Source organism: Amblyraja radiata, chromosome 6, assembly GCF_010909765.2.
Source record: "Amblyraja radiata isolate CabotCenter1 chromosome 6, sAmbRad1.1.pri, whole genome shotgun sequence".
Lineage (NCBI taxonomy): Eukaryota > Metazoa > Chordata > Chondrichthyes > Rajiformes > Rajidae > Amblyraja > Amblyraja radiata.
The window spans coordinates 50,513,419-50,761,130 of record NC_045961.1 but is presented as its reverse complement, the minus strand read 5'-3'; the positions used below and the strand labels follow the sequence as shown (position 1 = coordinate 50,761,130).

The 247,712-nt window shown below is 43.9% G+C and overlaps 4 protein-coding genes and 1 long non-coding RNA gene across 6 annotated transcripts in view; 1 reads left to right on the top strand and 4 right to left on the bottom strand.

The window, feature by feature from the left end:
* Nucleotides 1-10,961: 10,961 nt before the first annotated feature.
* LOC116974382 (anoctamin-4-like) lies at nt 10,962-24,670 on the bottom strand. Its single transcript, XM_033022767.1, has 6 exons — nt 24,500-24,670; nt 23,369-23,498; nt 21,117-21,250; nt 18,735-18,815; nt 16,315-16,402; nt 10,962-11,099 (listed from the first exon to the last, which is right to left on the bottom strand). The coding sequence occupies exons 1-5, from the start codon at nt 24,608-24,610 to the stop codon at nt 16,340-16,342; spliced, it is 519 nt and encodes a 172-aa protein (XP_032878658.1). The 5' UTR covers nt 24,611-24,670; the 3' UTR covers nt 10,962-11,099; nt 16,315-16,339.
* A 6,007-nt stretch (nt 24,671-30,677) lies between these two features.
* LOC116974383 lies at nt 30,678-32,975 on the bottom strand. The gene is made up of 3 exons (XR_004412351.1): nt 32,836-32,975; nt 30,915-31,024; nt 30,678-30,823 (listed from the first exon to the last, which is right to left on the bottom strand). It is a non-coding gene; the product is annotated as an uncharacterized LOC116974383 (long non-coding RNA).
* Nucleotides 32,976-34,120: 1,145 nt separating this feature from the next.
* On the bottom strand, nt 34,121-79,636 carry LOC116974715 (anoctamin-7-like). The gene is made up of 11 exons (XM_033023436.1): nt 79,356-79,636; nt 69,084-69,251; nt 65,503-65,557; nt 61,572-61,712; nt 54,753-54,963; nt 51,975-52,097; nt 48,820-48,915; nt 44,987-45,075; nt 42,506-42,627; nt 38,668-38,757; nt 34,121-34,334 (listed from the first exon to the last, which is right to left on the bottom strand). Exons 1-11 carry the CDS (start codon nt 79,632-79,634, stop codon nt 34,146-34,148), a joined length of 1,563 nt encoding a protein of 520 aa, XP_032879327.1. The 5' UTR covers nt 79,635-79,636; the 3' UTR covers nt 34,121-34,145.
* Nucleotides 79,637-93,087: 13,451 nt separating this feature from the next.
* On the top strand, nt 93,088-171,961 carry LOC116974381 (mitochondrial intermediate peptidase). Of its 2 annotated transcripts, XM_033022764.1 has the most exons (19): nt 93,088-93,285; nt 96,985-97,158; nt 101,381-101,469; nt 104,542-104,628; nt 105,690-105,753; nt 106,350-106,532; nt 110,241-110,397; nt 110,476-110,524; nt 113,214-113,274; nt 116,229-116,281; nt 121,479-121,632; nt 125,404-125,481; nt 127,533-127,737; nt 129,388-129,497; nt 132,102-132,176; nt 133,729-133,848; nt 142,167-142,288; nt 149,040-149,113; nt 171,637-171,961. In XM_033022764.1, exons 1-19 carry the CDS (start codon nt 93,145-93,147, stop codon nt 171,732-171,734), a joined length of 2,094 nt encoding a protein of 697 aa, XP_032878655.1. In that variant the 5' UTR covers nt 93,088-93,144; the 3' UTR covers nt 171,735-171,961. The 2 variants fall into 2 exon arrangements, with proteins under 2 accessions (XP_032878655.1, XP_032878657.1); XM_033022766.1 differs by lacking the exon at nt 93,088-93,285 and having other exon boundaries at nt 97,047-97,158; nt 101,385-101,469.
* A 22,626-nt stretch (nt 171,962-194,587) lies between these two features.
* The window catches only part of tnfrsf19 (TNF receptor superfamily member 19), a 74,123-nt gene continuing 20,998 nt past the window's right edge, over nt 194,588-247,712 (bottom strand). The window contains exons 4-10 of the mRNA XM_033022763.1: nt 237,882-238,060; nt 233,328-233,413; nt 208,321-208,485; nt 205,983-206,111; nt 201,885-201,987; nt 200,100-200,523; nt 194,588-195,628 (exon numbers count right to left, since the gene is read on the bottom strand). Of these exons, the coding sequence (XP_032878654.1) occupies nt 195,617-195,628; nt 200,100-200,523; nt 201,885-201,987; nt 205,983-206,111; nt 208,321-208,485; nt 233,328-233,413; nt 237,882-238,060 (1,098 nt within the window). The 3' untranslated portion in view covers nt 194,588-195,616. The remainder of the gene's footprint in view (nt 195,629-200,099; nt 200,524-201,884; nt 201,988-205,982; nt 206,112-208,320; nt 208,486-233,327; nt 233,414-237,881; nt 238,061-247,712) is intronic.

The window sequence follows — 247,712 nt, the reverse complement described above, 5'->3', positions numbered from 1 at the left end:
CCATACCATACTGTGATGCAGTTGGTAAGGATGCTCTCGATGGTGCAGCGGTAGAAGTTCACCAGGATCTGAGGAGACAGATGGACCTTCTTCAGTCTCCTCAGGAAGAAGAGACGCTGGTGAGCCTTCTTGATCAGAGTTGAGGTATTGTGGGTCCAAGAGAGGTCATCGGAGATGTTGACTCCCAGGAACCTGAAGCTAGAAACACGTTCCACCTCCGTCCCGTTAATGTGGATGGGGGTGTGCGTGCCGCCCCTGGACTTCCTGAAGTCTACAATGAGCTCCTTGGTCTTCTTGGAGTTAAGGGCCAGGTTGTTGTCAGCGCACCATGCTGCTAAGTGCTGGACCTCCTCCCTGTAGGCCGACTCATCGTTGTTGCTGATGAGGCCAATCACCGTTGTATCATCTGCATACTTGATGATGGTGTTAGTACCATGTACAGGTGTGCAGTCATAGGTGAAGAGGGAGTAGAGGAGGGGGCTCAGCACACAGCCCTGTGGAACGCCGGTGTTCAGGGTGAGGGTTGAAGAGGTGTGCTTGTCTAACCTAACAGACTGGGGTCTGTTGGTTAGAAAGTCCAGTATCCAGTTGCAGAGGGAGGGGTCGATACCCAGGTTACCGAGTTTGGTGAACAGTTTTGATGGTATAATGGTGTTGAATGCTGAGCTGTAATCGATGAACAGCATTCTTACGTAAGTGTCTCTGTTGTCGAGGTGGGAGAGGGCGGAGTGAAGTGCCGTTGAGATGGCATCCTCCGTACTCCTGTTCTTGCGGTAGGCAAACTGATAGGGATCCAGTGTAGGGGGTAGGCAGCTTTTGAGGTGTGCCAGGACCAGCCTCTCGAAGCACTTGGTGATGATGGGGATAAGTGCAACTGGGCGGAAGTCGTTGAGGCTTGCCGCAGTGGAGTGTTTTGGCACTGGCACGATGGAGGTGGTTTTAAGGCACGTGGGGACAACTGCTTGGGCAAGTGACAGGTTGAAGATGTCAGTCCAGACGTCTGTCAGCTGCGCAGCACAGGCCCTGAGCACGCGCCCGGGGATGCTGTCAGGGCCAGCAGCTTTACGTGCATTAGTCCTACTCAGTGCCACGTATACGTCGTAGGGGGTGAGTGTGAGGGGTTGGTGATCGGCAGGTAGCACAGCCTTGATGGCTGTCTCTAGATTGTCCCTGTCGAAGCGGCCATAGAAGTGATTAAGCTCCTCAAGGAAAGAGGCGTCGCTGGATGTGGGGGTGGTGTTGGAGGGTCTGTAGTCCGTGATGGCCTGGATGCCTTGCCACATGCGTCGGGGGTCGGAGTTGTTGTTGAAAGCGGAGCTATATTCAATAAATAGGAGTGTGACATAGGTGTCTTGTTATCTGGCTGCCCTAGAAATGAGTATAGGACCAAGGAGATGGTGTCTGCCGTGTTCCTGTTGCCATGATAGGAAATCTGCATTGGATCAAGGCTGTCTGGGAGGGTGGAAAGCTATTCTCATTGGTGAGTGTGGAGGAGTGTGACTTTATTTATCTATTTATTTATTTACTTATTTAAAATTGAGCGTGAGAACTTCTGTCATCAGCGTGAGAATTTCGTCAATGCGTGAGAGTTGGCAGCCCTGATTTTATACACCTCTATAAGATCACCCTTCTTCACATAGAGGTTGGTGGGTACTGAATCTGAATCAGAAGAATGGTTCCGACCTGAAATGTCACCTATTCCTTTTTTCCATAGATGCTGCCTGACCCGCTGTTATACTCCAGCACTTTGTGTCTATCTTTGGCTAATTACCACAATTGTTATCCATATAGGATATTGTACTGACAACAAACATTTACTGTCTCAGGGAGTGGTCAGTTTAGCTATTGGACTTCTGGGAAAATGTTTGGTGATAATGACACAAACCTCTGCAAGGGAGAATCATTAACTATTCTTAAATAAACCTATCCAAACTTAACCTTTGAAATCAAACCATATATGTTGATGATGATACCCAGGCACTTTCCTTTCATTCACAGACACATCTTTGGATAACTTCATATTTTACATAACTTCATATTAAAACAAGTTACTCTTTTGTGGAGACAGAAAACAGGTGCTGTTTTTTAAAAAAAAGACACAAAAGTACTGGAGTAACTCAGGTCAGGCAGCATCTGTGGAGAACATGGATAGGGGCGTTTAATTGTCAAAATATCATTCATGTAAAGGGGCTAGAACATCACACATTATTATGGAATTTATGTAGGGTGGGAACTCTTTAAAGAGATTTGTTCTTAAAATATAATTATTTTATTTAATATGCAGGATTTTTCGGCCAAAATCCAGACAAAATTACGAGAGCGCACTTGAAATTCGCCCCTGGAAGCCTCCCTGGAAATGTGGTGCCTCGGCGGAGCTGTTCCCATAGCTGACTTCCGCGGTCGATTGGTGGGTCGAATTTGCTCCCTGCTGCCGAGTCTCTGGAACTCCGGCCCGGCTGGAGCCGGCAGATCCGTCCCGATCCTAGCCAACTTCCGAAGCCGACTTTGCAGGCCCCTCGGTGGTCTAGGTGGACCGTTCCGGTACCGTTGGACTCCTCTCGGAGGCCTTGACCTCTGTTGGTCCGGCAAAACGGATAATCCGGCAAGGCTCTGAAACAAAGCGTGCCGGAAAATCGGTGGTGGATCTGTATTTTTTAAAAGGAATGCAATCATTATTTCATTCTGCTTTAGTTATATTCAATATTTCTTTATTGATTTATTAGTTTCACGGAACACGTACACTCGGCTCACCTTCTTTAGTTTCTTCTTACTTGAAAAATCCTCCGTGTGAAGGTGAAGGAAGAATGTGTCTGATAAACTAGCTCTCAGACTCAGTAATTGAATTAAACTGCACTTTAACAAAACTTTGTTTGGTTTTTGCACCATATTGGAGTTTTTAATCTATTGAACATCTTTCATTTTTGTTTGTTTATCATATTATCTATTGAGTACAATGCTTACAACCTGTTGTTGTGCTGCTGCAAGAAAGAATTCCATTGTTCCCTTTCGGGATATGTGACCATAAAACATTCGTGACTCTCATGTTTGATTTTATATTAACTAAACAATATTAGCATTTGAAGTGGCATCCTTGTAATGAAAGTAATTTCTTAAACTGTAGCTGAATTTACAACATTTTTAAAAACTCAACAATTTAAAAATGAAACTAACGGTGAAATAAGAATAAAATATATTGGTGTACCTAGCAGTTCAGGCGGTATTTATCAAGGGAGATGCAGAGTTAATGTTTCAGGATTTTTTATCAGAAGGACAATTCCCTCTCTCTCCATCCCTCCCCCACTGTCGTTCTCTTGCTAATTTCACCATTCGTATTCCTTCGTTATCATCTCGTCCCCAGCCTTCACCATACCTGTCATCGATGCAGGCTCTGCTTTGTTCTGTACCTTCCTAAACCTCTAGCTTCCTCCTCCCTGACTCTCAGTCTAATGAAGTCGAACCCGAAACATCACCTATTCCTCTTCTCCAGAGATGCTGCCTGACCCGCTGAGTTAGTCCAGCATTTTGTGTCCATCTTCTTTGTACACCAGCATCTGCAGTTCCTTCCTACACAATTAGAACACAAATCTGCCTTAAGGTGCAGGTAGGGGAACGGCGTAGAAACAAAACAGGATGTCGTAAAACAATGACTGTAACTCTGAATTTCAGCTTCAAGGCCACATTTTATCTTCAATGCCTCAGTTACCAACAATTTAGTGCTCAAAAATATTCTGTATCCCCTACCCCTCCCCAATGTCTGCATTTAAAGTTTCAATCTTTAGATTTTAGTTGAATCGAGGTACAAACTTAAAAATCAAGATGACAAATTAAGAATAAAAACAGGCCATTTCATTCCAAATTAGATGCCTTAATTGATGCATGAGTTAGAAATGGCACAGCGGTATAGTTGCTGCCTTACAGTGCTAGAGACCCAGGTTCGATCCGGACTATGGGTGCTGTCAGTATGTTCTTCCTGTGACCACGTAGGTTTTCTCCGGGTGCTTCGGTTTCCACCCACTCTCTAAAGACGTACAGGTTTGTAGGTTAATTGGCTTCTGTAAGTTGTAAATGGACGCTAGTGTATAGGATAGTGCTCACGGGTCAGCACGGACTCAGTGTTTCCAGGCTGTATCTCTAAAGTCTAAAGTAAATTTCACGAGTTAAAAGTGTGCCAACCTATTAAGAAACAAAAGTTGAGACCCCATGAAACATTGGACCATATACAGTATGTTGGCAAAAAATGATCAGGGCACAAGGATGGGAAAATATAAAATGTATCTCACTTCTCTTTGCCTTGCACATCTCACAATATATCTTGCATTTTTATCATCTTGAGACTGAGTTATCTATTATCCAATTCAACGCTTCCACTTACTCATCCACTACACTTTAGAGGCCATTTAACCTGGAAACCCACACGTCTTTAGGATGTGGGAGGAAACCGGAGCACCCGGAGGAAGCCCACGCAGGGAGAAAGTGCAAACTCCACACAGAGGTCAGGCCTGAACCTGGGCCTCAGGCGCTGTGAGGCAGCAGCACTACCAGCTGCACCACAGTGGCTCGTCACATCACCCGAATGAAGAAAGTCGGCTCTAACATTGCACAGAATGCCCTTGAAGAGAAAATAGTTATTAGCCTGTTATTACCACAAGGTGCCATAGTGGTGCAGCGGTAGAGCTGTTGCCTTACAGAGCCAGAAACCTGGGTTCGATCCTGACCACAGGTGCTGTCTGTACAGAATTTGTACGTTCTCCCTGTGACCACATGAGTTTTCTCCGGGTGCTCCAGTTTCCTCCCACACTCCAAAGACGTACAGGTTTGTAGGTTAATTGGCTTCTGTAAAATTGTAAATTGTCCCTAGTGTGTAGGATAGTGCTAGAGTATCTATGGGAGGAGCCATCTTGGTGAACGGCTGCTAGCAGCAGCCGTCCGTCTTAAATTCGTTTTTTTTTTAGTTTTTAGTGAGTCCTGTTTTTTTGTTTGTAGGGGATATGGTCTTTTAATGCGGGGGGGTAGGTGTTACTTTATTTATAGGTCCCTACCTGGTCGGTGTGGCAGCCTTTTTTCCGGGCTGCCCGTCGACCCGTCGTCGTGGCCTACCAGCGGGCTTGGAGCGCCGTTTCTTGGCGGGAACCACCCAGCACCTCGGCCTGCGTGGCGGCACTGCATTGGAGCGCTGGAGCGCTGGAGCGGAGCGGGCGATGCCTTGCCTGGGTCGCCGCGCTGGAGCTCTGGCGAGCTGGACCGCCGTGAGCAACATCTCCGGGCTGCGGGTTTGCGGAGCGGAGAGACGGCGTGCGTAGAGGCGGCAAGGCGGCAGTGAGGAGAGCGGGCGCCGACTTTTTCATCGGGAGCCTGGGAGCGCCAAACCGGCGCGGCCTTGTCGGCTTCGGCAGCCGCGGGCTCCAACCAGGAAGCGGCCGTTCCAAGTGGCCCAGCCGCCGAAAGGACTCTCCCGACGCCGGGGCAAGACCACCCGATGAGAACGGCCAGGGACATCGGGTCTCCGTAGAGGCAACTGCAGTGGCCCCAATAGGCCTGACTTTGGGGTGAACATGGGGTGGGGACTGGACATTGTGCCTTCCTCCACAGTGCTATCCACTGTGGGGGGATGATTTTTTTTGTCTAACTGTAGTCCTGTAGGTCTGTGTCCAAGATGGCTGCCGTGAAGAGAGAGTGGACGCTGGCACGATTTGGTTGCCGCTGCTCCCTCTTCACACTGTGTTTTTGATTTTCTGTTTTTGGATTGAATTCTGTTTTTAATTTGTGTCATTGTGATGTCTTTAATTACTTGTTTTACTCCGATTATATGTTTTTATTCCGATTACTATGTAAGGTGTCCTTGAGATGTATGAAAGGCGCCCATTAAATAAAATGTATTATTATTATTATTAGAGTATGGGGTGATCGCTGGTCAGCGCGGACTCGATGGGCCAAAGGTCCTGTTTCCGTATTGTATCTCTAAGGTCTAAAGGTATAACAGGCTGCACTGCCCTCTGGTGAGCAGAAGAATAAAATAGGAGCGATTTGGAGGGAGAACTCTGAAACAGAAATATTTTTCTGTGCTGAACTGATAGTTCTTCCATTCCCCACACATCCCACACCATCCGTTTCATTCTTGCCATGCCATGCCAACTGAAGATCAAACTTCCACAATTAAAACAAATGAAAAGCTGCTCAACATCCTTAGCAGACCAGTCCTTAGTCTGGGCCTAATCATCTCGCAGGTTTTATAAAGAATATTAAAAGACACAGTTGAATGGCATTCAGAGTGAAATTAATAGGGTAGGCATTCTGAATGTGAAACAATGAAATATCGGAAGATATATTGGGTTTTGCACCTTCTCCCTGCGACTGTTCCCTCCGGGTGCTCCGGTTTCCTCCCACAACCCAAAGGATAAGTTTGTAAGTGATAGGAGCAGAATTAGGCCGATGTGTGGGTTTGTAGGTTAATTGGCCCTCTGTAAATTGCCCCAAGTGTGTAAGGAGTGGATATGAAAGTAGGATAATCATAGAACTATTGTGAACGCGTGATCGATGGTTGGCTCAAACTCGGTGGGAGTTCCATGCTTAAAAATAGTCTCCCACCCCTTTACGTTAAACCTAAGCTCTCCAGGTAGACATCCATGATGAGAGGGAAGGTTTCCCACTATCACCCACTCTTTGTCCTTCATAATCCTGCAGAGGGAATAAAGGTCCCCTCTCAGCCTTCTCTGTTAAGGTGAGAGGGAAACGACATGGGAACCTGAGGGGCAACCTTTTCACTCAGAGGTTGGTTGGTATATTGAATGTGCTGCCAGAGGAGGTGTTTGAGGATGGTGCTATAACAACATTTAAAATACACTTGAAGAAGTCCAGGGATAGGAAAAGTCTAGAGGGATATAGGTTTAAATTCAGGCACATGGGAGTAGCTTAGATCGGGCATCTGTGTTAACATGGACGAGTTGGGCTCAAGGGACTATTTCTGTGCTATATGATTCTCTGAATGCCAAGGCTAGGAATGCCAAAGACAAAAACATTTAGACAGGTACAGGGATAGGATAGGTTTAGAGGGATATGGGCCAAATGCAGGCATGTGGAACTGGTGTAGTTGGGGCATGTTGGTCGGCGTGGGCAGGTTGTGCTGAAGGGCTTGTTTCCACGGTGTATGCTTCTATGACTTGAGGGCATGGCTTTAAGGTGAGAGGAGCAAGCTTTTTTTTTTACACAGTGGGGGTGGTGAGTGCCTGGAACGTGCTGCAAGGAGTGTTGGTGGAAGCAGATATGATCGTGGCATTTATGAGGTAGGTTCATGGATATGCAGGGAACGGCAGTGTATGGATCACGTGCTGGCAGAGGGGATTAGTTTATCTTGGCATTATGTTCGGCAACTGACAACATGGTTCCTGAGCTCTACTGTTCTATTTTTTAAGAAAAATAAATGCTGCCTCAGCTGAAATGCTCCATCCAAATATATGCATCGATAAGCATTGAAGAAATTGTCAATGCTGAATAAATATCGCAACAGCCTTATCACAGGTTATACGACTTGAAAGAAATAACTGCAACGTTGGGAAATCATTGACAGATTTTGATGGCTTTTGCCTATTTAGTCATAGAATGATACAGCGTGGAAACAGGCCCTTCGGCCCAAACTCCCCTAAGCTCTATCATTCACTCTGTAGGTCCTGCCCATGTTAGTCTTCCCAAAATGCAACACCGCACATTTCTCAGTATTAAATTTCATCAACCATTCTTCAGTCCACCTGCCCAAATTTTTGACATCCATCTTCACTATCTACAATCCCACCCACTTTTGTGTCATCTGCAAACTTGCTAATCATGCCATGTACGTTCTAATCCAAATTATTGATAAAGATGACAAACAACAATGGGTCCAGCACTGAACCATGAGGCACACCACTAGTCACAGGCCTCCAGTCCGAAAAGCAACCTTCCACCATCACCTGCTTTCTTCAATGAAGCCAATTTTATGTCCAGTATTGAATATTTCAAGTGGAAAATATTTAAAATCACAAAGGAGAGGCATTTCCCACCATCAAATTAAGTTCTTTTAATGCTTCAACAAATATAATTAGCTTTTGACTACAGGTGTTCATAAGTCTGTACAGATCTTTTTGCTAATGCAGAATATTTCCGAAATTCTTACACTCTTACACTATTGCTTTAAAATTGAAATATAAAAATCGACTAAAAATCAATCAGCAAGAAACAGTTAGTATTAATTGATCAGAGAGTTAAAATCTAGGCAAGAGTCATTGGAGAGCAATAGTAAAGAAAGTGATTGACTTAATTGAAATCTGGACTCAATTCAGTGACAATTCTTGGACTTGGGGTGTTGTGTTCAAAAGGTTAATATCTGGATGTGAATGTGAATGTATCAGCCCGCAGATTGCATTACAGAAAGATAAATACATTTATATACTAAACTAGTGCAAGTAAGCAAAAAGTAGGTTTCAATGTTGATATGCAAAAGGACACAAAGTGCTGTAGTAACTCAGCAGGTAAGACAGCATCTACGGTGAACATGGATAGGTGACATTTCAGGTCGAGACCCTTCTTCAGACTGAGTCTTGAGTCTGAACCTTGACCCTTCTTGAGTCTGAAGGTCTTGGCCCGAAACATCACCTATCCATGTTCTCAAGAGATGCTGCCTGACCCGCTACTCCAGCATTGGGTGTCTTTTCTTTGTAAACCAGTACCTGCAGTACCCTGTGTCTCTGCTGAATTATTCAATTTACCACCTGCATTCCTTCAAAATACATAAATAAGCAATTGGAAGTAACAATATTCCAACTCGAAACGTCACCCATCCATTTTCTCCAGAGATGCTGTCTGACCGGCCTAGTTACTTCAGCACTGTGTATTTTTTTTAATTGGAAGTAGATGTTGGCTAGTGAATACACAATGGGCTATCAAACAAACTTTGTGATGAATAGTGGGTAAAAGACAAAAAAAATGATGAACTGCAATATTTTTACTCTGGAGCCCTGGAATATCAGTCAAGAGTGCAATCGTCTGGGTTCTGTAATTTTCTTCTGTGAGGGAGGAAGATACAGAGGACAATAAGAATATTTTACTTCATTTCACCCCAAATTCGTCGCTGAAGGTAACACATTGTGGACTCAGCAAACGTCACAAGCACATTCACAGCAACTGCCAATAGTTCTTGGTTTTAATATATATACATGAATGAATCTGCTTCTCAGATAGGCCTAGATAGAGTGCATGTGGAGAGAGTTTTTCTAATATGGGGATGAGTCTAGGACAGGAGGGCACCTCTTCAGAATAAAAGGACGTACCTATAGAATGGAGATACAGAATTTTTTTTTAAGCCAGTTTATACTGTGTATCAATGGAATTCATTTCCACAAACGGCTGAGGAGGCCAAGTCATTGAGTATCTTTAAAGTGGAGATATCGGTTCTTGATTAGCAAGGGCATCAAAGATTATGGGAGAAGGCAGGAGAATGGGTTTGGGAGGGAAAAATACATCAGCCATGATCAAATGGCAGAGCAGACTTGACAGGATGAATAGCCTAATGCTGCGTCTTAGATTCTTACAAATAAGGCTTTCTGAAATCTACCAGCACCATGTAGTAAAAATGACACACATGATTTTTATTGGAGCTCCAATATAGGACAGGGACTTTTCTCTGCATCATGCGACACTTCCTTCACTCTGTAAACGGCTCATTCTTAATCCCAGCTGTGTCATAGCACAATGGTAGTAGGAATTATTTGCTCCTGGTAATTCTGGGGTTCATTATCATTGATAAACTAAAGCAACCAAAGTCCTTTTTTTTGTATGAATGTTTTACATCTCAATTATAATAGACAGGAGGCAAATTGTGACTGCATACATAGACAACAGTAAACCATGGGCTGACACAAAGTGCCGGAGTAACTCAGTGGGTTAGGCAATATCCCTGGAGAACATGGATAGGTGACGTTTCGAGTGGTGACCCTTCCTCGGACTGATTCAGTCTGAAGAAGGATCCCTTCCCGAGAGGTCACCTATCCATGTTCGCCAGAGATGCTGCTTGACCTGCTAAGGTGCTCCAGCACTTTGTGTCTTTCCTAGGTAAACCAGCACCTCCACTTCCTTGTTTCTAAGTAAACTCTGGGCAGTGATTTCCCCAAATTTGCCCCATCCAGAACTACAAGATTCACAAAAAGCTGGAGTAACTCAGCGGATCAGGCAGTATCTGTGGGGAAAAAGGAATCGATTATGTTTTTTTCCAGAGATATTGCCTGACCAGCTGTGTTACTTCAGTTTTTTGTGACTATCTTCAGTGTAAACCAGCATCTGCAGTTCCTTCCTAATCAAAAGATTCACGATCTCTGCAATAGGTAGCACAGTATCAAGATAAAGTCAGATAGTTATAAGAGAAAATGAACAATATTGATAAGGGGCATTAGGCAAACACTGGCCACATTTTTTATCCTCAACAATGCTGGGATGTTTTGGGGCAAATGAGAAGATTGTACCAGGGCAGAGCACGATTCTCATTTCTGGTCTCTAAATAATCCAGAACCCAGGAAGATGATCAACAAACAATCTGCCATGGGGATAGGGGCTGGGGGTTGAAAAGAAGATTGTGTGAGTGGGGGGATCTTGGTAGATTCTTCCAGCCCCCTATCACCTAGTTTACCCCCTCCCCCTCTGCACACATTCCTTCCAAGAGATCCATTCCCCTCTACTCCCCCACACTGTTCTATTCTGCCCACACCACCTCCCTTATTTAGTTCCATACTTCATCTACCTTTCCTATCACAGTCCACCATATGTTGCCTCTACCTATCACCTCCCGGTCTCCGTCACTATCTCCACCCTCCCTCTCCCATCTGACTCTACCAATCAACCTCTTCTTAACTGGACCCACACAATGCTTGAAAGCTCTTACCCAACCCCTTTATACTCAATACCTCCCCTTTACTCTTCAGTCCAGATGAAGGGTCCCAACCCAAAACATCGACTGTCCATTTCCCTGCACGTTTGCCTCTTGACCCACTGAGTTCCTCCAGCAGATTGTTCGTTGCTCCAGGTTCCAGCATCTACAGTCTCTTGTGTATCCAGGAAGGCAATCCCATTTTCCCTCACTGTAACATTGAAAACAAAAGCATGATTACACTTTACCAAAGATTTACCTCTTTGTAAAAGATTATATTGTAAAACGGCATTTCGTTTGGACCTCAACGGGGTCCAAATGACAAATAAATGTATTGTATTGTATTGTATATTACACAGATAAAAACACAAAATGCCACAGTAACTCAGCGGGTCAGGCAGTACCTCCAGGGAACATGGATATGTGACGTTTTGTTTCGGAACACTTTTACTTTGCTTATTTAGATATTTTGAAGGAATGCAGGTGGTGGTTTACAAAAAAAGACACAAAGTGCTGGAGTAACTCAGCAGGTCAGGCAGTTCTCTGGAGAACATGGGTAGGTGACGTTTCGCGTCGGGATCCTTCAAACTCATAGGTGATATTTTGGGGCATAGCCCTTCTTCAAACTCATACTGTAGGTGACGTTTCTGGTTGGGATCCTTCTTAAGACAATAGGTCAATATTCCACAGATTGCTCACTCTTTGTGCTTTACACAGTTCATTATTTCTGTCTATGAAAGCATAGTGAACTTGCGTTTAAAAAAAAAAGTTCGATATGTATGTTAAATATAATATCTAATGGAGAACTCTACTTTGAAATATTATTGTGACAATTTACCACTGGTGGTATATCAACATGTAATTAGTTTGTAGTTGAAATAGGTCTGTCATTGTGAATAACAAGTTTCGGCCCCTTGATAAACTGCCAAAGATTCATTGTTTGTATCGCTCCATTATCATCTCTTCCACAGCCAACAATGGACCATTGTAGTCTCCACCTTTCCAGGTCTGATTTGTTCTGTACCATTTCATAACACTAGTTTACCTCTCCCCTGACTCTCAGTCTGAAAAAAGGTCTTGACCCGAAACGTCACCTATTCCTTTTCTCCAGAATTGCTGCCTGACCCACTGAGTTACTCCAGCACTTTGTATCTATCTTCTATGTAAACCAGCATCAGCAGTTCCTTCCTGCACTGACAAATGTCTGTTCTATTTTAATGGTGATTACCTTTTCCTCAGTAATGCATGAAACAGTGGTATCATCTCAAACAATGAAACATTCCAGGTGCAATCTTTCATTGAGATGTAATAAATGTTCAGCTTTATTATTATCACATGTAGTGAGGTACAATGAAAAGCTTAATTTTGCATATTATCCAATCAGGTCAGATAATACTATACATCAATATAATCATGTCAAAGTATAATAGATAGAGCAAAGAGGAAGATATAGAGTGCAGAATATAGTTCTCAGCATTGTAGAGCAACAGTCCCAGGGCCAAAGTCCAATGTCCACAATGGGGTAGAGATGAATCGGACTGTACACTTGCTTATGGAACAAATCAGACAGTACTCTAGCCTATGGAAGAATTTATGGATGAATCAGTACTTGACAGCACATTCAACGTGAATCTGTTGCTGTTTAGTGGTGTATACACACAAGGGGTTCTTTCAGACTAGAGTGCTCTTTATATCCCATCTTTTAACCAGGACCTATGTATAAACAGAAGAAATGCAAATCCTGTAGGTCTAAAACCATCAACAAATTTGTTCAGGCTAGGGTATTCCTGCTCCACAAAATTAAACGCTCATAGAGTCATACAGCATGGAAACAGGCCCTGCAGTCCAACTTGTCCATGCTGACCAAGATGCCCCATCTATGCTAGTCCCACCTCCATGTGCTTGGCTCATATCCTGCTAAACCTTTCTCGTCCATTTACTAGTTCAAATGGGGATCGTGACAGAAGCCTCCTCGTGGCGATCCCCGGAAACGACGACACGATGCACTCTGTGATGCATCGGGCAGCCAATTCTGTTAACATGTTGGACGACGACGGAAGCCAACAGCGAGCTATGCGTTGTCTGACACACGAGCGAACAAACTAGTCCAAATATCTTTTAAAAGGTGTTATAGTACCTGCTTCAACCACATCCTCTGGCAGCTTGTTCCATATGGTTGTCAGAAGTTATGGGCAGAAGGTAGGAGAATGGGGTAAGGAGGGAGAGATAGATCAGCCATGATTGAATGGCGTACACTTAATGGGCCGAATGGCCTAATTCTACTACAATTCCTTATGACCTTATATACCTACCATTATTCTTATGACTTTATGACCTTATAGAGGGACTCAAATTGGGAAAGCTAGCAGTCAGTGTGTGAGGCAGGAGGCAGAGAATGGTAGCACTCTGACCCAAAATGTAGGGGAGAGAGAAGAAAAAGACAATAAACAGAGAATAAGAGAGGGTGGGTTTCTTAAATGTGTATATTTTAATGCTAGGAGCATTGTACGAAAGGTGGATGAACTTAGAGTCTGGATAGACACCTGGAAGTATGATGTTGTGGCGATCAGTGAAACATGGTTGCAGGAGGGCTGTGATTGGAAACTAAATATTCCAGGATTTCGTTGCTTCAGGTGTGATAGAATTGGAGGGGCAAGAGGTGGAGGTGTTGCATTGCTTATCAGGGAAGATATTACAGCAGTGCTTTGGCAGGATAGATTAGAGGGCTCGTCTAGGGAGGCTATTTGGGTGGAACTGAGAAATGGGAAAGGGGTAGCAACACTTATAGGGGTGTATTATAGACCGCTAAATGGGGAGCGAGAATTGGAAGAGCAAATATGTAAGGAGATTGCAGATATTAGTAGTAAGCACAAGTGATTGTGGGAGATTTCAATTTTCCACACATAGACTGGGAAACACATTCTGTAAATGAGCTGGATGGGTTGGAGTTTGTAAAATGTGTGCAGGATAGTTTTTTGCAGCAATACATAGAAGTACCTACTAGAGAAGGGGCGGTGCTGGACCTCCTGTTAGGAAATGAGACGGGTCAGGTGGCAGAGGTATGCGTTGGGGAACAGTTCGGGACCAGTGAACACAATACCATTAGTTTCAATATAATTATGGAGAGGGTCAGAACTGGACCTAGGGTTGAGATTTTTGATTGGAGAAAGGCTAACTTTGATGAGATGCGAAAGGATTTAAAAGGAGTAAATTGGGACATTTTGTTTTATGGGAAAGATGTGGAAGAGAAATGGAGTACATTTAAAGGTGAAATTTTAAGAGTACAGAATCTTTATGTCCTTGTTCGGTTGAAAGGAAATAGTAAAAATTGGAAAGAGCCATGGTTTTCAAGGGAAATTGGACACTTGGTTCGGAATAAGAGGGAGATCTACAATAATTATAGGCAGCATGGAGTAAATGAGGTGCTTGAGGAGTATAAAGAATGTAAAAAGAATCTTAAGAAAGAAATTAGAAAAGCTAAAAGAAGATATGAGGTTGCTTTGACAAGTAAGGTGAAAGTAAATCCAAAGGGTTTCTACAGCTATATTAATAGCAAAAGGATAACGAGGGATAAAATTGGTCCATTAGAGAGTCAGAGTGGACAGCTATCTGCAGAGCCAAAAGAGATCGGGGAGATATTGAACAATTTCTTTTCTTCGGTATTCACCAAGGAGACGGATATTGAATTATGTGAGGTAAGGGAAACAAGTAGGGTAGCAATGGAAACTATGAGATTCAAAGAAGAGGAATTACGGACACTTTTGAAAAATATGAAAACGGATAAGTCTCCAGGTCCTGACAGGATATTCCCTAGGACATTGAGGGAAGTTAGTGTAGAAATAGCAGGGGCTATGACGGAAATATTTCAAATGTCATTAGAAACGGGAATAGTGCCGGAGGATTGGCGTACTGCGCATGTTGTTCCATTGTTTAAAAAGGGTTCTAAGAGTAAACCTAGCAATTATAGACCTGTTAGTTTGACGTCAGTGGTGGGCAAATTAATGGAAAGGATACTTAGAGATAATATATATAAGCATCTGGATAAACAGGGTCTGATTAGGAACAGTCAACATGGATTTGTGCCTGGAAGGTCATGTTTGACTAATCTTCTTGAATTTTTTGAAGAGGTTACTCGGGAAATTGATGAGGGTAAAGCAGTGGATGTTGTATATATGGACTTCAGTAAGGCCTTTGACAAGGTTCATCGTGGAAGGTTGGTTAAGAAGGTTCAATGGTTGGGTATTAATGGTGGAGTAGCAAGATGGATTCAACAGTGGCTGAATGGGAGATGCCAGAGAGTAATGGTGGATGGTTGTTTGTCAGGTTGGAGGCCAGTGACTAGTGGGGTGCCACAGGGATCTGTGTTGGGTCCACTGTTGTTTGTCATGTACATCAATGATCTGGATGATGGTGTGGTAAATTGGATTAGTAAGTATGCAGATGATACTAAGATAGGTGGGGTTGTGGATAATGAAGTAGATTTTCAAAGTCTACAGAGAGATTTATGCCAGTTGGAAGAGTGGGCTGAAAGATGGCAGATGGAGTTTAATGCTGATAAGTGTGAGGTGCTACATCTTGGCAGGACAAATCAAAATACGACGTACATGGAAATGGTAGGGAATTGAAGAATGCAGGTGAACAGAGGGATCTGGGAATAACTGTGCACAATTCCCTGAAAGTGGAATCTCATGTAGATAGGGTGGTAAAGAAAGCTTTTGGTGTGCTGGCCTTTATAAATCAGAGCATTGAGTATAGAAGTTGGGATGTAATGTTAAAATTGTACAAGGCATTGGTGAGGCCAATTCTGGAGTATGGTGTACAATTTTGTTCGCCTAATTATAGGAAGGATGTCAACAAAATAGAGAGAGTACAGAGGAGATTTACTAGAATGTTGCCTGGGTTTCAGCAACTAAGTTACAGAGAAAGGTTGAACAAGTTAGGGCTTTATTCTTTGGAGCGCAGAAGGTTAAGGGGGGACTTGATAGAGGTCTTTAAAATGATGAGAGGGATAGACAGAGTTGACGTGGATAAGCTTTTCCCACTGAGAGTAGGGAAGATTCAATTGAGAATTAAGGGACTGAAGTTTAGGGGTAACATGAGGGGGAACTTCTTTACTCAGAGAGTGGCGGCTGTGTGGAATGAGCTTCCAGTGAAGGTGATGGAGGCAGGTTCGTTTTTATCATTTAAAAATAAATTGGATAGTTATATGGACGGGAAAGGAATGGAGGGTTATGGTCTGAGTGCAGGTATATGGGACTAGGGGAGAATACGTGTTCGGCACGGACTAGAAGGGTCGAGATGGCCTGTTTCCGTGCTGTAATTGTTATATGGTTATATACCTACCACCCGCTGCGTGAAAAAGATGATGAGTGATATTTAAAAGTACTAACCACCAAGGTATAAAAGTGGAAGAACTGATAACTTACAGCGCTATTGTGGTTTTTGCTCGAATCATCCGAATCGATGAAGGCTCTTCGAATAACCTTTCATTTTTGTTGCCACTTGATATTTCTCCTAAACAAATAGATTAAAGTTAATGATCTGAGTGACCAGAAAGTCACAGACATAGTTGTCTATTCTCATCAGCATAAACTGTGATAAGATGTGCCCCATATTTAGGGCGGCACACAGTGGCATAGCTGGTAGAACTGCCTCACAATGCCAGAGATCCGGGTTTGATCCTGACTTTGGATGCTGTTGGTGTGGAGTTTGCACGTTATATGCTTGACCGTGTGGGTTTCATCCGGGTACTCCGGTTTCCTTCCACATCTCTAGGACGTGTGGGTGTGTAGGTTAGTTGGCCCCTCTTGAGTCGTGAAAGTGGGATAACATAGAACTAGTGGTATAACATAGAACTAGATAACATAGAACGGGTAATCGATGGTCAGCATGGACTCGGTGAGTTGATGGGCTTGTTTCAATACTGTATCTCTCTGAATTTTCTTCGCCTTAGATTTTAGAGATACAGTGCAGAAACAGGCCCTTCGGCCCACCGAATCCATGCCAACCAGCGATCCCCGTACACTTGCTTCATCCTACACAATAGGGACAATTTTATAATTTTATTGAAGCCAATAAACCTGCAAACATGCACATCTTTGGAGTGTGGGAGGAAGCCATGGCACCTGAAAATACCAATGCAGTCACAGGGAGAAAATACAAACCATGTACAGACAACACTTATAGTCAGGGTCAAACCCGGGTCTCTGGCGCCGTAAGGCAGTAACTCTACCACTGCGCCATTGTGCCACCCTGGCTCTAATGCATAGTTCCAGACGTTAACTACTCTAACGCCATTTCAAACATCCCTTTTGACAGTTTAAAATTATGTTTGTTTGGAAACTGAGTGGACATTATAGCTTTCATTGAACCTTTGGAGTGCACTATATTAGGGTGAAATACAACTACTGTCAGAAAATAGGAACAATAAGTGAGTTGGGTATTCCAAAAAACTCAAGGATTTGTAAAAGGTCGAACGCTATAAACAAAAATGGAACGAAGCGCTGTAGATTCAGTGAATATAGTTTGGGTCAGATTTTTTGGCGGAGTGAGACCGGGGGCAGGGGGGGGGACACACTGGGCAGGGGGGAGATCGGGCGGGGGGGGGGCGGGATGACTGGGCTGGCTCTCATCTGCAGAACCACACATCATCTGCAGCCAGGATCGAACCCATGTCCCCGGCTGCCGAACCGCCACAGGACCGTCCCCGGTTCCCCCACCCCACTTGAGTGTTCCATCCCCACCCAGGGGGCGGCCGGAGACTTCCGACGGGACATCGGCCCCCAGGCCCACCGCCAGCGCGGAGAAGTGTCATCCCCAGCTCACCTCCGCCTCTCCCGCTGGGCCAACCGACAGCCCAGACCGACAACACCATTGGCCCCAGGCCCACAGCCAGCACGGAGAACCCACAGCCAGCGCCAACTCCAGCCCACCCCCGCTCCACCTCCAGAGGAACCCGCACCCCGATGGGCAGCTGCGGCACAGTGCCAGTTCACCCGAGCTGTGCTTCCTCAGCCGCCACCCCAAGTACTAGACATACCTTGCACACCACCGGCTTCTGCCCCTACGGTACCCACTGCCACTTCATCCACAACCCCGAGGAGGAGCGAGGGCCCTGGCCTCGCCTGCGCCAGCCTGGTCCCGGCCTCCTCCGGCCCGGCGCTTGACTGGGCCGCGCTGCGGGCTGCCCTCAACCCGACCTGTTGGAGCTGGCCCAGACTCTGGGCTTGGGGTTGGGCAAGGGAGGGGGAGGAGTTTGTTGCTGCCGCCAGCACCACCATCACCAACAGCACCAGCAGCTCTTGTGGGCGGCAGGAGCCCGTCCGCAGACTCTCTCTCCGACCAGGACGACTCCAGCCACAGCGGCTCCGAGTCGCCCGTCTTCGAGCTGGGACGGCGGCTGCCCATCTTCAGCAGGATCTCGGTGTCGGACTGAGGGGAGGGGGTGGAAGTGGAGGGCTGCTGGCCAACCGAGCATGATAGGCAGCGCCGGCTGCAAGTCTAGGGCCGCCCCGGACAGGAACGGGACACCGGGGAGGGGACGGGGACGGCCCAGCAGCAACTCAACAGCGGCCGCAGCGACAGAGAGCCGACCCCGACCACGGACAAAATGCAAGCCTACACACAATGCAGCACCACCGTTGCAGAGACTGTTTATAGCTAGGGACCTATGATCTGAGCATGCACAATCAGAATACCGAACTCGCTTATTGTGTGCTTTTAATACCTGGAAGCTTGCTTAATATAGTAAAACATTGAAAAACAAAGGCTGTAAAGTTTTTTTTTTAAATCACCATTCTGCTTTTTACATGATTTTGAATGGTATTCTGCCATTATAGAGACTCACCCTCCTCATTGCGAGCTGTATGTCTTGCGGTACATCTGGTATCATATTTGATAGCAGAAATTTCACTATATACACTCCGTGCTAAAAAGAAATAAATATGTATTCACAGCAGCCTGCATTTAATATTGCATATTTTTTTACAGAAATTTGTTCCAATTCACATTAGCATTGGAATTTTACAATGGCAAGAGATGTAAGGGATATTGGCCATAGAGATGGGATTTAATGGATTCCATGACACTAAAGTGAGTGGTATTGTAGATAGTGAAGATGGTTATCAAAAATTACAGCAGGATCTTGATCAGTTGGGCACGTGAGCTGAGGAATGGTTAATGGAGTTCAATGTAGATAACTGCGAGGTGTTGCATTTTGGTAAGTCAAACCAGGGCTGAACATTCACAGTGAAGGGCAGAGCCCTGGGTGTGCAGCAGAGTAGAGGGATTTAGGGGTGCAGGCACATAGTTAATTGAAAGTGATGTCACAGGAGGGTGGTCAAGAATGCTTTCAGTACATTGACCTTCAGCAGTCAGGGTACTGAGTATAGAAGTTGAGATGTGTAGGAAAGAACTGCAGATGCTGGTTTAAATCAAAGGTAGACACAAAATGCTGGAGTAACTCAGCGGGGCAGTGAAGGAGAGAAGGAATGGGTGACGTTTCGGGTCGAGACCCTTCTTCTGTAGAAGTTGGGATGTTATGTTACAGTTGTACAAGATGTTGGTGAGGCCACATTTGGAATATTTTGTTCAGTTCTGGTCACCCTACTAGAGGAAGGATGTGGTTAAGCTCGTAAGAGTGCAGAGAAGATTTACGAGGATGTTGCCATGATTTGAGGGCCTGAGCTATAGGAAATTGCAGCGAAATTGTGAACGCAGCCGAGACCATCACACAAACCAAACTCCCTTCCATTGATTCCATTTATACTTAACGCTGCCTCGGCAAGGCCAGCAGCATAATCACGGATGAGTCGCACCCCAGCCACTCCCTCTTCTCCCCTCTCCCATCAGGCAAAAGGTATAGAAGTGTGAAAACGCACACCTCCAGATTCAGGGATATTTTTTTCCCATCCTACCACCAAAGAACAGTCCTGAACTACTATTTATCTCATTAGTGACCCTTGGAATATCCTTTGGACTTTACTGGCTTTACCTTGTACTAAATGTTATTCCCTTATTATGTATCTATACACTGTAAATGGATCGATTGTAATCATGTATTGTCATTCCGCTGACCGGATAGCACGTAACAAAATTGAATTGAATTGAATTGAATTGAATCCCTTTATTGTCATTCAGACCTTACGGTCTGAACGAAATTTCGTGCCTGCAGTCATACATACATCATACAATAATAAACAACAGTAAACACAAATTAACGTCCACCACAGTGTATCCACCAAGCACCTCCTCACTGTGATGGAGGCAAAAAAGCTTTCACTGTGCCTCGATACACGTGAAAATAAACTGAACTGAGAGGTTGGGCAGGCTAGGACTTTATTCCTTGATGCACAGGAGGACGAGGGGTGATCTTGATGATGAGCTGGGTTGAAGGGCCTGTTTCCTTGCAATACGTCTACATAATTCTATAAATGGGAGGAGGTAAATAAGTCTCATGTTATGTGTCGATTCTAAGATGGTGCCGGAGCCTGGCGACTCCGTGTGCTGGTCCCAGAAGAAGATTTGCTATCATCGATTACCATTGCTCCACACTTTTAAACTTCAACATACCTCGACTCCATCCTGGTTCAATCCCTCCCTACCTATGTCCAAGACTCCTCACATGCCCTTCATCTCTTTAATGACTTACGTGTTCCAGGCTCCCACTCTCTCATCTTTACTATGTCTGAAGAAGGGTCTCAACCCAAAACGTCACCCATTCCTTCGATCCAGAGATGTGGCCTGACCCGTTACTCCATCATTTTGTGTCTATCGTAAATTTAAACCGGCATCTGCAGTTCCTTCTTACACATTAGTAGAGTTGCTGCCTTACAGTGCCAGAGGCACGGGTTTGGGGTGCTGTCTATACCGAGTATGTACGTTTCCCTGTGATTATGTGGGTTTTCTCCGGGTGCTCTGGTTTCCACCAACACCATAGAGATAGGTTTGTAGGTTAATTAGCTTTGGTAAAAATTGTAAATTGTCCCTAGTGTGTAGAATAGTGCAAGTGTATCGGTGATCACTGGTCGGCGTGTACGTGCTGGGCCAAAGGGCCTGTTTCCACGCTGTATCTCTCTAAAGTCACAAAAGCTTTTCACTGTACACGACAATAATAAACCAAAGTAAAGTAATTACAAAGATCTACCGCTGCCGTATCAATACTACTTTAAAAATAAACATTTTTCTGCAGTAATCATTTAAGTGAGATTTATTAACATTAATAACGTACCTCAATTGTTATCAGGATGATCAATTGTTCATGAAAGGGTCTATGCCTCCCAAACTCTGTGTTAAACGCAATCATGCAGGCATTGGTCACTATTGCCACGCCATTTATTAGATCCAAAACAGTCAGCCACTGACCTGTGAATGTGGAATTGTAGATGTTTATCATTACTAATACTTGCAACACTATATTCAATTATTCAGGATGAGGAAATAGAGTCATACAGTGTGGAAACAGACCCTTCAGCCCAACGTGCCCACGCTGACTAACATGCATTCAGCCTGCATGAATGACCGGAAAATCATCTTGGATATTTACCTTCATTTTCAGTTCAAGAAAGTGGTGGTGAGCTGTGTGAGTTACATGACAAGTGGGATAGCACAGAAAATATTTGGGGTCAGGGCCTATCTTAACTGTAGCTGACTTATAGAGCCATACAGCGTGGAAACAGGCCCTCGCCCAACTTGCCCACACCGACCATCATACCCCATCTACACTAGTCCCACCGGCCTGCATTTGGCCCGTAACCCTCCAAATCTTTTTTATCCATGTGCCTGGCCAAATGTCTCTTAAATGTTGTGATAATACCTCCTTCAACCACCTCCTCTGGCAGCTCATTCCATATGCCCACCATCTTTTGTGTAAAAAAAGTTGCTTCCCAGGCCCCTATTAAATCTTTCCACCATCACCTTAACCTATGTCCCCTGGTTCTTGATAAGGAACCTCTGGTCAACAAATGTGTAGGCTGGAACTGCAGATACTGGTTTACACCAAAATGCTGGAGTAACAGTGGATCAGGCAGCATCTATGGAGAAAAGGAATAGGTGACGTTTTGGACCTGGTATAGACCCAAAAAATCACCTATTCCTTTTCTCTAGAGGTGCTGCCTGACCCGCTGAGTTACTACCTCCAGCATTTGATGCCTATCTCTGGTCAATAAATGACCTACAAAGAAATACTATAGATTGCTAACATAGAATAAGTCATTTATTTTCTGACTCATTGTAGACTGTACTTGTAATTCTAGAACCTATTGATTAAGAAATTTCATTAAGTATTTGATTATTTCACAATTAAGAATTATTGCCTGGAGTTTATTAATAGAGTCTCACAGGGGACAGTTGTCTTACAGTGGCACAGAGGGTACAACTGGTAGAGCAGCAGCCAGAGACGAGGGTTCGATCCTGAACTCGAGTGCTATCTGTATGGCCTCATGGGTTTTCCCTGTAACCCCGTGGGTTTCCTCAGGGTGCTCCAGTTTCCTCCCACATCCCAAAGACATAGGGGTTTGTAGATTCATTGGCCATTACAAAATTGCCCCTAATGCGTAGAGAGTGGATGAAAAAAGTGGGATAACATAGAACTAGTGTGAACGGGCGATTGATGGTCGGCATAGGCCCGGCAGGCCAAAAGGCTGTATCTTTGAACTAAACCTAAGTAAATTCGACCATATGACATAGGAACAGAATGAGGCCATTCGGCCCTTCGAGTCTACTCTGCCATTTGATAATGGCTGATCTAATTTTCCTGCCTTCTACCCGTAACCTTTGACACCCTTAATAATCAAGGACCTTTGACTGCCTTGGCCTCTGGGGTAGGTGGTCATTGCCCAAAGCCGGAATCCCCTCAGGGCGGGAAGCCAATCTCCCTGCTGCAGCCTTGGGGCGATGGTCAATCTTCGGGTGGCACTGTGGCACAGTGGTAGATTTGCTGCCTTACAGAGCCAGAGACCCAGATTCGATCCTGACTGTGGGTGCTGTCTGTATGGATTTTGAATGTTATCCCTGTGACCCCAAGGGTGTTCTCCAGTTTCCTCCCACACTCCAGAGACATACAAGTTTGCAGGTTAATTGGCTTCTGTAAATTTTAAATTGGCCCCAGTGTGTAAGATAATGCTAGTGTACGGGGTGATCGCTGGTTGGCATGGACTCAGTGGGCCGAAGTGCCTGTTTCCAGGCTGTATTTCTAAACTAAACAAAAATATACAAAACTGATATGTTGCTTTTCTTATATTGATTACAATCTTTGATTACAAGTATGGACCTTAATGAAGATCATAGTATGTGACTTAACTTTGTTCTAATTAGTTTGGATTGCACATAGAAATAGACAGATGAGGGTAGAGAATATTACTTTTCAGCAGAAAGTGTCTTCTGTGCATTGATATTTAAGTTAAGTGGCAAGGCAACTTGTTTAATGTTAGAGGGAGCAAATTTCAAATGTCCTTTCCTTTTATAATTCATAAAAGATCTTACCGATATCCTGAGCCATAAAGGCAATGGGGCGTTTGTACATCAACAGCAGGCGCTTGGCATCCACATGCACGTCGAATAAAATGGACAGAAAGAATAATAGTGGTGCCAGAGGGAATGAGATTGAAAACAACTGAGAAGAAAACAGGGAGTTGATGAATCATTTACTGTTAAAATAATTACTGTTCAATATTGACATTCCATGACAGGTATTAATATTAATCAAATTATAAGTGTATTATTAGGCTTAAGGAAATATTTTCCTCAACACACTCCATTCAATTTTAGTTTTAGTTTAATTTAGAAATACAGCATGGAAACAAGCCCTTAGGCCCACTAACTCTACGCCAACCATCAATCACCCGTTCACACTAGTTTTATATTATCCCATTTTCTCATCCACTCTCTACACACTAGGGGTAATTTAGAGGCCGATTAACCTACAAACCCGCACGTCTTTGGCATGTGGGATTGAACTGGAGTAAACCCAAAGGAAACCCATGCGGTCACAGGGAGAACGTGCAAACTCCACACAGATAGCACATTATTTTTTTCCTTTGAAACCCTCAACATTTCCTTAGTATTAAACAATACTAGTCTTGGAATTAATATTTTGGTTAGATCTACAATTGTTGCTTGAATCCAGATGATGCAGTCTAATCACCAGCGCTAATCACCAGTGGCACAGCGGTAGAGTTGCCTTACAGCATCAGGGATGCAGATTCGATCCTGACTCTGGATGCTGTCTGTACGGAGTTTGTACGCTCTCCCTGTGACCATGTGGGTTTTCGCCGGGTGCTCCGGTTTCCTCCCAAAGATTGGCTTCTGGAAATTGCTCCTGGTGTGTAGAAGAGAACTGATGAATGGGTGATGGCTGGTCAATGTGGACCTGGTGGGCCGGAGGATCTGTTTGCATGCTGTATCTCTACACTAATCTCAACAATTTTGGACAGTTTTCTCAATAAATTTAAAGAGAAAACAGAGATAAGAAATAAAAATGAGGAAAAGCCAAACATAGGAAAAAGGGAAAAGCCTCGCCATTATCTTAAAAATCAAACCTTTCCAAGTTTGCAATTGTCATTTGCTTTAACATCATATGTTCTAGTTTTATTTTAACAAAATATTTAATCATACCATTTGGTAGCCATACTGTATGACCTTCTCAGTATATTCCTCCAATGTGAAGTCTCCGAGATCTGGTTTCCGGTATTCTTTAATAATATAATAATCCACGGTAGGTTGCATGGTCTGATTTTTTGATGGTGAAGACAGGCTTTTATCTCTCTTGATTTTATCCTTAAATTTCTTCAAAAATCTGCAAGGTAGATAAATGATTAGCACAATAAAATGCACGTGCTGGTGCGTAGTATTATCCAAAATAAGTCCAGAATCTTGCTACTTCCCTATTCCAGGGCACAAAACCAGTATTGAAAAGTTAAGTTAACTGGGAATAATTCTTTTCAAATGGGGTAAAGAGTGTATGTGATAAAAAGGAATTGCAGATGCTGGTTTATGCCAGTTTATACCAGTTGTCTTATAAAGTTGTCTTTCTACTGACTGGATAGCACGCACCAAAAACCTTTCACTGTACATGACAATAAACTAAACTGAAACTGAATCTGAAACCATATATAGACACAAAATGCTGGAGTAACTCAACAGTCAGGCAGGATCTCTGGAGAGCATGGATACGTGACGTTTTGGTCGGGACCCTTCGGAACCCAATCCGAAACATCACCTATCCATATTCTCCAGAGATGCTACCTGAACCACTGAGTTACTCCAGCAATTGTGTCTACCTAAAGAGAGTATGATTTGACTTGGGCAATAGGAACAACATGTTGCAGTTCAATTGATTCAGATAGTAACAAGAGTGTTCAACTTTACGGTATTCAGAAAAACCATATTGCTAAATAGGTGAGATTATTTTTAAAATATATATATTTTGGGAGCACACTTGACAGTTTCCTCTCCTGGACTGCAACCTTGACGTGGGGGAGAGGCTTGTGTACTCCAGCGATCCTGAGAGCTATGTCGGATGGGGTTTCATATCCCTGGCAGGTTCAACCGAACCGGACAGGTCTCGGGTGATGAGGCAGACTAAGCAGTCCCTGGCTGGGGTTAACTACCCCATCCTGGAAAAAAGTGTGAGTTACAGAAACATTGACGAATGAAAACTAAATGACACACTTGGTTGAAGAAGGTGCCCCAGCGATGTGGAACATGACGTTTCCCAGCCAAACCCGCAAGGGCGCTGGGAAGCTGACACACTTACTGATGCCAATGAAATCCATTCTTGTGGGGACAAGGAACATCCGAACCATGTTCCAGGCAGGCAAGGCTGCCACAATTGCCAACGAAATGCTGCGCTACAATCTCTTAATCCTGGGCTTGACTGAAACAAGATGGACACAGTCAGGGGAGATCAAATTGGTCAGCGGGCAGTCCATTATCTACTCCGGACAGGAAGAGGAGGGAGCGAAGCATACAGAGGGAGTGGCCATCATGATGATGAAAGATACTAGAAAGGCTTTAATGGCATGGGAACCATCAGCTCTCGCCTCATCTCCGCAACATTCAAAACCAACAACAAGTGAAAGCCTTCATAATCCAATGTTATGCACCCACCAACAATGCAGAGGATGAGGTCAACGGCAGGTTCTATGACAGCTTGAACCACCTACTTGGTAGTATTGGAGGCAGAGACCTTATTATCCTGAGGTGACTTCAACGCTAAGGTTGGAGGCCAAAACGAGGGATATGAGGCAGTAATGGGAAAGCATGGAGTGAGGAAAATGAATGAAAATGGCGAGATGTTTGCTGAGACCTGTGTTAACAATAACCTAGTGATAACCTACCCAATCACTAGGTTATTGTTAACACAGGTCTCAGCAAACATCTCGCCATTTACAATCTACAAAACAACTTGGGTGTCATCAGATCATCAGATCATCAGATCATCAGATCATGTCACAGAAAATCAAATTGACCACATCTGTATCTGTAAAAAGTTCAGAAGGTCCATGGTCAGAGCAAGAAGAGGATCAGATGCAGCTTCAGACCACTACCTCCAGGTAGGGAAATTCAAGCTAAGGCTGAAGAGACACCACCAGGCCAAAAGCCAAAGAGCTAAATGCAATATTGAATACCTCAGTAGTACTCAAGTGGTGAAGAAGTTCAAGGATACCCTCTCAAGGGAAAACACGGAGCTACAGCGAAGGAGGAAGGAAGGATGGACAATAAATGAGTGGGAACACCTAAAAACTGCTTGAAGCTCAACCTGTGAAGAACCCAAAAGCACAAAGAGTGGATAACACCAGAAACCGTCAACATAAACCAACAGGGAGAAAGTTAAAGGAGAAAGTGAACAACTCAAGAACAAGAGCTGAAAAGGCTTTAGCCCAAAAGGAGTAAAACAGACGCCACAAAGAAGTCCGAAAGAACATCAGGAGGGACAAGAGAACACGGGTGGAGAGGCTAGCCAAAGAGGCAGAAATTGCAGCGACTCAAAGGAACATGAGGGAGTTATATACCATCACAAGGAAATTGTCCAGGACATATCTGCATAGTAATAAACCAATTACAGACAAGAACGGTCAACTGCTTTCAACCCAGGAGGTGCAGCTCAACAGATGGGTAGAACATTTCGAAGATGTCCTAAACAGGCCACCCACCTGCTGTACAGACACACATTCCTAAACCAGGATACCACTACAAATTAAGTGTGACAGAACAACAAAATCAGAAATAAAGGCTGCAATCAAGCAACAGAAAACTGGCAAAGCTGCTGGCCCTGACAATATTCCACCTGAAGGCCTGAAAGTAGATATAGACTCATCAACAAACATGCTCCATGGCTTTTTTGGGAGAATTTCGGAAGAGGAAAAGACACCCACAGAATGGTCAGAGGGATACATCGTGAAACTGCCAAAAAAAAGGTGACCTAAGAAAATGTGACAACTACTGAGTGATCACCCTACTTCCTGTACTCAGTAAAATTCTCAACCGGGTCATTTCAACCGTCTTCTGGAAGCTGTAGACAAGAGGCTACGGGACCAGCAAGCAGGATTCAGGAAGGATCGCTCATGCACAGACCACATAGCAACATTACGCATCATCATTGAGCAGTCTATTTAATGGAACACGTCCCTGTACATCAACTTCATCGACTTTGAGAAAGCTTTTGACAGCTTAGACAGGACAACACTATGGCACCTAATGGACCACTATGGAATTCCCACCAAGATCATAAACTTAATCAAGAACTCGTATGATGGAACCTCATGCAAAGTTATGCATGCAGGCCAGCTCTCTCAGAGCTTTAGTGTCAGGATTGTCGTCAAGCAGGGATGTCTATTGCCACCATTCCTGTTCCTCCTGGCAATTGAATGGATCATGATGGAAACAAATGAAGGGAAAATAAATGGAATTCAGTTGACAATGTGGGAGCAGCTAGATGATCTGACTTTGCAGACGACATAGCTCTCCTTTCACACACACAGATACAACAGGAGAAGATGGACAGACTCTCACAAGCTGCAACAAAACTTGGTCTTACACCCAATACAGTAAAAACATAGGTGATGAGGATCCACTCCAAAATCAGCAACCCTATCCTTATACACAGCAATGCTCTAGAGGAGGTAGAAACATTCACATACCTAGGCAGTGTTGTGGACATCACTGGAGGGGCATAGGCAGACAAAATAAGTAGAATTAATAAGGCTAGGGTGGTGTTTAACATGCGCAGGAAGATCTGGAGCTCGAAACACATCTCAATCAACACCAAAATACGCATCTTTAGCTCAAATATGAAACAGGTGATGCTGTATAGATCAGAGACATGGAAAACAACAAAACATACTACAAACAGGCTGCAAACGTTCATTAACACCTGCCTTAGGAGAATACTGGTGGAGAGACAAAGTAAGCAATGTGGACCTGTGGAAAAGAACAAGCCAGGAGCCCATTGACTTACAAATTCGAAGGAGAAAATGGAGTTGGACAAACATCAGCCGGCAAGCCCTGAAATGGAACCCCCAAGGAAAAAGGAAAAGAGGTCGCCCCAGGAACAGCTGGAGAAGAGGTCTCGAGACAAATGTCTGAGAGTGGGCTCAACTGGAGAGATCTCGAAAGAACTGCCAACAACCGAGTGAGGTAGAGGACATTTGTCAATGCCCTATGCTCCCAAGAGGAGCAAAGGGCTTAAGAAGAAGAAGAAGATGCTTGACAGAAATTTTGAACTTGAGCAGCCGCAGTTTAAGAACAATATTTTAAAGTTTCTTCATTCTGGGATATTTCAATCAGTTGAGGGTACAGGTATAATAGAACTTTCAACAGTACTGCACAAGAACAGGCCTTTTGGCCCACAATATCTGCGCCAAACATGATGCCAAGACCATTGCTTATCATAGAAACATAGAAACATAGAAATTAGGTGCAGGAGTAGGCCATTCGGCCCTTCGAGCCTGCACCGCCATTCAATATGATCATGGCTGATCATCCAACTCAGTATCCCGTACCTGCCTTCTCTCCATACCCTCTGATCCCCTTAGCCACAAGGGCCACATCTAACTCCCTCTTAAATATAGCCAATGAACTGGCCTCGACTACCCTCTGTGGCAGGGAGTTCCAGAGATTCACCACTCTCTGTGTGAAAAAGGTTCTTCTCATCTCGGTTTTAAAGGATTTCCCCCTTATCCTTAAGCTGTGACCCCTTGTCCTGGACTTCCCCAACATCGGGAGCAATCTTCCTGCATCTAGCCTGTCCAACCCCTTAAAAATTTTGTAAGTTTCTATAAGATCCCCTCTCAATCTCCTAAATTCTAGAGAGTATAAACCAAGTCTATCCAGTCTTTCTTCATAAGACAAGGTAGGATCCAGTCTGGTGAACCTTCTCTGCACTCCCTCTATGGCAATAATGTCCTTCCTCAGATTTGGAGACCAAAACTGTACGCAATCCTCCAGGTGTGGTCTCACCAAGACCCTGTACAACTGCAGTAGAACCTCCCTGCTCCTATACTCAAATCCTTTTGCTATGAAAGCTAACATACCATTCGCTTTCTTCACTGCCTGCTGCACCTGCATGCCCACTTTCAATGACTGGTGTACCATGACACCCAGGTCTCACTGCATCTCCCCTTTTCCTAGTCGGCCACCATTTAGATAATAGTCTGCTTTCCTGTTTTTGCCACCAAAATGGATAACCTCACATTTATCCACATTATACTGCATCTGCCAAACATTTGCCCACTCACCCAGCCTATCCAAGTCACCTTGCAGTCTCCTAGCATCCTCCTCACAGCTAACACTGCCCCCCAGCTTAGTGTCATCCGCAAACTTGGAGATATTGCCTCATCATAATCCATATCTCTCCATTCCCTGCATGTCTATGTACTTATCCAAAAGCCTCTTAAACGCCACTATCGTATCTGTCTCAAACATCACTCCTGGTAGCGTATTTCAGGCACTCATCGCTCTGTGTAAAAATCTTGCCCTGCACCTCTCCTTCCTACTTTTCCCCTCTCACCTTCAAGCTATGCCCTCCAGTTTAATTCTTCTATCCTGGGGAAATGGTTCTGACTATCTACCCTATCAGTGCCTCTCATGATTTTATTCTGCTCAGATCTCCCCTCTATCTCCAGCATTCCAGAGAAAACAATTCAAGTCTATCCAACTCTCTGTAGCTAATATCCACTAATCAGGCATCATTCCAGTAAAATTATATTACATTATAATTTTATATTTCTGATAGTTATTTAATTGGATGCAAAATGTATCTGAGTTCTAGAGGGGAAGAGGGATTCCTGCTAGTGCCAAGGCCAATATCGTGGCCAATATTGTGGGTGGCATAATGGGGCAGCTGGTTGAGCTGATGCCTCACAGCGCAAGAGACAACGAAACCAGAGCACCCGGAGGAAATCCACATGGTTGCAGGGATCCAAACCTCGGGTGCTGTCTGTGTGGAGTTTGTACGTTGTCCCTGTGACCACGTGCGTTTCTTCCGGGTGCTCTGGTTTCCTGCCACATCCCAAAGATGTGTGGGTTTGTAGGCTAATTGGACTCTGTAAATTGTCCCTACTGTGTAGACTCCCTATGAAAGTGAATGTGAAAGTGGGATAACGTAGAACTAGTGTGGATGGGACAATCGATGGTTGGTTTGGACCCGGTGGGCGGAAGGACCTGTTATATCAAACAATCAATCAATCAACCAATCCATCCATCCTATCCCATCCATCCATCAATATTTCCCTGTTTTCACCATAGACACAAGTAACATAGCAAAAGTCAGCCCAAAATGACTTACGGTATTAAAATATCTGATATGAACTTGGGTCCCATTTTAAAGATCATGAGTATAAGAACCTGAATACTAAGCTCTGACACACAATTGTTCAGTTCCCCGCAATTATCTTCAAAGTCAGATAGTCCAATCAATTGAAAGAACTTCTGATTGTCCTATAAATAAACAATTAAAAAGTCATTGGTTAGTAGTTTAAATATCAATGAAATCACATTCTGCCAAGATTTTCAGCATTCCATTACTTACCTTTCTAAGAAATGCAATATAAAATAGTGATGAGTAACTGTTAGCAAAATGGAAAGGAAACAGTTTTAATATCAATGCGTCTTTGTAGTCAGTCTGAGTCCTGTAATTTTCTGTGAAGAAAAGAACAGCCTGTTAGTAAAAACTGATTCGTCAGCTTCAGTGAAACATTTTCATTTCTTGGCAAAATGTAAAATTCTCAAAGGTTTTTTATTTCATTAGAGCGAATGGGTCTGCTAGTTTTGTCGATTAGTTTGGAGCCAGTGAATGTAGCATGTTTGGATTTTCTAAAGGCTTTCCACAAGATGCCACGTGAAAGGTTGCTGCACAGAAGTTTATTGGGTTGAGGTTGATGTATTAGCAAGGATAAAGTTCATAAGATCATAAGTCACAGGAGCACCCTAGATAGACAAACATTGCTGGAGTAACTCAGCGGGACAGGCAACATCTCTGGAGAGAAGGAATGGGCGACGTTAAGGATCGAGACTCTTCTTCAGACTAGAGTCAGTGGAAAGGGAAACGAGAGATATAGCTATGAAGTAATGAAAACAATCTGCCGGAGATGGAAGTTAAGGCAGGTACTATCGCAGCGTTTAAAAAACATTTAGGCAGGTGCATGGATCGGATAGGTTTAGAGGGATATGTGCCAAAACCAGGCAGATGGGACTAGTGTAGATGGGGCATGTTAGTCGGCGTGGGCAAGTTGGGTCGATGAGCCAGTTTCCATGCTGTATGACACTATGACTCTAAAAATAACAGAGGACCACATGAAGTGGTGACGATTTGTCATTCGTGTTATTTTTCTTTATCCATTTCATATACAATTAAAGGCCATTTTTCTCTTCCTTTCTGCAGCCTTGCCATCCATATGACTTACACCAACAAACCATCAGAACATTCCCAGTGCTGCTGTATTTAATAAAGTAAGATGAATTTGTGTAATGTTTGCCCATTCTAGTTCAGTGTGATAATACATTGCTGATTATTACCCCCATTTCATCTTCAGAGTGGGGCAGAATCCGTGCAGAAAGGGGGGCATAGAGACCACCAGCGAACATGTGGCGACCATGTGGCAATCATGAGGCGAGCGCAGAGTCTCCTGCACTCGTCTAAAAAGTCGCCTAGGAGGGACAGGCCCTTTACGGTGCTAGGAACCCCGGTTCAATTCTGACTACTGGTGCTGTCTGCACTGAGTTTGTACATTGCCTCTGTGACCTGCGTAGGGTTTCTCCGGGTGCTCCAGTTTCCTCCCACACTCCAAAGACATGCAGGTTTGTGGGTTAATTGGCTTTGGTAAACTTGTATGTGGCGAGGATGTTTCCACTTGTGGGAGAGTATCGGACTGCAGTCATAGCCTCAGAATTAAAGGATGTTTCTTTTGGAAGGAGATGAGAAGGAATTTTTTTAGTCAGAGGGTGGTGAATCTATGGAATTCTTTGCCACAGAAGGCTGTGGAGGCCAGGTCAATTGATATTTTTAAGGCAAAGATAGATAGATTCTTGATTAGTTCGGGTGTCAGGGGAAGGCAGAAGAATGGGGTTAGGTGGGAGGGAGAGATCATGATTGAATAGCGGAGCAGACTTGATAGGCCGAATGGCCTAATTCTGCACCTATCACATGATAATATGAACATGTAAATTGTCCCTTGTTTGTGTATAATGTTAATGTGCGGGAATTGCTGATCGGTGGGCTGAAGGGTCTGTTTCCGTGCTGTATCTCTAAACTTAACTAAAAAAGCTAAAATAGACTAAAATTTTCAAGATGGCTAAATTGGACCTCAACTCCCGAGGAAGTAGATAGTAAGGGATTTAAGATTCTCTGCATTAAAAATGCTGTGGTTTCTAAATCAACACTCTCTTGCTCATTGCCACTCAAAGAAGGACTGAGATAATTGTTGAAGTGCATTAAAAATATATGTACTTACCCCAATCTGTCATTTTAATCGCAATTATATGATATATCTGCAAAAGAAGGTTATATGTTAAAAAGCGCCAGAAATAGTTTTTTCTCCTTATACATGACAATTATATCCTCATACATGACAAGAGATTCTTATAATTTATATATATACATCCATAATCCACCAGGGGCGCCGGGGCGATGGCTGCCCTGCCGGCAGTCTGTTAGTATTTTCACTCTTTTTGTTATTTTTTAGTTTGTTAAAAGTTTTTGTCTTAATGTTCTTCTGTTTGTTTTATGTGGGGGGAGGGGGGAGGGGATCGGGGGAAACTTTTTTTCAGGTTCTTACCTTCCCGGAGTTGTGATCAATTTTTGGATCACATTCTCCGGGCTCTGCGGCCTACAACCGATGGAGCTGGAAGCCTCCTCGGACTGTTGTGAACCCCATCCTGGAGCGTGGACTTAACATCGGAGCTGATCCCTTGTCTGGGATCGCTCCCACCGCAAACACCGCGGACTTACCATCAAGAGCTCGCAGTCTCGGGACAGGCTAGTCGGGAAGCTCCAACGTCGCGGAAGGTTCGACCAGCCCCGACGTGAGGTTCGTTCGCCCGACGCGGGGGAGCTGACATCCCCCCGATGCATGAGCTGATCGCCTCGACGCGGATGACCAAAACCCCGCCGGCTACAGGAGTCAAGATTGTCCCGTCAAAGGGGGCTCAAGGCCCACGACCGAGGAAGGACTAAGGGAAGGACTTGAACTTTATTTCGCCTTCCATCACAGTGAGGAATGTGTAGGAGTCACTGTGGTGGGTGTTCATGTTAAAATGTGTTTTGAGTGATCTGTTACTTTTAATTGTATGACTGACCTGGCCAATGAAATTCCTCGTATGTTGCAAAACATACTTGGCGAATAAAGTGTGATTCTGATTCTGATTCTGATTCTGTATGACTGGCTCAAGATGTGAGCCAGTCATACAACACGGAAACAGGCCCTTCAGCCAAACTCGTCCATGCCTTCCAAGATGTTGCATCTAATTACAATTTTCATGTTATGGAATTATAGTTTTGTTGTACAATTTAACTATTATATTAGGCATTAACAAGCCAGTTAATGCCCCATCCACACTAGTTCCACCTGCCCACGCTTGGTCCATATCCCTTTAAACCTATCCTATCCATGTACCTGTCCAAGTGTCTTAGAAATGTTGTTAGGAGTATCTGCCTCAGCAACCTCCAGCATCTGCAGTTCCTTTTTGAACACAACCTCCTCTGGCAGATTATTGGGAGAATCCATAGATTGATAGATAAATAAAAATGATAAGGAAACATGAATCAATACATTATTGGAAGGATAAATTGAAAGCTTACCTTTCCCAAGATTATAATGGACACCACATTGAGTAATGAGGCACCAACTGTGGTCAACAAAAAGCTGATAAATGCGTTAGAAGTTTTCATTCTAATCCTGGCCCATGTCTTGTAAATAACTACTGCAATGACACTGAGAATTACCGCAAGGACCTGTGTAAATACAAAACGCAATTAGGTAGCTCAAGTAAAACTCCTACATTTTCAGTCATTGTTTGCAGTCAACAAGATCACCTCAATGGACTTCGAGTCATATAGCACAGAAGCAGGCCCTTTGACCCAACCCGTCAAAGCCATCTAAGTAGTTCCATTGACCCACCTTGGCCCATTGACAAATACCTCTAAAGCATTCCTGTCCATGTACTTGTCTAAATGTCTTTTAAATGTTGTTATAGTACCTGCTTCAACTACCTCCTCTGACCATATGTCCACCAGTGTCTGAGTGAAAGAGTTGTCCCTTTGATTCCTATGAAATCTTTTCCCTCTCACCTTAAACCTATATCCTCTGGTTCTGGATTCCCCTACCCTGGGCAAAAGGTCCTGTGCATTTTCCCTATCAATTCCCCTCATGATTTGGCATTGAGCCCCACGTTGGGACTCCAAAGAAGCAGCATAACATACCTGAGGGGTGCTTACAAATCTTCTAGCTCTATTGTCTCCATTTTGCAATGGTGGGGAGATCAATACATCTTCTATGTTGCAGCTTTCTGTGGATCAGCAGGACTTGTGAGTTAAGTCCAAGGCCAGGAGTAGTGTAAAACCTCAAGATTCAAGAATGCCTGTACTATTTGAATCTCTTTATCACAATATTTGTCCTCCCGAAAGCTGGTAGGGCCACAATGCATAGGTCACTGTAGCCAGTGACCATATCTCCCCATAAATGTTCGCACCAAGTAACCACAACCTTCACCCCATTAGGTTACTGGGAATCGAGTAGAAGCGTGTCTATATGTGAGAATTAACATGGCTATTGGTCTCATATTAGGGCAGTAATTAGTTTATCGGCATTTGTGCTATCAAATAAAAATGGAAACTTCTGAAAAGTGTGCCCTGATAAATACCCTATCACCAACATTAATTTTTACAAATTATAATTTGAATGTATAGAGAAATAAGCAGTCGTCAGGACTACATTTTCTTCCAACCTGTTATCAGGCAACTGAACCATCCTATTACCAACTCATGGGGTGGAAGATTGCAACCTTCACGTGGTCCGCCCTGTTTCGACTAATGCAATCAACTCGACGTGCACAAAGGAAGATCAAATAGAACAAGTTGTCCAACAACTTTAGGCTGTGCACGCCACACGAAAGAAGAAGACCAACTCATGGGCCACGGAACTGGGGGGCTGCAGCCCCCCCACTTTTTTGGCGAGACATGTTTCAGTGTCTCCAGCTTTGGACAAGGCGCTGCTCTGGTCTGAGCAACCTGGCCATAGGTGTTGGAGAGCCGGGGCGGAGGGAGGGATGGAAGCAGAAGCAGCGGCGGGGGCAGATGCGGACAGGGAGCCGGGGCTGGCGAGTGTTTGCACCGAGTGGCTCGATGCAGCTCCGGCCATGGAGCAGCCTCAGTGCAAGAGTCCTGGGACGTCGGAGGCGTCGGAAGCATTGCGCCGCTGCCTTGAGAGTCTCTGCGCCAAATTCGCTCTGGTGACCGGCATGGACCAGGCTGCAGCTCGGTGCATCGTGGAGGACAACCAGTGGCTGCTGGTAGTAGGTACCAAGCACTGGGTAGAAGCGGTGGAAGATAGTGGCCTTCAAATGGGGATGGTTGGAGAAAGCATCCTGATTGCCTGCTAGATTTTCACTTACTGTAACTACAGGAAAAATGTTCCCAATGTTGGGGGAGTCCAGAACCAGGGGTCACAGTTTAAGAATAAGGGGTAGGCCATTTAGGACTGAGATGAGGACAAACTTTCTTCACCCAGAGAGTTGTGAATCTGTGGAATTCTCTACCACAGAAGGCAGTGGAGGCCAATTCACTGGATGTTTTCAAGAGAGAGTTACATTTAGCTCTTGGGGCTAAGAAAATCAAGGGATATGGGAAAAAAACAGGATAGGGATACAGATTTTAAATGAAGAGCCATGATCATATTTAATGGCAGTGCTGGCTCGAAGGGCCGAGTGGCCTATTCCTGCGCCTATTTTCTATGTTTCTATGCTGCAGTATATGGCAATAAAACTCGACCACTTGATTTTGAAGCATTCATGCATGCTGGAGGTATAATGTAGTCATAGAGTGATACAGTGTGAAAACAGGCCCTTTGGCCCAACTTGCCCACACCCGCCAACATGTCCCAGCTACACTACCTGCTTTTGGTCCATATCCCTCCAAACCTGTCCTATCCATGTATCAGTCTGACTGTTTCTTAAATGTTGGGATAGGTCCTGCCTCAACAACCTCCTCTGGCAACTTATTCCATACACCCACCACCCTTTGTGTGGAAAAAGTTACCCCTCAGATTCCTATGAAATATTTTCCCCTTCACCTTAAATCTGTCCTCTGGTCTTCGATTCACCTACTCTGGGCAAGAGACTCAGTGCATTGAAACATATATTTCTAATACATTTTAGATTTCTTGAAAGTCTTACTTTTAAAAAAGTAACATTTCCCCAAAAATATACCCCCTTTATTAATGTCATGGTTTGATGATTCTAAATTCAAATTTAAAAAAAAAAATATACGTCTAAAGGAGAACGCATACTTTCAAAATACTCTGATTTTTTCCCCGAGCAAAAACACAATTTGTATGACTTTACAAAATCAGGAAATTTTATGATTATTTCTTGTCCCTTTTTCCAACTACAAACAAAAAAAAACACTTGAAATTATAGCACATTTAAAAGTGTTTTTGTCTAATTTTCTGTACAGTGAAGGCACTAGCATAGATCTGGTGGGGGGGTGAATGGGGGATATATGGGGCAATAACAAAAATAATAATCACCTGCTCCTATCACTCATGTAGGCCCTACATTATATGAAATATACTTCAAACAATAAACATTGAAATCATACTTCTACAATGCATTAAAACATGATTTTAATACATCAAATTTCAAAAAGTCCCTACCGTGGGGGGGGGGGGGGGGGGGGGGGGGGGCGCACCCCCTTCCCACACCCTCGTCCACTCGGTCGCTCCACTCCCTCGCCAGGTATCCCCAAGGCCAGTGATCAGTAGCACTCAGCCCCCCCACTTCCAGAAACACTCCGCGGCCCCAGCAACTAGAGAGCGGCCCTGACCTCCCATCTATCTCATTGGATTCCCTCGGACTATCTTTAATCAGACTTTACTGGACTTTATCTTGCACTGAACATTATTCCCTTCATCCTGTATCTGTACACTATGGACGGCTTGATTGTAATCGTGTATAATCTTTTCACTGACTGGATAGCACACAACAAAAACCTTTTCACTGTAATTCAGTACACATGACAAAAATATATTAAGCTAAACAGTTGGAGAGTGGGGAGGAAACTGGGAGGGATTATGGTTGTCATATTTCATATTGTCAAATGGAAATTTAGCTGCTTGATTGACCATTATTGTGTTAGCCAAGGTTGCAGCTAAAGAGCAGAAACAAGGAACTACTTTTCACAAAAAAGACATTGTGTGCTGGCTCAAAACAATGATAGGAATTGAATCATTTAAAGATATAGCATGGAAACAGGCCCTTCACGCTGACCATCGATCCCCTGTTCACACGTTATCGCACTATCTCATCCACTTCCTAGACACTCGGGGCAATTTACAGACCCGACCCGAAACATCACCTATCCATGTTCTCCAGGGATGCTGCCTGACCCACTGATAACTCCAGCATTTGGTGTATTTTTTAGCAAACGAACATCTGCAGGTCCTTGTTTCTGCATTTGAACAATTTACAGAGGCCAATTAACCTACAAACGCTCACGTCCTTGGGATGTGGGAGGATACTGGAGCATCCGGAGGAAATCCACACAGTCACATAGAAACGTGCAAACTCCACACATTAGGCGGCACAGTGACACAACGGTAGAGTTGCAGCCTTACAGCGCCAGAGACCCAGATTCAATCCTGGCTACAGGTGCTGTCTGTACGGAGTTCATGTGATCTCCCTGTGACCGCGTGGACTATCTCCGGGTGCTCCGGTTTCTTCCCACACTAAAGATGCACAGTTTTGTAGGTTCATTGGCTTTGATAAGTTGTAAAATTGTCCCTAGTGTGTAGGATTGTGCTAGCTTACGGGGTGATCGTTGGTCGGCGCGAACTCAGTGGGCCAAAGGGTCTGTTCCCGCACTGTATGTCTAAAGTGTAAAGTCCACACAGACAGCACCCGAGGTCAGGATCAAACCCAGGACTCTGGTGCTGCAAAGTAGCAGCTCTTCCTGAACATATCCTCATCAGGTAATTATCTATCTCGTTGAAGAGGGATTGGAAGCGTTGGGATAAAGGAGATATTTCATCAGTAAAAGAAAGAAATGAAAGCCATTAGTAAGGAATATTTACCATGAGCATCCCCACCAAAAATGAAAGAAGCATCTTTGCTCGCCTCAGTGTACCTGGGTAGTAAGGTTCATCTTCACCAGTAACTAGGTTCTAGAGGATAAATGAACACATGATACTCAGTTTACTGAAACTGTTGAGTTGCTTTCTTTTCCCATGCAAATCCATAATTAACCACTGTAATATGGTAAATTTGGAAACGTCAAACTCAACCAAAATGTAAACTCAAGTTGGAGGCATGTTTAGACACAAAATGTTGGAGTAACTTAGCTGGCCAGACAGCATCTTTGGAGTTTCAGGTCAGGACCCGTCTTCCCGGCCTGAAATGTTCACCTATCCATTTTCTCCAGAAATGCTGCCTAAGTTACTCCAGCAGTTTGTGTCTATCTTTGGAATAAACCAGCATCTGAAATTCTATTTTATTACATTTGCAGGCATGTTTCTTCTGAATTGATTTCTTTCCATGAAGGTTCTAGGATTGCAAGAAATGCAGGATCTTATGGAAAATTATCCAGCCACGACAGATATACCTAAACACTGGTAGCTTTGGTTACACTGTAGTGCGGGATGAAGATGAGATGGTTATTTTACATTAGACAATAAATACTAAACTTCAATTTGAACAAGTCAGAGTAACTACCTCTATGAAACATTCTCATTGCACTGGAAATGATTTGTTCTGAAAATTAAGCGATTAGTATTCTAATCAAAATATCACTCAATATTCATTGCAGTGTGCCGTGGAAATCAACTAAATTCAAATCGATCAAATAGCCCTAATGGCTATTATCTAAGTAGCTAAGGCAGGAAAGGATACAGATGTAGCAGTAAGCAGACTAGTTAACATGGGACTAAACTAATAAGCTACAAGAGACTACAAAATTCACCCATTCCTGAAAACAATCTCGACAAAAGGAAATAGAGTCATAGAGGCAAAGAGCCTTACAGCATGGAAACAGGTCGTTTGGCCCAACTTACCTATGCCGACCAAGTTGCGCGTCTGCGCATGTCCCATTTGCTCGCGTTTGGCCATATCCCTCTAAACCTTTCCTATCCATGTTCCTGTCCAAATGTCTCTTAAATGTTGTTATAGTACTTTCCTCAACTACCTCCTCTGGCAGCTCGTCCATATACCCACCACCCTCTTTGTGAAAATGTTGCCCATCAGGTAGCTATAAAATCTTTCCCCTCTCACTTTAAACCCATGTCCTCTGGTTCTTGATTCCCCAGCTGTGCGTAAGTGTGCATTCACCCTTTCTCTTCCCCTCGATCTTATACACCTTTATAAGATCATCCCAGTCTCCTGTGCTCCAAGGAATAAAGTCCTAGCCTGCCCAACCTCTCCATTTAGCTCAGGCCCTCAAGTCCTGGAAACAGGAATACTTTATTGAAAAGTTTATTATTCAAACCAGATCCCCAGATGGATTTGCAAGGATGGTATGTGAAGCAGTAGAACGATCTTGCAGTTTCTAAAATATGTTAGGTTATCCCTAACAATCATTGATGAAGATGGATGACAACCAAAACACAAAGCCTCAATCAACTTTGAAGAGAAATCCATCTCATTCATACCCACATAGATAAATATTTATTTGAGGAAAATTGGTTCATCTCAATGCATTTCTTTCCCCACAATTCTATCTTCCCCGTCCCCAACCAATCATTATTGGATGATCCTAATACTAATGCAATTAATGTTGATGTCACGTATTAATTTCTGTGTGAGGATCGGAACAATTCTGAATCTTGCAGCATGCCAACATATCTTGTGATTTTATGGATCAGCAATAAGTTTGGAGTGAAAATGCAAGAGGAAAAGCAGATTCTTCTATATTCTTTACGTGGAAGATCTTCCAATTCTTTAAATATCCCCGCACAGGTCATAACTACTTTCAAGGAATTTGAACAGCAGATGATATTCTGTTATGAAACATGAGAGATTTCTCTCAGAGAAAGAAGAGGAATACGGTCTTTGTGAAAAAAAATTGTTGCAAGTTTATAACTAAAACTTGCATTAGTTTGGAGAGGATCTTCCATTTAAAGAATCAGAAAGAAAGATTATAGATAGTAAATCTATCTTTTGTCCCCAAGACTAAGATGTCAGCTAAATAGCTTTGTACTCACTGTCTCTTTATTTTCAAACATATTAAATATCCTTATTAGCAAAACGTAAAGCTGAAATCAAAAGATCATTGAGTTTTTTCTTTCAATTTTTCAAAGGGGTCAGTAAACAATTACATTTACCATTTCCCACAAAATCTACCTATCATTCATGCATTTCATTAATTGTAGGTGCTTCATTATCTTCTGAGAGCGGGTGAATGAATTATGATCAGATTCTGAGGAATTATTCTATTATAGTTCTTGGTCATATTATGGAAAAACAAGACCACCTGGTTCAAGAATAGCTTCTTCCCAACAACTTCAGACTCTTGATCACTGCACAATATCAATCTCAACTATCAACTTGATTAGTTAGGGTGTCAAGGGTTATGGGGAGAAGCCAGGAGAATGGAGTTGAGAGGAAAAGGTAGATCTGCTATGATTGAATGGTGGAGCCAAATGGCTAAATTCTGCTCCTGGAACATATGAACTTCTATGGGCTGCCTTCGGTTCCACTATGCACTATCATATAGTGAATAATTCCACATATTTTTATTTGGGTTGGAAAGAATTGGTGGAAAAAAATTATATTTTTATTGTATAGACAGACGTCCATACATTATATTTTGTGCATTTATTAATCCTCGAAATAGACGATGTGATGCGTGTGATGTCGAAAAGAAAGGCCCTTATTTATACGTATGATGCACTAAATCCAAGTTTGTGAATTTATCTCTATACTCTGATCTTAGATGTGTATTTATTTGTGTGTTTGTGTGTAATCACATCTTCGCAAAAAAACGATGCGGTAATGGTAACATTTTTACATATTCCGGTAGAGATTTTTCCCGTGGAGTCCAAAATTGCCTTATCTGGAAATATCAGGCTTTATTTCTCGAGTTATAACTGAAAATATTCAAAAAAGAATGAGCAAGTTGGCCCTGAACTGAAGCCGCCAAACTCGCAGTCCTTTGGTTGACGACCGCTCCCCGGCCGCCCGCCCCGCTCGCCGGTCACCCGCCCTGCTCCCCTCTCCTCCCCCTTCTCCTCTCTCCCTTCCTCTCCCCTCCCCCTCCTCCCTCTCCCCTCCCCTTCCTCTCCCCTCCCCTCCCCTTCCTCTCCCCTCCCCAGCCTCTCTCCTCACTCCCCCCCTCTCTCCCTCCCTCTCTCCCCCCTCCTTTCTCTCCTTCCTCTCTCCCCCCCACTCCCCCCTCTGCCCTTCTCTCTCCCCCCACTCGCTCCCCCTCTCTCTCTTTCTCTGCCCCTCTCTCTCTCTCTGTCCCCCTCTCTCTCTCTCTCTGTCCCTCTCTCTCTCTGTCTCTGCCCCTCTATCTCTGCCTGTGCCCCTCTATCTCTGTCTCTGCCCCCTCTCTCTGCCCGCTCTCTCTACCTCCCTCCCTCTCCCTCTCTAGATGCACCTGCGATTTGGGGGCTATGCGTGCGTGGATAGGGCGGGGATGCGGTAAAAGGAGCGAATGAATAATATTAATATAATATCAAGGAGGGTGGTTAGTGTGTGTGTGGGGGGGGAGTGGTTAGTGTGTGTGTGTGTGTGTGGGGGGTGGTTAGTGTGTGTGTGTGGGGGGGGGGGGGTTAGTGTGTGTGTGTGTGTGGGGGGTGGTTAGTGTGTGTGTGCCGCCGCAGGCCGCCGCCCCCCCCCTCCCCCCCTGCAACTGCGCGTTGAGGGGACAGGACCCACTTAGTCAACCTTTAGTCACTTAGTAAACAATAAAACTACCTTTTTCACAGACGTTCCATAAAACTCAGGTCTGGTTGGCTCATCATTTTCAAAGTTGTCAACATCCCATCCGTACACCAATTTTGCATTGACCCGTTTCCATAGTTCCAGAAAAACCGTTCCTGAAAACAATGGCACACTGTCGGGCAACTTGACGAATGAACTAAACACCAACCTCCCTTCCATTGACTCCATCTACACTTCATACTGCCTTGGCACGGCCACCAGCATAATCAAGTACACGTCGCACCCCGGTTACTCCATCTTCTCCCCTCTCCCATCAGGCATGAGGTACAGAAGTATGAAAACGCACACCTCCAGATTCATTATTCCCTTTCTAGTGTTTATTTGTGTCTTTTTCTGTGAATCTTAACATCGAATCAGTATCCCACACCCAGTTGGTAAGTGAATAGTCACTCATCGCCTTGAAGCTTTTCCATATATCACCAATTTATTTTGCAATCATCTCAAATCTGTCCTCTGATTGCCATTAGAAGCTGATTTTCTGTTTAGAGTTTACAGATACAAACAGGCGGTTCAGTCCACCACCCTCAATCACCCGTTCACACTAGTTCTATGGATTGGCGTATTGCGCATGTTGTTCCATTGTTTAAAAGGGGTCTAAGAGTAAACCTAGCAATTATAGACCTGTTAGTTTGACGTCAGTGGTGGGCAAATTAATGGAAAGAATACTTAGAGATAATATATATAAGCATCTGGATAAACAGGGTCTGATTAGGAACAGTCAACATGGATTTGTGCCTGGAAGGTCATGTTTAACTAATCTTCTTGAATTTTTTGAAGATGTTACTCGGGAAATTGATGAGGGTAAAGCAGTGGATGTTGTGTATATGGACTTCAGTAAGGCCTTTGACAAGGTTCCTCATGGAAGGTTGGTTAAGAAGGTTCAATGGTTGGGTATTAATGGTGGAGTAGCAAGATGGATTCAACAGTGGCTGAATGGGAGTTGCCAGAGAGTAATGGTGGATGGTTGTTTGTCAGGTTGGAGGCCAGTGACGAGTGGGGTGCCACAGGGATCTGTGTTGGGTCCACTGTTGTTTGTCATGTACATCAATGATCTGGACAATGGTGTGGTAAATTGGATTAGTAAGTATGCAGACGATACTAAGATAGGTGGGGTTGCGGGTAATGAAGTAGAGTTTCAAAGTCTACAGAGAGATTTATGCCAGTTGGAAGAGTGGGCTGAAAGATGGCAGATGGAGTTTAATGCTGATAAGTGTGAGGTGCTACATCTTGGCAGGACAAATCAAAATAGGACGTACATGGTAAATGGTAGGGAATTGAAGAATGTAGGTGAACAGAGGGATCTGGGAATAACTGTGCACAGTTCCTTGAAAGTGGAATCTCATGTAGATAGGGTGGTAAAGAAAGCTTTTGGTGTGCTGGCCTTTATAAATCAGAGCATTGAGTATAGAAGTTGGGATGTAATGTTAAAATTGTACAAGGCATTGGTGAGGCCAATTCTGGAGTATGGTGTACAATTTTGGTCGCCTAATTATAGGAAGGATGTCAACAAAATAGAGAGAGTACAGAGGAGATTTACTAGAATGTTGCCTGGGTTTCAGCAACTAAGTTACAGAGAAAGGTTGAACAAGTTAGGGCTTTATTCTTTGGAGCGCAGAAGGTTAAGGGGGGACTTGATAGAGGTTTTTAAAATGATGAGAGGGATAGACAGAGTTGACGTGGAAAAGCTTTTCCCACTGAGAGTAGGGAAGATTCAAACAAGGGGACATGACTTGAGAATTAAGGGACTGAAGTTTAGGGGTAACATGAGGGGGAACTTCTTTACTCAGAGAGTGGTAGCTGTGTGGAATGAGCTTCCAGTGAAGGTGGTGGAGGCAGGTTCGTTTTTATCATTTAAAAATAAATTGGATAGTTATATGGATGGGAAAGGAATGGAGGGTTATGGTCTGAGCGCAGGTATATGGGACTAGGGGAGATTATGTGTTCGGCACGGACTAGAAGGGTCGAGATGGCCTGTTTCCGTGCTGTAATTGTTATATGGTTATATTGTTATATGGTTATATGGAATCCCACTTTCTTATCCACTCCCTACATACGAGGGATAATTTATAGAGGCCAATTAACCTACAAATCCAAACTTCTTTAGGATGTGAGCGGAAACCAGAGCCTCCGAAGAAAACCCACGCGGTCACAGGGAGAACGTGCAATCTCCACATAGACAGTACCCGACGTGAGGATTGAACTCAGGTGTGAGACAGCTCTCCCAGCTGCGCCACTGTTCTGCCCATACGTATACTTTTATATACTTCTCCAAGGTCACATCTCAACCTCCTCTCCATTATTATTATTAAGTCATGTGTGAATAATATCCAATAGAATCCCACAACTGTGAATATTTTCTCCATCTTCATTTAATTTGGGAAACTGTTAAACGTATGAGAGGTTATTCTATTTGTTTTACTTGCTCTCTATTGAGTTCATTGGCAGATTCCTTACCCCACAGGCAAACAATAAGACCAAACCATGGTGTGGCATTATTATCCAAGGCAGACTGAAGTATTGTAATGTAATCGCCCGAATACTCTCTGCGAGAAACAGAATGGGAGAATAATTACACTCAAAGGAATCATAAGATAAAAGTAAAAACATTAATTAGTCAAAAAATAAAATATAAAAGAGTGATGATTATTTTATTTTTAGATGATTAGTAACCAGCAGTTAATAAGAAACATTAAATTGTAGACAATTTTAATTTGATTGTGGCGGGACCTGGTGGCTGGCCGCGGGTAGCGTACCCTCAGCTCAGGAGGGAGGAGTTGAGCGTCTCAGAGTTGGAGGTGTTGGGTCATGGGGTCCGACCCGGGGTATTTAAGGACGGGTCACGCCCGGTCACGGGGTTGGAGTTGGAAGCAGCACAGTGCAGTAATAAAGACCATTTCATTCACATAACTCGTTTTCGCCACATTCTTGGCTGGACTCCTGGAGTCCCCGCTACACTGGTGACCCCGATGACCAGGAGTGGAATCCTGGACAAAGTTCACACAAAAATGTACAGTGCTCAACCTGCCACTGCGGCCTACGAGGCCGAGCTCAATGCGGTAGCCCTGAAGCTGCCTACCTTTGGTACCTCGCCACCGGTAGCCAGGGTTCCGTCAGGTGGAATTCCAGCAAGGTGCTCACACTCATGGGTGACCACCGGCCCTGCCTTCTATTTGAAAACACTTACCTGCAGTAGTTGCCACGCGGCATCTGTCGGCAGCTCTCAGGGGAGAGCTTCGAAGATCCACTCAGACTAGCGCGTGCATCGACGAGCTGGAATCCCTGGAATCACTCGACCGGATCGATTCAGTGCCCTGGAAGGCCCAGCGACCCAGGACCACACCCACAAGAGCCACAGACCAGACAAGTGGCACAGGAGAGAAGGATGTGGTGCTTTTACCACCAACACTGGGGGGCAGCAGCCCGCAAATGCCGCCAACTGTATGCATTCCCGGGATACTCCAGAGCCGGCCGCCGGTAGGCACCGCGGTGGCAGGTGAAATCCATCATTTGTACGCCTGGGACCGGCGCTCGGTTAAATTGTGAACATGTGAAACATTAAAACCGCAGTGTTAGATTGACACTGCTACCGTTGACACGCTATTACAGAATTCATTTTAACGGCAAATCAATGCTTTTATAATGGAGTATCAGTACTGTAGTTATTTAATGAGCACCATTCACAACTATTCGTTGGATTTATCCAGGTTTTACTTCTACAGTCTATGTATACAGATATACATCACAAATTTGGTCAGGAAATATTTCAGTTGAAATTTTAACGTTAATTCTGAAGTGGGAATGATGGAAACAACGGTTATCAATAATTTTTTTTAAATCTGGTGCGTACAAACTAGGTATCTTCATTGCTGTTCACAACACGTACATCTAATCTGAATGTCCGGTAATGTGGCGTTTTGACACATTAAATGACCACCTAAACTGTCATTTGGCAACCTAAATAGCTGCCGAGGTTGCCCGGCTGGCAACAGGGAAAAAAACGGTTGCCTTGCAAAGGCCCATGGGCCTCCCCGCTGTACATGGTGCCGAAGGCCTCTGGGGGCTGGCGGCCTTGTGGGGTCGATTGCCACCTTAATGAGGCTACGATTTCCGACCGGTGCCCGATTCCTCACATTCAGGGCTTCACAACCCATCTGGCCGGGGCAAAGTATTCTTCAAAGATCGATTTAGTCCGCGGGTACCAAATCACCGTGCTATCACAGGATGTCCCCAAATCTGCGATTATCACCCGTTTTGGGGTGTTTGAATCCCTGCGGATGCCCTTCGGCCTCAAGAACGCTGCGCAGGCTTGCCAGCGCTTCATGGACACCGTGGATCGGAGGTTGAATTTCATCTTCATTTACTTGGACAACATCCTGGTGGCAAGTTGCATGTGGCAGGAGCACTGCACCCACCTTCGTTTGTTGTGCCAGCGCCTTAGCGAGCATGGCCTGGTGGTTAAGCTCAGTGCCAGTTCGGCCTCCGGGACATTGACTTTCTAGGGCACCGGGTGACGTGGCACAGAGCAATGCCTCTGCCCAATAGGGTTGAGGACATACCCCACGATGCGAGGACTTCAGGAGTTCGTGGGCATGGTGGCATTCTATCACTAGTTCATCCGGCAGAGGCTAAGATCATGCAGCCGCTGTTCCAACTGCTGTCTGGCAAAGGGCGGGAGGTCCATTGAGACGCCGTCACTGTGGCAGTGTTTGAAGGGGCAAAGGATACCCTGGCTCGGGCGGTCATGCTGGTGCACCCGCGAACAGACCGTAGTGCACCCGCGAACAGCTCTTACCATGGATGCCTCGGACTCCGCAGTCGGTGGGATCCTGGAGCAGTGCTTCGACGGTCAAAGGCGGCCTCTCTCCTTCTTCAGCCAACAGCTGAACTCAGCAGAGTGTCGCCTTTGACCGGTAGTTGCTCTCCTTACATCCCGCGGTGCGGCATTTCCAGTACTTCTTGGAGGGCCGGCACTTCGTGGCCTTCACAGACCATAAGCCCCTCACTTTCGCGTTCGCCAAGGTCTCGGATCTGTGGTCCGCCCGCCAGCAGCGCCAGCTGACAGCCATATTGGAATACACCACCGATGTCCGGCACATCGCCGGTAAATGCAACCTTGTGGCGGACGCCTTGTCCCGTGCAGAGATCGCAGCCGTGCTCAACCCAGCCGTCGGGATAGACTACTCCGCTATGGCGGTGGTGCAGCTGACGGACGATGAAATGCCAGCTTACCGTTCCGCGATCTCCGGATTGGTGCTGGAAGACCAATGTGTCCCTCGGGTGGTTCCATTTTATGCAACGTTATACAATCGCGGCAAGTTGTCCCGGCGGCCTGGCGCCATCGTATTTTCGAGGTGATCCACGGCCTGGCCCACACGTCGATTCAGGCTACGGTTGCCATGGTAGCGGCAAGGTTCATTGGGCACGGTCTGCGGAAGCAGGTCGGTCGCTGGGCACGGGCGTGCATCCCGTGCCAGTCGTCCGAGATACATCGGCATGTCCGTGAACCGATAAAGGATTTCTCGGTGCCACACCGGTGGTTCGACCACATGCACGGGGACATCGTGGGGCCGCTGCCGCCACCCCGGGGTGTGTCGCATCGACTGACGGTGGTAGATCGTTTTACGTGGTGGCCGGAGGCCATCCCGCTCGTGGACACTTCCGCCCGGTTATGCGCTCGGGCCCCTGTGGTAAACTGGATTGCCCGCTTCGGTGTTCCCATTGATATCACTTCGGACAGGGTAATTAAAATAATTTGCTGTTTTATTTATTTAAATCTGCAGCATGAATGCATTTAGCTGTGCCACCAGTTAATTGACTATATTTTTAATGTTATGGAATTAAATGACAATACTGACACTCCTCGACATATGCAAAGGGCTACTTACATAAACAGTTCTGTACCCAGTCCCTACTGCAATCAAGGCAGTTTGTAATTTCCACAACACTGTACAATTACTCAAGTTTATATCGAAAGCAAGCCAGCAATTGTGGTGGTGCTCATCCAGAAAGCCGTGCACTGCAGAAAGTTGCCCAACGGTGAGATGGAACCCATGCCAGCTATGGCGGTGGAGCTTGCCCAGAATGCCTCGCGCTGCAGAAAGAGACTCAGACGCAGCCAGACACCACTGAGACAGTTAATACTCCTAGTGAGTTACTTGAGGCATAGGATGGGTATGGTGCTTCCGACTCGCGTAAAATCTGACTTTATGTAAAAGTTCACAGAATGTAACCCTTAGGTAAGTCAGGGAGTACATTGGCAAAATTGTGATTTAAAGTCAAACACTTACTGGAATGTTGCATTGGCCCAGATTTTAGTAGCACAGGTTGTATTAAGTCTCCTCTCAATTATTTTTCTCCTTCCACCAATGTTATCACATGCACTTCTGAAATAAAACAGCACAAAGCTTGGTTAAATTTACATTGATACATGGTGATTAAGCTATCTGCATACCCAACTCACTTGCAGTAATTTTTTTTCCAAAATAAACTATATTCAGAATTTTGAAAATGTATACAAAACAAAAACTGTCTAAAAACTCTTCATATATTTGCAGTATCCATGCATTCAATCATGGTATACTCAATAGTATCTTTAAACCACACCCCTTGCCACTCATGTGACGCCCTGGGGTGAATCCCTTCAAATAAGGGGTGTCCCCACCGGACTCTGCCTGCCAAAGGCAAGCAGCGGACTCTGCAGCAGTCCTGAGTCTCCCGATCGAGGAGGGCAGTCAGTAGCTGGTGTGCATTCGCACCAAGTTGGCGGCTCTCCGCCTCAGGACCTTGCAGAGATACCTGTACTCAGGGCATCCTCCCAGGTGGCACGTGCTGGCGACGCACTTTTTCCAACGGAGCCGCTGCCTTCAAGGTTGTACGCGGATCCCGATGGTGGGCGTCAGCCGTGCGGTCCTGATGGGGATGCCCGGCTTCTACAGGGACTTGTTGAGAGTCTGGAACCTGGTTGCCGTCCACCGGGCCCCCCCCTCCGCACCCTGCACTTCCTCGCCCTGGTCCACCATCCAGACACCAAGTGGCGGTCGGTGTTGCCTTCTGGTCGCGAGGGGGCCCCCCAGTGGGGGTCCCTCTACGCAGGGATTCTCCCCCTCTACATTGGGGACCTGGGGTGGAGGGTATTGCACTGAGGTGTTCCCTGCAACCTGTTTCTCTCGCGGTTCACAGACTCGCCAGCCGCCTGCCACGTTTGCGGGCTGGAAGAGTCTGTGAACCACGTGTACATGGAGTGCGTGAGGTTGCAGCTACTATTTGAATACCTAAAGGGGCTGCTCCTTGCCTTCTGGCTGCATTTTTCACCCACCATCCTCATCTTTGGACACCCTGAGCGTTGCGGAAAGGGTAGGGCTGAAGATGTCCTGGTTGGGTTGCTCCTGGGACTGGCCAAGCTGGCCATCCGCGAGTCAAGGCGCCAGGCGGTGGAGGGCTCTACCCGAGCCGGCTGCCTGCCCCTTTTCCGGGGATACGTCCGTGCCCGGGTGCGGTTAGAAAGGGAATATGCCCTGTCTACGGGCACCCTGAGGGAGTTCCGCGACAGCTGGGCTCCGCAGGGTGTTGAATGTATCCTCAATAAGGATTGTATCATAGTTGTATAATAGTTTATTATGGATATATGTTTGGTATGTATTATGGTGGTGGGCTCTGGCTTGTTTTATTGTAGTGTAAATATTATTTTTTAATAATTGAATATTTTTTTTAAATTTAAAAAAAAAAGACAAGCAGCGGAAGGTCCCTAGACAAAAAGTGCTGGAGTAACTCAGCGGGTCAGGCAGCATCTCTGGAGAACATGGATAGGTAACATTTCAAGTTGGGACGCTTCTTCAGACTGACTGTAACGTAGGAACACAGATCTGTCACTATAATACTGAGGTATAGTACCAGTGGACACAGGTTAATCACTAGAATACTGGGACATAGTACAGGTGGTCAAAGATCAGTCACTATAACACTGGGATACAGTACTGGTGGACATGGCAGGCTCTATAACACTGGGGCATGGGTCTATCACTATAACACAGGTACAGCACTGGTAGGCCGAGTTCCATACAGAAGATACAGAAGCACACATATCTCTCACTCCAACACCAGGATCTACTACTGGAGGGCGGAGGTTTGTCACTTCAACACTGCAGAAGACCTCAAGCAACCCCCATCTTATGGATGGGTTTCTATAAAACCATTTGTATCATGATTTTCAGTTGCGCAAAACTCTACTGGAAGTTACTTCCTCTCAAGATTAGCACAACTGTTGTTTCAGTCCGGGGATGACAAGGAATAAGGGGGGACTTCGAGATTTTTGCTTTTAACCACAGTACTTCTGCAGCATTACACAACAACTTTTAGTTTAGTTTAGTTTAATTTAGCAATACAGCACGGAAATAGCCCTTCGCCCATCGAGTCTGCACCAACCAATGATCTCAGTACACAACCACACACTACACACTAGGGACAATTTACAATTTTTACCATAGCCAATTAACCTACAAACCTGTACATCTTTGGAGTGTGGGAGGAAACCAGAACACCCTGAGAAAACCCAAGAGGTCACGGGGAGAAGGTACAAACTCGGTACAGACAGCACCCGTATTCAGGATCAAACACAGGTGTCTGGCGCTATAAGGCAGCAACTCTACCTCTGCTCCACAATGGGAACATTTTTTTTGTAAAGTTGTTAATATATAGTCCTTCAGTGCATTACAGATAGAGTCCCAGTATCCTTTAATTATTTCAAGCCATTGTAATGTAAACCAGGGGTGTACTTGAACACTTTTTTCTGAAGTAGACAGACACTGGGGGAGAAATTAGTCTTCAGTTGTTATCTGTGCTTCATCCACCTGAGGGATCAAATTGGCCAAACAGGGCATCCAATGAAGAGGAGATGAGGAGGAATTTATTTCACTGGAAGGTGAAGAATCTGTGGAATTCATCACCACGGACGGATGGGGTGGCCAAGTCATTGGGTATTTTTACACCAGCAATAATCACTGCTGCACCCTCAAGTTACAGTTTGCAAACCTGAAAATGACATATTTCCCACTTCCCTCTATTTTCTGTCTCATAAACAATCCTTTATCAGCCTCAGACTAAAAGGAGGCACCTTTAGAAAGGAGATGAGAAGGAATTTCTTTAGTCAGAGAGAGATGAATCTGTGCAATTCTTTGGGTATTGTTAAAGAGGAGATTGGCAGGTTCTTGATTAGTAAGGGTGTTAAAGGTTATGGGGAGAAGGCAGGAGAATGGGGTTGAGTGGGAAGAATACATCAGCCATGATTGAATGTCGGAGCAGACTCGATGGGCTGAATGGCTTACTTCAGCTCCTGTGTCTTATGGTCAGTATTATCAGCCAATACCCCATCATTTGCTTAGTGTTGGCAACCAAAGACCGAGTTATTCCAAATTACTTAAAGTTGATACAGAATGTCAATATTTACCTCAATATCTCAACAGATCTGTCCACAATGGTTGCCATCTCACTTGACGAAGAACACAGCTCTTTGTAGTTCTGTTCGCGAAAAGTTTCATCCAGTTTATAGCTGGCATTGTAACATTTTATACTGCAAGAGAATGTATAAAAAAACTGAAGAGTTATACAGTTTAACTTAACATGTTATGCTACAATGCTGAGAAATATATTCTGTATGTTTCCTCTCGCTCTACCTATTGTACTTGAGTTTGACATTTGACTTGATTGCAATTATGTATAGTATTATCTGATTTGATTGGATAGCATGCAAAACAATGCTTTTCGCTGTATCTTGGTACACCGGACAATAATAAAATTAAAACTAAATCTAAAGCTACAGAACTGCTTGGAGAAAGGATCTATATTTACGAAGTACCTTCCATGACTTCCCAAAACACTTTGGAACTGTAGCCATTGCTTAGTTTAAGAAATAAGGGGGCGGCACAGTGGCCTGACAACGCCAGAGACCCGGGTTCAACCCTGACTACCTGTGCTGTCTGTACGGTGTTTTGTACGTTCTCCCTGTGCCTGTGTTTGTTTTCTCTGGACCCTCCAGTTTCCTCCCACACTAAAAAAATGTGAGGTTAATTGCTTTCTGTAAATTGTCCCTAGTGTGTAGGATACAACTAGTGCACGGGTGATCAATGGTCGACGCGGACTTGGTGGGCCCGAAGGACCTGTTTCCACGCTGAATCTTTAATCTAAACTAAACACAGAAAGCAATTTCCACAGATGTTGAGGGCTTGATAATGTTTTTGAAGGATTGAGTTGAGAGATAATTTGTGCCTGGATACTGGAGAAAACCTCTCCAATTAGAGTCATTGAGTCATACGGTGTGAAAACAGGCCCTTTGGTCCAACTGCCCACACCAACCTACGTCCCATCTACACGAGTCACACTTGCCTGCATTTGGCCCATATCCCTCTAAACCTGTCCTATCCATGTACCTGTCTAATTGCTTCTTAAACATTGCAATAGTCTCTGCCTCAACTACCTCCTCCGGCAGCTCATTCCATGCACCCACCTCCTTTTGTGTGAAAAGGTTACTCCTCATATTTCAATAAAATCTTTCGATCTTCACCTTAAACCTATGTCTGCTGGTTCCCGATTCCACTACTCTGGGCAAGAGACTCTGAAAATTATTTGATGAAGTGACATAATGTCCACCAAGAAATGTTATTCTGGTGGACAACTTTAGCCCAACTGTGAGCAATGAACCTCAGTTTGTATTCAGAGGATGTAATTCAATATCTTGACATATCAAATCATTCCATCTTGTAAAATAGACCATCAGGAAACCAATCCACAACTTCAGTCTAGAGCAATATTTTCACCAGTGGCATTTTTCACAAGAGGGCCAGGTTTAATATCCATCTGAAAGACAGGAGTCAATTGTGATCCCTGATAAAGTTAATCTAACATTCCAATTAAATGAACCACAAACAGCAAAGGGCCCAGCACCAATCCCTAAGGTACAGCAGTGATGGAAATCGCTATAAAAATATGGAGGGGACTGGGGGACAAGGTTGACACAATTTCTTGGTGGCCGCGCGCGCATGTGCACACGCACACACACACGCGAGGCTTCGGAGGCTTCTGCCGTGGGCCCTGTGAACGGTAATTTCAGCTCAATCCAACGCTAAATGCAGCTCAACTCTGCCTGTCTTGTCGGGTTTAACCTACAGCCCTCCCTGGACTGACGGAATACCAGCCCGGAGCCGTGGAGCTAGCGCTGCTTTCCGCGCTGGGTGTAAACCTGGGCCATATTTCCCTTAAGTCCAGGCAGGGCTGTAGGTTAACCTGGCGGGACAGGTAGAGTTGAGCTGGGTTTAGCGCTGCTTCTCTGCACTGGCTGTGGGCCTGGGGGCACCGCACCAGTCTGACTCCCGACGTCTCTGGCCACCCCGGGGCATGAGGAGGGGGGGGGGGGCACTCGGGTGGGGACGGGGATGGTCCAGTGGCGGTTCGGCAGCGATTACAGCGCCGGAGAGCTGGCCGGGTTCGTTCCTGGCTGCGGATGAGGCGCATGTCTGTGTCCAGGGCTGCCGTTGTGACCCTATGACCTGGGCACGTTTCCCTCCTTCAATCACCGTGCTCTATCCTCAGTCCCACACCCCTACTTCCGCTTCTGACCGACACCTCCCTCCTCCAATCATCGCGCTGAATCATCATGTCCCACCCCCATTGCCTGATGACCGACGTCTCTCTCGTCCAATCGGCGCCCTCGATCAGCAGTCCCACCACCACTGTCTCGCGGAAAGCGGAGATTTCACCGGGTTTTAAAATCCGGATTACAAAAAATGGGGGGGATCGATCCCAACCTCTCAAAACAGAGGGGGGACGTGTCCCCCCTGGCCCCCCCAGGATTTCTGCCATTGAAGCACAGCATAGAGAACATAGAATGGAATAGCACAGGAATTCCCCTTCGGCCCACAATGTCCATGCTAAACACAATATCAGGTCAAATTCATGATGTTCATAAGATTGAGATACTAGAAACCACAGATGCTGGATTCTTGACAAAAAACACAAAATGCTGGAGGAACTCAGTGGGCTAGGTAGTATTTGTGGAGAGAATGGACAGGCAATGTTTCAGGTTGGGTCTGAAAAAGGGTCTTGATTCAAAACATCGCCTGTCCATTCCCTCCAGAGACGTTGCCTGACCCATTCCTCAAGCACTTTGTGTTTTGCTCAAGTTCATAAGGTTTGTGTTTTTGGTGGAAAATAAATGAGAAAATTACAATACCTGCAACGAAGACCATAAACAAATATAGCTAAACCAAGTAATGCAGGAATGATCAGAGAAATTAGAAGAGTTTCCATCACAGCAAAATAAAGCGCGATTTTTTCACCAAAATAATTTCGAATTTTCCAAAGGGGCTGGAACTTGAAGTAGGTGTTTGCCCACAATTTATTCAGCTCTATCCTTGCATTGGTAGGTCCAACAGTTTTAAGATCTGCAAAAGAAATAAAGTCACTCACAGCTGAGGAATAAACGTTTTTCTGTCCATATTAAACAATGAAAGCAACATGAAACATTTTCACTTGTCAACAGCTGCTGACAACCTACTACTGCTGCACCAGAGAGCATATTAACGTATGGCATCTCTGTGTGGTATCTCAGCTGCACAGAGGTGGAGAGGAGAGCTCTTCAGCGCGTCGTCCACAGAGCGCAGAAGATTATTGGGACACAGCTACCTGCCTTGGAGGGCATCTACCACACACGGTGCCTCAGGAAGGCCGTCAGCATCCATAAAGACTCCTCACACCCTTGTAACGGACTGTTCGAACTACTTCCCTCCGGCAGACTTTACAAGGCCTTCTACGCCCGCACCTCCAGACTCAGGAACAGCTTCATTCCCAGAGCTATAGCGTTTCTGAACTGGCCTTGCTGAGTGCCCCCCACCCCCATGGACTGTCTCCCTCGGATGGTCACGTCGCACAGACATATCTGCACTTTAGTCTGTTTGAACTGTTTTGACTTTTACTGTTTTAATGTTCTTTTTACAACCATGTTCTCAGGGTATCTAAATCTAAATTTTATTAGTTACTAGACTAAGTGGGACCCGTTGGGTCCCATGTTCACACGGGAGGGCTAGTCTCCCGATGCAATATTCCACTCTCCACCAATTCCAATATTGGTGGCCAGTGGGGGGGGGGGGGGGGGGCTTTCTGGAGCACTGGTATGGGTGTTGTTTGCAAGTTACCACCGCCAACAGCCATTTGCAGTGCTTCACTTCAAACCAACCACCACCAACAGCCATTTGCAGTGCTTCACTTCAAACCAACCACCACCAACAGCCATTTGCAGTGCTTCACTTCAAACCAACCACCACCAACAGCCATTTGCAGTGCTTCACTTCAAACCAATCACATTTTCATTTTCAAACCACATTAAGGGCACTCAAGGTCAGTAAAACCACACTCAGTTTAGTAGACATGTGTTCAGTGTTATTCACAGCTCAGACAGAGACGTGACCATCTCGCTCCCCCATCTTGCATAGAATGACTGAGGCACTCAACACTTCCGGGTTTTATAGTTCCTCCGGAATGGGTGTGGCCTTCAGGAGAGAGAATCTCAACAGTTTTTAAACACTAATAACTCCTTTATTTTTTATCAATGGGGAAAATCCTCTTGTCCTGCACAGTGAAGGGGGACTGAGTAAGCTGGCCACAAATCACAGACGTAAGTGGCAGAGTTTTTTCTAAAATCAATATACAGAACAACAGGAAGTGGTCATGATCAGACTTTTAGTAATATAGAAACATAGAAACATAGAAAAATAGGTGCAGGAGTAGGCCATTCGGCTCTTCGAGCCTGCACCGCCATTCAATATGATCATGGCTGATCATCCAACTCAGTATCCTGTACCTGCCTTCTCTCCAGACATTTTTTTGCAAGCTTTAGAACCAATAGACATTTTTTTGCAAGATTTAGAACCAATAGACACCTTCTGCAAGCATTTTAGAACCACTAAGGGCACTCACATTTGAGTAGACATGTGTTCAGTGTTATTCACAGCTCAGAGAAATGTGACCCTCTGCCTTCCTCCGTCTTGAAGAGTGAGTGAGGCACGCCACTTCCTGGTTTTATAGTCCCTTCCCCCTGCCGCCAGCGGGGGCAGCAGAGAGAATGGGGAATTTTGTAAAAACATTAATATCTCTGTCATTTTTCATCGACGGGAAAAATCCTCGGCACACATGCGGCGGAGGGGGGCTCTGAGCGAGGTGGCCAAAAATGACGGCCGTAGGTGTCGGCATTCTCTCCGAAATCGCAGCACAGATGGCCAAAACCGGTCAAGAACAGACTTTTAGTAATATAGATTTAAGTTATGACATCGGATGGAAGCTGCATACCAAATCTCGTTGCACTTATGTGCAATGACAATAAAAGATATTATTATTATTATTATTATTATTATTATTATTATTATTATTAAATAATTCACACCTCAAGCCAACAGGAAAACAAGAATATTTTACACACTGTTTACAGATTTATACACATAAAACATTATTTGTTGCCTATTTTATTTTGAGATTTTTCGTAGACTTGTGTTGCAATAATGCATTATTTTCAGGGAATAATAAATGCTCAGAAATTAGAGTGGATTTCAACCATTTTTGGCATACTTTATAAACTATGACAGGAGGACATTGTTGCAAAAGAAACCAATATGGACGGACATTTACTCCCTTTAAGAGTCAAGAATGTTTAACTGTCATGTGCACCGGGACCAAGACAACTAAATTTGGATTTGCTGAAGCTTTACAAGCACAATAATGCACCAACATAACAAATAAATATACAATAAACAATAATATTACAAATTATCTGTTATATTAGGTAACCAGACTATAATACTGCAAGCTGAAGTATGTAGTGCAATCTATACAAAGTCCGTCACTATAGGACTTTGGTTAGGCTGCGTTTGGAGTATTGCATGCAGTTCTGGTTGTCCCATACAGAAAGAATGTGGAGGTTTTGGAGAGCATGGGGAAGAGGTTTACCAGAATTATACCTCTATTAGGGGGTGACAGCTACAAAGAGAAGTTGGACAGACTTGGTTTGTTTTCTCTGGATCGCCGGAGTTTGATGGGAGACTTGATCGAAGTATATAAAATTATGAGATGCATAGACAGGGTTAACATAGAAACATAGAAAATAGGTGCAGGAGTAGGCCATTTGGCCCTTCGAGCCTGCACTGCCATTCAATATAATCATGGCTGATCATCCAACTCAGTATCCTGTACCTGCCTTCTCTCCATACCCCCTGATCCCTTTAGCCACAAGGGCCACATCTAACTCCCTCTTAAATATAGCCAATGAACTGGCCTCAACTCCCTTCTGTGGGAGAGAATTCCAGAGATTCACCACTCTCTGTGTGAAAAATGTTTTTCTCATCTCGGTCCTAAAAGATTTCCCCCGTATCCTTAAACTGTGACCCCTTGTTCTAGACTTCCCCAACATCGGGAACAATCTTCCTGCATCTAGCCTGTCCAACCCCTTAAAAATTTTGTAAGTTTCTATAAGATCCCCCCTCAATCTTCTAAATTCTAGCGAGTACAAGCCGAGTCTATCCAGTCTTTCTTCATATGAAAGTCCTGACATCCCAGGAATCAGTCTGGTGAACCTTCTCTGTACTCCCTCTACGGCAAGAACAGTTACAATCTTTTTCCCCAGGGTGGAAAAAACATCTAATGCTAGAGGGCATGGTATGGTACTTTATTTGTCACATGTACCAAAGTACAGTGAAATTATTTTTCGTATACAATTCAGTACAAGTATCACTATACAAAAGCACTTAAATGCATCTCAGATAAGCATCTCAGATACAGTAGAAGTGTAAGTCGTTACAGACTTCATAAAGAAATGTGTGGAGGACTGCAACCCAACAAAAAACTTCTAAGTGTTTCCTAACCAGAAGCCTTGGATGAACCATGAGATCTGCACTCTTCTGAAGTCCAGATCCCAGGCATTCAGGTTCGGAGACACAGAGGTCTACAAGAAGCCCAGATACGACCTTGACAAGGCCATCAAAAAAGCCAAAAGGAATTCTACTCCAAGCTGGAGGATGAGACGGATGTTCGGCAACTATGGCAGGGCTTGAATGCCATCACCTCCTATAAGGCAAAATCAGGAGGCAGCTCAATTGTCAGCGAAGCATCAATCCCTGACGAGCTCAATGCGTTTTACGCACGCTTTGATAGGGAGAACACTGAAGTGCCTTCCCGAGCCCCCATTCGCCATGACAGTATTTCAGTCTCTGTCACAGAGGCCGACATCAGAAAATCCTTCAGGGGGGTGTACCCTCGGAAAGTGCCTGGACCTGATGGCATACCCGGTCGTGCTCTAAAAACCTGTGCGGACCAACTGGCGGGAGTTTTTACGGACATTTTCAACCTCTAATTTCTGAGGTCTGAGGGTCCCACCTGCTTTAAAAGGGCATCAATAATACCGGTGCCCAAGAAGAGTAAGGTGACGTGCCTCAATGATTATCGACCATTGGCACTAAAGTCTGTGGTGATGAAGTGCTTTGAGAGGTTGATTATGGCGCATATCAACTCCTACCTCGACAAGAACCTCGACCCACTGCAGTTCGCCTACCACAACAGATCAAGGGTGGATCTCACTGGCCCTCCACTCTGCTCTGGACCTCTTGGACAACAAAAACTCATATATCAGGCTGTTATTCATTGACTACAGCTCGGCATTTAATACAATCATCCCCTCCAAGCTGGTTACCAAGCTCTCAGATCTGGGTCTCTGCGCATCCCTCTGCAATTGGATCCTCGACTTCCTCATCCATAGACCACAGTCTGTCCGTATTGGTGGAAATGTGTCATCCTCGATAACAATCAGCACGGGAGCACCTCAAGGCTGCGTGCTCTGCCCTCTGCTGTACTCATGACTGCGTAGCCGGACATAGTGCGAACTCCATCATCAAGTTCGCCGATGACATCACTGTTGTGGGAAGAATCACTGATGGGGACGAGTCAGAGTATAGAAGTGAGATCGACCGATTGACCAAATGGTGCCAACACAATAACCTGGCCCTCAACACCAGCAAAACCAAGGAACTGATTGTAGACTTTGGAAGGGGTAGGATAGGGATCCACTATCCCGTTTACATCAATGGTGGAAAGGGTCAAGAACTTCAAATTCCTGGGCGAGCATATTTCCGAAGATCTTTCCTGGTCCCAGCACACTGATGCAATTATTAAGAAAGCACATCAGCGCCTCTACTTCCTGAGAAGACAACGGAAAGTCGGTATATCAAAGAGGCTCTACAGGTGCACAGTAGAGAGCTTGCTGACTGGTTGCATCGTGGCCTGGTTCGGCAACTTGAGTGCCCAGAGGTGGAAAAGGATGCAGAAAGTTGTAACCACTGCCCAGTCCATCATTGGCTCTGACCTCCCCACCATCGAAGGGATCTATCGCAGTCGCTGCCTCAAAAAGGCAGCCAACATCATCAAGGACCCGCACCATCCTGGCCACACACTCATCTCTCTGCTACCATCGGGCAGAAGGTACAGGAGCCTGAAATCTGTTACTTCCAGGTTCAGGAACAGCTACTTCCCCACAGCCATCAGGCTATTAAACTCGCCAACAAACAGACTCTGAACTGTAACAGCCTATTGCACTTTATCTGCTTATTTATGTGTATATTGAACTGAACTGTTCTGTATTTTTGCTTACAATATTCTGTTGTGCTCCAGCAAGCAAGAATTTTATTGTCCCATCTGGGACACATGACAATAAACTCTCTTGACTTGACTAGATTGAGACAGTATACAGAGTCGCCAGTTTGGTGCCATTTTCAAGTGCCAGTTGTAAGTGCAGGGTTCTTGGCATGAAGGCCCATTGTCCTGATGGAGTTGCGAAGTCGGCCTGACCAAACATGGCCATGCTGTCCTCTGCAGCTGCTCCAATGCTGTAGGCCGTGTGTGGTCCAGACGCTCGGCCATTTGGAGCGGCGACCAGTACAGCTAAGCCCCAGGCTGTTGTAGGGCCTCCAGTGGCCTGCTCCACTATCGAACGATGCACTGCTTCCTGCTGAAGGTCTGCTTACTGGCCCTCCGCCCAACTTCTTCCACTCTAGGTGGGCGAGCTGGGCCTTTCGGGCGGGTTACCGTTTACGGCGCATGTCCTCTGTCCACGGTGGGCGAGTTCCCGGTATGCAGTGTGTGAGCTGGGCATTCCAGGCAGGTTGCGATCTAAGGTGCAGGTCCTCTGTCCACGGCAGATGAGTTGAGCCTACCTTGTGTGTGCAAGTCCAAAGGTTTAAGGTGAGGGGGGGAAGGATTTAATAGGAACCTGAGAGGTAACTTTTTCACTCAAAGGGTGGTGGGTGTATGGATCGATCTCCCGGAGGAGGTTGTTGAGGCAGGTACTATCGCAACGTTTAATAGACATTTAAACAGGTACATGGATAGGATAGGTTTAGAGGATATGGGCCATAGAATCATAGAAAATAGGTGCAGGTGTAGGCCATTCGGCCCTTCGAGCCTGCACCGCCATTCAATATGATCATGGCTGATCATCCAACTCAGTATCCTGTACCTGCCTTCTCTCCATACCCCCTGATCCCTTTAGCCACAAGGGCTACATCTAACTCCCTCTTAAATATAGCCAATGAACTGGCCTCAACTACCTTCTGTGGCAGAGAATTCCAGAGATTCACCACTCTCTGTGTGAAAAACGCAGGCAGGTGGGACTAGTGTAGATGGGACATGTTGGTAGGTGTGTTCAAGTTGGGCCGAAGGGCCTTTTTGCACAACAGAATCTATGACTTTAAGTAAAAAAACAATTAAACAAATAACACTGCAAAGTGAGAAATAATGCCCCAAGTCTATGTAGTTCAACGCCTATTTTGAGGCTGTAGTGTTTAATAGCCTGATGGTTGAAGGGAAGAAGGTACTCCTGAACCTGGACGTTACGGTTTTCAGGCTTCTTTACTTTCTTCCCGATTGCAGGAGTGAGATGAGAGTGTGACCTATAAAACAAATAATAATGCAAGAATCTCCAATCACAGTCATTGCCAGCAGCTTTTCTTCTACTGACCAATATTTTGCGGTGAAGGTTGACTGGAATCCTCATTAGATTGCAAATTTGCTCTGTCGTGCAGGACGAAAGAAGATCTGAATGCCTTTTTCAAAAGAAGATACGGTAGAGCAGGCATATTCCTTGAAAAGCGTTGTTTGCCTGTTGCAAGAGTAAGAGATTTCAATAGAATACTCATGTAGGATTAAAAGCAAATATATTAGATGCATTATTACTTTCATGTCATAGGAGCCCATTGAGTCTACTCCACAATTCAGTCATGACTGATGGGTCTTTGCCTCTCAACCCCATTCTCCTGATTCTGCCCTTATCATCCCATGCAACAGGTTTTCTGCCTCAAAAATACCTAATAAATAGGCACAAGAAACTGCAGATGTTGGTTTACAGAAAAGAACACACTGTCTGTGTGTACACCAAGTGCTGGAGTAACTCAGCGAGTCAAACGGCATCTTTGGAGAACATGGATAGGTGACATTTCATACCAAAGAAAGGTATTGACCCGAAACATCACCTATCCATGTTGTGGAGAGACCCTGCCTGACCTGCTGAGATTAGCCTAGTTTGGAGATACAGCTTGGAAACAGGCCCTTCAGCCCAATTGTAAAATTATCCCTATTGCATAGGATAGTGCTAGTGTACGGGGATCGTTGGTCGGCGCGGACTCGGTGGGACGAAGGGCCTGTTTCTGCACTGTATCCCTCAAGTCTAAAGTCTAAAGCCTAGAGAATCCAGATAGATACCACATTGAAACTGGACCTTCAGCCCACGAGACCACACCAACCATCGATCACCCGTTCACACTAGTTCTATGCTATCCCACTTTCTCATCCACACCCTACACACTAGGACATTTCCTACATTCCCTACATTCCCTACACACTAGGACCTGAAGAAGGGTCTTGACCCGAAACGTTGCCTATTTCCTTCGGTCCATAGATGCTGCCTCACCCGCTGAGTTTCTCCAGCATTTTTGTCTTCCTAGGACATTTCACGTCCAATTAACCTCCAAACTTTGTGATATGGAAGGAAGCCCGGTCACCCAGAGGAAACCTACGTGGTGACAGGGAGAACGTATAATCTCCACACGGGCAGCACCCGAGAACAGGTTCAAATCCAGGTCTCTGGCGTTGTGAATCAGCGGCTCTGCCTGCTGCACCACCTACTCCAGCACTTTGTGTCCTTGGCTGCTAATTAGTGCTGGATGACTTTAGTTGTTCTTCCTCTGTCGGAATAGATGTTTAATCTCAGGTGGGTAGTTCCACTATACAACACATTAAAATAGCAGAAGATAGACACAAAGTGCTGGAGTATTTCAGCGAGTCAGGTGGCATATCTGGAGAATATTTTTGTTTTGGGTCAAGATCCTTCTTCAGGGGAGTTAAATTGTTTGACTACCGGCTAACGCAGGCTAAGGCGGACTGAGCGTAAGTGTTCAGTGAAACGATCACCTAGTCTGCGCTCGGTCCTCAAGGTAGGTATAAACCAGCACCTTCAGTTCCTTCCTACATATTAAATAACAGGTTGACTTTGACAGAGTGAATGTGGAATTTCCTACCATGGCCGGTTTGTTAACAGAAGAATAAAAGTAGGAAAATTATTCAATGCATGTTTCAGTGCTGAGCAATTCAGACTGGTCGTCACTATATTTCGCAGGCAGAGCCATGTTATGTATCATATTGTTTTGAAAGAGAACACGTTATGCAGTTGTGATGCTAACCTGTGGGCAGGTGTCAACCACATGAGATAAACAACACTTAAACAAAACAATATTTCTGTCATAACCAATCCAAGGTCCAAATATTTACAGGTTAATTTGAATGTTTAAGAAGTAGAAAATAATACACAAAGAAATGGTCCCTCTATATTGGACTGAAAGGGATGCTTTTACATTAAGACAAATACAAGAATACTGACAGGACGTATGTTAGAAAATTAGATTTTGGCTTGAAAATGTTGGGACTGTGAAAATCAGCAAAGGTTTCCTCAATCGATGTATTTATTGGCAATACTAAATCCATGTGAAAATCTAGAGTGCTGGAGTAACTCAACGGGTCAGGCAGCATCTCTGGAGAACATGGATAGGCGTTGTTTTGGGTCGAGACACTTCTTCAGTAAACCAGTATCTGCAGTTGTTGTTAAGGGGATCATTTGATCATGACTCAGCCTATATCTGAAATGATTGCATGTTTGGTACAGTTAGGTGTTCAAATAATACTTGAGGTCAAGTGAATTTTTTGCTGTGTAGAAAAGCAATGCAGATCTTATAACTGTTGAGTGCTGCAACTTGAGTAGGTAGAAACAGACTTCTTGATGTGCACTGGGTGCAGACTTTATTGCTGACTGTGCTTTATTCAGATGATAAATTATGTTGGATTACCTCATCCAATTGTCATCAGTTATTTGCAATTTATCAGTTTATTTACTCATGTGTGTATATATTTATATAATGGTATATGGACACACTGATCTGTTTTGTAGTCAATGCCTACTATGTTCTGTTGTGCTGAAGCAAAGCAAGAATTTCATTGTCCTATCAGGAACACATGACAATAAACTCACTTGAACTTGAACTTGAATTCCCTGTTGAACAGGACAAACAGTTCTTGCTCCTCAGGTCTGTCAAAATGATGCTAAATAAAGATCAGCTTGAACCATTGGGGGTTTTATAGATTAACAAAGGTCAAAATACCTTGAAAACGTAAGACGAGGCAAAACGCAGAATTACACTGTTTGCAGACAACAAAATTTGGTAGAGGCAAAAGACAGAAGGGAGCAACAAACTCCGAGAGATAGCATTCAGACTGGTAGAGTGTTGGGCAGATGCATTTCAATACAGAAAACAAGAGTGAGGCATCAGATTTTGGTTGGGAAAATAAAACAGGCCAAATGGTACAATTTGCAAAGATGGGGCGGGATTAAAATGCCATTTTCTCCTGCCTGTCGGAGTCGATCTTTCTCAGCCTGTTCAGCTGCTGCAGAAAAATCGCTCCGACATCCGTTCTCTGAAGTTTGCAAAAAACATCGCTGGAGAATTTAATCGCAGGAGTAAAATAAAAATCGACTTCTAACGCCATCAATGCTGACAACGGGACGGATCTCCCGTAAGGGACAGATAAAGGTAAGCCGTTTATTTTACATATAAACTTGCTTCTTAGGATTACTTTAATCCAAATTTTATGTTGCGAAAAGGTGTTTAGGCCCCATATGAACCGGCAGTGTTTTTCCTGCCAATATGGGATTTAAATTCACCGCAAACCGCAACGTTCCAATCGATCGCGTTCCGCAAAATCTCACTCGCAAGATGATTAAAATGGCCATTAATTTACGGGGATTAAACACTAAATTCCTTCCATTTGGCCTATAAATTAATGACAATGAGATTTAAAAATCATGTTATATTGTGAATTCTTGTGTGAATGTTATTTGGACACTTAGGCTATTTTAAAATGTTAACCTTTTCTTAACATTTCAGGTCATCCAAGTAAGATTGTGTCATATTTGTTTCAGAATGCTTCAATCTATAAGAACTGAAAATTTCATTCAGTTCTCTTAATTTTAAAAAAAGGTATGGGCTTTTGACTGTCCTTGATCACAGCTTTTGAGTTAAGTCAATGGAAAAGCAATAGGGAACAAGATGCTAATTTCCGAGTATGAAAATGGCCATACTTTTTTAATACTGAAGATATGAAAGTGAATTAGGTGTCAAATTAAACTTTGTTTTATGCTTTATCTGATGGGATAAATTGCAGACTTGATTTTTTAAATCTCAAAATGTTATAACATTGCTACATGAGGCATTTAATAGATTGACTACAGGAGTGTAATTGTGGGTCAAAATCTAATGTCTCTATCGTACCTTAAATCGGAGCAGAATTAATTGTAATACAAATACACAAATTAACGCTTAATTGTCAGCTAAAACAAATGTTACCTTCCACATCTTTCTCTCCAAATTCTATAGGTATGTTTGTAAGAATGTATTGAACCTAGAAAATAGAAAAAGATGATAGATCAGTCCACAGTCATCTTTTTATGCATTTCCTAGCTTACATTTACCTTGCCATTATCATTCTATATACTACAAATATTAAACAGAATCCAAGCTCCATATCATGTATCATAAACTGTTCAACGTTATATTTCCTGTTCTCTCATTCCCAAACATCAGTCAGAGTACTGTGATTCGAATTGTGATCTCAGGCCTATATAGATTTAAGAGTACATAAATTGAGCATAGAATACAGCACAGGAACAGGCCCTATGTGGCCCTCAATGTCAAATCAGGACATAATGTCAAGATAAATTAATCTCATCTACCTACCCCTCATGATTCATATCCCTCCATTCGCCTATCCATGTACCTATCTTAAAGCCGCTTAAATACCACTATGGTATCTGCCTCCACCACCACCCCAGGCAGTATGTTCCAGACACCCACCACTCTCTGTGTAAAACATATTATCCTGCACCCCTCTTTCAAACCTTACCCCTCTCACCTTAAAGTAATGCCCACTGTTTTCAACCTCTGAAAATGATTCTCTTAGAGCTAGGGAAAGGCTAAAATTATATACTTTGTTCAATTATGCAATACACTGTTTTTCTCTAATTTCTCTTTACAGCAAATCAGTAAAAGACCCATCACAGCGTCATACAGCACAGAAACAGGCTCTGCGGACCAACTCCACCATGTCGACCAACATACCCCATCTACGCTAGTCCCATTTGCATGCATTCGGACCATACTTCTCTAAACCTTTCCTATCCATGTACAGTGGCTTGCAAAAATCTTCATACCCCTTGAACTTTTCCACATTTTGTCACGTTACAACCACAAACGTAAATGTATTTTATTGGGAATTTATTTGATAGACCAACACAAAGTGGTGCATAATTGTGAAGTGGAAGGAAAATGATACGTGGTTTTCAAATTTTTTTACAAATAAAAAACTGAAAAGTGTGGCATGCAAAAGTATTCAGCACCCCTGAGTCAATACTTTGTAGAACCACCTTTCGCTGCAATTACAGCTGCAAGTCTTTTGGGGTATGTCTCTACCAGCTTTGCACATCTAGAGACTGAAATTTTTGCCCATTCTTCTTAGCAAAATAGCTCAAGCTCAGTTAGATTGGATGGAGAGCGTCTGTGAACAGCAATTTTCAAGTCTTGCCAGAGATTCTCAATTGGATTTAGGTCTGGACTTTGACTGGGCCATTCTAACACATGAATATGCTTTGATCTAAACCATTCCATTGTAGCTCTGGCTGTATGTTTAGGGTCGTTGTCCTGCTGGAAGGTGAACCTCCGCCCCAGTCTCAAGTCTTTTGCAGACTCTAACAGGTTTTCTTCCAAGATTTTGGCTCCATCCATCTTCCCATCAACTCTGACCAGCTTCTCTGTTTCTGCTGAAGAAAAGCATCCCCACAGCATGATGCTGCCACCACCATGTTTCACAGTGGGGATGGTGTGTTCAGGGTGATGTGCAGTGTTAGTTTTCCGCCACACATAGCGTTTTGCATTTAGGCCAAAAACTTCAATTTTGGTCTCATCTGACCAGAGCACCTTCCTCCACATGTTTGCTGTGTCCCCCACATGGCTTGTGGCAAACTGCAAACGGGACTTCTTATGGCTTTTTTTCAACAATGGCTTTCTTCTAGCCACTCTTCCATAAAGGCCCGATTTGTGGAGTGCACGACTAATAGTTGTCCTGTGGACAGATTCTCCCACCTGAGCTGTGGATCTCTGCAGCTCCTCCAGAGTTACCATGGGCCTCTTGGCTGCTTCTCTGATCAATGCTCTCCTTGCCCGGCCTGTCCGTTTAGGTGGATGGCCATGTCTTGGTAGGTTTGCAGTTGTGCCATACTCTTTCCATTTTCGGATGATGGATTGAACAGTGCTCCGTGAGATGTTTAAAGCTTGGGATATTTTTTTATAACCTAACCCTGCTTTAAACTTCTCCACAACTTTATCCCTGACCTGTCTGGTGTGTTCCTTGGGCTTCATGATGCTGTTTGTTCACTAATGTTCTCTAACAAACCTCTGAGGCCTTCACAGAACAGCTGTATTTATACTGAGATTAGATTACACACAAGTGGACTCTATTTACTACTTAGGTGACTTCTGAAGGCAATTGGTTGCACTGGATTTTATTTAGGGATATCAGAGTAAAGGGGGCTGAATACTTTTGCACGCCACACTTTTCAGTTTTTTATCTGTAAAAAAATTTGAAAACCCCCCTGTATCATTTTCCTTCCACTTCACAATTATGCGCATCTTTGTGTTGGTCTATCACATAAAATCCCAATAAAATACATTTACGTTTGTGGTTGTAACGTGACAAAATGTGGAAAAGTTCAAGGGGTATAAATACTTTTGCAAGCCACTGTACATGTCCAAGTGTCTTTTAAATGCTGTTATAGTACCTGCCTCAACTACCTCCACTGGCAGCTCATTCCATATACCCACAACCCTCAGTATGAAAAAGTTGCCCCTCAGGTGAATATTAATTCTCTCCCCTATGTTCCCTGATTCTTGATTCCTATACTCTGGGTAAAAAAATCACCCTATCTACTCCTCTCATGATTTTATACAAATAGCCAGGTTAAAAAATAATTGGACTTTTCTTGTGCTTTGATTTTAAAAAAACAGGTTGGTATTCTTTAGGACAACAATAATGCTAAAGCTGCAGGTAAAATAACATAGGACTGTAGAGCCAACTTTTAATGTCTGGGGATTACAAACTGCCCTCCGGGTCAGGTTAACATCACAGCTAAACTCCACTGGGGATACACAAGTACATCTGTGGCTGCTTCATATCAGAACTGGATCAGTAAAGCATTGAGACTAAGAATGTGGCACTGATCAGAAAAATGCTTAAACTCATAGTCATACGGCACAGAGACAGGCCCTTCAGCCCAACTTGCCCAAGCCGACAAAGATGCCCCATCGTGGCTAGTCACTCCGGCCTGTGTTTGGTCCATATCCCTCTAAACCTTACCTATCCATATACCTGCCCAAATGACTTTTAAATGTTGTTATAATACCTGCACCAACTACCTCCTTAGACAGCTCGTTCCATATACCCAAAAGTTGCCCCTCAGATTTCTATTAAATCTTTCCCCTCTCACATTAAATCTATATTCTCTGGTTCTTGAATCCCCTACTCTGGGTAAAAGACTATGCATTCACTCCCATCTATTTTCCTCATGATCTTATATGCCTCTATAAGATCACCCCTCATCCTCCTGAAATCCAAGGAATAAAGTCCTAGCCTGGGCAACCTCGCCCTGTAGCTCAGACTCTCACATCCTGGCAACTTCAGAAACTGAGATTAGTTTTGCAGATGAGATTAGTTTATTTGCTGTTGAGATGGGTTTAGTTTGACATCAGATACTGCACAGACACTGTGGGCTGAATAACTTGTTCCTGCTATTTACTTCTCTATGTTCTATGTGGTAAGATAATGGAAAGATAACCTCCCGCTCTAAGAAAATATCACAACAAATTGATCCATTTACAATTAGAGATCTCAGTGCAGGGCGAAAAAATGTTTCCTCATTTTCAATTCCTTTAAACAGATGTCTTTTCTCATGTTCATAGTGCGCACTGACAGTGCTCATGACAATTTCCGTTTTAAAATGGTCCAATAATCTCTGAAAGCATCCCATCTTTTCCAATTTGACAACCTTGAATAGAACAAGAAGAAACACATTAGTAAATATAATATTTTCCAATTTGTAGATCATGTCTATTTACAATTCACATTCTTTTCTTTAAGGACCCGAAAAAGATGAACCTTACTGCCTTCAGAGTGAACATTTATTGAACACAAACTTTTAAACATTCTATGACTCTTGTAGGGACACATTAACCCAAAGGTTCTTCAATTACAGCAACTCAGCAGGTCCGTCAGCATTTCTGGGGAACCCAAGCATCGATGATTTTTCGGATCAGGTCCCAACTATCACTGAAGGGTCTGAAGAAGGGTTTCGGCCCGAAACTTCACCTATTTCCTTCGCTCCATAGATGCTGCTGCACCCGCTGAGTTTCCCCAGCAATTCTGTGTACCCCCAACTATCACTATCCTTGTTCTCCGGAGATGCTGCCTGACCCACTGAATTACTCCAGCACTTTGTGCCTTATTTTGTAAACCAGCATCTGCAGTTCCTTGTTTAATCAATGACAGTCATGTATATGACTCTAAGAAAGTAATCCTTATGCTGATGCAGGGCTCTCACTTAACTTTTTTTCTCTGTTGTCAGCCGGGCAACCTTGGCAGCATTTTAGGTTGCCAAATGACAGTTTAGGTGATAATTTAAGATGGCTTGCATGACGCGTGCAATATTGTGCTCGGACGAAGTGCGTAGTTACCAGTCGGAATTATGCTCAATGAAGTATTCACATATTATTTCTGCTTCAAATAAAGTCACAAACTAAACATATTCACCAATCAAGAAATGATATATACCACAATGACATGCAGCAAAATTATAATACAGTATCTCAACTCTTTTTACACGTTGCAATGAATGAAATTTCTATTATTTCTTTCCACTTCCAAACAAAAATGTGGTTGGATTATTCAGCGTATGATCAACCTCGGTGAGACCAAGCGTAGGCTTGGCGATTGCTTTGCACAACACCTCCACTCAGTTCGCAATAACCAACCTGATCTCCCGGCGGCTCAGTACTTCAACTCCCCCTCCCATTCCGAATCCGATATCTGTCCTGGGCCTCCTGCATGGCCAGAGTGAGGCCCACCACAAATTGGAGGAGCAGCACCTCATATTTCGCTTGGGTAGTTTACACCCCAGCGGTATGAACATTGGCTTCACCAATTTCAGGTAGTCCTTGTTTTCTCCCTCCTTTCCCTCCCATTCCCAGCTCTCCCACAGCCTACTGTCTCCGCCTCTTCCCTTCTTTTTCCCGCCCCCCCCCCGACATCAGTCTGAAGAAGGATTTCGACCCGAAACGTCGCCTATTCCTTCGCTCCATAGATGCTGCCTCACCCACTGATTTTCTCCAGCGAATAAAACACTCTTGACATACGTCGTGAATGTGTGGGATAGAACTAGTGTACGGGTGATCGGTGGTCGGCATGGACTCGGTGGGCAGAAGGGCCTGTTTCCACGCTGTATCTTTAAATTAAACTAAAAACACTAAAACCAGAGGGAGTCTAAAGAAGGGTCTCTACACGAAACATCACCCAATTTCTTCTATCCAGAGGTGCTGGCTGCTCCATGGAGTTCCGCCGCACAATTAAAGCATGGAATAGTCTTCACCCTACCATAGTTACCCAACCAGACGCAACTAAATTTAAGGTAGGTCTTTTTTCTCCAAGGACCCTTTTTTGCTCAAGTCCAAGTCAAGAGACAAGAGAGTTTTATTGTCATGTGTCCCAGATAGGACAATGAAATTCTTGCTTGCTGCAGCACAACAGAATATGTAAACATAATACAGAACAGGAGATAAAAGTTCAGTGTGTTTATATACCATAGACCATATATATACAATAAATAAACAGATAAAGTGCAATAGGCTGTTATTGTTCAGAGTTTGGAATTTGGTGATGGACCTCCCACCACCTCTAGTTTAAATTTCATTTAGAATATTTTTGGAGGACCAGGAAACCAAGAAGCAAGAGTTACTCCAGGGAGTTACTCCAGCTCCAGGGAGTGATTCTGCGTTGGTTTTCAGCAGTCGCGGCGAGGCGGCCAGCGGACAACAATGGCGGCCAGATCTCCCACAATGCAAAGGGAGGGAGAAAGTGCCCGACGTCGACCAGTTACCGTGGCAGTGCGCATATGCAGGGCAGCCGATGATGTGCTGGCCGTGGTTGTACGCATGTGCAGGGGGAGGATGTGCTGGCCGTGACAGTGGGCATGTACAAGGCGGCCTGCCGTGCCGGCAAATGAGGAGCGGCGGAGAGCGGAGAACCGGCAGCACAAATGGCAGGCAGAGACGGAGAGTGACAGAGAGAGAGATAGAGAGGGGGGCCGGCTCAGAGTTGAACAGCAGGTGTCCTGGATGCTTGCCAAGTCGGGCAAATTGACACGACTTTTAGGTTGCCCGGCGAGACGTTAGGTGGCCATTGGCACCCGGGCAACCATTAATTTCGAGTCCTGTGATGGCTGTATGAATCAAAGATAAGTACACAATTATGTCCATGTAAACCACCAGTTTTGGTGTAAACTGCCCTAATACGCAGGTAGACACAAAATGCTGGAGTAACTCAGCGGGACAGGCAGCATCTCTGGAGAGAAGGAATGGGTGATGTTTCGGGACGAGACCCTTCTTCAGACGTGTGAGAGAAGGGTTAATAGGGATGGTTGATTTATACTAGAACTCTGAAAAATATAACTTAGAAAGAAATAAGGTGTCAGCAGAAGCCAGACTGCTGGTAGAAGAAAGTAACAATATACAGGACAGAGGGAACTTCTAGATAAAGAAGTAAAAGATAAAAACTCCAGCAGAAGCCTTTGACGTCAGGAGATGTTCCGAGACGTTTCTGGACGTTCTCGTGGGAATGTGGGCTTTATGTTATGATTGGACGAAGCTCGATGGGGAGACATGAGGTAGTGACCATAGTGAAGAAAGGTATAAAAGATAGATACAACCTCCATTTTTGTGTGTCTCTAGAGGATGATAGAGGAGAGACACCCTTTTCTGCGCAGAAATGTAATAAAGGAAAACTTGTTTCTTGACCTTGTCTCTGAAGAGTTTGTGATTGAATTTGTATCTCACAATTGGGGGCTCGGTTCCGGGATCAATTACTCCAGCCAGCTGACGGGAGTAGACGGACGAAGGGAAGGTGCACCCTGCTGAGTTCAGCACTCAGACTCCTTGCTTGCCGCCAGCTGTTTGAGCAGTAGTATCCAGGACCACACAGAGAGACACGAGAAACAAGTGATAGTGTGGGAGTGGTTGGAAATCGCGAAAAGTCAATCGAGCAATTTCTGTGCACAGACCCAGGTAGGAACAATGACTAATAAAGTACTTCCTGGGCGATTGTAAAGACCTTGTGGTTAACGCCCTGAAGGATTCAGGGGGCTGCAAGGCAAACCCAGAAGGGAGGGGAAAAGGCTGTGGGCCAAATCCCCGCATTCTGCCCAATAGTCCGTTGGGGCAAATGCTGGACCCTGGAGGGCAGGAAATACCCAGGGGTTGGAGAAGCCAACAATGATAAGTTATAGTCAGTTGGGGAAAATGCAGAGCTGCATATGAGCAGGAAGTACCCACGGAAAATGCAGAGCCGGAGGGGGCCAAAATACCCAAGGGAAAGAGAAGACAGGGGCCGGGGTGGACGAACATCACCCGGCCAACAGGACGGGGAGTCAAAGGGCAGAAGGGGAAGATAAGAAGTTCGGTAGAAATTAGACCCCTGAGGGAGGTACCTAGGAGAGGACCCTGAGAGGGAAGGGAGTTTGCCTCCTTGAAGATTCATTAGGTCTGACGAGAACAGTTAGATCAATTCCTGAGAGACAGGAAAATTCCTGAGACAGGATGATAAGGGAGTTACTCCCGAAAGTAGCAGATAAGAAGACGGCAGAGGCCGCGAAAGGGGGATGTGATAGAAGACGGCAAAGGCCGGGGACAAGAGTGCAGGCAGGGAGAAAATATAAATTGAATAATCTATTTGAAGTAAGAATGAAACAAAGTGATTTGTTTGAAAACCGGTTTGGAACAAATGGTTGAAATGAGCAAGTTGTAAAATTGAACACAGACGCCCCGTGGCGGAGGTGGGAATTCCCACTGTGTTTGGGCCGTAGGGGATTGTGAACAAGCTGCAAAAATTAACTCTTTGTATCCTGGTAACCTGAAAAAGAGAAGTTGTAAAAATCGTTTCTTGATGTTCTTTTAGATTTCTTGTCAGTAAAGTTAACTGGAAATAAGTTAATTGATGAAATAGACAGAGAGAGAGAGAGAGAGAGAGAGAGAGAGAGAGACAGACAGACACAGAGACAGCCAGACATAGAGAGAGAGAGATTTTATTTATTTAGCGAATGCAAAGTCCTTTAGCCAAGCAGTTGCCTCTTGATCTGCTGTGTGAAGGGTGACAAGTCCTCCTTTGAGTCTTTGTTGAAGGCATGCTTCAGTGATGTGTTGTAAGGGAGTGCCACAAGCACACGTGGGGTTGGGCTGCTGCCCCATTTGTGAAGGCTGGCCAAGCAGGGGCCATGTCCAGTCCTGAATGTATTCAGCATCGAGAGAGAGAGAGAGAGAGAGACAGAGAGAGAGAGAGAGACACAGACACAGACAGAAAGAGAGAGAGAGAGAGACAGACAGAGAAACAGAAGTAAGAGACGACAGATTATCCCTTGGAGCACCCATGAACTGAGAGGGCTAAAAAAAAAATTTTTTAATGAAAAAAAATGGATTAGGGCTTTGGAGGAGGAGAACGTGGGACGATTGTTGGCCATGGAAGATTTGAAGGCACCATTGGTGAAGTGGTGGGAACCACTATGTAAATTGTTACAATGACCGGCAATAGACTACAAACATGGCTGCCGCTCACAAACATACCGGCCACAGCGCCATCTTCTGGTTGGATGCCGTCATGAACGAGGGTATGCAGGCCCCTCAGCAAATGTTACCCACTTAAGGTGAACCCCAAGGAACAAAGGGAAATGAAAAGGTGGAGAGTTGAAATAGAAGGCAACCAGTTGATGAACATTATATTATGAACTATTGTGGTGGAAGCCATTCTTCTTAAAGTCAAGCAGAATCAGTAAACAGTTGGTCTCTGCGGTCAATGTCAATGAACAAAGCCCCTGGTTGAAAAGACTGAAATAAGTGATGAACTGACACAAGTGAGTCCTATGACGGAACCAAGCGGGGCCAGAGAATTACATGCCAATAATACATGTCTTGGGGAACTTTTCCTCGAAAAGTCCTATCAGGAGTGAAATTAATCTGGAGATGATAAGCCCTAACAGGACTGGGGTCCCCAAGAGAGAGGAAGGGATTTAAGGAAGGATGTCAAGAAAGGCTAGGATGAGGTAGTTTTTTAAAAATTAGATGGGAAAGGCAGAGTTGAAAGTTGAGGGGGAACTTCTTTACTCAGAGAGTGGTAGCTGTGTGGAATGAGCTTCCAGTGAAGGTGGTGGAGGCAGGTTCGATTTTATCATTTAAAAATAAATTGGATAGTTATATGGACGGGAAAGGAATGGAGGGTTATGGTCTCAGCGCAGGTATATGGGACTAGGGGAGAATACGTGTTCGGCACGGACTAGAAGGGTCGAGATGGCCTGTTTCCGTGCTGTAATGGTTATATGGTTATATGGTATACCCTTAGAAAGTATTTGCTGATGTGGACAATTTGTTGGTTTGTTCCACAAGTAAAGAGAGAGAGAGAGAGAAATACTTCAGAATATAAGACAGCAGATGATGACCTTGGGAAAGGCAGGATATAGTTCAGACTAGGTCGGAAAATATGTTGAAATTGTATGGTGAAACGGAAAAAGTACATGTCAAAGAAGTTAAATTAAAATGCAGACAAAGCAGCTGAAACAGCATCTGGAAGAGATGTCCAGGGTAAGTCTGAATCAATTTAGGTATAAACACTAGAGTGTCGTTTATGATGAATAAGGTAATTAAGAGGTTTGGTAAACCTACAGAAATCAGCTTTGACAACGGATTGTTTTCATTTGATGAAAAGAATAAATGGAACATTTGTGTAATGCTCTTCCATTGGCACTGAAGAAATGTTGCATGCAAACTAACCAGCCATGGGTGGCACAATGGAGAAGTCCCTGCAGGGGACCGAGTTTGGAACAGTTACAGAGCGAATTAAAAAACAAAAAGTATATGAAACAGTTAATAATGATATACAAGTCTATTTATGAACAGGTAAAGTAAAAGCTGTCGGAGATGGACCAGGAGGAAGGACCCTTTAAACCTGAAGACAAGGTGTATGTATGAGTTTTCTAAATCACCGACCGATGTTCGTTTAGAAGGTTGAGATACCTAGTACAATTTCAATAATTACATGAGGGCTGTCCTGCAGGTACGAATAGATAATAGCCCTGAGGTAAGTGAACAAGAGGACAAAGAAGAGTAGAGTTTTAACAAGAACGTTGTTTGACATCAGTGGTGGGAAATAATGGAAAGGATACTAAAGGCAATATTATAGGGATTTGGATAAATAGGGTAGGATTAGGAAGAATTAGCATGGATTTGTGATTGTGATATTTGACTAATCTTGATTTATTTCCTTAAAAAATAGGTTATTAGGGAAATTGATGAGGTTAAAGTGGTGAACTTCAGTAAGGCCTTTGACAAGGTTCAATAAGGAAATAAGGTTGGTTAAGAAGAGGTTAGTAAGGAATAGCAAGATGGATTAAAAAGTGGCTGTATGGGAAATGAGGGAGAGTAATGGTGGATGGATGTTTGTCAGGTTGGAGGTCAATGACTAGAGGGGTACCTCGTGGATGTGTGCTGGGTCCACTGTTGTTTGTCATGTGAATCAATAATATGGATGTTGGTGTGGTAAGATAGATTAAGAAGTATGTAGATGATACTAAGATAGGTGGTGTTGTGAATAATTAAGTAGTTTTTAAAAGTGTACAGAGAGATTTAGGTCATTTGGAAGAGTGGGTTGAAACATGACAGATGGATTTAATGTTGATAAGTGTGATACATCTTGGCAGGACAATTCAAATTAGACGTACATGGTAAATGATTGTGAATTGAGGAATGAAGTTGAAATCAGAGCATTGTTTATAGAAGTTGGGTTGTAATGTTAAATTGTACAAGGTATTGGTGAGGTCAATTGTGGAGTATGGTGTATAATTTTGGTAGGCATAATTATAAGAGAAAGGTTGAACGAGTTAGATATTTGGGGAAAGAGAGAAGGAATACCCACCATAGAGGATAGTGATGTTTTCTTAAGGAACTATTTACTGGCAGTATCTCGTTCTATTACAGAATTAAAAACCAAGGGGCTGCTGGCACAGAGTCCCGATCTCGACTTGCCAATCCATTCTGTGAAAGCAGAGAACTGGGATCTTATAAAATCATGGAAGGAAGAAAAGCTGCAACCTAGGTGGACTGGATCCTACCTTGTGTTATTAATCACCAAGACAGCAGTACAAACAAAAGAAAAAGGGTGGACACACGCAAGCTGATTTAAGGGTCCTATGGAGGCCCCACCGGACAATATCAGCCCATGGACTGTGCGTGAAGGGAAGGAACCATTGAATTTGTGCCTATTCGGATGTTGTATCATTCCCTGCGCACGGGGTCTGGCTCAGCGATTGATAGAGACAGCCCTGACAAAGAACAGCACCGTCATGATGGCCTTCAGAACACAGTATGACTAGCGAGAGGAGGATAGGGAGGCGAAGAATCTGCTGCTAGCACTAGAAAAGGAAGATATAGCATAAATCAAGAGTTGCGTAGCAAAAAGAAAAATGGTGGATTGTGAGAGAAGGGTTAATAGGGATGGTTGATTCATACTAGAACTCTGAAAAATATAACTTAGAAAGAAATAAGGTGTCAGCAGAAGCCAGACTGCTGGTAGAAGAAAGTAACAATATACAGGACAGAGGGAACTTCTAGATAAAGAAGTAACAGATAAAAACTCCAGCAGAAGCCTTTGACGTCAGGAGATGTTCCGAGACGTTTCTGGACGTTCTCGTGGGAATGTGGGCTTTATGTTATGATTGGACGAAGCTCGATGGGGAGACATGAGGTAGTGACCATAGTGAAGAAAGGTATAAAAGATAGATACAACCTCTATTTTTGTGTGTCTCTAGAGGATGATAGAGGAGAGACACCCTTTTCTGCGCAGAAATGTAATAAAGGAAAACTTGTTTCTTGACCTTGTCTCTGAAGAGTTTGTGATTGAATTTGTATCTCACAGACGCTTCCAATACGCAGCATGTTTTCACTTTGTTATCAAGCCACTGTGCCACTGGGGGTCAAACAAATATCTGCCCTTCTTCAAAAAATGGGTGCCTGTATTTTAGATTGGTATATGTTTATTATTCCTGTGGAAACCTTGTCAGTTAATTTGTCAGAAGGCACACATGCTAAAAGAGTAGGGAGACAAAAATGCTGGAGAAGCTCAGCGGGTGAGGCAGCATCTATGGAGAGAAGGAATAGGCGACGTTTCGGGTCGAGACACTTCTTCTGATGTCGGGGTCTGAAGAAGGGTCTCAACCCGAAACGTCGCCTATTCCTTCGCTCCACAGATGCTGCCTCACCCGCTGTGTTTCTCCAGCATTTTTGTCTATCTTCGATTTTTCCAGCATCTGCAGTTCTTTCTTAAATATGCTAAAAGAGTAATCATGTTTAATGATATGACAAAAAAAAAATCAGTTTGATGACCTATTGACCTCTCAACAAGGCTGATGAAAAGCCTTCAAACTGCAACTTAGTTTCTCTCTCAGATGTTGCCAGATCTCTTGTGTTTCCAGCATTTTCTCCATTTATTTCCATGTGTGCAAAATTATTTGTTGCTGTATTCCTTGCACTGAACAAAACAACAAACTATGAATATTTACATTAGAGCATTCTTTTTATTTGCAAATTTTTTAATCGCCAGCTTGTTCCCTCAACATCAAGAGAATTTAAAATACGTAATGAGATAATTAATAAATGATGATAGATTCATACAATGGAAAGATAATAAGTATTGGGTATATAGAGGGGTTGGACAAACTTGTATTGTTTTCTCTGGAACCGGAGGCCGAGGGGAGATCTGATAGAAGTATATAACATTGTGAGAGGCACAGGTAGGGTAGAACCCTTTTCACAGGGTGGATATGTCAGGACTACAGGGCATAGCTTTAAGGCGAGAGAGGCAAAGTTTAAAGATGTGTGGGGCATGTTTTTTTACACAGAAAGTAGTGTGTGCCTGGAACACGCTGTCAGGGGTGCTGGTGGAGGCAGGTACAGTAGTGGCATTTAGGAGGGTTTTGGAGGGGTATGTCACATGAAAGCAGAGGAGATGAGTTTAACTTGGCATCACGTTTGGCATAGACATTTTGGGCAGTAGGGCCGGTTCCTATTATGTGCTGTTCTATGTTCTATAATAGAAACAGGAGGCACAGTGGTAGACTCGCTGCCTCACCACACCAGAGACTCAGGTTCAATCTTGACCTTGGGTGCTGCCTGTGTGGAGTTTGCATGTTCTCCCTGTGACCACGTGGGTTTTTTTGTCAACCAGCATCAGCAGTTCCTTAATTTTAACTTCCATGCTGTATCTCTAAACCAAACTCTAGCCCATTCCAGGTGTTTTAGCAGCAAAGAAATCGGTGCTCCGATTTCACCCCATTTCCCATTCTTGTAAAATTGCTCTTAATAGGTAGGGAGTGGATTAGAAAATGGAATAACATAGAACTAGTGTGAACAGGTGATCGATGGTCGGCATGGACTCAATAGGTCAGAAGGCCTGTTTCCATTCTGTATCTCTGAACTAAACTAAATTAAATAGAAAATAATAACAAGGAACTGCAGCTAATAGTTTATACCACAGATATAGACACAGGTGCTAGAATAACTCAGTGGGTCAGGCAGTATCTCTGGAGAAAATGGATAGGTGACATTTTGGGTTGGAACCCTTATGAACTTCTGGGACAGGTTGAAGAAGTGTCCTGACATGAAACATCACCTATCCATTTTATCCATAGATGCTGCCTGACCCGCTGAGTTACTTCAGCGCTTTTTGTCTTTTTTTTTGTCAACCAACCTCAGCAGTTCCTTAATTCTGACTTCCATGCTGTATCTCTGAACCAAACTCTAGCCCATTCCAGGTGTTTTAGCAGCCAAGAATTGAGATTGCCTACCTCAGTCAAAGGCATCTTCAGTTTCATCCTCTCGGCTGTCTGGCTCAAAATTTCAAAGGGTGCGTAGATTTTAACAATCATGTTCTTGTCCTTGGACCGCGTCGCGCCGGACATCACTCCCGCAGCCCATTTGTCACCGGTGATGTTGTGGTCCAAGCGGAGGCCGATCTTCTCCACCTCCCTCAGGAACTTCATCCTCTGCTCCGCGTAAGGGTCGACGCTGTCCTGCTCCTGTACGTAAACCAACACATGATCGATCACTGGGATCTCTTCCGTCATTTTCCTCTGCCAGTTTCGTAGCAGTTGCGGCCAGGAGTAGCATGTGCTTGTGCCTGTACCGGCTCCCTGATAGTCTGCACTGTGTTTATACCCCTTGCTCCATGGTGCATACACGGCGGGGGGGCAATAGCAACCCACACAGCTCGCAATGGAGTAACTTCAAATCAAATCCCCATCGCAGACCCTTTTCATTTAAGTCGCAGCACTTTTTTTCTAATGCAAAAACTACTTTCTGCCCAGCCCGCTTGTATACTCACTCCACTTCTAAGTTGCTTTGCCTCATCTTCTGCTGCTGCATCTGTCTTATTCTCTGGAGGGGTGTGACAAACAATTATGCTCGTGTGTACTTACAAGCTCCTCCGTGACACGCCTGGGGAATTGATGGACGAGGGGAAACCGGTGAAAGGATCAGAAGCTGTTTGCAAATGTTTCACGGGGATGAGATTCAGGATGAGTTGGGATTCTGGAAAGAGGGTCGGGATGTGGAATGGAGTGACATTTGTCCCGCATGGAGAAGGTGTTACGCCTGTTGAGCCCACTGTTGTTTATTAGTTAAATGATTGAAATATACAGGAAACGGTCGAGTTTTCTGACAATGTAAAACAGAAATTGGGTGCAGCACAAAAGCTGACACTGAAGTAGATCAAAACATTTGTAGAAATAAGGAATTGCACATACTAGTTTACACATAGATAGACACAAAAAGCTGGAGTAACTCAGCGGGACAGGCAGCATCTCTCGAGAGAAGGAATGGGTGGCGGTTCGGGTCGAGACCCTTCTTCAGACTGGTTCAGGATAAGGGATACATAGAAACATAGAAATTAGGTGCAGGAGTAGGCCATTCGGCCCTTCGAGCCTGCACCGCCATTCAATATGATCATGGCTGATCATCCAACTCAGTATCCCGTACCTGCCTTCTCTCCATACCCTCTGATCCCCTTAGCCACAAGGGCCACATCTAACTCCCTCTTAAATATAGCCAATGAACTGGCCTCGACTACCCTCTGTGGCAGAGAGTTCCAGAGATTCGCCACTCTCTGTGTGAAAAAAGTTCTTCTCATCTCGGTTTTAAAGGATTTCCCCCTTATCCTTAAGCTGTGACCCCTTGTCCTGGACTTCCCCAACATCGGGAGCAATCTTCCTGCATCTAGCCTGTCCAACCCCTTAAGAATTTTATAAGTTTTTATAAGATCCCCTCTCAATCTCCTAAATTCTAGAGAGTATAAACCAAGTCTATCCAGTCTTTCTTCATAAGACAGTCCTGACATCCCAGGAATCAGTCTGGTGAACCTTCTCTGCACTCCCTCTATGGCAATAATGTCCTTCCTCAGATTTGGAGACCAAAACTGTACGCAATACTCCAGGTGTGGTCTCACCAAGACCCTGTACAACTGTAGTAGAACCTCCCTGCTCCTATACTCAAATCCTTTTGCTATGAAAGCTAACATACCATTCGCTTTCTTCACTGCCTGCTGCACCTGCATGCCTACTTTCAATGACTGGTGTACCATGACACCCAGGTCTCGCTGCATCTCCCCTTTTCCTAGTCGGCCACCATTTAGATAATAGTCTGCTTTCCTGTTTTTGCCACCAAAATGGATAACCTCACATTTATCCACATTATACTGCATCTGCCAAACATTTGCCCACTCACCCAGCCTATCCAAGTCACCTTGCAGTCTCCTAGCATCCTCTTCACAGCTAACACTGCCCCCCAGCTTAGTGTCATCCACAAACTTGGAGATATTGCCTTCAATTCCCTCATCCAGATCATTAATATATATTGTAAATAGCTGGGGTCCCAGCACTGAGCCTTGCGGTACCCCACTAGTCACTGCCTGCCATTGTGAAAATAACCCGTTTACTCCTACTCTTTGCTTCCTGTTTGCCAGCCAGTTCTCTATCCACATCAATACTGAACCCCCAATGCCGTGTGCTTTAAGTTTGTATACTAATCTCTTATGTGGGACCTTGTCGAAAGCCTTCTGGAAGTCCAGATACACGACATCCACTGGTTCTCCCCTATCCACGCTACTAGTTACATCCTCGAAAAATTCTATAAGATTCGTCAGACATGATTTACCTTTTGTAAATCCATGCTGACTTTGTCCAATGATTTCACCACTTTCCAAATGTGCTGCTATCCCATCTTTAATAACTGACTCTAGCAGTTTCCCCACTAGACTAACTGGTCTGTAATTCCCCGTTTTCTCTCTCCCTCCCTTCTTAAAAAGTGGGGTTACGTTTGCTACCCGCCAATCCTCAGGAACTACTCCAGAATCTAAAGAGTTTTGAAAGATTATTACTAATGCATCCACTATTTCTGGAGCTACTTCCTTAAGTACTCTGGGATGCAGCCTATCTGGCCCTGGGGATTTATCGGCCTTTAATCCATTCAATTTACCCAACACCACTTCCCGGCTAACCTGGATTTCACTCAATTCCTCCAACTCCTTTGACCCGCGGTCCCCTGCTATTTCCGGCAGGTTATTTATGTCTTCCTTAGTGAAGACGGAAGCAAAAGATGCGAGAGATAAAGAACAATGAATGCAAAAAAAGTAACGATGATAAAGGAAACAAGCCATTGTTAGGTGTTCGTAGAGTGAAAATGAGAAGCTAGTGCGAATTGGGTGGGGGAGGGATAGAGAGAAAGGGAATGCCGGGGCTACCTGAAGTGAGAGAAATCAATATTCATATCACTGGGCTGTAAGCTACCCAAGCAAAATATGAGATGTTGTTCCTCCAATTTGTGTTTAGCCTCACTCAGACAATGGAGGAGACCTAGGACAGAAAAGTCTGTAGGAATGGGAAGGAGAATTAAAGTGTCCAGCAACTGGGAGATCAGATAGGTTCAGGCGGGCTGAGCGATGTTCCGCGAAACGATCGCCCAGACTGCGTTTGGTCTCGCCGATGTATCAGAGTCCACATCTTGAACAACGGATACAGTAGATGAAGTTGGAGGTGGTGCAAGTGAACCTCTACCTAACCTGAAAGGACTGTCGGGGTCTCTGGACAGAATCGAGAGAGGAGGTATAGCGATATGTATTGCATCTTCTGCGGTTGCAGGGGAAGGTACCTGGGAGAGGGTAGTTTGGGATGAGATAACCAGGGAGTTGCAGAGGGAACGGTCTCTGTGGAAGACGGTCTCTGTGGATGGGAAAATGTGGCTAGTGGTGGGATCCCGTTGGAGGTGGCGGAAATTTCAGAGGATTATGTGTTGTATGCGATGGCTGATGGGGTGGAAGGTAAGGACTAGGAGATTCTGTCTGTGTTGCGACTAGGGGGAGGGGGAACAAGGGCGGAGCTTTGGGGTACCGAGCAGACACGATTGAGGGCCTCATCTATGATGGGAGAGGGGAACCCCCATTGCCTAAAGAATGAGGACATCTCGGATGTCCTAGTATGGAACACCTCATCTTGGGCGCAGATGCGACGTAGATAGAGGAATTGGGAGTAGAGGATAGAGTCGTTTTAGGAAGCAGGGTGAGAAGAAGTGTAGTCAAGATAGTTGTGGGAGTCAGTGGGTTTGTAATAGACGTTAGTCAATAGTCTATTTCCTGTGATGGAGACTGAGATCATGAAAGGGGAGGGAGGTATGGGAGGTGGTCCAAGTAAATTTGAGTGCAGGATGAAAATTGTTGGTGAAGTTGATGAAGTTCATGAGTTCTGCATGGGTGCAGGAGGTAGCACCAATGCAGTCATCAACGTAACAGAGATAGAGTTCGGGGATAGGGCCAGTGCATGCCTGAAATAGGGATTGTTCAACATACCCAACAAAGAGGCAGGCATAGCTGGGGCCCTTGCGGGTGCCCATAGCTACGCCTTGGATGGAGGAAGTGGGAGGAGTAATAGGAGAAGTTGTTGAGGGTGAGGACCAGGCGGAGTAGCGTGTTAGTTGAGGGAAAATTGGATGGTTCAGCTATTGAGGAAGAAACGGAGGACTTTATAGCCTTCCTGGTGGGGGATGGAGGTCTTGAGTGACTGAACGTCCATAGTGAAGATGAGGGAGTGGGGGCTCGGAAAGCAGCAGTTATTAAAGAGACGAAGGGCATGTGAGTTATCTTGGACATAGGTCAGGAGAGATTGGACCAGGGGGGATAGGATGGGGTCGAGGTACGTGGAAATCATTTCCGTAGGCCAGGAGCAGGCAGAAACCATGGGTCTGCCAGGGCAGTTATGTTTGTGGATTTTGGGGAGAAGGCTGCGCAGGGCTGGAAAACGATAAGGTTGGAGGCTGTGGAAAGCCAGAAGTGATGAAATCAGAAATGGTGTGTGAGATTAAGGCCTGGCGCTCGTCTGTGGGATCATGGTCCAAGGATAAGTAGGAGGAGGTGGCTGAGAGTTGCGGCTTGGCCTCAGAGGTGTTTGATTATAATGTCAGGGTTGCTGCAGAGCAAGCGGAGGGCTGTACATTCAGAGGGGATGAGGTTAGTGTAGGTAAGTGGAGTGGAAAAGTTGAGACGGCAGTTAGAAATAAAGAGGTCTAGAGAGAGTAGAAGGCCGTTTCGGAGAGTCCAAGTGGAGGGAGACCGGTGGAGATGGGAGAAGGGGTCATCACTGGGTGGTGAGGACTCCTTCCCATAGAAAAAGGCACGGAGGCGGAGGCGACGCAAGAAAAGCGCTACGTCGTGGCGGACCCGGAACTCATTGAGCCGGGAGCGGAGGGGAATGAAGGTGAGGCCTTTGTTGAGGACAGACCATTCCGTATCAGAAAGGAGGAGGTCGGGAGGATGGTGAAGACACGACAAGGGAGGTGGTTGAGGTCAGAGGAGGGCTGGGGAGTGGACAAAGGCTGAGGCGAGGACTGGTGGGAGGATGGTGGGTGTTCAGAGAGATGGGGGTCGTGAGGACTATTGTATGGGTGGGGTGTGCATGGGGGAACCTGGTTAAAAGAGGGGGAAGGGGAAGACCCATCACTACTGAGATTCCCTGCAGGAAGGGGGGAGCAGTAGGACCCAGCAGAGTCAGACCACGTGCTGTCGGAATCTGCCTCGTGGAGGCTGTGGGCCTGGTGCTGAGCCTGGAACTCAGGTGAGGCGATGGCTCCGGCCCGCTGGTGGGTGGTGGAGAGACGAGGGTCGGCGGAGTCGTTGGTGGTGGCCCGTGGGGGGCCGGAGTAGAGATACGGTTCTGTGGCAGCAGCATCGGTGACAATGAAGGTTGGTGGCGGTGGTGGCCCTTGGGAGATGGTGAGAGTCGACGACAACAGCGGTGGACCCAGAGAAGCGGTGGGAGTCGGTGGCCGCGGTAGTTTCACTGGTCTGGGCCCTGGGTTCGGCTGGTAAGGTGGCGAGGGTCGGAGAGGCGGTGGATGTTGGTGCTGCTCCCCGTGGCGGCAATCTCGGCCTCGTGGTGCTCGGGCTGGCGGCGCGGTCCAACATTGGAGCAACAGGCCTGTGGGCGGTCGAGTCGAGGAGTGTCGGTGGAGGGAACAGTCTGGAGGCGGGCAAACTTGTGATCTTTGGTCCAGGTATGCGAGGAAGCGTTTGTTGAGGGCGTGGATCTGGCGTCGAATTAAGTAAAGTTGGGGTCCATTGCAGGTCCGGGTGAGTGAGGCCCGAAGCTGCGGGAGGGTCAGAGCGAGGGCCTGATTTATTACAAGGAAGTACTGCATTTATGATAAGAAAAATAGGCCTATATGTTCTCCGTGAAGGATGCTGAGATAGCTAAGGTGAGAGGGAAATGACCTAGTCAGAAGAAGGGTCATCACCTGAAACATTGCCTGTCCATTCCCTCTCCAGATGCTGCCTGACCTGCTGAGTTCCTCCACAACCTTGTGGTTTGCTCAAGATTCCAGGATCGATTGTGTCTTCAGAAAAAAGACCTTGTGACTTTTGTAGATGGACAATGGAGTAAATGCTTCTAATGTTCTTCAACTTACATCTATTTGGCATTTTCATTTCTGGATCTGGTTGTCTCGCCAATCATGCAGAGTATGGATTCCTCTAGGCTGATGGCTGTTCTCGTAAGGATGAGGTCCAATTGAAGGCAACTGTAGTTGAAATCTAACGCACACTATCCAGGGATCAATACAGAAGTTGATAACTAGGTGGACTATTCAGGATAGTGTTGAAGCAGTCCTGACCTCCAATCTACCTCATTGGTGCCCATTGAACTATCTTTAATTGGACTTTACTGGACTTTATTTTGCACTAAACAATATACCCGTTATACGGTATCTGCACACTGTGGGCGGCTTGATTGTAAATCATGTATGATGCTTTTGCTGACTGGATAACACGCAACAAAAACCTTTTCACTATACCTCAGTACATGTGACAATAAACTAAACTATACTAAACTACACTAAAACTAAACTGATCAGTGATTCGGTAGTTTGAAAATTGATCTAAAATCCTTTTCAATCTTTAATTTTCCTTTTTCACAGCATTCATCCTCCAAAAATATATTTCAAAAGCCCTATAACTCAATATAACATTGAATGTGGGATTATCCCTAAATAACAAGGGAAACTGATCTGGGGATGAAATTATTTTCTGAATTATTTAAAAATCTGAATAATGTTAATTTTACTGTTGATAACCTATGGTTCAGTTCTCATTTCATAAAAGAATGTGGACAGAGAGTGTAAATGTAGACTGTACATATACATGTACCATATATTGTTAGATGGATTAAAATCTATAAATGAATATATAGTTAAAACAATATTTACACTATTAATGTAAATTTGGAAATCTTCAGATGGTGCAGTTATTGTAATCTAGGATTAAGAAATTCAGATGACAGAGACATGCCTTATCATGAAGAATTATGTGGAAATTAGAAATACATAACATTTCAATGAAGAATACAAAATTTGCCTCAGCATTCTCAACCACCGGACATTCTGTCTTCTCCCTGGGCAGAAGATACGAAAGCTTGAAAGCACATACCAGCAGGTTCAAGAACAGCCTCTTCCCCACCGTTATCAGACTCTTAAACAGACCACTCACAAGCTAGGGATCCAATCCTGACTTTGGTTACAACCCTTGCACTTTTTTTTAACTCTCCATTATCCCTGTACCCGTAACAGTATATATTCTACACTCTGCTTCCTTTCTTGTTTTGCACTACCTGTTGTACTCATGTATGGAATGATTTACCTGCATACCACGTAAAACAAAATTTATCACTGTATCTCAGTGCATGTGAGAACAATAAACCAATAAACCTCCAAGGGGGAAGATGAGACATGGTCGAATTCTGGATTGCTATTTTAGTGCATCTTGGTACAAAAAAATACAATTTCAGACTTGGCTTGGGAGCTTGGCAGCAGCTTGAATGATTAAAAAAAACTGCTGCCAGCCACTGTGAAATTATATTCAAAACAAATGTTTCTGTATTTATGAAGATTATGGTAAACATTCTAAATTTAGTTTATTATTGGATGTTGCTACAAAATATTGCTTTGCCATGATGTTTGGTGTTAGCACCCTTCGCTAGTTCGCAGTGGGACCAGGAGACTAGAATACTCCCAGGACATTTACATAATACCAAATGGGAGAAACAAATAGTTCACGACTTGCATGATGAATTTGCAAGTTTAATTGGCATTGAGATGAACATTACAGGCAAGTAATATTCCATACCTGATGTTGGGTGTAGATTCCAGACTCCTTTTGTTCACTGGCCAAGACTTACAACTGCATAGCTGAATTGAGAAGTCAATGATCTGACCATAAATACATATGACAAGAAAAATAACAACCACCTATGTAAAATCTTTCTCCCTACTGAGGTATTCCAATATCCAGGACGTTGCAATATTTGACAGTACAGCTTAATTCAACCATTACCTCCAAACGGACCCTATTTAATACTGCACCGTGCTTCCAACCGTGTGCAAAACTGTTAACAGCTATACAAAACAACTTTAATGTTTATTTTATAAGAGAAGTTATCGAACTATTGTTACGAAATATGATTGTTTTTTAAAATAAATTTTCATTAAATTGGTGTCAGGAGTTCCTTAGTAGCAAGCCAGATAGATAGATCTGATTCACATTAACTGTTGATTTCATTCTTTCAGTACTTTCAGATAGTTTACCCAAGCGTTAGTTTATAATTCCTTTCACGCCAGTGACTATTAGCTTTTCCTTTGGCACGTCTCCTGATCACTTCTACAAACTGATCAATGAGTAGTATGTTTTATAAATGAATGAAGTAATTCCAATCATTAATCTGATTTAACCACACTCAACTGACCATGTCAATATGCCTTCTGAACTGGTGCCTTCCCAATCTCCTTGTCAAAAAAAATGTTGTTGGAAGGAACTGCAGATGCTGGTTTAAACCAAAGATAGACACAAAATGCTGGAATAACTCAGTGGGACAAGAAGGGTCTCAACCCGAATCATCATCCATTCCTTCTATACAGAGATGCTGCCTGTCCCGCTGAGTTATTCCAGCATTTTGTGTCTATCTTCTTTTCTCAAAATCAGGTCTCCATCATTTTACTGTGAGTTGTCCTGATCCTCCACTGGAATTTTAGCAAGAGAGCAGTAAAAACTGACTTTTGAGGTTTTGTGATATTGGAAAGGTAACAGTTTTTAAAGGAGCAATCATTTTGTGTGATACCAGTTAATGTTGTTAGAACTAAGATTTTTTTAATAGCTGGACAAATACATTGATGCTATAATGAACTAAACTAAAACATTTGTTAATAACATTTCATATTTTAATTCTCCTCTATTCACATCGTAGTGAAATAATTCAATCAGAGACCTAGGTTCGATCCAGGCTTTGGGTGCTGTCTGTGTGGAGTTTGCATGTTCTCCATGTAACCATGAAGGCTTCTTGCTGGTTCCAAAAACATGTGGGGTTGTAGGTTCATTGGTCTTTCTAAATTTCCCCAAGTTTGTAGGGAGTGGATGCGAAAGTGGGTAACATAGAACTAGTGTGAACGGGTGATCGATGGTCGGTGTAGACCTGGTGGGCTGAAGTGCCTGTTTCCATGCTGTGTCTCTAAAGTCACTTTGGGCTCTGCTTACAATATAGAAATAGATATGTTTACAGGAGACACAAGGAACTGCAGATGCTGGAACCTTGAGCAAAACAGAATCTGCTGGAGTAACTCGGTCAGGCAGCATCTCTGGAGGAAATTGTTGATGACGTTTCAGGTCTGAACCCTATCTATTAGTCTGAAGAAGGCTCCTGATCCAAAATATCACCTATCCAGTTCTGCACAGATATTCCCTCACCACTGATTTACTCCAGCATTTTGTAGATATGTTTATACTAAATTTTAATTTATAAATTGTGCTATTTCTTCTCTTATTACTTTTGGAAGGTAGTGCAAAACCACCTCAAGAATTCATGTTTTGCAAATACCACAGAATGACTTGCGTTTTGTTTTTCAAAGTCCCTTCATTTCTCGTGACTATTGTGAAATCATACTGATCCTGTTTGTAAGATACAGCTCAAATGCAAAAACAAAAAGTATCTGACTACAGTAAATTCCCTCTAGTTTTTTTGAATGTTACAAACAGGTGTATCCCCAGGGCAATGGGTCTTATGAAAGATGACACCCATGTCTGAACTAATTTGGTCTTGAGGGGGTGATAAAAAGGTAGCCTATTATTCAGATGCAGCTTTACTGAAAACGTGTGGTTCTTGGATTTCTATAGCTTCTTGCAGATAACAGTAGCAAGAAGAGCATGAGGTCAGTGTGGTGTGGGTCTTCAACGATCCTGGCTAAGACAGCATTTCCTGTAGATTCCCTACCATGGTAGGGAGGTCAATACCAAAGATGTATCAGAAAGGTTTAAGAACTTCAGATGCTGGAAAAGTCGAAGGGTGACAAAAATGCTGGAGAAACTCAGCAGGTGAGGCAGCATCTTTGGAGCGAAGGAATAGGAGATGTTTCAGGTCGAGGCCCTTCTTCAGACTGATGTGGGGGTGGGGGTGGGGGCGGGAAGAAGAAAGGAATCGGAGACAGTGGGCTGTGGGAGACCTGGGAAGGGGAGGGGAAGGAGGGAGAAAGCAAGGACTACCTGAAATTGGAGAAGTTCATGTTTATACCACTGGGGTGTAAATTACCCAAGCAAAATATGAGGTGCCGCTCCTCAAATTTGAGAGCCTCATCTATAGTCGAAGAGGGGAACCCCTGTTCCCTAAAGAATGAGGACATCTCTGATGCCCTGGTTTGGAACACCTCATCCTGGGTGCAGACCCAAGATGAGGTGTTTCGTAGATGGAGGAATTGGGAGTAGGGAGTAGGGAATTGGGAGTCCTTACAGGAAGCAGGGTGGGAAGAAGTGTAGTCCATATAGCCATGGGATTCAGTGGGTTTATAGTACATGTCGGTCAGTAGTCTGTTACCTGCGATGGAGATAGTGAGGTCAAGAAATGGTAGGGAGATGTCGGAAATGGTCCAGGTGAATTTGAATGCCGGATGGAAGTTAGTGGTGAATTGGATGAAGTCAGTGAGTTCTGTATGGGTGCAGGAGGTGGCACCAATGCAGAGGTAGAGTTCGGGGCTAGGGCCATCGTCTTGAACAAGGATTGTTCGATATACCCTACAAAGAGGCAGGTATAGCTGGGGCCCAGGGCCATGCGTGTGCCCATAGCAATGCCTTGGATTTGGAGGAAATGGGAGAAGTCAAAGGAAAAGGTGTTGAGGGTAAGATCCAGCTCCGGAGGAGAGTATTAGTAGACGGGGATTGGTTGGTTCTGCGGTTGAGGAAGAAACGGAGGGCGTTAAGACCCTCCTGGTGGGGGATGGAGGTGTAGAGTGACTGGACATCCATAGTGAAGATGAGGGAGTGGGGGCATGGAAAACGAAAGTCATGGAGGAGACAAAGAGCGTGTGAGGTGTCTTGGACATCGCTAGGGATGGATTTGACCAGGGGGGATAGGATGGAGTCGAGGTATGTGGAAATAAGTTTAGTGGAACAAGAACAAGCAGAAACAATGGGTCTGCCAGGACAGTCAGGTTTGTGGATTTTGGGGAGAAGGTAAAATCGGGCCATGCGGGGCTGGGGAACAATGAGGTTGGGGCTTGCATGGGCTGGGAGCCGGAAGCGATGATGCCAGTTATGGTGTTTGAGATAATGGCCTGGTGCTCGTCTGTGGGGTCATGGTCCAAGGATAAGTAGGAGGAGGTATCTGAGAGTTGGCACCAGACTACCACGCACCTCCCTTGTCAGCAGGTTTAATCACCCAGTCAGGGTTGTTGCAGAGTGAGCGGAGGGCTGTACGTTCAGGGGAGAGGTTAGAGTGAGAAAGGAGAGTGGAAAAGGCGAGGCGGTGGATGTCCCGCCGGCAGTTTAAAATGAATAGGTCTAATGCAGGTAGATGGCCATGAGGGGGAGTCCAAGAGGAGGGGATCCGTCGGAGACGGGAGAAGCGGTCATCACTAGGGGGTGAGGATTCCTTCCCATGGAAAAACGCTTGGATGGGGAGGCGACGGAAGAAGAGCTCCACATCGTATTGGACGTGGAACTCATTGAGGTGAAGACGGAGGGGAGCAAAGGTGAGGCCTCTGCTGAGGACAGACCGTTCGGTATCAGAGAGGGAGTGGTCAGGGGGGGATGGTGAACACACGGCAAGGATGGGGGTTGGGGCCGGAGTAAGGCAGGTGAGTGGACGGAGGCCAAGGCCAGCACAGTCAGACCCCACACTTTCTGCAGCTTCCCTTGTTCTCAAGCATTTGAATTACCAAACCAGTCTATATTGAAACCTTTTCAGTGCTCAATATCATACACCAGTTGAAGTTCAATTATATTTGGAGACATGCTGAATCTCCTCAAACCTCTGAAGAAGTAACAGCATTGGTGATCCTTCCTTGTCATTGCATCAATGGGCTGGGCCCAGGGCAGATCATCAAGGATGTATATGCCCAGGAACTTGAAGATGTTGACTCTCTCCATGAACTTTACTATGAAATATGTTGTTGGTCCTTCATTATTGCTGATTCTAAGCTCTATATCTAGCAGCATTGGGAGTAGAAAGCAGCCACTCAACAAGGCAGCTCACCACCATGATCGCAAGGGCAATTAAAAATGTACAATGCCCAAATCCTGAAGAAGTGTGCACATTAGAAATAGAATCATAAGCGCTGACCTGGATTGTTAGGTTGAAAAGCCTGTTTACTCATGTAATCCTTTATACATTTCTGGTACATTTCACCCAATTAACTGTTATGCAAAGTGTATAAGAAGCTCCACAGAACATTCTACGAGACTAGTAATCAAGAGGTTAGATAATCATCACAAAATATTTTCTAAAATCTCAACCCTAAAAATTCCAATAAATCAAAGAAACCTAATTTCCTAACTGTGAACTAAGTCGAATATTCGAATGCTATTCAGAATTATTTATTTTTTAGGAAATTAGAATGCACGGAAGACAATTTTCTGGGGCTTTGTAGCAATAGTACAATGGGTGATAGAATTGACAGGAGTGAGATGTGTATATCAACATGAAAACCTGCAGAACAAATGAAAACTGGGGTGTCCAAGTGGCACAATTCGTAGACAGTTGTCTCACAGCGCCAGAGACTCAGGTTCGAACCTCGTCTTAGGTGCTGTCTGTGTTGAGTTTCCGTGTGGTCCCGCAGATTTCCACTGGGAAGACACATGGTTTTGTAGGTTGATTGGCCTCTGTAAATTGCCCCTAATGTGTAGGGAACTGGGAAAAGTAGGATAAGATAGAACTGGTGTGAACGGGTGAGCATTGGCTGGCATGGACTCGGTGGGCCGAAGTGCCTGTTTCCATAAATCAATAATCCTTTCAATCCAAAGAAGTGGGAATCAAGAACCAGGGGATACAGGTTTAAGGTGAGGGGGAAAAGGTTGAATAGGAACCCGAGGGGCAACCTTTTCACACAGACGGCGGTGGGTATATGCCAGAGGAGGTAGTTGAGGCAGGTACTATAACAGCATTTAAAAGACATTTGGACAGGTACATGGAGACGGTAGGTTTAGAGGGATATGGACCAAACACAGGCAGGTGGGACTAGTGGAGATGGGGCAAGATGGTCAGTATGGGCAAGATGAGTCGACTGGCCTGTTTCCACGGTGTTTGATTCTGTGAACATTAGAACATCCTGGAAATAGTCGGAACCGCGTGTAAGGATGTAGGGAATAATAATGGTAAGGCTAAAGATCTCCCATCACCTCAGTCCGTGTGACTCGGCCGCCATTGCTAGGATACGGACCACAAACTGCCGTTGCGCGCTCTAGTACAAAGATGCTGGAGGAGTATCTAGTATCTTTGCTCTTGTATCCAAGGATCATATAGCGGAGCTTGTTATAGGATCGTTGCTTATATCTTTGGTTGCGCGCTTCTGCTTCGGCCAACTTCAGTCCTGAAACTACAATTCCCGTCATGCAGCGCACAGGTCAAGCATGCGCGCCAGCTCCCGGGCGAGAGCTTCCGGCCAAATTGACGGTAAAACTACAACACCCGTCATGCAGCGCCAGTGTGAGTTTGCGCACTAGCTCCTGGTGGTGGTCGCGCACTGATTTCCGGTCACCTGCAGCAGCCGGTGCATTTGTTGCCGGAGATGTTGAACAGATCCATCCTGACCCTCTTCAAATGCGTCCGCTTAAAGATCCACCGAAACGTCTCCACCTCGTGGTCTCCGGTGGGGGTGGTCTTCAATGCTAAGTCGTGGGGGACGGTGGATTTCTTTGGGAAGAATGTGGTGAGTTGTGCTGACTCGGCCCTGTGCACAGTAGATCCCAGGGGGCAGCGTGCAGCTGCTGTGGCCATGTCTGTTTGACTCACACCATGAAGCGATCAATACAAAGTAATGGAAAAGGTCAAAATGTCAAAGACTAGAGGGCAGAGCATAGTAGAAACAAGGAAATGCAGATGCTGGTTAATACACAGAAGGTTAAGAGAGGATGCTTAGTTTAGTTTAAAGGAGATATTAGGAATTGCAGATGCTAGTTTACTAAGAGTTATAGTGCTGGAGTAAAGTGTAATGGGTCAAACAGCATCTCTGGAGAACATGGATAGGTGACGCCTAGGGTCAAGAAACGTCTTCAGTCAAGGCTAAGAGAGGATATTTAGTTTAATTTAAAGGAGATGTAAGGAACTGCTGATGCTAGTTTATAAAGAGAAATACAAATGCTGGAGTAACATCGGCCGGTCAAGCAGTATGTCTGGAAAACATGCATAGGTGAGATTTTGGGTTGACATCCTTCATTTAAGGCTAAGAGAGGATGTTTAGTTTAAAGGAGCTTTCAGGAACTGCAGATGTTAGTTTACAAAAGGAGAAGCAATGTGTTGGAGTAACTTGATGGCTCAGGCAGCATCTTTGGAGAGCATGGGTAAGTGACGTTTCAGGTGGGGACCCTTCTTCAGATTGTCCATTCCCTCCACAGATGCTGTCTAACCTGCTTAGTTCCTCCAGGACTTGTTTTGCTTTGTAACAGAACAAGTTGAACTGATTGAAGCTGGGGAAATACTCTCACATGCTCTGGATGAGGGATTTATTGCATGCAAATACCCTTGTATTAAGCTATATCATTTGTTTTGGTGCGATTGATGGAAATTGAAGGCAAGAAGCATTGTGTGTACACAAAAATGCTGGAGAAACTCAGCGGGTGCAGCAGCACCTATGGAGCAGCAGCGGCACTCCATAGATGCTGCTGCACCCGCTGAGTTTCTCCAGTATTTTTGTGTACCGTCGATTTTCCAGCATCTGCAGTTCCTTCTTAAACACAAAGCATTGTGTAGTGAGCAATTTTCATGTTATGGAATTATAGTTATGTTTTCCAATTAAATTATTATATTAGGCACAGCCAGGCCTAACACCACAACTATATAACAGGTCAGTCAGTTTAACCTGTGGTGGATAACTTATTCAAATCAATTGTGAGGGCAGTGTAGAACACGAAGTGCTGGATTATCTTAGCAGGTCAAGCAGTGCACCTGGAGGATAGGGATGGGTGACGATTAGGGTCGGAACCTTTCTTCAGACTGATTGTGGGCGGGGGGCGGAGAATGGTGTGGGGAAACAATATAAGCCTTCATTCAGAGAGATGTAATCTAATCAATTAACGATACAAAGTGCTGGAGTAACTCAGTGGGTCAGACAGCATCCCTGAAGATCGTGAATAGATGTCGTTTCGGCTTGGGACCCATCTTAAAAATGACCATTTTCAGTTCCTGTTTCTATAATCTAATCAAATGGTAAGAAAGAAAGAGATGTTCATTTTGCTAAGCACCAGTGCTCAGCCTGTGGGAGTGACTCTGACTTCTGGTTCCATGCCAGCTTATCTCACCAACCCACTCCCATTCTGACCTCAGTGTAAAAAAGGCGGCCCAAAACAAGCTTATGGGAGCACTGCAACTTTTGTCTGGGTACCTAGCAGCATGCAGGGGTTTTTTGAATTCTTAAGCTTTACATAACTTTCTACTGGTATTGGGACTGGCCATCCCTTTTTCTATCATTGGTAGAGTCTGGCCTTGTGGACATGCCCCTGTCACCCAGACCATGCATCATTACACAAACATGTGTCATTCAATCAGCACTGTAAGAAAAAATCTGTTAATTTATTTCATTGCTCTCTGTGGATCTTTTGTGTGAAAGTTCACTTTATGCTTTGGAGGAGTATTTGGAATGTGCGTAGCTACATTTTCACAGTACTTGCAGGTTCTCCCCAGGATGCCACAGGGTTCTGTGCCTGAGAAACGTTCGTAAGGTTCGTAAGTCAGAAATGCAACTGCACGGCAAGCTATTTAAATAAAACTTAGGCCAACTAACAAAAAAGTGCAGTTAAATCAGGCCATTTATCACAACCATTCACATATTGACGCAAACGAAGCTCCCACTTAGTAGAAGATGCCTCCAGACCCCCTGACATTTGTCTTCCACTTCACTACCATCCTCTCACCAACTAGAGTGGTTCTGAACACCCATCTACTTCATTGGAGACCTACAAACTATCATTAATCGGGCTTTACTGGACCTTATCTTGCAATAAAGGTTATACCCTTTATCCTGTATCTGTACACTGGACGGCTTGATTGGAATCATATATTGTCGTTTCGCTGACTGGATAGCATGCAATAAAAAGCTTTGCACTGTACTTTGGTATGTGTGACACTAATAAACAAAATTACCTTGCTTGATTTCCCCATATTCCCCAATTTTAGTTTAGGTTATTGTCAAGTGTACTGAGGTACAGTGAAAAGCTTTTTTTGCCAGCTAACCATTTAACGGAAAGACAATACATGATTACAATTAAACCATTCACAGTGTACGGATACATGGTAAGGGAATAACGCAAATAATGCAAGATAAAGCCAGTAAAGTCTGATCAAAGATAGTCTGAGGGTCTCTACTGAGACAGATAGTCATTTAGTACAGCTTTCTAGTTGTGTTGGGACAGTTCAGTTGCCTAATAACACCTGGGAAGACGCTCCCTGAATCTGGAAGCGTGCGTATTCACACTTCTATACCTTTTGCCTGATGGGTGAGGGGAGAAGCGGGAGTAGCCAGGCTGCGACTTGTCCTTGATAATGCTGGTGGCCTTGCCGAGGCAGCGTGAGGTATAATAGTGTCAATGGAAGGGAGGTTGTTTTGTGTAATGGCCTGGGCTGTGTCACAATTCTCTTCAATTTCTTTTGGTCTTGGATGGAGATTTTCCCAAACCATACCGGCTTCCGGCAGGCTGTGTGGCCAGAAGGTTTCCCGCCGGGCTGCTGCTGTGGACTGGGAACATGGCCGGAGGCTTTTATCTAGGTGCTGCTGTTTCAATGCCTCCCGTATGGCCGCGGAGAAACCCAGGTCAGAGCCCGGCTGGGGCCTAGCGGGTCAGAGTACCCCGGGTCGGCGGAGCGGCCGACAGAGCCCGCGGCTGAGGCCCAGGCCGGCACCACGGGGGCCCCAGGAGAGGACCCGGCAGGGTGTGGAGAGGTCGGTGCAGCGGCCGATGATGGCGCCGACCGACGGAAGAGACGGACACTTGAAATAAGGACATCGCTACCGAGGGAAGGAATGAAGGAGGACCTGGCATGGGGGGACTGCCGTGAGGGAGAGGGAAGACAATGGACCATGGGGTCCCGGTGTGGGGGGACAATAAAGTTTTCATTCATTAATGCTGTGATGCATCCCAATAAAATGCCTTCTATGGCGCATATGTAGAAGTTGGCGAGAGTTGTTGGGGACATTCTGAGCTACCTAAGCCTTCTTAGGAAGTAGTGGTGTTGGTGTGCTTTCTTGGCCATTGCTTCAATATGGGTGGTCCTGGAGAAGTTGTTGGTGATATTGACTCCTAGGAATTTAGGTGCTGTCAATGCACATCGGGACACTTGGCAGCTCTGCTCATTTGAAAGATAATTAATTTTCCATTGTTTTGATTTAAATTGTTATACTTTTTTTTTAAAATAGGGTCTTTTTGGTGTGCCTGAGCTCAGCTCTCCTGAAGGATTTCAGGTGGCTCAAGAAAATGCTTTGAAAGAAACTGAGCATTTAGTGCAACAGGCTTGCACTACTCGACCTGGTCCCCAGATTGTTCAAATCTTTGATAAACTTTCAGACTGTCTTTGCAGAGTTGCTGATTTGGTGAGTAGAAATCCTTTCTTCACTAATCATTTTTGTGAAGTTAATCCTTGTAATCGGTGATATTATCATTTAAATTCGTTTTGCCTGCCATTAGTTCCGGGCCGGGGACCGTCGGCTGCGCCTCTCTCCTTGTCCAGTGGCTGCAGGTTGGCCCCCTCGGTGCTGAAGGAGGCAGAGTGCCAATCATCGGCGGGGATGCACACGGGGTGCTGCGGTGGCTCGGCGGGTCAGGCAACATCTCTGGAGAAGGGTCTCGACCAGAAACGTCACACATTCCTTTTCTCCGGGGATGCTGCCTGTCCAGCTGAGTTGCTGCAGCGTTTGTGTGTGTCCCCATTGATGGCTGGTACTCGGCTTTCGGGGGGGGGGGGGGGGGGGTTGGCTGGCGGTCCCTGGATGGAGCGGGATGTGCGGCTGGCGGTTCCTGGCCCGTCGGGGAGCGTGTTCCTTGGCAGTTGGAGCGGGATTGGGTTGGAGTTGGCGCTTCTTCTCCACGCTGGCTGTGGACCTGGGGCCGCTGGTGTCCCTTCTGTCCAGGGCTGTCGGTTGGCCAGGCGGAGTTGAGCTGCGGTTGGCGTTTCTTCTCCGCCCGGCTGTGGGCCTGAGGTGGCTGGTGTCCCTGGGTCGCCCTGGACGTCTCCGACTGTCCCCTGGGCGGGGATGGGACACTCGGGAGGGGAGGGGGTGGGGGGTAGAGTGGTGGTTCAGCAACGCTTGCGGCACCGGGGACCCGGGTTCGATCCTGGCTGTGGATGAGGCACGGGTCTGTGTTTGCGCAGCAGCCGAGAATGTCTCTCCCCTGTCTCCCACTCGCACCTGCCCCCTCACTCTTGCTGTTACACCCCACTCTCCGGCTACCTGGCACCCCTGTTCCTCAGATTAAATATTTTTACACATAAATTATGAATAAGAATTTATACACAGTTTATACAGCCAATGCTTTGTTCACTTTGTCTTTATGGTGAATGACCTTTGACAAATCCATTTGACAAATCCATCCAAATCAATTTTTCGGAATACCGAACACACTTATTGCAAACACTAATGCACATCTGTAACTTGTCGTTTCTAATTGTAAATTCCCAAGCAAAATGGAAATTGCAAAAGTTATACCTTTATATAAAACTGGGGATAGACACCACTTCATAAATTATAGGCCTGTTTCCTTACTTTCCCAACTCCAAGATACTGGAAAAAACTCTTTACAGAAAGACTAGACAAATTCATTTAGAAGCACAAATTGCTGACTGACAGGCAGTATGGATTCAGATCAAACAGATCAACATGCATGGTGCTAATCGAATTCAAGGAAAAAATTACTAATTGTATAGACAAACAAAAGTATGCAGTGGGAGTATTTATAAATCTTTAAAAAGAAAAAAGCTTTTGATACCATTGATCACAATATATTACTTGATAAATTGGAAAGGTACGGTACGAAATTTGTTTTATTTGCGGACAATACTAATATATTTTCTTCTGGGGAGAATTTACAGCAGCTTTTGGAGGAGATAACATCAGAAATGAGAAAACCAAAAAGGTGGTTTGACATAAACAAATTATCATTAAATTTGAACAAAACAAAGACTGTTGTTTGGAAATTGTAAAAGGGCTATAAGGATTGTTAATAATGTAGGATTTCATGAGCACACCAACTCTCTGTTTTTAAAGTAAAATGCCTTGGGGTTTATGAATCTAGTAGAATTTAATAGCACAAATAATGTATAAAGCAAGAAATAATTTACTACCAGGTAATATACAAAAAAATTGTTCTTTAACAGGGAGGGTGGTTATAATTTGAGTGGAAAGTTTAATTTAAAGAAACTTTGTGTTCGTACAACTGTGAAGAGTATGTGGAGTGAAATTGTGGAATGATTTGAATGTGGAACTCAAGCAAAGCATTGGTGATAATTTTCCAATGTTCTATAGATTCAGGATCAGTTCATGTGGAGTGAAGGGTAGTTAATGTTATCCCACATTTTAAGAAAGACGGAAGAGGGAAAACTGGGAATTATAGACCAGTTAGCCTGACATCGGGGTGGGAAGGTGCTGGAGTGAATTATAAAAGATGAAATAGCGGCACATTTGGATAGCAGTAACAGGATCGGTCCGAGTCAGCATGGATTTACGAAAGGGAAATCATGCTTGACTAATCTTTTGGAATTTTTTGAGGGTGTAACTAGGAAAATGGACAAGGGAGAGCCAGTGGATGTTCTGTGCCTGGATATTCAGAAAGCATTTGATAAGGTCCCACATAGGAGATTAGTGGGCAAAATTAGGGCACATGATATTGGGGGTAGAGTGCTGACATGGATAGAAAATTGGTTGGCAGACAGGAAACAAAGAGTAGGGATTAACGGGTCCCTTTCAGAATGGCAGGCAGTGACTAGTTGGGTACCACAAGGCTCGGTGCTGGGACCGCAGCTATTTACAATATATATCAATGATTTGGATGAAGGGATTCAAAGTAACATTAGCAAATTTGCAAATGACACAAAGCTGGGTGGCAGTGTGAACTGTGAGGAGGATGCTATGAGAATACAGGGAGACTTTGACAGGTTGGGTGAGTGGGCAGATGTATGGCAGATGCTAATGTGGATAAATGTGAGGTTATCCACTTTGGTAGCAAAAACAGGTAAGCAGATTATTATCTAAATTGTGTTAAGTTGGGAAAAGGGGAAGTACAATGGTATCTGAGGGTCCTTGTTCATCAGTCAATGAAAGTAAGCATGCAGGTGCAGCAGGCAGTGAAGAAAGCAAATGGCATGTGGGCCTTCATAACAATAGGAGTTGAATATGGCCCTAGTGAGACCACACCTGGAGTATTATGTGCAGTTTTGGTCCCCTAATTTGAGGAAAGATATTCTTGTTATTGAGGGAGTGCCGCGTAGGTTTAATTCCAGGGATGGCGGGACTGTCATATGCTAAGAGAATGGAGCGGCTGGTCTTGTATACTCTGGAGTTTAGAAGGATTGAAACATATAAGATTATTAAGGGTTTGGACATACTAGAGGCAGGAAACATGTTCCCGATGTTCGGGAAGTCAAGAACCAGGGGCCACGGTTTAAGAATAAGGGGTAAGCCATTTAGAATGGAGAGGAGGATACACTTTTTCACACAAAGTTGTGAGTCTGTGGAATTCTCTGCCTCAGAGGGCGGTGTAGACCCGTTCTCTGGATACTTTCAAGAGAGAGCTAGATAGGGCTCTTAAAGATAGCAGAGTCAGGGGATATGGGGAGAAGGCATGAACGGGGTACTGATTGGGGATGATCAGCCATGATTACATTGAATGGCAGTGCTGGCTCGTAGGGCCAAATGGCCTAATCCTGCACCTATTGTCTATTGTCTATAAACTAAATTTGGAGGCTGAGTCTGTCCAGTAGTTAAAATAGCTTGAGTATGCTAGAACACCAAAAAAAGTCACCAAATGAAAATGCTGATATTTAGATGTTACCATTTAGTAAATCGTTAGAAGTGGGAGCTTTGCACAAAACAGATTGCATTTCTGCAAGCCAACATCTGCATAGTAACAATGTAATACAACTCACTGCTGCCCTGTTCACTGAAGTTAATGAAAGATGAACCGTACACAAAATATCTGCAAAACAAAGCCTTCTCCCAATACTCCCATGACACTGAAGGGGGACCTTGCCCCGTGAGTTGGAACATAGGAACCATGTTTGTGCCGAGCATGATACCAAGTTAAACTGATTTTATCTGCCTGTACATGATCTATACCCCTCTGTGTAGGATGGAACTGCAAATGCTGGTTTAAACCGAAGATAGACACAAAATGCTGGAGTAATTTAGCAGGACAGGCAGTATCTTTGGAGGGAAGTAATGGGTGACATTTCGAGTCGAAGAAGCCTGAAGAAGGGTGTTAACCCAAAATATCACTCATTCCTTCTCTCCAGAGATACTGCCTGTCCTGCTGAGCTACCAGCATTTGATCTATATCCCTCTATTCCCTGCACTTCCATGTGCCTATCTAAGTCTCTTAAACACCATTATTGTATCTGCTTCAGCCATCAGCTCTGGTAACACCCCCATTACTCCCTGTTTAAGAAAAACCTGCCTCCACTCAGCTTTCACCCTGGTGAAAAAAGTTCTGGCTGTTTCACAACTCGAGAAATCAAAGCTTGTGTATTTCTACAGAATGTGTTTGTAACTATAAAATAAAATAATATGATTTTGTCACTGATTACTCTATTTTTCTCACTAGGCAGATTTTATTAAAGTAGCACATCCAGATCCCTTGTTTCGTGAAGCTGCAGAGATTGCATGTCTGACCGTTGGCACGATGGTGGAAAAGTATGTACTCAGAATTGACCGTTGAACAATCGTTTGTGCAACCTAAAGGCTCCCACTCTAATTACTGAAAATTAAAACTCTCTTTCCTTTCTTCCCCTCTAGCTCCTTGAAGGCTACAACTAAAACCGGAGAATATTTCAGTTTTTTTTTCAATTGAATGACAATTCACATAACCATATAACCATATAACAATTACAGCACGGAAACAGGCCATCTCAGCCCTACAAGTCCGTGCCGAACATCTTTTTTCCCTTAGTCCCACCTGCCTGCACTCATACCATAACCCTCCATTCCCTTCTCATCCATATGCCTATCCAATTTATTTTTAAATGATACCAACGAACCTGCCTCCACCACTTCCACTGGAAGCTCATTCCACACCGCTACCACTCTCTGAGTAAAGAAGTTCCCCCTCATGTTACCCCTAAACTTCTGTCCCCTAATTCTGAAGTCATGTCCTCTTGTTTGAATCTTCCCTATTCTCAAAGGGAAAAGCTGGTCCACATCAACTCTGTCTATCCCTCTCATCATTTTAAAGACCTCTATCAAGTCCCCCCTTAACCTTCTGCGCTCCAGAGAATAAAGACCTAACTTATTCAACCTTTCTCTGTAACTTAGTTGTTGAAACCCAGGCAACATTCTAGTAAATCTCCTCTGTACTCTCTCTATTTTGTTGACATCCTTCCTATAATTGGGCGACCAAAATTGTACACCATACTCCAGATTTGGTCTCACCAATGCCTTGTACAATTTTAACATTACATCCCAGCTTCTATACTCAATGCTCTGATTTATAAAGGATAGCATACCAAAAGCTTTCTTTACCACCCTATCTATATGAGATTCTACCTTCAAGGAACTATGCACGGTTATTCCCAGATCCCTCTGTTCAACTGTATTCTTCAATTCCCTACCATTTACCATGTACGTCCTATTTTGATTTGTCCTGCCAAGGTGTAGCACCTCACATTTATCAGCATTAAACTCCATCTGCCATCTTTCAGCCCATTCTTCCAAATGGCCTAAATCACTCTGTAGACTTTGGAAATCCTCTTCATTATCCACAACACCCCCTATCTTGGTATCATCTGCATACTTACTAATCCAATTTACCACACCTTCATCCAGATCATTGATGTACATGACAAACAACAAAGGACCCAACACCGATCCCTGAAGCACCCCACTAGTCACCTGCCTCCAACCCGACAAACAACCATCCACCATTACCCTCTGGCTTCTCCCATTCAGCCACTGTTGAATCCATCTTGCTACTCCTGCATTTATACCCAACAGTTGAACCTTCTTAACCAACCTTCCATGAGGAACCTTGTCAAAGGCCTTACTAAAGTCCATATAGACAACATCCACTGCTTTACCCTCGTCAATTTCCCTAGTAACCTCTTCAAAAAATTCAAGAAGATTAGTCAAACATGACCTTCCAGGCACAAATCCATGCTGACGGTTCCTAATCAGACCCTGTTTATCCAGATGCTTATATATATTATCTCTAAGTATCTTATCCATTAACTTGCCCACCACTGAAGTCAAACTAACAGGCCTATAATTGCTAGGTTTACTTTTAGAACCCTTTTTAAACAATGGAACAACATGCGCAGTACGCCAATCCTAGGGGACTATTCCCGTTTCTAATGACATTTAGAAACGGGAATAGTCCCCGAGGATTGGCGTACTGCGCATGTTGTTCCATTGTTTAAAAAGGGTTCTAAAAGTAAACGTAGCAATTATAGGCCTGTTAGTTTGACTTCAGTGGTGGGCAAATTAATGGAAAAGATACTTAGAGATAATATATATAAGCATCTGGATAAACAGGGTCTGATTAGGAACAGTCAGCATGGATTTGTGCCTGGAAGGTCATGTTTGACTAATCTTCTTGAATTTTTTGAAGAGGTTACTAGGGAAATTGACGAGGGTAAAGCAGTGGATGTTGTCTATATGGACTTTAGTAAGGCCTTTGACAAGGTTCCTCATGGAAGGTTGGTTAAGAAGGTTCAACATGCATACAATATGGCAATAGGTGCAATTTCAGTAGAGTTGAACGAGAAGCCCCACCAATGTCAGACATTGTAGAAATTGGCAGAGATGTAAATTTAAAAAGTCCTTTCACTAAAGTTTTAGGAGCCTGCTGTGCAATGTAGCTGTCACATATGTCTGCAAAATAAATAAATTACATTCATAGGTGACTTATTAGCAATGAAGTACCTTTCTCAGTTTAAAAAATAAGGTGGCACAGCTGATAGAGCTGTTGCCACAACGCCAGAGATCCAGGTTCAAACCTGACCACGGGTGGTTTTGTTTGTGGCGAGTTTGCATGTTCTCCCTGTGACCATATGGGTTTCCTGTGGGTACTCCGGTTTCACCCCATTTCCTATTCTTGTAAAATTGCTCTTAATAGGTAGGGAGTGGATAAGAAAGTAGGATAACACAGCTAGTGATTGATGGTCGGCAGGGACTGGGAGGGCCAAAGGGCCTGTTCTGATGCTGTATCTTTCAATCAATCAAACAGGCCCTTCAACCCAGCTTGCCCATGCCGACCAAGGTGCCCCATATGCACTAGTCCCACCTGCCCACATTTGGCTCTTATCCCTTTAAACCCTGCCTATCCACTTATCTGTCCAAATGCCCTCTAAACGTTATAGTTTTTGCATTAACTACTCTTCTGACAGCTCACTCCATACACCCACCACCTTCTGTGTGGCAAAGTTTCCCCTTGGGTTCCTGTTGAATCTTTCCCCTCTCTCCTTAAACCTCTGGTTCTTGTTCCAAGGAATACAGTCCTAGTCTGCCCAACCTCTCCCTATAGCTCAGTCCCTGAAGTCCTGGCAACATCCTCGTAAATCATCTCTACACTACTTCCAGCTTAAAAACATGTGTCTGCATTTTGCTTCAGTTTCCAACATCTGCAGTCATTTGCATCTCCATGTAATGTTTTTCGTTTTCTTTGTGGGAGAGATTTAATGTAATATATATTTTCACTTTTAAATTTTTAATACATTGCCAATGTAATCAAACTTCACAAAGTGTGAATAAAATCTGCTTTCCCCTTCTCAGATTGAACACTAATATTGAACTTTGTCAGAGTTTGAGAAACTTAATGCATGACAAAGAAGCCATGAATTCACTGGATCCAGAAACAAGGTATTTTGAAAGATTTTTTTTTTTTTTTCAACATGAGTTCACGCTGACCAGCGATTTGCCCATACACTAGTTCTATCCAACACACAAGGGACAATTTACAGAGGGCCAATTAACCGAAAGACTTTAACTGCACGTCTTTGGAATGTGGGAGGAAACCGAAACAGTCGGGAAAAACCCGCACGGTTACGGGGTGAATGTGCAACCTCTGTTGTTTAGAGTTTGACTGCACCCGTAGTTAGGATTCAAACCTGTGAGGCTGCAACTCTACCACTGCACCACTGTGCCACCTGTAATATTGTAGGCTTACTGGAAAATTGGCATGAACATCATGAACATTATTGTGGAAGGCATTGGTGCTCCAATTTCATTGAATTTTGTGCAAATTGGCATTCCTATAGTTCACGTATTCAAGATAATCCTGACCCAGCCAAATAGCCTGTCAAAAACAGCGTTCTGGGCTATGAGAAAACGTCACGGTGGAGTCGCTGTCCATGATGCCAGAGACCTCTCCTTAGCTCTGTCTTCGGGTGCTGGCTGTGTGGAGTTTGTACGAACTCCCTGTGACTGTATAAATTTCCCTTGGGCGCTCTGGTTTCCTTCCACATCCCAAAGATGTGCAGATTGGTAAATTAATAAATTGCCCCTTGTCTACAGATGTGCGGTGGAATCACAGGAGGTGATGGGAATGTGGGACAATAACAAATGATCATTGCAGTGTCTGCACAATGCAGACCATTAATGGTTTTTGCATTTAATGCACAATGCAGAATTAATGGGTGGTTAATGTCTGCCACAGACTCAGTGGGCTGAAGGGCCTGTTTTCGTCCTGTACCTCAAAGACTCAATGTGCTTCCACTTGCTCCACTCCCCACCTCACCTTCTAAGAATCCATGTTTGCAACAGCATGCAAAGGTTTTTAAATATAGTTTTGGATTTAATGTGCACCTGTAGGATTTTTAAACATTTAGAATGTTCTGTTTTGATTAAATGAAAGATAGGGTTCTGTTTAAAATTTTAAAAAGCTAATCACACTACTTCAAGGTTGTTTTTTCATGTTGCAGGAGAGTGGCAGAACTTTTCATGTTTGATTTTGAGATCAGTGGAATTCATCTGAATGAGAAAAAGGTAATGGTTTTAACTGATATCAGTGCTTCATTCCAAACGCGACAGCAGCACTTGAAGCACAAGACAAATAATTTAAAAGCAATCGGTCTCTGATTTAAAGTTAACTGTAGGAGTCTATACCCCTGCTCCACCAGCAAGTTGATAGCTTGCTTAGTGAACTGTAGACACTGTTGATATGTGGAGAAATGCAACAGGCAGCATGTATACATGAACTTCCCATTAGCTGGGTGGGCACAGTGGCGCAGCAGTAGAGTTGCTCCCGAACGGCGCAAAAGACATGGATTTCATCCTGACTACTGGTGCTGTCTATTCAGAGTTTGTACATTCTCTGTTTTCTCCGGAAAAAAATACCTGACTCGCTTGTATTTCCCCTTAAAAGCACTGCACACATCAAAGACTGTAAAGTTAAATATAAAGTTCTTTACACGTGGATAAAAGGATTTTTAGGATTGGGAACTGGTGGACTGGCAGTCATAAAATTCCAAATTTACACATGTAAAATCAATCCTTGTAGTCTGTAAATTGCCCAAACAAATTGTGCTTATTTTTATGTCTCTTGTATATGTTTCCAACACTTTTGTATCTTTTTATTATAGCGCAAAAAGGTGGTAAACCTTAATGTTCAGATATTGGACTTGAACAATAGTTTTCTGCTCGGTACTCATCTTCCCAACAAGATAGACAGGAATGCAATCCCAGAACATATTCGTCATCATTTTGCAATACATAAGGATTATATTCATGTCAATGGACTTCACGCAGATGCAACTGATGATTTGGTAGGTCAATCAGATTAGGCAGCTTTGACTGTGTATTCCTTTTTGTTGTGCTATTCTATATAGATTAAAGGCATCATAACTTTAAAACATTAGTTCTAACTATCAGATAATACCATCAAGGAATGAGAAGTTTCTGCCCATTTCTTAAATTCTGACCTGGCAGCTGGCTTTCTGATACCTCGATCTGCCTTGATATATGGAGTGTACAACATTTTGCCAGTAGACCACTTCCATTTGATAGGATGGGTGGTAAAGAAGGCGTATGGTACCCTTGCCTTCATTGCTAGGGACATTGAATATACGAGTCAGGAAGCCATGATGCAGCTTTATTGGACTTTGGTTAGGCCACATTTGGAGTATTGCACGCAGTTCTGGTTATCCCATTATAGTAAAGATGTGGAAGCTTTGGAGAGGATGCAGAGGGGGTTTACCAGAATGCTGCCTGAAATAGAGGGTTCCAGCTACAGAGAGAACTTGGATAGGCGGATTGGTTTCTCTGCACCTTGGAGGTTGAGGAGAGACTTGATAGAAGTACATAAAATTATGAGCGGCATCGATAGGGCTGACAGTCAGATCTTTTTTTCCAGGGTGGAAATGTCTAACACGAGAGGGCTTAGCTATAAGGTGAGAGGGGGAAAGTTTAATGGAGACTAGACCAAGTGGGACCCGTTGGGCCCTGTTCCCCCAACGCAACCCTTTTCCACCACCTGCCTGTTTCCTCAACGCAATATTCCACCACTCACCCGTAGCCCCCAACTGCGCAGGCGCGGCTCATTTCCCCTCACCACCCAATACTCACCCCCTTCTTCACCCTTCCTCTTCTCTCCCCTCTCCTCTTCACTCCCCTCTCCTCTTCATCTCCTCCACTCCCTCCCTCTCCTTTCCCCTACCTTCAATCACTCCCTCCCTCCATAAGCCCTCTCCCCTCCTTACCCCATTCCTCTCCCTCTATCTCCCTGCTCCCCCATTCCTCACCTCTCCCCTATCCCACTCCACCACTAAACACAATGTTTAAATAAAATGTCACCTCTTTCCCCCTCCCCCACTCCCTCCCTCTCATTACAACAATGTAACACATCTCTCATTGCACTGGGTGGAAGACTGTTGACGGACAGTTTATGTAAATGTGATCCCATTGTGATGTCATATGCTGCTAACTGCCACGGGAACACTGCTGATGGGCAGTTTATGTAAATGAGATCCCATTGTGACGTCATAGCTGCTAACAGCCAGTGCAGATAGAAGAAAATGCTCCCAAAGTGGGATTTTGTAAAGTTAAAATTGTGAATAACTTGTAAAATATAACATAAATCTGAAGGAAACTTGATACACCACACACACAGACAATTGTGAGTAAGGTGGTCCAAAAATTGTAGCGCTATCATCTTACCATTTTGGCGTAATTCAGGGCATGACGGACACGTACACAAGCATCCACATAGACAAGATGAGACTTTTAGTTATATACTAGACTAAGTGGGACCCGTTGGGTCGCAGCTTCACACGGGAGGGCTGGTCCCCCAATGCAATATTTCACACCTCCACCAATTCCAATATTGCTGGCCAATGGTAAGGGGGGGGGGGGGGCTTGAGGGGGCTTTCTGGAGCACTAGCATGGTGTTGTGGGCAGAAGGGACTGGTTTACAGAGGGCTATTATGGACATTGTGGGCTGAATGGATTCTTGGGCTGGTAGCCCAGTCACTGAGAATACTCACACGGCTCAGCGCGGGCTCTCCACTTTGGGGCTTCCGCAGTCAGCGGCACTTCCGCAATCAGCGTGACCTCTGCACTTAACGGAAATTACACAATCAGCGCGACCCCCCCCCCCCCAACTCACCCAATGGATCGATCCATCTGGCTGGTAAATACGCTGCTTGGTAGCCCCAAGACATCTGCTCCTAATCCTTCTTGTTGCTCCCTAGAGTGGCTTTACCGTCTGTAGACTTGTTGGGAATCCTAGGTCAGTCCCATGTTGTATAAGAAGATGCTGTGACAACATGGGCAGTAGTGCATGGGACCAGGGCAGTGTGCTGTGGATGCTTTGGCTGCAGAACTGAGAAGGGATTTCTTCTACTGTCAAGATCAGGCCGTCCATTCCAGGACATCTGAAATGTCATCCTTTTTTAGGAAGTGCTGCTCCCACCTGCCACTTCTTATGATCCCCCACCTCACATAATCTTTAGATAGACAAAAAAACTGGAGAAACTCAGCGGGCGAGGCAGCATCTATGGAGCGAAGGAAAAGGTGACGTTTCGGGTCGAGACCCTTCTTCAACTTCGTCTATTTCACATAATCTTTAGATCACCTTATCTTCGGACATCCTCACTCAATATAGACTTTTTCACTGTATATTAATAATAAACCACTAGCAATGGCAACAGATGCTCAGTCCCTGAAAGTAGTAAATTGTTCATGATATTGGCCAAAGTCATGTCATACGTTATGGGAGCAGAATTAGGCCATTCAGTCTGTCAAGTCTACTCTGCCATTCAATCATGGCTGATCTATCTTTCCCTCTCATTCACATTCTCCCGTCTTCTCCCCATAACCCCTTACACCCATACTAATCAAGAATCTATCAATCTCTGCCTTAAAAACACCCACTGACTTGGTCTCCACAGCCTTCTGATGCAATGAATTCCACAAATTCACCACACTGACAAAAGAAAAATCCTCATCATCGCCTTTCTAAAGGTGTGTCATTTTATTCTGAGGCTGTGCCCTCTGGGCCGAGACACTCCCACTCGTATTTAATGTTGACAAGTATTTGAGAGAGCATCACACCACAGCCAGAGAACCTTGAAGCCCACCTACTGTCCAGGAAGAGGGGCTATTTGTGGCTAACGAGCAACTAAAAAACAAAAGTGAAGAACTGCTAGCACAGGAATGAATCTTGAACCCTTACTGGGGTTTGGGGAGAAAAGCAGTAGCAGAATTAATCAGCATGTAATTGACCAAGTCTTGCTCATTTTATTTTTGCCTTCAAATGACAGTTAAATTCGGTCGCATAATATATTGGCATTAATTATCATTTTCAGAATTTAGATTAGGAAGTGGGGCATGCCACCATACTATACTTACACTGGTAACTTGCATGTTGATTTGAAAACATTGGCACTTGTCCCATAATCTCCCTTTCACTGAATATTTGAAAAGACCCATGTGGTCACAGGGAGAACGTACAAACTCGACAGACCGCACCCGTAGTCAGGATTGAACCTGGGTCTCTGCCACTGTGCCGCAGGTTTGACAAAAAGTCATTCGGATCAGCAATTAGATCACCAGACCTCCACTTGACTGGCAATAATTTTTCTCTTTCCCCTCGCACTTGGCAGTATTATTTGACTGCCACCAACCTAACAACCCCAAATCTGGATCAAGAATTATCCCCATGGGCCATCTCTCGCCCTCTGCACCTAGAAGCAACCGGGAACTTCAGAGTGTGCAAAGGAAAAGCTTTAGTCCAGGGCTCCATTGAATTTCCAAGTAATGAACCCAAGAGCAAAGCAGTCATTGTTGCAGCATTGTCTAAATAATTTAACATGATTCTACAGCAGTGGAGGTGATTTGGTTTATTTGTGGGTCTGGCATTGATGAAAGGTTGTTCACCCAAGTCATATATTCTGTGAAACTTTGTTGCTCCAGGTGAATTATTTCTTGTCTTAATGTTGTCTTGTCTAATATGTTTCTACGTGTGATCTCTCTAGGTGCGAGAAGCTGCCTACAAAATCTTCCTCTACCCTAACCCTGACATGCTCGGCTGTCTGGACCAACTTTTAGCCTGTAGGAACGAGTTGGCCCAGTTAGTTGGTTATGACAGCTTTGCGCACAGATCGTTAAAGGGTACAATGGCCAAGGACCCAGGTAATGCACTCAGTGGTTATGGAGTTTTCATTTGTACTATCCTGCTTATTACTAGCTACAATCTCATTACTTTTTCAGAAACGGTGATGTACTTTCTCACAAGATTATCGGAAAAGCTGTCTGAAAGGTAAGCTTTATTGGCGAACTAGTTCAGTTTTTCTGATTCGGTCTGAAGAAGGGTCCCAACCTGAAATGTGCTGCCTGACCTGGTGAGCTGCTCCAGCACTTTGTGTCTTTCTTTGCAAACCGGTACCTGCTGTTCCTTGTTTCTCTCTTAAATTTTTGCCTTTTTCAATTTTTACAGCTGCGGCTTTATTAGCATCAAGGTGTGTGAATGGAATACTTTATTGTCACATGTGACTAGGCACAGGGAAATTCTTTGCTTACATATTCAATGTAAACAGATAGCAGCCACCTACGGTGCTGACAAAGGCTCTTCCTTTTGTTTTCCTTCCCCCCCCCCCGCCACAGCAGTTCCCCCACGCTGGTTCCCCATTGTCCTTTGTTCTCCCACCCTCCCCAATTGTCCATTGTTCTCCGCCCGCCTCCCTCACGACAGTCCCCCCAGTCCGGGCTCTCCATTGTTCTTCTCCCCCTTTCACGGTGGGTCCTCCATTGTTGTTCCCCTTCCTCTCACGGCGGTTCCCCCCACGCTGAGTTCTCCATTGTTCTTTTCCCTCTCCCCCCCCACCACAGCGGGTCCGCTATTGTTGTTCCCCTCACGGTGATTCTCCCATGCTCTCGTCAACTCGCGAGGCATCGCTGCCGCCGTGAGGCTTCACCACCGCCGAGGGCCCATCGTCACGAGGCTTCACCACTGTGGCTGCTTCATTGCCGCCGAGGCCTCAAGGCTGTCGACGCCCCACTTCACACCTCTGTGTTGCCGATCCGGGCCACAGCCGCGGGCTCCGCCGACCGGAACTATGACCCATGAGGCCCGACTCCTCCATCCGACCAGCGAGGTCCGGCTCCTCCAACAGACCCGCGGCACCTCGATAAAGCCTGGCAGTTAGAATAGTCGAATTATAGAATTATTATTTCAGTTTATGAAAATATGATCGGTGAATTACTTTTTATAAATCTTCATTGCATTGCGGGTGTAGCTGACAAACATTTATTGCTTTTCTCATTTGCCTTTAATAAGGTACTATATATGGAACTTGCTAAATTATAGTAGCTTATGCATTCAAAGTTTTCCCAAATGCTGCTGGGTAGAACCTCCTGAATTTTGGTTCAACAATAATAAATAGTGGATTTAGTCGGATGACGCATCATTTTGAGTGGTGATATTGCCATTTATCTGCTCCTTTTGTTCTAGATTTATTGAGTTCACAGATTTGGGATTTGCCAATAAAGAAGCTTTATGGTGTTGTTTAGCATATCTTGGTGTTGGATGGGGTTCCAGTTAATCAGGTTCTTTGACTTCATACGTTATAGGAGCAGAATAATACCATTCGGCCCATCAAGTCTACTCCACCATTCAAGCATGGCTGATCTATCTTTCCCTCTCAACCCCATTCTCCTGCCTTCTCCCCATAACCCCTGACACCTGTGCTAATCAAGAATCTGTCAATCTCCATCTCCTCCTTAAAATTATCCATTGACTTGGCCACCACAGCCTTCTGTGTCAATGAATTCCACAGATTTACCAACATCTGACTAAAGAAATTCCTCCTCATCTTCTTTCTAAAGGTACGTCCTTTTATTCTGAGTCTATGGCCTCTGGTCCTAGACTCTCCACTAGTGGAAACATCCTCTTTCAGGCCTTTCATTATTCGGTAAGTTTCAATGAAGCCCCTTCGCCCCCCCCCCCCCCCCCCCCCCCCCCCCATCCTTCAAAACTCTAGCGAGGACAGGCCTAGTGCTGTCATACGCTCATCATGTGTTAACTCAATCATTCCTGGCATCATTTTCATAAACCTCCTCTGAACCCTCTCCACTGTATAAGTGAAATGCCACTGGATCTGATTTGCCGTGCGGCCAGTGAAATTCAGTTTTTAATTATTGTGGTCATCTTAGGCAGTTTATGATTGGGAATTCTGTAAAACATCATTGATTATCAAAAGGAGTCATAGGCATACAGCATGGAAACAGGCCCTTTGGCCCAACTTGCCCACGCCGATCAACATGCCCCATGTACACTTGTCCCATCTGCCTGCATTTAGCCTACATCCCTCTGAACCTATCCTATTCATGTACCAGCCCAAATGTTTTTTAAATGTTGTGATAGTACCTGCTCAACTACCTCTTCTGGCAGCTCGTTCCATATACCTACCATCTTTTGTACATAAAAATAAAGTTATCCTTTGGGTTCCTATTAAATTTTTACCCCCTCCAAATCTATATCCTCTGGTTCTTGATTCCCCAACTCTAGGTAAAAGAATATCTATGCATTTACTCTATCTGTTCCTCTCATAATTGTGTATGCATTTACAGGGAGGTTGTTAGGCTATCTCTTGTTGGAAATGGATATGCTTGAAAGTGACCTGCTGCTTAATGACTGGAGTAACTCAGCGAGCCAGACATCAAATGGACTAGGTGACCTTTCGGGTCTAGACTCTTCTTCAGACTGCAGGTCTCGACAAGAAAAGTCACTTATGAGACCCTTCTTCAGACTCGGACTGATTTGATTTGACTGGTCTGAAGAAGGGTTTTTTTGACCTGAAATGTTACCCATTCCTTCTCTCCAGAGATACTGTTTGTCCCGCTGAGTTACTCCAGCATTTTGTGTCTGCCGTGGCTTTATTTGCTTATGTAACTTTACATGCCTCATCTTTGCTAGCAGTGGCAATGACACCCATTACATTGTTTTGCAGAGCCATAAAAGATTTTAGGATGATGGAAGAAATGAAGAAAAAAATAAATCCAACAAATTTTGTGAGTTTTATTGTACACTTTTGAAATCACTTCAGTGACACTGCTTTTCTCCATGTGATTGTGAAATAAAATGACACAATATTGTGCCAATAGATGGTTTTGTATGGTCAAGATACTGTATGGTCAGAGCAACTTTTTTAATTTAATTTTTTATTTTTAAAGAGAAACCCTCAACTGTCAAATAGTTTTCAAGGTTTGCCCAAATAAATGCTGAGAAAAATAAATGAGAATTGGTAATGCAGATGATCAATTGCAAGACTTGATACCACAGATGGGTTTTATAACTTGTGTTCATTTATTCTCCATGTATGTCAGGGACAACTCAAAAGCCAGCACATGTGCAAAATTGAATGTTAAAGCTTACCCTCAGGATCTTCCAGAGAAGATGATTTAGTGAAAGAATGTTGGCTGCCCTGAAGGTAATATTTCAGCTGATCTTTTAGGCGTTGCGCATCAGGAGCCAGAACTCCGCAATGAAAGATGTATTTTGCCAGGTCATTTCTGACCTGGCATTTTATTTCTTGGTAATGTACCTCCTGAGAGTTGGCTGATCCACTCTTTCATAACTTCCTCCAATTTTGTTTTATGATTGAGTATTTTTCATATCTTCCACTTCTTTCATATTGTTTTAATCCCTTGCCACCTTTAAAGTAAAAATAGCACAACTGTTGAAGTGAGAAACCTGAACTTAGTGTGTAGGAAAGAACTGCAGATGTTGGTTTAAATTGAAAGAGTCTGAAGAAGGGTCTCGACCCAAAACGTCACCCATTCCTTCTCTCCAGAGATGCTGCTTGTCCCGCTGAGTTACTCCAGCATTTTGTGTCAACCTGAACTTAGTGTTTGACACAGTGTTTTGACAGCTTAATGATGTGGAAACCGTTCTTAAGTTGTCTATTGACCCCCAAATTGTTCCTCCTTTCCTGAGTTAATTTCTGAGCTGCAGGTTTTCAAGGGAAGGATTTTGCAGTCGGTTTCAGTGTTATCTCTCGCGTATTAGTGCAACTAAGATGTTTATGTTGGAGTATGTCGACACAGTTATGGAGTTTTTTTTTTCACATGAGGAAACAATCTGCACTAGAATCACTTGGACTAGATTCCTGAGGTCTGGCAAAAGGAAGTGAAATATGGAGTCTGGTTTATGAATGAATTCCTATTGTTTCTCGGTGAATGGTTCTGATAGCACCAACATGTGGACATTCCAGATTTGGTAGAATTGCTGTCACTTACTGTAATTTAAGTGACCTACTGGTAGAATTGGTGTCATTTAAAATGAAGTTAGTACATGGACATGTGCACATGTGTATGTGTTATAGAGAGATAGATGTGGGCAACAGTATTTTTAATATTTGGTTGTTTATTTATTGTCATGTGTACCGAGACACAGTGAAATGCTTGTTTTGCTTGTTGTTCAGTCGAATCATAACATGCACAAGTACAATTGATCCTCTTCTGGAACACTACTCTATCTTGCAACTTTGAAAATTCTGATCCACACCTACTTCATTGACAAGAGTAAATAATTATGGAGGCTGAAAGTGAACAAACATTTATAATCCTTAGTTAAAGTGACTGCATCGTGCCAACCTTGGGTTAGAAGTAAATATCAAACATTTATTCTTTCATGCATTTTCCACAGCTAGAAGAATGTTATCACAAAGATGCCATTCAACAATACTTGTTGGGGGGAAAAAAATATCTCTACCTATATACAGTAATTGGTGACGTAACAAAAGTTTCTTCAGATCAATATGCAGGAGGTGCTGAATCAGTTGAATTTTTAAATTTCAGCAATCAACAACATTTTTGTGAATCTCAAAGCCAAGAAAAAAATCTAGTACATCCAAAATTAATCAGCAAGCCACAGCAGAATCAGAAGCTTGAAAGTATAGCAGTCTGAGCCAATATGATGTGTAAAAGGTAGAAATTGTATGCTCAGCACAAGACTGCCTCAAGATGGTGGCTGAAGCATGTTCTCAGGCCAATGCAAAAACCAATGTTACATGAGATGCCACATTCCATATGAAATCGTGGTTGTTTCGGTTTATGCATGTTAGCAGTTCAAATACAGTACTGTGATTGGAGAAAAAAGCACCAACTTTTATAATGCTGTGCATCAGGCTAGTGTTGTTGATAAGATTGAATCACTTTAAGCCGGTATACTTGGGGTATGCTTGTTGTTTATATTGTATGTAGAAACGGATGTGAAAAATCACATTCATTGTGGAAATGTAGCAAAGCACTATTGCAGACAATGGGTAAAAAATGGTTGATTTCGAGGTTGAGTTACTTGAGCAGCATGGAAGCAGGACGGGAAGTTCAGTGATTCCTGCCAGTGGGTGAGGTCTCTGCCTTTAATAGTTGGAAGAAAAGTATGAATATTTTTTTGTATAATAAAATGTAAATGGCTAAATACAGTACACGGCCACCACCGATTTTCCAGCCACTGGTGGTCCCTTAATCCAGAAAATACTTCCCTCCCCCGTACTGGATGTCTGCCTGAAAATGTGGCCCCTAGGTCGGGTGAGGCAGCCGATCAAGCTCGTCAGGACTTCTGTGCCAATCGGCAAATTGATTTTGTCCCCTGTGGCAGGAGCTCTGGAGCTCCAGCCCGGCCGGAGCTGGCAGATCTGTTTCCACAGCTGTCTTCCGCAGCCGATCGGCGGGTTGAATTTGCTGCCTGCGGCTGAGACTGGAACTCCGGCCTGGCCGGAACCGGTAGATCCATTCCCTTAGCCAACTTCCAGGGCCAACTTTGCGGGCCGGTATCTCAGCGCCCCCCCCCCCCCCCCCAAAGTCGTGACCTCTGTTGGTCCGTCAAAATGGATAATCCAGAAAGGCTCTGGAACCAAGGGTGCCGTAAAATAGGTGGTTGACCTGTATTATGTTTATTATAATCTTAATTGACTGCACTGCACAATACATCATTTTTGATGACAGATTCTTTAACATTTCAGGAGCTGATGCCATGGGACCACTCCTACTATAGTGGCGTTGTTCGAGCAGAGAGGTAAAATCTGATAATGCATGGTATTTTGTTTAGAAATGGAAATATTTTTGCTATTTATAATGAATTTGGAAATGACAGCACACTGAATTGTAAACCCATTTTTAAATTATTGCTTATTTTTGGTTTTTAAACTAGTTCAGAAGAAAATGTATTTGTTTATAATGATACCTGTTGGCTCAGTATATACACATAGACTAGAGCAGACTGAAGATAATCTGGGGTCAGATACATAATCAATCAAGGTGTTTAATGGAGCAAGAAATATTGTGGGAAAACCACAACGGAAATGTTGCCAATTGCAGAAGATTTTTTGTTTTGGTCTTTGGTTTATCATTGTCATTCTAAACGAAACCACCCTTTTAATTAAATTTCATGCTTCGAGTTGTCAAAGTATGGCTTGTGCCAAACCAGAGATTCCTCAAAGCCAGGTACACTGGATTTATATAAAGCAGGCTGGGCTTGATGAACTATTTTTAATGGATTCAGTTTCATGGTGATGCAATTATTATTGAATCACCAGTAATGCATTTGCTTCCTACCCGATATCATTATCTCTGGTGACCCCAGTCTAATTCTCATTTACACACGCACTCTTGGAAAAGTCATCTAATAGATGCTAAAAGTTATTTTTTTTAATATGTACCTGATTGTGTCATGATCTATCACACCGAACTTTAACTAGATCACTCTGGGTGGCGCTAGAGACTCCGGGTCGATCCTGACTATAGGTGCTGTCTGTACACAGTTTGTACGTTTCACCCTGTGACCTTGTGGGTTTTTTCCGGGTGTTCATGTTTCCTCCCACATTGCAAAGATGTGTTGGTTTATAGGTTAATTGGTTTCTGTAAATTGCTCCCAGTTTGTAATATAGAACTAGTGTACAGGTGATCTTTGGTCAATGAGGAACCGCGATGGGTGAAAAGGGCCTGATTCCACTCTGTCTCTCTAAGCTAAAAATTAGATCAAAATCGAATTTGTAGACTGCTACAATAGCATATAATACTGCATGGAGGAGAAATATTCTTCCTGTCAATACATGGTGGCATTAGTTCCTCAAGATTCTTCTTGAACCCCGTTCCTTTGCGCAAGGCAGAAGAACATATTTGAAAACAAATTTAGTCTAAGATTGGTCTTGCAGAAAATCCTGTGGTGATTTTGCTACTGTATAAAAATGCTGAGTTGTTAAATCTGGTGTGCCACATGTGTTTAGTTTTGGTTGCCATGTTGTAAGAAAGATGTTGTCAAGCTGGAAAGGATGCGGAGAAGATTTAGGAGGATTTTGCCAGGATTCAAGGTCCTGAGTTGTAGGGTGAGGTTAAGCAGCCTGGGACTTCATTTCTCGGAGTGCAGAAGCATGAAGGGTGATCTTATAGAGGTGTACAAAATGACGCGAGGAGTAGATTGGGTAAATGCACAATGTATGTAGCTGCGATGTTTTATTCTCCCCGCGGCAGATCAATTGTGTGATTCGTCCACTGGTGTTGAAGTTTTACAATTGATTTCTTATTCGATCTGGATGTATGCCACGCACATGGACATGCACACACTTGCCCAGAGTAGGTGGATCGAGGACCAGAGGACATAGGTTTAAGGTGAAGAGGAAAAAATTAAATAGGAATCTGAGGGGTAACTTTTTCACACAAAGGGTGGTGGGTGCATGGAACAAGCTGCCAGAGGAGGTAGGTGAGGCAGGGACTATCCCAACATTTAAGAAACCGTTAAACAGTTGCATGGATAGGACAGGTTTGGAGGGATATGGACCAAACGCAGGCAAGTGGGACATATTGGCCGGTGTGGGCAAGTTGGGCCGGAGGGCCTGTTTCCACACTATTACTCCATGACTATTATGGGATACTGAGCATTGCTTTTTAAAATGTTGGTTTTACTTGGTGATAAGACATTTTTAAAGTCTAATTTTTGTTGGATATTATTACAGGCTAGGTTAAAAAGTATAGCAGCTGTAAGGATACAAAATTCCTTACCAACGTCTCTTTTATTTGATGAGATGTAATCTGTTGACAGATTTGCATGAATCAAATGTATAGAATGAGTGTGCTGTTGACTGTTGTCAGGCTCCCACAATATACTTTAATTATGATGAGTTGCATGAATCAAATGTATTCTACAATTTTCTTTTAATCCTGGAAGGAGTTCTCGATAGGGCTTTCATGTTGGGAAGAAGAGATTATGGTTTAAAATATCCTCAGTGCTTGGCTTTGAAATTTGCCTTAAACATGCAGTGTAATCCAAATTCTTGGTTTTAGCCAAGAGGCAAGGGTTTGAATTTCATATTAGGGGAATTTCATAATTGGGTGAATTGTGAGAGGGAATTTTCCTAGTTTTATCTCTGTTGCCCTGTAGTATCATAGTGACATGTATCACTTGACATTTTAATTTTCTTTCAAGTTTCCATGCAGTGTATTGTAATACAAACTTCTCTGTCGACTGACAAGTGAAAGAGGAAAGAGATTATTTTCTTGACGGTGATTGATAGTTGAAAAAGAATAGTCTTTCTGAGAGAAATTCAGCAGTTACAGATGTTGAGAGTGCCCCATTCACCGTGTAACCCGAGGCCAACTGCAGCTACCTGGTTTGTCTCTTTTAAAATCATCAGAGTAAACAATGTTCAAGCTGTTTAACTCCAAAATGTTGAAGCTCACCTTGGAGCTTTACTTTGAGCATCTTCTGGTGTCTAACTAGAAACGAGGAGAAGTGAAAACAAAATACTTGTGAAATTTAGTGTATAAAGAGATTGAATTAATGATATTTCTTGCTCCGAAAGTCAACTGAAAGTATAAATTAGAATCCAGTGTGTCTTTTACTTTTTTTTTCAAAGGATGGTTGAGATTAGATATATAATTTGTCTTCTTTGAAATAGTGAACTAAGAGAAGCGATATTGAAAATAATTCAAAATTATTAAAAATAATTTCAAGAAATTATTGAAATAAAAGTCAATATTTAAAATCTTTCATATCGATGGACAAATGAATTGCATGAGTATTTGATGAAAAACAGAAAAAATAAATGGTTTTGTGTTCTAGCTATGTACCAAGTATTATGTACCAAATAAGCTAAATAATACAGAATAACTATGTACAAAATACTAAATCATATATATTTGTGTATTTGCGTAACAGTTTTCTCTCCTAGATTATGTAATTTAAAAAAACCTCAAATTAATTTATCTGGAAGGCATAAGCAGAATTATTTCCTTCTCAATAATCATAATTTAAGTATATTGTGGGAGCCTGACAACAGTCAACGTATATTTGTTAGTACTGTCTTTCTAGTACCTCTCTTTTTTAACCAACCTAATTGTGCGGGTGCATCTGTCCAAGAGAATTTTTGAAAGATTGGGGATGGTGTCAGGCAAGAGGTATAGAAGTGTGGAAATGCATACCTCCCGATTTAGGGACAGTTTCTTCCCATCTGTTACCAGGCAACTGAACCTTCCTCTCATCAGATACAATGCAGACCTGACTTCCCATCTACCTCATTGGAGATTTTAAACTACCTTTAATCGGACTTTATCTTGGACTAAATGTTGTGCCCTTTATCCTGTATCTGTACATTGTGAAAAGCTTGATTGTAATCATGTATGGTCTCTGTTGTAGCATGCTACAAAAAGCTTTTCACTGTACCTTTGTACATGTAACAATAATAAACTAAACTAACAAAAGTTCTATTAAATTCTTACAATTATACAAGTTTACCGTTGCCATTCTTCTCTTTTAAGAATTCCTTAGGACCTTTGCTGTAGCCAGCAATAGATTCAGTTTAGCAGTGATGTGATTGTACATGGATGAAGGGGAGCCAGTGGATGTAATAATATCTAGATTTTCAGAAAGCCTTTGATAAGGTCCCGCACGGGAGACTGGTGACTAAAATTAGAGCACATGGTATTGGGGTAGGGTGTTGACGTGGATAGAAAATTGGTTGGCAGACAGGAAGCAAAGAGTAGGAGTGAACGGGTCCTTTTCAGAATGGCAGGCAGTGGCGAGTGGAGTGCCGCAAGGCTCGGTGTTGGGGCCGCAACTGTTTACCATATATATTAATGATTTGGAAGAGGGAATAAGGAGCAACACTAGCAAGTTTGCGGATGACACAAAGCTGGGTGGCAGTGTGAACTGTGAAGAGGATGTTTGGAGGTTGCAGGGTGACCTGTACAGGTTGAGTGAATGGGCGAATGCATGGCAGATGCAGTATAATATAGGTAAATGTGAGGTTATCTACTTTTGCGGCAAAAACAAGGGGGAAAATTATTATCTCAATGGGGTTAGGTAAGGGGGAGGTACAGCGAGACCTAGGCGTCCTTGTACACCAGTCACTGAAAGTTGGTTTACAAGTACAGCAGGCAGTGAAGAAAGCTAATGGAATCTTGGCCTTCATAACAAGAATGCTTCAGTATAGTAGTAAAGAGGTTCTTCTGCAGTTGTATAGGGCTCTGCTGAGACCACATCTGGAGTATTGTGTACAGTTTTGGTCTCCTAATTTGAGGAAGGACACCCTTGTGATTGAGGCAGTGCAGCGTAGGTTCACGAGATTGATCCCTGGGATGGCGGGACTGTCGTATGAGGAAAGATTGGAAAGACTAGGCTTGTATTCACTGGAGTTTAGAAGGATGAGGGGGTATCTTGTAGAAACATATAAAATTATAAAAGGACTGGACAAGGTAGATGCAGGAAAAATGTTCCCAATGTTGGGCGAGTCCAGAACCAGGGGCCACAGTCTTAGAATAAAGGGGAGGCCATTTAAGACTGAGGTGAGAAAAAACTTTTTCACCCAGAGAGTTGTGAAATTGTGAAATTCCCTGCCACAGAGGGCAATGGAGGCAAAATCACTGGATAGATTTAAGAGTTAGATAGAGCTCTAGGGGCTAGTGAAATCAAGGGATATAGGGAGAAGCAGGCACGGGTTATTGATTGGGGACGATCAGCCATGATCACAATGAATGGCGGTGCTGGCTCGAAGGGCCTCCTGCACCTATTTTCTATGTTTGCATGTTTCTATGAGACAATTAAGAAATACATTTATTTTGCATACTCTTTAAATTTTGAAATGCAAATTATAATTATTTGTATCCTATTTGCCACGAGTAAGGAACAATATCTAATTTATGTCTTCTATAATATCACTTGCATTTCTGCTTTTAAAATATATCATTAATTTCTATTGCCCCCATTGATCTCATTTCAGATACAACATAGAACCTAGTCTTTATAGCCCATTTTTTTCTTTGGGAGCCTGCATGGATGGATTAAATTTACTTTTCACAAAGCTCTTGGGCGTCTCGTTGTGTGTAGAACAACCAGAAAAAGGTGAAGTTTGGTCTGAAGATGTACGAAAGCTGGTGAGTTATGGTTCAGCTTCCGATAATATTCCTGCTCTTGGTTGCTTCGATCCAAGTTTTTGAAATTTCATTCATTGTAAAGATCACAAAATATTGGTTAAGTTCAGCTGTAGATATTTGTAGCCGCCTATATATTTATTCACATAAATTTGGAATGGATTGCGCCAAGGCTTATTTATTTTCAATATTCTTGTTAAAATTTATAAATGGTATAGCCCTTGTTCCCTCAGTCAATTCATGTAGCTTGAGATCTATTTTTACACCCCTGATCCCTTTCCCACAAATTTGCTAAGTGTCAAACTTTCCTTTTTATGTTACTTTTTGGGCACCATTGTAGCAGGTTCGGGTCCCACTGACAACTTCAGCTCAAACATTTATGCTGGCCTATCACTGTTGTATGAAAGTACACCTTTTGGTAGAGACATTAAACTGGGATCTGTTACTTCAAGGGGAAGCAAAAGGACCCATGTTACTTTTACAAGATGATTGTGGCAGTCTTTCAATGTCTTGACTAAGATTTATTCCCTAATCAATACAACTACAACGGTTTTCCTGGTTATTATTATATTGTTTCGTTGAGAGGTGGAAACTGGTGCAGTCGGTAGAGCAGCTGTCTCATAGCTACAGTAAACTGGGTTGGATTTTTACTTCTGGCTGTGAGGAGTTTGCATATTCTTTCGAAGACCACTGGGTTACCACTAGTTGCTCTACTTTCCTATCACATCCCAAAGACCTGCTGGCAGTAGGTTAATTGAATTGCTCCAAATTCATAGTATCTGATGGGAGTTGATGGAAATTTGGGGAGAATAGATTAGGATGGAATCCTAGGAATAGGAATGCCATCATAGATTTCATCAGATGAAATATCCTGCATTGGTGTGGCATACAAAAATGAATCTGGCATGTTTCCTTCAATATATCAGTGACTATTCTTCAAAAAAACTTAATTGGCAGGAAAGCGCTTTGAGAAAGGGATCTGAAAGGCATCATGTAAATGTAAACCTTTAGTTAATGAGTACTGCTATTGTTACGTTTTTATAAAAATATTGTCCCATCTCGATCCCGGTGTCAAATCCTTGAATTTACTATAACCTCCCAAATTCATAACCAGTCCTTCAGAAATTACTTGTTTGAATTCCACTAGTCGGGTTGATATCAATTTGGGTGTTATCAAAGTCACTAATTATGTTTGGCGTCATGGTGGCCAAGGTAATCTATCCATCCTCACCACATTTGATTTGGCTGACCATACTCTCCTTCACCTGCTCTCTTTATTTCTTTGTAAACCTGGTGCAAAAAAAACTCTCTTCTGATTGCATGGTTCCAATGTTAATTAAACATTCAAAGCTAGGGAACGGTCTGCAATGACTCTGTTTCCTAAAGTAGCATGCCAGAAAGGATTAACGCAGTCCTTACCCTTTATTCCAGGGTAAAGATAGGGTGGTAAAGAAAGCTTTTGGTGTGCTGGCCTTTATAAATCAGAGCATTGAGTATAGAAGTTGGGATGTAATGTTAAAATTGTACAAGGCATTGGTGAGGCCAATTCTGGAGTATGGGGTACAATTTTGGTCACCTAATTATAGGAAGGATGTCAACAAAATAGAGAGAGTACAGAGGAGATTTACTAGAATGTTGCCTGGGTTTCAGCAACTAAGTTACAGAGAAAGGTTGAACAAGTTAGGGCTTTATTCTTTGGAGCGCAGAAAGTTAAGGGGGGGACTTGATAGAGGTCTTTAAAATGATGAGAGGGATAGACAGAGTTGACGTGGATAAGCTTTTCCCACTGAGAGTAGGGAAGATTCAAACAAGGGGACATGACTTGAGAATTAAGGGACAGAAGTTTAGGGGTAACATGAGGGGGAACTTCTTTACTCAGAGAGTGGTGGCTGTGTGGAATGAGCTTCCAGTGAAGGTGGTGGAGGCAGGTTCGTTTTTATCATTTAAAAATAAATTGGATAGTTATATAGACGGGAAAGGAATGGAGGGTTATGGTCTGAGCGCAGGTATATGGGACTAGGGGAGAATACGTGTTCGGCACGGACTAGAAGGGTCGAGATGGCCTGTTTCCGTGCTGTAATTGTTATATGGTTATATGGTTATAACACCGAGTGTCATAGACTCATACAGCAAGGAAACAGGCCCTTTGGCCTAATTTGCCCACACTGACCAACATGTCCCATCTACATTAGTCCCACTTGCCTGCGTTTGGCCCATATCACTCTAAACCTGTCTTATTCATGTACCTGTCTAAATGTTCCTTAAACGTTGCGATACTACCTGCACGTTCCATACACTGACCACCCTCTGTATGGAAAAAGTTACCATTTGGGTTCCTATTAAATCTTCCCCCCCTCACCTTAAACCTATGGCCCATGCTTCTTGATTCCTCTACTCTGCACGAAAGAAAGCATTTTAACAAGATGCATCACACTCTTGTGTTTAAGAAGGAACTGCAGATGCTGGAAAATCGACGGTAGACAAAAATGCTGGAGAAACTCAGCGGGTACAGCAGCAGCTATGGAGCGAAGGAAATAGGCAACATTTTGGGCCGTAACCCTTCTTCTCTGCACTCTTTCCAGCTTGACAACATCTAAACAGGCACAACAAAAATGCTCCCTTCTGATTGTGTGGTTCCAATGTTAATTAAATATTCAAAGCTAAGGAACTGCCTGCCATGACTCTGTTTCCCAAACTTGCATGCCAGAAAGGATTAACACACCTTTGTTATCTCAGTGCACCCAATGCCCTTCAATAGCACCTACTTTATCTTCTCTCCAATGACAATGAAATTATCAAGTTACCTGGTACATGATGAGCAGAAATTTCCTCTAATTAAGCGCTGGTGAAGCCAAATCATTAATGTTGGCCCCTGTCACAGACTCCATTCCCTTGTTCCCATCTCCAACCATCCTGTTTGCAATTATCTGAAACTGAAGCAGCAAAAGAATGTGCACAGATATCAGAGTTACATTCTCAAAATTTAGGGAGAATTTTGAATCTAAAGAAGGCCGAAAGGGTCACCTTTACATGTCCTCCAGAGATGTTGCCCAACCTGCTGATTTACTCCAGCACTTTGTATCTTTCTTTGTACACCGGCATCTGCTGTTCCTTATTTCTCCTTTTCTCAAAATGTTTGTTCCAAGTGTGGAACAAAATGATTCAAGTTGTTACGTTTAAAAAAAAAGAATAAGATTTTTTTTTTTATTTCCACAAAAAATGAAGAAGTAGTCGTACTGTATGCGAATGTGTGCCTAAATTTAATGCTTAAGACTCTGTTTTAAAAGTGCTTTAATTTTGATATCCCTAATATTATATATTTTACATTTTTTCTTTGTATCGGCGTTTGTTCTTGAAGGGGAGGGAGAGAAAGAGGAGATTAACTTGAAGTATTCATTCATATTTTTAAAAAAACGAAATATTGGAGTAACTCAGCACGTCAGGCAGTATCTTTGGAGAACATGGACAGCTGTCGTTTAGGGTCGAGACTCTCCCCAACCGTGTTCTTCAGAGATGCTGCCTGGTTTACTGAGTTATTCCAGAACTCTGTATCTTTTTGGTTTGTAAACCAACAACTGTAGTTCCTTGTGTCAGTATTCATTCATACTGTTTGACTTCAAAGATTGGCATAATTGTCATGTGGGAAAACTGCATCTAAATTGGTCCCTAGTTGCGTTTTCACCTGGCAGTAATATCTTCATAGGCAGTTTGAGATTTTGCTATCTGCTGAAAGTTTGTACTTTGAAGTAAGTCATTCTGATGTTCCTTCTCCAGGCAGTGCTTGATGAAACTGATGGACTTATGGGATACATTTACTGTGATTTCTTCCACAGACCTGACAAACCCCATCAGGTATGTTCTTACTAATGCTCTTTGCTATTTGAAAATGAGCTAAGAAACTCAGCAAGTAAAGCAGAATCTGTGGCGAGGCAGAGGGATGGTCGACAATTTGGGTTAAGATCCACAGATGCTACGTGAGGGGCTGCGCTCTTGCAGCAGTTTGTTTTTTGCTCCAGATTACAGTGCCTGCTGTCGCTGATCTCTCCATTCTTTGCTTGTAATTTGTACGTAGATTGGCTATAGCATGTTAGCCAATTAGAATGCTTAGTAATTATAACCCCGCCTAATTATAACATTCATAGTGTAAGATCCTACCCACCGTCTACCAGTACGAGTAGCGGTGTGAACGTGTGATGACCGCTGTGTAGTTGATGACCTGAACAATAAAGATGCTTGTGTTTCAACCTGTGTGAGTTTGAGTCTTTACATGGTGTCAGAAATGGGATCTGTTTACCGCTTTTATTTTGTTTACCAGTTTTTTTATGATTTGGGATGAATGTGTTTACTCCATTCACTCCAAGAGTAAAAGAGATAAAATGTTGGAAATTCTAACCTGTTGTGCTGAGAATACTTTATTCAAGCAAATGAGAGTGAAAAACTTAAACACCATCCTCCATGTCGCTGTTGAGTGGTGGTTATTAAAAAGTTTAAAAACAAAGTTTAGTAGACTGTTCAGTGATTACAATAAGAGTTATAGAATCTTGGCATGTAGGTGAAGTTAAGATACAGGTTTAGTTTGGAGATACAGAGCGGAAACAACCCCTCTGGCCCACTGAGTCCATGCCGGTCAGTGATACACTAAACTACAAACACGAGGGACAATTTTACAACTTATCGAAGCCAATTAACCCGTTATCCTATATGTTTTTGGAATGTGGGAGGAAACTGGAGCACCTAATGAAAACCCAAGCAATCAAAGGGAGACCATACAAACTCCCTACAGACAGTACCCATAGTCAGGATCGAACCAGGGTCTTTGGTTTTGTAAAGCAGCAACTTTACCGCTGTGCTACTATTCTGCCCAGGCCCAGTTTGGAGGGATGTGGGCCAAACGCAGGAAGGTGGGACTAGTGTAGATAGGGCAAGTTGGTTGCTGTGGGCAAGTTGGACTGACGGGCCTGTTTCCCTGTGGTATGACTCTGAATCTATGGCATAATCATAAATTACGCAAGTGTGCCTTTGTGAACATGACCAATCAAATATTTGGATACGAATTCCATTGACAATTAATGATTTAATGATTTTTACTTTGAAAAAGCCCAGGTAAAATGAATTATGAATGTTGGGTGCAGTTTATCAAATTTTTTTTAAGTTGTTTTCTTGGAGAGTATAAATGAATAATCACACCACTCGGGTAACCAATTTGAAGTTGTGTAAAGGAAAAAAGGCAGCATATAATCAAATTGTTAAAAGGCGCTAATAATATAACTAGTTGTATTTAGATGTCGGTGCTACACTTCTTCCAACACCTACTTTTACTACTTGTCAAAGTTTGCATAAAAATTGACAACACGTTCTAGCAGGTCGGGTATCATTTGTAAACAGGGATAAATGCAGAAATTTTACCCTCTGCATGTTTTTCGCTTTTCACATAAACTCTGTTTTTCCACAGATGCTGCCTGACCTGCTCATTTTAATATTTTCTATTTTATTTAAGATTTCCAACAGTTGCAGTTGTTTACTTACTACTTTTTTTGGTTTGTATTTCAGTTATTGTCGCCCAAATCTAACATTTGACACAGCGTGGCAGAATACTGTTTCAACTCTGTCATTACTCTTGATTCTATAGCCACCCTAAATTAATGCTTAACTAATTTCAAGATAAGTCAAACCCTTTCCAAATTTTGGGTCACACCAGAAAAATCACATGTAGTTGCCTCCTCGTGTACATTCCATGTCCCTCAAATTTTACTCTACACTTAAAGTGCATGCACATTTTAGTGTTCTTGTTATCGTGCGAACGTTATGAATTGATATGTAGCTCATGTATTTTCTTGCCCTTGAGAAGTTCTTGATACCGGAGGTATCGCAGAAAATTAACAGCATTAATGTATTTGTTTAAGGATTGCCACTTTACAATTCGGGGAGGTCGATTAATGGAGAACGGGGAGTATCAACTTCCTATCGTCGTACTGATGCTCAGTCTGCCTCATCCAACAAGCTCCTCCCCAACACTGCTAACCCCTGGCATGATGGAGAATCTCTTCCATGAAATGGGTCATGCCATGCATTCAATGCTGGGCCGCACAAGATATCAACATGTCACTGGTAGGTCATTTCCATTCCGTATACTGGTTATATCATCAGAAATTGTGCTGAATTTCTTAAGTCTAAAGTGCAGCTCCTTGTTTCTACAGTTTATAGATTAAGTAGATACCTTCCAATAGCCCTATTATGTAGTACATGCAATGGAATTTTTCTTATAAATGCCGTCCCACTCCCTTTGTCAATGGGCTGGATCTTCTTTAAAAGATGGAAGATATGCTTGGCTTTCACCTGTTTAATTGGCAACAGATTGCATATTCCTGAACCGCAGTCCAGCCCACTGCTCAGCTGTTTGCGGAGCCTGAGCCACCTGCAAGGCACTTGGAATGCTCCTGTAGTGTTCTAGGTGTGCTATAGTCTGCAGATGTATAGTTTAGTTTAAATTATGTTTAGTGTAGAGGTACAGCAAGGAAACGGGGCCTCTTCGGCCTACAGACTCCACGTCTACCATCAATCACCCATTTACAGTAGTTCTATGTTATCCTACTTTCTCATCCACCCCTTGCGCATTAGGGGCACATTTTAAGAGGCCAATTGACCTACAAACCCACACATCTTTGGGATGTGGGAGGAAACCAGAGCACCTGGAGGAAGGTCACAGGAAGTACATGCAAACTCCACACAGGCAGCACCCAAAGTCAGGATTGAACCTGGGTTTCCAGCGGTATGAGGAAGAAGTGTACTGGTGATAGTCCAGCAGGCTCATTGATTTTAATGGGAAGAAATGGCAATTGATTTACTTTAAATGAACAATTTTCTTAGTAGTTTAATTTCAATAACTTTACAATTTTAATTATAGCATTTTGATAATTTTAACATCTTGAGGATATTATTTTACCAACTGTCAAAATCATTCTGGGATGGGAGGACCTGTATAATAAATGCCCTCACTGATTAGCTGGGATCTCGTTTCCGTGGAAAACTGGGTCTGTCAACCTGCTGCAAGAAAAAGTGAGTTCTAATTGCGGGTGACTGCTGAGCTTAGACAACTAGCTGATTACATAGATACATAGAAAATAGATGCAGGAGTAGGCCATTCGGCCCTTCAAGCCAGCATCGCCATTCAATGTGATCATGGCTGATCATCCACAATCAGTACCCCATTCCTGCCTATCCCCATATCCCTTGATTCTGCTAGCCCTAAGAGCTCTCTTGAATGCATCCAGTGAATCAGCCTCCACTTCCTACTGAGGCAGAGAATTTCACAAATTCATAACTCTCTGGGTGAAAATGTTTTTCCTCATCTCGGTTCTAAATGGCCTACCCCTTATTCTTAAACTGTGGCCCCTGGTTCTGGACTCACCAAACATCGGGAACATGTTTCCTGTATCCAGCGTGTCTAACCCCTTAATAATTTTATATGGAGCGTGTCCAATCCCTTAATAATTCTGTTAGCAGAAGATCCAACTCTGCTGCTTACACCACCAGCATTGTTTATGTTTACAGGTTTCATTATAGTCACATTTTCTAACCATCTCTTGCGTGTGGTCCAGTGAAGATGAAGAATCATCGATCTGAAACATTCATTTCATTTTTACAGATGTAGTGTAATGAGTATTTCCAACATTTTCCCTTTTCAATTTCATCTGACTAGTCCTTTGGTTTGGTGCTTAATTTATATTTACTGTGGAATTTTTCCCCCCCCACTCCCAGGTACAAGATGTCCTACTGATTTTGCAGAAGTTCCTTCAATTTTAATGGAATATTTTGCCAGTGACTATCGAGTGGTGAGACAGTTTGCACGACATTATCAGACAGGAGAGGTACGGAAATTGAACATGTAACCACATTTCCATATATTCATTAGTATTCCTTACAGAATAACATAATCACAGTATTGATAAAATAAGAAATTGCATTGCCAATGGAATTACACTATTGCTGGCACAACCTTTTTATTAAAGCTAAGAAATTCATGTGAACGTTCCATGTGGGTACAGTAAACCCTTGTTATTACAGACCTCCTTAAGATGGATTTTGGTTCTGGTTTGATTTTGGTTTGTCTCTTTAAGAACACAGGTTGCTAGTTACACTGCGGCGACAGGGCATTGAAATTGGCACGGCATTTAAATTGACAAGCAATCACTTCTGTCGACACTTAACTCAATTAAACAATGCATCAAACACTCTTCAGTATTTTCAGCAGTAACAGAAAATACTTTTTTAGCGTTTAAAAACGTAGTATTTGAAAACAGCTCGTTTCACGGGGTGACCGCTGGGTGGTTGGAGCGAACGCCTTGCTTGGTTGTAGCGGACAAACGACAATAACTGACACCATATCCCCCTCCACCCTGTGGTCTGTTATAACGAGGGTTTACTGTGGTTTGGCAAGTGTGATTCCTGACCAACTATAGGCCATTGCAGAGGAACACCAAAGCTTGGGATGTAATGTTAAAATTGTACAAGGCATTGGTGAGGCCAATTCTGGAGTATGGTGTGCAATTTTGGTCGCCTAATTATAGGAAGGATGTCAACAAAATAGAGAGAGTACAGAGGAGATTTACTAGAATGTTGCCTGGGTTTCAGCAACTAAGTTACAGAGAAAGGTTGAACAAGTTAGGGCTTTATTCTTTGGAGCGCAGAAGGTTAAGGGGGGACTTGATAGAGGTTTTTAAAATGATGAGAGGGATAGACAGAGTTGACGTGGAAAAGCTTTTCCCACTGAGAGTAGGGAAGATTCAAACAAGGGGACATGACTTGAGAATTAAGGGACTGAAGTTTAGGGGTAACATGAGGGGGAACTTCTTTACTCAGAGAGTGGTAGCTGTGTGGAATGAGCTTCCAGTGAAGGTGGTGGAGGCAGGTTCGTTTTTATCATTTAAAAATAAATTGGATAGTTATATGGATGGGAAAGGAATGGAGGGTTATGGTCTGAGCGCAGGTATATGGGACTAGGGGAGATTATGTGTTCGGCACGGACTAGAAGGGTCGAGATGGCCTGTTTCCGTGCTGTAATTGTTATATGGTTATATGGTTATCCTAGGCAGCTGTGAAGTGACTGATGATTGAAAGTTGAGTTGACTTCAGGTGATGTGCTACTAACCCGGAATACTTCAGTGGACTTTCACAGGGGGCAAAGCTTAGGGCAAAGGTTGTCTGGCTATTTATGTTTTGATAAAATAACTAAAACTCATTGAAACCTATTGAATAATGAAAGGCCAAGATAGTGGATGTGGTGAGGATGTTTCCACTAGTGGAAGTCTACGACCAGAGGGCACGGCCTCAGAATAAAAGACGTCCCTTGAGAATGGAAATTAGGTATTTCTTTAGCCAGAGGGTGGTAAATCTGTGGAATTCATTCTCACATATGACATGAGACATATGACCATAAGACATAGGCCATTCGGCTCATCCAGTCTGCTCCGCCATTCAATCATTCGGCTGCCTTCTCCCTGTAACCTCTCTAAAAAATACCCAATGTCCGGTGGTGCCACAACAAAACCTTTCTCTCTCTCACTCAACGTCAACAAAACAAAGGAACTAATTGACTTCAGAGAGGGGAATTTGGTAGCCAATTAGCCAGTTTTCATTAGTGGATCAGTGGTGGAGAGAGGTAGCTGCCTTTCTAAACTTTGAAGAAATTCAGCATTTCACTCCAAACTTCTACAGATGCACTGCAGAAAGTAACTTAACTTGCTGTATCATGGTTTGGCATATCTGTTCTAACGCATGGGAACGCAAGAAGCTGCAGAGTTTGGTGGACTCTAATTTACGACTATGTTGCCAGAACGTGAGGACCTGAGCTAAAGGGAGAGCTTGGGCAGGTTAGGACTTTTTCTTGGAGTACAAGAGGATGAGGGATGATCTTTTAGAGAAATGTATAAAATCACGAAGGGAATAGATCGGTTAAATGCACATAGTATTTTACCCAGAGTAGGGGAATCAAGAATTAGGGGACATTGGTCTACAGTGAGAGGGGAAAGATTTAATTGGAACCTGAGGGCAACATTTGCATACAGAGGGTGGTGGGTATACAGAACGAGCTGCCAGATGAGGTAGTTGAGGCAGGACCAGTAACAACATTTAAAAGGCATTTGGTTAGGTGCATGGATAGGAAGAGTTGAGAGGGATATGGACCAAACATGGGCAGGTGGGTATATTGTAGACGGGACGTCTTGATCGTTATGGGCAAGTATTGCTGAAGGGCCTGGTTCTATGTTCTAACTGTATGACTCAGCCGGCTCCATTATGGGTACAGACCGTCACACCATCGAAAGCATTTACATGATTTTGTCTACACTTTTGTAATTAGAAGTAAACTAAAAAAAGTCAACAAAAAGAAGTTTCTGGCTTGCTGATTACACTGCGCAATACATTCAAACGAAAGAAAAGCACACAAAATGTTCACTTTTAAAATCCTTTTTCAGCCATTACCTCAGAATATGGTATCACGGCTCTGTGACTCCAAGAAAGTTTGTGCTGCTGCAGACCTTCAACTTCAGGTAGGTAAATATACAGTTAGATTGTCAAACGTTTCCAGCATGAATTGTGGTGATTAAATGCAAATATTTGACTATATAAAATCAGATGTTATTTCACCTGTAGAGTTAAATTTGTTAGGCCATCCAAGTCAGAAAGAAAGGCATTGTGTGAAGACTGCAGAACTAATGAGTCCTCTGAAGATAGACACAAAGTGCTGGAGTTACTCAACAGGTCAGGCAACATGTAGGGAGAAAAAGAATAGTAGATGTTTCAGGTCGAAACCCTTCTTCAGACTTCAGGGTCTGAAGCGTCCCAACCCGAAAAGTCATCTATTCTTTTTCTCCGGAGATGCTGCCTGACCCGCTGAGTTACACCTACGTTTTTATGTCTCTCTGGTATAAACCAGCATCTATAGTTCCTTCCTACACATAATGAGACCTCGGTATGGGCTGGTTTTAATCCTCTGTGATAAATATATCACAGACTGCTTGTGGTGTCCAAAGAGACCATTTTGTCTCTCGGATCAATGATGCCTCTATGTAAGAGCAATCCAACTGGTCCTGCTTTCACTATAGATAATTATCCAGCTCCTTTTGCCGGCCAAATTGAACTACTACCCTGCCTGTACATTCCAAACCCTAAATATTTGCTGCGTTTAAAAACAAATTACGTCACTTTTAGCTGTTTTGTCACGTCATTTACTTCTCGATCCCTCAGTCAAGGGAAATATATTTTCTCGATCTAACATCGATACCTTTCCTGATTTTGTCACATGATCTCCTTTGTTCCTTGATGAACAATCCTAGCTTCAATCATTCCATGCTTGGATAAGAACCCTTGTTTGGATGAGAATTGCAGGTACTATCATAACGTCTAAGAGACATTTGGACAGGTACATGAATAGGATGGGTTTAGAGAGATTTGGGCCAAGCACAGGCAAGTGTGACTAATGTGGATAGAAACATAGAGAAACATAGAAAATAGGTGCAGGAGGAGGCCATTCGGCCCTTCGAGCCGGCACTGCCATTCATTGTGATCATGGCTGATCGTCCCCTATCAATAACCCGTGCCTGCCTTCTCCCCATATCCCTTGACTCCACTAGCCCCTAGAGCTGGCAAGTTGGGCAAAACGTCTATTTCCACATTAAATGACTCTGACTTGTAACTGAAGTCCTGCATCCCTGGGATCACTTTGAAAAATTCTGTTAATATTTATACCACATGATTTTTTTGGTATCGACCCCTTTCTTAACCTGTCCAGCCATTTTATTGTAAGACGGTGGTTAACTTGTGGAGTTCTCTGCCACAAAAGACTCCGAAGCCACTTAATATACTGTTGTCCAATTTATTGTTTCGTATTTGCATATAACTTGGATAGCTTTGGATAAGAATTGCTTATGTTGTGGACTCAAAACATCCATAAAAGAGGCAATACCCCCAAAATGCTTCAGAAAACTTTCAAAGCACGTTGCAAATGCTGGAGGACTTTTAGTAGTTGAATGTTTCTGATCAAATAAGCATTGAATAAAGTTGGCCTTTTTTGCATCAATAATATTTTTTCTTTTAAAATAGATCTTTTATTCAGTCCTGGATCAGATCTACCATGGGCATTATCCTCCACCAAAATCTACAACTGAAATATTAAAGGAAACCCAGGAGAAATTTTATGGACTGCCTTATGTACAAAACACGGTAAAAACTTGTAAATATTAAATTATCTACAATTCAGAACCAGTATGCCAAGTTTGGGATAAATATACAATGTTTTTTTTATAGAATTCATTGCTGCAGATGACTATGGAGTATTTTTAAAGTGGGGATTGACAGGTTCTGTTTGTTAAGGGTTATGGGGAGAGGGCAGAAGAATGGAGTTGAGAGGGGAAGATAGATCAGCCATGATTGAATGGCGGAGTAGACTCGATGGGCCGAATGGCCTAATTTGGCTCCTATGACATGAACCTTTGTATAGATTGTATTTGAAAAGTAAAGCCTGCAGACTGCTATTTTCTTTGTAGATGGATATTTTTTCAGAAGGGTAAATGTTATTAATGTCCTTAAAATAGCAAAGTGTTTTGGGAAAATGAGAGGGCTTATTACACATCTTTGTAGTCTTTGTGGTTGAGTGATATGGGGAATAGAAGAGAATACTTGTCTGAATATTTGTTCTGTTTTAAAATTCAGTGTACAATGTTGAGGTGAATGGATAAAAAAGAAAAAGGTTGCTTTGAATTGAGCACTCTCAACCCAATTAATATACAAACATGCGCATCTTTTGGAATGTGGGAGGATACCCGGGGAAAAAAACCCCATGTGGTGATGGCGAACGTGTAGACTCCGAGGTCAGAATTGAACTTGGGTCTCTTGTGCTGTGAAGCAGCATCTCTACTAGCTGCGTCACTCTGCTGCCTCAGTGAATTGAGCTGCACCTCAACACTGAAGTAAACTACATGGTTGCATCAATGTAGAAACAAGGAACTGCAGATGCTGGTTTACAAAAAAAAACAGCCACAAGGTGCTGGAGTAACTCAGCACTTCAATTGGCATCTGTGGAGAACATGGGTAGGTGACGTTTCTGGTCAAGACCCTTCTTCAGACTTCAGAAGGGCCTTGAACCAAAATGTCATCAATCCATGTTCTCCACAGATGCTGCCTGTCCCTCTGAAGTACTCCAGAGCTTTGTATCTTCAATTGCATCAATGTTCTGAGGGAGATGGGCTGGGCGATAAATACTATCTTACAAGTGTATAGACACAAAGTGCAGGAGTAACTCAGTGGGTCAGGCAGCATCTCTGGGGGAAAAAAAGATGGGTGACATTTTGAGTTGGGTCCCTTCTTCAGACCCCTTATAAGTCTTATAAATATCAATCATATCTTAAATATTTTATGTCATCCTTTACATGGATGAAAACAAAAGTATATTGAATGATACAGAATATAAATATGATGGAAGAGTAAGCACAAATTCATAATTTTAGGGTGGGGAGGGGGGAAATCCAAATGTTAAAGTTTCTGAGGAAGACCAAGTGAAACCAAGAGCTTGAGGCAGTTGCAGATCTGATCCCTGTAAGAGTGATGAATAAGCTTGAGCACATGCCCTATTAAAAGTAGGCAGTTTAAGTAAAGCTAGGATTGTACGATGCAGCTGCTGCTTATGTTGGCCCCCAGCAAAGGCTTTAATAATTGCTAAAGTGTCTGATTATTAAAGGCTTTTGGAAACAGAGTTGAAATAGATTCAAATAAAGAAAAGCGTTACAAACCCCCAAAAAACATGAATCTATCTAGTTCAAAGTACATTTAACTAATATGGATAAAAGCTATCACTATCAATTTTTAGATTTAAATATGCACTTGCGTTCTTTCCCATTGAGGTTGTCAAATACGTTCATAGCTGATGTAAGGTTGAGACATCAAATGCAATATGCCCTTTGGCTCTACATGCCTAAGCCCTGCTCCTGGACAGAGAGTCCATTGCGCAGACTGGAGATTGGACATGCTGCCATTTGACTTCCAGCAAATATTTGCCTTTGGTGGGGCCGTCTGCAGGTGTGAAGGTCGGGTTAATGCACCATTATACGGCTGACCATATAATGCTGTTAGCGAGTGGTTCACTCTGCAGTTCCCTTCAGCCATTAGTTCCAAAGTGCACCACATAGCATGTTGTACTAGTTACTAACAGCTGTTCTTCCCTCACAATGATAATGAAACTGCTGCACACCAGTTGCACACCTGGTGGAGCTGCTGCCTCACAACGCCAGGGACCCAGGTTCGATCATGACCTCAGCTGCTGTCTGTGAGGAGTTTACACGTTCTCCTTGTAACCGCATGGGTTTCCTCTGCGTTTTCTCCCATATGCCATAGACGTGCGTGCTTGCGGTTTAATTGGCCTCTAAGTTGCCCCTAGTGTGTAAAATGCCCCTAATGTGTAAAGGCTGTCTGCGTAAGTGGGATAACATAGAACTAGTGTGAACGGGTGATCAATGGTCAGCGTTGACTCAGTGGACAAAGTAGATTCCTCCTCAATATATACCTTTTTCTAATGATTGTGGTATTTTAGAGGTATTTTTACTTGCCTATCTTGGGGTATTCTCTGTACTTTATTCGTCAGGATTTCAATATTTAAAGAGATTACAATGGACAAGCTGTTGATTACTTTTCGTAATTAGTTTGGTGCTGCAGTTAGGATATTGTATTATTTTCACTAGACATTTAGGCTGCTGTTTGTTACTAGAAGTGCGGGGGGTGGGGGGGTGGGAGGCTGAATAGGATTTGTCCACTTAAGACTTTGGACTGAGGATACCTGTATACACTTTAGCCATGGCGTGTATATTCTAGTACTATGTCAGTATCAGGTGTGAAGTAGACAACACTGCCATCAAACCAGTAAGGTAAAGTTATGAGCACATCCAAAACTGAGATTACAGAGACGCAATTTCCATTAGTTGCACATCTGTCCAGCAGGTGCTGCTGTTAGAGCACAAATGCCAGGATAAATGTGCTTCTTTGCATTTTTCACCCTTTAAATAATTGTTCTACAAGTTAGTTCATTCATATTGCTGGAAATGGGGACTTAAGGTAACGCAGATGCTGGAATCTTCAGGAAATAACAAACGTTCACAAGTTATAGGAGTAGAATTAGGCCATTCGGCCCATTTGCATTTTACATCACTCCGCCATTCAATCATGGCTGATCTCTGCCTCTTAATCCCATTATTCTGCCTTCTCCCCATAACCCTTGACACCTGTTCTAATCAAGAATTTATCTATCTCTGCCATAAAAATATCTACTGATTTGGCCTCCACAGCCCTCTGTGGAATGTGAATGAGTTCCACAGATTAACTACCCTCTGACGAAAGAAGTTCCTCCTCACCTCCATTCTAAAAGAGTGCCCTTTAATTCTGAGGTTATGACCTTTGGTCCTAGACTCTCCCACCAGTGGAAACATCCTTTCCAGCTGCTGGAGGAAGTCTGTGGTCAGGCAGCATCTGTGGAGGGAAATGGACATGCATTGTTTTGGGTCGGGACCTATCTTCAGACAATTTTTACATCACTGGCTATTTCTTTATAAAAAAAATCAGTGATGAAATATCTTGAAGGGATACAAAGTACTGAGTTATTAGTAACTCAGTGGGTCAGGCAGCATCTCTGGAGAACATGGATTACCGCTGAGTTACCTCATTGCCACAGAGGGCTGTGGAGTCCCCACAACCTTCAGTGGCAAAGAATTCCACAGATTCACCACCCTCTGACCAAAGAAATTCCTCCTTTGTTGTCTCTTGTGCCGGCAAATGTACTCTATCTTTTTAAGAATGGAGGTTTTGAAAAATAGGGAACTATAGATTGGTTAGCCTGGCATCAGTGCTAAAAAATGCTGGAATCTATTATTGAGGAAGTGGTTGGGGGAAGGTGACGTTGATTTATCAGAGGGAAATCATATTTGCCAGATCTGTTAGAATTTGTTGTTGTTATGGCTAAGAAGGATTAAGAGAGCCAGTTGATGTGCATTTAGTCTTTAAGTAGAGTTTTGAAATGGGACAATACTCGAAAATCAAACATAATTAGAATGCATGGTATTAACTGGTGTGGATTGAAGATTGATTAATGGACATAAGAGAGAAGTGGAGCATTGGAGCATTGGATCATTTTTCGGTTGGGAGACTGGTCAGAACCAAAGATCCTATAGCGAATCAAGATAGACCACTCCTAAATGCAATGGGCTGACGTGTAGTACGCAACAGAGGTCTTTTTTTCATCCATTTCAGTAACCCGACCAGACTCGCAGTGTAATCAACGTTGCGGGGGAACAGTTTGTGTTAATAAATTATAATTCTGAAAATGAGGAGAAGATTTTTACCAAATAACTTTTATTTTTACGAGGATGTTTCCGTAACCGGCTTCCGTCTCCGCACTAGTATCTTTGCTCCGCTATGGGATCTTTGTTGCGGAGACGGAAGCCGGTTACGGAAATGGGGCCGAAAATTACCCATGACTCTGCCCATGAACGTACTACGTCTTTTTCGTCGAGTGATCTATCTTGCTTGCTATAGGATCTTTGGTCAGAACAGATTCGCAGGTCACAATCTATGTCAGTGACTTGCCTGAGGGCAATCAATCGTAATGAAATACAAGTTTGCTGATAATGCAAAGCTAGGTGGCAGTGTGGGCTATTAGAGGGATGCAAGGAGGCTTCGGGAGATTTAGACTGCCCGCATAAATTGGAAAAGACATGCTAAATGGAATACAAATATACAATTGCCACATTGATAGAAAAAATAGAACTAAATATGTTTTAAAAGCTCATCTTCCCATCTCTGGCTTGTTCCCTCCCACTGGCTTCACGTGGATGTGAAGAGGATGCTTCCAGTATAAGGAGATTCTAGGGCCAGAGGCCATAACTTCAGAATAAAAGGTTGTATCTTTAGACAGGAGACGTGGAGACATTTCTTTAGTCAGAATCTGTGGAATTCATTGCCACAGATGGCTGCGGTGGCCAAGTCAATGGATATTTTTAAGGTGGAGATTGACAGATTCTTGATTAGTAATGGTGTCGGGTATTATGGGGAGAAGGCAGGAGAATGGGGTTGAAATGGGAAAGATAGATCAGTCATGATTGATTGATGGAGTAGACTTGATGGGCTGAATGGCCTAATTCGGCTCCTATAATTTATGAACATATGAACCCATTTCTTGCCTCTGTCCTAATCTCACAGCCGTTTGTCTTCTTCCCTTCTCTGGCCTTTGTCCCCTGTGCCCCACCTGGATGCACACCCATTTCACCCACTATCCTGCACTCTTTTCCCCTTCTGCATGTTCAACTATATTCCTTCCTTTATTTACACTTTTCACACACCTTCTCCTTATCTCACAATCTTTTGCCGTCTACCCATCTCTGGCTGTTGTGCATCCATGCCCCTCACCTGTATCCGTCTATCATTTGCCAGGCTTTGTCCCACCTTCATCTCCCTTCCAACTTTCTCCTTCCAACTATAATCAGTCTGAAGAAGGACCACGATCTGAAATGTCGCCTCTCCATGATGTATAAGAGCCAGTCTATACCACGACGGGTCAGGCAGCATCTCTGGAGAAAGGGAATAGGTGATGTTTCGGGTCAGAACCCTACTTCAGATCTAATCCTTTTCTCGAGATGCTGCCTGACCCCGCTGAGTTACTCCACCACTTTGTGTCCTTTTTTTTGTAAAATCTACAGTTCATTGAGTCTCAAATTAAAAGCTATTGATTGTCCTTGTGTATGAATCGCTGAAAGGTAATATGCAGATTTGGCAGACATTTTGCAGAGCCCAAGCTACATTGGCCTTTACTGCAAGTGGATTTGAGCACAAGAGTTGAGATGCGTTGGTCTAATTATATAGTCCTGCTTCCAATAGACAGTGCAATGAAGATTCTCCCAACTGATTGTTGAGATGGCAGGTTTATTGTACTTGTGTTTATGTGGGGGGGGGGTCGAAACGGGTCTTGCTGTCTCTCCCTTCGGGGGAATACGACTTTTTTGTCGTATCCCCCTTCTCTGCCTCCGTCTGTGCTGAGGCCTAATGGCGGAGCTTGCGACCTCGAGGCTCCGGAGGCAGCCTGTCGGGACTCGCCCTGGGCTCGCTCCCGTGAGGGCGGCCCAGCTCGGGGCTGGAACGCCGCTCCCGTGAGGGGCTGTGATGCTCCCGTGAGGGCGGCCTGACGAGGGGCTGAGACTCTCTCGTGAGGGGCTGTGGCACTCCCGTCGGAGCGGCCCAGCCCGAGGGAGGAACGGCACTCCTGTCGGAGTGGCCCAGCCCGAGGGAGGAACGGCACTCCCGTCGGAGTGGCCCAGCTCGAGGTGGAACGGCACTCCCGTCGGAGTGGCCCAGCTCGAGGTGGAACGGCACTCCCGTCGGAGTGGCCCAGCTCGAGGTGGAACAGCACTCCCGTCGGAGCGGCTCAGCTCGAGGGAGGAACGGCACTCACGTGAGGGCGATCCGGCTCGGGGCTGGAACGGTGCTCCGGTGGCTGGGACGGCGTTCTGGCGGCGGTGACCTGAGTCCTGGGTTCAGCCGCGGGCCAGCGGCTGCGTACGCTGGACTGGAGGGCGGCAGCTTCGACCACCCCGGGCTGCGGTGTTTGAACCGGCCCGTTTGCGGGGTTCGGTGAGCCGCGGGACTGTTTGTGCCATCGCCCGGTGGGGAATCGCCTCAGCGCAGAGGGAGAAGAGGAGGGAAGAGACAGTAACCCTAAGATTTTTGCCTCCACCACAGTGAGGAGGTGCTTGGAGGATACACTGTGGTGGATGTTAATTTGTGTTTATTGTTGTATGATTGTATGTATGACTGCAGGCACGAAATTTCGTTCAGACCGTAAGGTCTGAATGACAATAAAGGTATTCAATTCAATTCATGAGGGGAAATTACGTAGACTGGGCCGACACTGCCTTGAAGATTGAGAAGCGATCTCATCTCATCCCTGGAGAACATGGTCAAGTGATGTTTTGGGTCTAGACCTTCATTAGACTAGATCAATATATTCCCCTATGAACACAGTGTGCCTATTGCTGGGTGCTCTCTTCACTAATGGTACCGTTCCCAGTGCAGGTCCCAGCTGGGCTGGGTACCACACTCGAGTGGGTTCCCTTACCTACCATCTCTCCTGCGCCCTCTCCACACGACCAACACTGGTGACCCATTTTGCCCACAGATTGCCATTGCACAGTAACTCCCAAATTATATCCTTACCAAGAATCCAACTTGACCCTCATTCACTGGTGCCCTCTTTTCTGCAACTTGTTGAACCAGGTCTGTTCCACGTCTGACCTTATGCTTTCTTTCAAGCAGTTGGCAATGATGCAGTGTGCAAAGGGAGGTATATAAGAGCCAGACTATAACACGATGGGTCAGGCAGCATCTCCGGAGAAAAGGAAAAGGTGACGTTTCGGGTCGGAAGAAGGGTTCTGATCTGAAACGTCACCTATTCCTTTTCTCCAGAGAAAACTCTGTTGAGTTACTCCAGCACTTTTTGTAAAATTTTTGTTATAAACTAGCATCTGCAGTTCCTTCTTACAACAGTCCATAACACCCTGGGTCTTGCTCAATTTGGGTTGGCACGGTGGTGCACCGGCTGAGTTGGTACCTTGCAGTGCAAGAGACCCAGTTTCAATCCTGATTACGGTTGTTGTCTGTACGGAGTTTGTACGTTCTCCCTGTGACTGCGCGGGTTTTATCTGAGATCTTCCGTGTCCACCCACACGCCAAAGACGTACAGGTATGCAGGTAAATTGACTCAGCAGCATTTAATTGATAGGTGACATCACAGGTCAGGACCCTTCTTCAGACTGATCTCGAGCAATTATTCTTTGCAAGATTTAGTTTTCAAGATTCTTTGCACAAAGAATCTTTAATATGCCTCTCCTGGCTGCAGTGAATTTCTAAAAAAAATTTTTTTGTAGTAAATTAATCGACATCCTTTGTGTTTGAACGATCATTTAAATTAATTAAATCATCTCCGTAGAGAGCCTATTCCATGGAATTTATTCTTGCACAGAATAAGTTTGTTTCCACATAGTATTGCCTCCATTCTTCCATTGCAAACACAGCACTAGCTGTTTGCTTTTGCGGTTTTGCCCACGAGTGAGGTAACTTGTCTCTGACTTTGGGCTTTAATTATCTATTCTATTCATCATTAAGAACTCTGCAAAGAAGCAGCCATCTCTCTTCTTCAATGGGAACATGCCCGCCAGGCAGAGAATTTACATAATTGCTCCTCTGTCCTATCCCTTTATCTTGTAAAATCATTCTAATGATTCATTTCTGTATTTGCATATTTCGTGCTCTTCTATTTCTCCTGCACATGAAGGGAAATGTTTAACTTCCCTCCAGGTTAGAAATTATACCACCTTTTTGAATTATTCAATTTAAAGTTACGTATTTAGATTGAAATATTGTAACTAATTTAATTTAAGTCTGTTTGTGCATATATTACATATTCATAATTCAGAAGATGAGTTAAAGACCGTTTTCTTTTCCTTTTTCAGGCTTGGCAGCTGCGTTTTAGCCACCTTGTTGGATATGGTGCCAAATATTACTCCTACCTTATGTCAAGAGCCGTGGCCTCGATGGTTTGGAAGCAATGCTTCATGAAGGACCCGCTTAACAGGTTAAAAAAAGGGGAAAATTGAATTAAATTGCATTGTATTCTTTGATCAATGAAAAGGAAATGGGAATTACGATGATAAAATTTGGGAACCAGGAGACATCTATTTATGTAAAAGGAGATACGTAATGATCATAGAGGAAATTCACTTGGAACATTCAAAAGGGAATTATAGAACGAGTGGGAGTTTAGAAGGCTGTCGGCAAATAATACAGGAACAGAACTAATTACATACACCCCAAAGAAGTCCAGGCTTATAGGTTAATTGGCTTCAGTTATAAAATTATATATTTCCCTCGTGTGTAGGATAGTGCCAGTGTACGGAGTGATATTTATTGGCGCGGACTCTGTGCGCTGAAGGGCCTGTTTCCAAGCTGAATCGCTAAACTAAGAGGCAGTAGATGCTGGAATCTGTAGCAAAAAAGTTTGAAGAAGGATCCCGATCTGAAATGTCGCCCATCCTTTTTCTCCAGATTTGTTGCCTGACTCGCTGAGTTACTCCAGCACTTTGTGTCTATCTTCAGTATAAACCAGAATCAGCAGTTCCCAGTACAGGGTGGTTGCTGGTTAGCACGGACTCAGTGGACCAAAGGGCCTATTTCCACGCAGTACCTCTAAAGCCAGCAAGGGGTCAAGTTATCTACGCCAGTTCTGTACAATTCTATGAAAGGAGGTGTCTCTGTTTAAAACGGGGACTTTTATAATTCAAATTGTTACTATGCTGAGTGAGATAGTGGATTTCTATTTTATTTTTTTTAAACAAGGGGGAATAAATCATTTTTCTTGACCAAAAAAACAAAATGACTGCAATAACTAGAAACAACATATTGGATTTGACTGCTGATCTGCATCTCTTATTCAAGTGTTGACATTCAACAAATATACTTCATGTAGTCAGTTCTATAACTTTTTCACTTCTTTAACTAATCCATCTAAAACTTTTGAGCTTTTGTAGGCTTTAAAAGTCCTTTGATCATCCGTTTAGATTGCATATTGTTTTGCCCGTCAAAACAAAGTATGTTTCCTTTTAAAACAATAATAAACCAAAAATATTTACTGCACTTTTGATATCTTGACATTTTTGATAAGAATGTCAAAATGTCAAAAATGCAGAAAATATTTTTGGTTTAATATTTGACAAAGTCATACAGCTTGGAAACGGGGCTTTCAACCCTCCTTGCCTATGCCAACCAAGATGCCCCTTCTACGTTAGCTCCACCTGCCTGTGTTTTGGCTATATCCCTCTAAATCTTTCCTATCCATGTACCTGTTCAAATATCTTTTACATGTTTTGATAGTAATTACCTCGTCCGGCAGCTCGTTCCATATACCCAACACTCTGTGTGAAAAAGTTGCCTCTCAGGTTCCTATTAAATTTTTCCCCACTCCCTTTAAACCTCTGTCCTATGTTCTTGATTCCCCTACTCTGGGTAAAATACTCTGTGCATCTACTTATCTATTCCCCTCATGGTTTTATACACCTGTATAAGATCCCTCCTCTTCCTTCAGTACTCCAATGAATAAAGCCCTAGCCTGCCCAACCTCTCCATGTAGCTCAGGCCCTCACGTCGCATCTATAGGAATAGCATCTTTGACACCCGAATGACAGATTTCAATTGTTTGGGGTATGAGATGCTTCTAATGAACTGAATAATTATTATTTCCCTTTTAACAATCTCTACAGATCATGTAGGCCATCATATCTAGGAAGAAACCAAACCTTCCGATCGTTCCAAAACCAATTATCCTACAAATCCTTCGAACCAAAGCAAAAATTTTGGTTATTTGTGATGCCCACTATTTCATTCTTCTTCATTTTGGTAGTTTGACCATCCACAATCCAAGCCAATGTCATCAATTAAGTGACGCTCATTTACTATTTGTGCTATTGGTAATATAAAAGTACCCAAAAACATTTTGCAGAAATAGATGCTAATCCGTGTGGGAGAGAATATAAATTCTATTGGGAGAAATTCTGTGGGATAGAATAGACATGCAACACCAACAGGACAAATTCAGATCTTCTCATAATGGGCCATTATGGGCTCCAACCTTCCTTGCTATCTGTTGCTTTGTTTTGGCCTTTTCTTACCTCTAGTTCTCTCCCCTTTACTCTCAGTCTGAAGAAGGGTCCCAAACCGAAACATCACCCATCCTTTTTCTCCAGAGATGCTGTCTTGACCTGCTGTGTTACTCCTGCACTTTGTGACTATCTTCAGATTTAACTGGCATCTACTGTTCCTTTCTCCGCACACCCTTTCCATTTTTTCTATTATAGATGAAGAATTCTGGTTTTGTAGTTGATTAGTGCTAATTGAGATTAAATTGAAAAAGTCATATCAGTCAATTAACTGCATTTTAAAACTAATGCTGCGTATTAATGCTGCGTATTAATTTATTCAAATTAATTGAATAACTTTCTCACTTTGGCATTGTTTATCTGATTGATAATGAAGTGATTTGAAATGGACTGATTGGACACACCTTGCAAAAAGCCTGCACAGGTACTGTTTTACAATGTTTAAAATATACTTGGACAGGTTTACAGATTGGATAGCTTTAGAGGGGTATGGGACTCGCTCGGGAAGGAATTTTCATAAGTTCATGTTATAGAATTAGGTCATTCAGCCCATCAAGCCTATTCCACCATACAATCATGACTGGTCTATCTTTCCCTCTCAACCCCAATCTCCTGCCTTGACCCCTGACACCCGTACTAATCAAAAATCTGTCAATCTCCGCCATAAAAATATCCATTGACTTGGCCTCCACAACTGTCTGGCAGTGAATTGCACAGATTCATCACACTCTGACTAAAGAAATTCCTCATCTCCTTTCTAAAAGTTCTTTGTTTTATTCTGTCCCAGACTCTCCCTCTTGATCGACGGATGAGCTGGGCCAATCGGCCTGTTTCCATGCTTTATGACGATAACTATTATACTTTTGCTTTTGAAGTCAATTGACACACAATATGATATGCAGATTTAGTGCCAATGACAAGGTGTGAATTTTTACACCAAGATGTTATGATTGGAAAATCTAGGTCATTATGTAAGAAAATGTAAAAAAACAAGAAGCAGTCTAAGCTGGGTACATATTCCAGATGTTTTTGCCTTCAAAGAAGCCAAGGCAAAGATGTTTAACACAAGGTGCTGGCATAGGATATGGCAAGGGAGGACATGATCTGTGCAAATTAATATTTTAATGAAACCGTGCGTGATGTGAAAGGTCATGGCATGAGTGTATTTAGTGTACACACATCTTGTCCTGCTCCAAAAGTAGTCAAGTTAACATTCCTGTGTTCGCATTATGTTATAAAACTAACGTTCACCACTTAAGACTTATGAGCACAAAAATCTAGATGGCACATGAAAGCAGAACCAAAGTTTGTGGCATTATTGGAGGTGTCATCTATCAGATGAGATTTTAAACAAAGTCGCCATCTCTTAATAAAGTTGATGAAAAAAGATGGCTCAAAGGTTCAGTGAAGTTTATTGGTCATGTGCAACTGCACAGTGAACTTCTTTTTGCATAATTACACATGTGGGTGCCGGCATGTTTTGGCGGCATTTCCAAAGTCCGGTCCACCGCACGCTCGGTCTCCTGGAGCAGTTGCCGATCCCGGAAGGCTAAGGGCTCCTGCATGCTCTTCCTCAGACCGGATCGGCCCGCGAACCGATGTCCCTCTCTTCATTTTTGCGTTCCCAGCTGCCTCCTGCAGCCGACCTTGAGGGGGCAGGTGGCAATACCCCGGCTCATCCTCGCCGGCCCACTCCTCGCGTCCAAAGTCTCCAGTGGCGATCCAATGTGATCAATGTGAGGAAGATTAGGGAAATCAGCTGTTATTTGGTGTTAATTCAGCTCGTCATTATCATAATGGTGTTTGTCACAACTTGTGTACACATTGTTGCTGCATTTTCTATTTTACCACAGTGACAGCACCTCGGATGTATTTTGTTTGTTGTAAAGCACTTTGGGGTGGTCGAGGACCATTATGATTATATAAATGGTGTTGTCTTTATTAGGTTGGTTTCAACCTCAAAGGGAAAAAGATAAAAGGTGTATGGTTATGACTGGCTTATATTGTTCTGAATATATTAACATAAACAACTGGTCAAAATTCAACTTCAGGCAAAATCCATAGATTGCATAATTGATCAATTATCATTATTTGCCAATGACTGTTTAGAGATACAGTGCGGAAACAGGCCCTTCAGCCCCCCATCCCCACACCGACCAGCGATCCCCGCACACTAGCACCATCTGATACACGCTTGGGCCTATTTACAATTTTACCAAGCCAATTAGCATACAAACCTGTACGTCTTTGGAGTGTGGGTGGAAACCGGAGCACCCGGAGAAAACCCACGCAGGTCACGGGGAGAACGTATAACTCTGTACAGCCAGCATCCGTTGTCAGGATCGAACCCGGGTGACTGGCCTTGTAAGGCAGCAGCTCTACCACTGAAGGGGGGTACGAAAGAAAGCTGGAAGAGAGGAGAGGCAGGACAGAGCATGGGCAGTAATAGGTGAACACAGGGGGGTTTGGATAGGCAGGTTGTTTGACAAAGGCCAGGGGTGAAGTTTTTGATCTTTTATATACCAAAGTTTTTTTTTAAGCAGTGCTCATTCCTGAAGTATTTTGAATTAGCCATTCGCTACATTTTGACTCACAAATGAGTTGACCTTGTGAAATGTGTTTAACTATAACTCCCACCTTGTGCTCCCACAGTTAATAATAATAATGGATAGGATTTATATAGCGCCTTTCTAGAATACTCAAGGCGCTTTACATCGCATTATTCATACATTCCTCAGTCACACTCGGTGGTGGTGAGCTACTTCTGTAGCCACAGCTGCCCTGGGGCAGACTGACGGAAGCGTGGCTGCTAATCTGCGCCTACGGCCCCTCCGACCACCACCAATCACTCACACACATTCACACACAGGCAAAGGTGGGTGAAGTGTCTTGCCCAAGGACACAACGACAGTATGCACTCCAAGCGGGATTCGAACCGGCTACCTTCCGGTCGCCAGCCGAACACTTAGCCCATTGTGCCATCTGTCAGCCCAACAGTTAGAGACTGTTAACAGACAAAGTGCTGGAGTAACACAGCCGGTCAGGCAGCATTTCTGGAGAAAAAGGATGGGTGACGTTTCGGGTCAGGATCCTTCTTCAGACTGAAATTGGGGAGGGAACTAGAGGTAGGAAAAGGCCAGAGCTGGGCAGGCAACGGATGACCATGGAAGCGTAGAGCCAATAATAGCCCGTTGTTGGCTGGGGAAATAGGTGGTATAACGAAGGGATACGAATATGCAAAATGTGGAACTTGTAGAATGACTATGGTGGGGGAGGGGAGGGAGAGGGATTGCAAGGGTTACTTGAAATTAGAGAAGACTGTTACCTTTACAGTTAATAGCAGGAGCATTTTTATGACTGTATACAGGCGAAAGTGAGGGGGTCTTCTTCTTCTTATCGAGTCCACACACAAGATTAGAAGTTGTTCAGCCAGAGCTGAACACACTTCTCGGCATCTGCACAATGGTGTCTGTCTTGCGCTTCTTGTGCTTCTTGTGCGTGGTGGTGGAAAGATTGGTTGAAACAGGGCCGCGACGTGAACGCTCTTTCCTTGGCGGGGGGGTAAGAAGGCTAGACCTGTGAGGAAATTGGACCTTTTTTATGCCCAATGGTTCAACTGTACATAAACTGAGCGCTCTTTATGGGAGCTCAGGAAAAAATAAAGGAAGAAGTGGGCAACACGGCCATACAGCACCAGAGATCCGGGTTCAATCCTAACCTCGGGTGCTGGCTGTGTAGAGTTTGCGCGTTCTGTCTGTGCTACGGTTTCCTCCCACATTCTAAAGATGTGCAGGTTTGTAGGTTAATTGGCTGCTGTGAATTGTGCCCAGTGTTTAGGATAGAACAAGTGTACGGGGATCACTGGTCGGCATGGACACAGTGTTTCCACAATGTATCACGAAACTAAACTAAACTAACGTTGCTCATATTATAGCAACAATGAAATCGGCGCTAGCCTTAGTTACATTGTGAGAAATCTAATTGCCTTACCAAGACCAAAAGCATTACAAACTGGAGGAGTTTTCAAGAAAACTAGAAGATATAGTCCTTGACATTACCCTATCTATGGAATAGATACCCTATCTATGGAGTCTCTTATGGAGTAGGGGATTCAAGAACCAGAGGACATAGGTTTAAGATGAGGGGGGGAAAGATTTAATAGGAACCCGAGGGGTGACATTTTTACACAATAGGTGGTAGGTATATGGAACTAGCTGCCAGAGGGGGTAGTTGAAGCAGGTACTATCACAAATTTGAAAAAAAACATTTGGACAGGTACATAGATAGGAAAGGTTCAGAGGGATATGGGCCAAATGCTGACAGGTGGGACCAGTGTGAATGGGGCATGTTGGTCGGTGTGGGCAAGTTGGGCCAAAGTGGCTGTTTCCGCACTGTATGACTCTTTGGCTATATATCAATCAATGAAAACTGTATCCATATGTTGGATGAAAAAAAATTGCATGCAAAGTATTTAGCATTTTCAGGTAAAAAGCAGTGTTTTTTAGAACCTTCCTGTAATAAATATTATTTTAGAAATAGTGCTACGTAATCATAAAAATGTTGTTCAATCAATTTTAATCAGGTTGAACTTGCCTCTGAAAATACTTATCAGTATCTCTGTTGCTGAACAAGCTTTGAATGCAGGTGGTGTAATATTATCTTTTTTCCCCTCAGGGTTGTGGGAGAGCGATACCGCAGAGAGATGTTGGCACATGGTGGTGGAAAAGTACCTATGTTCATGGTGGAAGGTAAAACAAAATCTTGGTTAATTTTGTTTCCACATCACTCTGTTGTTTTACTGTACAATATCCAGGCTGTTGATTTTTCAGTTTATCTGGGGACAAGCTGTACGTTCAGTTGTTGAAAACACACAATCAGAATGGCTTTCCAATCTTCATTGGAGTCGGAGGAAAGGTTATCTCAGGCAGGACGGCTGGGGCGGCATGATAGCGCAGCGGTAGAATTGCTGCACTACAGTGCCAGAGACCCTGGTTGATCCTGACTACGTGTCCGGTCTGCATGGAGTTTGTGCGATCTCCCTGTGACCGCGTGGGCTTTCTCTGGGTACTCTGGTTCCCTCCCACACTCCAAAGATTTGTAGGTTAATTGGTTTCGGTAAAATTGTAAATTGTGCCTAGTGTGTGGTGATAGTGTTCGTGTATGGGGATCACTAGTTGGCGCAGAAGGACCTGTTTCTGCGCTGTTTCTCAAACTAAACTAAACATCTTGGACATGCAGAGACCTCTTATCTTGGGCTTTGTGCTGTCCATCTCAGTTGTTTTACTGCATTTCAATTTGTAGACCGTGTAAACAAAGTTTTCAGCAATTCTGGACGTTGACGAGGAAACCCAGAATGTGAAATGATTTATTTTATTTTATCCTTCACAAATTAATATGCTGACAAATGGTAATGTTTTGCAAATCATAAAGTGCTGGAAGAACTCAGCAGGTCGGGCACGCGCTGTAACACTTTGGGATTTCGATCTATTTATTTTATAAATTTCATATTTTGTTACTAATGTGAGTTCAAATTCAGTTTAAAAAAAAAAAAAAAAAAAGACAAATCCAAAACATGAATCTTTTCAAGTTTTGGCAGTCAAGCAAAGAACATGAAAGCAGAGCCATCAAATGTGTACTTTTACAAATCAGTTTGCCATATCTAATTTCATGGCCATTTGCATCCTTAATATAAGAATAGTTTTCATTCAGCGAAAGGGCACTATAAACAATGTGGTTGCTGTGTGCTCCCCCGCAAGTTTGAAAGGGGTTCTGATTCAAGACAGTAAACTATGATCAAAGCCTGCTGTCTGTTTACCGAGCCAAACAAATGGTGTCCGTCTCTGGCTCCTTTTCTCTGAGACTTTGTGAGTACCTCTCTTTTTCCCTTTATTCTTTTCTGAAGTATGATGTTCTGAATTGTTAGTTCAAAAAGATCTTTGACTTCCAACAACTAAGATGCCATCAGGCTATCTGACTACCAGATTCTAAAATTCATGCGTACAGCACATGAAGAAGTAAAAAGTGCATGCTTAATCAATGTGTAAATATTTTGCTGGGTGACGTTTTGAATATCCACAGAGCTGAGGGATAAGATTTAGTTTAGTTTAGCGATTTAGCGTGGAAACAAGCCCTTTGTCCCACGACTTCCGCACCGACCAGTGATCACCCCGTACACTAGTTCTATCCTACACTCTTGGGACAATTTACAGAAGCCAAGTGACCTAAAAACCTGTACGTCTTTGGAATGTAGAAGGAAACCGGAGCCCCCGGAGAAAACTCACGGGGTCACAGGAAAAACGTGCAAACTCCAAACAGACAGCATCCGCAGTCAGGATCGAACCCAGGTCTCTGGCACTGTCAGGCAGCAACTCTACCGCTGCGCCACTGTGCCGCCCAGATGAAATACAGTTTTTTGAAAAGTTAATTACCCTGTATTTTAAAAATATTAATTTGAAAGAATTGCAATAGTTGATTTTTTTTTAAATATGCCAGGTGTTTCTGTTGAACTATAATGGGTAATGTTTAGGGGCACAGTTTACCACAGACAATGGCGGATGCCTGAAACGTGCTGCCAGGGATGGTGATGGAGGCAGATATAATAGAGACATTTAAGAGGCTTTTAGATGGGCGCATGGATATGCACAGAATGCAACGATATGGAACACGTGCACACAGAGGAGATTAGTTTAATTTTGCATCGTGTTTGGCATGGATAATGTGGGCCGAACGGCCTATGCTGTCAGTCCTGTTCAGATATAGGTACAACCTGTTCCTCTGATAGAGGTCACATCTCCCTTTAAAATAGTCCCAGCGATCCAGGAACCTAACGCCTGCACCATCCCATCAACTACACATTCATCTGACCTATCTTTCTATTGCTCTGTTCAATATTTATTCTTCAAATACTATGCTGGAGCAGATCACTGGGTCAATATTATGTTAGTATTTGTGTGCACAGGCTTACAGTCGTATTTTCCACTTTATGTCAATGACTAGAGTTCAAAGGTGCTTTAGTGGCTGTTAAGTGCTTTAGGATATTCTAAAATTGTGAAAAGGTTCACATAAATGCAGATTCTTTATTTTGCTTGTTTAAATTAGCCTTGTCCCAGGGATTCAATATTAAAAGCTTTTCCTAATCTGAGCTGTGCAATCACAGGTAAGATCTGAGTGAGGTGGAGATACAAAAGAGTCAAGAGTGTTTTATCTTCATTTGTCCTCAATTCTTACCTGCGTTTAAAAACTGCAGCTGCTGAAATCTGTTACAAAAAACAAGCAGCTGGAGGAACTCAGCAAGTCAGGCAGCATCTGTGAAGGGAAATGAACAGTTGGTGTTTCAGGCTGAGACCCATCCTCACATCCAGCATGAACTATCTTAATTTCCAACTGTTGATGTGACATCAACTCATTTCCATCTGCCATTTCCATCTGCCATGATGGTCTGGATCAACTTTGAACAAAAAACAGCACAGTAGTAGAGATGCTGCCTCACAGTATCAGACCCCAGTTCAATCCTGACCTTGGGTGCTGTCTGAATAGAGTTTGCACATTTTCCCTGTGACCGCGTGGGTTTCCTCTGTGTTATGATTTCCTTCCACATCCAAAGGCATGCAGGTTTGTAGGTTAATTGGCCTCTGTAAATTTCCCCGTCGGTAAATTCACAAGTTATAGTAGCAAGAAGGCCATGCGGCCCATCGATTCTACTCCGCCATTCGATCATCTCCTAATCCCAATTTCCTGCCTTCACCCATAAGCCTTGACAGCTGTTCTAATCAAGAATTTGTCTATCTTTGCCTTAAAAATACCCATTTTTATGGCACTGTCATGGATGATCAGCCACAATCACATTGAATGGACACATTACTCTCTCTCTCTCACCCTCTCGCCTCAGCATTCCCTGAATCATTTGGCGTTTTGCGGGGACGACTGCATCTGCGGTTCCTTCCTGTTGGGGGGAGAGCCCTGGCCCGGGGCGGCTCCTGGTCCGTTCCCTCCGTAGTTATACAGGTCCTTCTGCAGTTGTACAGGGCCCAAGTCAGACCACTACTTGGAATATTTTGTGGAATATTTTGTGCAGTTTTGGTCTCCAAGTTTGAGGAAGGACATTCTTGCTATTGAGGGAGTACAGCGTAGGTTCACAAGTTTAATTCCCGGGATGGCGGGACTGTCATATGCTGAGAGAATGGAGCAGTTGGGCTTGTATACCCTGGAATTTAGGATGAGAGGGCATCTTATTGAAACATATAAGATTATTAAGGGTTTGGACACGCAAGAGGCAGGAAACATATTTCCGATGTTGGGGGAGTCAAGAACCAGGGGCCACAGTTTAAGAATGAGGGGTAAGCCATTTAGAACAGAGATGAGGAAACACTTTTTCACACAGTTGAAGGCCAATTGGAGGCCAGTTCTCTGAATACTTTCAAGCTAGATAGGGCTCTTAAGGATAGAGGAGTCAGAAGGCAGGAACGGGGTGCTGATTGTGGATGATCAGCCATGATCACATTGAATGGCGGTGCTGGCTCGAAGGGCCGAATGGCCGACTCCTGCACCTATTGTCTATTGTATACCAGCATCTGCAGGTCCTTGTTCCTAGTCTGTAAAATAAATGGCCACAAGCGGCATTTGTTGATTGCAGAATGGAATTCGTTAATTTTATATCCCTTTACATTGAGTCGTTAAGAAAAGAATGGGAGTGCAGCACAATGATGCAGTGGTAGAGTTGCTGCCTTGCAACACCTGAGACCCAGGTTTGATCCTGACTACGGGTGCTGCCTGTACTGCCTGTAATTTGCATGTTCGCCCTGTGCCTGTGTGGGTGCTCCGATTTTCTTCCACATCCCATAGATGTGCTGGTTTGTAGGTTAATTGGCTTCCGTAAATTGTCCCCAGTGGGCAGGGTAATATAGAATGAATGTACGGGTGATTGTTGGTCAGCACAGACTTGGTGGGCCGAAAGGCCTGTTTCCATGCTGTACCTCTAAACTGAACTAAATATAATTTTCAAAAAGTATCTAATGGGCCAGTCCCACTTGGTGACTTTTTGGGCGACTACCGGCGTCATTGACTGATGTATCAGGGTCGCCGAAAGATTTTGGACATTTCAAAATCCAGCGGCGAAAAAAAAATGTTGGGACACTGGAGGAATCACCGCGCGTCAATACGTCATCACGCCGCATCACGCCACAACTTTTTCGGCGACCTGATACGTCAGTCAATGATGCCGGCAGTCGCCGAAAAAAATCGCCACGTTGGACAGGCCCTTAACCAGATTTAAGTGGGAAGCACATTTTGTCTTTTCTGATATTAGTTTTTGCTTTTAATCTGTTGCTGTGCGTGTAAAGAGTGCGTGTCATATAATTTCATATTAAAAATGCAGATTAAATACTTCTACATTTCAACTCTTAATCTGTCGTTGCCCTAGCAAGAAAGAAGAACCTGAATAAGGAAGAAAATAACTGCTCATGGAGTGCTTTGCACTTCATAAAGTTTTATGATGTGTAATTATTTTAGCCAGCAGCAACATTAATAAAGTATTCCAGGTTAATAAGAAATGGTTTCCATAGAATAACTTTTTAGAAACAAAAAACTGCCGATGCTTGTTTACACCAAAGAAAGACACAAAGTGCTGGACTAACTCAGCAGATCAGGTAGCATCTCTGGAGAAAAATAATGGATGACATTTTGGGACGGGACGCTTCTTTGGACTGTTGGTTAACATTTCATGGCGTGACTCTGCTTTGAACTGCTCCACAAAAATAAGTTTTTAGCTTTGTAGTTGTGTTCTGTTCTACCTCGATAAGGAGGATGAGAGTTACCTTTTGCAGATGACTGTTGTGAGTCACTGAGTTGGTCCAGTTCCAAAATGCTTTTTGTAGCTTCTTCCGGTCGAGGGGGCTAATTTGCTGAACTGTGGCATTGCATAAATGGCAGAGTCTTGATTTCCAAAGTCTTGATTGTTAGGGTGTGGTATTGTGTAGAAAAGCGGGTTGGCTGAAGAGTTCCGGATGTTGCTTCCTCTTCAGTGAATTTCTCAGTGTGACTTGAATCTTGGTCTCCAAGTGTGTACATATGCAGACATCATGTACGTTGCATATTTGTTGACTGAGGTTTGTAGTCATACAGCATGGGAGCAGGTGCTTAAGCTCAACTTGTCTATGCCGAGAAAGATGGCATCAGAAAGATGACCCGTTTATATCAATGGTGGAGAGGGTCAAGAGCTCCAAATTCCTGGGCGTGCATATCTCTCAAGATCTCTCCTGGTACGAGAACACTGGCGCAGTAAGACAGCAAGTCTACCGCTGCGCCACCGTGCCGTCCAGTCCTTTCAGTTTATGGAGTTGAAAATATTTGCAAATCCTGAAAAAGATCTGTATTGTGCACAAGACATTGGTGAGATCACATTTAGAGTATTGTGTTCAGTTTTGGTCACCATGTTATAGGAAAGATGTTGTTAAGCTGGAAAGGGTACGGAGAAGATTTGCGAGGATGTTGCCAGGACTTGCAGGCCTGAGCTATTGGGAGAGGTTGAGCAGGCTATGACTTTATTCCTTGTATTACAGGAGGATGAGGGGTGACCTTATAGAAGTGTGTGTACATAGAAACATAGAAAATAGGTGCAGGAGTAGGCCATTCGGCCCTTTGAGCCTGCACCGCCATTCAATATGATCATGGCTGATCATCCAACTCAGTATCCTGTACCTGCCTTCTCTCCATACCCCCTGATACCTTTAGCCACAAGGGCCACATCTAACTCCCTCTTAAATATAGCCAATGAACTGGCCTCAACTACCTTCTGTGGCAGAGAATTCCAGAGATTCACCACTCTCTGTGTGAAAAATGTTTTTCTCATCTCGGTCGTAAAGGATTTCCCCTTTATCCTTAAACTGTGACCTCTTGTCCTGGACTTCCCCAACATTGGGAACAATCTTCCTGCATCTAGCCTGTCCAACCCCTTAAGAATTTTGTAAGTTTCTATAAGATCCCCCCTCAAACTTGTGAATAATAGGGTAAATGCACAGTCTTTTTCCCAGAGTAGGGGAATCGAGAACCAGAGGACATGGGTTTAAGGTGAGGCGGGGAAATATTTAATAGGAACACGAGGGGCAATGTTTTTACACAAAGGGTGATTGGTATTTGGAATGAGCCACCATAGGAGGTAGTTGAGGCACGCACTATCACGATGTTTAAAAAAACATTTGGACAGGTATATGGAAAGGAAAGGTTTAGAGGGATATGGGCCATAAGCTGGCAGGTAGGAAGGACTAGTATAGATGTGCATGTTGGTTGGCATGGACAAGTTGGGCTGAAAGGCCTGTTTTCCACGCTGCGTGACTCTAGTGATTGGTGTTGGTACTTTTCTTGGTTCATCACTGTGACATTCCCTTGCCTATTGGTTCTCATGGTGAGTGCAACCTGTAACAAGTCTCAAGTGTTGACTCAACTCAATTTTAGCCCATCAGATGGTATTTCTGAATTTCCCCCTCCCTACGAGTCACTTTTTTTCCTCTCTCCATCTCCAAGTTGTTCAAGTTCTCTACTTCTGCTCATCCCCCTCTCTTTCCCTCCTCCCCTCCTGTCTGCCCTGCATAGTTAATAGCTAGGGCTACACGGATAACCACTGCTGACATGCATTTTTCATTTTTACTATAATTGACCTAATTACTGTGGAACATGGGACTTGTGGACTAGGCTTCTGAGTTGTCTGATATTAGCTGATTTGCAGGCCTTGCTTGCACTCCGTATTGATGCTGATTGGGATTTTAGAATACTGTGGGGGTTTTTAAATGCTAAAACAATTATCTAGGTTTAATTAGGTAAAAATGCTTATACTCCTTGCCGTACAATGCAGCTTTCTATTACTATAACTCTAAACAAAATGACTGCTGTTTGGGCAAAAATGAGTTAAAGTTCTGTGGCTGTTGAAAATAAAAGTGTGACCTTATCAGTTACCCAAGGAAATCTACAGTGAAAGTTTCATGTTCAGAGTGGGTGGGGGGAGGGTTAGCCTCTCTCTTGACCCTTGGATCATTTGTCATTATCTACTTGGATCAGAGATCCTCATTGCTAAGGGCAACAAAGTGGAAAATGGCAGCCTTTGCAATCAGCTGCCATAGTAACAATCTTCCATCTTTAATAACTACATAGCTTCACTGGGCACAACTTCTAACGTTTAGCTTTCAAGTTTCTAAAATCAAGATTGTGTTTAATCAGCTGCACTATGTTCCAGAATTTTATTATAAATTTGTATGTACATTTTATTTTTATGGAATACTGGCTTTTTTTTTTTGAATTATCATTTATACTGGATTTTGAAGTATTTGCCATGGTTTATAGTTTTCTGAATTTATGTTTGCTGGGTTAATGGTTTTTTTTTTTGGAGGATTGCACAATCTTGTTCAAGTTTATAGATATATTCTGTTGAACCCATAAATGAAAATGTTTATTTAAAAATGTTTTGACATTTGGCTGGCCAATGATTATGATGGCATTAATCCTGCTTTGAGGAATGTAATAAAAAAAATACCCAAACATCCAAAATTAACATCCAGTACGTATTTTTATTTTAGCTTTCTAGAAATGAAAGGAATCAATGTTGTTATTAATATAGAAACAATCTGAACTTTTACTTTAGTTTATTATTGTCACCTGTACTGAGGTCCAGTGAAAAGCTTTTGTTGTGTGCTTTTCCAGTCAACGGAAAGACTATACATGTTTACAATGAAGCCGTCCACGGTGTACAGATACAGGATAAAGGGAATAACATTTAGTGCAAGATAAAGTCCGATTAAAGATGGTTCGAGTGTCTCCAAGTAGAAAATAGCTTAGATCCACTCTCCTAGTTGTTGAGAGAATGGTAGGATGGTTAGGTTATAAATAGAGCCATCTTAAAGTAGAAGTTTCTGTTGTAGAGGTCGTCTGGTGGGAGGGGGAGGGGGGTGTGGAAAAGCGGTAGAGCTGCTGCCTTACAGCGTCAGTGACCCGTGTTCGATCCTGACTACGGGTACTATGTGTACAGAGTTTAAAATTTACGGAGTAAAAATGAAAAAAAATGAAAGCAATAAAATGCGTTCAGATTTGTGCTTCAGTGATTGCTGTTTAGTTACATTGAAAGCATTCTGAACTTTCTGACTCATTGATGCACAGGCATCTTTTATCTGAGTCTCTGCTTTAAAATACACTAATAATGTACTAACGCCACTTACTCAAATATTTGTGAATAGTTTTGTTTGAAATATGTTCATATATCATCTGTTCTTCAATCCTTCATCTTCTTGCGTATGGCGTGCACAGCCTATAGTTGTAGAACAACTTGTTCTATTTGATCTTATTTGATTGTGCATACTGGGTTGATTGCATTAGTCGAAACAGGGCGGACCACGTCAATCTCCCACTCCCTTCAATCCTTAAACTATCTTGTCAGCATAACACGAGTTGTTGACCATCTTCAAAGCTAATCGTTTCATCTGGAAGATGTAGTTCACATTCCAGTGATAGTGTTCCATGCTTGCTTAATATTTAAACCCACAGTTGGAAAATAATAAATTAAAGATACAATTTTAACTTAAAATGTTCTCCCTGCAATAAAATCATGCGTTTAACATATTTCATGATATACGCCATGAAACGTTTTAAGTACCACTCATATTAAATATATTCAAGCACAAGGCCAATAACTTTGCATCTAATTGTTTGTGAAAAATATATTAAAAGAGTAATGGTGGTTGGAAATGGTTTGTGGCACAAAATGGGTTCATGATTGTTCATCTGTGGGTTGTTCGTGGCTACTGACATTTGGTTTCATTTACATCTAAATACAATTACTCGGGTTGAGAAAATGTGCTTTGCATTATTTACAGAATTTTTAAGAGCCAAAACAGACACACATTTACTGTGCATTTTGCAAGTCAACCCGTTTTTTTAAACTATATTTTCCCATGTAAACGGTGGATTGTTGAGTTTGCAGCAAGTTTAGATGATTAATTAGCTCGCTCGTTGCTTATGCGGAGTTGCTGCACTTCAAAGGATAAAACGTTTGCTCTACAGTAGCTCCAGGCAAAGGCATGTCACTCTAGCTATGGGAACCTACATTCTAATCTAAAGTGCATTATGATGCATTATAGTTAGCCACAGTCGTCCAAATTCACATATTACCATGTTGGATCAGTTCCTACAGAAACCCATAAGGAAATTTCCAAGAAAAGATGCAGTGAAATAAAGTGTTGAGGAAACTCTTTCATTTTGTTTTAAGCTGGAGCAACTCAGCGGGTCAGGCAACATCTCTGGAGAAAAAGTATAGATGGCATTTCAGACCTCTCTTCAGATCTTCTACAGGTCTGAAGAAAGGTCTCAACTCAAAACATCACCTAATCATTTTCTCCAGAGAAGCTGCCTGGCCCACTGAGATACTACAGCTTTTTGTGTCTATCTTAGGGTAAACCGCCATCCCAGTTTAGGGTTATTATCCCAGTCGCTACTATCTACTAGTCCTGAGCTACTATCTATCTCCTGGAGACCGTATCTTTGACCTGACTTTACTGGACTTTAGCTTGCACCAGATGTTATTCAAGTGATTCCCTTCATCGTGCATCTGTACACTGTGGACCGCTCGATTGGAATGATGTATTGTCTTCCACTGACAGCATGGAACAAAAGCTTTTCGCTGTATCTCGGTACGTGTGACAATAAACAAATCAAAACTAAACTGGAGATACATGGCGGAAATAGGCCCCTCTGCCCCCAGAGTCCACACCAACCAACGATTCTCCAAACACTAGAAACATAGAATTGTTTAAGAAGGAACTGTAGATGCTGGAAAATCAAAGGTACACAAAAATGCTGGAGAAACTCAGCGGGTGCAACAGCATCTATGGAGCGAAGGAAATAGGCAACGTTTCAGGCCGAAACGTTGCCTATTTCCTTCGCTCCATAGATGCTGTTGCACCCGCTGAGTTTCTCCAGCATTTTTGTGTACACTAAAAACATATAAAATAGTTGCAGGATTACGCCATTTGGCCCTTCAAGCCAGCACCGCCATTCAATATGATCATGGCTGATCATCCAGAATCAGTACCCTGTTCCTGGCCTACACTGCCTTCTCTGGCAGAGAATTCCACAGATTCACAACTCTGGCTGAAAATGTTTTCCCTCATCTCAGTCCTAAATGGCCTACCCCTTATTCTTAAACTGACCCCTGGTTCTGGACTCTCCCAACAGTGGGAACATTTTTTCTGCATCTAGCTTGTCCAATCCCTTAAGAATTTTATATTTTTCTATAAGATATCCTCTCATCCTTCTAAATTCCAGTGAATATAAGCCCAGTTGATCCATTCTTTCATCATATGTCAGACCCGACATCCCGGGAATTAACCTGGTGAACCTACGCTGCACTCCCTCAATAGCAAGAATGTCCTTCCTCAAATTAGGAGACCAAAACTGCACACAATACTCCAGGTGCGGTCTCACCAGAGTCCTGTACAACAGCAGTAAGACCTCCTTGATCCTAGACTCAAATCCTCTCGCAATTATGCCATTAGCTTTCTTCACTGCCTTCTGTACCTGCATGCTTACTTTCAGTGACTGATTGATGTACAAGCACACCCAGGTCTCATTGCACCTCCCCTTTTCCTAATCTGACACCATTCAGATAATAATCTGCCTTCCTGTTCTTGCCACCAAAGTGGATAACTTCACATTTATCCACATTCTTCTGCATTGCCATGCATCTGCCCACTCACCCAACCTATCCAAGTCACCCTGCAGCCTCATAGCATTCTCCTCGCAGCTCACACTCCCACCCGGCTTTGTGTCATCTGCAAATTTGGAGATGTTGTAATTAATTCCTTTGTCTAAATCGCTAATATATATTGTAAATAACTGGGGTCCCAGCACCGAGCCTTGCGGCACCCCCCCCCCCCAGTCACTGCCTGACATCCTACTCTTTGCTTCCTGTCTGCCAACCAGTTCTCTATCCATGTCAATACCCTACCCCCAATACCATGTGCTCTAATTTTGCACACTAATCTCTTGTGTGGGACCTTGTCAAAGGCTTTTTGAAAGTGCAGATACACCACATCCACCGGCTCTCCCTTTCCATTCTACTTATTGCATCCTCAAATTCCAGAAGATTAGTCGAGCATGATTTCTCCTTCATAAATCTATGATTACTTTGACCGATCCTGTCACTGCTTTACAAATGCAAAATCACTCGTCGTACCCACTACAGAAGGTAAATAGGCACGACCGAGCACTGACGGTCGTTTCGTTGAACACCTTCGCTCAGTCCACCTCGTCCTATACAATCTCCGGTTGCTAAACGCAAATTGGAGGAACAGCACCTCCTATTTCGCTTGGGCAGCTTACAACCCACCGGTATGATTATTGATTTCTTTAACTTCAGGTAACCCTTGCTTTCCCTCGCTCTCTGTCCCTCCTCCGCTCTAGTTCTCCTACTATATTCATTGTTTGTATGTGACCTTGTCACCCTACTATGAACTATTGTACAACTCCTTGATCATCGACCTTTTCACACCTTGCATGCTCTCTGTACGCTTCCAAATCTCTAGTTTCCCCCCCCCCCCCTTGACTCTAAGTCTGAAGGGATGTATATGTGTATATTTATATGTGTGTGTGTATATGTGTGTATATGTATATATATATATATATATATATATATATATATATGTGTATGTGTGTGTATATATATGTGTATGTATGTGTGTGCGTATATATATACACACACACACACACACGTGTTTGTCTATGTAGTTTGGAGTTAGTCATCTTTAATAGCCTGATGGCTATAGGGAAGAAACTGTTCCTGAACCTGGGCGTTACAGTTTTCAGACTCCTATGTCTGGACAGATGGACTGGGCAGTGTTCACCATATTTTACAGTCATTTTACATTCAAGTTGCCGAACCAGGCTGTGATGCAACCAGTCAATATGATCTCTCCTGTACAGCTGTAAAAGTTCATGAGAGTCCTCCATGACATACCGAATCTCTGGAATCTTCTCAGGAAGAAGAGGCATTGATGGGCTTTCTTTATAATTGCATCAGTGTGCTGGGTCCAGGAAAGATTTTCAGAAATATGCATGGGAAGAAAGTACAAACTCTGTACTGACATTACCCATAGTCAGGATTGAACCTGGGTCTCTGGCGCTGTAAGGCAGCAACTCTACCATTGCGCCACCGTGCCGCCCTTTGCATGGTGATGGAATTGTTATCTAACCCAGCAATAATAGCATGTTTACCTTCATAACTAGAGGAGTTGAGTATAGGAGCAAAGAGGTCCTTCTGCAGTTGTACAGGGCCCTAGTGAGACCACACCTGGAGTATTGTGTGCAGTTATGGTCTCCAAATTTGAGGAAGGACATTCTTGCTATTGAGGGAGTGCAGCGTAGGTTCATGAGGTTAATTCGTGGGATGACAGGACTGTCATATGTTGATAGAATGGAGCAGCTGGGCTTGTACACTCTGGAATTTAGAAGGATGAGAGGGGATCTTATTGAAACATAGGATTATTAAGGGTTTGTTCCCGATGTTAGGGGTATCCAGAACCAAGGGCCACAGTTTAAGAATAAGGGGCAAGCCATTTAGAACGAAGATGAAGAAAAACTTTTTCACACAGTTGTGAATCTGGAATTCTCTGCCTCAGACGGCAGTGGGGGCCAATTCTCTGGATGCTTTCAAGAGTGAGTTAGATAGAGCTCTTAGAGATAGCAGAGTCAGGGGATATGGCGAGAAGGCAGGAACAGGGTACTGATTGTGGATAATCAGCCATGATCATATTGAATGGCAGTGCTGGCTCGAAGGGCTGAATGGCCTACTCCTGCACCTATTGTCTATAGTGTTTTAGATGTACTGTTGATTGTGGTTGGAGAAGAGGAACTCGGTATTCTTGTACTACAAGTTTACAAAAGCGGTTCAGTTCAAAGGTAGACCACTAACACACCACATTTTTAACATTATTTCTTATGGAATACATTAATTTCCCTTTTGCAACCATGAAGGGGTATAAGAATCATACAGCACGGAAATAGGCCCTCAGGCTCAACTTGCCCGTGCTGTCCAAGATGCCCATCTACACTCGTCCCATATCCCTCTAAACATTTCCTATCCATGTTCTCCAGAGATTACTGTGCATTCAGAAAATATTCAGACCCCTTCACTTATTCCACATTTTGTTACGTTACAGCCTTATTTTTTAATGGATTGTTATCATCAATCTACACACAATACCCCAGAATGAAGAAACGAAAATAGGTGTTTAGAAATTTTTGCAAAGTTATTAAAAAATAAATATCTGAAATATCACATTTACATAAGTATTCAGACCCTTTGCTATGACACTCAAAATTGAGCTTAATCCTGTTTGCATTGATCATCATTGAGATGTTTCTACAACTTGATTTATATCAGGTCCCACAGTTGACAGTGCATGTCAGAGCAAAAACCAAGCCATGAAGACAAAGGAATTGTCTGTAACATCCGAGACAGGATTGTGTCGAGACACAGATCTGGGGAAGGGTATAAAACAATTACTGCAGCATTGTAGGTCCTGAAGAGCACAGTGGCTGCCGTCATTCTTAAATGGAAGAACTTTGGAACTACCAGGACTCTTCAAAGAGCTGGCCGCCTGGCCAAAGTGAGTAATTGGGTGAGAAGGGATTTGGTCAGGGACCCAAGATCCCAATGGTCACTCTGACTCTAGAGTTCCACTGTGGAGATGGGAGAACTTTCCAGAAAGACAACTATATCTGCAGCACTCCACCAATCAGGCCTTTATGATAGAGTGGCCAAACGGAAGCCACTCCTCAGTAAAAGGCACATGACAGCCTGCTTGGAGTTTGCCAAAAGGCACCTAAACAAGATTCTCTGGTCTGGTAAAACCAAGATTGAACTCTTTGTTCTGAATGCCAAGCGTCACGTCTAGTGGAAACCAGGCACCGCTCAACACCTGGCCAATACCATACCTACGGTGAAGCATGGTGGTGGCAGCATCATGCTGTGGGGATGTTTTTCAGCGGCAGGAACTGGGAGACTGGTCAAGATCGAGGGAAAGATGAACGGAGCAAAGTACAGAGAGATCCTTGATGAAAACCTGCTCCAGAGCGTTCTGGACCTCAGACTGGGGAGGAGGTTCACCTTCCAACGGGACAACGACCCTAAGCACACAGCCAAGACAACGCAGGAGTGGCTTCATGACAAGTCTGTGAATGTCTTTGAGTGGCCCGGCCAGAGCCCGGACTTTAAACCGATCGAACATCTCTGGAGGGACCTGAAAATAGCTGTGCATCGACGCTCCCCATCCAACCTGACAGAACTTGAGAGGATCTGCAGAGAAGAATGGGAGAAATTACCCAAATACAGGTGTGCCAAGCTTGTAGCGTCATACCCAAGAAGACTTGAGGCTGTAATCGCTGCCAAAGGTGCCTCAACAAAGTACTGAGTAAAGGGTCTGAATACTTATGTACATGTGATATTTCAGTTGTTTATTTTTAATTATTTTGCAAAAATTTCTAAACTCCTGATTTTGCTTTTTTATTGTGTGGTATTGTGTGTAGATTGATGATTTAAAAAAAATGTATTTAATCCATTTTAGAATAAGGCTGTAACGTAACAAAATGTGAAAAAAGTGAAGGGGTTTGAATACTTTCTGAATGCACTCACTGTATGCCAGAACTGCTGAGTTACTCCAGCACTTTGTGTCTATCTATGGTATAAACCAACATCTGTAGTTCTTTGTGTCTACCAATTTCCTCCTCTATAAACTGCTCTAATCCTGGCTCTCAGAAGTTGCCCAAACTGGAGATTGCACTTTCAGCTACCATGGGCCTAAGTGTTCGGTTTCCCTCTCCAATTCTCTGACTTACTATTTCATTTTTTCCTTTAAGACATTCTTTAAGTAAGTAAGTTTATTGGCCAAATATTCACATACAGGGAATTTGCCTTGGTGCTCCGCCCACAAGTAACAACATGACATACAGTGAGTTACGAATGACTCAGAAAACACTAAACATTAATAATAATAAAACATTAATGATGAATACAATAATACAATACAATACCTTTTATTTGTCATTTGAACCTCACATGAGGTTCAAACAAAATTTGGTTTCTGCAGCCATACAAGAAAAGAACCAAGACACACACCAACACAATTTATACAAACATCCATCACAGTGAATCTCCTCCTCACTGTGATGGAAGGCAAAGTCTTGTCTCTCCCCTGCTCTCCATTCCTCTCCCGAAGTCGAGGTCAAAGCCCCCGGAGGGCGCTAGCAAGTCCGCGGCCACTCAAAGCCACGCCGGGCGATGTAAGGCCCTGCCCCGGGTCTTGGTGTTGGAGCCCCCGGCGGGCGCTAGCAAGTCCGCGGCAAATTAAAGCCGCGCGGGCGTTGTAAGGCCCCGCTCCAGGTCACTCTCAACCCCGCAATTCGGGCGGGAGAAGTCGCCGTTGCCGGTGCCCCGCAGAGCAGTCTCCCACCGGGGTCCCGCGAGCTCCCGGTGTCACCATCCACCGGAGTCGGGTCGCAGCAGCACGCCACCACAGCTCTCCATGCTCCGAAGCTGGCCAGCTCCACGGAGGTAGGTCCGCAGCTCCACAGCTGCACAGGCTCCGTGACTTGAGCCTCCAGGTCGTTCCGGTTGGAGGCCGCTCCACGGCGCTAGGCCCCAACGGCAACGGAGACCCGAGAGGGAAAAGGTCGGGTCTCCATGCAGGGAAGAGATTTAAAAGTTTCCCCCATCCACCCCCCCCCCACCCCCCACATATACACATTTAAAAACCCGCTACAAACTAAACCCTCAACAGGACAAAAAAATAAAAAATACACGGACAGACTGCAGAGGCCGCTGCGACGTCGGTCGCGCTGCCCAACGACACCATTGATCAAGCATGTGTCCCAACAAAATACCAGATCAAAGGGAGGCCACTGATTTTTGGCTGTTGAGTAGAACAACTACTCGTGGATAAAAACTGTTTTTATGTCTGGCTGTGGCAGCTTTGACAGTCCGGAGTCGCCTTCCAGAGGGAAGTGATTCAAAGAGTTTGTGGCCAGGGTGAGAGGCGTCAGAGATGATCTTGCCCGCTCGCTTCCTGGCCCTTGCAGTGTACAGTTCATCAATGGAGGGAAGGTTGCAGCCAATAATCTTTTCTGCTGATCGGACGATTCGCTGCAGCCTCCAGGTGTCGTGCTTGGTGGCTGAGCCAAACCAGACCATGATGGAGAAGGTGAGAACAGACTCTATGATGGCCATGTAGAATTGGACCATCATTGCCTGTGGCAGATTGTGCTTCCTCAGCTGCCGCAGGAAGTACATCCTCTGTTGTGCCTTTTTGACTGTGGAGTCGATGGTAGCCCCCCACTTAAGGTCCTTGGAGATGATGGTTCCCAGGAACTTAAAAGACTCCACAGATGTGACTGTGGTGTTGATGGTGTGGGGTGGGGGGAGGGGCGGCTCTCCTAAAGTCTACACTCAGTTCCACTGTTTTAAGAGCCTTGAGCTCTAGGTTGTTGCGATGGCACCAGGACGCCAGCTGTGACAACCCTACAAAGCCTACCTCCATGTCTCTCTCGTTGGTAGGAAGGAACTGCAGATGCTTGTTTAAACCGAAGATGGGCACTAAATGCTGGAGTAATTGAGCGGGTCAGGCAGCATCTTTGGAGAACATGAACAAGCGACATTTTGGAACCCTTCTTCAGACCCAAAAAGGTTGCCTTTTCATGTCCTCCAGAGGTGCTGCCTCAACCCCAAGTTACTCCAGCACTTTGTGACATTTTTGTTGTAAACTAGCACCTGTGATTCCTGCGTTGACATTTAATCAACCTCAAGTAACGTGAGTAAAATTAACAATGGTAATGAAATCTGGCCTGCCTGTAACTACATGTTTAATTCATGAAATCAAAGGCTTACATCCTCACCAAGAGACTGGAGATACGTTCATCTTCTTCAAGGGTTTTGATCAGCATCATCTTCAATTTGTATCTCAGATAGGAATGGGAAACCTTCCATAAAGTATGGCAAAGGAGTGCCACAGAGGATAGTATGTGCTTTTGATCAGGCATCTGTCAGACTGTGTGAAAGAACTGTGTTCAAAAGGGAACTGCAGATGCTGGAATATCGAAGGTACACAAAATTGCTGGGGAAACTCAGCGGGTGCAGCAGCATCTATGGAGCGAAGGAAATAGGCGACGTTTCGGGCCAAAACCGTGTGAAAGAACTAATTGATCCCTGCTCTCAATTCAGTGTCTTTGGAGGTCTGTTTGACAAATGGTGAAGAATGTTTTATTGATGTTTGTCCCGAAATGGAACAATTAAATTTTTACTTGCAGCAGCACAACAGATATGTAAACACAGTCATCACTGGAGAAAAGGAATAGGTGACGTTTCGGGTCTGACTGAGAGTCCAAGGAGAGTTTAAAAAAATATATAATATGCCTTTTGCAGTCCCTTCGATGGTGGGATGGTCAGTACCTGTGATGGACTGGGCAGTGTTCACCTCTTTTTGCAATCTTTTTTCCTGGGCATTCGAGCTACCGAACCAATTGTCGGGTTGTCTGTTTGGGTTTAGGATTATTTTTCCTGATTTATAATCTAGGGTTTATGAACAGCAATGTTGGTCCTATCCTTGCTGTTCGCAGCTTTGGTGTTTTGTCCCTTTTAGTTGTACTTTTCCAGAGCAATATAAAGTTTTACTTTTCCACATTTTTCTTCTTTTAAGGGAATGTTTTAATTACTTGCGTTGTTCCCAATAACTTAGCCTCAAGAATCATTCTGACAGCTCTTGACTTCAAAACTGCACATTAAACTCATGATTTAGTCTCTGTGTGGGTCTGCACATTGTCCACACAGCATACTTAAGATGGTGTCTTCCATATATAGAAGCTTTTTGTGATTTGAGTGGTGAAGTGGCGCAGTTGTAAAGTTGCAGCCTTACTGTGCCAGAGACCCAGATTTGATACTGGCTACTGGTGCTGCCTGTACAGAATCTCTCCATTCTCCCTGTGACCATGTGGGTTTTCTCCAGGTGCTCCCGTTTCCTCCAAAGACGTGCAGGTTTATAGGTTAATTGGCTTCAGTAAAAAAAAAAAAAAGATTGTCCCTGGTGTGTACGATAGTATTAGTGTATGGGGTGATCGCTGATTGGTGTGGACTCGGTGGGCCGAAGAGCCTGTTTCCACTCTGTATCTCTAAAGACTAAAGAATGCAAGTGTTTCTTTAAATGAGACCCATGATTGCTAACTCTGGCAACAATGTGCATCAACGTTAAATGGGAGCAAGTGCGACTGTGTTCCCACCGATCTACATGGCAGTGTGCAAACTCCTTGTGGTCTGGGGAAGGTGGAACGGTATTGGGGAAAGTAGCCTCATTAGTAAATGTAAATCAGGGTCATGACATTCATGGGATCCCAGTGACATTTTAACCTGTTCCCCAGCATGGTACTGCCAAAGCTTTTGAAAACTACTAATGCTGCAGAAGTGTGAAGTAAATTCCTTAGCAGGACCAAGAGGAATACAAACGCTGCAGCATCAGATGTTTCTTATAATTCATTTAAAAAATACAGTCTACCGTTGTTATTACGGACCTCTTTATAACAGAGTTCAGCGATAGCGGACCAAATCTAGTGTAACCGAGACGTTTGTTTCTATTGGGAACAAAGGAGCGAATGTTTTGCGCTCACCATGTTCAGTCTTTACTCAATTTTTTGCCTCAAATTATTATTGCAGTGATTGACCATGGCTTCCAGTGTGTTCATTTTTTTTAATGTATTCAAAGTATAATGTATTTGTGTCCTTTCCTGTTTATTTAGTTTAGTTATGTTTATTGTCACGTGTACTCGGGTACAGAGAAAAGTTATTTTGCTGTGTGCTATCAAGTCAAGGGAAGGCTATACATGATTACAATCAAGCAGTCCACAGTGTACAGAAGTGTATAATGTTTAGTGCAAGATAAAGTCCTGTAAAGTCTGATTAACGATAGTCTGAGAGTATCCAATGTGGTAGATTGTGTTTTGTTTAGTGCATGTTTATTTTCTGTTTTTCCAATACTGTACATATTTATCCCCATACTCGCTTATAGTGGACAATCGGCAATAATGGATGCCATTCCTCCCTCCCTCCCATTGCAGTTTCTTTTAAACATTGCAACACCAGATATTTTGGTTGAAACTTTGGAAATGTAAAGCATTGCATCTTTTTTAAAACCATCCTGCATTTACATTTGAAATCTTTGTATCGTTTCTTATGATAATGGTGCAAAATAGAATTAATATTTGTAGAAACATAGAAAATAGGTGCAGGAGTATGCCATTCACCCTTTGTGCCAGCACTGCCATTCAATATCATCATGGCTAATTATTCCAAAATCAGTATCCCGTTCTGGCTTTTTCCCCCTTATCCCTAGATTCCCTTAGTTCTAAGAGCTAAATCTTTCTTGAAAACATTGAAATTGTGACAGTACTTAGAAAAATCAGAGCATGTTAATCAGCAACAGTATTAATACTTTGGAAAGCTGAAGGTTTCATATCATAGAATGGAAATTCTCTGAAAGCATTTAGAGTGAATAGTGATAGATAGATTTATCTATATATGAATGAACTGGTGTAAAAAACTAGATACGAGCTTGGACAGGACATGTTTGCATTTACTTCCCCAAACTTGGGCAGCACAGTGGCGCAGCGGTGGAGTCTCTGGCCTTACAGCGCCAGAGACCCGGGTTTGGTCGGGTGCTTTCTGTACTGAGTTTGTACGTTTTTCCCGTGACCTGCGTGGGTTTTCTCCAGGAATTTGTTTCCTCCCACACTCCAAAAACTTACAGGTTTGTAGGTTAATTGGCATCAGTAAAATTGTAAATTGTCCCCCGTGTGTAGGATAGCGTTAGTGTGCGGGGATTGCTGGTCAGCGCCGACTCAGTGGTCCGAAGGGGCCTGTTTCCGCACTGTTTCTCTAAACTAAACTAAACTTGTGAAAAAGGGTTACAGAGAACAAGGTTTAAAGGATAGACACAAAATGCTGGAGGGCAGCATCTCTGGAGAGAAGGGATGGGTAATGTTTCGGTTAGAGACCCTTCAGACTGGGTACGGAAAAGGGAAACGAGATATAGACGAAGAACGGTACAGATGAAGAACAATGAATGAAAGATATGCAAAAAAAGTGACGATAATAAAGGAAACAGGCCATTGTTAGCTGTTTGTTGAGTGAAAACGAGAAGTAGGGGAGGGATAGAGAGAGAGGGAATGCTGGGGCTACCTGTCATGTAGTCAGGACCGGATTTACATACAAGCTTGACAAGTTTCAGCTTAGGGCCTCGAGATCTAGGGGGGCCTCACAGAGCCCGATTCACCACCAGGTTTCATAGGCTGAAGCCTAGGGCCTCGAAATCTAGGGGGCCTCCGGCCAAGGCAGGACATCTGCCATTCAACTCTGGGCGGGCTCCCCTCTCTCTATCTCTCTCTGTCACTCTCCGTCTCTGCCTGCCATTTGTGTCCGGGCTGCCGGTACTCCGCTCTCCGCTCGCTCCTCATCCGCCGGCACGACAGGCCGCCTTGCACATGTGCACTGCTACGGCCAGCACATCCTCCCCCTTGCACATGCGCAAAACCGCGGCCAGCACATCATCGGCCGCCCTGCGCATGCGCACTGCCACGGTAACTGGTCGGCACTGGGCACTTTCTCCCTCGCTTTGAATTGTGGGAGATCTGGCCACCATTGCTGTCCGGTCGCCACCTCACCGTGACCGCTGAAAACCAACGCAGAATCACTCCCTGACCCTGGATCTGGAGTAACTCCCTGGAGTAACTCTTGCTTCTGGTTTCCTGGTCCTCCATAAATATTCTAAATGGAATTTAAACTGGAGGTGGTGGAGGGCTGAACAATAACAGCCTAATGCATTTTATCTGTTTATTTATTGTGTATATATATATGGTCTATGGTATATAAACGCACTGAAGTGTGTATGCGTGCGTGTAAGAAGCGCAGCTTTCCAGCACCTTATCGGCTGCAAATCGGTGTCAATCTGGTGGACCATTTTCCTCTAATCATGGGGGTGGGGGAATTGGGAGGGGCCTCACAAGTGGAACAGCTTAGGGCCTCTCTTCATCTTAATCTGGCCCTGCCTGCAGTGTTACTCCAGCATTTTGTGTCTATCTTTTGTTTAAACCAGCATCTGCAGTTCCTTCCTACACACAAGGTTTAAAGATTTGTTGTGCTGAAGGTAAATGTGAGGAAATGTTCTTCATTTAAAGAACACAGCATTCTTAAAACATTTATATTCCATTTTACAGTGGAAAGAACCAGTATGGAGAGGAATAGGTTTTAAAGCAGAACCATCTTTGATCATCAGTAAAATGTTATCTTCCCATGCATTAATGTTAATTTTAACACCCCTGCTGAATTTGAATCTGACTGTGACTCTATTTATATGTTCTCTGTTGTTTTTTTAAATTGTTGTCTGTAACTGTGGAACTGTGCTGCTGCCTGTCTTGGCCAGGACTCTCTTGTTAAAGAGATTTTTAATCTCAATGAGACTTATCCTGGTTAAATAAAGGTTAAATAAAAAAAAAATTAAAACAGGCTCCATTATTCTAATTTTGGATTTAAAGAAATCACCCTGGTGGTCACGTGTTATTCCATTTACTCAGATGCCAATAATGTCAAAAGAATCGAGTAAATCGAATGAGCATTTGACGGCACTGGGCCTGAATGCACTGGAGTTCAGAAGGATGAGAGAGGACCACATTGAAACTTAGCGAATAGTGCAAGACCTGGATAGAATGAATGTGGAGAGGATGTTTCCTCTAGTGGGAGAGTCTAGGACCAGAGACCATAGCCTCAGAATAAAAGGATGTATCTTTAGAAAAGAGATGAGGAGGGTGGTGAATCTGTGGAATTCATTGCCACAGACTGCTGTGGAGGCCAAGTCGATGGATATTTTTAAGACGGAGAGTGGCAGGTTCTTGATTAGTACGGATGTCAGGAGTTATGGGGAGAAGGCAGGAGAATGGGTTTGAGAGGGAAAGAGAGATCGGCCATGATTGAATGGCGGAGTAGACTTAATGGGCCGAATGGCCTAATTCTGCTCTGATAACTTATGAACATAAAAGCTTAATGCAAACAAGAAAAAAGTGATTAACCAGGGATGAAATTGCACTTGGGAAGTAGAACAGAGTAGCTAGATCTGAACTTCAAAGGAAATGATTTATATGAGATTATTTTAATAGGCTTAGTGAGCAATGCTTGAGTAAATTTGTAATTACAATCTTTTATTTGCAGATATGCTTCAGAAGAAACCTTCAATGGACGACTTTGTTGATGCCTTGGTGTCAGACCTGGATTTAAACTTTGAAACCTTCTATTTTGATTCTGAGTAATTGGAAAAGATACCTGCAGGATATTTGACTTACATGTATATCCCTGCAATAATTGCAGAATTCATAAATGCGTATGTGTATATAATGCGATTTATAAAAATAATTTCAATGTCATTGACATATTTTGTATTGATTGGAACCTAATTTAATTTTAGTTTTTATTAAAATATATGAGTTTTTGAACCGTGTGTAAAAGTTTATCAAGAGTAAAAAGTTGATGCTTTTAATTAGCTGTGTTTAATTTTCCGGAGCAGGATAAACTTATTTCCTGGACACAATTGTGTGTTATTACCAGGGCTATCAATAGCCAATAATGTGTTTGATTAACAAGTCAGCATATTAATGTTAATCATGCTTGCTACCAGGAACAATTATGCCCCCAAAATTTTATGAAAAAATGTTTTACAACACCAAACAGTGGCTGTACATGGCCGAGTATATTATCCTGATGCCCTTACTGTCTAGCACTTCTGCTCTATTGATGTCCAGCAAATGGTTTAGGTTTTATTATTATCATGTTCAATGGTTTAGTGGTGCTTTATTGCCACCCGTGTGACATGCAAATGCACAGTGAAATTATTTTCTTACACACAGTCAGTAGAGTATTGCCATACCATCCCCGGTAAGATGTGGCAAGTTATAGTGCCATTTTCCATGTACCAATGTACTTTGAAAAGCTTTGTTTTGCATGCTATCCAAACAAATCAAATAATATACGTGTTTAAAAAAGAACTGCAGATGCTGGAAAAACCGAAGGTAGACAAAAATGCTGGAGAAACTCAGCGGGTGAGGCAGCATCTGTGGAGCGAAGGAATAGGGGACGTTTCGAGTCGAGACCCTTCTTCAGACTGATGTGGGAGTGGGTAGGGGAGTGCGGGAAGAAGAAAGGAAGAGGCGGAGACAGTAGGCTGTGGGAGAGCTGGGTATACCTGAGATAATATACGTGAATCCAATCAAGCCAAACCCAAGCACAATAGGTAGAGCAAAGAGAAAGATACATAGTGACGAATGTAGTTCTTAGCATTATAGTATAACAGTTTAGTTCAAAGATACAGCGTGGAAACAGGCCATTCGGCCCACCAAGTCCACGCCAACTGTTTATATCATCTGTACACTAGTTCTATGTTTTCCCAGTTTGCATCGAACACATTACCCCACAGGCAATTTATAGAATCCAGTTAACCTACAAACCTGCATGTCTTTGGAATTTGAAAGGAAACTGGAGCACAGGGGGAAAACCCACGCGGTCACAGGAGAATGTACAAACTCCATACAGACTGCCCCTGCAGTCAGGATCGAATCTGGGTCTCTGGCGCTGTGAGGCAACAACTCTACTGCTGTGCCACCATAGTCCAGAGGCAAAGTCCAATGTCCTCAATGGGATAGAGGTGAATCGGGCAGTTCCTCAGCTTATGGAAGGACCGTTCAGAAGCCTGATAACAGAGGGGAAGATGATGTTCCTGAGTCTGGTGGAGTGCGCTTTCAAGCTTTTGTAAGTTCTGCCCCATGGGAGCGGGCAGGAGGAGGAAAGGCCGGGATAGGAAATGTTTTTGATTATTAAACTGCTGGGAAAGCAACCCAAAATCTCACCCATCCTTATTGGCCCGAGACGCTGCCTGACCTGCTGAGTTACTCCAGCGCTTTTTGTCCATCTGCAATTTCTTGTTTCTACTTTCTTATCTTCAAACTTTAAACATTCGTACACCTTAGACTACCTCGTATGGTACAACCAGGGACAATGGCCCAACTCCCACACCCTGGGAAATATCATTGTTTCCTAAGTCAGAAGGAAATAAGCAATTTCACTTCCATCTACTGCTGCTGGTGCTGATTTTGTTTCCTTGCTGCTGCGGTTCCTCATGTTTTACGAGCTTTAGTTTTGTTCGCGTTTCCACTCAGTGGATATTTCCTCAAAGGTCTTTTGAAAGCAGATAAGAACAACAACCTAGCCTTCAGCATTTCTATTGTTTTGCTGAGGAACTCAGTTGTTAATTAAACACTATTTGACTTTAATAAATCTAAGCTGACATTTCTTTTGTAGCCCATACCTTTCTGGCTGAAATTTACCATATTATCCCAGATCTCTAACATTTCCCATCCCTGTTTACTGGTTTGTGAATGCTGAATTTATCCCTCTCCATTCTAAATCCCATTTTGGGATTGAGCATGCATGGGTCATATTTCTAATGGTCGATGTTAGAATGACGCTCTGCCATTAGCCTCCAATTCTTAGTAGACATCCACATTAAAGGCATCACATCCATATTTCAATCTTTCATGATCCTCACAAACATACAATCCAGCCGAAAAAGAATGAGCTGTTCAAAAAAGTTTTCGTGAAAGATAAACAGTAAAGATCCCAGAATGATAGTTATATTTAATTAATTAATAACGTTCTTTATTTTGTCGAGAGATGTTCCTGTCTGTGTTTTGGTTATTAAATATACTGTCTGATGTGAAACTTGCCCATAGAAATACTAAAAGGGCATCAACTTCCACCAACAGGGTTGAGAGTTGAAGATAGATCGGCCATGATTGAATGGCGGAGTAGACCTTAATGAGCCAAATGGCTTAATTCTGTTCATATAACTTATGAACAGTCCCTGGGGAATTAGCTGACCTCAGCCAGGCAGAAGGAGATTATTTCTCTTCACTAAGAATGCAAGTGTTAGCTGGGATGGTATGAATATGATTGGAAAGGAACATTGGTTAAAATTAATAGTCTAAAATATTTGCTTTTAGAATGTGGAATGTTGAATAAAAATATTTTCTTCAGATTGCAGTGAATATAACTGGCTGTCATCTTACATGAAGAGTGAACTGATCACGCAGCTTTCATATTAGCTGAGTTACCTCATTTGGCCCAGAAGGTAGAGTTGCTGCCTCACAGCGACAGAGACCTGAGTTTGATCCTGACCTCAGGTGCTGTCTGTGTGGAGTTTGCATGTTCTACCTGAGACCATGGGTTTCCTCTGGTTTCCTCCCACATCCCAAACATGTGCGGGTTTGTAGGTTAATTGGCCTTTGTAAAAAAATAATGCTGGTTCCGCCTGGTTACTTTGTGCTTTACTTCGTAAATCACGATCGACAGTTCCTTGTTTCTTCATTTCAACGTTGATCTAGATCTCCCTCTAAACTGGAGCTACAGACTAGCAGTAGAGTAGAGTTGACGCAAGAGACTGCAAATGGAGGAAATTAGCAAAAAAAAATCCAAAGTGCTGGAGTAACTCAGTGGGTCAGGCAGCATCTCTGGAGAACATGGATAAGTGACGTTTGAGGTTGGGACTCCTTCAGAGTGGAGTTTAATTTTTGTTTAGAGATACAGTGCAGAAACAGGCCCTTTGGCCCACTGAGAACGTGCCGACCAGCGATCTCCTTACACTAATACTATCCTACACACTAGGGACAATTTACAATTATATCAAGCCAATTACCCAACAAACTTGTACGTCTTTAGAGTGTGGGAGAAAACCGGAGATCCCGGAGAAAATCCGCGCAAGTCACGGGGAGAACATACAAACTCCGTGTAGACAGTACCCGTAGTCAGGATCGAACCCAGGTCTCTGGCGATGTAAGGTGGCAACTCTACTGCTGCGCCACTGTGCCACCCAGAAAGTTGTTGAGGCAAAGCGGAATTCCTGCAATCTTTGGTTTTTCAATTTCAGCACATCAGCCGTTAATCATATCCTGCTGTATAAATTAGCCCAGTCAGCCACTTGCATGCCCCCCGAAACCAAACCAACCAGTCTTGTTATTGTTACCTTTGAGCTTGAAGCACGAACAACATGAAATGAGTTCCACTTTAGTAAAGTTACAAACTATATATTAGGTGCCTTTCTTTCCGCCTCCCACATGTATCAGTGCCACACTGCTATCATGAGTACTTTCATAATGAAAAGGACTGAAAAATGCTGTGTTTTATTCAACACTTAAATCTAACCGTGCCAGGGTCTGGAGCTCATATTAAACATCTCAGGTTTCTTTAAATCAATGGTTAATTGCTAATGCAATTTTGCAGGCACTTTAGATAATTGCAGGCACAACCCTATTGAAAACTCTTAATTTTGTAATAGACTGCCATAATAAAGCGAGTAATGTATACATTTGACTCCATTGATTGATTGAAAGATGCAGCATGAAAACAGGCCCTTCAGCCCACAGAGTCCACCTGTTCACACTAGTTCTATGTTGTTCCACTTTCTCATCCACTCCCTATACACTAGGGGCAATTTACAGAGGGCCAATTAACCTACAAACCTGCACGCCTTTGTGATGTGGGAGGAAACTGGAACACCTGGAGGAAGCCCACCTGGTCACAGGGAGAACACCTCTGTCGCCCCATTTATTATCGGTAGGATTTTTTTTCAAGATGGTTACGAAAAGGGATCGTGAAAAGATATATGGAAGGGATATCAAAATTAATACAAATTCATTCCATTCATTATGAGGAAAAACAACAATGTGAGTCCTTAAAAATTGGAAGGTGATATATTTTATGAAAATAAGCAAATGACAAACTCAAATGATTTCTGAATGTCATTATTTAAGGAAGGGGATAGCATGTTCCAAAGAACACAAAGTGCTGAAGTAACTCAGCAGCTCATGCAACATAACTGGACAACATGGATAGATGACACTTTGGGTCGAGACCCTTCTTCGGACTCTGTAGATTTTGCACTATTTCTGTGGCAAAGGGATCATCACCTCTGCACATGCAAAAATAGAACTCTCCACCCGCTGGAGACATGAGATGCATGGGTGAGGGAACAAGTCCGAATCCTGCTTACCAGTGTTAAAACGGAAACAAAAATGAGTTGGTCATTCCCACATAGTTGTATTTTGTTTATATATAGAACTAGTATTATTTGCTACTGATCCAGGTGAAAGAAGTAGGTGATGAGGGAGTGGGGATGCTCCATATACCTGCCACCCTTGCAAGCTTAGTGTAGAAACAAGGAATGGCAGATGCTGGTTTACACTAAACAGTGCAAACTCCACACAGACAGCACCCAAGGACAGGGATCAAACCCTGGTGTCTGGCGCTGTTATGTAGCAGCACTATCAACTGTGCCACCCCTGGGATAGGGATCTCCTCAGGAGATTGGACTCTGGGATGTATCAGATCAGTAAGGTTGGGCCTTATTGTGCAGAACAGAATATTACAGGCATGAGGAATGGCCTTTCTTGGGAGCATGAATCCAAGAAAGTGAATCGGGGTAACCACAATTGAGTTTATAGTCAGAGCAGAACGATATTCTGCCACTGAACCAAGAGATTTATTTCCATAATACAAGTTCACATTTCTCACCACATAGAGGGAGGCCATTCGACCCATCCAGTTATCACCAGCCTGCAGAACCTTCTCCTCGCTCACTCTCCCTAACAAGTGGCAGCACAGTGGTGCAGCGGTAGAGTTGCTGCCTTACAGCGCCAGAGACCCGGGTTCAATCCTGACTGGATGGTTCAGTCCTGTATGGATGGAGTTTGTACGTTCAACCCGTGACCGCGATGGTTTTCTCTAGGTGCTCCAGTTCCCTCCCATACTCCAAAAATCGCACAGGTTTGTAGGTTAATTGGCGGCTGTAAATTGTCCCCTAGTGTGTACGGAACAGATGCGAAAGTGGGATAACATAGAACTAGTGTGAACAGCTGATCGATGGTCGGCGTGGGCCGGAGGGCCTGTTTCTATGTTGCATCTTTAAATCAATTTATTAAAACTGCCTTGGCACCAACGCTTCCATCTCGAGTTTTCCAGACTGTGAAAGCCGTGTGATTTTTCATAGTTTTAAGGCACTTGGAATCGGCACGGTGGCGCAGCGGTAGTTGCTGCCTTACAACGCTAGAGACTTGAGTTCGATCCTGACTACGGGTGTTGTTTGTACAGAGTTGCTTTGAAAAACGGTCTTGACCCGAAACGTCACCCATTCCTTTTATCCAGAGATGCTGCCTGTCCCGCTGAGTTACTCCAACATTTTGTGTCTATCTTCAGTGTAAACCACCATCTGCAGATCCTTCCTACACAGAGTTTGTACCTTCTCTCTGTGACCGAGTGGGTTTCCTCCGGGTGCTCCGGTTTACCTCCCACATCCCAAAGACATGCCGGTTTGTAGGTTAATTGGCCTCTGTAAATTGTCCCTAGTGTGTAGAATAGAACTAGTGTAGGAGTGATCGCTGCTCGGCACGGACTCAGCGGGCCAACTTTTCCACACTGTATCTCTAAACTATACTAAACTAAACTAAACTAAGTGAATGATTACAAAAATACATTTCTGCTGGGTTGAAAAGATATAGTTAATTAAAAACGTGAAATTGAAAACATTAATCTGAAGTGAAACAGGTTTTGAAGAGATCCAAAGCCATTAATCACCATCAAAATCAAACGGGTCTTTGATATTGAAACGTTTTAATTGGCACATGATCTGAGAGGAGGTTTTTCCCTCATCTGCAAATCCAAGCAGAGTAAATAAGCAGATTGAGTTTGAGTTTAGTTAATTGTCACGTGTACCGAGGTGCAGTGAAAAGCTTTTGTTGCGTGCTAACCAGTTTGGGGAAAGACTATACATGAATAGAATTGAGCCATCCACAATGTACGGATACATGATAAAGGGAATAACATGAATAACGTTTAGTGCAAGATTAAGTCCAATCAAAGATATTCCAAGGGCCTCCAATGCGGTAGATGGTAGCTCAGGGGTGCTCTCTAGTTGGTGACAGCTGATAACAGCTAGGAAGCAACTGTCCCTGAATCCAGAGGTGTGCATTTTCACATTTCTGTACAAGAGTACAGGAGTATAGGAGAACAGGATAATGAATTGATACCAAGTCTGAGAGAAGTTAGGAAGCATAAGAGGAGGGTCTAGCAAAATAAGCGAATAAAGTGAGAGCAGGTATGCTGAAGGTACACAGAAATGCTGGAGAAACTCAGCGGGTGCAGCAGCATCTATGGAGTGAAGGAAATAGGCAACGTTTCGGCCCGAAACCCTTCTTCAGGTATGCTGAGGAGGGTTTAAAAGGTGAGGGATATAATTACTGAAGGAATAACTCCCAGAGATTTGTGGAAAGAGTTTGTTTGATAAGAGAGAAAGGTTGTCAAAGGAATCAAATATACGTGTGAGGTCAAAGAGATTGGTCAAATAGATTGGGTGATACAGGAAAGGTAAGGTTAGAGGCAAGGTCATGGAAACATTTATTAGCGAGAATGAGCTTCTTGTGTGATGTGGATTTGATCTGTGGCAGATTTCAAGTAGCCTTTGGCTTTTATTAAGACCATCAAAGAGAAAGCAGAGGGTGTGGTTCCAAAGAGAATTCTTTCACTATACTCAATGACAGACGTGAAGATAATGACTAGTTAAATGTATTCCCCTCCAACGAAACGTAATTGCATGGAATTTATATACATGGACTTTATATACATGGTGTTACATGAAGTTATTATACATGGAGTTTATATACATGGAGTTTATGTACCACCAAATTTATTTCATTTTCAAGAGTGTTTTATTGTCATATGCCCCGAAACGAAACAATGAACTTCTTTCATCACTTCTGGCTGTATGCCTTCCACAGCCTCCAACCATATCATTCCCTAGCCCCACACAGCCCGGTTTTACCTTCTCCCCAAAATCCATAAACACAACTGTCGTGGCAGACCCATTGTTTGTCCCTGCTCCTGTCCCACTGAATTCATTTGCATGTACCTCAAATCCATCCTATCCCTCCTGGTCCAATCCCTACCTCCCGACCTATGTCCAAGACACCTCACACATCCTTTGTTCCTTCAATTACTTGTTTTCCATGTCCCCACTCCCTCCGTTACAATGGATGTCCAGTCACTCTATCAAGAAGGCCTTAAAGCTCTCCGTGTCTTCCTCGACCGCAGAACCAGCCATTTTCCCTCTACTAACACTCTCCTCTGCCTAGCAGAGCTGGTCCTTACTCTCAACAACTTCTCCTTCTACTCCTCCCACTTCCTCCAAATCAAAAGCGTAGCTATGGACACTCGTATGGGCCCCAGCTATGCCTGCCTCTTTGTTGGGTTCATTGAACAATCCCTGTTCCAGGCCTACACTGGCCCTATCTCCGAACTCTACCTCTGCTACATTGATGACTGCATCGGTACTACCTCCTGCACCCAAGCAGAACTCATATACTTCATTAACTTTACTACTATTTTCCATCCTGCACTCAAATTCACTTGGATCATCTTCGACACCTCCCTTCCCTTTCTTGACCTCACCATCTCCATTACAGGATTTAGACTGATGTCTATTATACACCTACTGACTCCCACAACTATCTAGACTACACTTCTTCCCACCCTGCTTCCTGTAAAGACTATATCCCCTACTCCCAACTCCTTCGTCTCCGCCACATCTGCGCCCAGGATGAGGTGGTCCAAATCAGGATATCAGAGATGTCCTCATTCTTTAGGGAATGGGGGTTCCCCTCTTCCATCATAGATGAGGCCCTCACTCGTGTCTCCTTGGCACCCCAAAGCTCTGCTCTTACTCCCCCTTCCCCTAGTCACAAAAGGGGCCGAGTCCCCCTAGTCCTCACCTTTCACCCCATCATCCGTTGCATACAAAACTTAATCCTCTGACATTTTCACCACATCCAATGGGATCCCACAACAAGTCACATCGTCCCATCTCCACCCCTTTCTGCTTTCCGCAGAGACCGTTCCCTCTGCAACTCCCTAGTTAATTTGTCCCTTCCCACCCAAACCACCCCCTCCCCAGGTCCCTTCCCCTGCAACGGCAGGAGATGCAACACCTGTCCCGATACCTCCTCCCTCGACTCTGTCCAGGGACCCCGACAGTCCTTTCAGGTGAGGCAGAGGTTCACTTGCACCTCCTCCAACCTCCTCTACTCTATCCTCTGTTCCAGATGTGTACTCCTGAATATCAGTGACACCAAGCTCAGAATGGGCAATCTTTTTGCTGAACACCTTCGCTCAGTCCATCTGGACCTACACGATCTCCCGGTTGCTAAACACTAAAACCCTAGCATTCTCATACTGACCTTTCTGGCCTGGGCCCTCTCCACTGTCAGAGCGAGGTCAAATGCAAATTTGAGGAACAGCACCTCATATTTCACTTGGGTGATTTACAATCCAGCGCCATGAAGTAACCCTTGCTTTCCCTCTTGTTCCATCCCTATGAATAGTTTCACTTTCCTCCTGATTAATGTTACTGTTTGCATGCCGCATTGCCACCTTCCCCTCAGCCAACAATGAACCATTCTACATTGCTTTGATCATCATCTGCTTGGATCTCTCCCTTTCACACCTTACATGCTCTTTATATCCTTCCATATCTCCAGTTTCCCTCTCCCCTGACTCTCAGTCTGAAGAAAGATCTCGACCCAAAACGTCACCCATTCCTTCTCTCCAGAGATGTTTCGCCTGGCCCGTTGAGTTTCTCCAGCAATTTGTGTCTTATCTACAATGAGATTCTTACTTGCAGCAATTCAATAGCTATGTAAACACAGTGTTCTTGTTTTTATTGTATATGTTCGTAGTACCTTTTTTGAAAATGTGGAGATAAGTGGGGTAGTGGTTGAGTTGCACCTTGCCCCACTTAGGAAACCTGAACGGAAACCTCTGGAGACTTTGCGCCCCACCCAAGGTTTCCGTGCGGTTCCCGGAGTTTCCCGGAGGTTTTTGTCAGTCTCCCTACCTGCTTCCACTACCTGCAACCTCCGGCAACCACCTGCAACCTCCGGGAACCGCACGGAAACCTTGGGTGGGGCGCAAAGTCTCCAGAGGTTTCCGTTCAGGTTCCCTAAGTGGGTCATGGGCAATATACAGCGCCAGAGACCCAGGTTCAATCCTGACTGCGGGCACTGTCTGGATGGAGTTTGCACGCTCTCCCTGTGACCTTGTGGATGCTCCGGTTTCCTTCCACAATCAAAAGACCTGCAGGTTTGTAGGTTAATTGGCTTTGGTAAATTTGTAAACTGTCCCTAGTGTGTAGGATAGTGCTAGTGTATGGGGTGATCGTTGGTCAGCATGGACTTGGTGGGATGAAGGGCCTGTTTCCGTGCTGTATCTCTAAAGTCTAAAGTAATTAAGGATCACCTGGAGCACCCACAAGGTCACAGGGAGAATGTGCAAACTCCATCCAGACAGTGTTAATGTAAGGGGGTCGCTGGTCGGCACGGACACGGTGGGCCGAAGGGCCTGTTTCTCTAAACTAAACTAAGCTAAACTAAACTAAATTAAACTCAAATAAACTACAGTAAACTAAAACAAACTATACTAAAAAGCTAAACAAAAAAGTGGCTTGAGATGAGATGAAATACATGTGCTGTAGATGCCAGAAAGATGCTGCTAATACTCACCCACCAACTATTAGTGGTCTGATTGCGTATCTCTAAAACAAAGAGCGCATTATGGTGTATTGTTCAGGGACTATACACAACACACAGTTCTGATTCTCTTGCCATGAAAAGTCGCATGTACCTAGTCATAAAATATAAAGGCTCTTTGTTTTGTCTCACACTGAAGTAGCTAGCCCATGAAATGGAATGTGGTGCAGGTAGTAATCTACACTTCAGTCATTGTAGTCAATGCAGAGGCTTAATTCCCTGGAAGGGTTTGCTTCTTGGAGGCATATCATAGGAATTTGCATCCAGGCGCTCTCAAGGAGCCCACAGCAAATTAACAGTTCTACATATCACAGACCACGCAAAGAGCACTTTCATCTGTCTGATCTTTGAGGTCAGTCTACTTTCGATAGCTGAGGGCTTATATTTTGTTTTAAAGGCTCTTGCTGCTTGAGTGGCTATTGTAATATTACCCAGCCACTGGCAGGATTCCTACTGCGATTTTGAACTATGGGTGTATGGAATGTATTTTCATTCTTGTTGCTTTTGATTAGGATTAGGCATGCTGGCTGAAAACAACATCACGACCCACTTGCTGTTGGATTCCTGTACACTCTTCTTTGTTCTCTTTCCTGGTGTACATTCATAAAAATGTCATGCATTTTTTTCATGTCTGCTTTCTCAGCTAGTTTTGCCATGTTTGTTGAACTGATGCAGATTAATTTAACAGCCTGACCTGCTGTGGCTGATTTGCTACTTTAACGGCAGTGATTGAACGTATGATACACCATCCCATCTGATATGGAGCTGCATCTTATTTAAACCAGGTTTAGTTTAGTGTTGTCTGAAAAAGGGTCTTGACCCGAAACTTCACTTATCCCTTTACTCCAGAGATGTTGCCTGACCAGCTGAGTTACTCCAGGTTTTTGTGTCTATCTTTAGTTTAGTTTAGTTTAATTCATTGTCACATGTACCGTGAAAGGCTTTTTGATGTGGGCTATCCAGTCAGCGGAAAAACTTTACATAACTGCTATCAAGCCGTCCACAGTGTACAGATGCAGAATAAAGGGAATAATATATAATGGAAGATAAGGTCCAGTAAAGTATGATTAAAGATAGGCCGAGGGTCTCCAAGGAGATAGATGGTAGGTCAGCATAAAATGGTTCAGCTGCTTGATGGACCTGAACCTGGAGGTGTACGTTTTAACACTTCTGTACCTCTGCCTGATGTGAGAGGGGAGAAGAGGGTGAGACCCGTCCTTGCCGAGGCAGCGTGGAGTATATATGGAGTCAATGGATGGGAGGTTGATTTGTGTGTTGGTCTGCGCTGCGTTCACAATTCGTTGCAGTCCTGCAAAGGGCTGTTCCCAAACCATGCTGTGAAGCATCCTGATAAAATGCATTCTACGGCCAGTTAAAGTTAGACATAAAGGACAAAATATTCAGGAAAATTTCAGTATGATCACTCAGTAAGTCAAGCAAATATTCATGAAGTGAATGGCTCAACAAAAATCTCTGATTCACCACTGAAGAATAATGGAATTGACACAACTGGAGGAAGAGACTGACTTTGGTGCTTTCCCACACAGTGGGAAACTTTGATTCTGCTGTGGGGATGTTTTATGTCAAATTCTACAGTATGTTGTGTTGTTTATTTTTATTGTATGGCTGTATGGGAATTTCATTTCACTGTGCCATCTGGCACATGTGACAATTAAATGTATCTTGTATCTTGTATCTTGTACACTGGTCGAAACAAGGAACTGCAGATGCTAGTTTACACAGAAGGACACAAAGTGCAGCATTATCTCAGCAGATCAGACAGCATCTCTGGAGAAAAGAAATAAGTGACATTTTGAGTCAGAACTCTTCATCAGTCCCGAAACATCACCTATTCCTTTTCTCCGGAGTCTGATGAAGGGTTCCAAAACAAACCGTCACCTATTCCTTTTGTCTAGTGATGCTGCTTGACCTACTGAGTTACTCCAGCACTTTGTGTCTATCTTAGGTCAGGCAGCATCTCTGCAGGACTTGGATTTCTGGAGAACACGGTTCTCTGGAGATGCCGCGTGACCCACTGAATTACTCCAGCACTTTGTGGCCGACACTTAAAGCTCTGTTTGTAAAAGTGCTTACTGGAAATGAATAATTTCATTGTTAAATGTCTCCCCCGTCGAAATTCAGGAAGAATGTTGACAGAAATACTCATGTTTCTATTGCAATGTTTCTGGCATTGAGTTGGCGGAATGCACATTGGGAATACTGAAAGTAATCACTCATCTGTGTTGTAAAGCAACAATCAAACTGGCTCAAGCAAACCTCAATATGATCATTGGGTCAGGCAGCATCTGTGGAGGGAATAGATAGGCATTCTTTCAGGTCAGAACCCTTCTTCAGACGATCAGTTTGAAGAAGGGTCCCGACCTGAAAAGTCACCAGTCTTTCCAGATCCTCCAGCATAGAACATTGAGAGACGGGTAGAGTCATAGAATTACGCAGTGTAGTTTGTACGTTCTCCATGACTTCAAACTTCAGACTTCAGAGATATAGCGCGGAAACAGGCCCTTTGGCTCACCGAGTCCGCACCGACCAGCGATCACGTGGTATACTTGCACTATCCTACACACTAGGGACAATTTACAATTTTGCCAAAGGCAATTAACTTACAAATCTGTACGTCTTTGGAGTGTGGGAGGAAACCGGAGCATCCGGAGAAAACCCACGCGGTCAAGAATGAATGTACAAACTCTGTACAGACAGCACCCGTAGTTAGGATCGAATCTGGGTCTCTGGTGCTATAAGGCAGCAGCTCCACCACTGTGCCACTGGGCCACTCCTGTGACCGCGTGGGTTTCCTCCAGTTTCCACCCGCATCCCAAATACATGCAGGTTTGTAGGTCAATTGGCTTCTGTAGATTGCCCCTAGTGTGTGTGGGGTAACTAGTGTGAATGGGTGATCAATGGTGGGCCGAAGGGCCTGTTTACATGCTGTATCTTTTAAAACTGAAACTCAGCTCCAGAAATTGTTTCCGTCTGTGATGGATTTAAATTAGGATCTGAGAAATGAAATTGTTTTCACTCTGTCTCTCATTCTTTGTTGTTAAGGAATCTGTAAACACGAAAACAGACGTTACTCACAAACACCACTTTGCAACTGTTAAAGAACTTTAAAGAACAAAACTTCTGACAGAGGAAGGACATTATTTGAAGTCAACACACAGCTAGCAATTACAAGACCCCACTCAGAAAAAAGGTACAAAAATGCTGGAGTAACTCAGCAGGTGAGGCCGCATCTCTAGAGAAAAGGAATAGGTGAAGTTTCGAGTTGGAGCCCTCAGACTGAATAGATAGAGGTGGGGAGGGAGCAAGGGGGTGGGAGAAAATAAACTGGAGACGAGAAAAGGCCAGAATAAATCAGGGCCAGCAACAGATGACCTCAGGAAGGGTGAAGTCCATAATAGCCTTTTGTTGGTGGATTTCTGTGTTTCAAGTTGCTGAACTTTATATTTAAATGGCAAATAGCGCCACTAAACAGCACCGCAATTACATACTGGTAGCCATCTTTGAGACTGCAACCTTAATGATTTCAGGACAGATTTCAACTTGTCACTGTATGCATTAACAAGGTTGCTGGATGGATTACTACCAAAGCAAACAAACTTGCATCAGATCATTTCATTTCAAAGAAAGTTAAGTATCACATTGGAAAAGCATATGTACAGTTACACAATGGGTGATTCTAATTGTGTATTGTTAATGCAATCATTTTAAGTTATAATAAAGGTAAGATCTAAAAATATGAATTAACTCATTATGGTCATTTAAATATACCAAAATAGTATATTTTAAACAAACTGCTTAAAAGTTGCTTGCCAACCAAAAGTCTGTCTGTCGGCTTATTTTTCACTGTGTGTGCATTGAACATCATCGTTAAGACCAACTCAAAATTTGGGCGGCACAGTGTCGCAGCGATAGAGTTGCTGCCTCACAGCGCCAGAGGCCGGAGTTTGATCCTGTATGTACAGAGTATGTATGTTCTCCCCGTGATCGCATGAATTTTCTCTGGGTGCTCCGATTTCCTCTCGTATTCCAAAGACGTGCAGGTTTGTAGGTTGACACAAAATGTTGGAGTGAAATATTTTGTGTCTATCTTCGGTATGATCCAGGTTTGTAGATTCATTGGCTTCAGTAAAATTGTAAATTGTCCCTAGTGTGTAGGATAGTGCTAGTGTTCAGAGATCGCCAGTCGGCGCGGACATTGTGGGTGTCCGTTATAAAACATAAATAAAAACAAAATGGTTTGGCACTAATCATAAATTTTCAAGATGCTGCATTGAATCTTCTTAGGGTCTCCAAACCTTCCACTCAGTTGCTGATATTTGGAGATTCTACCCACAGTTTCCATCTACATATGAGGTCCCGACACGAGGAGTCACCTATTTTACTCCATTGACCTCCGCTAAATTACTCCAGCACCTTGTTTCCTCACTTCCTACTGAAACATTGAAGAAAGCAACAAAATCCTTCAGAGTTTACCACGCCACTCCCTGTCGACTTGGCAAGTTGAAGCAAGTACTGAAGCATCAAACACATACGGATCTGTAGCCAGAAGAAATCAACCAGCAATTTAGCTATAAATAGGTAGACATAAATGCTGGAGAAACTCAACGGGTGGGCAGCATCTATGGAGCGGTTCGGGTCCAGACCCTTCTTCAGACTGAGGCAGAGCCATCACTGATCACTGGCCTTGGGGGTACCCGGTGAGGGAGTGGAGCAACTGAGTGGGGAGAGGGTGTGGAAGTGGGGTGTCCCCCCTCCCAGGGTAGGGACTTTTTGAAATTTGATGTATTAAAATCATGTTTTAGTGCACTGCAGGAGTATGATTTCAATGTTTTTTGTATGAATTATTTTTTAGAGGTAACTTTTTAAGGGGTAATTTTATCCACACAAAGGGTGGTGGGTGTATGGAACAAGCTGCCAGAGGAGGTAGTTGAGGCAGGGACCATCCCAACATTTAAGAAACAGTTAGACTGATACATGGATAGGGCAGGTTTGGAGGTATGGACCAAAAGCAGGTAGTGTAGCTGGGACATGTTGGCGGGTGTGGGCAAGTTGGGCCGAAGGGCCTGTTTTCACACTGTATCACTCTATGACTACATTATACCTCCACCATGCATGAATGCTTCAAAATCAAGTGATCGAGTTTTATTGCCATATACTCAAGCATAGAAACATAGAAAATAGGTGCAGGAATAGGCCATTCGGCCCTTCGAGCCAGCACTGCCATTCAATATGATTATGGCTATTCATCTAAAATCAGTACCTATTTCCGGGTTTTTTCCCCATATCCCTTGATTTCATTAGCCCCAGAACTAAATGTAACTCTCGCTTAAAAACATCCAGTGAATTGGCCTGCACTGCCTTCTGTGGCAGAGAATTCCACAGATTCACAACTCTCTACGTGAAGAAAGTTTTTCATCTCAGTCCTAACTGGCCTACCCTTTATTCTTAAACTGTGACCCCTGGTTCTGAACTCCCCCAACATCGGGAACATTTTTCCTGCAGTTACAGTAAGTGCAAATCTAGCAGGCAAGCAGGATGCTTTCTCCAACCACCCCCATTTGAGGTCCACTATCTTCCACCGTTTCTACCCAGTGCTTAGTACTTACTTCCAGCAGCCATTGGTTGTCATCCAGGATGCACCGAGCCGCAACCTGATCCATGCTGGTCACCTGGGCGAATTTGGCACAGAGACTCTCACGGCAGCGGTGCAATGCTTCGAATGCCTCCGATGGCCCGGGACTCTTGCACTGAGGCTGCTCCATGGCCGGAGCTGAAGTGATCGACTCGCCAGCCCGGCAAACACTCGCCAGCCCCGCTCCCCGTCCGCACCTGTCCCCGCCACTGCGTCTGCTTCCAACTTCCGTGGCCCATACAGTTGATATTAGTTATGAAATTTTCGTTGATCACAGAATTTCTCACGGCAGAGCGTGAGAAATTTGTGATCAGCGTGAGAATGTGGCAAAATGCGTGATTCTCATGCTCAATGCATGGGAGTTGCCAGCCCTGCCTCTCTATCCCCCTATCTCCCCCCCTCTCTCTCTCCCCCTCTCTCTGTTCCCCCTCTCTCCTCTCTCTCCCTCTCTTTCTCTCCCCTCTCTCTCTCCCTCCCACCACACTCTCCCCCCTCTCTCTCTCCCCTCTCTTCCGCTCTCTCTCCTCTCACCCCCTCTCCCCTCCCTCTCTCTCTCCCTCTCTGTCTCTCCCTCTCTCTCTTCTCACCCCCTCTCTTCTCTCTCCCCCTCTCCATTCTCTCCCTCTCTCTACCCCCTCTATCTCTCTTCCCCCTCGCTTCCTCTCCCCTCTCCCACCTCACTCTCCCCCTCTCTCTCCACCCTCCCCTCTCCTCTCTCTTTCCCCTAACTCTCTCTCCTCTCTTCCCCCTCTCCCTCTCTCTCCCCCACTCTTTCTCCCTCCTCTATCTTCCTCTCTTTCCACACTCTCTCCCCCCTCTCTCTCTCCCCTCTCTCTCTTCCTCTCCCCCCTCTCCCCCACATCTCTCCCCCATTTCTCCCTCCCACCTCACTCTCCCCTTGCTCCTTCTACCCTCTTTCTCCTGTCTCTCTCCTCTTTCTCTTTGCCCCGTCTCTCCCTCTTTCCCCCGTTTCTTTCCCCCCCATTTCTTTTACCACCCTCTCTTCCCCCTCCCTCTCCCCTTCTCTCCTCCCCTCTCCCCTCCCTCTCTCTCTCTCCTCTTTTCCTTTCTCCCCCCTTTTCCCCCTCTCTTCCCCCCTCCCTCTCACCCCCTCTCTTCCCCCTCTCCCTCCTCTCTCTCCCCATTCCCCCCCCTCTGTCCCACCCCCTCTCACTCCCCAGTCTCCCTGTCCCTTTCCCTCTCTCTCTCCCCCTCCCTTTGAGATTCTCTGTCCCTTCGGAACAGAGACGCTCACGGCAGCAGCGCAACGTTTCCGACGCCTCCGACGGCCCGGGACTCTTGCACTGGGGCTGCTTCATGGCCTGAGCTGCAACGAGCGACTCGCCAGCCCCGCAAACACAGCCCCGGCTCTCCAACACCCGCAGCCCATGCAGTTTATATGAGTTTTGAAATTTTCGTTGAATTTCTCACGACAGAGCGTGAGAGCGTGAGAATTTGCCTAAATGCCTGATTCTCACGCTCAAAGCGTGAGAGTTGGCAGCCCTGATAAATAGGTGATCATTCTTGTAAGCAGTGCAGGTTAGGCCTTTGCAGTTGCCTAACACTTGTTCAGACTTATGTAGAACACAAATTGCTGGAGTGACTCAGGCAGCTGAGACGTCACCTTTCCCATGTCCTCCAGAGATGCTGCTTGACCTGTTGATTACACCAGCACTTTGTGATTTAAGCATCTGCAGTTCCTTGCGTTTACATGTCCAGCAGACTTGTTTAAAAAACACTGTCTTTAGACTTTAGAGGGACAGTGTGAAAACAGGCTTTTTGGCCACTGAGTCCATGCTGACCAGTGATCACCCCGTACACTAGCACTATCCTAGGGACAATTTACAATTTTGCCGAAGCCAATTAACCTACAAAACCGGCATGTCGTTTGAGTGTGGAAGGAAACTGGAGCACGCGGGGAAAACCCATGCGGTCACAGGGGGAACGTACAAACTCTGTACAATCAGCACTCGAGGTCAGGATCGAGGTCTGGGTCTCTACCGCTGCGCCACCATCTTCAGTTGAAGTATGGACCACCAAGGGAGCAGAGGTGCCAATAACTGTGGCTTGTCATAGAACATTTGGTCTGCATACCTCTGGGCGACACAGTGGCACAGCGGTGGAGTTGCTGCCATACAGTGCCAGGGACCTCGGTTCAATTCTGACCACGGGTGCTATCTGTACATTTGTATGTTCCTCCCATGGAGGTGAAGGTTTTCTCTGGGTGCTCCGGATTCCTCCCACACTCCAAAGACGTACAGGTTTGTAGGTTAATTTGGCTTCAGAAAAAATTGTGAATTGTTCCTAGTGTGTAGGATAGTGCTAGTGTACGGGTGATCACTACTCAGTTCGGACACGATGGGCCGAATGGCCTGTTTCCATGCCGTATCTCTAAACCAAAGTAAACTAGGGCTGAGCCATACCCACACCAGAAGAAATGAAGACAGCGTTGGTGGGGAACATGGATAGGTGACGTTTCTGGTCAGGATCCTGATTGCAGTAGGAGGTAAAAAGCTGGAAAAGAGGTGGAGGTTGGTGGGAGCCTGCCAAGTGACAGACGGATGCAGGTGAGGAGGGCTTTTCAATGAGTGGATGGGTGGACAAATGCTAGAGATGAAAAGGAAACAAAAGGGTGCCAGATAAGAATAGAAGAGGAGTGAAATGTAATGCCCCTGTCCCACTTAGGAAACCTGAACGGAAACCTCTGGAGACTTTGCGCCCCACCCAAGGTTTCCGTGCGGTTCCCGGAGGTTTTTGTCAGTCTCCCTACCTGCTTCCACTACCTGCAACCTCCGGCAACCACCTGCAACCTCCGGGAACCGCACGGAAACCTTGGGTGGGGCGCAAAGTCTCCAGAGGTTTCCGTTCAGGTTTCCTAAGTGGGACAGGGGCATAAGGCTATAAGGGAGGGATATCGGTGGAAGGGAACGGGGGAAGGGAAAGCGGAATACAATACAATACAATACCATTTATTGTCAATTGAGCCTCAGTGAGGCTCAAACGAAATTCCGTTTCCACAGCCATACAAAGACAATTTCCTACAGACATACACACAATTTAATTCACACAAACATCCATCACAGTGAACCCACTGTGATGGAAGGCAAAGTCTTTTCTCTCCCCTGTTCTCCATTTCTCTCCCGATGTCCAAGCCCCAGGCGGGCGATGCTAAGTCCCACGGCCATTTTAGGCCATGCCGGGCGATTTACGACCCCCCTCCCGGTCTAAAAGTCACAATGTTGGAGCCCCCAGCGGGCGCTGGAATGTCCCACGGCCATGAAGCCGTGCCGGCGATGTACAGAAGCTTGAAAGCGCGCACCACCAGACTCAGGAATAGTTTCTTCCCCTCTGCTATCAGGCTTCTGAATGGTCCTTCCATAAGCTAGGGTACTGTTTGAGTCATGTCTATCCCATTGTGGACATTGGCTCTGGAACTGATGCGCTACAATGTTTAGAGCTATATTCTGCACTCTGTATCTTTCCATTTGCTCTATCTATTGCAGAACATAGACCATTGAAGAGTACAGCAGAAAAACAGGCCCTCCGGCCTACAGGGCTAGTGCCGAACATGATGCCAAGACCATCCCTTATGCACCTGCGCATAATCCATATCCCTCCATTCCTTGCATATCCATCTACCTATCCAAAAGGCTCCTAAAGGCCACTATTGCATCTGCCTCAACCATCAACCCTGGCAGCACGTTCCAGGCTCTGTGTAAACAAGATGCCCTGCAATTGTACTTGAATTTGGCTTGACTGTATTTATGTATAGTATTATCTGATCTGGTTGGATAACATGCAAAACAAAGCTTTTCACCGTACTCAACGATTATTAATTAGCTTTGGCTTCTTCCTGCTCCTTTTCGGACACATATGATTTCATTTATTTATAGATATTGTTTATGGCACTTTATAAATATTTTTGTTTTGTTTTTTGTATGCTGTTGCACACTTGCTTTTTATTCTTTTATTCTGTTCGAAATAAATAAATAAATAAATAAATTATCTGACTGGAGTGTTTACTCTGCATTAATGTACCATATGATCATGAATGCGTTACAGGTCCGCCATCGATTATCCGGCAACTAGTAGCCTAGCACCTCCTTTAATCCGGACATAAATACAACAGCGCACTTGAAATCCCACCTGAAGTCTCCTTGACAATGGGCCTAGGCCGGATGAGGCAACTGATCATGACCTCCATGCCGATTGGCAGTTCGGGGCGCTGGAACTCCAGCCCAGCTGGAGCCGACAGATCCATAGCTGACGTTACATCCCTGTAACTCAGCTCCCCGGCAGCCTAGGCAGACTGTTCCAATGCCGTTGGACTCCCCTCGGAGGCCGTGACCTCTGTTGGTCCAGTAAACCGGATAATCCGGCAAGGCTCTGCAACCAAGGATGCCAGAAAACCAGTGGTGGACCTGTACACTGAATCCTCCAGCATTGTGAACATTGCTGCCTCCTGTCCTTGTCGTGTTACAGACTCTGGAGAACTGCTGTGTTATTCTTTATCCTCCCCACACCACGAGTATATGATTCAAATGGAGTGTATATTTGACTGCGGATGACGATTCCAAGCTGTGAAATCAAAACCATTTCACTGATCCCGTGCCAACAAGTGTTGAAAAGAAAGTTGCGGTTCTTTTAAGAAGCAATGTGTACCGAACGGGCCATATTTAGCAGCTGGGAACGCTCAGCTCCTTGCATCTCATGGACCCCATTCAACACTTGGGAACCAAGGGAAGAAACACATTTGCTCAACACCCTTCTTTTAGAGATACAGTGTAGAAACAGGCCCTTGGACTCACCAGGTCCTTGCCGACCAGCGATCACCCTGTACACTAGCACTATCGTAAAACTGAACCATCCTATCAGCAACTAGAGAGCTGTCCTGAGCTACTATCTATCTCTTTGGAGACCTTCAGTCGATCTTTAATTGGACTTTTTCTTGCACTAAATGTTATTCCCTTCATCATGTATCTGTACACCTTGGACAGCTCAATTGTAATCATGTAGTCTTTCTGCTGACTGTATGTGTCTAAATATTTCTTAAACATTGCAATAGTGCCTGCCTCAACTGCCTTCTCTGAAAGCTAATTCCATACACCCACCACCTTTGTGGAAATAAGGTACTCCTCCGCTGTAGGAGATGTTGGTGAGACTGCACCTGGACTACTTTGTGAAGTTTTATAGAAAGGTTGGGATTAAACTAGGGAACATACATTCAAGATTCACAAAGATTTTGCTGGGTGGGTTGGAACAGTTTACCTTGAAGCAATAGAGGCTGATGGGGGCGATCTTTTAGATGTTTATAAAATCACTAGGGGCATAGATGAGATGAATTATCACAGGCTTTTTTTCTGGGTAAGGTCTAAAACTAGAGGGCATAGGGTTATGGTGAGAGGGGAAAGATTTAAAGGCGACCTGATAGGCAAATTTTCACACGGAGATGGTGGTGGGTATATGGAACAAACTGCCCGAGGAAGTGGTAGAGGTAGGTACAATCATAAAGTTTAAAAAAAAGACACTTGGACAGGTGCAAGAACAGGAAAGGTTTAGATGGATATGGGCCAAATGCAGGCAAATTGGACTAGTTTAGGAAGACATCTTGGTCAGCATGGATGAGTTGGACCAAAGGGCCTGATTCTGTGCTGCTTAATTATATGACTAACCCATCAGGTTGAAGCGGTGTTGGCTAATTATGAAACAGATTCCCCACACCTAATTTGAAGCCTTATAGAAACATAGAAAATAGGTGCAGGAGTAGGCCATTCGGCCCTTCGAGCCTGCACCGCCATTCGATATGATCATGGCTGATCATCCAACTCAGTATCCCATCCCTGCCTTCATCTCGGTCCTAAAAGACTTCCCTCTTATCCTTAAACTGTGACCCCTAGTTCTGGACTTCCCCAACATCGGGAATAATCTTCCTGCATCTAGCCTGTCCAACCCCTTAAGAATTTTGTAAGTTTCTATAAGATCCCCCTCAATCTTCTAAATTCTAGCGTGTACAGGCTGAGTCTATCCAGTCTTTCTTCATATGAAAGTCCTGCCATTCCAGGAATCCAAGTGAGCCCATAAAATTATCATTTTTAGAAATTGCATGCACATTTAAAACACTTGGGTTTCAAATTATTTTGTTGTCTTCCAATATTCTCTACACAGTGCCTTGTGTTCCAACAATACCTATAATTCTGCCCAGTGTTTTAGTCAGTACAAGTTACCTCTAATATCACTATGCATCAGCTTGGCTGGGTGACGGAGAGATATAGTTGCAATGAAATCATGGTTGTTCAGTCTCTGGCCTCTCATGCAGAAAGTTTAGTTTCAAACTCCACTCCCTCAACTTTTTAAGAGGAACCTGAGGGGTAAAACTTTTACACAAAAGGAGTTGGGTGTATGGAACGAGCAGCCGGAGGAGGTAGTTGAGGCAGGTACTATTGCAATGTTTAAGAAGCATTTAGGCAGGCACATGGATAGGACAAGTTTAGAGGGATATGGACCAACCGCAGGCAGATGGAATTAGTGTCGATGGGGCACATTGGGCATGGGAAAGTTGGAACAAAGGGCCTGTTCCCACACTGTATGACTCTATGACTCCTGGCTTCCACACATAATCGACCCATTCCCATTCCGGTTATTTAAGCTGCCTCAGCACGGTCACCAGCATTATCAAGGACGAGTCTCACCCCGGCCACTCCCTCTTCTCCCCTCTCCCATCAGTCACCTGCTCCTTTTCTCCTGATTCAGCCTGACCCGCTGAGTTACTCCAACATTTTGTGTCTATATTTAGTATACATCACTGACTTATAGATGGAACAGGAAAACAACCTTGAAATATGTGATTTTATTGTTTGTAGTCTTGTCTAAAAAATATACCTTGAAATCTACTCTACATAGAAACACTTTGTTAACTAATATTTTTAACCATTTTTTAAAACAAATTGTTTATGAATGCCAATGATCATCGAGCATTTATGAACAAAACCATCACCTTATATGTAAAGCGATCCAACTGAAAGAGAAAAAGTGGAAGATTAGACAAAGCAAATCTTTTGGCCGCTCTCAGCATGCAATGACAAGTAAAAACACCCGAGTCCTATCCCACCATCCGCTGAAACAATCTTGATTCCTTCAGTCAGGAGAAGGGTAAACACATTCTTCTTAACAGTTAATTTGTCGAAGTATTAACTTGAGAACACACCATAGCATGGCCGAGGTGAAATACAATGTAAATGGCTATCTTCTTCATATGAAAATATTAATACTTAAGGAAAATTCTGTACATCAATTTACTGTGACAATTTTCTACAAAGAACAGTAAAGTGTACAACCACATTTTCTAAAACTTTAATAATAAAAAGACATAACTGGATACCTAATAAATCAAAACCAATTTGATGGAACAACAGTGTCTTGAATGCTTTGCATGCTGCATGAATGCATACAGTTGTTAATGCTGCAATTTCATGCGTCAAGGCCAGTTGTGCTGCAATCTTTATCTCACTGATTGCTGACTGAACTGTGGATTGCTCATCAATTGTCTTCAGAAGCCCTTCAGCAATCTGCGCACGGATGTTTTGACAGTTCTCCATTGTCACCTTTGCAGTCATAAACGTTCTTGCCAAGAGCTTTGTACAACTTGCCAAATGTTTCACATTAGAAAGCAAATAGTAAATCAGAAACCGCTTAGAATGATGCATATATTGAATTGGTCGGTGTTGAAGCTGCTGAACTATTACGCATTTTTGCCATTTGTTCAGCTAGAAAATGGAATATCCTGAAATTTGGAACCACCGTTAAATTTTCCTCAGTCAACGGAGAAGGATTGGATACTCATCTGGTACCATCAAGACATATTCTACAAACAGTTCTGGAAATATAAAGGAACAGTCACTATTAATGATGAGTAACATTTATTAAAACTAGAAAGACAGATTTGTTTATTCACCAATGTTAACATGATGCAAATTCTACCTATTGGATTTTTAATAAAGAAACCTCCATGTACTGACAATTAACACCTGTATATATTTAAAATTCCATAGAATACGAACAATAAATAATTAAAATACATATTTTTATGAGGATGTAGCCAGTACTCGAGGGCCTGAGCTATAGGTAGAGGTTGAGCATGCTAAGAATCTATTCCTTGGAGCACAGGAGGATGAGGGGTGATCTTATAGAGGTGTACAAAATCATGAGGGGAATAGATGGAAAAGATTGTTTCCATGCTATATCTCATAATTTTATGAGGTGCAGATCCCACATTTCACTGTAACAAATCCGAGACTGAATTTCAAACTCCCTTAGAGTTGCACTGCTTTCAAATCGGGACGATTAGATTGCCTCTTGAGTTAAAAACAATAACCAAGCTTCAACCTGTCAAATGTCATTCTAAGAATTATTTATGTGGGTGGTAATATGATCTAACATAACTCAAATATAAACAAAACTCTATATGTTTAAATAGTTTTGAATCCTGCATCAATCCTACTTATTGTAAGTGTCACCCATAATAATATGGACATACTTGCTGGACTCTTCATAAATTAAACTTAATTTAAAAAATCTATATTCTATTTATGTTTGGATTAAACCAATCAGCTCAAATGTCTATGCTTTAATGAACCCCTCCTTCTGTGAGCCCATGTGCGTGTAGATATGGGAATGGATAAGAAGTGATTAGTTGAGGTAGTTGAGGCCAGTTCATTGGCTATATTTAAGAGGGAGTTAGATGTGGCCCTTGTGGCTAAAGGGATCAGGGGGTATGGAGAGAAGGCAGGTACAGGACACTGAGTTGGATGATCAGCCATGATCATGTTGAATGGCGGTGCAGGCTCGAAGGGCCGAATGGCCTACTCCTGCACCTAATTTCTATGTTTCTATGTGATCAGACTGTTTTAATTCTAGTCTAAGTCATAGTCACACAGCATGGGAACAGGCTCTTTGGACCATCCCGCCCATGCCGACCAACATCCCTCATCTACACTAGTCCCACAGACCTGCGTTTAGCCCATATCTATTTAAACTGTTCCTAGCCATGTACCTGTCCAAATGTCTTTTAAATGGTGTTATAGTACCTGCCTCAATTACCTCCTCGGGCAGCTTGTTCCATATACCCACCACCCTCTGTGTGAAAAACGTCCCCTTGGGTTCCTATTAGATCTTTCCCCTCTCAGCTTAAACCTATGTCCTCTGCTTCTTAATTCCCCTACCCTGAGTAAAATGCTGGGGTGGAAGATTGCAACCTTCACGTGATCCGCCCTGTTTCGACGAATGCAATCAACCCGGCATGCACAATCAAATAAGATCAAATAGAACAAGTTGTCCTACACCTTTAAGCTGTGCACGCCATATGCAAGAAGAAGAAGTAGAATGTTGTGCATTCACCCTATCAATTCCCCTCATGATTTTATACACCTCTATAAGATCATCCCTAGGCCTCCTGTGTTCCAAGGATTAAAGACCTAGCCTGCCCAACCTCTCTCTTTATGTTGCATTACCATGGCCTTCAGAGAAACCAGGGCCACAGCAGGAATAGACCATTTGGCCTGTCAAGCCCAACATACCACAGTACAGCACAAGAAGCACATGCACAGTACATGCACAGTAGAGAGCATGCTGACCGGTTGCATCGTGGCTTGGTTCAGCAACTTGAGCGCCCTGGAGAGGAAAAGACTACAAAAAGTAGTAAACACTGCCCAGTCCATCATCGGCTCTGACCTTCCTTCCATCGAGGGGATTTATCGCAGTCGCTGCTTAAAAAGGCTGGCAGTGTCATCAAGGACCCACACCATCCTGGCCACACACTCATCTCCCTGCTACCTTCAGGTAGAAGGTACAGGAGCCTGAAGACTGCAACAACCAGGTTCAGGAATAGCTACTTCCCCACAGCCATCAGGCTATTAAACCTGGCTCGGACAAAACTCTGAACATTAATAACCCATTATCTGTTATTTGCACTTTATCAGTTTATTTACTCATGTGTGTATATATTTATATAATGGTATATGGACACACTGATCTGTTTTGTAGTCAATGCCTACTATGTTCTGTTGTGCTGTAGCAAAGCAAGAATTTCATTGTCCTATCCTGATACAATAAACTCACTTGAACTTGAACTTGAAAAAGTGTATAGAAAGGAACTGCAGATGCTGATATATACAGAAGATAGACACAAGGTGCTAGACTAACACAGCGGGTCAGGCAGCATCTCTGGAGAAAAAGGATGGGTGACTTTTTGGGTCAGGACTCTTCTTCAGCACAGGAATCCCTCGAAGTTTCAAACATTCATCTACTTCCACTTAAAATACTTCCAAGGTGTGATTTTTCATAACTGTGGGGAAGCGAATTCCAGGGATTCACTGACATCTGTGAGAAGAACCTTTTCCCTACTTGGGTTTGAAATGATTGCTCCCTTGGGTTGAAGCAATGTTTCCTCTCTCAAGATTCTATCATCAGTCTAAACATCCTGACATCTGTGCTGTCTCCTCCCCTTCCTCAACCCTCTAGCTGTCTCCTCCCACCCTCCCATCCGCCCGCCCCCGGGCTCCTCCTCCTCCCCTTTTCCTTCCTTCTCCCTCCCCACCCCCCATCAGTCTGAAGAAGGGTTTCGGCCCGAAACGTCGCCTATTTCCTTCGCTCTATAGATGCTGCTGCACCCGCTGAGTTTCTCCAGCAATTTTGTGTACCTTCGATCTTCCAGCATCTGCAGTTCCTTTTTGAACACATCTGTCATGTTTAGTTTGGTTTAGTTAAAGATACAGCACGGAAATAAGGCCCTCCAGCCCTCCGAGTCAATACCGACCATCAATCGCCCTTTCATACTAGTTCTATGTTATCCCACTTTCTCATCCACTTCCCACGCACTAGAGGCAAATTACAGAGGCCAATTAACCTGCAAACCTGCTTGAAAACAGGCCGTTCTGCCCATGAAATCCATGCCGACCAGCAATCGCCCATACATAATACATATTCTATCCTACACGCTAGGGACAATTTACAGAAGCTAATTAACCTACAAACTCGCACGTCTTTTGATGTGGGTGGAAACCAGAGGAAACACTCATGGTCGTAGGGAGAAGGTGAAAACTCTACACAGGCAGCACCTGAGATCAGGATCGAATCCGGGCCCCAAGCACTGGTGAGGCAGTGGCTCTACCTATTGCACCACTGTGTGCCACCCTGTCTCGGTTTAGTATAGAGATACAGTGCGGAAACATGACCTTCAGCCCACCGAGTCCACGCCAAACAGTGATCACCGTACACTAGTTCCATCCTACACACTAGGGACATTTCATAGAAGCCAATTAATCGACGAACCTGCACATCTTTGGAATGTGGGAAGAAACCAGAGCACCTGGAGAAAAACCACATGGTCTCAGGGAGAATGTACAAACTCCGTACAGATAGCACCAGTAGTTACGATTGAACCCGGGTCTCTGACACTATAAGGCAGCAACTCTCCTGCTGTGCTACTGTGCCACTCAGTCATGGTCTCTTCGGATCTTATTTGCTTCCACACGATTATTCCTTATTCTAAATTACAGACCCAACCCATTTAGCTTGTCAAGATAGGATTATATCTGACTATTACACATTACTCCCTCTTCAATACTGATCTCCCCACCATCGAAGGGATTTATAGGAACTGCTGTATGAAAAAGGCAGCCAGCATCATCAGTCCAGTCCAGTTTCAGGAACACCTTGTTGAGCACTGTAAACACCAACTAAACTTTGGATTACGAACCATCTTGAGTGAACTAGGGATTTCGAGCTTTTGTCTTATTTTGCACTATGGTATTTTTTATATTAAACTTTTTTTGTTTGTGTATTGTTATCTATCTGTGTTTACAGACATGTTATGCTCCTGTAAGTAAGAATTTCATTGTTTCATTTTGGTACATATGGCCTTAAAACACTCTTGAATCTTCTTTATTACAAAGTAATACTGGCGGCACAGTGGCGCAGCAGTAGAGTTGCTGCCTTACAGCGCCAGAGACCTGGGTGCAATCCTGACTACGGGTGCTGTCTGTGCGGAGTTTGTACGTTCTCCCCGCGTGGGTTTCCTCCCACATTCCAATGATGTGCTGGTTTGTATGTTAATTTGCCTCTGTAAATTGCCCCAAGTGTGTAGGATGTAAACGTGGGATAACATAGAACTAGTGAATGGGTGATCGATGGTCGGCATCGTTTCTAAGCCCGTTTCCACGCTGTGTCTCCAAACTAAACTAAAAACTGATATCCAAATTTGCTGAGGAATAGTCTAGTCAGCATTATACAGATGATATAGATCAAGTTTCTAATGAAACGTTATTGTTAATGGAATTATTATGCCTTACCCCGTGATCTGCATTTGGAACTTGCTCAGCATTGCACTCCATTTGGTTCTCCTCTTGCCCTCCATGGTTTATTGATGGGAGATGTCCGAGATGTGCTGCACCTTCTTGTTTCTCGCCCTCTACATTAGTTCCCTCTATCTCAACAGAAAGAGACTGCAGACAAAGTAACTCAGGCTGACCCTCTTCCTTCTGGTACGTATCTGAAGGTGGGGTTGTCGGGGCTTCTGAGTTTTGGGTCAAAGCAGCGATGTGTTCAGGAGAGATTCCAACGTCTGATGGATGGTGGAGTGATTCACAGGATGAACCAGTGACACTGCAGTTGGAGCCTCGCATGAGAGGCCACGCTTCTGAGGCATTGCTATCAAAAGAGGGCGTAAAGACATCCAGGAGAGAAGGCAGTATATTACGACCACAGTCCTTGGGCCTGTGGGAAAAAGAGAGCATGTTACAGTCAGCATGTTGGTTGACAAAGGCCAACTGGCATACTTAAGTTGCTCAAGCTGTTATCACCAGTGCAAGACATCAGTCTAGTTCAGTTCAGTTCAGTTTAGAGATACAATGCAGTAACAGGCCCTTCAGCCCACCGACTCTGCGACGACCAGTGATCACTCTACTAGCACTATCATACACACTAGGGACAATTTACAATTTTACCGAGGCAAATTAGCCTACAAATCCGTATGTTTTTGGAGTGTGGGAGGAAACCAGAGCACCCGGCGAAAGCCCGCGCAGATCACGGGTAGAACGTACAAACCATACAAGCTCCATACAGACAGCACCCATAGTCACGATTGAACCCATGTCTCTGACGCAGTAAAGCAATATCTCTACCACTGCACCACTGTTCCACCCCTTATCTGCCTCTGTGCTTGACATGTGATCAATGTACAGGCTCAGAATAAAAGGATATACCTTTGGAATGGAGAGGAGAAGGAATATCTTAAGCCAGAAGGTGGTGAATCTGTTGCCATAGACGACAGTGGAGGCCGCCATCGGGTATTTCTAAAGCGGAGATTGATAGCTGCTTGATTGTTAAGGGTGTCAAAGGTAATGGGGAGAAGCAGGAGAACAGGGTTGAGAGGGAAAAACACATGATCAGCCATGAGTGAATGGTGGAGTAGACTCGATGGGCCGAATAATTCTGGTCCTATGTATTATGGTCTTATGAATGATACATGCGTACGATACAACACATTTTGCAACTGTAATTGAAGATCTATTAAAATGCAGATGATGTAAATCAAAAATAAAAGCAGAAAATGCGTGGAAGATGTTGTCTAACAGCAGGTTAGACAACATCTGTGGAAAGAGGAACAGAGTTAACATTTCAGATTGAAGGCCCTTTATTAGAATTGGGAAAGAGAGAAAACGGTATAGTTTTAAGTTGCAGGGAAGGTGTAAGAGGATGGATAGGAGTGAGGGAGCATTTCTAATAGAGGTGAAGCCAGGTTTGCCATAAGATTGAGTTGTACAAGACAACCTGTTGATGAGTTAATGAATTAGTACACGAGAGAAAAATTAAACAAATTTCATTAGGGGTGGCACAGCGGTAGAGTTGCTGCCTTACATTGCCAGACACCCGGGTTTCATCTGCAGAGAGTTTGTACATTCTCCCTGTGACCGCGTGGATTTTCTCCGGATGCTCCGATTTACTCCCACACTCCAAAGAAGCGCAATGTTGTAGGTTAACTGGCCTCTGTAAATTGCCCTTGGTTTGTAGGGAGTGGATGAAAAAATGGGATAGTTCATCCGAATGTACCTTTTAACCTTTTAAGATGCATTTACCTTTTAAGATGCTCCGATGCTGATGGAGGATAGGAGCTTTCACTGCTGTACTCCAGGCTGCAGGTATCATCAAAACAGCACGATGGAACCAAGTGAACAGGACCTTCAAGAAAAAATACAGTGGTTGCTGTGAGGCAATATAGACAAGAGAGGATGACAATGTCCACACTGTCTATGTTCCTAATCACCTTCATAATGTGGACAAGTCGACTTTAGAGACATCAGCCCACTGACCAGCAATCATCCCGTACATCAGTTCTATCCCAAACACTAGGGACTATTTGCAATTTACAGAAGCCAACTAATCTACAAACATGTATGTCTTTGGAGTGTGGAAGGAAACCGGAGCACCTGGAGCAAACCCAGGTGGTTACAGGGAGAACGTACATAATTTGTACAGACAGAACCCTTAGTCAGGATCGAACCCAGGTCCCTGGATCTATCGCTGCACCACTGTGCCACCCTATATAATTCTGGGACATTTTGTGCCAATTTTCTTTTTTCCAATTCCTATTTTGCAGTTCATAGTCATATAGCATTGGGACAGGCCGATCAGGCCAGCTCGTCCATGCCGTCAAAGATGCCCCATCGAAGATAGTCCAATTTGCCCATGTTTGGCCCATATCCCTCTAAAACTCTCCTATCCATATACATGTCCAAATGTTTTGTTAAACATTGTGATAGTACATGCCTCTCTTCTTCTGGTAGCTCATTCCACATACCTACCACCCCCAGAGTGACAAAGGTGACACTTGGCTTCCTATTATTCCTTGCCCCTCTCACTGTCCTACTACTTCTTGTTCTTTGTATTTTTCCAGGATATGTGGCATTGCATGCTGTGTTCCTCTACTTGTAATTTTATCACCTTATGTCTTGAGTCAGCTGTTTATATCTTGTACGCAGAGCTCCTGCCTCAAGATTATAAACCATATTAAATCCTTGTTTTGTTCCGCACCTCCCACTGATATGCAGGTAATTTTATCTATTAACAGATGTGCCCAATCTGCACTCTTTGGCTCATTACATGCAAGCCGGCTCATCTGAATCTAGAATGATGGTAGTGTTTTGTAAATGTCCCTCTTCTCTACACTCATTTAACAATTGCTATTTGACGAACAACATTAAACTGTGAACTGAACCTGGCTAATTAGTTGCTGCTATGTCAAATATGGCCTTCCCCAAAGTTGATTCTATGGTAAACTATTGCAAAAAAAAAAGCCTCAAACTATTGAACATAGAACAGGACAGCACAGGAACAGGCCCTTTGTTCTATAATGTCCGTGCCGAACATGATACCTAGACTATCTCGTATCTACCTGTGCATAATTCATGTCCCTCCATTACCTGCATATCTACAGTATGTGCCTATCCACAAGTCTGTTAAATGCCACTATTGTATCTGCCTCAACAACAAATCCATGGCCGTGCATTCCAGGCACTCATATGTACAAAGTTGTCCCACACATCTTCTTTAAACTTTGTCCCTCTCACCTTTAAGCTATGCAGTTATACAGGTACGCAGGTAGGATAGGTTTGGTGGCATATGGGCCAAACACAGGCAGGTGGGACTACAAAGAAAACATAGAAACGTAGAAAATAGGTGCAGGAGTAGGCCATTCGGACCTTCGAGCCTGCACCGCCATTCAATATGATCATGGCTGATCACCTAAAATCAGTACCCCGTTCCTGCCTTTTTCCCCATATCCCTTGATTCCTCTAGTCCAAAGAGCTAAATCTAAATCTCTCTTGAAAACATTCAGTGAATTGGCCTCCATTTCCTTCTGTGGCAGAGAATTCCCCAGATTTGAAAACTCTCTGGGTAAAAAGGTTTTCCTCATCTCAGTCCTAAATGGCCTACACTTTATTCTTATACTGTGACCCCCAGGTTCTGGACTCCCCCAACATCGGAAACATTTTTCCTGCATCTAACCTGTCCAATCCTTTAAGAATTTTATATGTTTCTATAAGATCCCTCTCATGCTTCTAAATTCCAGTGAATACAAGCCCAGTCGACCCATTCTTTCATCATATGTCAGTCCCGCCATCCCGGGAAATAACCTGACGAACCTACGCTGCACTCCCTCACTAGCAATAATGTCCTTTCAAAAATTAGGAGACCAAAATTGCATACAATACTCCAGGTGCGGTCTCACCAGGACCCTGTACAACCTCCTTAGGACCTCCTTACTCCTAAACTCAAATCCATGAAGGACAACATGTAATTCGACTTTGGAAAAGCAAAGATTTATTAAAGTAGTAATATTATTAACAACTATTGCCTGGTTTGATTAGTAATGGAGATATCAGCAAATACTATATTTCTTTCATTAAATTAAAATTAATATGGGCAACAGAGTCAGATGAATAGCGCATGAAAACACCTTGAAAATTATTTTCTACCCTTGCATTCATCTTACATCAATCTCTATACTTATAAAACTCTCATCTTGGATGTGTATTTATTTGTGTGTATGTTTGTGTATAATCACATCTTCGCGAAAAAACGACGTGGTAACGGTAACATGTTTACATATTCCGGTAGACATATTTCCCCTGGAGTCTAAAATCGCCTTATCTGAAAATGTCATGCTTTATTTCTCGAGTTATTAATGAAAATGTTCAAAATTCTGACAAAACTTTGAATTTAAAAACGACTGTCTTTCGCTGATGAAGTCACAATAGGTCTGCGTGCCTTCTTCCTCGCGCTGCGAGTGACGTCACCCCCCCAACCCTCCCTCCTCCCCCCCGTTATGCAAAAGATGCAGCCAGAGTTGAAGTCGGGCCCTGGACTGAAGACCAAAGATCATAGCTGAAGACTGCGGCGGCCCAACTCACGGTCCTTTGGTCATCGCTCGCCCGCCCGCCCCCTCACCCACTCGCCGCCTCACCCCTCGCTCAGGGTCCTTGTGTCGGCGCATGGTGGGGAGGTTGCTGCCTGTCGCTGCCCTCTCTCTGCCTCTGCCCCTGCCCTCTACCTTCTACCTCTACCCGCTGCATCTGCCCTCTGCCTCTGTCCTCTACCCTCTGCCGCTGCCCTCTGTCTCTGCCCCTGCCCTCTCTGCCTCCCTCCCTCTCTAGCTGTGCCTGCGAGTTGGGGGCTATGGGTGAGTGGATGGTGTGAAAGGAGCAAATTAATAATATTAATATAATATCAAGGGGGTGGTAAGTGTGTGGTGTGTGTGGGGGGGTTAGTGTGTGTGTGTGACGCCACAGGCTGCCCCCCCCACACCCGCGCGTTGAGGGGGCGGGACCCAACTAGACTTGGTCTAGTGTACCTCTAAAACTCTGTTCTTGTAAGTGTGTATATGTGTGTGTTTTTACATCTTCGTGAAAAAACTAGGCGGTAACGATAATATATTTACATATTCCGGTTGACATTTTTCCCCATGAGTCCAAATCATCTTATCAGAACATTTCATGCTTTATTTCTCGACCCTCGAGTCGACGAATGCAGGCCACCTCACTTGCGGTCCTCGGCACAACGCCCGCCTGCCGCCTCGCTCGCGGTCCTCGGGTCGACGTCCACCCACGGTCTCGCTCGGGTCCACTTCCGTCCCCTCTCTCTCTCTCTCTCTCTCTGCCTCCCTCTCTCTCTCTCGCTCTCTGTCTGCCCTCTCTCTGTCTTTGCTCTCTCTGCCTCTTTCTTTGCCCGTCTGCTCTCTATGCCTCTCTGCCCTCTTTCTCTGTGCCCCATCTCTCTACCCCCCTCCCTACCTCTCGAGCCGTGCCTGCGCAGTTGGGAGCTGTGCGTGAGTGGATAGGGTGAGAGATGGGGTAAAAGGAGCGAATTAATAATATTAATATAATATAACAGTGTGTGTGTGTGTGGGGGGGGGGGGGGGGAGGGGATTAGTGTGTGTGTGTGTGGGGGTGGTTAGTGTGTGTGACGCAGAAGGCCGCCCCCCCCCCCCCCCCCTCCACCGCACATTGAGGGGACGGGACCCGACGGGTCCCACATGGTCTAGTTGTACATAAAAGTGTGACTCTCTGCTGTCTTAAACAGTAAGAAAGTATAATTACTGGAGACCATTGTAATGCATGTGTCAGTGTTCCCACTAATAACACGCAGTACATTAGACATCTATTTTTCACACTTACCACAAGTCTGTGCTGGACTTTGCTGACAGTACGCACAGGTTTGGTGTGGACTCAGATTAATCCGTTGTCTGTCAAGTGAAGTTGACAGTTCTGCCCCATTTAATTGAGCATCGTGCAGTCTCATTGACCCTTGGGAAGGAAGAGCAAAGTTAAAATAATGGCCTTTTATGAAGACCTCACTAATTCTCAACACACGGTCTCAGTAACCCTGCCCCTCTTTTAGGGTCCAGGTGTATTTTGGTGACATTGATTTCTGGGCTGCATCTTTCCAACGCTTAGCATTTAAAAAAACTCAAGACTAACTCAGAATATGGGCCAGGTGTATTTTGGTGACCCGGGTTCGATCCTGACTGACTATGGGTGCCGTCTTTACCCAGTTTGTATGTTTTCCCCAAGACCACATGGGTTTTTTCCAGGGGCTCCGCTTTCCTCCCACACCCCAAAGACGTACAGGTTTGTAGGTTAATTGGCTTGGGTAAAAATTGTAAACGGTCCCTAGTGTGTAGGATAGCGCTGGTGTACGGGGCTCGCTGGTTACCCGGACTTGTTGGGCTGAAGGGCCTATTTCCACATTGTATCTTTAAACTAAACACAGACAGGTGGGATTAATGTAGATGGGGCATGTAGATCAATGTGGGCAAGTTGGGCTGAAGGGCACTTTTCCACGCTGTGTGATTCTATGACTCCAAGCAGCACTTTCAGAAAAACAATGACTCTGCAAAACTACATCTGTTCCTGCACGTCTGGAACTGTTTTAATCTTTCCTTTTACAAAAAAAAACAGCATACCAATGGGCACTAATCCTGTTCCACAAGAGCTAAATATTAACAGGCACTAGATGTGGGTAAAACTTCATATTTTGTCTCGTTTCCAGTGCACACATTATTTTTGTGGGAGAGCTAAATCTTTGTATAAAGGACGTAGTATTAATATTGTAGATTGTTGTGTTGCACCAAGCTAAGGTCATAGAGTCATACAACATGAAACAAACCTATCAGCCCAATTCATCCATACCGACCGAGATGCCCCATCTAAAACAGTCCCATTTGTCCCTGTTTGGCCCATGTCACTCTAATTCTTTTCTATCCTGGTCAAGTGTCTTTTAAATGTTGTTATAGTACCGGCCTCAACTACCTCCTCTGGCAGCTCGTTCCATATATGCACCACCCTCTGTGTGAAAAGGTTGCCCCTTGAGTTCCTATTCAATCTTGGCCCCCCTCACTTTAAACCCATGTTGTCTGGTTCTTGATTCCCCTACTCTGAGTAAAAGGCTGTTAATTCACCCTATCTATTCCCCACATGATTTTATACACCTCTATAAGATCCCCCCCTGAGCCTCCGGTGCTCCAAGGAATAAAGTTCATCCTGCCTATAGTTCAGGCCCTCAAGCCCCGGCAACATCCTCGTAAATCTTCTATGCAGGCTTTACAGGTTCTTCAAACAAGATCATAAGCACCACATATTGAAGAGTTTATTAATGAAGAAAATATGAGTAACTAGCTGCATAATCATTTTCAGAATTTTGCTGCCTATTGCACATGGCTGATAATTTGGGATTGATCGAGACAGGCTTAATATAATTGAAAACATTCCTTCTTCATGATAAACGTTTTTAAAATATTTTAGTCCTCTCCACCAGGCCTGCACTCAATCACCGTGTTAAGACAGGTCATCTGCCTTCCAGTTCAATCCTTAAGTCACACAATATATTTTGTGTTGGTAAAGTAAGGCTGCTGTGTATGTGTGGTCTGAATCCTTATGCTTGAAGTTACGATGTGGGAGTGTTTACAAGTGGTTTCCAATCCAATTGCAGGCGTTGTTTGTGCAATGAAAGGAAGTTCTATTTCTGAGCCTCATGGAAAAGAATTGTTAATTGTTGGCTAAATGAAAGACTGGGAAGCAAAAGTTATTTTCAACTTAATCCATTCACCGCACACTTCATTGTGAGTTGTGGCTGAGAGGGAATGCTAAATCAGCCATGATTGAATGGCAGAGTAGATTTAATGCGCCGAATGGCCTAATTACGCTCCTATAACTTATCAACTATCATTTAACAATGCATTTACACTTAGGGTGGCAGAGTGGCGCAGTGATAGGAGGTTGATGCCTTACGGCTCCAGAGCCTTGGGTTCGATCCTGACCTTGGGTGCTGTTTGTGCGGTGTTTGTGCGTTCTCCCAGTGACCACGTAGCTTCTCTAAATTATCCCTGATGTGTAGGACATAGAATTACTGTACGGGTGATTGTTGGTTGGCACGGTTTCAGGGCCGCAGGGCCCGTTTCCGCACTGTATTTCTGACGCAAACTAAACTCTGAGTAATTTCAGGTCGTAAACTTACAACTGGGATTTTTCTCCATGAATTGTTTCTTGCAGTAGATGATGCAGAGGATGAGAAGAGCCAGCAGAACCATGGCCAGTGCACTGCAGATAACGGCAGCCAGTGCGGTGTCCCGCGGACTGGAGGAGGTCGATGTGATCTTCACAAGGTTCACTCTGGTGTTACCTGAAAACAGCAATGGTAAGCATGGTCAGTACCAAGTCTAAGACATCGTCATCTTGAATCCCACACTTCGGCTATCATTCACAACTGTATTAATATGTACTGTGAAACATGCACAATGAAGCAGTTCTATTATTCAGGGCTAAAGATTGGGCGGCGTCTGTGGAAAGCAGAACAATGTTCACACTTCAAGTCTGAGAGCCTCTTTTTCTCCATTCATAGATGCTGCCTGACCAGTTGTGTATTTCCAGTATTTTCCACTTAGAGTCATAGAGTCTTACAGCAAGGAAACAGGCCCTTCAACTTGCCCACACCGACCAACATGTCCCATCTACCCTAATCCCACCTGCCTGCGTTAGGCCCATATCCCTCTAAACCCATCCTATCCATGTACTTGTCTAAATGTTTCTTAAACATTGCAATAGCACCTACCTCAACTACCTCCTCTGCAACTCGTTCCGTACACCCACCACCCTTTGTGTTAAAAAGTTACCCCTCAGGTTCCTATCAAATCTCCCCCCCCCCCCCTCAAACCTATGTCCTTTGGTTCTTGATTCCCCTACTCTTGGCAAGAGACTCTATGTGTCTATCTGATCTATTCCTCTCATGATTTTTACCTCACATGTTTCCATTTTCAGTATTTTTTCATTTCTATAAGATCAGGCTGGTAAATAGTGGGGTAAGGTCAGAAAGGAGAGGATTTACACAAGGAATTGTAGGCAGGATTTGGGAGGGCCATATGCATGGACTGGGAAAGGGGAAAGCAATGAGGGAGTGTGATAGACAGTTGGTTGAGGCAATGTTAGTTTGAGTGGCAGAATGGTGGGTGTGGGAGATGTAAGGCAATGGTCCTGACCTTAGCGATGGGTGTGGTTGGCAGTCACACAAGTGATAGGAGTAGAATTAGGCCATTCGGCCCGTCGAGTCTACTCCACCATTCAATCATGGCTGATCTCTGCCAATCCCATTTTCCTGCCTTCTCCCCATAACCCTTGACATCCGTCCATCTCTGCCTTAAAAATATCCACTGACGTCCTCCACAGCCCCCTGTGGCAATGAGTTCCACAGTTTAACTACCCTCTAATTAAAGAAGTTCCTCTTCACCTTCTTTCTAAAAGAGTGTCCTTTAAGTCTGAGGCTAGGACCTCTGGTCCTAGACTCTCCCACCAGTGGAAACATTCTTTCCACATCCACTCTATCTATGACTTTCATTATTCTGTAATTATGAAATCCCAGGGGCTGGGAGAGGTCATGTCTGATGCAGAGAGGTGCTTGGGTGGGGTCAAGCAAAACTCGTGACCTCAGAGTGGTCTGGAGTCACAGCCAATGGCCGGGAGAGTGAGAGAGGGGTTTGCCAGAATGCTGCCTGGGTTAGAGGCCATTAGTTATAAATAGAGATTGGACAAACTTGGATTGTTTTCTCTGGAATGTCAGATGTTGCAGAGAGACCTGATAGAAATATGTATAGTTATGAGATGCATAGATAAGGTGAAGTCAGAACCGTTCTCCCGGGGTGGAAATCAAAGACTGGGGTGGAGATGTCGAAGGCTAGACGGCATTGATTTAAGGTGAGTGGGCAAAGTTAAAGGATAAGTGCGGCAAATGTTTTTTTACACAGTGTACTCTGTTTACATATTCTGTGGTGCTGCAGCAAGTATGAATTTCATTGTTCTATATGAGACATATGACAATAAAACACTATTGACTCTCTCTTGACTCTTGAGAGTGGTGGGTGCCTGGAACATGCTACCAGTGGCAGGTACAATAGTAACGTTTTTAAGAAGATTTTACTTAAGCATGTTCTACAATGTAGAGTGTTTTAGATGGCTATGTAGGGAATGAAGCGATATGGATCACGTGCAGGCAGAGATGATTAATTTGGCTTGGACATTGTTGGCCCTGGAGCCTGTTCATGTGTTGTAATGTTCTATGTTCTATGTGGGTGGGTACAAATAAAAGAAAAGAAAGCAATCATTCTGCACCTTTCACATTCCAATGTAAGACATCAAAGTGACTTAAGACCAATAAACTACTTTTGAAGGCCAGTTGCTGTTGAAAACCAATATGCATACGCAGTCACAAAAGAAAATGTGATAAAGTAAAAAGATGCAGGTGCTAGGAATCTGGAATAAAAACTGGAAATGTTAGAAATTACTCAGCAGCTCAAGCTGAAATGTTCCAATTACATGATATTTGCTCAACACACTGTTGGCTGTGGGACAAATATTGACCAGGACACAATGGATAACTAAAAACCCAAAAAGCTACAGATGCTGAAAGTGTGGAATACACAAGAACAGGCAGACAGATGGAGGGAGAGTCTTTTCAGATTCATAACCGATCAACAGAGGAAGGGTGGCACAGTGGTGCAGCGGTAGTGTTGCTGTCTTACAGCGCTAGAGACCCGATTTAGATCCCGACTACCGATGCTGTCTATATGGAGTTTGTACGTTCTCTCTGCGCCCGTGTGTGTTTTCTCCAAGTGCCCTGGTTTCCTCTCACACTCCAAAGACGTACAGGTTTGTAGGTTAATTCTGTCTGTCTGTCTGTCTGTCTGTCTGTCTGTCTGTCTGTCTGTCTGTCTGTCTGTCTGTCTGTCTGTCTGTCTATCTATCTATTTCACTCCAACACGGGGTTGAGTGGTGCCATCTGCTTCATGATGTCCTGGTGCAGTGTTAGCCATTGGTCATGATGTAGTTTCACTGATAAGTAAGCTGGGTGGATGAGCAGTCCTCTGAACACAATACATAACAGAATTCAACATAAAACATAAACATCCACCACAGCGGAACCAGCACCTCCCGCTGTGGCGGAAGGCACAGAAGTTCAGTCAATCTTCCTCCTCCGTTCACCCGTGGTCGGGGCCGTGAACCCTCCGCAGTCGCCGCTACGGATGGCCCGATGTACAGGCCCTCTCGCCAGGGTGATCGAAACTCCGACATCTGGATGGATTGAAATTCCCAATTCGGCCGGTTCCTACCGGAAACTGCAGCTTCATGATGCCAAGACTACGGGCCCAGTGGTCAGAGCACTTCTTCTGTCGTTCCTTGGCAAAGGATCGCAGGCAGCTCCACGATGTTAAAGTCCGTGTAGCGCCCACGGCTAGAAGCTCCACGGACCGATCTGGTCAGCAGGCCCCCCGCAGTCGAAGCTCCAACACTGGCGACCCCTGGCAAAGGATCGCAGCTCCGCGATGTTATAGTCCATGCTGCACCCGCTGCTGAAGCTCTGGGCTCTGGGCCGGTCTCCGGTCGGAAAGGTCGCTCCAATCCAGTTGTTAGGCCGCGAGAGGGGCGAAAATGCGACATGGAGAAAAGTCGCATCTCCGTCGAGGTAAGTGACAGGGAACGGTTTCCCCTATTCCCCCCCAGCACCCCCCACACAAGACACACTGGGAGACATACATTCAGACACGCTGAAAACAACAAAAAGTCCAAAGAAACACACAAGCTGCTGGCGAGGCTGCCGCGCGCGGCGCCATCTTGGGGGAACACTGTCCCTAATGTGTAGGATAGTGCACGGGTGATCGCTGGTCGGCGTGGTCTTGTAAGCAGGATCAAATCCGGGTCTCAGGCGTGGTAAGGCAGCAGTGTCATAGCCTCCTGAATCTATATTCTGCCCTCTGTATCTTCCCCTTTGCTCTATCTATTGTCCTTGAGTTTGACCTGATTGCATTTATGTATGGTGTATCTGATCTGTTTTGATAGCTTGCAAAACAAAATTTTCACTGTACATATGTGACTATAATAAATCTAAACCTAAAACACAGAACAGTAGAGCACAAGAACAGGCCCTTCCGCCCACAGTGATTGTGCTAACATTCAGGCCAACACCATATTTTATCTACCTGCAAATAATCCATATTCCTCCATTCCCTGCATATCCATGTGTCTATCCAAAAGCCTCTTAAATGCTACTATTGTTGTATCTGCCTCACCACCAAAGATCTTAGAGCAGAGCAAGATAGGCCACTCCTGCTAAATACAATGGGCTGACGTGTAGTACGCTACGGAGGGGATCCTGGGCATTTTTCCCTGCCCATTTTAGTAACCGGAGCCTACCTGACCCGACCCGACTCGCAGTGTAATCAATGTTGCGGGGCAACGGTTTGTGTGTGTGATATAGGGTTAGATTCATAATTCTGTCAGTTCATACTTCTTGTCAAGAATAAAATTTGACTCTGGTAATTGTCTTTTTTAATGTTTTTTAAATCATTTCTTTTTAAATGGCTCACAAGCAGTGTTTGAGTTGATTTTGTAGTAACCGGAACCTACCCGACCCGACCCGACTCGCAGGGTAATTGACATTGCGGGGGACGTTTTTGTGTGTGATATAGGGTTAGATTCATAATTCTGTTAGTTCATAATTCTGTTAATTCTTGTTAAAGAATAAAATGTTTATAAACACTCATACATGAATGTGATATAAATGTATATAATCATATAACACACACAATTATATTTCTTCTGATCCAATGATGAACTTTATTTCAGACTAGACAAGGGACATTAAATAAGAAACATTGTAAACCTCCCCGCAACTTCACACACTAGGCCTTATCCCACCCCCCAAACTCCCCCCCCCCCCCCCCCAACGCACTACCCCTCTCGCCTCCCCCGGCACTACAATGTCTCCTCCCACTCCTATGCCCCTCACCCACGCTGCCCCGGGCCCCACACTCACTCTCCCGGGCCCCACACTCCTCTCCCCGGGCCCCACACTCCCTCTCCTCGCTGCCCCGTCCCCACACTCCGTCTCCCCGGCCCCACACTCCCTCTCCCCGGGCCCCACACCCCCTCTCCCGCCCCCCACCTCCCCGGCCCCTCCTCCCTCTTCCCGGGCCCCCCCACACTCCTCACCCCGCTCCCTCCCGGGCCCATCCTCCCCCTCTCCCCGGGCCCCACACCCCTCTCCCCGGCCCCACACACTCCCCCTCCTCCCCTGCGCCCCCACTTCCCTCTCCCGCGCCCTCCCTCTCTCTCCCGCTGCCCGGGCCCCACCTCCTCTCTCTCCCGCCCGGGCCCCACACTCCCTCTCCCCGGGCCGCACACTCCCTCTCCCGCTGCGGAAACAAAGATCCAATCTTTGGCCGGAAGCAAGATGGCGGGGGCTGGTTGCTAAAATGGGTCCTATAATCACCCATGAATCTGCCCATGAGCGTACTACACGTTTGCGTGAGAGTAACCCATCTTGCTCTGCTCTAAGATCTTTGCTCACCACCACCCCTGGCAGTATGTTCCAGGCACTCACCACCCTGTGTTAAAAGGTTGCCCTGCATATCTCCTTTAAACGTACCACCCCACCCTTCACATTTAAGCCTTATGCCCCTGTCCCACTTAGGAAACCTGAACGGAAACCTCTGGAGACTTTGCGCCCCACCCAAGGTTTCCATGTGGTTCCCGGAGGTTGCAGGTAGTTGCCGGAGGTTGCAGGTAGTGGAAGCAGGTAGGGAGACCGACAAAAACCTCCGGGAACCGCACGGAAACCTTGGGTGGGGCACAAAGTCTCCAGAGATTTCCGTTCAGGTTTCCTAAGTGGGACAGTGGCATTACCCTCCAGTATTTGATTTTTCCACCCTGGGAGAAAGGTTCTGTGTCTATGCCTCTCAGAATTGTTTTTACTTCTATCAGGTCTACCCCCGGCATTCCAGGAAAACAATGCCAAGTCTGCCCACCTTCCCCTGTAGCTAATATTCTGATTCAGAAGCAAGAATGCTGCTACTTGGATCACCGATGGGGAGTTACTGGTTAATATCAGTGCAACATTGTAAAGTTTAGGTGCAAGCTGTTAATGCTACCAAATATTGACTTAGGTTGAAGCTGACAAGGCAGTGTTAATTTTTTTAAGTGTCCCTGGTAGGTTCAATACCATGTCAATGTCAGGTCACTATTGTTATAATGCCGTCTGAGGAAGGGTTTCGGCCCGAAACGTTGCCTATTTCCTTCGCTCCATAGATGCTGCTGCACCCGCTGAGTTTCTCCAGCTTTTTTGTGTACCTTCAGGTCACTACATGTTTTCTCGGAGTTTCTTAAAATGCTGTGAAATAATCTTCATGGAGTGAGAATCACAGTTTCACCAGAAATATTGTACAGGAGAAATCTTTACCTATGCCGCAGCAGATAGGAATCTTAACCATTTCGTAAAAACCTTGCGTGAAAATTCAAAATTCTCCAACTGGCATTCCACATGCTCGGAAAACAAAATTACAATACTAATGTTAGTCCCGAGGTAATTCTTTAATTCTATTGTTTCGGAAGATCTTCACGTTTGGCGGGGAGTTACACTTCAGTGTCAGTGGATGAGGAGAAACCTGATAAAGTGTATAAAATTATGAGAGGCACAGATAGGGTCGACAGTCAGAGCATTTTCCCAGGGTGGAAATAGCAAAGATATCAAAGATTAGGGGACATAGTTTTAAGGTGAGATGGACAAAGTTTAAAGGAAATGCGCGGGGCACGTTCTTTTACACATGACTGCTTGATTAGATCATGATTTTCTAATTTTGATGCTGCTACTCCCTTCATAATGATTCTTTTTTATTTCATTTTTCTATTAGTGGCGGGAAACTGGCTCATGGCTTAAGGAGCTTTTAAATACATGGATGTGCAGAGAGTGGAAGAAAATGGATCATGTGCAGGCAGATGAGATTAGTTTTGGCATCTTGGCATCATGTACAGTACAGGCATTGTGGACTGAAGGGTCTGTTCTTGCGCTGTACTGTTCTATGTTTTACCTTCTAAACCCTCTTTCATGTACGAACGGAAGGCAGCGTCTGGAGAAACAGTCTGAAGAAGGGTATAGACCCAAAACGTCACCTATTCCTTTTCTCCAGAGATACTGCCTGATCCGCTTGGGCCCTCCAGCATTTTGTATCTATTCTATCTACGGTGTAAACCAACATCGAAGTTCCATTCTACACAAACTGAAGGCAGGTGTGAAGAGTGGTCATTAAATCTGCATTTGATTTTGGCATCATGGTCAGCACAACCATTGTGGGCCGAATGGCCTGTTCCTGTGCCTTTCTGTGCCCCATTTCTTCCACTCACTCAGAAATATAATAACCTTTTCCAGTGCAGGAAGGTTCAAATATATTTGATTTCTTTGTTCAAAATAATGACTGAGGAGTTTCATATTATGGAAAAAGCTTGATTTTACAGATTACAAAGCAATCTCATCCCAGGGGTCCGCTGCAATAAATCTTACCAGTGAACCTGTGCTCCGTGGCTTTCAAGGTCAGCATAACAGTAAGATGTGGTAACCAGAATTTGCACAGATCTCCAGATGTGGTTTGAATAGGGCTTTGTACGGTGCTGGCAAAACTTCCTTTTATGTTCCCCCCCCCCCCCCTATCATTATAAAGCCTAGCACACATTAGCCTTTTTGATTTTTTTAAATATATACGCTTCTTTGTATTTGAAAGCTGAACTGCAACTGGTTCTCTCTCCACAGATGCTGTCTGAAAGGGCAGAGCATTTCGAGCATTTTCTATTTTCATTTCAGGTTTCGAGTATTTGTTTGATTTGCACAAGATATTTAAATCCAACCTCAGTATAAGATTCCCATGAAATTTTGATGGCACTTCAAACATAAGCATTGAAAATATAAGACCATAACAAATAAGAGCAGAAATAGGCCATTCGGCCCATCATGTCTGCTCCATCATTTGGTCGTGGCGAAGCTATCTTTCCCTCTCAACCCCATTTACCTGCCTTCTCCCCTTAGACGCACTTTCTAATGAAGAACTTATCAATCTCTGCATTAAAAATACCCAATGACTTGGCTTCCACCACTATCTGTGGCGATGAATTCCACAGATTTACCACCCTCTGGCTAAAGAAATTCCTCTTCATCTCGATTCCTTTCATTGAGGCTGTGCCCTCTGTTTCTAGACTCTCCAACTTGTGGAAACATCCTCAACACATCCACTCTAGCCCTTTCATTTTTGATAGTTAATATATAATTGCAACAATATACCTTGGAATGTTTAAAATTAAACATTCCAAGGTATATTGTTAAAAGAACAATTTTAACATGATAACAAAAATCAACATAAAGTTGACTGCTATTTGGAATATAAAGTAAGGTGCCAATACCTCCAAAAGCTTTTCATTTACAGAGTTAGAAATAACATTACATGAATGTACGCAGTGTTCCTAACAATATATCTTATTTTCACATTCATATTTTCAGAATCAGACTTTATTCGCCAAGTATGTTTTGCAACATACGAGGAATTTCATTGGCCAGGTCAGTCATACAATTAAAAGTAACAGATCACTCAAAACCACATTTTAACATGAACATCCACCACAGTGACTCCTACACATTCCTCACTGTGATGGAAGGCGAAAAAAAAGTTCGTCCTTCCCTTAGTTCTTCCTCAGTCGTGGGCCTCGAGCCCCCGTTGACGGGACGTTCTTGACTGCCGTAGCCGGCGGCATTCAGGTCCTCCGCGTCGAGGTGATCTGCTCCTGCATCAGGGAGATGTCAGCACCCCCGCGCCGGGCGATCAAACCTTGCGTCAGGGCTGGACGAACCTTCCCGACTATCCTCTCCAGAAGACTGCGAGCCCTTGATGATAAGTCTGCGGTGGTCGCAGTGGTAGCGATCCCAGGCAAGGGATCAGCTCCGATGTTAAGTCCATGCTCCACGGTGGGGTTCACGACAGTCCGAGGAGGCTTCCTGCTCCATTGATGGTAGGCCGCAGAGCCCGGAGAATGTGATCCGAAAATTTATCACATCTCCGGGAAGGTAAGAACCTGAAAAAAAGTTTCCCCCGATCCCCTCCCCCCATCCCCCCACATAAAACAAACCGAAGAACATTAAAACAAAAACTTTTAACAAACTAAAAAATAACAAAAAGTGAAAAGACGAACAGACGGCCGGCAGGGCAGCCATCACCCAGGCAATTATGTGGAATTGTGCAAAATTAAAATTAATCTTGAAAGTGTTTGCTGACTGGAAACAAAGCTTTAATGACCACGTTTTTGAAGTGTGTGCTTTCACAAGTTAACCCAAACTTATGTCTGTCTATCTATGTACTTAATGACAGACTTGAAATAGAATGGGTGCTAACTGAAGAAAGACATGAATTTGATATATTTTTGCAAGTTCTTTCAAAGTTGTTCAAAACAAAAAACTGAATAAACAATAAGCCAAAATGTTCGAGTCATAGAATCTCACAGCACCGAAACAGGCCCTTCAGCACAACTCGTCGATGCCGACCAATGTGCCCTATCTAAGCTAGTCCCATTTGCCCACCTTTGGTCCATATCTCTCTAAACCTTTCCTATCCATGTACTGTCCAAATGTCTTTTAAATGCTGTTATTGTACCTACATCCACTACCTCCTCTGGCAGCTCATTCCATATACCCACCACCTTCTGAGTGAAAACGTTGCCTATTAAATCTTCCTCCTGTAGTGAAAAGTTTTGGTTGCGGGCTAACCAGCCAGTGGAAAGAATATACATTATTACAATCGAACCATCCACAGTGTACAGATAAATGATAAGGGGAGAAGGGATTCAGAAGAGCATAGTTAAAGTAAGGAATGCTGCTGCTGGAGTTGAGGTTTAATAGAGTGGACCCATTGTAACGCGTGATTGCTGATCCACTTCTGGGACCAGCACGCAGAGTCACCTGGCAAAAGTTCCTTAAACGCTGAGATAGTAGGTCTGACCAGTCTATAATTTAAATCAGTTAGCTCAGTATAGAGCAAGAAAGCCTAGACTTAGGGCAGCATGATGGCGTAGTGGTAGAGTTGATGCCTTACAGGACCAGAGACCCGGGTTCGATCCTGACTATGGGTGCAGTCTGTACAGAGTTTGTACGTTCTCCCTGTGATCGTGTCGTTTTCTCACAGGTGCTATGGTTTCCTCCCACACTCCAAAGATGTACAGGTTTGTAGGTTAATTGGTTTTAGTAAAGATTGTAAATTGTACCTAGTATGTCGGATAAGTGCTAATTTACAGGTATCGCCAGTCGGCGCGGACTTGGTGGGTCCAAGGGCCTGGTTCTACCTGTATCTCTAAACTAAACTAAGCTTTATGGTTCCACACTACAGCGCTTTACGGACTCTGTTTCTTGCACCGAACATTCAAACAGGCAGATTTATGAAAAGACTATGATAAATGTTGGTACTCTTAAACTTGTTGATCCTTTAGGAGGTGCATAGGAGAGTTCAATAAATGTTATTTCAGTCTTCAAAGCTTTACTTAATTGAATGACTGCAAGGCAAAATAAAATTACTGTTATTAGACACACAACAGTTTAAGAAAAGTAAATCCTACATGAGCATAATCCCACATTCTGAGGTCTAACTGCATACCACTGTGACAAGGTGGCTGGTTTTGACTTGCAGATGAAAGCCCTGGGGACTCAAACAAAGAAGTCAGCTTAAAAGAATTGCATAGAACAGGAGGAAATATTTTTTTTAATTATTCGTGAAACAATCCAATAGAAATCTAAAATCTTGACTGGTTTTCCTTTGTACTACCATTTCTATGCTACATTATGTTCACAGCCTGACTTTATCTATGAGTGAACTTATTCTGGTGTTAGCCAAAGACAGGGTGAGTCATCGACCTACATGGTACGCAAGAACTTACCTTGACTTTAGACTTTAGATATACAGCTCGGAAAGAGGCCCGTCAGCCTACCAAGTCCAGTGATCACCCTGTACGCTGGCACTATCCTACACACTATGGACAATTTTTACAACTCACCTAAGACAATTAACTGACAAACCTGTACGTCTTTTGGAGTGCGGGAGGAAACAGGGGGAGCACCCGGAGAACAGTGCTCCGTACAGACGGCACCCATACTCAGAAACATAGACATAGAAAATAGGCGCAGGAGGAGGCCATTCGGCCCTTCGAGCCAACACCGGCATTCATTATCATCATGGCTGATCGTCCCCTATCAATAACCCGTGCCTGCCTTCTCTCCATATCCCTTGACTCCACTAGCCCCTAGAGCCCTATCTAACTCTCTCTTAAATCCATCCAGTGACTTGCCTCCACTGCCCTCTGTGGCAGGGAATTCCATAAATTCACAACTGTGAGTGAAAACGTTTTTTTCTCACCTCAGTCTTAAATGACCTCCCCTTTATTCTAAGACTGTGGCCCCTGGTTCTGGACTCGCCCAACATTGGGACCATTTTTCCTGCATCTAGCTTGTCCAGTGCTTTTATAATTTTATATGTTTCTATAATATTGCAGGAGTTACTTGAAATGAGAGAAATCAACATTCATACCACTGAGCTGTAAACTGCCCAAACGAAATATAGGAAGAGTTTAGAGAGCTATGGGCTAAATGCAGACAATTGGGACTAGCCGCACGTGACACTGGGTCTCAAAAATTAGGAGTGATCCTCTAAAAGATAGGCTGAAGACACAATCAACCAGTAAGTTTTATACTAATTGTATCAATCCACTAGGGCCACTTCCAATGGCAGTCTCAGTGTTATCTGTCATGGTAACTAACGTCATATTTAAATGTATCACATGTTACTATAGAAACATAGAAAATAGGTGCAGGAGTAGGCCATTCGGCCCTTCGAGCCTGCACCGCCATTCAATATGATCATGGCTGATCATCCAACTCAGTATCCTGTACCTGCTTTCTCTCCATACCCCCTGATCCCTTTAGCCACAAGGACCACATCTAACTCCCTCTTAAATATAGCCAATGAACTGGCCTCAACAACCTTCTGTGGCAGAGAATTCCAGAGATTCACCACTCTCTGTGTGAAATATGTTTTCCTCATCTCGGTCCTAAAAGATTTCCCCCTTATCCTTAAACTGTGACCCCTTGTTCTGGACTTCCCCAACATCGGGAACAATCTTCCTGCATCTAGTCTGTCCAACTCCTTAAGAATTTTGTAAGTTTATATAAGATCCCCCCTCAATCTTCTAAATTCTAGCGAGTACAAACCGAGTCTATCCAGTCTTTCTTCATGAGTCAGAAAGGTCAGGGGACACATGTTCCAAGGATGTAAAGGAATGGCGGATGAATGTTTATGTTCAGTGTCCTGGAGGTGTGTTTATTACATTCGGATCCAGGTGAGGATCTGACATTATCAACATACTCAATGCATGATAATAGCAGGAATTGATTGGTGGGAACTGATATTTTAATCTTTGAAGGACACAAAGTCCTGGTTTAACTCAATGGGTCAGGCAGCATTTCCAAAGAACATGGATAGGTGACATTTCATGTTAAGAAGGAACTGCAGATGCTGGAAAATCGAAGGTAGACAAAAATGCTGGAGAAACTCAGTGGGTGAGGCAGAATCTATGAAGCGAAGGAAATAGGCACCGTTTCGGGTCAAAGCCCTTCTTCAGTCTGAAGAAGGGTTTCAACCCGAAACTTTGCCTATTTCCTTTGCTCCATAGATACTGCCTCACCCGCTGAGTTTCTCCAGCATTTTTGTCTACCTAGGTGACATTTCTGGTCGGGACCATTCTTCAGATTGATTTCTCGCTTTTCCAAATGTTGACTAACCTGCCCAACCACAGCAGGTTTTCAGTAGTTCCTTCAGATGTCATCTATTCATGATCTCTTAAGAGAGGAGGGCATAACTTTAAGGTGACAGTGGCAACGTTTGAAGGCGATGTGCAGGTCAAGCTTTCTTACACAGAGAGTGATGTCAGGACTTTCATATGAAGAAAGACTGCATAGACTCGGCTTGTACTCGCTAGAATTTAGAAGATTGAAGGGGGATCTTATAGAAACTTACAAAATTCTTAAGGGGTTGGACAGGCTAGATGCAGGAAGATTGTTCCCGATGTTGGGGAAGTCCAGGACAAGGGGTCACAGTTTAAGGATAAAGGGGAAATCCTTTAGGACTGAGATGAGAAAAACATTTTTGAGTGGTGAATCTCTCGAATTCTCTGCCACAGAAGGTAGTTGAGGCCAGTTCATTGGCTATATTTAAGAGGGAGTTAGATGTGGCCCTTGTGGCTAAAGGGATCAGGGGGTATGGAGAGAAGGCATGTACAGGATACTGAATTGGATGATCAGCCATGATCATATTGAATGGCGGTGCAGGCTCGAAGGGCCGAATGGCCTACTCCTGCACCTATTTTCTATGTTTCTATGTGATGGGTGCCTGGAACACGTTGCCAGGGTTGGTGGCTGAGGCAGATACGATAGTGGCATTTAAGAGGCTATCGGATAGGCACATGGATATGCAGGCAATGGCAGCATGTTCTAGGCCCCACCGCCCATCTGTGTAAAAAGAATTGTCCCGCACATTTCCTTTAAAGTTTGCCCCCCTCACCTTAAAGCACTTTAATTTTCCACCCTGATAAAAAAGGTTCTTTCTGAGTGCAGCATTTTCAGCACTTTGTACATTGCAGTAAAAAATTAATTCAAGTAATTTTGGCCTCTCTGTGGTGAGAAATTTTTGGATTTGAATCTTGGAACTAGAGGATTGCCATGGGAATCTGGGGCTACAGCTGTTCATAATATACATCAATGACCTGGAGAAAGGATCAAGTGTAATATAAGCAAATTGGCTGTTTATACAGCACCATACGAGTTGTGAGGGAGATGGAGAGAGACTTCCAAGGTATATGAACAGGCTTAAAGGTAAACGAATGACCGTGGCTTATGAAATATAATGTGGAAAAGAGTGACATCATATGCTTTGATGGGGGAAAAATAGCAAAAGGGAAGAAGTTTTAAAGAGTGGGAGGTTTGTAAGGGTGTCAGGGGTTATGGGTAGATGGCAGGAGAATGGAGGTGAGAGGGAAAAATAGATCAGCCATGATTGAATGGAGGAGAAGATTCTGCTTCTATAATATAAACATGAAAGTCAGGAATGCTTACAGGGATGATAGACACACAAAGCTGGAGTAACTCATTGGTCAGGCAGCACCTCTGGAGAAAAGGAATAGGTGACTTTTCGGGTCGAGACCCTTCTTCAGACTGAGAGACAGGGATCTGGGAGTTGTTGTACATGGGATGAATGAAAGTTAATGTGTAGTTACAGCAAGCAATTAGGAAGGCCATAGATATTTATTGCAAGTGGATTGCAAGAGTAAATAACCTATTACAGCATTACATGGCATCAATGATGAATCGCACCTTTAATGCTATATTCACGTATGGTCTCCTTACCCAAGGAATGATCTACACTGATAGAGACAGTGCAAAAAAAAGTTAACTGGATTGGTTCTTGGTAAGGCAGGGTTAGAATATAGAATAGTGCAGTACAGGAACAGGCCCTTTGGCCGACAACATCTGTGCTGAATTTGATGCCGTTAAACTAATCTCCTCTACCTGCCAGTGATCCATATCCCTCCATATCCATGTACCTATTCAGAATCCTCTTAAATGCCACTTTTATATCTGCTTCCACCTCTACCCCTGGCAGCCTCTCCTAGGCACCCACCACCTTCTGAGGAAAAAACATTGCCCCGCACATCTCCTTTAAACTTTTCCCCCCTCAATCTTAAAGCTGTGCCCTATACTCTTTGACTTTCCATCCTGAGAAAAAGGTCTGTCCTATCTATGCCTCTCATAATATTATACACTTTGATCAGGTAGACAGATTTCCTATGAGGAGAGATTAGACAGACTGCACCTAGTCTCTTTGATTTTTAAGAATGAGAGGCGATACCTTGAAATACACAAAATTCTTACAGGGCTTAGAGTCAGAGCCATACAGCGTGGAAACAGGCCCTTCAGCCCAACTTGCCCATGGTGATCAAGATGCCCCATCTACACTAGTCTCACCTGCCCGTTTTTGGCCCATATCCCTCTAAACCTATCCTATCCATTGATATGCATAGGGTTTAGAGGGCTTGGTAAATGCAAGAATGCTTCTTCTCTGCAATTTCCAGAACCAGACACCAGGAGTCACCCCTTTAAAATAGGAAGTCGGCCATTCAGGACGGAGACAAGAAGAAATGTCTTCACCCAGAAGATAATGAATCTTTGGAATTCTCTAGTTAAGAGGAATTGTGGAGACAATGATTACTGGGATATTTTAGGAAGAATTTCATATATTTTAGAATGCTAGGGGAACACAGGGTTGGAGGTTGTTGGCAGAAGGTAGGCAGGTGCACAACCTTTTATCCGAAGATCCAAATAACGAAAACCTCCGAATAGCGGACATTTTTTCGGTCCTTGAAGAAAGGTCCTTGAAAACGTTCACCGAGGGCGGCCCGCAGAGGTGACAGCGGAACCTCCGGTCGGTCCTCGAAGAAAGGGGAACTAAATCCCCATTCATAAAAGAGAAGGTGAGGGTATATTGCGCGGAAGGGTTAATAATTGACAATATGCTGCTGCCTGCCCGCTGAGTTAAAAAGTTCCCACGGTAGACTCACGATACACAGTGTATCGTGAGTCTTGCGTGGGAACTTTTTAACTCAGCGGGCAGGCAGCAGCAGATTGTCGCTCCCTTCAGTTTCACCCCACCTACACCCCTCTGCTTCCTGGCCATGTGTGTGACCCCTTCCCTCCCCTCTCCAGCTCCCCGCCCATTGCACCGGCGCGGGGGCTTTGCACTGTCTTCATGTCGGCGATGCCACCAGTGCCAGTCACCGGAGACGTCAGGACCAACGGGACACCGACCCCCAGGCCCACTGCAAGCACGGAGATCCCAGAGACCCACAGCCAGCAGCAGCCCAGCCCCGTTCCAACTCCAGAGGAAAACTGCAAACTGGCCGGAGACGTCAGGACCACCAGAAGCCGCTCCCCGATGGGCCGCTACGGCGACAAGTGGCAGTTCGCCCACAGCCAGAGCTGCGCCCCCTCATCGGGACATCGACCCCCAGGCCCACTGCAAGCACGGAGATCCCAGATCAGCAACTCCAGCCCAGCCCCGTTCCAACTCCAGAGGAACACGCTCCCCATATGGGCAGAAGCTGATGGTGTGCAAGGTACGTCTTGTTCTTGGGGTCGCGCAGCTCGAGCTGTGGGCGAACTGCCACTTGTCGCCGTAGCGGCCCATCGGGGAACGGATTCCTCTGGGGTTGGAGGGGTAGGGGGTATTGTGCTGTTTGATCGCCCCCTACTATCCCAGGGACAGGGAGACAGGACGTTCACCGAGGGCGGCCCGCAGAGGTGACAGCGGAACCTCCGGTCGGTCCTGGAAGAAAGGGGAACTAAATCCCCTTCATAAAAGAGAAGTGGTGGGTATATTGCCCGGGAGGGTATATCGCCTACCTGGAAGAAACCGGACATTTTTTCCAGGATGTCGTCTGCACACCAAAGCTCACCAAAGCTCACGTTTGGCGCCAAACGCACGTCGCCTCTGCTGCACACGGATATAAGAGTGTGAAAATGTCGCCTTAGGGCATGTAGCCCCGCTAGGGTGACATGAGTGCGAGAGGTGATTCAATGCTGCGGTCACATTTACAAATTCAGGAATTCATTCAACACACTGCATTTCATACAGACATTTATTCTGCAAGAAAAAACTACATTGAAGACTCAAACTCGCGACCGAGGAACTGCCGGGATCAAGGCGCAAACTCGCGACCTTGCGGATATGAGCCGAGCACTCTACCACTGAGCCAGCCATTAAAATCTACGCTAAAGATTTTCCATTCCGAAGGCCGACAAATTCCGAATTACGAAAAGTGTCTGGTCCCAAGGCTTTCGGATAAAAGGTTGTGCACCTGTACTGAGAAAGTAAATCAGCCAACATCTTATTGAATGGTAGAGTTGGCCAGAAGAATTTATTGAAACAGATACAATTATGACTTTTAAGCAATATTTGGAGATATATGGATAGGATGGGTTGAGAGGGCCCTTTAAAGTAAACCTGTTATAACAGACCTTACTGCCTCCATAAATGGTGTTTGTTGCTGCCAATGTTCTGCTATAACTGAGTAAAAGATTCACTCCAATCATCTAGGTCATTCTGTGAGACGATGAGTTGCTTTCAAATACAGTTCTCTTCAACAACTAAAAATGTATTTTTGTTACTGCAAGCTTAAAAACTAACGGCTGTTTGATACATTTCATAGTGCCAGTCAAAGTGATTGCTTATCAATTTCAATGCCTTGTCAATGTCAATAGCCTCCGCAGTGAAACTAGCAGTCTGTGTTCTTAAAAGAGACTGTCTGCTATATCCAAAACCCATTATGAAGAGGTCTGTAATAATAAAGGTTTATTGTACAGACAAATGGGACTAGTCCAATATGCCAACTTGGTTAGAATGGATAAGGTGGGCTGAAGAGCCTATTTTTGTGCTATGATTGTGCATGGCAGGTAAATTACCTACCCTGCTTCTTCCCCTTATGTTCTCTTGGGGAAGCAACAACCCGTGGACTGTAACTTCTGGATTTGTGCATTTGCCTGTGCATGCACAAAAGCACAAAAGTTGCTGAAAGGTCTGAAGGAGGGTCACGACCAGAAATGTTGCTCATCCACTCCTTCCACAAATGTTGCCAGACTCCAGGACTTTGTGTTTTACTCAAGATTCCAGCCTCTGAAGTGTGTCTCCAATCCTGAAGGTTGTTACTAGTTTCCTACAGTTTGACAGCAATTGCTGTTGACCTTACTGTCTCCATAAATTCATATGTCATAGGAGCAGAAGTAAGCCATTCAGCCCATCGTGTCTACTCCGCCATTCGATCACGGCTGATCTATCTTTCCCTCTCAACCCTAACCTCTTCTCTGTGTAACCCTTGACACCAATCAAGAACCTGTCAATCTCCACCTTAAAAATACTGTACCTAATGACTGGGCCTCCACAGCCATCTGTGGCATTGAATTCCACAGATTCAGCACTCTCTGACTTAATCTTCTTTCCTAAAGTACGTCCTTTTATTCTGAGGCTGTGACCTCTCGTCCTAGACTCTCTCACTAGTGGAAACATCCTCTCCACATTCACTCTATTCAGGCCGTTCACTATTCTGTACATCCCCCCCCCCCCCTCCATCCTTCTAACCTCCAGTGAGTACAGGCCCACAGCCATCAAATGCTCATCATATGTTAACCTAATCATCCCTGACATAATTCTCCTCTGAACCCACTCCAAGGCCTGCATATCCTTCTCAGATATGGGGGCTGAATACTGTTCATAATTTTATGACCACAGAATCCATATTTGTCTTTATTTCAAATGGAATGAGAATTCAGTTGGAATTCTGATGAGGTTTGCGCATCAAATATTTTGGTAGGCATTACACGGGCAGCAAAGTGAAAAAGCTTGTGTTGAAGTACCTCATTGTAACGTTTTCAGCAGATGGAGTCATCCATCAGCCCACTTCTATTTATTTTCACACCTGAATATGTGCTTGTTCTGTCAGGAGCAGTCAGGCCTGACCACAAGCAAACAGCAGGCTTCTGAAGATCCCCACACCGACTGGGCTAAAGATATATTAATATTCAAAAGGATATCCCTAGCCCACCCCGACAATTCTCTTTCTCAATAAATCCCACATATCCTCAGAGAACAAAAGTGGCAGGTCTGTTGTCAGCCAAACAAATCATTCAGTAATCATTAAGTTTTCTTAAATGAAAAATATACAACTTTGGATTACACTTTAATTATTTAGATGCATCATTTTTGAAAGTCATTTAAGAGCTGTGTAAATAAAGAGCCAGTCAAAGAGGCTTTAACAGTGACTAGACCGAATGCAGACGCGCTGGGTCTGTTCCTCCCAACACGTGGGAGAGAGGAGGGGGAGTGGGGAGAGAGGGGGGGGAGAGGGGGTTAGAGGAGGGGAGAGGGGGTTGGAGGAGGGGAGAGAGGTGGTTGGAGGGGGGGAGGGGGAAGGGAGAGAGGGGGGTGGGGAGGGGGAGGGGGAGGAGAGCGGGGAGGGTGAGGGGCGGAGAGAGGGGGAGGGTGGAGGAGGGGGAGGGAGGAAGGAGGAGGGGAAGGGGGAGGGAGGAGGAGATGGGGAGAGGGGAGGGAGGAGGGGGAGAATGAATAACAACTTACATGCAGGTTGCCTGGATCACGAGAGAGAGATTTATTACCCAACATTCCCTGCTTATATTGAACACCAACTCATAAACATATACGTGAATATGTATGAATACATTACACTGCTCTCCTGTTTTTAGGTATTAAATCTAAGTACTCAGTTACAATTTTGTTGTTGTGTCACTTGATTTAAACCTGTATTTATGAAATCTTAAATGATAAACATATATTTATTTCACATATCTACACATTTTCAATTTACTTATAGTCACTTAATTTACAAACCTAATCTGACTACTAGTTTACGGATCCTGCCTGATCATCTAACAGTAACAGGTGTAACAGGTTTAGGTGTTGACTCAACTGTAGGCTTGTTTGGCTCTGTTTTAGTACCCTGACTTTGACCAAAAGAATCTGTTTCTTTGTCTGTACTAACTGAACTTTGTGTTTCAATCACAGTGGTCTCTTCCAACTCACTTTCAGATAAAAACTCAGGGATTAGGACTTCATGCTCAGTTTTTGGTTCATCTTTGGCTGAAATCATTTGATCAACATGACCAATTTTGATCCTATCTCCAACTTCAACTAAGTGTCTTTTTGGTCCACACACTCCCACTATTTTCCCAACATCCCATTTGTCTCGACTGGACCTGTTGGGAGGACTGAGAACACGAACCTGCTCATCTGGCTTGAAGTACCTCTCCTTTTTGTGGGAGTCAAAATGGCATTTTTGACTTAACTGTTTTTGCTCAACTCTCAAGCCCAAATTGTATTGAACTAGACTTAGGCGTATTCATAGTCTTCGCTTCATCAACAGTTCTGCAGGTGAGTAACCTGTTGTGTGTTGTGTGGCTCTTTACTTCAGCAAGAAATTAGCCAAACGATGTTTCATGCTGAGCTTTGAACCATCCTGCAAAACCTGTTTCTTGAGAGCATCCTTGACAACTCTAACAGACCTTTCCACCGTCCCGTTGGAGGCTGGATGGTATGGGGGAACAAGTGTGTGTTTTATACCATTCCGCTGCATGAACTCTTTGAACTGTTCTGAATAAAACTGAGGCCCGTTATCAGAAACAAGTTCTTCTGGTAAACCATGGCACGCAAAAATTGATCTCAACTCATCTATGGTACGCTCAGTAGTAGTGCTTGACCCCATATGCTTAATCCCAACCCATTTGGAATGACTATCTACTAGTACCAGAAAGTGATCATTACCCTTTTTACAAAAATCTACATGAACTCTCTGAAAAGGTTTACTTGGCCATGACCAGGGTTGCAGTGGTGGTTTTGGTGGTTTACTCCGGCAATTTTGGCAGACACTACATTTGCTCACTCAATGTCATTGTCAATACCAGGCCAATACACAAAACTTCTGGCAATTGACTTCATGCTTACTATACCAGGATGTTCGGCATGAAGTTCATTCATAATTTTGTTTCTCAAAGACTCTGGTACAACCACTCTGAAACCCCACTTAATGCATCCCTGCTCACATGATAATTCTTGGCGTCGATTATGGAAAGGCTTCAGCTCTGAGTTCAGAACTGAGTTCAATCCACTATCGATTTCAGTCCAACCGTTCAATGTCTGCTCATAGACCCACTTCAGCACAGTGTATTCCTCTATTTCTGCTGCAATTTCTGTTGCAGTCACTGGAAAGTCTTCATCTACAACTTGCAGTGTGTAGATTGAGTTCTCACTTCCTACGTCAGAGTTCTCATGGGGCAACCGGGACAATACATCTGCAAATGCGTTGCACTTGGAGCTTCTGTACTCCACCTTGTAGTCATACTGGGACAGCAGACTTGCCCAGTGCTGCATCCTTGATGCTGCCATGGAAGGTATAGCTGACTTAGGACCAAGTATCACTAGTAGTGGCCTGTGATCAGTCACTAGGGTGAATGGTCTGCCGAGAAGAAACCGGTCGAATTTCTTGATTCCAAACACGATGCTGAGTGCTTCCTTTTCTATCTGTGGATAATTACGTTCACTCGGTGATAGGGTGTGGGATGCAAAAGCAATAGGCTTTTCCTGTCCGTCATTCATTACGTGGGAGATCCCTGCACCTACACCATAACTTGAAGCATCACAAGCAAGTTTCATCTCGCGTGTCGTATCGTAGTGAACAAGGAGTTTATCACTTGTCAGGTTTTCCTTGCAGATGTCATATGCACGTTGCTGTTCCTTTCCCTACATGCATTTCACATCTTTTTGTAGCAGATGATGTAATAATAATGAATAATGGATGGGATTTATATAGCGCCTTTCTAATACTCAAGGCGCTTACATCGCATTATTCATTCACTCCTCAGTCACACTCGGTGGTGGTAAGCTACTTCTGTAGCCACAGCTGCCCTGGGGCAGACTGACGGAAGCGTGGCTGCCAATCTGCGCCTACGGCCCCCTCCGACCACCACCAATCACTCACACACATTCACACACAGGCAAAGGTGGGTGAAGTGTCTTGCCCAAGGACACAACGACAGTATGCACACATACCGCCTGACCTGCTGAGTTCCTCCAGCAGTCTGTCTTTTTGGCTGAAGATTCCAGCATCTGCATTATTTTATCTCCTTTTAAGAACAAAATTGGAAAGGTGCCAGAAATCTTGAACTCTTCACGAATCAACTGTAGTGGCTTTAGCACAGTTACTAAATCTGGAAGGAATCGTGCATAGAACTGCACCATCCCAAGGAATGATCGTAGCTCTGACACATTGTTGGGTTTTGGAGCATTCACTATTGCTTCAACTTTCGCCTTCACAGGGCAAAGTCCGTTGACGTCTACTTTGAGTCCAAGGTAGACCACCTCTGGCTGCGCAAATGCACATTTACTTTGTCGCGGTTTTACATTGCGGCAGTTCAGTCGTGTGAGAACTTGCTCAAGGATTTCCAGATGTTCAACCATGCCCTCTGAATATCAGTAGGTCATCTTGGTTGCACACACAGAGCAGAATGCCTTGTAACATTTTGTCCATGACAGACTGGAAATTTTTCAGGGAGGATTTCACACCATAGGGCAGCTTTGTATATGAATACGAGCGCTTATGTGTGTTGATAGTCAAGTACTGCTGACTTTCCTTGCCGACATTGAGTTGGGCGTAAGTGTGGGACAAATCCAGTTTAGTGAAGACTCGTCCTCTGCTAAGTTCTGCGTACAGATCTTGCGAGGTTGGTAACGGATATTGTTCGTCATCAACGGCTTGGTTGATTGTGACTTTGTAGTCACCACATAGTCGAACAGTTTTGTCGGCCTTGGGTACGGCCACAATTGGCATTGCCCAGTTACTCTGGTCTGTCTTCACGAGCACTCCATTCCGCTCTAACCTGTCGAGTTCTTCCTCCACTTGTTGCTTTAGTGCATATGGTACAGGTCTTGGTCGACAGTACACAGGTCTCACATCTTGCTTAAGTCGAATGTGTGCAGAGTACCCTGTTATTTCCATGTAACTGTCAGCAAAAATGTTTGCATGTTTTCTTGTGACGTTTTCAAGACGTGATCTGGACAAATCGACGCTGAAAATGTTCTTCCAGTCTGACTCTATTCTACTCAACCAATCCATCCAAGGAGGGTTGGTTTATTTCTGTAGCTGGCCACTATGATGGGCAGTGTTACTGACTGACCATTATGCTGAATTTTACAGTTCATTTGTCCACATGTCTCCAAAACTTCGCCCGAGTAGGTTCTCAGCTTGACCTTACTCTCAAACAATGGAATCTGTGGGAACTTTGTTTCGTATATGTCTCTGGTCATGACCGAACAATCTGCTGCCGTGTCGATACACATATCGATTAACTATTCATTTATCAATAGTTTAGTTTGAAAGTCCTTGCCTTGGCTGGTTGTAAGCTTATCGATGTTGGTTGCATAAATGGTGTACAACCCAAGTTCATTTTCATCTGAGTTCATCTCCAAGTTGTGAACTCCTTTCTGGTGTTGTTGCTTGATTCCCGCAGATTGTTGCTTGGCCCGACATGCTGAGGCGATATGGCCTTTCTTCTGGCAGTTATAGCACTTGGCCATTTTGAACGGACAAAATTGGGATGAGTGATTACCGTTGCAACGATAACAACTGGCTGAACTCGGCTCCCCGCCATACTTTGGTTTTGGTTTAGCGCCTCTTGGTTTGGCCATAGGCACTGCCTTGTGACTGTAAACAGCCACTGCAGTTCGTGGTGGACGAAACTCGCGAACATTCTTTGATGCCATCTCCATTGTGGTAGCAATCTTGCATGCTTTCTCGAATGTAAGATCTGGAGTGTTCATGAGTTTGGACTGAATTGTTCATCCACTAGACCACAAACAAATCTGTCGCGTAGTGCTCTTCCGAGAAAGGTTCCAAAGTTACAGTGCAAAGTTAAGTTTTGCAAGGCAATAATGTGCTCATTGATTGTCTCATTCTGCTTCTGGTTTTTAGTGCCAAATTTATAACTTTCTGCAATTTCCATAGGCTTTGGGTTGAAATGCTCATCCAACTTCTTCATAATGTCATTGAATAGCATGTCTTTTGCTTTTATGGGCGCAAGGAGATTCACGAGTGTGCTGTACACTTCAGGACCGATCTCCGCAAACGGCCTTATTTGTTTTCGTCACTATCTCTCCTTCACCACTAATCTCCATTATGTTGTTTGCCGTGAAAAACACGTTCGCTCTCTCCATATAGGAGCTGAACGGCTCTCTACTCTTGTCAAAAATGCCACGGTTTCCGATGTAGCCTGTGGACGCTGCCATCATGTCGTTCTCTATTTTGTTTTAAGTTTGTTCAAAAACCACGATTTCCTGTCTGTTCTGGTGTAACAATTCACCTAAAACTTAGCTGTACAAAGGCTATTCAGCTTGAGGAACTCGACAAAAAAAAACTTATACAATCCCAAGGACGGCATTTTGTCACGTAGACACAAAATAGAGATAGCCTGACAAACTCACGACGATTTGTCCAGCTGCTGTTTTAAAATACAGTCCCCTGCATAGAAGGATCTGCAGCCTATCGTGTCCAGCTTGCAAACAACTGCGACACAACTCCGTATTTACTGTTTAAAATGTTAAACAATACTGCATGTTGCAAAACAGACCTGCGCTGTATTTAAAGGATGAGTTCACAAACTATCCCACCCTCGTCGCCAATTTTGTTATAGTCCGGACGGCAGAATGAATAACAACTTACACGCAGGTTGCCTGGATCACGAGAGAGAGATTTATTACCAACATTCCAACTCACCAACATATACATGAATAAATATGAATACATTACAAAATGGAACAGAATTGTGACTCTGCACACCTTAAAGAAAGTTTTAGTTTTAATATTAGTTTTAGAGATGCAGCATGGAAACAGGCCCTTTACCCCACCGAGTCGACGACCATCGATTCACCCATCCACTCCCTGCACATTAGTGGCAATTTACAGGGACCAGTTAACCTACAAACCCGTACGTCTTCGGGATGTGGGAGGAAACCGGAACACCCGGAAGAAACCCACGCGGTCACAGGGAAAAGGTGCAAACTCCACACAGACAGCACCTGCGGTCGGCATCGGACCTGGAGCTCTGGTGCATTAAGGCAGCAGCTTAAAATTGTGGCCGACAAGACTATAACAAAATCTTCCAGGTCCTTTGATAACAGTGAGAATCTGCCTAAAATTCTTCCTCAGGTGCACCACTGTGTCTTTAGACGTTACTTTAGACATTAGCGCTACAGCACAGAAATACGCCCTTTGGCCCACTGAGTCTGCACCAACCCGTGGTCACCCCGTTCACTAACACTGTCCTACACTCTAAGGGCAATTTACAATTTTTCCAAGCCAATTAAGCTACAAACCTGTAAGTCTTTGGAATGTGGGAGGAAACCAAAACTCCTGGGGCGAAGCCACGCAGCAACTACCACCGCTGCACCACCGCGCCGCCCTCAATGCTCATCACTAAATCCACAAACAAATGAAATAAGCCAGTTTACTCACAGTGAGGTTCATAAGGAGGAGGAGGTTCCCCACATGGTATGCACTCCATTTCCTGAAAACCACCCAATTTAGTCTTTCTATAAAATCTGGAAGGAGAGAGGAGAGAACATCATGAGTTTTAAATAAATACATTTGGGAATGAGGCAACACACTCAGTATGTGTAGAAACAAATAACTGCAGATGCTGGTTAACACAGAGAACTTCAAAGTAGGTGTAACTTGAGGATACAATGTGTAGAAGGGAACTGCAGATGCTGGTTTACACCAAAGATAGACACAAAATTGTGGAGTAATGCCAACATTTTGTGTATACCTTGAGGATACTTGGTACACCCAAGTACACACACATTCAATAAAGTCAGTATTTGTCTTTCTCATATTACGGTACGCAGAATCAGTTCTTTACTCTGTCCACACCAGTTATAATCCTCTATCATTCTATCAAAACTCCTCAAAGTACCTTTTCTTTTAGACTTTTGACTTTAGGGACAAAGTGCAGAAACAGGCCCTTCGACCCACCGAGTCCGCACCAACACTAGCACTATCCTACACACTGCACAGGACAATTTACAATTCACAGAAGCCAATTAGCTTACAAACCTGCACGTTATTGGAGTGTGGGAGGAAACCAGAGCATCTAGAGAAACATAGTCACAGGGAGAATGCAAACTCTGTACAGACAGCACCTGCAGTTAGCACTGTACCCAGGGAGTTAGATGTGGCCCTTGTGGCTAAGGGGATCAGAGGGTATGGAGAGAAGGCAGGTACGGGATACTGAGTTGGATGATCAGCCATGATCATATTGAATGGCGGTGCAAGCTCGAAGGGCCGAATGGCCTACTCCTGCACCTAATTTCTATGTTTCTATGTTTCTATGTCTCTGACGCTGTGGGCCAGAAACAGACGCTGTTTCGCCTTTTTCGCCAAAGATCTCCAGTTGCTGAAACTTTTTGCCCTCAATTTTCCTGACCTCTTACAATCTTCAAGGTTTCTCTTAAACAAGGTCTGACTTAATCATTGTGTCTTTAAACCTAACAGACAGTAAGTCACGGTCTTTCAAAAACAGCCTCTTTACGAAAAGTTCTGATTTTAAATGGTGAAAAAAAATCCGAGCAGCTGGGCAAAACCTAATTGCAAAACCGGCTGAATACTTTTCAAAAGTAGTTTCAGCATTTGGAAATCCTTTGATTGCTACTTGAATGCATCAACGTAACAGGAGGATTTTTGCACGTATTTAGGTTAATCATTCGTTATACAAGTAGAAAATATTGTAAGAGGGCTTTAGACTGATTCATATAATCACTTGTCTGAAGTATGTTTTTAGAACGTTTTCACATCATATCTGCCTAGTAGACAAATGAGCGTTTGATGGCACTGGGCCTGAACTTGCTGAAGTTTAGAAGGATGGGAGGACACCTCATTGAAACTTACCGCATCGTGAAAAGCAAGGATAGAATGGATGCGGAGAGGATGTTTCCACTAGTGGGAGAGTCAAGGACCAGATGGCACATCCTCAGAATAAAAGGACATTCCTTTAGAAATGAGATGATGAGGAATTTCTTGGGTCAGAGTGACAAATCTGTGGAATTCATTGCCACAGAAAACTGTGGAGGCCATCAATGTGTATTTTTAGGGCGGAGATTGACAGATTCTTGATTAGTAAGGGTGTCAAGAGTAATGGGGAGAAGGCAAGACAAGTGTCCGCATGGGTTTTCTCCGGGTCCTCCGATTTCTTCCTACATGCCAAAGACCCACATGTTTGTAGGCGAATTGGCTTGGTAAAATTGTAACTTCTCCCTAGTGTGTGTAGGATAGTGTTAGTGTACGGAGATTGTTGGCTGGCACAGATGCGGTGGGCCGAAGGGCCTGTTTCCACACTGTATCTCTAAACAAAACAAAACTAAACTTCTTCCCTCCCCCACATCAGCCAGTTCATCTTTTAACTGACAGGCTTTTAATCCCAAACTCAAACAGCTAACTATTATTTACTTGCCAATGCTCTCCCTTTATAACGTTCTTTATGTGAGGCCTGACCTTTCTCTTCGGATTTTAGTTGTAAACAATGAAATCTCCGCTTTTTAAAACTGTTTCTACTAAAGTGAGATGGTTTACTTTTTTTCTCCTGCACTTCCAATGAATCCTACCCATAAAAGTGATGGGGTCATCACTTGACTATCTGAATAAGTTTGGAATACTTTTTAGTGTTCGCCTTTGTTTACAGTTCTTATTTCCTGGGTTAATTCATCACCAAAGTAAATTGACAGGGTATTAAATTCAAGCATTTAATTAAAATGGTGGACATTCCATTTTGTAAACTGACCTTCCATAACAACCTTTAAAAGCTTTATTTAATAAACCCAGGAATGGGTAAAACCTGCAACAAAAACATCAGGCTATTCAACCCAGAGTGAGTAATGAACGTAATGGCAGGCAATAAAACTGGGAAACATGCTGATGGCTTGTAAAAAGTAACCCTAAAAATCAGAGGAGTCAGTGTTTGCAAAATGGTCAAAAAGTCACATAAAATAAAAATAAAGTGGGGAGACATGGTTTTGGAATGCATTTGAACAATCTAATGTTCAAATTTAACCACAGTATATGTGAGGCAGAACTTAGTCATTGAGTCACACAGCATATAAACAGGCTCTTCAGCTCAATTTGTCCATTACCCCATCTTAGCTAGTCCCATTTGCCTGCATTTGGTCCATATCATTCAAAACCTTTCCTATCAATGTAACTGCCCTAATGTATTTAACATATTGGTATGGTACCTGCCTCTACTGGCAGCTTGTTCCATATTCCCACCACTCTCAGTGAAGATGTTGCCCCTCAGCTTCGTATTAAACTGTGCTCCTCTCACTTTAAACATAAGGTCATAAGTGATAGGAGTAGAATTAGGCCATTCAGCCCATCAAGTCTACACCATTCAATCATGGCTGATCTATCTCTCCATCCTAACCCCATTCTCCTGCCTTCTCCCCATAACTTCTGACACCTGTACTAACCAAGAATGTATTTATCTCTGTCTTAACAATGTACACTGACGGCCTTCACAGCCTTCTGTGGCAAAGAACTCCACCCTCTAACTAAAGAGATTTCCCCTCATCTTTTTCCTAAAAGAATGTCCTTTAATTCTGAGGCTACGACCTCTAGTCCTAGACACTCCCACCAGTGGAAACATCATCTCCACATCCACTCTATCCAAGCCGTGCATTATTCTGTGTGTTTCAATAAGGTCCCCCCTCATTCATCTAAACTCCAGCCCAGGCCCAGTGCCGACATACGCTCATTTCTAGGTTAACCTACTCATTAACCTACCTATTGAAATTTAGAAGGATGAGAGAGGATCAAATACAATTCTTAAAGGACTGGACCGGCTAGATGCAGGAAAAATGTTCCCGATGTTGGGGGAGTCCAGCACCAGGGATCACAGTTTAAGAATAAGAGGTAGACCATTTAGGACTGAAATGAGGAAAAACTTTTTCACCCAGAGAGTTGTGAATCTGTGGAATACTCTGCCACAGAAGGCAGTGGGGGCCAATTCACTGAATGTTTTCAAGAGAGAATTAGGTTTAGCTCTTGGGGCTAAAGGAATCAAGGGATGTGGGGAAAAAGCAGAAACGAGGTACTGATTTTAGATGATCAGCCATGATCATATCAAATCGGCCCTTCGGCTTGAAGGACCGAATGGCCTACTCCTGCACCTATTTTTCTATGTCCTCTGATTCTTGGGTAAAATACTCTGTACATTCACTCTATCTATTCCCCTCATCATTTTACACACTTCCCTAAGATCACCCCACAGCCTCCATTCACCATGAACATGATCCATGTTCACCAGAGGTACAGCCCACCCGCTGAGTTACTCCAGCACAGCAGATGCACTGTAGAAAGGATCCTGGCTCATTGTAACATGACCTGAGGTCTTAAGGTTGGGGTTATTAAAGGGGGAGGCACATGGAGAAATTCAAAGTAGAATTAATTTGGAAGAGATCTCATTTCAAAGAGGAGAAAACGAATCCTCTAAAGGTAACAAGAGTACTAGAGGACATAGGTTTAAGGTGAGGGGGGAAGATTTATTAGGAATCTGAGGGGTAACTTTTTTGCGCAAAGGGCGGTAGGTATAAGGAACGAGCTGCTGGAGGTGGTTGAGGGAGGTACTATCGCAATGTATAAGAAACATTTAGACAGGTACATGGATAGGATAGGTTTAGAGGCATATGGGCCAAACGCAACAGGGTGGGTCTAACGTAGATGGGGCATGTTAGTTGGCATGAGCAAGCTGGGTTGAAGGGCCAGTTTTCACGCTGTATAACCCTAAAGTGAAAGTATCAGGCTAAGTATCAGTTTCTGTTAGAGGCTGAAGAATGATCCCGACCCGAAACGCCACCTATCCATGTTCTCCAGAGAGGCTGCCTGACCCGCTCATTTACTCTGTTCCTTCTTTTGTAATTCAACTGAAATTCCTTGTTTCTGCATTTCTGTGAGATAAAACTGAGTCATCTCAGACACTTGAAAGGAATACAGATGGTGTCTGATGCTCCTTGCACCTACCCAGACAAACAGTCTCCACACACTGCGTTGCCGGTGGCTGTGCAGTTGGCCTTCTGGAAGCGATTCACGAGAGCACAGTCCGAGCACGGCTTGCACTTCTGAAACCCCCAGTCTTCCTTGAACCTGCTTGGCCTACAGGTCACGCACTGTCCATCATCCCCGTATCCAAAACCGCATTCCTGTGAGGATTAATGAGGAAAAAACCCACTGTTAAGGGTTAAGAGAAAAGGGAGCGTGAATGAGGCAAAATTACTGGGATAAAAACAAGAGGCATATGTAATGAACACTGCAGACAGGGGTCTGTTGGTAGACAATAGCAACCTTCCAGCGGAATCAAATGCCCCCTTTCACTGTTAATAATCTCGCTTACTGCTTTAATCAACACTTAATCATTCAGTTATTTCACAATGCACTGATAATTTGAATGACAATAAGACTTGAGGTCCCCAACAGCTACATTAGTAATAGCCATGGTAGAGTTATTTTTTTTAATTAACTTAGTCACGTGGACTGTTCATGAGGGGGGAGTAGATGACATGGCACTGCATTCATTCATTGTATTGTTCTAAAATCTCAATGGTGCACTGAGGCTAAGTTGCTCCCAAAGAATTAATTGTTGTCCCTTTGTGGACTTCATTTAGACTTCAGAGATATAGCGTGGCAACAGGGACCTTCAGTGCCTACCAGCGATCACCCCATACACTAGCACTATTCTACATATTAGGGACAATTTTACAACTTCCCGAAGCCAATTAACCTACAAACCTGTATGGCTTTGGAAGGGGGAGGGGTGGAATTGGAGCACCCAGAGAAAACCTACACGGTCACAGAGAGAACATACAAACAGCACCCATAGTCAGGATTGGACCTAAGACACTAGGGCTGTAAGGCAGCACCTCTACCGCTACGCCACTGTACCGCACATTGGAGGCTAAACCTCTTGTAAATGATGGTACTTGTTTTATTTTGCCACAATCAGTGTTCAAGTTCAAGTGAGTTTATTGTCATGTGTCCCTGATAGGACAATGAAATTCTTGCTTTGCTTAAGCACACAGAAAATAGTAGGCATTTACTACAAAACAGATAAATGTGTCCATATACCATGATATAAATATATACACACATGAATAAATAAACTGGTAAAGTGCAAATAACAGAAAGTGGTTATTAATAATCAGAGTTTTGTCCGAGCCAGGTTTAATAGCCTGATGGCTGTGGGGAAGTAGCTATTCCTGAACCTGGTTGTTGCAGTCTTCAGGCTCCTGTACCTTCTACCTGAAGGTAGCAGGGAGATGAGTGTGTGGCCAGGATGGTGTGGGTCTTTGATGATACTGCCAGCCTTTTTGAGGCAGCGACTGCGATAAATCCCCTCGATGGAAGGAAGGTCAGAGCCGATGATGGACTGGGCAGTGTTTACTACTTTTTGTAGTCTTTTCCTCTCCAGGGCGCTCAAATTGCCGAACCAAGCCACGATGCAACCGGTCAGTATGCTCTTGACTGTGCACCTGTAGAAGTTAGAGAGAGTCTTCCTTGACTCTCCGTAATCTTCTCAGGAAGTAGAGGCGCTGATGAGCTTTTTTGATAATTGCGTTAGTGTTCTCGGACCAGGAAAGATCTTCAGAGATGTGCACGCCCAGGAATTTGAAGTTCTTGACCCTTTCAACCATCGACCCGTTGATATAAATGGGGCTGTGTAGTGTGTTTGCAAATTGAACCAGAAGAGATAGGAGCAGTTAGGCTATGCGGCTCATCGAGTCTCCTCTGCCATTCGATCATGGCTGACCTATTTTCCCCCTCAACGCCATTCACCTGTCCTCTCCCCGTAACCGTTGATACTCTTATTAATCAAGAACCTATCAATTGCCGCTATAAAAATACCCAATAATTTGGTCTCCACAGCCGTCTGTACAAATGAATTCCACAGATTCACCACCCTCTGGCTAAAGAAATTCCTCCTCATCTCCATTCTAAAGGTAGGTCCTTTTATTCTGAGACTGTCCTCTGGTCCTAGACTAATTAAATAAGAACAGCAGGGATGCAATGCCTAGAGCCCTCAGTATGATATAACAGTTCCAATTCATTGCTCAATTTATTCGTATTGATAATTATCTGAGTCTGATGAAGGGTCCTGACCTGAAATGTCACCTATCCATGTCCTCCAGCCGTGCTGCCTGACCCGTTGAGTTACTCCAACACTTTGTGTTCTATTCATGTTCATTCGTTATAGGGGCAGAATTAGGCCAATTGGCCCATCAAGTTTACCTTTGCCGTTCATTCATGGCTATATATTTCTCTCTCAACCCCATTCTTCAGCCTTCTCCCCATATACCCCAACACCAGTACTGATCAAGAACCAATCAATCTCCACCTTAAAAATATCCATTGACTTCCGCAGCCCTTTGTGGCAATGAATTCCATCGATTCACCACACTCTGACTAAGGAAATGCAAGATTCCAACATCTGTAGTTCCTTGACTCTCCAAACTTTATTAAAAAGCTGGGCCTTTTTACCACCCAGTTAAGTTTCCCATAGCCTGACTGTCTAATCTTTAAATTCTAATCCTTAGTTGAATTTGGTACAGAGGTTGTCAAAGAACTACAGATCCACCATCGGTTTTCCAGCAACTGGGCTTTCCAGCACCTCCTTTCATCTGGAGAAAATCACGAGAGCGCACTTGAAATCACCTCTGGAAGTTCCTCCCCGCAAATGTGATGCCCAGGCCGGGTGAGGCGGCTGATGTCGACCTCATCAGGATTTCTGCAGCCGATCGGCGGGCCAAATTTGCTCCCTGCGGCCAAGGCTCTGGAACTCTGACCAAGCTGGAGCCGGCAGATTCGTTATCATAGCCAACGTCCGAGGCTACAACCCGCGAGGGGGGGTCAAATTTTCCCCCCACAGCCGGTTTTGATAAGCAGATGGTGAACAAAAGGCCAGAATTTTAAATTGTTCCTAGTGTGTAGGATAGTGCTAGTGTATCACTGATCAGCACGGACCCAATGGGCCAAAGGGCCAGTTTTCACACTGCATCTGTAAAGTCAAATCTAAAAACCGGCCAGAGATAAAGGAGAGGAAGGAGCAAATTGGAATCAGAAAGTAATTAGAATGCACAGGGGCAACTTTTAAAATAAATCTACATGGACTATTTTCATTTTGAATCTTAAGCAGTTTTTCACTTATTAACTGGGTATAAATAACGTGGATGGTTTGGCAAATTACCATCTTATTGAAGCAATTTGCTTTGGAATCTTCCCCTAGTCAGTGTCAGCCACAGATCCAGTTCTAAGGAGTTCGGATTTGGTCTCTCTGGTTAAATCAAACCATCTGGTTTGTGTGTTATCTACAACTGGGATCAGTACAGATTTTTCTCTTTTCTTCATCAAAGATAACAGTGGAGATATCAGAAAGGCTGCCAGCTACAGAAGATGCAAATGTCTATTATAGCATTTCAGGGTAATTTTCAAGAATAATTAATTGGAGATGTGATTATGTCACTGGTCGTAACAATGAGCTCTTTGTTTAGTTGCTGGCAAAGAGCCTTTAAAGACCATTACTCTAATGGGACAAAAACTCACACACTGAAGAGGGGCTCATATTAAATGGCTGTTAATTGCAGAGCGTTGCAGACGCAGCCCAGACCATCACGCTGCCTCGGCAAGGCCACCAGCAAAATCCAGGACGAGTCTCACCCCGATCACTCCATCTTCTCCCCTCTCCCATCAGGCAAGAGGTACAGAAGTGTGAAAACGCATACCTCCAGATCATGGACAGTTTCTTCCCAGCTGTTATCAGGCAACTGAACCATCCTATCAACTAGAGAGCAGTCCTGAGCCATTATCTACCTCATTGGAGACCCTTGGACTATCTTTAATCAGACGGTGTCCATTAAATTTTATCTGTACTGGACACCGTCATGCACTAAACGTTATTCCCTTTTATCGTGTATCTGTACACTGTGGACGACTTGATTGTAATCAATTGTATAGTGTTTCCACTGACTGGTCAGCACGCAACAAAAGCTTTTCACTGTACCTCGGTACACATGACAATGAACTAAACTTAAAAATAAACTAAACTTAATCAAATCAGATTCAGATTCAGATTCAATTTTAATTGTCATTGTCAGTGTACAGTACAGAGACAACGAAAAGCATTTAGCATCTCCCTGGAAGAGCGACATAGCAAATGATTTGAATAAATAATAATAAGTGTCCGGGGGGGGGGGAGGGTGATTGGCAGTCACCGAGGTACGTTGTTGAGTAGAGTGACAGCCGCCGGGAAGAAGCTGTTCCTGGACCTGCTGGTTCGGCAACGGAGAGACCTGTAGCGCCTCCTGGATGGTAGGAGGGTAAACAGTCCATGGTTGGGGTGAGAGCAGTCCTTGGCGATGCTGAGCGCCCTCCGCAGACAACGCTTGCTTTGGACAGACTCAATGGAGGGGAGCGAGGAACCGGTGATGCGTTGGGCGATTTTCACCACCCTCTGCAATGCCTTCCGGTCGGAGACAGAGCAGTTGCCATATCATACTGTGATGCAGTTGGTAAGGATGCTCTCGATGGTGCAGCGGTAGAAGTTCACCAGGATCTGAGGAGACAGATGGACCTTCTTCAGTCTCCTCAGGAAGAAGAGACGCTGGTGAGCCTTCTTGATCAGAGTTGAGGTATTGTGGGTCCAAGAGAGGTCATCGGAGATGTTGACTCCCAGGAACCTGAAGCTAGAAAGACGTTCCACCTCCGTCCCGTTAATGTGGATGGGGGTGTGCGTGCCGCCCCTGGACTTCCTGAAGTCTACAATGAGCTCCTTGGTATTCTTGGAGTTAAGGGCCAGGTTGTTGTCAGCGCACCATGCTGCTAAGTGCTGGACCTCCTCCCTGTAGGCCGACTCATCGTTGTTGCTGATGAGGCCAATCACCGTTGTATCATCTGCATACTTGATGATGGTGTTAGTACCATGTACAGGTGTGCAGTCATAGGTGAAGAGGGAGTAGAGGAGGGGGCTCAGCACACAGCCCTGTGGAACGCCGGTGTTCAGGGTGAGGGTTGAAGAGGTGTGCTTGTCTAACCTAACAGACTGGGGTCTGTTGGTTAGAAAGTCCAGTATCCAGTTGCAGAGGGAGGGGTCGATGCCCAGGTTACCGAGTTTGGTAATCAGTTTTGATGGTATAATGGTGTTGAATGCTGAGCTGTAATCGATGAACAGCATTCTTACGTAAGTGTCTCTGTTGTCGAGGTGGGAGAGGGCGGAGTGAAGTGCCGTTGAGATGGCATCCTCCGTACTCCTGTTCTTGCGGTAGGCAAACTGATAGGGATCCAGTGTGGGGGGTAGGCAGCTTTTGAGGTGTGCCAGGACCAGCCTCTCGAAGCACTTGGTGATGATGGGGGTAAGTGCAACTGGGCGGAAGTCATTGAGGCTTGCCGCAGTGGAGTGTTTTGGCAAGATTCTTCCTTCATCAATTTGAAAAATGTGGTAAAGAATAGTGTTTTCAATTTAGATCGTTACTGCAATTTAGATCAATCTCTAGATTCATGGGCCTGCGTTGAATGACCAGCCAGATCTGATTTATTTGCCTATGATGATTCTTCAGATTATTTCGAGAGAGAAGAAATCTCTTCTGATATCTCATTGTGACACATATACCCATAGACACGTATTTACAAAAATAATGGTTTGTCAAACTCATTAACCAGGGACTGGAGATTGTATTGGTCCAGAACAAACTGATGCATCCATAAGATCAGAATTAGGCCATTCGGCCTATTGAGTCTTTTCCGCCATTCAATCATGGCTGCTCTATTATCCCCTCTCAACTACACTGCCATCGGTGGCAAAGAATTCCACAGATTCACCACCCTCTGGCTAAAGAAATCTCTCATCTCCATTTTGAATGTATGTCCTTTTATTCTGAGGCTGTGCCTCTCGCCCTCCAATGGAAACATCAAGGCAATTCGAGTTGAGATGTGCAAATCCAATTGGCTTGTGTTTTCCTGACAGCACTTTAATATTTAACTAGACCAAGTGCAGACCCGCTGGGTCTGTTCCTCCCGACGCGCAATGGGGGGGGGGGTCCATTGTGATTGGACATCTGTGAGATGGCATTGTGACTCATGCAGCAGCTTGATTTTAATTTTTTTTGATGTTTTTTACTAAATAAGCGGGGAAATTAATAACCAAATTTTCTAATTTTCAAAACAAAATGTGGAGGAGGAAAAGCTCTACAGGAATATGTAAACATTTCTCCGTTACAGCAAAGGGTGGAGTAAATTCACAAACAGCTTAAACGAATTTTCGCGAAATAGAACCCGTTACAAACCAACAAACCAACGATAGATAGATAGGATGTTCGCAGTCAATTTTCATCTACGTGATTAAACAATGAGTGAAGAAGACTTTTTGTGACTGGTGCACTGCAGGTGTGATCCATCCTGTCCTAAACCAATGATAACATTCATTTTCCATCAGGAGAATGAAAATCCAAACTGATTTCTGTTTCTAATCTCAATGGTTCTATGGTTCTTTATTGTTACAAATATATCACACAGTGAAATTCTTTTTGCATAGATTACACATGCACGTCTCCATATTTTGGCGCCATTTACACAAAGAAAATGTCCAAAGTCCAGACCATATGCTGGATGTCCTGAGTGCTCCTGATCCATGTAAACCCTGGTAAGTTCCAGGCTGTTGAAGGGCCTCCTCTGCCACCCTCGACTGGCGAGCAGAGGTCCCTCTCCTCACCCGATTGCCTCTGTGTCCCGGGGCGCCTCCTTCAGCCGACCCTTAAGGCAATACCCCGGCCCCTCACGGCCATCGACGGCAGCGGCTCCCTCCTCCTCAGCTCTCCAGTCATTGAGGCCAAGCTTGGTGGCTTCTGAGCTTCCCCCCTGCAGGCCGCGGCTAACCAGGTCCTTCGTGGTGGTGTGCCAGGCCTGCCACGTCCATCTTAATTCTCGGCTGTCCGTCTTTGTTCTGCTCTTCCGTGCATCTCGGAAGCTTCTGCCGTGCGACTGAATCTCGGAGTGATGTTGAAATGCCTCCACTCCATCAATGAGATCAACTGGTTGTGCAGAGGCCAATGGAATCTATTTTCTGTCTTTGCAGCTTGGTTTCTCTATTTGAAGTGCATTCATTATTTTTAAATTAATTCTGTCTTGCTCTCTCTTTGACAAAAGAAATGTGACCAGTCATTAACTCCTGCAGTGTATTTTCTTACTAATCTCAGCTTGCTTCAATAGCTATCTACTGGAAACGCAGGGGTCAGAATCAAAATGAACTTTAATTAAATTATCCTCTGCCAAAAAGAATGAAGGGCTTGCAAACAAGATCATTGTACATCAAACTGCAATGTTAGAACCAAGTTCTTTATACATAAACTGCAGTCATATTAGCAATTTCTTGTGACTTTGAAGTGTGTGCCAAGCATGAATTAAAAAAAAAAAGTGGCTCATGAAAAGCTTTCTTCCTAACCCTCTGTTTAAAAGAATGCAGCGCAACATTTAGATAAGATGTGGGTTGGGTAAGAGTCATGCAAATCTTCAAAAAACAAACCGCAGATTCCAAACTAGATGTAGACATGTTTTGATCCATTACATTGAGTTGTGTTAAGTAAGCAGTAATTCACTTGTCCAACCATGTCTGTACTTGTCATATAATAAGTTCAGTGCCAGTAAATTAAATTTGGTGGTGCCGATTAGATTCATTTAGGCTTGCCAAGGAAATGAACCTATTCTGCACCCTAAATTTAGTTGAGTTTAGAGATACACCGTGGAAACAGGCCCTTCGACCACTGATTGTTTGTTGACCAGTGATCCCCATTACACTAGCACACACTACACGCTGGGGACAATTTACAATTTTTACAGAAACCAATTAACCAACAAACATGTATGCCTTTGGAGTGTGTGAGGAAACCGGAGAACCTGGGAAAACCCATGTGGCCACATGGAGAATGTACAAACTCTATATGGACAGTACCTGTAGTCAGCATTGAACCCAGGTCTCTGGTGCTGTAAGGCAGCAACTCTACCGCTGTGCCACCTATCTCTTTTTACCTGCAATGTACAAAGTCTTCTGTTTTCTGTTGTAAGGTCATGAGGTCATAAGTGATAGGAACAGAATTAGGCCATTCGGCCCATCAAGTCTACTACGCCATTCAATCATGGCTGTTCTATCTCTCCCTCCTAACCCCATCCTCCTGCCTTCTCCCCATGACACCCGCACTAATCATGAATCTATCTATCTCTGCCTTAAAAACATCTATTGACTTGGCCTCCACAGCCTTCTGATTCACCACAAGATTAAGACAGCGAGTGGTATGAATGATAAAATCAGTGCAGAATCTATTCATTAAAGAGTTTAGAAATGCAGTATAGGCCTTTCAGCCCATGCTGACCATCAATCACCCGTTCACCCCAGATCTATATTATCCCACTTTCGTATCCACTCCCTACACACTAGGGACAATTTACAGAGGCCATTAACCTACAAACCTGGAACGTTTGTAAATGTTGGAGGAAACCGACCGGAGCAACTAGAGAAAACCCACACGGTTACAGGGTGAACATACAACCTTCTTACAGACAGCACTCTAGGTCAGGAGCGAACCCGGGTGAGAAAGCAACTCTACCACAGTGCTACTGTTCTGCCCAATCGTGCCAGGCAATCTATTACTTTCACCAGTGGGCAGAAGTGGTTTATTATCTCATTGAAAAGGCAGTGACTGCTAAAGTGCGGCCTCCTCTCTGAAACATAATGGCATGTTAAACTTAGATATACTGCTCATGCTTCTGGATTGGGATTTGAACATAACCCAGAAGGAAGAGTAATGCCGTCTGAGCCAAAACTTATAGTTGGAAATGGTTCCCTCCAGCCATGTATCAATTGGAGATAAGAGGAACTGCAGATGCTGGAATCGTCCATAGAACACAAAGTGCCTTTTGACTTTAGAATTTAGAGATACAGCGTGGAAACGGGCCTTGCGGCACACCGAGTCTGTGCCGATCAGCGATCACCCCGTACACTAGCCCTATCTTACACACTAGGGACAAGGTACAATTTTACTAATGCCAATTAAACTACAAATATGTACATCTTTGGAGTGTGGGAAGAAACTGGAGCACCCAGATAAAACCCACGCAATCACAGGGAGAACGTACGAACTCTGTACAGACAGCACCCATAGTCAAGATTGAACCCAGGTCTCTGAACCCTGCCACTGCGCTGCCCATGTGCAAGAGTAACATAACAAGTCAGGCAGCATCACTGATGAACAAGCATAGGTGACCTTTCAGGTCGGGACCCTTCTTCAGATTGATTGTAGTATGGGATTGAAATCTGCAAAAGATGTGGGAGTGGGACAAAGCCTGGCAAGTGACTGGGGGATAGTGGCGAGGGGTTTAATTTGCAGAAGGGTGGACAAAGGCTAGAGATTAAAACAGGAGTGAATTGTAAAGCCAGAGGGAGGGATATAGGTGGAAAGGCATGTGGGATGGGGAAGGGGGCAGGATAGTGGGAGAAATGGGAACTCACCAAGGTAGGAGATGAAGGGGGGGGGGGGGGACATGAAAGGGAAAGGGAAAAAAAGCAGGAGCATTAGCTAAAATTGGAGAATTCAATGTTGATACCGTCAGATGGTAAGCTACAGAAGTGGAATACAAGATGCTGTACCTCCAGTTTGTATGAAAAGGCCCAGGCCAGAAAGGTCAGTGTGGGAGTGGGAATGGGAAGGGGAGTTAAAATGGTTAGCAACTGGGAGATCCAGCAAACATGGCAGACTGAACACAATTGATAAAAATACATCTTTAGATGCTCCTGAACACATCATCAGTGATGGAACA

Excerpts from the sequence above, each read along its gene's own strand:
- LOC116974382 (XM_033022767.1), bottom strand. The coding sequence starts at position 24,610 with ATGCAACCTACCGTGGATTATTATATTATTAAAGAATACCGGAAACCA. Across the intron at positions 23,499-24,499 it reads TACAGTATGGCTACCAAATG|TTGTTTTCAATCTCATTCCC; the intron begins GTATGATTAAAT and ends TTTTCTTCTCAG. Across the intron at positions 18,816-21,116 it reads TCATCCTGATAACAATTGAG|CACGGAGTGTATATAGTGAA; the intron begins GTACGTTATTAA and ends ATTTCTTTTTAG.
- LOC116974715 (XM_033023436.1), bottom strand. The coding sequence starts at position 79,634 with ATGACGGAAGAGATCCCAGTGATCGATCATGTGTTGGTTTACGTACAG. Across the intron at positions 69,252-79,355 it reads TGAAGATGCCTTTGACTGAG|GTTGTCAAATTGGAAAAGAT; the intron begins GTAGGCAATCTC and ends GTTCTATTCAAG. Across the intron at positions 54,964-61,571 it reads ACCTTCACCGCAAAATATTG|ATCTTAAAACTGTTGGACCT; the intron begins GTCAGTAGAAGA and ends TTTCTTTTGCAG.
- LOC116974381 (XM_033022764.1), top strand. The coding sequence starts at position 93,145 with ATGTTGAACAGATCCATCCTGACCCTCTTCAAATGCGTCCGCTTAAAG. Across the intron at positions 101,470-104,541 it reads GTTGGCACGATGGTGGAAAA|ATTGAACACTAATATTGAAC; the intron begins GTATGTACTCAG and ends TCCCCTTCTCAG. Across the intron at positions 110,525-113,213 it reads TCGGAAAAGCTGTCTGAAAG|AGCCATAAAAGATTTTAGGA; the intron begins GTAAGCTTTATT and ends ATTGTTTTGCAG.